This window comes from Xyrauchen texanus, chromosome 10, assembly GCF_025860055.1.
Source record: "Xyrauchen texanus isolate HMW12.3.18 chromosome 10, RBS_HiC_50CHRs, whole genome shotgun sequence".
Taxonomy (NCBI): domain Eukaryota; kingdom Metazoa; phylum Chordata; class Actinopteri; order Cypriniformes; family Catostomidae; genus Xyrauchen; species Xyrauchen texanus.
The window spans coordinates 18,568,675-18,847,244 of NC_068285.1; the positions used below are offsets into that span (position 1 = coordinate 18,568,675).

Genomic DNA, 278,570 nt, shown 5'->3' on the forward strand with positions numbered 1-278,570 from the left:
AGGATATATCAATTTTAGATTTACAAACATTACTTTTGCAAATACAGTAGAACAGAATAACAAGGGTTTGGCCACAACAGAACCCAGATCTCAACATTGAGTCTGTCTGGGATTACATGAAGAGACAGAAGCAATTGAGACAAATACATAAATGTTGCAAGTTTCCTAGAAGCTTGGAACAAACTTGCTGCCAACAACCTGGAAAAATTATACCTAGGAGAATTAAAGGCAGAGGTTGGTCACACCAAATATATATATAAATAAAAAAATTTTTTTACTGCACTTTGCATTGTTAATTGATAAATAATAAAAAAGAAAATCCATGGCAATAATTGTAAACACATTCTCACTTTACGTTTTTTTACAACTGCCTAAACGTTTTTCTTGTAGCCAACTACAGCAGTGAATATTTATAGGATGGGACATTCAACTGATTTTAAAGGGTACCTTGTTCACTTTAAAATCAGTTGAATGTCCCATCCTATAAATGTACATTTACATAAGCGTATTGTATTAAATGTGTATTATTAAATATTTCTATTACACAGAATATATATATTTTTTTTTTATTAAGATAACATAAATTTAGTTATTAAGGTCTTCAAATAAAATCTGTTATCACATTAAAGAAATGTTCCAGATTCAATGTAAGTTAAACTCAATCGACAGCATAATGTTGATTACCAGAAAAATTAATTCCGACTCAGTCCTCTAAAAGAAATAGGCAACAATCTGGGTTACAGTGAGGCACTTGGAGTGGATATTAATAGGGGTCCATTTTTGAACGTTAAAATACTGTTTTAAAAGTATAGCCACAAGACATTAAGGATATGCATGTACAAATTATTTTAGTGATAAAATGTACTCATATTTTCTGTGTAATGTTAAAGTGTTTTACAACTAACAAAACCCCAAAATGACAATTTAAACAAATGTACAGCTCAAATAATACAAGTTTTAACAAAAGAATTAATGCAAGTGCTTTTATTAAATTATAAGCTTCACATTTCTGTTTAAACTCTCTAAAAATTGGCCATTCACTTCCATTGTCACAGATTTATATATTTTTTTTTAAAGGAGACATGAGATTAAATGAATTTTTGTTGTAATCAACATTATGCCACAAATGATGTTGATTGAGCTTAACTTGTATTAAACATTCCTTTAAAGCTATTTGTTTTTTATTTTCTCTTAATGAGTTAGAGATGATTTACCCAAAAATTTAATTAGTTTGAAATGTACTCACATTCTTGTCCTTCCAAACTCATGTTTTCTTCCAAGGAACACAAGGAAATATGGAGAACGTTAATGCTTTTTCCATACAATGAAAGTCAATAAAAAGAACTATCACTTTAAGTTTCCAATGTTTGAGAAGGGCCATTATTAATTACACATTGAAAGTCTAATTAAATGAAGTGCACTCACGTGTATACGGATTATGCAGCAATTTTTTATTCACTCTTTCATTGTGTAAGTATGGATGTTGGCATTTATTATACTCAATATTGAAATGGGAAACTAAAATGCAAAACTAATAGTCTACTAAATACAGATACTGTTAAGATATAATATAACAAATCAAATCCTTTCTCAAGGCTCCACACTTCAGTAAGCATTATTTGTCGGGAATGTCACTGCATGTATCATTGATTCATACTACTGTAGAGTGAGGAATATGTTTTGGCCAAAATCTGAATAAAAAGAATTTGAATACCAGATTTAAATAAGAATAAAGGCAAGCAGGATAGAAATTAATTTGACAATACAAGGAAGTAATTAATAGGAAGATACATGAAAATGGAAAACTTAATAAATGCTTAAGTTACAACAAATATATATGAAAAATGTCATACAAAGGTTTCAAGGATTGACATACAAGAAAGGTATAACCGCACAAATATCAAAGTTTCAAACCCTAGAACTATGAAAGGGCTACAAAAAACTAATTTTAATTTTAAGTTAATTAACCTTGCATGAAAAGTAATGTGTGTATCCTTTAAAAGGTTTAATATGAAAAAAAAAAAAAAAAAAACGTGTTTAAAAGTTTACAAACACATTAATGAACAGCAGACGAACTTAAACACATTTTCTGCTTGATTCAAACTCTTATGTTTCTACACGGTTAACTAGATTCAGTGTCTATTGTACATATTTTGCATTGTTTCAAGGAACACTACTGTTTATGCTCTTGACCAAATTTTCATTGTAAGTCCCTCACTTATCTTTACTACAATTGGGAAGCTACTCTTGCTCCATTTCTACGTCGGCCACTGTTTCTGCGTCGGCCACCGTTGTTTCAGCGTCGGCCCCAGTCGTTTCAGCGGCGGCCACAGTCGTTTCAGCGGCGGCCACAGTCGTTTCAGCGGCGGCCACAGTCGTTTCTGCTTCGGCCACAGTCGTTTCTGCTTCGGCCACAGTCGTTTCTGCTTCGGCCACAGTCGTTTCTGCTTCTGTCTCAGTGACCATCTTCTCCGGCTCTATCTCTGGGATAAAAAGATCATGCTGGACTTTCATCAGCTCTGCCATTTTGAAGCCTAACAGTACTACAGCCTTGGTTTTCTGCATATTCTTCATGCACCTGGTACGTTTTCCACCAAACTGGCAAGCAACATCAGTTTTGTTAAGCAGTAAACGGCTACTCAGGGCAACTATCTCCTTCTTGAGTGGGTAAGGCTGTGTATTGAAGTACTTGTTGACAAACTCGCGTCGTTCTTCAAAGGAGCGTACCTCCATTCCGGTAGGATCTATTGCAAAGGTCACAGAGGGATCGATGATTATTTCAGGTGAAGGGGGAATCAGGCCAGCCAACCTATCTTTCTCTAGCTTTCTCTTCCTTGCCAACCGTTCTTCTCTCTCTCTCTTATTTGCCTCCATAGCTTCTCGAAAGGCTATCTCCAGCCGTAGCTGGCTCTGTAACTCTGCTTCCGTTTCTGGTGTTTTTATGGCAGGAATAGAGGCTTGGACTGAAGTTGGACCAGTGATCTGTTTAGGATGGGCTGGGTATGACACATATGCACTGTTCGCTTTGGGAGTAACAGCTAATCCAGAACTCATTTTTTCAGCAACCTTGAGACTCTTAGGTGCACTGCGACATTTACCCAAGTGGACAATAATAGCCTTAGTAGTAGTCTTCCCAGTGTATACACCACCACAGTAGAGGCATCTGTACGATGGGGTTTTAAGTATTGCATGCAGAGTGGGCACAATGAAGTGCTTTTCTTTGAGGTGCATTTGATAGGCTTCCTTATTCAGAAACTTATCGGAGCAGAAGGGGCACTCTGTGTTATCAAGCTTGGGTGTGGGCATCTTGGATGGTATGGGCGTCTTGCAAACAGCCTGAGGATTATTGGGCAACATCTTCAAAAAGATCAGATCGAGGGAGCTGGTGACCAACGCAAGATTGAGCTCTTTCTCGCCCATTATTATTTTAGGAGCCGTGGTCCTAATGTCAAAATACGGGAAAAGCAGATTCCCTGCCTCATCGGTATAAAGTCGGTATTCTCGTCGCATGAAGTCACAGTTGCTCTTTTGAGTCTGATTATGTTCCATCTGTATGTGGTCAACAAGCTGCTTGATGGAGTAGAAAATCCCTGTACAAAACAAGCAGAGCATGCCATGAAGCAGATGTTCAAAAACGCCCCTTTCCGATATCAAGATCTTGCAAGTCAGGCATTGAACAGTCTTGTCTGGCATTTTTTTTAAGAAAGGAGCACGGGCAGCCAGGCCGAGCTTGGGCTTATTAGATGATTCTTTGTGAACCGCTGGATGGGACTCGTAGATATCAGATGGGAAGAGCTCATTACAGATAGGGCAAGTGATCCATTTCTTGGTTTGCTTGGGGACTGGCAGGGTACTGTTTTGCTTGTTCTGATGAGTAGCTGGGTTGTTCTGAGACACCGGCAACTGTGCTTTGCTGAGTCCTTGGGAGTTATTTGACTGGACTGATAAGACCTGCAAAGGTGCAAAAGTGTAGGTGGGTAAGCCATCGACTTTGTTGCCTGTTGGGATTAAATGACTGAGAAGGGACTGGGAAGTCATCATGGTGCCTCCTGGGCTCGGTTGTGGTAATTTTGGATTAACAAGTAAGGATTGAGGAGCTGGTGGCCTAACATTAGGTACATTAAGGCGAACACCTGGTGGTAGGACAATTTGGCGGGATACAGATTGCAACTGTGGCTGACCCGGGAGGCCTACTCTGACGGACATCTGGTGGGGAACTGCAGGAGGAGCAGCAGATACAGGTCTCCCAATGTGAGTGTTCTGAAAAGCCAGCGGTACTCCAGGCCTCAGTAAACCCTTCGCCTCAGCACTTGCAAGCTGAACCAGGGCAGAAGCTTGAGTGGGAAGAAATGGGTGGCTTGTTCCAGAGGCAGAAATGATAGCAGAGCCACCATTTTCTACTCTTTTGATTCCACCAGCAGCCAGTGTACCAGTTACTGCTGGCTGATCTTTCATCATTATGACAGCAGAAGTGCCGTGGGCTTTCGGTGCTAGAGCAGGATATTGTTTCTTACTTTCAGTTTCAAAAATGAGAGATCTGATATGCACATCCAGCTCCTTGTGCTTTTCTGAGGTTAGAAGATGATACAGTAGGTGTTCAGATGTCTCTGCTGATACATAACACTTCTTGCAGTAAAATTTCTGAGAAATATCTCCCAGGGCACCAAGTTCCCTCGCGGATCTCTGCCCAGCATATTTGTTCAATGTGGAGGTGTAGTGATAAAGGAGAACATGCTTTTTCACACTGTACAAGAGAGTGTCTTGTAAATGACATCTTCGACACTGAAAAATGGTACCGCTCACAGCTCTTGCAGGCAGTTGGGGGACTGCACCAGATTCTAACTTTGGGTCCTCAACGTGGAATAATTTGCAGTGCTTGGAAACCACTCTGGGGTGGGCAATAAACGGGCAGGAAGTACATGAGGAAAGCTTGCATAGACGCTCTTCTTCATCATGGTAACGCTGAACATGGTTTCTGTAGGTATGCCAGGACCTTGCAGAGAATTCACATAAGCTGCAGCACAATCCTCGTGTCCGATACTCCCACTGAAGATGAAGAGGGGGAGATGGCTTGGTTAGAATTTCAGCCAATTTTTGTCACACAACATCACTCATTGTATAAACAGGTTTTGCTCCATAAAGCTATGCACATTCATTAAAAAAAAAATACAAAATTATTTTTTAAGATCACCTTCTTTATCCACCGCCCATCAAACCCATCTGATAAATCGCACCAGTCTGTGGCATCAAAAACTTTATCTCCTGGGTAGAATTCCTGGAGATCCTGTTTATAAGTGAGTAGAGGGATTTTAATGTAATTTAAGTAAAAAGGTTATTAGTATTAGCTGTGGTCTGTCATGTTTCATTGTATGCGAATTACAAACATAAGCATACCTCGGCATAATTAAGACATTCTTCAAGTCCAAATCCTCCAAGAATGTTTTTCACTTTTTTTCTTGTTCTGCGGATCTTCTCCAACCCTCTGACTGGAAATTGATACATGGTCCTACACCTGAAAGAGAGATGTCATGATTTTGTGATGTTCTTCATAATTCTGCAAGTCTGCAATTAAAGTTCAGTGGCAGGTTTAGCAGCATTTTCTTATCAACACTTCTTATCGAATTGCTAAGGTTTGGTTCAGACTGGTATTAAATATTAGAATCAAATCCACTTCTTGAAGTGTAAAATATATATATATATAATAAATTTAAAAGAACCTTTCAACCATATTATTAACACCTATCCAAAGCACATAGACTGTTTTTGGAAATGCATTTCTAAACTGTCACACCGCTGTTGAATATGGACCAAATCAGATTTTTTTTTATTATACTGATTTGATTTTATGTGACACAGATCTGTTAAATGAATGACAATGGCTTTGTTCAGGCTTTCAATCCAAATCCGATTTTGTGTATCCTATCGGAATCCAATCTTTATGATTGAATGTCCGTACTGTGTATTGCAAGTTCATTTTCTGGCATATCTGTATTGGTTGCTATATCAACAATGTTGCATCGGTAAGCAACAACATGGAGGGGAATGGAATAGAGATTTTAGCTTATAACATGGCAATGTGTAGCTGCGATGCTGGACTACACCTTATATGAGGCAACAACAGAGACTGAGGAAGCTGGCATGCGCTGCTTTATTTTGTGCTGCAGTCTCCCCGGTATCACGGTTCAAAGCAGTGTGAGGTCCAGCCACACACCAGGGCTGTACATGTTCAGATTGTGGGCAGGAAAATTCCATTAATAATATTCTCAGCTAGACCTACATTCGGCCACCACTGCCAGTATGTTTCCTGCAACAATGCGTAACATATAACGTGCCTTTATGAAGGGTGAAAAAGTGACATGCAGGAAAAAGCCACTTTGAGATCTGATCAAAGCAGTGTTATTATAGTTTCGGATTTTTTATATATTTTTTATTTCCATTATCTATTCAATTTGTAATTACAATTTAGTTTGTTAGTTTTCACAGTTTGTCTTTTAGTTTTAGTTTTCTCAGTGTTTTTTTTTTTTTTTTTTAAGTTTAGATATTTTAGTATTGTTTTTTTTTATGGCTGCATAAGCGGAGCGTTTACTGGTGTAATTTTAAAAGTCTAAAATCATTAAGTTTATCTGGGTAGTCTAGTGTTACGTTTATCTAGTGTTTTTTTTTTTTCATGTTTAATGTGGATTGAAAATGCTGCAAATTTTATAATATAAGGCAAATATGGGCAAAGTGACAAAAGGCATTTAAGCTTGATCCACATTGTATCCATATATATTTCCTTAAATGATTATTTATCATTACTAAACTAATCTTTAATAGTATACAATTAAATGGTTAGGTCACCCCAAAATAATGTATGATCTCTAATCATTTACTCAACCTCATGCCATCCCAGATGTGTAGTTTACTTCTGCTGAACACACAAGAAGGTTTTTAGAAGAATATTTCAGCTCTGTAGGTCCTCACAATTCAAGTCAATAGGGGCCAAAGCTCAGAAACTCCAAAAAGCACATAAAGGAAGCATAAAAGTTATGCATACAACTCCAGTGGTTAAATCCATGTCTTTAGAAGCAATATGATAAATCTGAGAAACAGAAATATATCATTCTGAGATGCTATTCTTCTTATCACAATTGTACAGCGCGGTTATCTGAATTACCGTAGACTGTCAGTTTGAACCAGTCTGGCCATTCTCCGTTGACGTCTCTCATCAACAAGGCATTTCTGTCCACAGAACTGCCTGGATGTTTTTTTTTTTTTTTTGGCACCATTCAGAGTAAATTCTAGACTATTGTGTGTGAAAATCCCAGGAGATCATCAGTTACAGAAATACCCAAACCAGCCCATCTAAGAAATGTTTATAAATATATTTTACATTTATTTTCTACAAGGTGTTATTTTTGTTATTGTTTACTAAAATTATTATCTATCAATATTTTCTTTGTTACGTTTGCTTTGAAAAGATCTTCAGTTTCTTGAGGAAATGTTTTAATAAATCTGATCAACAACATATCAGACTGAATTGTGGCATAATGTGAAAGCGAGTATATGATAAGGTAGATTTAAAACGGAGTGTTTATCTTATTTTTAACTTTGTCAAATTCTAAATAAAGATAAAATTATATAAGAGGAATTCGTTTTCATTTCACTGTCTAGGTTTTCCAAAAATGGACATTACAATAAGGTTCTTTATTATATTAACCCATTTTTATTACTATTACATATGATACATAACTTTTATTTATCGTTATCGTGATCTAAATGACTCATATCGTGATATAAGATTTTGGTCATATCACCCACCCCTAGTGTACTTTGTATGAAATCTTCAGTTTTTTTTGGCAATTTCAAGCATTGTCTAGCCTTCATTCCTCAAAACATTGATTGACTGATGAGTTTCTAGAGAAAGTTTTTTTATTTAATTTGTTTTGCAATTTTTTACCTAATATTAACCTTAAGACAAACCAGTTTATTGCATACTATGGCAACTAAAAAACAAAGACAATGTTAAGCTTCATTTAATGAACCAAATAGCTTTCAGCAGTGTTTGATATAATGGCAAGTGATTTTCTAGTACCAAATTAGCAATTTAGCATGATTATTAAAGGATAAAGTGTTGGAGTGATGGCTGTTGGAAATGGGGCCTGTCTAGATTTGATGATAAATTACCTTATTCAATTAGTGATGGTGCTGTTTTTTTACATCAGTAATGGCCTGACTATACTTTGTGATCAGGTGAATGCCACTTTGGTGAAAAGGTACCAATTTCTTTCCGAAACAGCAAAATCTGTACAGTATTCCAAACTTTTGGCTGCCAGTGTGTGTGTATATATATATATATATATATATATATATATATATATATATATATATATAAATATTAGTCTTTCTTTACTGTAACTTGTTGGCACAGACAAAGACAACAAGAGTGTAAATGAAATGAAATCCCAGATGCAGTTTAATCTGCTACTCCAATCCCATTCAATAATAACCAGGGAGAAAATTATTTGATACATTATACGTGACTTTTCATTATAAAACAAGCCCAAAATGCACATGGGACAACTATTTTTGAAATGTCTGCACTACCAGTTGTGAACTCATTGATGGCTGATTTGCTGAGAAAGTGACTCAAATTCAAACTGCTTACCTGAGCTCAAAAGGGCTCTTGTCAGTTTATTCATTATAAAGACCCGGTTCAAAAAGAGTCATTTGTTCATGAATCAGACATCATGGCTCGCACTGTTTTTTTTGTTGCGTGCAGCCATATCATCAACAGAAAGGGTGAAATGTGGTGCGAGACACACTGGCGCTCTAAAGATGTATTTAATAACACACACGTTGATACCTGACAAATTCGCATATGAAAGGGCACATCCTGACTGTCGATAATGGCAACTAGATTTTAAATGGTCACATTTATTTTTGGTTGCATTTGTGACCATTTTAGTTGCAGTCTGGACACCTGAAACAGTTTTTATTTTCTAGAAATAACTGTATCAAAACACAAATGCATCTAGTTGTTGGAAATCATAAGATTACATTCTTGAGCTTCAATGGTTATTAAATTCCACCACAACTGAAAATTACTTTTTTCAAACTACTTTATCCATCTGTTCTACAATCACTTGCTGATATTTTATTATGCTAGATAGTCATTGAGTTTCCTATTCAGGCTAAAAATCAAAGTTATTTAATTATACATATTAAAATAATGAACATGTCTAGGTTTATTATACACTGGCTCAGGGAATGTTGTACGCACACGAGTCAGTTAACTAGTGCAGGCTGTTCAGACCAGTATCTGATATGGGATACATTTAGAATGATGTGTAAACAACCTTACAAAATATAAAATTTGAGCAGAAAATCAGATTTGGGCCACATTCAGTTGCGGTGTGAACAGTCAAAGTTTCCAGAGATTGGAATATCTCTCTCATACACACAAGACAACAAAGTCACAAGCACAGTTATGATAATTATTTTTTAAGCATCCACGTACGCACATGCGTAAGATTGTTAAATTTTCAGCGTACAGTATGGTTGTGTGAGTTCTGTTTTCCCCTCTGAAGTTTTACAAAGCTCTTCGTCAATTCAATGACAAAATTAATATTGTTACAGTACTTTAACACACACTAAATGTCTTATCTTGTTGGGGTAACATGAAGATGGCATGTGTGTAGCTTATCCAATACTTCAAAGCTTTTTTCTTTATTTTATTTTTTTCATAATGAAAAAAGTAATTTTTTCACCAAATTCTTGCTGACTGTAAACAGAGACAGGTCACTTCTATTAAATAAAATTTAGATACAAATATCATCCGGAGATTCATCTTGAGATGCACATTAGCTATACAGAGTCAGGAAAATTGCATGTTTGTGTAATCTGTGGTAAAGTGCTATTTATAATACCAGCGTTGTCAGATTTTATTGTTGATTTGAAATATGTTGTTTAGTCGTAATCTTGACCAAGTGTTTTGGAGATTTCGGTCTTTCCCCATTCAAGCAGATATGAGCTGCACAGTCATTACTGGAAAAAGCTTCCCGGGAGCATTCCAAAGATGGCTGACAGTGGACTGACTAGCTAGAAAGACTTTGATATAAAGCAGGCGTGGACATTTTAGTAATTTTCATTCAAATAACATTCTGGGTTCATTACAAGATAAGCTCAACTGACGGTATTTGTTGCATGATGTTTTTTATCACAAAAATGTATTTGGACTTTTCTTAAAAACTATTTTTAAAAAAAGAAAGCAAATGTCAAGCTTACAGTGAGTCACTTACAAAAAAAGTAAATGTGGCCATTTTTTTTGTGTTTAAAAAGGCAGAAATGTGAAGCTTATAATTTTATCAAAGCACTTTTAGATTAATTCTGTTAAAACTGGCATATTACTAGAGCTGTACATTTATTTAAGTCATCGATTTTACTTCGTTTTTTTCAGGGTTACGGCAAAGAAGTTGAAAAATTTAATAAAACTTTACACAGAAAAGATTAGTAGCTGATTTTAACAATCTAAAATCATGTTAACACACATATTTTGTACATCTTGTTGCTAATACTTTTGAAACAGTGTGTATTCATTCACTTCCATTATAACTGCCTCACTGCAAGCTATATTTTTTTATTATTATTTGTATTCTTTTATTTAAGAAAAGGGAGATTCGAAATTATTTATTGTGTGGAAATTATATTTTGTTGTATTACAGTGAAAGATTAAGTAAAACAAGGTTTTATATTTAAATCAGCATAAAGCAGTGCAACAAATACAATTGTTAAAACACTTTCCAATTTACACACAAATCTATTACAGTGCGAAGAATTTGTAAAGGGTGCTGTCATAAATTTCAATGCAAAAACAATATTATATAAACTTTTGAATTTTGGGCTTCAAATCAACTTAAAAAAAATCGTATCTACAAGTTCACATGCACGATATTTAGAAATTGACATAATGGCAAATTTAGTTGGCCTTATTAAAGTTATTGTGTACTAATGCATGACCATACTCCCCATCTAAGCTCCTAATCAGCCCATCAAATGCATCTCTCGATATCTGCAAAAGTTGAAAACGTTAACATGCGCGAACGCATATCTAAATTATTTACTTGCAAGCATTAACTGCGATCGATGATCAAACACCCGCCAAATCCAGCACATGTCATACATTCGAAACAATTAGGTACTCCCCCCGTAATTCTAAAATATCCGAATGGAATTTATAACGTGCTTCACATCTAGAAATTTCGGTCAGGAATGATTTCAAACCGCAGGCCAACTGATTCGTTCCAATCGGCGCTTTTCTTAATAACGCAGTGATGTCATAAAGTAACCTCTTCGCAGCTTTCGGGCACCGGGCTTCGTTGCACTTCCTGCAAACCACACCATCATATCGAGCCCGCTACAACTGAACGCAATTGCTAATGTTCCCATTGCTCTAATTGTGAGGACATTACCTTATCCAGCGCCAAACCGAATCTGGGAGGGGATTTAGCTACTTTCACCAATCCGTGTGCACTCCAAAACCGATGATAGAAGATGTGGAAGCAGAACAGGGTGTTCAAACTATAAATCTGCGCTCTCACGTATGGAAACAGTAATGAACAGTAATTATTAATATTTGGAAGTAGGACTCATTTATTGTGCTTGCCGTTCAGAGTCGAGAAAATGGCGCATTGAACAAATGGGAAGTGACGTCAGGGCAAAATTATCATACTGCCCAGCTGGCCAATCCAATTTCAGTACGCCTGATGTGGAAAAACTTTGTTATATACCTCTCATCTTGATTATTAGTGGCTATCACGTGGAGTAGTATGTTCAACTTTTCTGTTGTTAACTTGTCTGATTGTGGTTAGTTTCAGTCTTTCAAATATTCCTCCTTATACAGCCTTTACTGAAAAGTGGAATGGCCACAAGGGGGCGCCATTACTTGTAATTTATAAGGGTAGCCACTAGAGGGCCTACTGAGCAGTCAGCTGGTTGCTAAGAAACAGCACTAGGTGGCAGTGCCCCATTGGCTGAAGTCATATCATACCACTCCTCTTCAGCCAATAGACTACCAGTAATTGATTCCATCAAAAGGCATATGGAAAAAAACCCAGCTTTTAGCTACTTGCAATGACGGTACATGAAATTTGTTACGATTCAATTGTCATGGCATGAAATACACAATAGTACACTAAACAATGCATTTTTTTTATGTTTTGGTCACTCAAGGCTATTCCGTTCGCAATTATTTTTTTTATTCCGATTTACGGTACAATCCAATTTTTAAAAAATGTCAAGGTAAATATTTGTAACACGCTTTGAGATAATGTCTCTGGGAAATTTTTAGCCAACATGTGATTTGTTTTTAAATGTAATAACCCAATAACATTTTAAATAACGCTATTGAGAGTATCGTAAAGTGCGTTATTCATTTTATTGACTTGACACTTTTCCCAACTCAACAAATTATTTTTTTTATATAATGAAGAACCTGTGTGCGACTTTAGAGGGGTTGTCAGGTCAGAAATAGTGGTCAGAAATGGGTTTGTTAGCGTGACCAAGTTAGCCCCTACTGGTAGATGCAGGAACTACACCTTTGGGTGCTAAAAAGCATTTTCCCCCATTGATAGCCATTCAAAATTACCCATGTAGCACTGCCATAGAGATGAATCGGAATGCTTATAAATAGCTTTCTCCAGATATCTTAAAACACCTTTGGTCCAAATGTGCTTAACAGAAGTCAGATCTCTCATGACAATCTTGACAACCCTGGTGGAAAAACCAGCAAAACTAGTAGCTGTGTTTTGGAACAAGTTAGCTGGTTTAAGCTGGTCCTAAACTGGTCCAAGCTGATCAATGGGAGGCCACACTGGTTTTTGGAAGATGGTAGCTGGTCTGTGACCAGCTTGGAGTGGACCAGCTCATGACCAGCTAATAACCAGCTTCGACAAGCTTATGATCAGCTTACCAAGTTCCAAAACACAGCTACCAGCTTAAGATGGTTTTTCCACTAGGGAATTATTTCTTCCCAGCAGGAAAATAGAGCTAATTTACAAAAGTTCAACCTGCCATGGGTACTACTAATCCAATTCTACTCAGCAGTCATTGAGCCTGTCCTCTGCACTTCAATAACTGTCGGGTTTGGTTCAGCTATGAAATCGGATATCAGAACACTACTAAAGACAGTTCGGACTGCATGCTGATGGATTATTGGTTGCCCCCTGCCCTCCCTTCAAGAACTGTACACTTCCAGAGTGAGGAAAATGCTGGTAAAATCACTTTGGACCCCACTCACCCTGCCCACTTTTTGAACTGTTTCCTTCTGGCCGGCGCTATAGAGCACTGAGCACCAGAACCGTCAGGCAAAGGAACCGTTTTCTCCCTCAGGCTATCCATCTCATGAACAGTTAATACTATACCATAATTACGTGCAGTACACTGCCAAGTCAATTATATTATTTGAATATCCTACCTCATCTGCATTCCATTCCCTTGTATATAACAGATTTGTATTTGTACATACTATATGTATATTTTTGTCTTATTGTATATTTCTATATATACTTATATTTCTATTCACTCTTTATTTTTTTATTATTATTATTATTATCTCTGTCTTATTGCTGTATTGTTTGTGCACTGGGAGCTTCTGTCACCAACAGAAAAGCCTTGTATATGAAAGCATACTTTACAAAAAAGCTCATTCTGATTCTGATTCTGAATGATGGCAGAATTTTCATTTTTGGGTGAACTATCCCTTTAACTGTGTTAACTGTACAAAAGGACAGGGTTTCTTTCATTAAAGCACTTTCAGATGATGCTCTGTGAAAATTCACATGAAGGATCATGATTATATCATATTCATCATGTCACACATATTTTTCACTCAAACTGTTGTAATAATATAATTTGAAATGAAAAATGGCGGGGTTGCTCCATGTCAAAAATGTTGCTGACCCCTGGGTTATTGTGTAATCAAACTAGACTTTGTGCTCCATTCATGTGTATATGAGTGAGGAAGAGTGAGAACGCAAACATTTTAATATTTTGCTGCATACCAAAGTGCAAGTTTGGTGAAATCTAATCTGCGAGTTTGCATAGTGAAACAACGTTGTGATTTTAAGCACAGCTGAAACGCTGTATTGAACATTTAGCATCCAGGACAGGGTGTTTTATAATGAATATGTTTTATAATCATATCATCATGTCATTATCATGTTTTATATATTTTTTATTTTATTTTATGAGGTTTCAATCAAGTTAGCATATTTGTAGACAAATATTCCAGTAACGTTTTTGTCTGAAGTGGATCCTTTTCACATTTCCGGGTTCAGATCGCAGGAGTAAACTTGAAGTTGCTTTCAAGTGAAGTCAGTCCACTCGGCAGCCATCTTGGAAACGCTCATGGGTAGCTATTTTCTATGGATACAAGCGGCAGAAACGTACGCTACTCTCCACAATGGTTGATAAGATAACATGTTTCAAATCAGCATAGTCTGGCAACAATGGTAATATAGGCTCAATTGTGCTTCTTTAGCTTAGAACACGCTAAAAAACACAACGCTAGTTTTCAGGCTGGTCTATTTGAAGCGCATTTGCGTTTTCGAGATAACTGACAGGCGATGTCTGTATCTGAAAGATGATTGGCTCTTTTACCTGTAAGGCGGGACTTTCTTTTCTACATCCGCCATATTGGGCGTTCCAATTTCTCCCATCATCCATCCATCCATCGTCAACCGCTTATCCTGTGTACAGGGTCGCGGGCCAATTTCTCCCATTCGTTTTAATATAAGTGCTCTGTCCCTGGCTTAATAGTATCTGGTCAACTATAGTAGGGTTAAGAAAAGAAAATATAAAATTTCCTATACTTTTCAAAAGAGGAAACAAAATAGACGGGTAGATTACGGCAGGCAGAAGATGCCAAATACTGTCACTCCCTCAGCATTTTAAACCACATTGCAGCAGTAGATGTGTTTTTTTTTGTTGTTGTTGTTGTTGTTTTTATTAATGCAGAGTAATATAACACAAACAATAAATATATAAATATACACAAAATAATAAAACTTTGAAAATACATATTTTTTTTCCAGATTTACACTGCTAAAAAAGGCGGAATCAGGCTGTGAAAAGGGTCCATCGAACATGTTAAAAAATGTGCCAACAAGTTTTCCATCAGACAGATTGTTAGTGACTACACACTATACAAGAACTAAATATACAAATTGAGCATTTCTAACTTCATTTTGGCTACTATTTGCACAGCGTGCTAGCCTACAATTAATGATCACTTCAGACATACTGGAAAAATTCACAGATAGGCAGCATCATTTTTGAGGAGCAATGAGTAGAGAATCTTCTGGTGTGTTCAAGTCATGCCAGAATTGTCGGATTTATGAGCTGAGGGCACATGAACGTCACCACAAAGTCATAATTATGAGTGGGATACTCTGGATTTTCTTTGAGCCTGACTTTCAGAGTTGGGGGCATATCGATTTATAAATCATAGCAGAAGCAAATCGTTATCTGTAATAATTTAGTTTTACTTGAGAATTTTGACTGTGAAGATTACAGTTTTTGTACAGTTAATGAAGAATATCAATAATAATGGAATATAACGAAAAAACTCATTTAGCTGGTTTAAGCAACGACAAGCTTTGCAACAAATCTACATTTCCCATCATTATCTGTGCTGCACTAAATATAAAAGACAGATAAACATTAATTACACACCTAATGGGTGGCTTTTTTGTTTGCATTAGTACTGAAAAAGCTTTCTTGCCTTTGCTAGCAAGTGAAAAAAAAGAAATATGAATTTGCAAAATGTGTCCATTCTTTCAGACTAAAACCATTTGAACGTACATCACATCGTATTTACAATTTCTGACCTCAAAGAACGAACTTCCCAGGAGAACTTTGAATACACCATTGTTTTACGTACCAGTCCACATACCCCCTCCAGTACTTTCATGTACCTCAAGTTAACAATTATGGATTTAGATTATCACAAATCAGGAATCCAGACATTTTAATATGAATCCAGCGTGAGTATTACAATATGGATTTTAAAATGTAACTAAAACAATAAACACACAATGACAATAAGGAGACTTATTATCAATTTATTGTTGAGTCAATTTCACACAGTGCATGCCACAACAAACAAATTACAGATTATTATAATCACTTGTTTTTCTTATCTGGAGATATCAGGGACGTGAAAGATTCTTGCAAAATAAGAAAGAAAACAGTTCCAAGTGTGAAATGTGTAACTGTACTCCAGATACCAAAGTTGCATGAACTGCAAACACTATAACTACACTCCAAAGTTATGAAGAGCTAATCGAAACATGTCGTTAGTGCAGACCCATTTGTTTTCTACATTCTTCAGCAGAAAGACTTGTTGAAAGCCTATAACTTGGTCTTGATCAGCCTGTAAAATATAAGAGGGAAAAATGTCAATGTTTTTGTTTGTTACAATCTATATAATAGGATTTAAGTAATACACAACAGCCCTATTGTTGAAAGGTATTGAAGTGAATATGTAACACTTCATGCATCAAAATGTAAGAACATGCTATTATCCAGTTTATTTTGACATAACAAGGAAATTCTAAATAAACCATGCTTTAAAATATCACCAGATGAATATGATTATGCACTTTGATTAAACACTTTTTCTGTGTGTGTTTAAAGGTATAGTTCACCCCAAAATTTAAAATTCTCTTATGATTTACTCACCGTCATGCCATCCCAGATGTGTATGACTTTCTTTCTTCTGTAGAACACAAAAGAAGATTTTTAGAAGAATATCTCAGCTCTGTTGGTCAATACAATGCAAGTGAATTGGTACCAACATTTTGGAGGTCCAAAAAGCAACTAAAGGTAGCATAAAAGTAATCCATAAGACTCCATTTTTTAAATTCACGTCTTCAGAAGTGATATGATTGGTGTGGATGAGAGACAGATCAATATTTAAGTCCATCCATCCATTTTATAAGCCACTTTTCCTTAGCAAGGTCACAGGGTAGTGCTGGAGCCTATCCCAGCTGTTTCTGGGCCAAAGGCAGGGGAACACCCTGGGCTGCATTTCCCAAAAGCATAGTTAGTTAAATAGATTGTGGAAACCATTGGCTCCAATGGTCTCTATGATCAACTTAAGCTTGCGATGCTTTTGGGACACGCGGTCTTGGACAGGTAGCCAGTCCATCACAGGGCAACACACACACAGACATACACATTCACACTCACAGGCAATTTAGAGTCTCCTGAACTGCATGTCTTTGGACTGTGGGAGAAACCAGGGCACCCAGAGGAAACCCACGCGAACACTGGGAGTACATGCAGACTCCTCAAAGAAAGACCCCCCTGGTGTGTCTGAGCCGGAACTTGAAACCGGGACCTTCTTGCTGACAGCCACCGTGCCACCACACCTGGAGTCGCAAGTTCAAATCCAGGGTGTGCTGAGTGACTCCAGTTAGGCTTCTTAAGTAACCAATTGGCCCGGTTGCTAGGGTGGGTAGAGTCATGCTGGGTTAACCTCCTCATGGTCGCTATAATGTGGTTCTTGCTCTCGGTGGGGCACATGGCGTGTTGTGCGTGTATGCCGCGGAGAATAGCGTGAGCCTCCACACACGCTAGGTCTTTGCGGTAATGTGCAAAACAAGCCACGTGATAAAATGTGTGAGATTTGTCCTCAGCCACCCGGATTGAGGCGAGTCAATACGCCACCACGAGGACTTGGTGCATAGGGAACTGGGCTTTCCAAACTGGGGAGAAAAAAAATCCCCCTCCAAAAAAAAAAGAAGAAAAAAAAGAAAAGAATGTATATCACCAAAAAACTAAAGAAAAAGATTATGGAAGTGAAAGTGGAGATTTATAGTTTCTCAGCCTCACTAATTATATTGCTTCAGAAGACATGCATTTAACCACAATTTATTACTTTTATGCTGCCTTTATGTGCTTTTTTTCTGGCCACCATTCACTTGTATGGACCTACAGTGCTGAGATAATCTTCTTAAAATCTTTGTTTGTGTTCTGTAGTTCTATAGAGGATTTTCATTTTTAGGTGAATTATTCCTTTAAATAAAAGCAATCGATTGACACAGCTTACTTTGAGCTGGCCCATGACCATACTCATGACACAGCTGTCTGGAGTTGGATGATGGTCCTGAGCGGTGATTTTGTGCAGGATAGTCTGGAAGGGCAGGGTCTGCAAACAGGGACATTCTGTTAGATTTAGTCAGGATTACCGATAAAATCCCCCATTTACAAAGAAGGTGCAGAGTAACTTGCAAAGCAGAAGATGACAGTAGTGATGTGTCGTTCATGAACGATTCGTTCATTTTGAACGAATCTTTAATATGACTCGGGACTACCAAGTTGTCTCAGAGAGTGATTCGTTCATTTTGTGTTGACCGCGCATGCGCGCAACATCGCATAAGGTACATGAAGTCATAAATGATTAGTTCATCTTTCGCGAGTCTTCGGGTTCGGCCGGGTCCGAGTCTTTCGTTCTTCCTGTCAGTCCCATAGAGACTATGCTGCTGTCAGTACCGGAAAGAGAAATGATTAGTTCGTCTGGTTCGGTTTCGGCCGGGTCCGAGTCTTTCGTTCTTCCTGTCAGTCCCATAGAGACTATGCTGCTGTCAGTACGGAAAGAGATGATTAGTCTGGTTGGTTGGCGGTCAGTCTTCGTTCTTCCTGTCAGTCCCATAGAGACTATGCTGTCAGTACGGAAGAAATGATTAGTTCGTCTCTTCGGTTTCGAGTAGTGCTGTGCTATGGGTTTGTGAGTCTGACTTGAAGAACGAGCGACTCGAACCGAAGAGACGAACTAATCATTTCTCTTTCCGGTACTGATAGCATAGTCTCTATGGGACTGACAGGAAGAACGAAGACTCGGACCCGGCCGAACCCAAACCCGAAGACTTCGAGAGTCGAGACTTGAACTAATCATTTATCTTTCCGGATCCGGACCGGTATGCTGCATGTGCATGCAGTCAGTGAGTGCATTGGCTGCTGTGTCACACCACATGGCCCACACACAGACACTGACGAGTCGACATCGACAACTAAGTATTTTTAACGTTTTGAAGTTCGAACCCGATGACACAAAAGGCGGAGAAAAAGGAGGTGAGGTGAACTAACTGCAATAGCTTAAACTTAAGACCCAATTAATAAATTAACATTTCGGTTTCTTATAAATTGGCTTTGGCTGCATTACCCTATAGTTTATTTTTATTTATTTATTTCAAATTGAATCAACATTTTCGTAAGTAGACTACTTGATGTTTTGGGCTATTTAACATGACATTTAATTATATTCTGCTGAAATGAACGAAATGAACGAAATGACTCGAAAAAAGATTCGTTCATTTTGCTGAACGAGACTCAAAGATCCGAGTCAGTAAAATGATCCGAACTTCCCACTACTAGATGACAGGTGTACAATAAGTTGCCTTACATTTAGTTTGTTCATGATAGCAGTTTTCCCTTGAAATCCCTCTCCTTCCCATGTCAAACAGGAGGCATCAGTCTAGAGGAGATCATTAAAATATCATGATCATTTTACACGCATTTAGAACATAATGGAACTGGTTGATAACAGCAAAAGCCCAATACAGAACGGTAATAGAGTTCTCGTTAGTCATCTCTTGAGGCAATGAGGTTCAATTACTTAGATGTTTTTGTTTTCAATTTAAGTTTTCAAGTTCAACTGACTCGAGATATTTGTTGCAGTTACTTACATAGAGGTCGGCGAGCTTCATGCGGTCTAAATCAAACTGCTGATAGTAATGTTGCACGAATCCCGTGCCGATTTGCTCCCACATTGGTTTATCTGTCATGGCTTTTCACCGTTTGAAAGATTCTGCCAAAGTTTGAGAAGACAGTTCCACGTGCAGCTAAATCTGCGAACAAACACTGAAGATGAAGCAACTTTTAAAGACTATAACCACAAAGTTAAACGTGAAGAAATATAGTGACACTACATCATTTTTAAGATAATATCTGTTTTAAAATCTTGCTGCATATCTCTATTTTTTTAATTTTTACTTTCGCTTACACCTCAATGTGATGCCAACGCAGCGTAAACTGGACTGAATTACTTCGCGCCTTATTGGCCGGAAAAAGCAATGCTCGAAATTATGAAAGAGTAACGGCGTATCTAAATCAGTTTTTAGGATTTGTTATTTATTTATTTTCATTACTGCATTATTTTTTTTCTTCTTGTTATTAATCGTTGCGATGTTGATGCTTTGGCAATATACAATGTAAACACAATCATGGCAATAAAGTAAATTAAATTTGGAAAAAAGAAATAATTTATATTGAAAATAGAAATTGGTAAATTGGTAAAAATTGGTAAAAAAATATATATATTTATTGTTTATTATTATTATTTTCAGTATTATTATGTTAAGAAATACAATATAAAAAATAGCTATTATTTTTACGATTAATATTATAATTTATATTATTTTATTATTATAATTTTGTATTGGACCTATCAAATGAGTGCAGTTGCCTACTGATATCTGCTAAGAAGAACTCATCTTGTTATTCAAAGTGTATAAGTATAATTTTCAAGTCCAACGTAGGAAATAATGAAAAATTAAATTTGATTAAATAACGTACGATTGAAGATTTTTTTTTAGATTTTAAAACTGGATTTTTAAAAGACTTTTATTATGACACCATTTCTGAAGTAGTTTTCATGTAGGCATCTGTAATCGCCTCTACGTCGGTAATTTATTTTTATTTTTTATTTTTTTGCCACAACTTATATGTAAATCAGTCATTTATTATTTTGTCTCCTTATTTATAATTAAATAACAACCAATATCACTGTTAATATTATTTGTATAAAATATTCATCAGGCACACAACGGACAGCTGTGAAAACAACTTTTAGTACAGTCGTCTGCGGGCTATTTACGCGGATGTGTTGAGTTATATATAGTCATTAATAGAAGATAAGTGTAAGAAAGTATTGAATATTATGAGGTGTTTAACAGGCAGTGTATGGGGAGCAGATCGTGTGGCGTTAAGAAATATTTATACTGCATTAATTAGATCAGTTCTAGAATACGGATGTATTGTTTTTGGTTCAGCTGCTAGTTCATCTTTAAAAAGGCTGGACAAAATTCAAGCTCAAGCATTGAGATTATGTTGTGGAGCAGTAAAATCAACTCCAATATCAGCGCTTCAAGTGGAGGTTGGGGAAATGCCATTAATTCTGAGAAGGAAACAGTTGAGGGCAAATTATTGGGCTAACTTACAAAGTCAAAGGAAACACACCCAACAAAAAGAAGTTTAAACGAAAGTTGGGAAAGCAGTAAAATTAAAAAGGAGGTATTTAGTAGGGGAATTATAGAGATAACTAAGGAGCTAGGAATGAACAATTGGGTAATTAGTCCAACTGCCGTAATACCAGCTGTTCCATCATGGTTACTACCTCAACCTAGAGTTGATATTTCTCTATTAAAAAAGGTTAGTTCAAGCAAAAGCATGTTTAGTATGCAAGCTTGTGTGAATACTGTGCTGCATGAGAGATATGGGTATTATGTACATGTATTCACAGATGGGTCAAAAAATTCAGATAATGGAAAATCAAGCTGTGCATTTTACATTCCTGAACTAAAAATTAAGGTGTTTAAGAGAATAACTGATCATTTGTCAGTATATGCAGCAGAAATGATGGCAATCATGTTTGCATTACAATGGATAGAGGAAGTCAAACCCTTGAGAATACTAATTTGTTCAGATTCAAGAGCAGCATTGGAAAGTCTCAAAAGTGTGTCATCAAAATGTAGGGAGGATATTATGTTTGAAAGTTTGTTATCACTATATCGTGTAAATAGTCTGGGGATTGATGTTCAGTTTTTATGGATCCCAGCACATATTGGCATCCAAGGAAACGAGATGGCAGATTCTTTAGCTAAGGAAGGGTTAAAGATAAATCAGGTAGAAGTGGCAGTACCAATTAGCAAAGCAGAGATTAAATCATACGTACGAAGCAAAATTAAGATACAGTGGCAAAAATTATGGGATAATGGAAGTAAAGGAAGACATTTATTTAAAATACAGCAGAAGGTGGGGAAGGAAAGACTCTGGGGAAGAACAGGAGAGAGCAGGGGATGATTAGCAGAATCAGGTTAGGTCACACAAGGTTAAATGCATCTCTGCACATAATAGGGAAGCATCCAACGGGAAAGTGTGAGATATGCAGTCAATCAGAAACTGTGGAACATGTGCTGTTTGAGTGCACTAAATACTCAAATCAAAGACTGGCTCTAAGGAATGGACTGGAACATGAAGGAATCAAACAAATGGATATTACAAATATTTTCTCAAATAATTCCGGAAAGATGGTGCTTAAAATTGTGTCATCGTATCTACAACAAACTGGACTAAATGTAAGGATTTAAACAAATGTAACTAACATACAGTAGGTGGCGATAATGCTCCATATGGTTGCAAGTCGCCAGTAAAAACGAAGAAGAAGAAGATATATATATATACACTCACCTAAAGGATTATTAGGAACACCTGTTTGATTTCTCATTAATGCAATTATCTAATCAACCGATCACATGGCAGTTGCTTCAATGCATTTAGGGGTGTGGTCCTGGTCAAGACAATCTCCTGAACTCCAAACTGAATGTCAGAATGGGAAAGAAAGGTGATTTAAGCAATTTTGAGCGTGGCATGGTTTTTGGTGCCAGACGGGCCGGTCTGAGTATTTCACAATCTACTCAGTTACTGGGATTTTCACGCACAACCATTTCTAGGGTTTACAAAGAATGGTGTGAAAAGGGATAAACATCCAGTATGCGGCAGTCCTGTGGGCGAAAATGCCTTGTTGATGCTAGAGGTCAGAGGAGAATGGGCCGACTGATTCAAGCTGATAGAAGAGCAACTTTGCCTGAAATAACCACTCGTTACAACCGAGGTATGCAGCAAAGCATTTGTGAAGCCACAACACGCACAACCTTGAGGCAGATGGGCTACAACAGCAGAAGACCCCACCGGGTACCACTCATCTCCACTACAAATAGGAAAAAGAGGCTACAATTTGCAAGAGCTCACCAAAATTGGACAGTTGAAGACTGGAAAAATGTTGCCTGGTCTGATGAGTCTCGATTTCTGTTGAGACATTCAGATGGTAGAGTCAGAATTTGGCGTAAACAGAATGAGAACATGGATCCATCATGCCTTGTTACCACTGTGCAGGCTGGTGGTGGTGGTGTAATGGTGTGGGGGATGTTTTCTTGGCACACTTTAGGCCCCTTAGTGCCAATTGGGCATCGTTTAAATGCCACGGCCTACCTGAGCATTGTTTCTGACCATGTCCATCCCTTTATGGCCACCATGTACCCATCCTCTGATGGCTACTTCCAGCAGGATAATGCACCATGTCACAAAGTTCGAATCATTTCAAATTGGTTTCTTGAACATGACAATGAGTTCACTGTACTAAAATGGCCCCCACAGTCACCAGATCTCAACCCAATAGAGCATCTTTGGGATGTGGTGGAACAGGAGCTTCGTGCCCTGGATGTGCATCCCACAAATCTCTATCAACTGCAAGATGCTATCCTATCAATATGGGCCAACATTTCTAAAGAATGCTTTCAGAACCTTGTTGAATCAATGCCACGTAGAATTAAGGCAGTTCTGAAGGCGAAAGGGGTCAAACACAGTATTAGTATGGTGTTCCTAATAATCCTTTAGGTGAGTGTATATATATATATATATATATATATATATATATATATATATATATATATATATATATATATATATATATATAGTCATGTCTAAGTCTCAAGGATTCAGCGCTTTGTGTGAAAATCCCACCGAGGTGTTTTTGGACGTCTCCAAATTACTCATTACGTATGCGGATAATATTCTGGAGTAAACTCAAGTGTTTTTGAGACATTAATGAGTGCTAACTTAAATGTTGCTTTGCCTGATCATTAGAAATGTTGTCATACAGACAGTCTGTCCAGTGTCCATCCATATGAACGCTTTTTAGATGCGTCTTATTGCACACTATTCCAAAGATGCCACTTATTTTGTATAAACTGCATTGTCACCTTATGGTTCGAAATTGTGTATGTGTGTTCTATAGGAATCCAAATGAGGAGAAATACCCATCCGTATTGGGAACCCAACATTCTCCACCAAGCTATTGCCTGTCAATGGAGCAGTTGATTGCCTCTGAGATGGGATTTAAAGAGGTTGTTTACCTTCATATGACCACGTAATGAAATGAAGTTCATTGAATAGAAATCTTGAAACAGTATCCCTTTCCTGGTTACAAGTAGACGTTTGACAGTGCTTCACGAGTTATCAAAACGCCATCATATATTATATCTGTCCCTATTAGGCTGAAGCCCACCTGCTGTTTCCTAGTTGTCATCAGTGGAGAGGCTAAGACAGGTGCGGGAGACTATTGCTGCTGAGAGAGACCAGAGACTTGGGGCAAGCAAAGTTGCGTCCAATCCACAAAGTGCCAGAGTTGTTCCGAGTCCTGCCCCAGTGCCACCCTTCACACCTTCTGCAGGCCTGGTATCGGCTGCTGCTGCCCCTATGCCTGCACCAGAGTATGTGAGTGGAGTGAAGTGGCTATAATTTCCCCTCCGCTCAAAGGATTATGCCACTAAAGTAATTTAGATGGCAATTGTAGTCAAACTACGCAATATTAACGAGTTGATTAGTTCAGTTGGTGTTTTGCGTCGTTAAAAGTTCAATTCTATTTAATGCAGGACATAATAGCCTAAAGTTAAGCTTGAGATGCATTAGATTAGAATGTTGATATGATTATTCAAAATATTCAATAGGGGATTTATGTATTACTGACCTTTTATATTTTCTCTCCACATGTGAACGGATTATCATCGTGTTTTTGAACACGTCTTTTAGGATTTCACAACAAACATTTGATCGTGACAATCACCTCCCCACTCGTGTTCTCCTTTGCCATCCCGTCATTCATTTTCACTATATGCCAGTTGACATAAGAATAAAGAGACGAGATACAAGCTTGACTCAATAATAGGGAGCGTGAAAACAGAAAGCGAAAGTAACCTTCATGCTGGAGTGCGAACATTACCAAGTGCTACTAGATTTTAAATTAGTATTAAAAAAAAAAATGCAGGGATGCAGGCCGTGTAGAGAACCACTATTGTCAGACATGCCATCTCTCCACCATATTTCCAAGGTGCACCTAGTTTTTTAGTGTATACTGTCAGTTTGTCTTCAAATAAGGTCCATAAATCTTTGTCAGTTTATGGTTGGTTAAATCAGTTTTATTTCTCAGAGTCGTAGGCCTCATTTTCAATATTGTTTTGCTAGAATGCAAAATAAATAATTTTTCATTTGCACAGGTACAATCATCCAGAGAAGCTGCTTGAGAGCAGGAGAGGGCGCTGTGGAGAATGGGCAAACTGTTTCACACTGTGCTGCCGAGCCTTAGGCCTTGAGGCATGGTATATCTGGGACAGCACAGGTACAAACCTTACCAGTTTTACAGCATTAATCTGGTAACTGCACCACTGCGACTACACATTTAAAGTGGTCAACAGATATGGGATTTTTAATGGCCAATAACAATATCAAGAGAGCAAGGTGTCTGATGGCCAATATTATGTTTGTGTGTATATATATATATATACACACACACAATACACACAAACACATACAATTAAATTATAGCATTTGAGACGTACACAAAATTGCATAAACTAAATGAACAATATTACAATAGAAAATGTTTGTCCATTATCAAGGCTGTTGGTAGATTTTGGAATTGATACAAGGGGGAGCTAACATTTCTGTTCAAGCAGGCAGAGTCAAAATGGCTTTTGTTTTGCCATTGCCGATACATCTGTGTATCACTGCACATTTAACAGAATATGTAAAAACAAGCCCTCAAAATATTGTCTTTTAACCTTTGTCCTGCTTTCAGGTCACTGGGGACGGAAGCAGGCACAGTTATCCGTCAATGCTGATAATCTCAAAATGGCTAAATATCTGCTGTTTATTTGGCCTGGCCTTTAAATATCTGTATATTGCTGCACATTTCCTCATCTAAATATGTAAAGTCTGATATCATGAATGTTACGTGACTGTGTCAACATTTTTGCAAAATGAATTGATGCGCCTTATTACACATTTCGCTGCAGTATCCCAGTGAAATGTCCTGCAGGGGGCGTACCTCCATAACCTAAAACTTAAACCTAAACCTAACAAATTGTGTTCTAAAAAAGCAAATGATTGGTGGACACAACAGACAACCTTACCCTAAATCAACACCTAAACTTAACTGATAGTGTCTAAAAACAAAATGCTAAGTAACCACGTCATATTGTGTTGCTTCTATGAAACATTCATCTCACAAGTCAGCTTGTGTGCTTGGCTGGGCTTGAACTGTGAACTTCCCAGTCGAAAGTCCAACATTTTATGAGGTAAGCTACCAAAAGGTTAATCACATTTAAGTGTGTAAATGTAGGTGGGTCTGTAATTCAAGTGTGAAAATGTATAATTTTTCAAATGATGCGTTATAGTATAAGTGTTTTGATATCATAACATAGCATAGGATATTAGTAATTGTGTGTGTGTGGGGGGGGGGTCATAATCAACCATTGTAGTCATGGTTTGTGTGAAAGTTAATAAAACACACAGTGTTCATTTCACCAGAAATCTTTAACAAAACATAGAATGCTGCATGTAAAACTCAGTTTGCCAAAATATTTTTATATTAACGTTCATTCTATGATACTAGGTTGAAAAATTATGTCTCTAACATTTGTCATACTTTCAGATAACTGGGGACAGAAGCAGGCTCCGTTATCAGTCCATGCCGAAAATCTCAAAATGGCAAAATAACTGCTGATTATTTGGCCTGGCCAATATATATGTCTATTGCTGACCATTTCCTCATCTTAATACTTAAAACAAATTTTGCACAAATGTAGTTATTTTAACGTTCATTCTATGAGAGTAGGTTGAAAAATGATGTCTCAACTTTTGTCCAGCTTTCATATCACTTGTGGACGGAAGCAGGCACAGTTATAGCCCAAAACGATAATCCAAAATAGCCAAATATCAGCCGATATATCAGTCTATATGCGGTCTTATCAAAATGCGTAAAAATTATTTCTTTAACTTTTGACCTGCTTTCAAATCACATGTGAATGGAAGCAGGCCAAAGCCGATAATCTCAGAAAAGCCAGATATCAGGCAACCATTTGGCCTGGCCGATATATCTGTCTATCGCTGCACATTTCCTCATCTAAATATGTAAAAATGACCCCTTGCAACATGAGATCTCTAAATTCTGTCTTTCAGATCATGTGTGGACTGAGGTGTTTTCTAACTCACAACATCATTGGCTACACTGCAACCCTTGTGAAAATGCATGCGATAAACCCCTCCTGTATGAAGTAGGCTGGGGGAAAAAACTTTTACATCCTGGCATTCTCCAAGGACCAAGTCGTAGATGTGACATGGAGATACTCCTGTAAACACCCAGAAGTCTTGTCCAGATGCACACAGATTCAGGAGAAATGGCTGCTTCATACAGTTAACGGCCTCAACACTACGGTATGTTACTCAGTTTCATGCCCTCCTCCAAAGTACAGTACATCAGTGCCTGGAAAACAATGCCGAATCTGTCTGTCATTACCACTTGATGCCTCTAGAGGCAGCAGTCTTTAGGACCAGAGAGGAAGAAAGAGCTGATACAAAGGCTGCTGGTGGAACTAGTGGAATTTATTTCTACTAAGACTTCTAAATCTGGTGAACTCAGGAAAATGTGTTCTTAAAACTCTAAAATCAAACCAGAAGTAATTTATTTCTTAAGTCTCAAGTTTAATTAGTTAAATTCGATTTCTTTTAGCAGCTTTTAATAGACTATAAATTATTCTTTGAGTGCAATCTCTAAAATGATCTTTGTGTTTTAATATATATTTATAAAACAGCAGGGCTGGGTATACAGATTTCTCATTTTGATTCCATTTCACAAGCTCTCGTTTGGATTCTATTTCGATTCAATATCAGTTATATTTCAGTTATAATGTCACTTTTGCTAGCATATGAAATAAATTATCTCTCAGATAATGCTGTTAATTATACAGGGGACCTTTTAAGTAGGTACATTATGAAAATATTAATTTTACTAATTATATTTTATTAGTTTTACATAATTAAGTCACAATTTGGCTTTTTGAAAAATAACAATGTATTCAATAATTAAATGGCATTATATTTCATACATCATTTTTGTAACATGTTTGTTGTTTAACTGCATTATCTGTGCTAAAACCGGTACTGTCTCTAACAAAACTGGCATTTCCGTAAAGAGCGCCTGTAAATTAGCCCATGTATACATGAGAGACTCGAACACCTTTGTCTCATCTGTGCTATGCATGATTAGAATGAAATAGTTTTGTTTTTAACAACATTGGAATTAAAAGAGACATTATTCAATGACGTATGGGTCGCATAGATCTCGTCTTTGGAAACGCATTACACAGAAAAATGTTTACTCTCAACACACAGTGAAAGGATTTTACTTCTGAATACATCACTTTACTACGCAATCACTGGTGAGTGAATTATGAACATTTTAACCCCATAGCGTGAAATTTGGTTGCAAATGGGAATTGTTTCCTCGCATTGTAGGGGAGGGTTGCGCATGGAGTTAAAGATCGATCTTGAGATTTAAGAATCTATATTGAGATTGTTCAAATAAAGATTGCAATGCATTGGAAAATCTCTATTTTTACCTACCGTTATCCTTAGTAATCACAAACAACTGGAGAAATCGTGGAAATTCATAAATCAAAAAGTTTGGGAACCTTGATATTTAGTTGGCCTTATCACATCATTGTCCTCAAGAGTTTAAACCGGTGTTTTCATGTAATGCTTACAATACTATTTCTGACATTGTAGGTGTACTTGGCACGAACAGAGGGCTCTTCCTCTGGGAGGATAAGCTGGAAGCTTGACTGCGCTCCAGCAGGAATGAAGATAAAGACAGCTTCAGTCAAAGCCTTCAGCCAGACCTTCCATTCAGGCCATGTGCGCTGGAGTTTAAGTTCCGCCCATACAACCATAGAGTTCCCTGGAGGTATCAGTCTCACTACTTGATATATAAGTTGGTGCCATGAAGTAGATACTGTTTAGGGGGCGTTCACACATGACGTGTAGCATTCTCGCTGCTGCTTATTTTAATTATTTTTTTATCTGTCTTTGACTGTTGAGTTGTGCCTTGCTGTTGTGATTCGCAGCATAAGATGACATCTTTATGATGACGTCAAGTTTAAAACAGTTCCTTTTAAAGCTATTTCTCGACCCCTGATTTCCATTCCGTTTTTGAAACCATCAAATGCATCTTGTGTGAATGCCCCCCTTTCAGTTGATATACTTGTTTTGTTTATATATTTGGCTCACATGGCCTTATATGAATGCACTGTCATCACATCACCAATGCAGTGTAAACAAATGATAGTTTTTACTTTATTCAAAATATTGCATTGCTAGGGTAAATCATAGCTCTCTGTACTTAATAGAACTGATTTGACAAAAGGTTTGTAATATGATCCTCACTAATTGAGCTTGATATAATACAAATGTAATGGACTTGTTTTCACAGATGGTGAACTGCACTCCACTGCGAGTCTATCTGGAGGCACGGAGCTGATAGTGGAGGTGGAGCTTACGGGAGCAGAGGGGGACATGTCCAGCTGGCAACACGCTCAGCTGTTTAGACACTCTAAAAGCTGTTTTAGAGTTTGAAGGAAACAGAAACAGTTTTATTTGAGCTGCAGGTAAAAATGGAACAACCCTGATGAGAGATTTAAGCAGCATTTACAAATCAAAAGAAAATGTGCTACATTTATCTGATTTATCACAGGCAAGAGAAATTAGTTGTAGATTATTTTTAAATGAATCCAAGAAATAACACAGACAATAGGGTGATTTCTATAATACCCTGCATAAATGTGTCTGTCTGCATGTTTTGTTACTGTACGTCAAACAACAGATGTTTTAGTTACTTTTTCATTTGTTCTGTACTCACCAGAAATATTTTATTATGAACTATACTAGCTAGCAGTTCTGTTTTGCAAATGTATTTTATTGAAATATATCAGGTACTTCTTGTCATTTTAAATTTGACCAGATTAGGAAATGTATAATATGGCATTGTTACTGTACATTGTCGAATAAAACTGTACATCGTCCTTTTTTAATTCATAAGTGTAATTAAATATGACCATGTAACCACACATTAAATTATTGAATTCTTCAGTTGTGTGGACAAATCATTCTTTATGTGTTGATCAGTCTTTTAAAAAAACTTTAAGCATTGGGCATTTTATTTCCAGTCATTTGCTTCTAAATTAGAATAACATTTATTCAATCTAGTGAAACAATAACAGTGTGAATCCTTCAGCAAGCCCAGTACTAAAAATCCTTAAAATCTGCTGTAATAATGAATAATTATAATACAATAATTATAACCATAAATAATAAACTTTCCTTTACTTGTCTGTCACCTAGGTTGCTACACTAGACTATACTACACCACACCAGCAAACTGACTTATCTTCACTGACTTGTGTAATGTAAAAAAATAAATAAATAAAAAATAGTTTTACTTGAATAATAAATTGGTAATAACTTGCCAACACAACTGGCATCTGAATAAAAGATAAAATTCACACGAACAGGTCTATTACAACAAAATGTGGTGATTGTGACACATTTGTTTTTTTACACAATTTCTATATCCTAAAAAGTAAAAACCAAAAAAATGTGCAGTTTGTGCAACATTACCCTCTACAAAAAAAGTCTAACACAAAATTTCTTAACATTGGTTGCTCTAAAGTTTTAATCATTAAATCAAATATGCTGTCTTGAAAACCAAAGGAACAAAGTCCTTTATACCGCCAAACTCCAAATGTAGTACAAAGTCCATCTCTTAAGTATTTAAAAGTACAAACATGTTAGAAAACATTGCATGTGTCATTTTTAAATACAAAAGGGTGTTCATTCTCTTGAGTAGGACAGCCATAAAGATGAAGCATATTAAGACTTTGTTGTACAAGGAATGCTTCTCAGTGCGGCACATCGCTTACACACACTGGTACTGTGGTGCAATTTTCTGATTAGAAAGCTTATAAATGCAAGTGTTTACCACAATTCATTTAGGTTAAATAATTAATAAGTGCTTTTTGAAGATACAACATTAGAGTAATTTTTCTTGATTGACTTGTGAGCATGGTACATCTCCACGCCATTCCCTCCCTACTTAATAAAATATACAGTATTTCATAAAATTGATCTATATAAACAGATTTGTACTATTATTTACATGCACAAAAGCTTGTATACATACACGCCAAATTCACACAGCCATACATACAAACGCTCAAGCAAAACCTTTCCGCAATGTTCTGATTTTGGCAGAAGGAACTCTTAAAACAGAAACGAGGCTTGCGGTCACATATGGTGGTGTCCTGCACATACACGGTCACGCAAACTCCAACATACACACACCAGTGACCCATCACCGGAACTTCATCTAGGACAAACCTCTCAGCGCAAACACAGATAGATAAATTAAGCTCTAAAATAAATGCCAAGATAAAGAGGTAGAGAGAAATGGAAAGGGTGGGGAAGGGTGCGGAGGGATAAAACTGTGCCCCCTAACTGGACTACTTGTCAATGAGGCCTGCCTCTTTGATCTTGGTGTAAAAGAACTTCTCCAGTAAGTTGGCACATTTGTAGTACTCGCTTTCGGGAGGGTTGTACTCTCGACAGTTAGTGAAGATCCTCTGCATGTCAGCCCTGAAAAGTTTCCGTGTGGTATAGTAACGATTCTTTAGCCGCTCGCTCATGGTCTTCAAGTCTAGATGGGTAAACACACACACACACACAGACACACACACATTAGGGTTAACTAGTCAAGTAGTCATCTAACAATCTTAGTCTTGGCTCAAAGAATCTCTCTTTCTGAAATACGGTGTAATGTGTACATAAACAGATAATTACGTACCCATAGGGAAACGGATGACTTGGTAATAACACGGTGCTTCATTCTTCTTCACTGGCTCCATAAAAGGCCATGCATTCTGGTGGGACTGTAAGAGATTGAGAGATAAACAAATACATATTACTCATAAGCCATGTTCATGTGTTGATTCTGAAACATTTAAACCAGTGCAAACAGCCATTACCTTAACCTGCTGTAGAATGTTCTTTAAGGTGCTATACAACTGTTCTGGATCCTTCAGCTCTTTGCTGTTTAAAAGACGACATTCCATAAACCTTTTAGGTTTATTCTCTTAGAACTGCTCCTGAACTAGCTAAGTTACATAAGATATATGTTTAGCTGTGACGTGTTGTAAAACTGTTACATACTCACCTCTTCCCTAAAGGTTTCCAGCCAGTTTCACCTGTCCACAGAAAGATATCGAAAAACTGCAGCTGTAATAAATGCAACTGTATTTGATGTCATACAAATAAAAAAAAAATGAAATCTGCAAATACAACTGAGACATACGAATTCCTGGAATGCTCTCTATGGAAATCTGGCGAACTCCCTCCTTGAAACAGGACAAGCCAGGATAGACTTTACGGATTTGTGCTTGCTTGCGCTCTATAAGCTTCTTGATGATCTAAAAGAGAGGATGACAAGATGCCTTTAGAAGACAACAGAATCAGGAATTTTAATATACAGCGTGAATTCTTTGAAAGGATATTTTGGCCAAAAAGGAAAATTCTCGCATGATTTACTCACCCTAGTGCAGTTTCTTTCTTTAACAGAACACAAACGAAGATTTTTAGAAGAATATCTCCGCACTGTAGGTCCATACAATGCAAGTGAATGGTGATCAGACCTTTGTAACCCCAAAAGTCACATAAAGGTGACATAGAAGAAATCCATGTGACTCCAGTGTTTAAATACATATCTTCAGAAGCGATATAATAGGAGTGGGTGAGAAACAAAACAATATTTAAGTACTTTATTACTCTAAATCTCCACTTTAGCTTTCACTTTCAGAGGTGAAGGAGAAACTAAAAGTGAAAGTGGAGATTTAGAGTAAAAAATTTACTCAAATTTGGTTTCTCACCCACACCTTTTATATCGCTTCTATATGTATTTAAACACTGGAGTCATATGGATTACTTCTATGTCTCCTTTATGTGATTTTTGGAGCTTCAAAGGTCTGATCACCATTCACTTGCACTGTATGGACCTACAGAGAGATATTCTTCTAAAAATCTTAATTTTTCAACAGTCATTCACATCTGGGATGGCATGAGGGCGAGTTAATGATGGAAGAGTTTTCATTTTTGGGTGAACTATCCCTTTAACTAAGATTTTAAATACCTCTTTCTGTTTCTTGATGATGACGGAGAACTCCGTGTAAGGGATGGAGGGGTTGAGCTCACAGCCCATGAGTGTGGCTCCTTCGTAGTCTTTTATATATCCTACATACTTGGATTTTGGCACTTTAATGTCCTTAGAGAATCCCTGGCATGAAAAAACAGATATAAGGTAAGACAATGGACATTGCTTTCAATGCACTAATCAAAGAGTACCATAGTCATACCAAGTTTTTAATCATAATAATATGCTTGTTTGTTTTAAAGTAGCTTAGAGTATCATCACTTACAGAAAAGGACACTCACAGTACCAAAAAAAACTTCAATGTTGTACGTACAGTACATACCATGGTATGTGAAACTGCTAATAATTCTGTATCATGGTATTCCCATATGATCCCATCCATGTACTATGGTACTGTCACAGTACTTTTTGTAAGGGCAGCATTCCTTAGTTATGAAACAGCAAATAGAACACACTGACCTGCTTTTTAAAGTAGCCAATGGCATATTCATCAGCGTAGGTGAGAAAGTTGAGGATTTCGTGCTTGATGTGATATTCCTTCAGATGATTCATGAGGTGAGTTCCGTAACCCTTCGCAAAGCCAACCAGAATAAACAGAATCACAATTCAATTCTGTTCAAATTAATTAACCAATTTGAACAGAAGGAACAAAGAGGAGGAATAAGAGAAAAGAGGACGAGAATGACACACCTTGACCTGTTCATTGGAGGTCACAGCACAGAACACAATCTCAGTGAAGCCCTGAGATGGAAACATCCGGAAGCAGATTCCCCCAATAACACGGCCATCTTTAATCAGAGAGAGAGTCTTGTGCTTCCTGTGTAAAAATAAAAAAAGCTGCCGTCAATTCAGTGAATCAAGAGGCAACAGGTTCAGAGTTGACTGTTAGAAGGTCTATCAGAAAAGGTCAAGCTTTGATGCAGGCATAATTTCAGGCATATGATGCAGGCATAAAGTGCTTTAAGCTCATGATTAAAAGTTGCAAACATACGGGTCAAAGACGAGCCGTGTGATGTATTCTTTGGGCATACGGGGCAGCTGGTGTGAAAAGACATTTTGCAGACCAACAAGCCACATCAGGATCTTCTTATTGGGCTTCTGGTTGAGGGAATTTCCAATGACATGAAACTCGATGACGCCTCGCCTCTCCTCTAACCGAGCGGCCTCATCACGTGCAGAGTGTGCTGAGAGAAGACTGGTCTGAGAGAGACAAACTAATGTTACCTTGTACAATTATTTATTGGGACAAAAATGTCCTTTAAATTTAGTCAATTATTCTTCATGTCATATTAATTCATTTTAATCCATTTTGAAATTAATGAATACGAAATAGAGATGGATGTCATGAAATGGCCAGTGCTGGGTAGATTACTTCTAAATTGTAATCTGGTACTGATTATAAATTCCACTACTAAAATTGAAATCGGTAATGTAATCTCTTGGATTATATGTTTTAGGTTATCTAATCTGTTTCTTATTTGATGTCACCTGCCTTCAGGTAAAATAGTCTTGTACCATTTTGACATATAAATACAAGGATGAAAATACATATCAGTATTTATTATCAACAAAAAGAAGACTGGTAGATTTGTTAAACGTATATCAGCATTAGGCTCATTAAGATTTTTTTTATTTTATTAAATTGTTAATATCTATCTATATATATATATATATATTTGGGTTTTTTTTTATGAAAAAATTGGAATCACTAAATGATTAACAATTTACTACCACTGCTTGATTATGTAATCATGTACACAATAAAAGTAACTCTAATCTGAGTATGATTATTTTAAAATGTAATGTAATTTAGTTATAAACACTTGATTTTTGTTATCTGATGATATAATCCAGATTACATGTAATCTGTTACTACGCAGCACTGGAAATTGGGTAGAAATTTGGTAAAATGTAGTTGTCAATAATGTGCAAAATGAAAAAAAATGTAAATGTTTGTAACAAACCAAACTTTAACCACACTTTCAAACATTTAGAAATAATTCTAAACATTTCTAATAGAAAAACTCAATAATTGTTCCTCATTACAAATTTTGGATAATCACCAACATACTATGGACTATTTGAATAAATTATTTCTAAATATTTTCTAATATTTTCTATTATTTCTTTTCTTCTTCTAAAACATAGTTAGTGCATTGTTAATATCTTGCTGTTTAACTTCTTATTTTAATTTATTACAAATTTAACATATTAAAAGACAGATTAATAAATAAATCCATGTACTCTTGTAAGCAGCTGTTCACAAATCGTTTATATTATCTCAAACTATTAAAAAGATGTGGGTGATTCCTTTAAAACAGCATCTAAATCCACACACACACACACACACACACACACACACACACACACACACATGTTGTGTTTCCATGTTTTATGGGGACTTTCCATAGACATAATGGTTTTTATACCGTACAAACTTTATATTCTATCCCCTAAACCTAACCCTACCCCTAAACCTAACCCTCACAGAAAACTTTCTGCATTTTTACATTTTCAAAAAACATAATTTAGTATGATTTATAAGCTGTTTTCCTCATGGGGACCGACAAAATGTCCCCACAAGGTCAAAACTTTCGGGTTTTACTATCCTTATGGGGACATTTGGTCCCCACAAAGTGATAAATACACGCTCACACACACACACACACACACACACACACACACACACACACACACACTCTCTCTTTTGGTACCTCTGGTCCCAGCATGGCTGTAGGGTCTGTAATGGTGGACATGACTTCATTAATAAGCTCCATGGGAATGTCACCAACTACACGAGGTCGTTTACAGTCCTCGTGAGATAAGGGCTCAGAAGGTTTTCGTTTTTCACCACCTACATACACAAATAAACAAGCATAATGTATAAAGGTAGAGTTGATCAAATTTACTCAATAATTTGGGTTGTTTATTGTGATCCAAAAAAACTCAGATTCAACTAAGTTTAACATGTGCAAACATCTAAGCAATTTACAATCTATAATAAAATAAAATTATTACGATTTTCAGTGGTATTTTATACATTTATAAATAAAAATATATAATTTTGGGGGCATTTTTGTCACTTTCAATGATATTTGTGGCATGAGCTACCCTAATTTATGAAACTGTCTATGATAGGGTTTTTTATCTGTTAAAAAAAGATTAAATCCTGTATTTCAATAGAATTACACTAATATAATTTATGTTAGAGAAAGAACTACAACATAACAAATGTAAACTTTTATAAGGTTTGACAAAGTCAAGACTATATCTTTACTATAGCTGTATAACGCACATATAAAGTGTGTTGTTCTTGGACATTATGATTATTTAGTCATGCTGTGATGATTGTTACCTGGATTGGGCTCCAGAGTGGATGCTGTTTTCTGGGCTGGGCTTACGCTGCCTCCTCCAGCCAGCTCTACAGGGGCGGGGCTACTACTGTAGTACAGGGGGCGGGTCACAGGTGGAGCACTGATCACTGCACCAATAAGAGAAAGTGCTCAACAAAATCTATGCCTAACCAATACGAATACCATTTATATTTGCAAAGCCATTCCACAGACAAGACTGAATAAACATCTGACATTAAAGTGATGGACAAAAGGAATGTTGAGGCTGCTCTTTTCATAAAATGAAAGTGGATGTGGACCAGAGACAGCCGTGGTCACCATTCACTGTCACTGTTTGGAAACGGCATCAACACTCCACTTCTACACTCTATTTCCTTTTTGTGACCCACTGAGGGAAGAAAGTCATAGAGGTTTGGAACAACATGGTAATCACCTGTGGGAATCTGTCCACCTGATAAACCAACCATGAAGTCTTCGCTCCAGATAGGTGAATTGTGACTATAAACCTCCTCCTCCAGCATAGAGAGAAATCTGTGCAGAGCACACACACATATTCGCATAAATACAATATCAACCAGTTATTTGGGATTTTCATGTGTTTTTTTGTGTCCATTTGTGCTTACTTGGGGAAATGTGTGAGAATGAGTGTGCGTTTCTCGGGTGGTAGTTTGTCTTTCTCTTGTCTGGCCTGTTCCAGCAGCTGTTTCCTCATAATAGTGAATACAGAGCGCAGAAAAGTGCGTCCGAAAATCTGCGTAGCCTCGTACCGAGGAAGACTGTCACAGAATTGGGGCACGTTGCAATAACAGAGCCACCTGCAACACAACCAGCCATTAGACTATTAGCAGCAATGCAGTCTGCCAACACACATCCATTTCAATTATGGTTAAAGTTCAACCCAAAATTTTAATTCAAAGGTCAAAGGTGGAGATTTATAGTCAAAAAGGACTTCAATATTGAGCTGTTTCTCAACCACACCTATCACATTGCTTCAGAAGACATGGAACTAACCACTGGAGACTTATGGATTGATTTTCTTCTGCCTTTATTTCCTTTTTGGACCTTCTAAGTTCTGGCCAATATTCACTTGCATTGTGAGGACCTACAGAGCTGACATTTTCTTCTAAAAATCTTTGTTTGTGTTCAACAGAAGAAAGAAAGTCATACAAATTAGATGACATGAGGGTGAGTAAATGATGAAAGAATTTTCATTTTTGGGTGAATTATCCCTTTAAATGTTAACCCACAAGAAGGGGTGACAGATTCTTTCCATTTCCATCAACAATTACATTCCACCTTCCCATTGACTGAATGCCCAGCCAATAGAGGTTATTGCATTTTGAACACTGGGGGAATGATTGGTGTTCCCATGACTAGATGTCAACATGAAAGCAAATAGAGTCCATTTTGATTTCATACTGACTTTAAATGACAATAGCAGAAGAACAAAGGAAACAAATAAAAATCTGATGAAAAACGACACCTCCGTTTCTGAGGATAGGTGACCCTAACCTCAAAAACCATCAGATCATCATTCTACGACAGTCACCTGGTGTAATTGACTTTATAACCAGCTACGTCATCATCGGGCGCCCTTTGCCTCCTTTGCGAAGGAGTCTCTAGCTGCCAGTAGTTGATCTGGTTGAGGAACATCTTTGCAAGCTCTACAATGGTTTGCCTCTCCTTAGATGGTAGGTGGCTAAACTTGTACTGCACAAAGTTATTCACACCCTGCAACACATGAAAAGACTCAGGAGTGACACCAACAAAAGGGAGGTCAGGAATGTTTTTCAGGGAGGGAAATAACATTTCATCCATCTCCAAATGACAGGTGATGCTGAAAGGTTACACTCTTAATGTATTAATCAAATAAACAAACAATTCTTTGTTGAGATTGTATTTATACAAACAAGACCATATTCTGAGGAAATAAAGTTACAACACACACAGCGACCTGGTGAAATCAGAACCTGACTGACACACTTGACCTTCACTAAAGTCTTGTCTGGAGGGCTGAAATGGACCGTCTTGAATGCTAAAGGTTGCTTTGGAATGACAGTATATATACATATATATTATATGTTGCTATATATCTTTTTGTCTTTCTGATAAGTGCTTCTCAAGCAAACTAAATGTCTACCAAACTAACAGAAAGCAGAGAGTTATGGTAACCAAATGAATGTATGTTAAACGTTCATGTTTCCTATAAATTTCCTATTTGCGCATCATTATCAGCCCAAGAAAATAATAAACTATTGATCTTGTAGGGGCTCTATCTGTATCTCCACCTTTACATACACTGATGCTGATATGATATTTGAATATGTAGTATGATGAGTTGAGTGTCTACCTGTTCAATGCTTGGTTTTTCAAAAGGTGGACTTTCCAGGGCCTCCACCACTGGCCTTCCCATCTGCAGGATGCATTTGCGCAGCAACTGAGAAATTTGCAACAAGCAGTGGTTACGAAAACACAATAATAAATTGTATAGTGTCTTTTAAATTAGCAAATTGTATACATATATGAGTGACCCTAAACTTTTGACCGGTAGTGTATGTATGTATGTATGTATGTGTGTGTGTATATATATATATATATATATATACTGTATAGTTGAAGTCAGAAGTTTATATAAACTTAGGTTTAAGTTATTAAAACTCATTTTTTAACCACTCCACAGATTTAATATTAGCAAACTACAGTTTTGGCAAGTCGTTTAATTAGCACATCTACTTTGTGCATAACACGAATCATTTTTCCAACAATTGTTTAAAGACAGATTGTTTCACTTTTAATTGATTATATCACCATTCTAGTTAACTGTGTCTTTAAGCAGCTTGGAAAATTCCAGAAAATGATGTCAAGCCTTTAGATATTTAGCCAGTTATCTTATCATAGGAGGTGTACTGAATTGGAGATGTACCTTTAGATGTATTTTAAGACCTTCAAACTCAGTGCTTCTTGTTTGACATCATGAGAAAATCAAAAGAAATCAGCCAAAACCTCAGAAAAAAAATTGTGGACCTCCACAAGTCTGGTTAATCCTTAGGAGCAATTTCCAAATTCCTGAAGGTACCACGTTCATCTGTACAAACAATAGTAAGCAAGTATAAACACCATGGGATCATGCAGCCATCATATCGCTCAGGAAGGAGATGCATTCTGTCTCCTAGAGATGAACGTAGTTTGGTGCAAAAAGTGCAAATCAATCCCAGAACAACAGGAAAAGGACTTTGAGAAGATGCTGGAGGAAACAGGTAGACAAGTATCTATATCCACAGTAAAACGAGTCCTCTATCGACATAACCTGAAAGGCTGCTCAGCAAGGAAGAAGCCACTGCTCCAAAACTGCCATACAAAAACCAGACTACAGTTTGCAAATGCACACAGGGACAAATATCTTAACAAAATATATGGAAACAAAAATTGTACTGTTTGGCCATATTGACCATCGTTATGTTTAGAGGAAAAAGTGTGTGGCTTGCAAGCTGAAGAACACCATCCCAACCGTGAAGCAGTATGTTGTGGGGGTGCTTTGCTGCAGGAGGGACTGTTGCACTTCACAAAATAGATGACACCATGAGGAAGGAAAATTATGTGGATATATTGAAGCAACATCTCTAGACTTTAGCCAGGAAGTTAAAGCTCAGTCGCAAATGGGTCTTCCAAATGGACAATGACTCAAATCAAATGGCTTAAGGACAACAAAGTCAAGCTATTGGAGTGGCCATCACAAAGTCCTGACCTCAATATGATAGAACATTTGTGGGCAGAACTGAAAAGGCGTGTGCGAGCAAGGTGGCCTACAAACCTGACTCAGTTACACCCGTTCTGTCTGGAGGAATGGGACAAAATTCCAGCAAATTATTGTGAGAAGCTTGTAGAAGGCTGCCCAAAATGTTTGACCTAAGTTAGACAATTTAAAGGCAATGCTACCAAATACTAACAAAGTGTATGTAAACTTCTGACCCTCTGGGAATGTGATGAAAGAAATACAATCTTAATAAATAATTCTATATATATATATATATATATATATATATATATATAGTAGAGAGAATATTGTGGAATTGTCAAATTAATGAATGATTCTGGAGGGAGAAACTTTTGAACAACTAACACTCACTTTAAAGAGAGAGAAATAAACTTGTTTAGTGTCAGGATCCTCTTCTTTATGGACACATGTGTACAAGTACTCCACATCCAGTACAATTCCAAGCAGTCTGTTCATCTCTTCTTCTGACACATTCTCCAGGTGTGTCACATGGTCACCTGTCCAGTAAGAAAAAACAATGAAGACCTGCCTAGAGTACTGAAGAATAAATGATGTGGTATGTTTTACAATACTCCTAAATAAGAAAAAGTGTACACCTTATTTTTTTTACACACACACATTTATTACCAAGTGCGTGGCTGCAGCTTCTGCAGGGCTCCTTAAGGTTAACAGCAATTAGCTGCTCGGCTCTGGGAGGGGTTGGAGGGGGTGGAGTTGGTGGTGGGTTTTGGCTCTTCCAGCCATTGCACTTACAAGCTCCTTCAGCCTTTGTAAAGGAAAATAGACACTCAAATTACCATGTTAGTTGCAATTTATAGATTGGGGCACTGCAGTTAAACAAAACCATTAGAATCTTGTCTTTACTATCTGTAAAGAAAACAAATAAATGATTCAAACTTGAATGATTTCAGAAATGTAATTATTTACATTATGGTTCATGTTTGCGTCAATAAACTCCTAAAACAATAATTGTTTGTATTGTTTTCTAAGATTTTTAACCCCACTGGCCGTCTCGCGAATTACAGCGTGCGCACTTATGGAAACAGAGGGCACCGCCCCCAGCAGTAGACCACGCCCACCCAGCAGCTGTCATCCTGTCAAAACAAAGACGCCGCTCTCACCTCTCGAGTAGTCAACTTCAGATTGTGCCTCCTATTTTAGCTAAACTCTCCACACCAAAGCACTATGACACTTTAGTTGGACTTGACAAAATACAGTCATCAAAAAAAGCGTGCATATATAGTTACATGAAAAAAATAAATAAAAAATAAATAAATTGACAACCCGCCAAGAGTACCCAGTTCACGTCATCTTGCCCATTTTGGGCAAACACACAGCGCTATTATCTCTGCAGATCACGGAAATACTTGTGCTTATTGATATATTTTGCAACGTGCATTCATTGAAGTAGTTATTGCACGTAAGTATGCATTAGTAATGAAAAATAATTGCGAACAAAGCAATGGCTTTTTGTGCTGTGCTTGCAAATTTAAGAGTAGGTAAAGTAGGTGACAGCCAGTTTCGTTCATCAGCTTGCATATATCGGGAAAACTATACAAAACGATTCTTCGCTTTACGCTATGAACTTACGCAATTGATTTCCGCTCTCACGCACCTTACATGAGGAGTATACACCGAGTTTTTCCAGTTTCTTCGGGCGCGGGGAGGAGCGCAGCTGCGCTTTCTTCACTGCGATCCGCGCAGAGCCGACAGCAGCGCTCGGACATTCTGTTCCACCGACTCCTGGCGCAGCCGGAGCCGAGCCCGCCGCGCCCACCGCTGGGGAGCCCTGAGGAATCCCGGTGCTTTCCGACATTCCGCGCTCCGACTTGAATCCTCGAAGTCCGCCCGCTGTGATCGCTCTCTCTAGCGCTCAGTAGCGGGATCAGACATGGCGTTCATCCCTGCTTTTTTATTTGACATTGTAAGTCCGCCTGGTCTCCGCTAGGGGAGGCACACAATAAATATCCCGTTATGATTCGGAACGGGGTACAAATATGCCATCATTTCAAGCATTGCAAGGTCAAATGGATTAAAGGTTGAGAAACTGTTCAAGAAGGCATGCATTATTGCTTCACTGATCCTTTTGCATAAACAACCCAAATCACTGGGCCAAAATCTAGACCAAAAGCTACTTAAAATATTCCTTATATGTACTATATCTGCATGTGAGAAGCTTGCATGAATAATATAAAATCCCTGCAAATGCTCAAAGGCATGTTGTATGAATCAGTGATACAAAAACAGCCTAATCCTAATGCACTCTCTTTACTAAATAGATGCATATCCATTTAAAGGGATAGTTCAACCTGAAATGAAAATTCTCTCATATCAATTACTCACCCTCATGCCATTCCAGATGTGTATGACTTTCTTTCTTCAGCAGAACACAAATGAAGCTTTTTAGATGAATATCTCTGCTCTGTAGGTCCATACAATGCAAGTGAACGCTGGCCAGAATTCTAAAGGTCCAACAAGCACAAAGGCAGTATAAAAGTAATTCATATAACTCCAGTGGTTAAATCCATGTGTTCAGAAGTGAAATAATAGGTATGGGATAAATACAAAAACAATCCTTTTTTACTGTATATCTCCACTTTGACTTTCTTCTTTTGTTTTTTGGCGATTCATATTCTACGTGAATTTCCCCACCTACTGGTTGGAGGTGGAGATTTATTGTAAAAATGTATCTGTTTCTCACCCACACCTATCACATTACTTCTGAAGACATGTATTTATCCACTGGATTCTTATGGATTACTTTTATGCTGAGGTTTTTTTTTTTTTTTGAGATTCAAAGTTCTGGTCGCCATTTCCTTGTATTGTATGGAACTACAGAGCTGAGATATTCTTCTAAAAAATGTTAATTTGTGTTCGGAAGAAGAAAGAAAGTCATGCACATCTGAGATGCATGCAGGTGAGTAAATTGTGAAATAATTTTCATTTTAAATTAAACTTTAAATTAAAGTCGGTCTCCTTTTGATAGCTGTTCTCTTATTGGTACAACAATTAAAGGCCTGCTGGGGTAAAAGACACTTTTGATTTTATTTTCTCCCAGAACATTTTCCTTAACACCTGTTTGTCATTATGCAATGCAATATTTTCCTGATCATGAGATCACTGCATGCAATGTCAAAAGGTTGATTTTTGAGGTAATTTGATCTAATATTTATATAATTTTAAATTATGCAGATTTATGTAGCTATGAGAATCCCTGAAATTATGACATTTATTTTGAACCAAAATACTTATTTGTAAATGTAAGTTTTGTTCAAGGTGATTCAATCAGATTTACAGTGACACCTAGTGGTGTGGATGCAGCATCATTCAAAATCAATAGTTTTCAGTCACAGATGCCATTATAGAAATTCACTCTTAACAATCATCCATGATTAATTTAATCCAAGAGTGAAAGTGTTCAATAACAAGATGGTTACTGAGATTAAGAGAGTAGTATTAAACTGGTCATGTGATTCTAAAATGGCAGCCCCCATGAGGGCACCTATGCCCCATGTAGAATAAAACAGCTTTTATAAGGTTACTGATATTACTAGACTCCTCATCTCACGTGAGTGATTAAAATTGTATACATATGTTTCAAAATGTAATTTAATTTCTTTAGGAGTAAAACGTATTCAATGGGGAAAATTACTGAGTGCGGTGTGCCTTTAGCCCCACAGTTCACTGTACATTTATGTTTAACTTCAGATGTATGTTTAGAGACCTAAATACAGAATATATTTTAACAATAAATAAATAAAAATAAAAAAAACAGGTAATTGTAAAACAGTCAGAAGGGTTTTACGGTAAGGAATTAAAGTGAAACCACATAGTAAAATTAATCTTTTCTGCAATTAACCATGGAATAAAACCAGCAATCAGTTCTTGATGAGAAAAAAATAAGTGTTGTGACTCAAGGTACAATTTACTTATGTGTAATTCTCACAAACAAAAGCAATTACACACGTATCTGCACTGCAATGGGAATTTCACTCTATAATAAGACAAAAGTTAATTTGGCCTTCTGAACACAGAATATTATCAATACCATTCATAAGAAATTTATTTGATACATTAACAGTAATATTTAGGTAACTGCATTTTTTTTTTTGTTTTGTTTCAAAGGGGAACACTTTAAAACAAAAGACAAAAACTTTGAATGTAGCAGCAAATTTATGTAGTACCAGTATCATGAAGGGTAGAAGATTGACAGAATGTTAAAAGTGGCTGTTGTTTGATACTGGAACAAGCAGAGGAAGAACCATAATAATCTCTTGATGTGTGCACTGTTAGTTCTAGTGACAAAAACATTGTGAAAGTTTTTTGCTTTTTATGGAAATTACAAAACAGACCACTAAAGAAAAGCATTTTTTTTTTTTTTTGTTAATAACACTACATACATTTTTAAGACCACCAAGATTATAATTTAACCATTTTGTGAAAAAAAAAAAGAAACATAACTCCAAACCCCTTTCAAATCAATTCCTGGTTACTGTACAATTTTTAATGATTATCTAACTCCCTATCAAGCATTAGTCCTGCAACAGTAAATGGAAAAGATGAATACATTGCAACACCCTATTTACAGTAAATTATTTATATATATATTTATATCACTCTGGCTGTACTTGCAAGAGATAATTTCAAGACCAAAACTTAGTGCAAGGCATGGAGTAAGAAACACCTTGGTGAGTTACCAGAAAAAGTTAAAATGTTTGGTGCATGTTTGTGGAGGGAAAATGTCTAATATCATATGCTGTACATGAGAGAGACAACTAAATGAGTGTCATGTTCTTGTGCCATTTATGCTCTTGCGTGCAAGTGCAGCCACATACTCACTCATTTGTAAGGACGGTGCCAGTAATGCAGAAAAGAAAAAAGAAAAAAGGAAGGCTTGCTAACTGGTGAGAGAAAAACAAGGGGGCAGGATCTTGGACTTGTGTGTGAGGTTAAGAAGGAGGTGGGCTTTCTGTTGACAGCACAGCCTCAGGAAGTGGGCAGTCTGCCACTGCACAGTGCTGCAGAGACATTCAGAATCGGGGCAGGCCAAAGAAAGAGCAAGAGCAGGGAATTGAGACAGGGTGAAGTAAGGGGCAGAGTGATTTGTTAAATCCAAATAGTCTAACCATGTGTGCAATTGGATAAGGTTAAAATGCTGATTTACCTTTTTTAGGCTTTGTAGTGATACATGCATCTATTATTTTGTAAAGAACATTTCTATAAAACAAAATCATAAAAAAGGTGAAACAGAAGAGAAATGAAGAGACTGTAGGGTTCTGAATTATGACAGAGTAGGTGAACCCTTGCGGAGACCTCACCCCCGTTGTCCTGGTCAGGCAAATGGTATTTGGAAAAAAAAAATTCTGATGGATATCTGTGACAGCATATATTACAGTTTGGAGACAAGGCATGTCTAAAGCATGAATACAGAAAGAGGCCTGGGTCTTTACAGAATACGACAAAACAAAAACACCGCAGATACATGGGCGGGGCAGAGCATTTGTTACAGCATAAGAGAATTGTGGAAATGTGGAAAGCAGAGGCATTTCATTAGTTAGTCAAAACCAAGTTGAAGGGCGGGACCTTGCGTTAGTTGTAGAAGTAACAGAGTTTGGTGAGGGGAGATTTTTTTTGCATTAGTTGCTGCAGCAGGGGGCCTTAGTGGGTTGGGCTGTCTCTGTGAGGTCCACACCCCTGCTACGCCCACTGTTGGCTCCGGCAGCTTGGGGCTCACTCTTAGGCAACCTTTTTGCTGAGGAGAGACAAAACAATAAGTGAACATTAAATAGTACAATTTGACACATCTAACTCTTGAAAAAATATTATGCACAAACACACACAATAAAACCACATTAAAGGGATCATTTACATTTTTGGGTGAACTCTCTCATCTTCTGCAGAAGACAAATAATGATTTTTAAAAGAATATTTCAGCTCTGTAGGTCCTCACAATGCATGTGAATGGTGACCATAACTTTGAAGGTCCAAAAAGGCCATAAAGTCAGCATAAAAGTAATTCATCTGTTTAATATATATCTTTTAAAGTGATATGATAGGTGTGGGTGAGAAACAGATCAATATTTAAGTATTTTTTACTGTACATCTACACTTTCACTTTCTAATGTGAAAGTGACTTACACTTCGAAATTAAGCCATCTACTGGTTGGGGCAGGCCAAAGGTAGAGATAGATAGTAAAACAGGACTTAAACATTGATCTGTTTCACACCTATCATATCGCTTCAGAAGCCATGGAATTAACCACCGGAGTATTATGGATTACTTTTATGCTGCCATTATGTGCTTTTTGGAGCTTCTGTGTTCTGGTTACCATTCACTTGCATTGTATGGGCCTACAGAGCTGAGATATTCTTCTAAAAATCTTAATTTGTGTTCTGCAGAAGAAAGAAAGACATACTGGGACGAAATGTGGGTGAGTAAATGATGAAACAATTTTCATTTTTGGGTGAACTATTCCTTTAAATAAATGTTATGGGTTCAATACAAGTAAAGCTCAATTGACAGTGTTTGTGAAATAATGTTGATAACCCCTAAAACATAATTTAGACTCATCCCTCACTTGTTAAAAAAATACAAATACAAAATTGCAGTTACAGTAATACACTTACAATGGAAGTGTATGGGGCCAGGCCATAACTGTAAAAATATTTAATAATATGATTCAAGTATGATAAAACTTACTAACATTATCTGCTCCTAATCATCTTCCTCATTCTCATGACAACGTAACGGCAATAATATCATATTAACACATATGTTTTTGTCTTGTGGCTATCCTTTTGAAACAGAGTATATATCAATGTTTATGTACTGGCCCCATTCACTTCCCCAAAAAGTGAGTGAAGGTCAAAATTATTTTTCGGGATAAACAACATTATGCCACAAATGCTATCGATTAATTTAATTTGTATTGACCTGGAAACTTCCTTTAAATATGGAAGGGTTGAAATCATTGGCGGGTTGTCAAGCGACCTTATCGCTTGATGTCGCTAGTCTCTGTACTGTGAAGACGCTAGTGGGCGTTCCTACTGCTGTCGCTATAAAGTTATTGGTGGACTGCACATCTCACACTATCTTATGAAAAACAGATTAGGCATTTTGCCAGTAAAACTAAGAAATCTCTCTACTTTTACAAGGATTCAGTTTTCTTGTCCACAAAATGCACATTCTGCAGGGGAGAGTGTTTTAATATAACCTGCAGCAGTGCACAATGCATCATATCCTTAATAAGATGAACGATCTATCAATGTTTGAATCAAACTCAATCATACTGCCGATATTTTCTTTTAAAAGCATTGTTTTTATTAAAGCCATGCATGTGCTTACAGACGAATCATACAGAACAGTGAAACCATTCACAGAAAGTTATCCTCTCGCTTGCACTCGACTCCATTATCTCAGGGGAGACGGTTGATGTGACAGGGCAATCAGGACTCCAACACAAAGCAGAGGGGTCTTGTATCACCCTGAATGGCTTTATTTTGCAATAATGACCAGCTGACAGTATACTGTCCCTCTTAATGCAAGGGTACTTGACCAAGGGCAATTGACCAATCAGAATAAAGTATTCCAGAAAGCCATGTAAAAACTAGTGCACTGGTTCAAAACAGAAATATTTAGGCAAAATGCATTTATGGCTTTTATGCAAAAAGCATTTACATTAAAATGTCTTTGATAACATCAAATAAACCTAAATATCTGACCTCTGTTGCATTTACAAGACCTTATAGAGCATCTCTTGTTAGGCTACATTGCTGCTTCTATAAAATCTTACCAATGGCCATGAAGATCTCATTCACGTTCATGGAAGTCTTTGCTGATGTCTCCATGAACAGCAAGCTGTTGTCATCTGCATAAGACTGAGCATCCTTTATGAATACAAAACAATACAGGTGAGGGAGACAGCTAAGGTCAGAACAATAAACTCTTTCTGCTTTGTGTCCTTGTAAAATCATGCATACCTGAAAGTCCACAGCTCTCTTGTTGGCAAGGTCAGCCTTGTTTCCGGACAGTGCGATGACAATGTTTGGGCTGGCCTGCCTCTGAAGCTCCTTAACCCAGTTCTTTGCTCTTGCAAACGACTCCTGAAAAGTGACGGAAAAGAATGGCACAGTAACAGATGCACAAGAGACAGACACATTTTCTTCTATTAAAACTTTAATGACAAAGTTGCTCAAAGACAAAGTTGCTGTAAAATATTCATTTTATACAACTTAAAATAAAAACCATGCCTCTTTCTATTAAATCTTCGACAGTTTTACAGAATTAAAACATTAACTGTTCAAAGATTCCAACACAGAAATCATTCTGCACAACACTCTAGGTGATTGGAGTAATCCTGTAATTAAAATAAAGTGCATACTAGCAGATTAAGCCACAGGCCATGGGTGCTCAACAATTTTACTGACCTCATTGGTGATGTCGTAAACTACAATGGCAGCCTGGGCACCTCTGTAGTACATGGGGGCCAAACTGTGGTAGCGCTCCTGTCCGGCTGTGTCCCAAATCTCGAACTTCACCGTTGTGTCATCCAAGCACACTGTCTGTGTTAGGAAGGCCGCTGCAACCAGAAAGAGGGAAAGCTGGTGAGAGATCTGGAAACATGCACATGGCAGGAATGCACAAATTTAAACAAAAACCCCCCTACCTCCTATTGTGCTCTCCTGAAACTCATGAAACTGCCCCTTGACGAAGCGCAGCACAAGGCTGGACTTTCCCACAGCAGACTCTCCTAGCAAGACCAGTTTGAACTGGCATATCTTATTGCCCGCGTTGGACCCGTTGGGGCGTGTTGCTCCTCCCCTATTGGCCATGACAGTTGTCAATCACCCCCGTCTCCTTTAGGTGGTCACACACACTCTGAGAGCTGTCCCAGTACTGGCTGCACAGGACAACATAATGTAGCATGACCAAAAAAGAGAAATGAAAAAGAGCACTTTCATGTTGACTATAGACACAGATCTTCTCGTTCTTCTCTAATCAGAGCTCTCTTACTGGGAATTACCCATCTTGACTTTATGGCAAAGATAGTAACTAGCTGAAATGGTATCTTAAGTTGAGACCTTTTTTCCATCCATATGTGTCATATTTTCTGTTACAGGTGATTATGTGACACTGTGACAGCCATGCAGTGGATTCAAGCTATGTGGGAGTGATTAAGGAAGCTAACAGTTCAAAGCCAACTGTTTTGGTACTCACTGACTTAGGGTTATGATACAATAAATTATTTAATATTGTAAACTGTAAAATTCAAGGTTCCCATTAATGACCCTTCTGAGTTAGTTCTTTTGAATCTACATCGCAAGTTACAAGACTTGACTTAAAAGGTTGTATTAAATGTGCTTACTAACAATAAAGAGGACAATATCATTAAAATGCCTCAAAATACCTCTAAATGAAATTCACTGAATTAAAGGAAAAAATTATTTTTATGAAGCTTATTTCAGTTAAGAAAATAACTGCAAAACAAAATCCTATTTTTATCAAGTGTTTTTGTCTTGTTGTTAAATTAAAACAGTCCAAAAATCCTTAAAACAAGATACATTTACTTGAGAATCAACATAAACGATATTTAGACTTGCTTTAAGAGAATGTATCGTAAATATAAGTGTATTTTGTACATAAGTGTATTTTTTCACTTAGTTATACTTCTGCAAGTGCAGACAAAATATACTTATTCAAGATCTATTCTCTAAAAGCAAGTATAAATATCTTATATGCTGCTTCTCAGTTGAATGTATCTTTTTTTTTTTTAAGGATTTTTAGATATTTTAAAATATTTGTATTTTTAATATTATTTTCAACATTCCAAGATACATTTTATTTAAATATTCTGCAGTATAGCTGCTAAAGAGTTTCAGATATTTATATTGGAAAACAAGCCAAAACAAAAACAACTCTCTCTTATTAATAAAGCTGCTTATTGACAATTTTCTTCATGATAAGAAATGCACAGTGACACATATATTATGATTCAGTAAATCGCGAGCCATCACGTTATAATCTAGCTGCAGCAAGCACGCCTGAGGGACGAGTGTCCCCGTGACAGAGTGTGCATCAGCCGGATGCAGTTTCAATCTCTCCCCTTAGATCGGGACATTCGCGTAACTCATAAAAGAGGTGCTGACTGCACAGAGAAATGCCAGTTTTGGAGTTTGTAGTTAGTTACATGACCTACTCTTCCACTTTATTATTTCATTCAATATAACTGCATTAAAGATGTAACGCCGGGGTGTTTCCTTTAAAGACGCTCGACACACAAGTTTTACTCCAGCTCCACTTATTCCATAAAGAGAGTGCTTCAGTATTTACTTATTTTGTATTTTTGCATCATAATTCCCTCTACATCTGCAGATCTACATCACCTATAGCTGTATGGAAAGTTTAGAGTGCATCTGGATGGCGAGCTGTATAATTCTTCCTCTCCTTAGTCAGGTGCGAGCTGCAGTGCTGCTCTCACACATCATCATTAGAGTTTAATGTGATCTCATGTTATGTTAAATGAGATCAAACAACTATTTGACAACTAAAATTGTGTCAACAATTTTTTATTGTCAACCTTGTCAATAACGTCTAATCATTTCAGCCCTATCCGATTCCCAAAAAATTAATTTTTTGAGTTGGTTCTTTTGAATCTACAGCACGAGACAACCAGTGTAGTCTGATTCACAAACAATTTACTTTTTGACCAGTGTAGTCCAATTCCTGAATGAATGCCTATTTTGAGTTGGTTCATTTGAACCTACAACACGAAACATTCAGCGTGACCAGTGTTGTCAAATTCCCTAACAAATGACTCTTTTGAGCCTGTATGTTTTTTAATCTACAGCGAGATCATTGTTTCCCAATTTCCAAAAGATCGACTCTTATGAGATGATCCTTTGAATCTACACTGCAAAACACATAGTGCTTTCTACCGAACTAGTGGGCCTCATTCATGAACCATGAGCAGAACAAATTTGTGTGTAACTAGTTTGTGATTTCCATTCTTACAGCACACTCTTATCAGCCAGTTCTTAAAAACATACTGAACCACAAGTCAATCATTTCATCATGGTTAACTCAACATGAACCAAGATTTGAACCGAAACATTTTAATTCTTTCTTCCATCCAGGGCTCTGATGCTGTTAGAAATGGCCGAACTCTCGTATGACGTTCGTTCTTCTGTTGTTAATAAGCACTGCTTCCGAATTCTTGCGTGAACTGACCGACACACTTACGTTACGCGACAGCTACGTGATGCGTCAACTGCTGGCAGGAAGCACTTTTTAAAAGTTAATAATGTTTTAATTATCAAATTATTTTATGCACAAATGGATCGATTTACATCAGAAGATATTCATTATATTGGAGAGTTGTCTGGCCCGCCCCAGAATTGAAGCTCATGAGGGTTGCCAGAATGAGCGAAACTGAAAATGTCTCCAGTATTTATTCTTGTTTTCCTACGGCTCTGGTAATGGTGGTTTTTATATGGATGGCGAGGCTTTTTAGGTCAGGTAGAATCTGTTATCTCTGATTCAGTTTGTTTGCTGGCTTCCATGGCAGCAGCATGCAGTGTTGTTTGCCTGCAAACTTGTTCAAATCTGGCAATCCGGTGGTGCTATTTACTATATGATGTTTCCAGTCAATGGGTGTTTTAAAATTATTTTTATTCAACCCAATTCACTAATAAATTACATTACTAATAAAGTTAAGGTATACTTTTTGTCCTTCTGAAAGAAATTTGTCTTGGACTCGAAAGCCGCAGTGATACACAACAAATACCAACACAATACTTAACAGTGACTATTAATACAATCATAAAAGTAATAGGCCTAATAAAATGTACACAAACTAAAAATTTGACTTTTTGTTTTTAAGAGAACGATTTACTAACAAATCAAATTTCTACTGCCTTGCAAGCATTTTACTTTAGAAAATTTGACATACAAACAATACCTATCTAACATTGCTCAAACCTTCTCAGAAAAAGAAAATAATGTCTGTAGCCATGGTAACTCCTTTCTGCACAGAATGTCCTGAGTAAGCAGTCAAAACAAGCATGTCCATTTATTCTGACTAATTGCAAAATGCAACAATTTGACAACTGGGGCATTGCCTCGAAAAATAACAAAACAATGTAGCAAAGAAACATCACATTCCAATAAAATACCTTCCTTCTGAATGACTATACAGACCTGGAACACAAGACTAGAGATATAACTACAAACTCAAATGACAGCAGTCAAATTCACGAAATTCAGTAGACATCCATTATTGTGACATTGACCTCATGCCTTTAAACAGGAGGACAAACACTCCTTGTCAGAAGTAGATTGCTACTGCTGTTGTCAAATGGGAGAACGCAAGAACAGCCCCCAAATTGTGTAGAGCTCTGATCGTGAGCTGTTGCATCATCAAAAGCTGATCTTCCTACAAGAGATCCTGAGAACTGATCAGACATATGATTCGTACAATCAACAGCAGGATCTCCAATATATCAAACCAACTCTTTGAAAAGGAAGCCTGGTACAAATATGACTAGTTTTGGATTGTTTAAAACATACCAAAACAGTTGTATTCACCATCTGGTATGTAAAACAGCAATTACCAGAGTGTACTGATGTGAAATTAAATTATGGCCAGAAGTAAAGCAATTAAGATTCAAGAGCAAAACAAGAACAGTGCAGCCATTTGGAATACATCAATAGCATGGCAAGATAATTGTTGGTGGCTTAAATCCTGTTCCATATTAATGACATGCCTAAATATAAAAAAACAAACCTGAGACATATTCTTGACCCAGGAAAAGCGACTTAACATTATAGTTAGACTTCCTTTCACTCAGAATGAACAATTCCCCTTTTTCAACACAACCCTGAGCCTCAAGCCAAGGAACAAGCTGTCTTGCTCTCGCCAAGACAGCCCACTTTAGGTCAGGTGCCAAGCCCGTTAAACTACACTGATCATCCATATACCTGAAAGAACCATATAATAATACCAATATAACAAGCTAATAAATATCAGATAAAATACATGATAGTAAGTTCACTTTCAGTCCAGCATTCCCAACCAGTTTGCATTCTAACTGGATTCCGCCTAAACCCACAGCTACACATTCACGACAAGTTAATTATATTTTCATATCAATAACAATTGTTTACGCTTCTTAGGTTGAAGATATCAGATTTTTTATAAACTCTTGTGGGCTATATCGGGAAAAGGGGCCTGTAACAATTTTTGACGGAATCTAGCAAGCTAAAGTGGCTAGTTAGCCTAAGGTGATACGCCAAATCAGAAAACGCCACATTCAACGGAGGAATTCGGTGTCTCGTTACCTCAATGCCAGCCGATAGGTCGGGTAAACCGATTTCCGGCGAAGGGGTGCTAATATGTGATAAATATTCTCCGTGTTATTGGGGTCGGTTGATGGGAATTTTACTGACCCCGATCAAGTCTCCTCCTTTCTTTTCTCTCGCAACTTCCCCTTTAGAACCAAAACACAAATAACAGTTTCCGCCCCTCATGTCACGTCAGATGACACTTCCGCCCTGCAACAACGTACTTCCTGTTAACGGAAGTCGAATTTCAAACCGATTTAGTTTGATAAATGTATGTTTGGTAAAGATTAACCAGAAAAATGTTCCCATCTGTTTTGGAGTGGCCAGCTCATTACTTTATTTTATTTTATTTTTGAATGTTGTCTATCAATTTATGTGTAGAAAAACAATTTATACTCACTCCCTTTTAGAAAACAATGTATTAATTGCCACCAACGTAACAAAGATGTCAACCTTTCTTTTATAACAAATCTCTTAATTATTTATGTAAGATCATTTATCCATATGATGAAATGGTTGGAAAATAAAACCGACTTCAATTTATTTCTGATAGAACTGAAATGTTATCTTAAGATGGTAAAGTTATGTTTGTTTTTCACCAGCACAAAGATTTGTAAAATCTTATATAATTTAACATTTGAGTGATTTTTGTCTTTTAAAACCCCTGTTTCGTCTTGTAATATTTGCATTATATTTGAACATGTTTACTGTTTCAGTAAAAAAAAAAAAAAAAAAAAAATGATTTTATTATTAAAAAGGGACTATTATGAGTGAAGAAAGTCTCTTTTTTACAATTGTCCACCATTATAGTTTAATAATGCATTTATAGTAATGTACTATGTGTTTTGATATTGGACGTACCGTGTGTGATTTCATTTTCAGTTTTCTCTGCATGTAGCATATACGTATATATAAAAAATACATATCTAAAAAAGATTAAACCTGCAATTGTATTATGTAGCACAGTAAACAGATTTTGTAATCTAAATTTGAGATAATTTCTACACTGCCATGCAGTTATAATAGCTGTCAACAGAGGGCACAAGAACACTGTATTGTTAATAATGGTGGGCCATTTTATCAATATTTTATCTTTTTTTTTTTTTTTATTAAATAAAATTTGTCAATGCCCGTTGACAAAATTCTGATCCAAAAATATACAGTTATATAATTCATTACACAATTAGGCTACATAAATAGGCTACATGTGCCTGGAGAAATATATATATATATATTTATATATATATATTTATATTAATATTTATATTTATTTATATATATATATCGCTGATGTTTTGCTCTTATTGCGGGAAGGAATGTTTCGGTACAGTTAGTGTTCATTAAAATTGTCAAGAAATGCAAACACAATAAACAATAGTTGCCCTTTTAAATAAGTTGAAACGCAAAACAAGACCTCTGATTTTAGCATGTAAATGCATGTAAGAAAAGATATAACATTTTTATTATTAATTACTTGATTTAAAAAATTAAATACAAACGCATTTATTGCAAAAACTGCATGTGTGTGATAAGGGGTTGTGATATATTTTATATATATACTTTCACGAACGCAATCGAAAACTTTTAGACGAATATCTCATATTCATACAATGCAAGTGAATGGGTCCCAAACATTTTAAGCTCCAAAAAGCACATAAAGACAGAAAAAAACAAAAACGAAAAAAATAAATAAATAAATCCACATATGTCACTATGAGAAATGATATGAAAGGTGTGGGTGTCCTTTTTTACTATAAATTCTCCTCCCTGCCCAGTAGGTGGAGATATGCACGAAGAATGTGAACCTCCAAAAACTATGAAAGCGAATGTGGAGATTTATAGTAAATAATCATTTTTAAACTTAAAAGACTTAGATATTGATCAGTTTCTCACCCTCACCAATTATATAACTTCTGAAGAAATGTATTTAACCGCTGGAGTCTTATGGATTACTTTTATGCTGCTTTTATAATATTTTTGACCTTCAAATTTGTACTGTATGAGGGCATGAGGGTGAATAAATAATGAGAGAATTTAAATTTTGGGGTGAACAAAAAATAATTTTAGTGTAATTATGAATTGTCTTCAAGTTGCTTAGGATAGCTATACATGGATACAGAATCTGTAATTAAAACAGTGAATACATATAATGGAAACAGTCACCTCTACAAAATACACAGATCTTATTGTGCACAGTGCATGAATAAATGGATATGTCAATTTTGCAGAAGTTTGTCAAACCCTAGCAATCTATTTCTTAGCTGTTATGCAATTTTTCCTGGAAGAAAAAAACTGAATCAATGTTCAGATCCCACCAGCTGCCTTACTGTGTCACAATTACACAAGACTGCTATTGTAATCGAGGTCTTTGTGGGTCTTAAAAAATATAGACCTCCTTTGAATATAATGCAATATTAAATGTGAGCTTAATGCAAAGCCTGGAGACACTGTACTTCCAAAAACTTCCGTTTTAGATTGGTTTTTAGATTATATGGTATTATATTCATCAGATAAAAATAAATGCATATAATCTAACTTTATATTTAAAATAATGACAGAATATTAATCATTGTACTTTGGTGAAAAACAGCATGAGAACCTAAACTGTGGCAACAATATTGATTTTCTAATAGTTAATCGATATAAAAGTCATTAAACAGGGTTTTTTGCTTGTCAAGATTTAAGCCATGATTTATGACATTGAAAGAACATTTATTTCATGTGTGCACAACAAGGATTCAGATAACAACGTTTATCAGGAAAGCTGCTTCCACATCTTCCACATCTTTCATGACTCAGTGAAGGTGTGCTCATTTTAGTAAACTTTCACTTTAAGAACAAGTAAGCTTTCTACTGAACTTGCCAATTCCGGGCAAGTATATGTTCATGTATTACTGACAGGCAATTCATAAGACCTGTGAGAGTGGCAGTGTGTGAAGCATGAAGTTATGAGGAGCCATGTAGGCCATAATTGTTGAAAAGCCTCTTATGAACACTAGTGAAATGAATACATTAATACAAACGTTTGTGAAATAAATGTATATGTATTATTGAAAATCTTCTTACATACACTAGTGAAATTAAGATGTTGAAAGTAATTTACAAGACTCCAGTCGATCAATGAATGTCTTCTGATGTAAATCAATAGGTTGGTGTAAGAAATAAATCGATAATTAAAAAGGTTTAAACTTTACATAGTTGCTTCCGGCCAGCGCTGGGATGCTGTTTGAAATGACCTAACTCTCACGTGATGTTCGTTCCGCTGTTGTATACAAAGTGCGCACTTTGCCATTGCTCACGTGTCATTTATGCGTCGACTGCTGGCAGGAAGCGATTATTTAAAGTTAATAAAGTTTTAATGATCTATTTGTTTCTAACATAAACCTGTCGTTTTGCTTCAGAAGACATTAATCGATCGACTGGAGTCATGTGGTTACTTTTATGCTGCCTAAATATGCCTTTTGGACCGTCAAAATGTATATAAGGAACTTTTCAATAATGCATATAAATAACTTTCACTAACTTTTGTATCAATGTATTAATTTCACTGGTGTTTGTAAGCATTCAACAGTACTTCATTATATTCAGTAATGAATATAAATGAATTTCACTAATATTTAAATATCAAGATCTTAATTTAACTAAACTCCTCTCATTTTCAACTGCTTTTATTTTCAACATGTGTAAATATTTGTATGAACATAAAAAGATTCAACAACTAAGACATAAACTGAACAAGTTTCACAGACATGTGACTAACATAAATTGAATAATGTGTCCATGAAACAAGTGGGGGTCAAAATCAAAAGCCTCTTGCGACATGCAGCGACAAAGTAGCTGGCAGTGTGAACGCAGCTTTAGGCGTCTCACAGTACGGACATTGTAATTTATTGCCCTGGCCACATCTGCAGTCCTCATGCCTCCATGCAGCATGCCTTAGGCACGTTCATGCAGATGGGCAGGGTGCTTCTTTTAGTGTTTTTCAGAGTCAGTAGAAAGATCTCTTTAGTGTCCTAAGTTTTTATAACTGTGACCTGAATTGTCTACCATCTGTAAACTGTTAGTGTCTTAACGACCGTTCCAGAGGTGCATGCTCATTAATTGTTTATGGTTCATTGAACAAGCATGGAAAACTTTGTTTAAACCCTTTACAATAAAGATCTGTAAAGTTATTTGGATTTTTACAAACTGTTCTTTAAAATACAGTGTCCTGAAAAAGGGACGATTCTTTTTTTGCTGAGTTTAGTGTTTGTAAGATGCTTTTCAACAAATATGGCCTACACTGCTCCTCATAGTACATTATTCATCATGCCAGAATAGCATGCCTGAGACCACCGAAGAAATGAGACGCAAGCAAAATATTCCAGAACCAGTTTTACTGAAGAGCAGTTTTTTGTGAGGCAGGTACAGTGGGGCATTGTACCAAGCTCAGCCTCCTTTTGAAAGCAAATTATAAATTAGCTGTTGGCAGTCAGTCTTGACAGTTTTGTTGGTGTGGAATACTTAGCAAATAAATCAAATTCAAGCCACTCTGATAATGTTTTCAGGTGGCCCAGAATAATGGTCAGGGGACCATCAGGGCAGAACCAGTTTCCTTATCCTCTTCTCTCTCCCTAATCAGAAAGCATCACATTCTGCTCCCTAAACAGGTCTGACACCTGCACCAGAAAGCTTCTTTACGGCTGGTTTTCTATTACCGGTGTTGGGAGGGTTACTTTTTAAACATATTCCACTACAGATTACAGAATACATGCTGTAAAATGTTATTTGTAAGATATTTCATTAGATTACTCAAGGTCAGTACGTATTGTAAATACTTTGGATTACTTCTTCAGCACTGGTAGATTTTTTTCCCTTGTTTTGACCATAAAAACTCTGCCAGTACATTAAGACAAAATACACATGTTAAAAATACATTATCTGAAAAACCTACATATCTTATGCGTGTTGTTTCTAAATCTAATTGATCTTGTTTTAAGGATTTTTTTATATTTTTACAGGAAAACAATACACAAATTATTATCAAGAATATGATTTTTGCCCTAATATCAAAGGTCTTACTAGAAGAAAGAAATTATGATCCAACGTGAATTTTATTGATAAAATAATATGATAATGTCTGGTAATATATGCATGTAAAATGGCTTTTTTAATGTAACTGTATTCTAATTACCAATGATTTAAATTGTAACTGTAGTGGAATACAGTTACTTATATTTTGTATTTTACATTTTCCGTTACTCCCCAACACTGTCTATTACACACGCACACACACACACGCACACACACCTGACTTTAAACAATACAACCTCGCAAGTGTGACAAAACCCTAAATGTTATAATAATTATCTTGAATATCCATGATACAGAAATTTAGAAACTAGACCTAAAGGGATAGTTCACCTATAAATTAAAATTCTCTCATCATTTACTCAAACTCATGCCATCCCAGATGTGTCTTTAACTTTATTGACTTTCTTTTACTGAACACAAATGAAGATTTTTAGAAGAATATCTCTGCTCTCTAGGTCCATACAATGCAAGTGAATGGTACCAACATTTTGAAGCTCCAAAATGCACATAAAAGCAGCATAAAAGCAATACATAAGACTCCAAAGGTTATATCTTCAATAGTGATATGATATGTGTGGGTGAGAAACAGGCCAACATTTAAGTCCTTTATTACTGTAAATTCTGCTCCATGCCGAGTAGGTAGCGATATGCATGATGAATGTGAATCACCAAAAACAAAAGGAGAAGAATGTGAAAGTGAAAGTGGAGATTTATGAAGAGAAAAAAAAGAAAGAAAAAAAGGACTTTAATATTGATCTGTTTCTCATCCACACCTAGCATATCACTTTAGAAGACATGGATTTAACCACTGGGGTCTTATGGATTACTTTTTACTGCCTTTATTTGCTTTTTAGAGCTTAAACATTTTGGTACCCATTTAATTGCATTGTGAGGACCTACAAAGATTAAATATTCTTCAGTTCACATCTTCGTTTCACCTTTGGACCTTTGGTTTGACAGTTTGAGTTTTCTGGGACTCAAAAACCGAAAAGCAACAACCAGCAGTAATTGTTCCCTGAGGTCCATTAAGTAATTTGTGACAAACTACACTAGTCACATATCATTGTTAAAAAGCAGAATACATCCAAAAGTTAGTTTACACTGTACTACTAAATCTACATGCCTCAGCAACTCAAGATGTTGGTCTATACAGGTGTTTTGTTGACGATCTTGTTTAGCAAAACTCCCTTTGACTAAAATGGGCCATTTTCTGTCTGTCCCTCCTCTGTTTAACCTTTCTTGTCCACCTTCCAGAGATGCTTGTGATTTCTGATATCTCTACAGAACAGGAGAGAACGCCTCTTGATAGACAACTTTCCCATTTCCATGTGCTTGAAAAAAGGCGTTTCATATTATTCACAGAGCGAGTGGCTAGTGTCAGCCCCCAAAAGCTTGACAAGGATGACAGAAGACAGCATTGTGCTCTGCAGCACAAGCAAAAGAAATCTCAAGTCAAAACTCTTCTGCAAAGACGGCGACAACGGCAGTCATGATGCTAGAGCCAGTTTAGCTCTCCCGCTGAAGCCCTTGAGCCCAAGGGAAGGGAGGGGTGGGGGTGATTGACGACCAAAGCACAGAGTGTGTGCCGTTTTTATGCTCACAAAGCAATTTCTGCACTGCCAGAGACCATACGAGCTGAGTTTATCAAAGTGTCTCACTGAATGTAGTGTATTAAAGAAGGGCTGTGTAGAGATGGAGTTGCTAGCCATCTTTGAGCATCATAGGATCAGGAAGAAGGTTTTTTCATTACATTACGGTGCACTAATATCTTCAAAGCATGGATAGATTGGTTCTCGAGATTTGCCACCCACACTCCTCCAGACTGAGGGCAAAACGTTCAACTTTGATGTTGATAAAAATCAATGTACATGGACACACTCTGCATTAATTACCCATATTAAAAGGCTATAGAAATGTTCTGTAGATAAACATTTATTGTGATTCAATTAGCTATAAGGACCATTGCAATTCTTCTCTCCATTTCTCAAAGATTGGATCAGGTGGATCATCAACGGGTGGATTCTCTTGCCGTTATCTCTGAACAATGAGACCGCTGGCTCAATCTGACAGCTCTGCGGAAGCGCAGGCTGTTTAAGCAGAAGGCGAGCAACGAGAGAATCACTTGTGCTGCTGAAGGCCATTGATCTTCTCCTGCATAACAGGCTCCAGCTCCTCTCCTTCCAGAGGAGTGTGCAAGGAGCTATCCCAGGGGCGTAGATTCCAGGGAGGATCTAATCTACTAAATACAAGCAAGTACAACCCCCCAATATTTATACCATGATCAATGGAAACATGTAAATTCTTCACACTTTAACCCCCCAATGTGTGGCGCCTGCAGTTGTTCGGCCATACGCATTGTGCGTACCATAAGCACAACTTCTGACCTGAGAAAAACTGACTCTCAGAATATTTCATCAATCATGAAGTGTGTCCCGTATTTCTATTGGCTGTTTAAAAGAATGTTGCCCAATTTGCGAATGAATCATTATTTTGAATTGGTTCTTTTCATTAAATTGGCAAAACGGTCTGAATCGATTCGTGATTCAGTACAATTCGTTCGTTCTGCTCTCTCACTGAATCATTTGGAGCAGTTTCTCACACAGTAAAACGGGATATTTATGAATACAGAGAACAGACAGCGCTGGATACGGTCAGGCAAAGGCAAAGGCTGGTATGGACTATTTGCCATTTTGACAAAGGCTGGTATCACTGGGATCGCATGAGCAGACCAAACTTTGATTTGTCTGGGATCCCAAGACCCTTTCTGAAGTATGTTAATGTGTGTATTTAAATAAATCCGAATGAGATTTTACCGGAAATATGTAACGTTAGTGCAGTTCATAGCGTAAACCGCGTAATTTAAATTTCGCTCTGAATTCCCCCTCTGCATACCAAGCTCTGATAAACTATATGATATTTCCATATCTGTGTGTCCATCTTCATACATGCTCTTTATAACGTTTTCATATGCTGATAAACTCATGGTACCGACTAAGTCGAGTTAGAAGTGCACCCACTGCATTTAAATTACGCGGTTTACTTACTACTTAAGCCCCCTGAACGAATACGTGGAAGTGACCGTACACTTTGGATTTATAATGTTCCAAATATAGACAGCAGATTGTTTATGTTCCACTTTAACACTGGATTTAGCTATAAACAATCAATATTTATTGACTAAAACTTGTCTATTAAAACCTGTTTGCGTGAACTTTAACTTTGAAATGTTTTAACTGGTGCCCCGCCTCTTACTTCTCACCCCTCTTACTTTATGCCGTTCTATGGTATCGTGCTGGGAAAACGGGAAGGAACATCGTGCTTTGCGAGTTACCCATCGCTTGTTGGTAAATGGCGTGTGCCACATTTTGCTTTGCCGATTGTTAGACGTGATTGGCAAACGGTTTGCCAGAATATACCCTCACAGTGAAATGTACCAACAATCAACTGAAACAAAAGTCTGTCTTTTTGAGAGGTAACTTTGAGAGACTTGAGCTAGTGCTGTGTCACGTGAACAAGGGGCTGTTCAAAACGAACGTGTTTTGCATCCGCTGTTTTTCAATAATTTTCCATGTAAACATTTGCAACAAGGAATTCTTTTGACAACTGCATCATGTTTCTCTGAGTTTTTAGCATCTCTCATGGGAGCGCTGCATTGTGTTCTGCTCTATTTGTTGTGGTGCATTTTGCTTTTTTAGTGCAACAATACGTTTGTCCTGAATGGTTACAAGAAGACATGCTTTAGCCAAGAGTTACATGAACGCTATTTATACTCGAGAAAATACAAAAAATGCTTCTCTCATAGTCAATAGAATTGAATGATTTGGTGTTGTTTTTGCAAAAAAACAAACAAACAAACAAAAAAATATTACCAGGGGAGCATGCCCCCTGATGCCCATGCATATAAAGTTCAATTAGGCAGATTTCTGTGCGTACCTTCAGAATAAATCCTTCAGGCGCCAATGACCACCTGCAACATTAATGCGTACACACGATCGGTCACATGTGAAAGTAACAATCTACGCCCCTCTTACAAAATGATTCATAAACGTGTACATAGTACAGCTCATAATATAAAGCTGCTGTAGGTGACCTTTTTTCGTTTTCTATTTTAAATACCCAGCATAAGATGTCACAACCTGACAGGTAACACTGAAAAATGTGTCCTGAGAAATCACTCCTTACACTGTAGATCTCAAATCTCGTTTGTGCATGGGCATATTCAAACTGACGTGCTGCATTTGGCTATGCACAAAAGACACACAAAAACAGGTTTGGCAAGTTTAAAAATATGTGGACAATTTTTATGGTGCTCTTACAGTCCTATTTTTTTTTTTTTTTTTGGAGCTTTACAGATCCTGGTCAAAATATGCTTTCACCTAAAACTCTTCAAAATATCTTATTTTGTGTTCAATGGAAGAAAGAAACTCATATGTGGTTGGAACCACATGTCAATGAGTAAAAAGTCATCATTTTCATTTTTGGGTTAGCTATTCCTTAAACCAGGACTCAAACAGAATTATGGTTATTTAAAGCTTTTGATAGTAGTGAAAATACACTTTCTAAATAATAAAAAATCCTGATATGACAGTTTTGTTATAACAGTCACATTTCATGAGCAGTAGGAGTTTTGACCTTGCTTCAAATGCACGAATGAGCGAATCTGAAAGTGTGTCCCCCTGAGATGGCACTGTACACACTCTACTGAACTACTTCTATTTTGTAAGTGTGTGAGCTCATTTGAATGGAAGAGCTGTATTGTACACATTAATGGAGGGGTGAAGTGATGAATAGCCACTGTATTTGGGTCAGGGCTATCAGAAAGCATTGAACAGTGTTATTGTTAACACAAACACAAACACACAGGCACGCACACACACACAAACACATACACAGCCTATACACTGAAAATCAGTCGCTTGCAGAGAACACTATGGCACTAATCAAAAGTTCCACCTACTCTCATTGCAGCCGGTATTCTTTATCTAAAAATATCTGTCTGGCTCAGCTTTTTTCCATTTATTTTCACTACTGTCTCCATCTCTGCCCCCATTTCCACCCCCACCCTATCTCTTTTACTCATCCTGTCCACTGTTTTTGTCTGTAGTTCAGGTACAGAATATGAGTGCACAAAGTGTGAAGTGTCATACTTGGAGGATGAAGAACCTGTGTTGTAACAGTAGAATTAAATATGAATGAAATGCATATGCTAATGTTCAGACACAGAGATACCTCACAACTTCTTTTACATCGACTTCAGGACATTGTTCAAGACCCCATGAAATGACTTGATAAGTGCAGTTTTCTTTTCTGTGTTGACGTATTTTCTACTGAAAAAGGCGAAAAGTTCGGACTGTGACAGTTAAATGAGACAAGTGATAAATTATCTTTCATGTAAATCTGAGTTTTTGCCCTAACCATCGACAAAATGCACAATTCAGAATGCTGAATCGTTGTGAAACCTGTGCTAAAAAAAGCAATGTAAAAAAATAAAATAAACAGAGCGCAGGTGCTTTAAAAAATTGGAGGGCTTTTAAATAGGAGGTTCTGAAAGAATAGCATGATGCAACAGTATGGTCAAAGATCTCCGTCGGAGACTATTTAGCTGAGATGGGCCACTTTTATTAAAATTAATGTGACAAATTGGAACGCCCAACAGATAATGGATGTAGAAAGAAAGTACTGCCTTACAGGAGTCAATAACCTTTTAGATACAGACATTACCTGTCAATCAACTCGAGAGCACGCATGTGCATTAGCTATACAAGCCGGGAAAATAGTTGTGTTTTTTTTTGTGCAAAATCTGAGGTAAAGAAGCACAATTTATGATACCAGTGTTGTGAGATTTTACTGCTGATTTGAAATATTTTCTTTGAATGTAATCTTGAATGTTAACCGTTTTGGAGATTTTGGTCTTTCCCCATTTAAGACAGGAGCTGCACTTGTATGCTGCTTGTGTACATAGAAAAATAGCTGTCTGGAAGCATACAAAAGATGGCTGCTGAGTTAGCTGACTTGCTAAAAACACGTTGACATCTGTTCAGTGGGTTTACACTTTAAAAACAATTGAAAAACAGCATAGATGGACACAAAAACATGTTTGGTGTGAACAGCCTCTAACTCATCTGTTCATGTGTCTGCGAAGCAAGTTACACACAATAAAAAATGATTACATATTAAATTACTGTTGCCTTACTTCAATGGGACATTTTGCACTGGGTAGACCCGCCCATTGTGAAATCCTCATAATACATTAAACTTCAGATATCTGAAGCTAATCATTTTAAGTAAAATAATAATAATAATTTTCCTGATGTCGTAATGAAGGTGTGTCTTAAATTCCCACTATTCTTTCTATGTTGGCCTCAAACTCCTATCATTTACTTTCATCATTACTCTCTTCTCTTTCTTGTTTCTTGCATCATGCATTTAGCACTCTTTGCTTTCCTTTTTTTCTGTCATTTCTATCTTATCTCTGCTTCATTCCCTTTCCATGATACTCTGACTCACCTCGCCTCTGCTCTTTTCCATTTGTTTCACTTTACAGTTGTTCCAGTAACCATGGAGACTTGTCAACACGTGGTATTATCCTCAGACGCAATAGTGGTGACAATAAGGCACACACTGGGGCCGTCTGGCATGTGGGTGATGCTTCGTTCTCTGCCACTTCCATTAAACACATCTATCACGCACTCAGCCAGAGTCACAAAACACAGCAAAGACATGCACGATGGTGTTCACATAAACAAACAGAAACATATGCTTTAGCCATGACTGTATAACTGCAAAAATAAACGAATAATACTAATAAAAAATGATCTTTGTTTTCTTGTTTTCCTGTAAAATCAAGATAAATTTACTTCAGAAGCAAAATTGTGCAGTCAGAAAACCATCAGGTAGACACACAACAGATGGACGGATGGACAGACGCACACACACACACACACACACACACACACGCATACATACATACATACATAGATAGATGACGTGATATCAGTCTCTCCGATAATATATATGTATATATGTGTGTGTATATATATATATATATATATATATATATACACATATATACATATATGTATATGTCTGGGGTAGAACAACAGTAGTAAACATGCAGAATACATTTGCGTTCATTCAATGTCAGTAGTCATTTATTTGCATTACAGGTTTTCCCTCTAATAAAATAAAAACAAAAAGACTTTCAATAACATGATTACATTCCCAGTAGTATTGGGGACAGGATAGTTTTCTCAAAGCCATTAAGAGATGCATTGAGATTCACTGTTGCATTGGAGTGTTTCCCTCAATTCCTCCAGTAGCTAACATATTGCAGTCATTCACAGAATAGTCTTTTCATGATTTCAGAAGCGTCCCTCTGTTTTTGGAGGTACAAAAATACACCTTTAGTTGAGATACATTCATAGAAATATAAAAATCTAAACCGCTATGCTCAAGCTTGGCATATTGCCTTCCTGCGACTGGCAGAGGGTTGGAGCAGAGGAGTTCTGTAAGAAGAGACAGTCTCTTTACGATTGTGGGAGGGAAAAATCAAGCTGAATCAAGGGAATGAAGGAAATGAACACTTTTGGGGGCAGACTGAGATGATATATAATATTTTAGATGCACTTTTAAACAGTTCCATGTTATCACAGCTGAAATATTGTATAGTCTGTATTGGCTATATCAGTCACTCTTTGCAGTGGCAAGTAAATATAAAGCCTGACATGCAATTTACCTATAAGGGAATAAAAGAGACACTGATTTATGAAGCAAAACAGAATGCTAGAATGAGAATTATGCTCTTAAACGGACAGTTCACCCCACAAAAAAAATGGTCATCATTGAACGTGTCATGTCCCAAATCTCAGGCCGGGTCCACACTAATAAATGTATTTATTTATTTATTAAACACATAAATTTCGCTACATTTTTACTTCTCATCCCCACTAGTGTTTTGACGATTCTCTCCATTACCACATAATTTGGAAAACTATTAGGACACTGAAAACTGATATATTATAGTGTGGATGTGGCCTCATATGAAATGCACATTTTTCAAATCTCATTCACAATTTTGCATATTTAAACTTGATGCATTGCGTTTAGTTATGCGACCCTCGAGAGCCAGCGCCATTTGGTGTCATTGGTCTTGACGTGCCAAGTTTGAATATGCAAAAGCAAATTAGATTTGAGAGTTACAGTGGAGAGGAAGATTTTCAGAGAAAAATGGCTTAAATTTCGATCTGTTCGTCACACAAAGTTCTTGTAACTCTTGCTTTAGAAGACTTGGTATATAACGCGTGACTCTAATGGTATGCTTTTATGGTGCTTTTAGACATTTTTAGGAGCTTTATAGCTCCTGAAAGAGCAGCATGAAGGTTCTTTAAAATGTCTTCTTTCTTGTTCCACACAAGAAAGAAAATACAGGTTTAAACGACATGAGGGTGAGTAAATTATTCCTGAAATTTCATTTTGAGGTGAACTGTTCCTTTAAAATGAGTCATTAAAGGAATAGTTCACCCAAAAATGTAAATTCTCTCATCATTTAGTCACCCTCATGCCATCCCAGATGTGTATGACCTTCTTTCTTTAGCAGAACACAAATGAAGAGTTTTAGAAGAATATTTCAGCTCTGTAGGTCCTCACAATGCAAGTGAATGGGTGCCAAAAAGTTTATGCTCCAAAAAGCACATAAATGCAGCACACAAGTTAACCATAAGACTGCAGTTTTAAATCCATTTTCAGAAGTGGTATGATAGGTATGTGTGTGAAAAAGAGATACATTTTTAAGTGCTTTTTTGCTCAGTAGGGGTGTTATGCACGAAGAATGTGAATCACCAAAAATACAAGAAGAAGAATGTGAAAGTTATCTGTTTCTCATCCACACCATATCTTCTGACGATATGGATTTAACCGCTGGAGTCATATGGATTGCTTTTATGTTGACTTATGTGATTTTTGGAGCTTCAAAAACTTGGCACCCATTCACTTGCATTTTATGGACCTATAGAGCTGAGAAATGCTTCTAAAAATCTTCATTTGAGTTCAGTATATGAAAGACAGTCACACACATCTGGGATAGCATAAGGGTGAGTCAATTATGAGAAATGTTTCATTTTTGGGTGAGGTTAGGGGATGATAACGGTAGTAGGAGTGTGCAATACGTTCCCCAGATGAATTCTGCGAAATAGGAAGAAAGTGAGAGGAGAGGAAGAGACAGAATGAGTGAGTGGGAGAAAAGAGAGAGTGACAGGCAAAGCAGATAGACCATGTCTGCGCCAGGGAGAGAAGAATGACAGCAGGGGCCACTTTGCCATCGGCAACCAATCCCCCAAGACCAGAGGCAGCAAACAAGCCCACCTTCCCCATGTCAATTCAACTTCAACCAGTAATAAATTCCATCATCTGACCATCCCGAACCCCCAACTGAACACATCATTCTTGCCCCAGTTCCAATTCCTTTAAAAACCTCTGCAACATACTTGGCTACCGTATTACACTCCCTTCCAAACACACTTGCACACACGTTCAAATTCATGCACTCATACATACAGCGTGCAGACATTGTGTAAGAATTGTCCCTGCTGTTACTCCTTTTAGCCCTGAGGGGCAAGTAGAGGAGAGAAAAAAGAGACAGAGGCAGAGAGGGACACTCAGTGTCAAAATGACCTTCATGCTTCTACGGTGTCTACTGCACAACCCTACATGGCATCTTGTAAACCTACAGTAAGAGTATACTCTCCACCCTCTTCTGAAGTCATGCAATTAAAAATAACAAACTGAAAGAAACTAAAAGGATATCTCTGATTTCTGAAAGCTTCAGGTGTTGCTACCACCTAATCATTTATTGTCTATATGTTTAAACATACAGGAAACAATCAGTCTGTCTTGATGAAGTTCATGGGTACAGTATTGGCAAAGGCTTAGAGGTGAAGAAACAAAGTGGATATTAGGGGTGGATTAGAATGGTCAACTTGTTACCCAACTACAGACAAACCTATAAAAAAACCAAATGGTCAGGTAACCTAAAAATGTGCTTCATGCAGTAACATATGAAGTTTTATTCAAATCAATGTAATATGCAACCTGGTCTCACGTTATGAGTAATCACGTTACTATACCTACATTTTGCTAAATGTTTTTTTATATCGCTTGTTGTATGTAGCATGGCAGTGTCCTGGTGAAATGTACGCTATTGGCACTAAAACAATGAATTGTATTCCCTTATCACACAAATTATGACTAAAACGGCAGATAATCAGTTCATAAAACACGTAAAGGTGCACTCCTAAAGAAATTAATTGTTATTGAAACATATGTCTAAAAGGATGACCACTCGCATGAGATAAGGACTCCAGTCATTTCAGTAACCTTATAAAATCTGTTTTATTCAGCAGGGCAGGGATTCACTCATAGGGGCTGCCACGTTAGAATCACATGACCAGCTGAATACTACTCTCTTAATCTCAGTAACCATCTTGTTATTGAACACTTTCACTCATGGATGAAATTAATCATGACTGATTATGAATAGTGAATTTCTATAATGGCATTTGGTCACTGAAAACTGTTGATTTTGAATAATGCTGCATCCACACCACTAGGTGTCACTAAATCCAAGATGACACGAACAACTGAGTGCACGTTTAATTTCGCCGTTTTTTAATGTTTGCATTACATATCCAACTATTTACGAGCATGTTTGTGAGAATGTTCAAATTGTGTAGTATCTATTGATAGTGTTGCACTTGCGATGCAGAAAACCGAGGTACAAGTCTAGAAGAGCATGCAAGTCGACAAGTTAGCTGAAAGTGTCATAAAGGCACCACAAAATAACCTGTTTGCTTTTGCAATTGCGTTTTCATCTCACATTTGATTTTAATGACACTATCGGTAAGGTTTAGGTTAAGGGATAAGGTAGGGAGGAAGGTTTTGTTGATTTAAAAATCGATAGAGCATTAACCTTAAAAACCTTATCTGTTTGGGAAAAATGTTAACTCACTTTTAGCGCCACTCAGTGGACATTTCCCCTCATGATACATGTAAGGAACCACATTATATAATTTTGCAATATTGTCACCAGTCACGTAATTATCAACATGTTAATTTGACTGAATCAACCTGAATATATTGGGTTACACTAACGAAAGTCATTTTAAAGGGTCAGATCTTGTTGCGACTGTTACAGTACCTCAAGCTACTAACTACACATTTACACTGTTTGCAGTGTAGTCGATTAATGAGGTTGACTTGTGAGATTATCTAGATTTTGTCTTGGTTTTTTAGCTTTAAAGTTTTTTAGGGGTGACATTTTAAACAGGATAAATTTAGAGACACAACTTCTCTGAGAAGGTTTTAGCATACTGACTGCATGATTTATTTTAAAATGCTAAACGTTTAAGAGTAACTTTTAGACTTCCAGCACTTTAAAAGTCTCTAAATCCATCCCCTTAAAAGCACCGCTGATACAGCCATCAAAGCACCACTTTTGTACAACTACCTTCAAAAATGAATTTCAAGATAATTACTGTCAGACTTCAAGTCACCTACTGTGAGCAATGTTCTCATCATTATGCATTTTTATTGCAAAAGAAAAAGGTTATAGACATTTAGTTAATGTATTGCCTTTTGAATATCTGTCAGTTATCCTACTGATAGGCTGTGCTTAACTTTCAAATATCCTTAAGAAGCATGACGGATCAGTGTCTGTCTGATATGAACCCAGATCAGCCAAATTATACAGCGCTTCCTTAAAGGGGAAGTTCACTCAAAAATTTAAATTCATTAACTCACCCTCATGTTCTTCCAAACCCACACATTTTTAATCCATGGAACAAAAAAGCAGATGTAAGGAAGAATGTCATCCTCAGTCACCATTGACTTTTATTGTATGGAAAAAATATATTTTTAAATAAAAGTGAATGGTGACTCAGATCTGTCAATCCCTAACATTCTGCTAAACATCTATTTTGGTGTTCCATGGAAGAAAAAAAGTAATATGGCTAGGGGACCAGCTAAGACCAGCAATCTAGCTTAGACTGCTTAAAAAATTCTTCAGTGGAACACAAACAAAGATTTTTTAAGAAAATCTCAGCTCTGTAGGTCCATTCAATGCAATATAATGCATTCAATATAAGTGTCCAAAACTTTAAAGCTCCAAAAAAGCACATAAAGGCTGCATGAAAGTAATCCATATGACTCCAGTGGGTAACTAAATATCTTCAGAAGTGATATGATATGTGTGGGTGAGAAACAGATACATATATAAATCCTTTTTTCTATACATTCTCCTCACTGACCAGTAGATGGCAATATGCACAAAGAATCCGAATCGCCTAAGACAAAAAAAAAATAGTTCTTAGACAATATTAATAATTATAAGTGCTTTTTAAAAGTGAATATTTATAGTAAAAAAGGACTTTAATATGAATCTGTTTCTCACCCACTCCTTTCATATTGCTTCTGAAGATATGGATTAAATCACTGGAGTATGGCTTACTTTATATGCTTTTTGAGCTTCAAAGGTTTGGACCCTGTAGATTTGCATTGAATGGACCAACAGACAGGGTTGGGAGGGTTACTTTTGAAATGTTTTCCACAACAGATTACAGAATACATGCTGCAAAATGTCATTTGTAAGATATTTCGTTAGATTCCTCAAGGTCAGTAACGTATTGTAAATAATTTGGATTACTTCTTCAGCACTGGTAGATTTTTTTAGCTTGTTTTGACCATAAAAACTCTGCCAGTACAGTAAAACAAAATACACATGTTAAAAATACATTGTCTGAAAAACCTAAATATCTTATGCGGTGTTGTTTCTAAAACAAGATGAATCTAATTGATCTTGATTTAAGGATTTTTAGATATTTTTACAGGACAACAATACAAAAATTATTATGAAGAATATGATTTTTGCCCTAATATCAAAGGTCTTACTAGAAAAAAGAAATGATGATCCAACGTGAATTTTCTTGATAAAAAAATATAATCGTCCCTGGTAACATGCATGTAAAATGGCTAGAAATAGCATTTTAGCTTAGCATAAAGCTGACAATTTACACAAGGTTTATTTCTTCTGCTCCAAACTTACTTCAAACTTATTCTCTGTCTGCTTGTATGAATGTAACACATCATAAGAAAGTGTTTCACCGCTGTTCAAATGCTCTTTGGATCACATAATTTATATGTATAAATGTTTTCCATCTGAAAGGACTAAATATTAAATTTAACATTTAAGATTAAAAAGTAATCTCTTCAGTTATCAAAATACTTTTTTAATGTAACTTTAATGTAATCCCATTACATTTATTTCATTACTCCCCAACCCTGCCTACAGAGCTGAGATATTCTTCTACAAATCTTTGTTTGTGTTTTGCAAAAGAAAGAAAGTCATTCACATCTGGGATGGCATGAGTGTGTGTAAATGATGAGAGAATTTAAATTTTCTGAACAAATCTTGTGGTCTGCATTCCCTCTGAACTCCTGCAGGACCCACAGGACTTCAAAGTGCCAGTAATTTATCCCGTTTTAAATGCAGGGACTGTCATCAAAGGATGTAAAACTCTGAAGGGAAAATGGTCAACTTAGTGTTAAGAAATCAACCTCAGGGAAGTCAGATGGGCATCATGTCACGTGTCATCTGATAAGGGCAAAAACAGAAAAATAAAACGTTCTTTGTGGAAACGTGTTGTCTATTGGTATGGCTTTTGCCCTATGTGAAAAACAAATGCAGGGTTGCGGGAACGAGAGCGGTCAGGAAGAAAATCACTGTGGGCAGAGAGCGGGTGAACATGGAGTAAAATTCAGCGGGAGCGTTCGTGTATGAGATAGGACCTTGTGGGTGTGGGAGAGAGCGCGATGGAAAAAAACAGTCCCGCACAGACCTCAAACTAATCCTTTAAGATGGGTTTTTTTTCCAGCAGAGAGAAGATTGTTTTCTAAAGAAATTTTCTTCATAACACTATTTAGTTGTAAATAATTAGGATACATTAGGGTTTAGTAAAAGAGTGGATTGAGGGATTTGATGTTTGATTTAATGTAAACATGATTGACATGTACAGTAGAACAGACGCAAAATATGGGATGTGGTCTTGGTTGCCAACCGTATGTTATAATACGTAGGTTTGTTTTTTGGGGAAACTCAAACTCGTCTTTCCTGATTAGAGATATCCCTATAGTTTTTAACATTGAAAGACATGCCTTTAGAGAGATTATCTTATAAAGAGATATGGTAAACACATGTATCTTCATATGAACCATAGCTCCATGGATTTGGCAGCACGTGCACCACTTATCTTCTTCAGTCTAGTCCTGAGTCCAGGTTTACACACCGATTCCACTGGAACTTGTCCATTTTAAAGGATAATTGCTACAAACCCAGAGACCTGAGATCCTCTCCTCCTAATGATGGCTGTCCAGCTCTGGGTAATGTTCCAGGGGTGTGTGAAAGGTGTTGGTGATGTGCTGGAAGAGTTGTCTCCAAGCTCTGAGAGCGGGTCCGAGCCTCTGTGCTGTGGGGAGAAAGGGCCAGTAGGGGCTTTTTAGACCTGTCTGTATGGTGGAATGTGGAAAGCGTGACAGGAAAAGAACCAGTCGAGGAACCTAGGGAAGTTGAAGGACAGACCAGCTGCAGTTCTTGTGGTCTGGATGGATGGGATGCAAGTCCTCCTGGATGTATTCCAGGGTGCATTGGAGAAGGAAAGGGTGGGATGTTCCAAGATGAACCCTGGCCCTGTAAGGGAATAGGAGGGGAGGGATGCCCCGAGGTAAATGTAGATGTACAGACACCAGGTGTTTGAGGAGAGGCCATCATGGATTCGATGAGAAAGGCAAGACTCCGCATGACACGTCTTAGCTCGGCCATCTCCCGTCCCAGGGAGTTCACCTGCAAAAAAATATAACCATAAACAGTCAGTCACTTACTTTCAATAGAGTCACCTACAGGTGGAGGTTTCTCAAACATTCTCCCCATCTGCCATTGAATGGGACAAACATTCCCACCACACACTGCCACTGCCACTGGTTAAGACAATGTTGCTGTGTCGGGCAGGTTAGGATGCTCAATCAAACAGAGCAATGTTTTTAGCCAAATTAATGCAAAACAGAACAAAACAACAACAAAAAAATCAACGAAAGTGACTGCTGCCTGAGGATGTCATTCTGTCAAACATTTACTTTTGGGTTCTACAGAAGACTTTGAAACAACATGATTTGAAACAATGTAAGGGGTAGACAATGACGGAACTTTGGGGGAATTATCCCATTAAGACTAGTTAAGAGAAACCATTTAAACATTTTGAAATTTTGAACATTTAGAACTGAAACATTTTGAATTTAAACAAAGAATACACACTTCAGCTTTAATACTGATCTATAATTTTTATAATTCTAGCTATTATTAAACAGGAAACAAACAATAAAAAAAGCATTGCTGATTTGGCACTGGTAAATTACTATACACTGTGAATGCCAATCTGATATAAGAAAGTGAGATGTCAGGCACAAAGACAGATTTGTTTGTCATCAGGCCTCCATTACAAGTATGTTTAATGGTTACATCAATCAGTTAATAACTATAATTTATAAATACAGCAGTGCTTTGAGTAAGCTATTATTTATCTTTAAAGTAAGAATTGATATTACAACATGTAGGGCAGAGCTCAAGATTGGTTTGTGTTGTATGATTAATGTTAAGCAGAACTAAGATTAATGAAGCATAGATTAATGAACAAAGTCAGAGTAATGGAAGAATGTTAGCTGGGCGTTTGGGAAACTGTCAATACAGTAGGCTATAGTACTGTAATACTCTTTCTTTACAATACTGAATCAATATACTGGGACATACGCTGCAGCTATTATAACTATCATTGGGATTGTTTTGTTATTATTTTAAAGAATTTAGTGTATTTTAGAGCAATTATTCTTCATTTAATTTTGCTAGAAGATGTATGAAAATCTCTGTAAATAAAGCTATTGCACCATGCTCATGATTTATTTGAGGTCTTTACAATATTACAAGATAACTAAAATGAATCAAAGTTGAAACATTAATTTGGTGATTTTATGAAAGTGATGTCACACTAGGATTTATAATATTGATTTGCAATCCTGGGTGTTTACTGCCTACACACAATAACCAGATAATATTGATTGCATATATTGGCACAGAGTTAGACTTGTATGGCACAGTATATTAAATATATACTGTACATAATGGACATACTATACATACTGTATAGTGGTATATACACTCAGTGACCACTTTGTTAGGACACCTGTACACCTACTTATTCATGCTATTATCTAACCAGCCAAGCTTGTGGCAGCAGTGCAATGCATAAAATCATGCAGATACATGTCTGGCGCTTCAGTTATTGTTCACATCAACCATCAGAATGGGGAAAAAAATTTGATCTCAGTGATTTCATCCATGGCATGACCAGATGGGCTGGTCTGAGTATTTCTGTAACTGATGATCTCCTGGGATTTTCACGCACAACAGTCTCTAGAATTTACTCCGAATGGGGCCAAAAACAAAAAACTACCAGTGAGCGGCAGTTCTATGGACAGAAATGCCTTGTTGATAAGAGAGGTCCACGGAGAATGGCCAGACTGGTTTGAGCTGACAGAAAGGCTACAGTAACTTGTCCTTGGTTGACAGAAGTGGAAGCCGATGTGGTCTTCTGCTGCTGTAGCCCATTCACCTCAGGGTTTGACATTGTGCATTCTGCGATGCTTTTCTACTCACTACAGTTGTACAGAGTGTTATCTGAGTTACCATAGCATTTCTATCAGCTCAAACCAGTCTGGCCATTCTCTTTTGACCTCTCTCATCAACAAGCCATTTCCGTCTGTAGAACTGCAGCTCACTGGATGTTTTGGCGCCATTCTGAATAAACTCTATAGACTGCTGTGTGTGAAAATCCAAGGAGGTCAGCAGTAACAAAAATACTCAAACCAGCCTGCCTTTAACCAAATCATGCCACGGTCAAAATCACTGAGATCACATTTTTCCCCATTCTGATGGGTGATGTAAACATCAACTGAATCTCTTGACCCATACCTGAATCATTTTATGTATTGAGCTGCTGCCACAAAATTGACTGATTAGACAACAGCATGAATAACTATGTGCACAGGTGTTCCGAGTGCTCACTGAGTGTACAGTATGTACTGTAGTTTATCAGCACAATTTCTGTCCTGCTTGGACAACATCCTTCATTCTAAACGTTAATATTATTTTTGTAATAATATAAAAAAAGGGTGCGATAACCAAAAAAAATTAATAAATTCAAGACATTTTTTTAAATATGTTTCCCACAGCAACAGAACAGGATGTTAAATATAAGGCAATTAGCTGTACCTCTGCTCCCACCCATCTGTCTCTGTCTGTCAGAGCCAGTGCTGCTTTCAAGTGAAACTGAGGTATTATCTCCTAGTTCCAATGGGGCATCAATGTTGGTTGTTGACTTATAGATATTTAGTTATTTCTGGATTCACTCTAACAGAAGATCATTATATCCAGTCCCTGGAGAAGATCCTGATTATACTGTTCCACTCCATCTATGTGAATGTTCGATTTCCCTGTTTTTTCTTTGGCTTTTGAATTGGAATAAATTGAGATCAAGCCCGTAATTTAACATTCACTAACAATTCATCCACATGACACTTTTTCCCAAAAATTACAATACCTCAAAGTTGCAATTTAAAGGAACAGTGACTTAAATTTCTGTCTGTTCCTCACACAAATATATCAAATTGCATATAGCACACAACTGATATGGAGTACTTTTATTATGCATCTATGGTGCCTTTTTGAAGCTTGACAGCCCCTGGTCCCCATCCTCTATCATTGTCTTGCACAGAGGAGCTCGGACATTCTGCTCAACTTCTTCTTTGGTGTTCCACAGAAGAATGAAAGTTGCAGGCTTGGAATAACTTGAGGATAGTTCCAATAAGTTATGAAAAACTCTTCATTTTTGGGCCAAGTATAACTTTAAGAACCTTAAGTGATTCAGAGCCAAATTTAATTATGGTCCAAATTTAGTCACTGACATTTTTTGCTAAGCAAATTATATCTATTTGTTGCCTCTGCCCTCTATGTTCATCTGTATTTTGTTCACAGTTAATACAGAGGGAAAATATTTGTGATGGCCCAGAACATAGCACAGATTATCGAAGCTCAGAGAGACACAGATAGACATACTTTGGCAGCCACCCTCATAATCATGCCAACAAGTGATAATACCAAATAATGAGTGTAATTGGGTAATGATCCATAAATGCCATCAGAGGCAGTGAGGTACAAGAAAACAACTTCAGACAGGAAGGAACAACAGGAAGGGAGTCCTCAACCTCCTGGTGGACCAAACCAAGTACGGATTACAACAAAATCCAGCTGAGAGGCCGGCTGTCAAGAATAAAAAGATACAAGAGATCGAGTGTGAGAGAGATACAGAGAATGAGAGAGAGAGAAAAAATGAGCAGCAGCACGTACCTCTCATGACTTTACCTGTCAAAAGATAGGTCAAAAACATAGGCTGACAAGCAACAATATGGGTTGTCATATGGATTTATATCCAAGCCAATACACAGCAGAACTACAGTTCTCTTTCAGTGTCAGATCTTGACTCAGTTATTGTGTAATTAATGCTGTAACTGCAGCATTAATAATTTTTTCCATAGTACAGGTCCTTCTCAAAAAATTAGCATATTGTGATAAAGTTCATTATTTTCCATAATCTAATGATAAAAATTAAACTTTCATATATTTTAGATTCATCCTAACCCTAACCCTAACACCAACTGAAATATTTCAGGTCTTTTATTGTTTTAATACTGATGATTTTGGCATACAGCTCATGAAAACCCAAAATTCCTATCTCAAAAAATTAGCATATTTCATCCGACCAATAAAAGAAGTGTTTTTAATACAAAAAAAGTCAACCTTCAAATAATTATGTTCAGTTATGCACTCAATACTTGGTCGGGAATCCTTTTGCAGAAATTACTGCTTCAATGCAGCGTGGCATGGAGGCAATCAGCCTGTGGCACTGCTGAGGTGTTATGGAGGCCCAGGATGCTTCGATAGCGGCCTTAAGCTCATCCAGAGTGTTGGGTCTTGCGTCTCTCAACTTTCTCTTCACAATATCCCACAGATTCTCTATGGGGTTCAGGTCAGGAGAGTTGGCAGGCCAATTGAGCACAGTAATACCATGGTCAGTAAACCATTTACCAGTGGTTTTGGCACTGTGAGCAGGTGCCAGGTCGTGCTGAAAAATGAAATCTTCATCTCCATAAAGCTTTTCAGCAGATGGAAGCATGAAGTGCTCCAAAATCTCCTGATAGCTAGCTGCATTGACCCTGCCCTTGATAAAACACAGTGGACCAACACCAGCAGCTGACATGGCACCCCAGACCATCACTGACTGTGGGTACTTGACACTGGACTTCAGGCATTTTGGCATTTCCTTCTCCCCAGTCTTCCTCCAGACTCTGGCACCTTGATTTCGAATGACATGCAAAATTTGCTTTCATCCGAAAAAAGTACTTTGGACCACTGAGCAACAGTCCAGTGCTGCTTCTCTGTAGCCCAGGTCAGGCGCTTCTGCCGCTGTTTCTGGTGCCTGTGCACAGTGGCTCTGGATGTTTCTACTCCAGACTCAGTCCACTGCTTCCGTGAGGTCCCCAAGGTCTGGAATCAGTCCTTCTCCACAATCTTCCTCAGGGTCCGGTCACCTCTTCTCGTTGTGCAGCGTTTTTGCCACACTTTTTCCTTCCCACAGACTTCCCACTGAGGTGCCTTGATACAGCACTCTGGGAACAGCCTATTTGTTCAGAAATTTCTTTCTGTGTCTTACCCTCTTGCTTGAGGGTGTCAATGATGGCCTTCTGGACAGCAGTCAGGTCGGCAGTCTTACCCATGATTGCGGTTTTGAGTAATGAAACAGGCTGGGAGTTTTAAAAGCCTCAGGAATCTTTTGCAGGTGTTTAGTTGATTCAGATGATTAGGTTAATAGCTCATTTAGAGACCCTTTTCATGATATGCTAATTTTTTGAGATAGGAATTTGGGGTTTTCATGAGCTGTATGCCAAAATCATCAGTATTAAAACAATAAAAGACCTGAAATATTTCAGTTGGTGTGCAATGAATCTAAAATATATGAAAGTTTAATTTTTATCATTACATTATGGAAAATAATGAACTTTATCACAATATGCTAATTTTTTGAGAAGGACCTGTATATCCTACCTTGGCAAACTCCCAACATTGGTTGAGCCAATGTTTCTTTTCTGTAAAATCAGCCAAAACATGGCTTACTTATAGATGTCATTGCATATTAAGCAGGAAATGGAGTAAGCGATTTCTCCTAAAAATTACACACATCTCCATTATATTATTATATTTGTTCCCCCACAATCCTGAGTATGCATTTACAGCCTTAAATCCAAGCGATATCCCTGAAAAACAGTAGTAAACTTCCTCAAATAAGCTTCTGTACAAACCTCCATTGAATTATAATGCATTATACGGAATCAACAATGTATAGTATATGGGAAACCACAGTGAACAGGAGGGGTTTCAAGGGCATTGTTTAAAATGTTCTCTTTCATCAACATGGGGCCAGCCCCACTTTTCTCTTCTAATGAGTTTTATGTCCTCTAGTGTTTGAATAACATCCCCTTTCCCTCTCACGCAGCAGCTTGCCATATGTTTTGTGAGTACCTGGCGTTAGGAGCTCGCCCTTACTGTGCTGGTTTCGATCTGTCAGTGCTCACATTTAGTACAGTACCTTCACAATAAGAGGGATGACTTTCCATCCCTAGAGTAGATCTACTCTTAAATTACACTGCAGAAAATGACAAATAGTTTAAATACAATAAAAAAAATCCTTTACCTCTTGGTTGAGATGGCTTAACTGTCTCCTGGTCTCCACTGATTTGGCTGCTAATTCTGCTAAGAAAAAACACAGTTCTGTCAATCAACCCCACCGTTGATAGCAAGTACATTGAAAACATATTATGCTGTAAAAGTAATTATTTATGCACACATAATGTCTTTAGAAATTCCAATGTTTTTCTTGCTTCCACGAAGCACAAATAGAGACATTTCACAGAATGTATCAGCTGTACTTTTCATTAAAACAAAATTGGATGGCTCAAACTACCAAGGTCGACAAAAGCACCATAAGAGTAGACCATATGTTTTGTGCACTGTACAAAAGTCTTAAGATAAATAATGAAATTTAAGTTGTTATTCACTGAAAACCTTCGCCTCTGCTTTAGCTCTCAAATCTGATTCATGCCAAGGCATTTTCAAGCTTATCACATCCACAATCCATCACAAGACATGCAATAATGGATAAAGATTTGAGAGAACAGAAGACAGAAAGTCATACGTTTTTGAAACAACATAAATTAACTATCCCTTTAAGGTAAAAAACAACTTAAAGCCTAAATAAGCAATAAATATTGGAAATTGTGGCATGGCCTGGCATGAAATACAATTAAATCTCATCCAGCACACACACACACACACACACACACACACACTAACACACCTGCTGTGGGATTAGTTGTACCACTGACTGTGTGCTGGTGACCGGAGGAAAATGTGAACATGTGTGAATTTTCTGCGCCATCACTGTCCTCTGTGCCGTCCACAACCCTGAGCACACACACACAAACATGGGAAATTTACTTTACCGTTCTCTCCAGTTTCTTAATGCACCAGTGAGCAAATGTCTATTGAAATTACTGTACATATCTGTGTCTTTGTAGGAAGATCTCTTTTTATGTGCTGTATATCTATGCTGCACACCTTGGACTGAGATTTGAGAGGTCAGGCTTTGTGACAGTAGTATTCTGAATGAGATTTTTGTTGGTTTGGTGATCGTTTTTCTGCATCTGTGTTTTCTGTTTGGTTCCACCACTGAGATATTGTATCTGATCGTCTTCTTCATCATCTCCCTCTTCTTGCTGCTCAGCTATGGTTGGATAGCACTGGATCACGTCTCCATTTCCCCGCCCCTCCATCTGTGATTAGACAGATGAGATTTCATTCAAGGGTGTACAGTATATTTATTTTGCCATAGACCATTTTTCAATTGGCATTTTCAAATATTGTGCTAAGGTAGTGTGAGGCCAAATAATTGCAAGATGACTAACCTTGGACAATTCATCAAAAATAATACATTTTCATTATTAACAATGAAACAGGCAGATGTAAGAAAGTACAACTTGTCCACTCATACAGTAATAAGAGGATTTTTAGAAAGCAGGGATTTTGTTAAGGTCTTCTAGATGGCATTTAGATCATTTGATGTAGGTCACAAGTTTGACACCGACATTTTGCGACACATTTTATATCTTCTCTTTAATTTTCATTGGACATTGACAGTGGTTCCCTGAGTGCTCTTTCACATTTACACATACTGTAAAAGTTTGGACACATTTCACTGAATGTTTCTGATTATCTTAAAATCCCTTTCATCTAAAGGTGAAGGAAAAGCTTCCAACTAAATCCCAGAATACATGGGAAGTCCTTCAATACTGTTTAAAAAGCATCCCAAGAATGAATGGTAGTGTACACCAACACACAAACCCTCAGGGACCAATTACACAAAAGATAAAAAACAGCAGAAACCACTACACCAAAGTGAATGTCCTTTGGTAAAATTCATGTAATGGTCTGGGTCTTACCACTTGAACTATGACCTTACAAGTAATGCCCACTGTGAAAACTTCAAAGATTCGGTCACCATTCATTTGTATTACAGTATATGGGCCTACAGAGTTAAGATATTCTTCCAAGAATCTTCATTTGTGTTCTGCAGAAGAAAGAAAGTCATACACATCTGGGATGGCATGAGCATGAGTTTATGATTCGAGAATTAACATTTTTGAGTGAACTATCCCTTAAAGGCATTTAAAACCACAACTAGTCAGGCAGCTTTGATAATATAATGATCTTTGTCCCTTAGTCATATGGCTAGAGTTCTTATGTCACAAAACGAAACCCTAAAGGCTTGATTGTTTTCGCTCAATTATAGTTGTTGTAATGGAATTTTGCAGTGCTTTACACCTCATGGTTCTGACACACATTGCCAATTACACAGTGAAACTCTACAACAACATCGAATGGTAATACAAATTTCCATTTATACAATGCTTTAAATGTCAAATGTCACTTAAAGGTGACGGAAAACTAAAGAGGTAAAACAAAGCAAAGAGACGGAATAAACGTTTGGGTATTCCCCATCACTCTCACGCTCATTCTTTTCATCTCACTATCCCTCCCTTGTACTATATATATATGATTAATTACACTTTTCCTAGACTCATTTGGTAATTTTCCCTGTTGAATAATTGAGGCTCCCTCACACTGTAATTGAAATAGAGGCAGTTTCTCAAAGCAGTCAGTCATCCGACATTTCAATAACTGCCCTCTCCTCCTTCTAACCCTCCCTCGCGACGAAACACGCTGTTCCCTTCCCTCTAGCTCAACTCTATCCCTGATTACTGCTTCAGGCATGGAAGGACAGATAATGGAGAAGATGATCATCACCATCATCATCATCAATTTCTCGTTCTCTCTCCCCGCTGTTTCAGAGTTGTAGTGTTCTTAGCTTCCCTCATTAGGCAAATGAGGCGGGAGGAAGATCATTGTTAGGGAAATGAGCCTCAAGCTATAATAGTCAATGCAGCACTGTTAGTGGATAAGTGCGGGATGACTGACAGGTGAGGAAGAGAGGCACCTGTGTGTCCATGGATTTACTGGACATACTTGATAGAAGGTGAGAAGTAAGAACACCTGTGTGCATGCAGACAAACAGATGCACACAGCAAACCTACCACCCATTTTTGTGGTGGACAGGACAATTCAATGTAATTCATTTCAATTCAATTCAGAAACAGACTAGCAGAACAACAAGCCTTCTCCAATATTTCTTAGTACAGTCTTTGAGTCTTTGAACATTGAGCAATTTTTATATATTAATATATAATTTAGTGTAATACATCACACTACAATCATATAAACATGTATAATGTTTTGCCTACATCTTGTGGCTTTTATTAAATGAGTCTTCTTATCAAGGGTATGGATTTTATTATTGGGAGGTTACCTCCCCCCTATCCCCCGGAATCTACATCCCTGCTCATTACATTGCAAAAAATAAAAATAAAAAAATTAACAGAAACAATAGTATCACAACACAGTGGCAGACTAATTAGCAGGGATTGTGTGAGGTCTTACATGGCTCTCTTGTCCCTCTCTCAGGTTGTAGGTGAGATCGCGAGTGATGTCCTGAACGAAACGGTGAGAGTACTCAGGATACAGGTCGAGCACCTCATACAGACCCCTCAGATTAATGCACTGCAGGTCGCAGTACGTCAGCGCCTTTACATCAGCATTGGTCTTTATTACACGGTCGTCTACTGCCAGGTTTGCACCAATCAGGTCACCTTTGCCTATTTGCACACAGAAAGAAAAAAGTGCACACACACTATATAAACACAAGGGAGTTTTAGCAAAATATATTGTAACTAATAAGTTGCTGGCTGTCAGATATCACTATGAAACTATTCATCTTTTTTATTTAACAACAAGATTTTAGGTTAAAATATGTATACATGTATATTGCATAATACACATAATTCATGTAACAATTTTTTTAGTGCTTGAACTGTCACATTTTCCTCCTTTTTAATCACCTTTTAGTCCTGTGATGTGACATTTCTTTTTAAAAGTTTTTTGATTGAAACCTGTTTGGTTGTAAAGAGTAGCGTCTCTAGTTTAGTTTAATATGTGGCTTTAAAAAAAGTCCACATATGTGGAAATGGGACCTTATTCCCTCAAAAATTGAAAAAACATGTTAGTTATTTTGAAGAATTTTTTTGCTTGTGATTTTACCCCCTTTTCTCCCCAATTTGGAATGCCCAAATCCCAATGCACTCTAAGTCCTCATGATGGCGTAGTGACTCGCCTCAATCCTGGTGGCGGAGGACGAATCTCAGTTGCCTCCGCGTCTGAGACCGTCAATCCGCGCATTGAGAACATTACTGCGGAGACACCGCGTGTGGAGGCTTCACGCTACTCCCAGCAGCATCCACGCAGAACTCACCACATTATAGCGACCAGGAGTAGGTTATTCCATGTGACTCTAGTCTCCCTGGCTACCGGGCCAATTTGGTTGTTTAGGAGACCTGGCTGGAGTCACTCAGCATGCCCTGGATTTGAACTCGTGACTTCAGGGGTGGTAGTCAGCATCAATACTCGCTGAGCTACCCAGGCCCCCCATTTCACTTACATTTTTTTTTTTTGTTATCACTGTACAATATGGTTCTATTCATTAACATTAGTAAATGTATTCTTATATTTACAGTACATTTTCAAATTTAGAATCAATGTATTCATCCAAAACCTGAAAAATGTTGCTTTCAGAGGCTTTGTAGTTAGGAAGAAAATAAGGTGCATTCCTAACTGTTCTGAGACCAGTGCAGACAAATAGCACACTAGACGTTAAGACATTCAATAAATAGGGAGCAAGGGAGCATCCTATAACTTTCTATCCAGCTACCGTAAGTGCATTCACCTTTAAAATCCGACCAAAAGTTCAGTTTCAGGCTGCAGATGACGTTTGGACCACTCAACATGTTTAGCAGACTTGGGAAAATGATAATCAGTACATTGATTCAGAATTGTGTAATTAAATTATTTTATTTTAACATGGTTGGGAGTGATTGGATGATGCTGGCCATTACTTTTAATCAGAATTTGTTATTCAGCTTTATAGGAAATCAGCTATATTGTCTATAACGGCTCACAAACATGAATAGCCATCATTCCTGGACACATAATAAACTATTTGATGAAAGAATATTATTATTTAAAATTTCACAACTTAGTCCCACTGTCCACATATGTGGACATATATTTTTAGGAAAACCATTTGCTATAGATTTTGTTTGTTTATTAAGAGCTACTTGTAACAAATAAAAAAGGGAAATGGAAAATCCACACAGCAGTCACTCGGGGGTCTCAGGAGGTGAATTTTTTTTCAGATGGAATATAGCTTGACACACTGCAGGACACTGTTTGAAATGTCATGTCAACTACCCGAGAAGTACGAAAACATGTAAGAGCACACGCATGCATTTAAACACACAAACTAGCACAACTAAAGCTTCACTGAGAACTCAATGTCACAGAGACCTTCCTTTGTCAGCAGGATAGAGAAACATGAGTAAGGGAATGATGAGAAAGAAACAGTGTGTGTTTTTTTCCCTGTCACATTTCTTAAAGTGATAATAACACACATATATACACACATACAACACATGCACATCTACACACACAGGCAGGACCTAACAGGATGAGCGGGATTAAAAAATATTCACACATTTGGTTCTCTATCCTATGAGCCTGCTGTGAGTGTGAAGTCTCAGAGAGAGTTACCATTCAGAGAGAACAGCTTGTGACAGCTACTGTACTTCAGAAACACATGGCCCCTGAACCAGACTTCATATATTTGAGTCTTCCCTCAATAATAGGAGATGTATTTCGTGCCTTAATGAAATTTGAGATTTTTTAAAGCTATGTAACCAGCATAAGAAAATCTGATGATAATGAAAATTGACTGGAGTCTTTCACCCTATCAGAATTTTCACAAATCAGGTTTTGTAGAATAAGGAAGGACTTCTATAAAGAATAAGGAAATTTGCAGATCCTTCCTACAGTACCTGTTGCAATCAGGACAATAATCTGAAATATTCCTATTTCATCATAAGAACATGTTGCCTATATTTCTTTTTATTCATAGTTTTGTTCATTCATGCAAAGATCTTTTCATAATATCTATTCATTCATGTATATGGATTCATTAATTATGCACATACACATTCATTCATCGTTAGCACATGTACCTGTACATCTATTCATTTATTGAATACATTGAATTACATAATGCCGGATACAATACTCATGTAAGGCGGCTAATTATGCACAATCTGATATATTTTCTCAAAATCACACTACACTCTTTATAGTCCTTCACAGTGGCGGATTTAGCAAATTGGGGGCCCAAGGCGAAGGTATGTATGGGCCCCCTCTCTCAACCCACCCCCCCACCCCAATTACTTGGTTGACGTTATCCTCACCTAGCACCACTTCACAGCTATCTGCTGCTGTAGCGGCATGTTCAACTCGTTGGACGTTTTTATTCCTGTCTGTATCAGTAACGTTAGCCGTAAAAAAGTGTGTCATCTTTGGCAGCGTTGCCAAATACTTATCAGCGTCTTTTCGCTTTTTTCTTTTAATTGAGCCGCTTGGGTAACTTCTTTTCATTTTCGCGTTTAGACTCGTCTTGTTTCGTCTCTGTTTGTGTACATCCCTGTCCTCCTGTCACTGTGTGTTTATCTTTCGCGGCGCGACCGTTACGGACTAGTCCATTTCATTGTGAAAATAGGGGTGTATGTGTAGGGACAGATAACCATGAACTGGACATTTTAACCAGTACTTCAACGTTTCAACGTATTTCTTAAGAATGTTAATAAAATGTACTATGCTTTTGAAGCGTTCATGATGATAAGGGGCCTTTTATTTGATTATTTCTTATTATTTGTTTTAGGTTGGTTGGGGGCCCCCCTACTTCGACCGCTGGTAGGGGGCCCCAAGCAGCCGCCTACCTATGCCTCTATGTTAAGACCGCCACTGGTCCTTCATATATTTGTGTGTTTGTTGATTTTTTTATTTCTATTTTATTTTAGTTTCTACTTACTAATAGCACCTGTTTTTGATCAACTATATTTAAGTTCTAATAGAACACAATTTTATAAAGTAGAATCTAGCAAAATGACCAATAACGACCAACATGTAAAAGTGACAATTTTTAAATGCAGGATTTAGTCAATATTGTTATATATATATATATATATAGCTAAAAAGAATTTGTGTGATTGTGCGTATTTTTCATATTTGAGTTTTTGCGTAGTTTGAGTTTTTTTCAACTGACCGAGGATGGCTAGCACCATGCTGTCCTTCAGGACCTCCATAGATCCAGAGCAGACAAAAAAAAGGGCCTGCAGAGCATCTCCCTGCCGCAGCAGATACTCGCCCGGCGCACAGAATGACATCTTAATGTGCAGGGAGAGAGAGCGGAGACACCCATGACTCAGAGAGGAGAAGACTGACAGCTCAAGGATTTCTTTATTCAGATGCATCGCGATGTCCGAATGCAACTCATCAGGAAAGTCCTTCAAGAGCTGGAAAGAGTAAACAGGGATGGGATGGAAAGAAAAGGAAAGGGAAAGGGAGCATAAAACAGGGACGTAAAAACAGAAAAGAAAAATGAATAGAAAAAAGGGCAAAAGTAAAAAAAATGGGAAGAAAATGAGGGAAGGAAAGGAATAGAAAAGAAATAGGACAAGAAAAGGGGGGATAGAAAAAAAAGAAAAAGTTAATTAAAAAAAAGAGGTCAAATAAAAGTCAAGTAAAAAAAGACAGAGAAAAGTTAAATGAAAAAGTTATAAAGAAAAAGACAGATAATACATTTGAGGTTAATATATATTGTGAAAAATTAATTAGAGACAAAGAAATTCTTCTTTTTCTTTATATATTAATATAACAGCATATTAAATTCATTAAACTTGCATTTAACTTATTAAGCAAGACGCTTTATGAGTTTTTACCCTAGAAAAAAAAAACGGAAAGCATTCTCGTCCTGTCTCATTGTCCCCCTCTGCAACCCTTCATCTGCTCTGTTCATCCATCCTTATGCAACCATCCTTCAGCCTGAATGAATGGCATATGTCACTCTTCCCTTCCCTCACGGCACACGCATCTCCTCCGTTTCTCTCCCTTCGCTGTCTGCTGCTCTCTGGACATCAGCCTATACATCTATTATTCATAAATCTATGATTTAGCAAGGTGTTTAGATTCCATCTTATTTATTCTCCACTCTCTCTGGAATAAAGTCCCGGGCTCAAGGATAGAGCACAGAAAGCTGTCCCCTTCCCAAGTGTCTAAATATCTATCTATCTAAACTGCACTTGCCTTTGCAATTCCTTTCCTCAAGGCTGTAGTATGTAATTAAACTGTTATTACATATGTATAGCAAAGTTATCCACTACTAAGTAGTGATTTCTTGCCATGAATTAATAGAAGTAAAAGTGTCGATTAAGGTCTGAAATGGTTGAAAGTTTAATACAGTGGTTCTCGTACAATAAATTGAGCAGATAAAGCACAACCATTTGAGAACCACTGGTTTGATGTAACACAATCAATCGACTTCTGTATATACCAATATGTAACATGCAACAGTAGAGTGCAATAGGAAAGCACATGGCAAGCTTGTAAAGCTGGCTCGGCTCATGCAGTCCAGCTGCAAGGAATTCCGCATCGTCTCATGAATCAGTCCTGCTGTGTAATACTCTCCAATGCGTGGGGATTACAGTACCTCGTTGGAGTCGATGCCATTATTGACGGACCAGGTGGTCTGGAAGTACTCCAGCATCCGCTGTTTGAGGCTCTGGGGCAGGTGGTGCACACGGATGAAATCCTTCAGGTCTTTAGTGCGTGTGTGGTATGAGGACCAGCGTGAGTACATGCGTTGGATGATGGCCGTCACGTTGCCGAAGACTAGAGCGTGCATCAATGCTGCCAAAGACACACACAATTACTTGAATGTACTCACATATACGTGCATATACTGTACCCTTAGATTTTGCATTCAGAGCAACCCATGACTGGAATACACTCTCAAGTGACTTAAGACCTAACAAATTATGGTGTTTTCTTTGAAATATAAAAGTGTGTAATTTCTGTACCACTAGTGTCACCAAAAAGAAATGCAGAAATAGTGACTGGTTAAGCAGGTTTTTCCAAACACTTTCGCTGTGTACCATTGGTCAAATAAACTGGTAGTCCCACCCCAAACTCACACTATTGAATGAGCCGGTTGGGATTGCTTTGATGTTGTTCAGATAATAATTTTTTGCATTATTCAAACATAAATAAAGCTGTCTAATCATAACAATCAAAGCCAGATGGGCTGGTTTGAGTATTTCTGTAACTGCTGATCTCCTGGGATTTTTACACACAGCAGACTCTAGAATTTACTCTGAATAGAGCCAAAAACAAAAAACATCCAGTGAGCGTCAGTTCTGTGGATGGAAATGGCCAGACTGGTTCGAACTGACAACGTTTATGATAACTCAGATAACCGCTCTGTACTATTGTGGTGAGAAGAATATCATCTCAGAAGCCCAATTATATCACAAGGAGATGTTAATTAATGTGTACTGTCCCTTGTAAATAAATCAATACTGTACACTGCTTGACTTTAAAAAAATCTATTGCTTCATTATTTTATTTTTTGTTTGTGTGTTTTTTTGTGCTGTAGTTGATAATGTGACTGATGGTTTTCTTTTCTTAAATCAATCGTGACGTAATGGACAAAGGTGATCATTGCTCCTCCCATTGTCATAATAATGCACTTTGTGTAGGCTATATATTTTAAAGGATCATGTTCTGTCTATGAACTCTATTGATAATAAACAGGTGGTGATTGAATGTGTACATACGTGTTGGTGTGTGTTATTGGGAATTATTGTATGCTTGGGAAGGAGGAAGAAGTGCCCCATGGCACAGGGTGACATTTCACAATATAAAGGTCATGAATTTTGTATGAGAACAGCTGGTGTGATTCATATCATCCCATTTCACACCATACAAACATACATAAACACATATTCACAGATAGGCCCATATGAATGTTTATTGTAGGCCTATGTTGTGTATTGTCCATATCTTCATTTACTTTTACTGTACAGCCACTGTGTACCTCATTTATAACCATGGAAATCTTTTATTTCAGTCATTTGTCTTGTACAACCAAACAAAGATGCAAACTCATTTTTGTTTTTCAATGAGCAAAAACACAAATTAAAATTGGTCCAAATGTGTCATACCCATGAACACAACCTGTTTGCATGTACACACCTCCAATGAGCATGGTGCAGATGGAGAAGATCTTCTCGGCATCTGTGTTTGCAGAGACGTTTCCGAAGCCCACGCTGGTCAGGCTGCTGAGGGTGAAGTACAATGCGGCGATGTAGATGCTCCGTAAAGACGGTCCATTGCTCACAGTTCCGTTGACCACACCCGTACCCACCCCCTCATATGGAGATTCTAACCGCTTCCCAAGCTCATGCAGCCAGCCTGACAGAGGAAGAAAAAGAGAGATTGAAAGGTAACTAAAAATCTCCCACTATATGTGTGTTTGTGTGTCAGTGTACATATGGTGGACATTTCTCTTGGATTGCAACAATGACATAACACAAAGAGATAGATCACCCTAAAAAAGGAATATTCTGTCACAATTTACCCAATCTCATGTTGTTTCAAACAGCAAGATATGTTATGCTTCCATGGAACAAAAAAGGAGATATTTTGCAGAATGTTCACGCTGCTTTTTTCCATAAATGACAGCAAACACTGACCAGGGGCTATCAAGCTACAAAAAGGACCTAAATGTACCATAAAACCCACCATAAAAGTAGCCCATAAAACTTGTGTGCCATATTCCAAGCCTTCTGAAGCCATATGATAGCTTGTTGTTAGTAACAGACTAAAATTTAAATCATTATTCATTGAAAATCTTGGCCTCCGTCAAAGTTCTCAAATCTCATTTGTGTTTGCGCATATTCCATCTTGGCACTTGAATATGTGTCAAGCCAGGTATGACATGAATGACACCAAAAGTCATTGGTTCTCACAGGTCTTGTAACTTACAGTGTAGTGATTTGACACGTTTGAATATGTTCAAGCCCCAAGAGCCTCTGGTTATTATATGCTTTAACAGTATAGAAAAAGCAGTGTGAACGTTCTTCAGAAGATCTCTTTTAGAGTTCCACAAAAGAAAGAAAGTCATATGGGTTGCAACGACATGAGAGTTAGTAAATAATGACAGAATTTTTACTTCTGGTTTAACTTTACCATAAAGTTGCAATACAAAACATTCATAATCTACACTAACAAAAAAGCACCAAAAAGTATCAATATCTTGTCTTTTTGGACACGTTTTCTATATTCCTACATGGTTGTTTGGCCATGTACCATGGGAACACCATGGTTTTCAGACATGTACTTTTTTGTAAGTGTGGTCTAAGTGAACTTGGGTACATGAAAGACAGAAAAGCACACCTTGTGATCAAATCTTACCAAAACATTTCTTCACTAATAGCAAATCATCAATTACAATTGTTTTTAACCATTCCAACTAGAAAACGCTTGTGTTTGCTGATAAGGAAGAACCCATCATTCTACAACATCTAAATCAGAGTACCAGCAAGGAGATTCCAGCCCAGTGTTGCTATAGTAATTGCCAGTCAGAGCAGGCCTGGGGTCAGTGGTCGGATGCCGAGGGAAAAACAGCTTTCCATCAGTACTGATCAGGGACCAGGTGGTGGAAAAGCTGGTACTTTTGCAGCAGCCAGTCATTACGGACCATAGAGCAACACAGTGGGCCTAATTACAGTCCCTCCTACAGATTAAAGGGAGAGAGAGGCCTGCGGCACACCGTCTGGGTGACTGGTCTATTGCTGGGTTCACTCTTCACTTATTTTTCACTTTGTCTTGCTCAGTCGGCTGCCTGATGTCTCTTCCCCTATCACGGTCCATCACTGTCCAACACAGTGTCTGCCTTATCTCTTCTCTACAACTGTACATTCAGCTTTTTGTTGTTTAAAGGGATAGTTCAACAAACACTACAATTATTTCATTATTTAATCACCAAATCCAAATGATTTTATATCTTCCATAGAACGGAAAATGAGATGATAGGCAGAGTGTTATCCTTAGTCACCATTCACTTTTGATTGGCTAATATTCTGCCTAAGATCTGCTTTTGTGTTCTATAGAGGAAAGAAAGACATATGGGTTTGGAACAACATACTGTTGTGTAAATTATTACTTGAATTTTCATTTTGGGTATACTATCACTAATGTCTAATCACGCTCTAATCAGTCTCTCTATGACTTTCTTTCAGCTCAGAATGCAAAAAATGTAATCCATCCATATTATGTCTATCATGCAATTTTAACAAATCCATTCCAAGCTGATATTTCATGAACTGTTGCATTAGGAATCAATCACACCAAATTGCACTGTGGTTACAGTCGGGAGACTCTGAGTTGTGTGAAATCGCAGTTCAGGGACTCTTCCATTATTAGGTGGAAGAGTTAGGTGGAAGAGTCCCTTCATTTAATATGCTGAAAAGACAAGTTACTGACTAGCATATGTTGTGTTCTGGATGTGGGTAGACATTGTGTATGCCTGTTTCAGTATACAGTACTTGTGTACAGAAATAAAGTGGCCCCAAAAGTAAAGTTTGGACACTTAATCCACATATGAAAATGTATGAATGCCATTGGATTAGAAAGCAAACTATTAAACCAAGTGGCATTTATTTTATAGAAAGAAAGTACAAGTACACTTTCCAAGTAAAAATTTCACAAAAATATATTTCTAGGTTTTAAATAAAATGGTAGTAATAATAAAAAAACAGATGCACTGCTAAAAAATAAAGACAAAGTGTATTAGGACACTTTGTGGTTATTAAATCTGACATATGTCTATACAATATGTCTATAGTTAATGTGATGAACCCGTTCATGTGGTACTCTGAGACACCTGTGTGAATTTGAGGGTAACTGACTTCACTCATTCACTTAAATGACCAGTTGGTTTAAAGAGACACCTGTGTGAATGGCTCAGGTAATTCTGAGAAAAGCTCTAGCATCATTTGTACAGTATGCAGATGTCACTTTCTTTAATATTTTTCTTATCTAACAAAATTTCTTTCAAACATTTTTGTTTTAAATCCAAACACATTTCAGTATTTGGACTGCAGTTATAGTCCAACTGTATACATGTAGGTGTGCACGGATGTGTATGAGATATGAGAGCCTGTGTAAATGTTCACATAAATAGCTATTGCACCTATATCCCAGTTGTCTGTGTTGCTCTCCATCTCCTTCTTGCCGATGATGTACCAGATGCAGGCCATCCAGTGAGCCAGCAGGGCAAACATGGACATGAGCAGGGTCAGCACCACCGCACTGTGCTGGGAGTAGCGGTCCATCTTCTGCAGCAGACGTAGGAGTCTCAGCAAGCGAACAGTTTTCAGCAGGTGGACCACTGACACCTGGCAGAAACGGGAAGGCATTAACTGTTAAGTACTTGCTGACAGTGTCTATGTGTGTGCATGTGTGTTGGGGTGTTGTTCTGAAGGACATGTGCCAGTTAATTCAATTCAAATGCATTGCCAATCTATGTCATATATGACGTGCAGCAAAAAAAAAAAAAAAAAAGATTTGAAAAACATTTATACTTATAAATGATGCGATCCAAAGTGCATTTGAACAGCAGTGAAATACTTCCTTATGATGTGTGTGAAGATTGAAGTAAGTTTGGAGCAGAAGAAATAGAAATAAACCTTGTGTAAATTGTCATCTTTACACTAAGCTAAAATGCTATTTCTAGTCATTTTACATGCATGTTACCAGAAACAATCATATTTTTTTTTTCAAGAAAATTCATGTTAGTTCATATTTCTTTTTTCTAGTAAGACCTTTGATATTAGGGCAAAAATCATATTCTTGATAATAATTTTTTACTTGTTTTCCTGTAAAAATATCTAAAAATCCTTAAAATAAGATCAATTAGATTCATTTTGTTTTAGAAACAACACCGCATAAGATATTTAGGTTTTTCAGACAATGTATTTTTAACATGTGTATTTTGTTTTACTGTACTGGCAGAGTTTTTATGGTCAAAACAAGCGAAAAAAAATCTACCAGCGCTGAAGAAGTAATCCAAATTATTTACAATACGTTACTGACCTTGAGGAATCTAATGAAATATCTTACAAATGACATTTTACAGCATGTATTCTGTAATCTGTTGTGGAATATATTTTTCAAAAGTAACCCTCCCAAACAAAGTGAGCTGTCATTATAACAATATACGCCCTGACAAGGTGATCAGGACCCAACATGGAGCACAGTGGAATTTAGCCTATTTTAAAGAAAGATAGCAGAAGCACACTCTAAGCAAAGCATTTCATATGAAATTCTAATGAAACAAATTCATTTTTAAGAACTTCTGTGCTATTGATTTGTAATTTTTTAATATAGAAGAAAAGCATACAATAAAACAGTAAATAACAGTCTTCTTAGCAGGTGTTTAGAGGTCACTGGATGTCTTGGGTAATGGTTTAGAAAGCAGGAATGAGAGCTCAGGCAGACCTGGGATTAAAAATTGTTTTAGAGAGCATCATTAAACTGAAAGACATTTGGGCCATTTATGGTGGTATAAAACATATTTTCTCTCTTGCTTTTCAGTATAACAGTGTAGGCTATACAAGTTTTGTTTCATTGAGTACAGTTTTTCCATTTAAAGGCACCGGGGCTCTTATTTTGAAATGTTTGCACTTCACTACATCCAGCTACACATTCAAACAAATTAGGGTGCACTCCTACAATAATCTACAACGTATTACAATATAAACAATTAAAAGTAAATATTGTCATCAACACTACATCATACGTCATCCTAATGATTGTGAACTGTTCTGCAACAGGCCCTTGCGTGTACAACAGTGAAGCGTTTTCACTTTGAAGGATGCAGCGCATGCATTTATTTAATTAAATCTTATTCTTTGGAAGTTTGATAATCCCTTTGTCATATCACGATCTCTTTCCACCACCAAATTTAAGACCTCTTTAAATAAAAATTAAGACTTTTGTTGTATCATATAAGACATTTTAAGACTTTTTATGGATCCGCAGGAACCCTGTATTAAGAGCAGCTGAACATAACCATAAAGGCCCTTCCAAAGAAAAAGGGTAGCCCATTTATATGCATTTGCCGGTGTTAAAAATCATGTTCTCTAAATGTGTGACGGTATTCTCTCTCACTGTCATATTGGGTAAAGAACAGTCACATTTTCATTCTATACAGATATGCAGGGGCTAAAATACAGGGTCTGGACTGGAGTTACCAGCCAAAATATTGCACATCAAACCGATAAATCACAAACGTTTACCTCTGGAATATTAACTGTAAGAAGTTTATCTAAGCGGCCTAAAGTTTATTTCCCTTCAGAACTCCATATGGTCTCACACACACACACACACACACACACACACACACACACACACACACACACACACACACACACACACACACACACACACACATAGAGGAAGAATTATGGTTTTGTGACTAAGAGACTGAATAGTCACCTATTTTTTTGATAAAAAAAACTAGGAAATATACAAATTCATGGCCAGCAAGAAATATAAATGCCATAATTTAAGCAAATATGATTTCTTTTTCTATACAGGTATTCAGCAGGACGGCCATAGTAAAGAAAATCATGTACTGTAAAATATATTTTAAAGGGGCTTTATAGCAAAAGAGCAAGCTTAAATAGCCTACAGAATATATATATTCCATGACTATTGCTTTTATATTTAAGTATTAACAACATATATAAAATAGGATAATACTTGTATTGAACTTGGTATTCACCCGAATATGAACTTTTACACAAATCCTCACCACCAGTCTGGCAACACATGCATGGACACAAACACACACCCCCACACACCACTATTAGATCAGTTGGTTCATTGCTTCAGGCAGTAACTAGTAGACAATATTCATCACAGCTTTTCTTATTATAATAAGACAGACAATTCCAATGGGAACCAGTCCCTTCATGTCCCAACAGCACTAAATAATAAAGCACGATGAAACAGCCACAATCTTTCACTTGACAATCAAATATTATTAAACACAAGGAGCTCATGGTCTCAGAAGCAAAATAAATGAGAATATTACCACTATTAGGAGAGAAGAAAGGCTGAACTTAACTGCTGCTTAAGAATTACATGAGGGTGAAAATGAGGGTTGAGAGGGTGAGGCTGTAGCAGGGGTTCATACACTGAGGTTTATAGGGTAATGTGTCAAACTGGATTACAAACTAGTACTTTTAAACTGCCCTTACAAAAATGAACTGCAGCAATCTATTTAGTAAAAAGTGCAGTTTTGTGTAGTACAATGACAAACTGTACAGACTTACAATGCCTTTTAACTGCAGTCCTGATATAGTGCACTACAGTACAATTTCAGGTCAGTGTAGTACTACTATAGTTCAGTGAAGTATACCTGCATTCCACACTGGTGGAAGCAGTACATTGGAAAATAATAGCAGTCCAGTGAAGTACAATTTCAAATCAATGCAGTACAGCTATAGTTAGTGTAGTTCACCTGCAGTTTAGTGCATTTAAACAGCTGTACTGCAGTATACATGGAGCTTCAATTGTAAATGCAGTTTACACATGGAACAAAACTGCAGTTCTAAAGTGTTCTAAACTAGGGCTGTCGAAATTAACGTATGCGATTAATTAAAAAATGTTGACACGTTTATTTTTTTAACATTAACGTAATTACCTATTTAACATTTGATTCTGGCATTCTATTCTATTCTGTGTGAGATCTAAACAGTAGCTGCAATAGGGCGGAACCTTTGCGATGTAACCGGGGGACCTTACATAGATACTCACACCACAAACAAACACACTGCATAAAAGTGATGGAGAAAGGACCTCTTAACGGAAATTTTTTGTACAAAACCAACGCAGACGCAGCAAACTAAAAAGTCATTCACACTGGGGGCCTGGGTAGCTCAGCTAGTATTGACGCTGACTACCACCCCTGGAGTCACGAGTTTGAATCCAGGGTGTGCTGAGTGACTCCAGGCAGGTCTCCTAAGCAACCAAATTGGCCTGGTTGCAAGAGAGTCACATAGTGTAACCTCCTCGTGGTCGCGATTAGTGGTTTTCACTCTCAATGGGGTGCGTGGTAAGTTGTGGGTGGATCGCGGAGAATAGCATGAGCCTCCACGTGCGGAGTCATGAGCCATGTGATAAGATGCGTGGATTGACGGTCTCAGAAGTGGATGGAACTGAAACTTGTCCTCCTCCACCCGGATTGAGGTGAGGTAGGAGGAATGAAGGAAGGTATGTAGTAGGAAGAAAGACATACCTACATACCTTCCTTCATTTGTTTCTCTTTTCCTTTCCCCTTCCTTCCAATTTCTTAACAACATTGTTGTTAAAAAAAATAACTGCAGCTTTTTAACTGTAGTACAAGCTTGCTTTGTAGTACAAAAGGAGAGATCAAAAGGAGAGATGAAGGAAGGAAAATAAAGAAGAAAATATTTATGGATGTAAAAGAAAGAAAGGGACATGTGGAGAGAAGGAGGAAGAAATGGAAAGGAAAAACAAAGCAAGGGGAAGGAAGGAAGGAAGGAAGGAAGGAAGGAAGGAAGGAAGGAAGGAAGGAAGGAAGGAAGGAAGGAAGGAAAGTCAGAGACAGGGAGATATGAAGGAAGAATAAAAGGAAAGAGAAAGGAAGGAAGAATAAAAAGAAAGAGAAAGGAAGGGAAAAAAAGGAAGGACTGACGCAGGGAGAGATGAAGGAAAGGGTGAATTAAGGAAGGAGTAACAAGACTGGGAGAGAAGGAAGACAAAGGAAGGAATGCAGAAGGAACAGAAGTAGCAGGATAGGAAATAAAGCTTTTTTTGTGGGTTTGTGTCCATGCATGTGTACACACTGCAGCTGAAGGGCTGATGTGAAGGGAAACCAGAGGAGCAGAGTTGAAATCTGTAATTGGAGCAGATTTAAGGGAACATCTCAGATACAACAAGCCCTGTCTCACAGCAACAGAGTGCACACTGTATTTCTCTCTGCCTGGCTCTCACTGTACCCCTCTTAATAAGCCTCAATGGCTTTCAAGCACTCTTTCATTGTGTTATGCCATGCAGAGGGATACAGGGGTTCATTACTGTGTGTGTGTGTATGTGTGTGTGTGTGTGTGTGTGTGTGTGTGTGTGTGTGTGTGTGTATTTATCACTTTGTGGGGACCAAATGTCCCCATAAGGATAGTAAAACCCGGAATTTTTGACCTTGTGGGGACATTTTGTCGGTCCCCATGAGGAAAACAGCTTATAAATCATACTAAATTATGTTTTTTGAAAATGTAAAAACGCAGAAAGTTTTCTGTGAGGGTTAGGTTTAGGGGTAGGGTTAGGTTTAGGGGATATAATATAAAGTTTGTACAGTATAAAAACCATTATGTCTATGGAAAGTCCCCATAAAACATGGAAACACAACATGTGTGTGTGTGTGTGTGTGTGTGCGCGTGTGTGCGTGTGTGTGTGTGTGTGTCCAAGTGGCACTGAATGATTACGCCAGTCTGGATTGGCCAGAAAATATATTTTTCTCTTAATTAAACCAGTGAGATCTGTGACCCTTTGCTTATGTAGAGGAGACGACAGAGGCAGAGTCAGCCAATTTCCGTGGCAAGCAAGTTGTCACTACTCAACAATTTATTTAGACTTAGAAAGTGCAAGATACATAATTGAACTGAATACAAAGCTCTGGAGGGGATATAAAAAAGAATACCAAAAAAACCCATGCTCATCTGTAACTGATCTGCAGATACAGGACGAATCTGTGCTGATTTAAGTTAATATTTTCACTTAAATCAGCAAGAACTCACAAGAACTCAGTGGAACAAATTTAATATGGCTTTACTGTTTTTTACATAACTGAGAATGCTACACACTTTGGTAGCTAAAAGTATTATCTAATAAATTTGGTAAATGTATTCTGAGAAGATCTGCAGGTGCAGATTCTACAGCAGATATGCATGCTCATCAGCAATTTTATATCAAAGCAGCAAAGAAAAACAGCTTCAAATAGTCAAAGTTGGTGAGCTGGTATCCCAGCCTGGCCAAGATGGTCAAGCTGGTCTGTTTTGATGGGTTTATAGGGGTTTTAGGCATTTTTCAGCTGGTCGGGATGGTATACCAGCTAGCCATCCGTCTAATAACCAGATTGGACAGCCTGGAAGACCAGCTAGATCAGCTAAACACCAGTTTGGTCTGGCTGGGAGACCAGTTAGACCATCAAACCCACTTAGTCTGGTTTAAGCTGTTTTTTTTTTTCAGCAAGGGTATAAATGCATACATTTCAAAGCTGTGAAAATGTGTTTTTTATGACTAAGTTATGCATTTTTAAATATATGCATTACTCACCACGCTGACTTTGAAAGCATAAAGTAGATCAAAGGGCAAAGCGGCGACCAGATCGATGATGAACCAGGTGGTCATGTAATGGATGCAGATCTGCCGAGCATCGAAGATCACCTGTCCCGACTTACTCACGTACGTGGTGCGGAAACTGAACACTATATCTGGCAAAAGTGATAGACAGAGTAGAGTCAGCAGCTTCAGAAAAACACACCATCAGCATCATCTCATTGAACAATAATGTGTCTATTGAGACTTTTATAACAGCAATAATATTTTTATGCCAGCTAAATATCAAGACTCAAGAGAGTGTTATCGGAGACAAACAATACAAAATGAATGACTGTGGCAGGGAGGAGGGCGGGGCCGGGTCATAATGCTGCACATCCGGCCCCTAATCAGGCTAATCAAGCCCTCGAGAGGGATAAAGGCGACCGAAGGCAGTAGTTAGAGAGAGAGAGAGTTAAGGGTAGCAACCCTCCACCGAGGGACAAGAGTTGTCTGGAATTATAAATGCATTATAGGTATATTTGTGAAATATCTAAACAGTTTTTACTTTGTAGTCATCTGCTCAACAGCCAGAGTGTTTTATTGTGCATTGTGGTTTCTCTGTGTAGTTAGGCTGTTGCAAGGTATTTGCTATAGATTAAGTTACTGTTTCCAAACAAACGCTCCACCCCACCCCTTCTGGGTTATTTTGGTTGCCCAGAAAAGAGTTGGTGTCTATGGGTGCGTCACTCAAGTTGTGCTGAAAGTGCCCAAAAAGGGCTGTTTGTTGGGTTGAAACACCCCTTTTCCCACAGATTATTGGAGATAAGGGCTTTTTTAAATTTCCACCAGATCATTGCATCAGGAAAATCTCAGGATTTTACATAATGATAATAATTCACAGGTCATTGTTATAGTGTATGCTCTATTAAACACAATTAGCCCGCAGCAGCTGTTGGTGGATATTAAACTTCTTCCATTTCCAAAGTGCTGTCACTGTGACAGGTATAATGTCAAATATGATCTAACGATGATCTTATATGATCAAGACCATCATATGCGATTTAACACCGCTGTGCATGGACTACTGTTTGTGAAATAATAAGTGAATAAAAATTCTGCTAAAATTATGTCTTTGCATTTATTTTGAATGGAGTAAATAATATTGTTCAATCGAAATGGCTGTTATTATGTTTTGATATGGAATATGATCATATTGAAGTACAATAATATTTATTTTTGGGTTTGTTAATTATTTAAGCAGTTAAGACACATATTGTATGTCTGATGGTAGTTTTCATTTCGAAGTATCTAAATTCTTAGGCTTTAGACGTGTTAAGTGAGTGAGGATGTGTATTCATCAAACTGTTACATGTCTGACATATTCATACAGGCTCATTTAACCAAGTTTAAACTTGTTTTGCCGATATTTCAGAAAATAACCCACATATTCTTTTCATTGTAAACCATAGATATTCCTTTATAATAACTTTTATTAATATTAAAAATACATTATTACATTCTGTAAAGCTTAAAAGATTATTAAAACTGCAGTGCTGCCTCTTTCCACCATTGAAACCTGCTGCTTGAAAGAACCCAGAGGCGTGGTTTCCTGTGGTGTGACGCCAGAGTAACATCATCTATAGTGTTCTGTGTGGTTAGCCCAAGTTATAAGAGCCCATACCCAAGTCTTTATGACATTCCGGTCTCTAGATATGGCTCAGGTTATTCCTTGAATTTAAGTCTACAGTATGTTCAATGATAGTGATGCTTGCTTAAGCAAACACCGATAATAATCAGGCTATGGAATATTGATATCATACAAGGTAATATCTCAGTAAAAAATCATGTCAAATTGATCACAGGGCAAAATGTTGTTAACCGAAGATGTCACTGAGCATGAAACTGATTTAAAGACATTATTGTGATCATGTGAAAAGATTAGAGATGTGATAGAGCAAAGATGATGTCATAAATTAGAATCAAATTCACAAGGAAAAACATACGTTTTATGTCATTGACTCAAGGACTGTGCATACACCAAATACAATGTCAAAGATCAAAATTAAATTCCCTTACCTATGATGAACAGAATCTCGACAGCAATATCAGTGACTGTTGTGCTACGTGTAAAGTCGTGATCACCAATGAAACAAACGCTGTACGGCACCGTCACGGCAACATAGAATGTAGCCAGAAGGATCAGCCAATCCCAGCCTGCTTTGAAGGTACTGAAGTGGAGAAGAATAAACCTTGATTTCTTTGCATCAGCAACTTTATATTCAGGGAGCGCCGGTGGATCACCAAACACATTCTGTTACCATGACAGACATAGCAAGAATGATTATGACAAAGGGGGGACAAACAGTTGGCTGGATTGTTCTATATCCTCAGAATTTGTATGTTCTCACCTTGTTAAGTTTAATTTTACTCTGTTTTTGTCGGTTATGCAGGTGTCCTGAAATGTGGTACAGAACTGTGCTCGATCGCAGCCGATTGGAGCCGAATGGAGACCCACTCTTGACCTGCTCAGGACGGCACTCTGTGGAAGGGTTGTTATGAAAGTCAAGGGCATTGTGGGAGATATTCCATCAAGAAATAAAAATAGATCACACCAAATTAATTGCAAACACCTTCCTATGATTTTTCTTATGGTACTCATGTGTTCATATCTAACATGCTTTTGTATTTTTTTCCTTCTTAATTTTGAATAATAATAGATTACATCTAAAATAAAAATCGAAAAATCTATTTGATCTTACTTAAAGAATGCAAACCAACAACCCCCAACAAATCTGAGTAAATATAATTTTTTGGCAAAATAGTGGAGTGGACTAAGAGTTGCATGTGGGTTATTTGCAAAATATTAGATAGATAATTTGAGTGGTTCACACCTGCACAACTGAGAACCTTTATATCTTGATATTCACAACATTTGGAGCATGACTTGACATGAGTAGTTATTAGTAGGATACTGTAATAAATGAGTATAGACCCTGAAAAGAGGGCACTTTTTCCTCTAACATGTGGTAAGAAACATTTATCTTCCCTTAACAGCTTGAATTCGCTCCAGAAAATGTTATGTCCACACAGACTAATCTTTCCAAAAATTAAGGAAATTGTAGTTTATAATTCAAGGAGTGATTTTTGTTGCTTTGTGATAAATAAGTCTACATCAATGTTTGCAAGCAAATAGTGCCAAAGAGTTTGTGACTATTATTGAGTGTGGTTTTATACAAAGTGGCCTGTTTTCCTTTTTCTGACCTCCATACTGCTGTTACACAAAAGCTGGTGTGAAACAAGAATAACTTCTTTTCTGCTGGTGACCTGCTTTACACTCTTGGTTTTCAGTCTCAAGGGCTCTGTTGGCACAATATTTTCATTCCAACAATAAACACAAAGACTTAACTAGTACAGTAGTATCCCTTCTGTCACTCCTTCAACGTTGTGTCCATGTCGTGACACTAGGGGTCGCTCTTGGGAGCTCCAAACAATTTGATCTGTGATGGACATACGGGTATGCAAGGAGCTGGCTCGCAACCACTCATTAATATTTTTTCTTTGGAGTCAAGTGGTTGTGTGTCAGCGAGCTGAATTCCACTGCCGGTCCATTCATCTCTAAGAAGCGTATGCTGTTGGATATACGGCAGATATACTTTCTCTCTTTCTGCACGATAAGTGCAGAGTACGCCCCTGGGTGCTTCAACAGCTCTAAAAGAGTATATATTACTTCAAAAGAGTATATTTCCTCTATTAGAGCAAAACACATTGACCCTGGAAGTGGTCGTTATCTCTCCGCCTCCGACGGCCTCACGTGTCTGGGCAGTGATCATGTTGAGGCAGCCTTCGTGGATGTTCCATGTTCTCATTGGGAGAACATGACCATGGTAACGGTGTGATCACGGCTTTCCTTCTTCCGGGGTAAAGCCGCTCCAGCTGCCCCCCACGCCGGGCCTTCTACCTACAGGTAGCTGGTGCTGGAGGCGATTTGGGGACTTCAGTGTGAGCGGCCCCGCCTGGTGAATCCCCACGGACCTCCCATTCCCCAGCACGCTCGTTTGCCTCCGTTGAGTTCCAAGATGAGACCAGCTTGCCTCAGGGCCAGCTTAACTTCTCTTTTGGAGCACGCAAGCAGGATGCATTTTCGATCGCCGCATCGGAGAGCGCGTTGGCAATGTTGGATACCGAGGATTCGACTGGGCTGCCACCTTCGGGTCTGCCAGCCCTGACCTTTCACAGTGGCCACGCCCCCCTTTTCTGTCCGAACCTGACTTCCCAGTTCGTCCGCTCTCCCAACCCTCTATGGCAGGGAGGCCAAGGTGTACTTGTGCCCACAAAACGCCGCCACCTGGCGGGATCGCCCAGCAGTCCCCTCCAGGGCCTGTAGGACTACGTCGTCTCAGGCGAACAAAGTCTACAGTGCCGCTGGACTGGCCGCCTCCGCTCTGCATGTCATGGCCCTCCTGCAAGTACACCAGGCTAAAGCACTGAAAGAGCTGCGCGTGTCTGGTCGAGATGAGGGTTCGACAAGGTTCACTTTCTCAACGCGGCAATCTTCCAGATCAGCCTATTCGGCAACACCGTCGAGGACTTAGCCCAGCAGTTCTCGGTGGTGAAGAAGCAGACTGAGGTGATACAACACATCTTGGCCTGGCACGGTTCAAGATCCTGTACCCCAGCTGCTCTGCCACAGCCGAGCCCAGTCCTCGGCCCCAGTGTAGAGCCCCCCCACAGGAAGCGGACACCCACAGCTTCACGGCCTGGAACTAGGACCTCGAGGAAGGCTCCAAAGCACCCCTGAGATGGACAACCCAGGGAGAAAGGCGTTCACCCGAACCCTGGAGCTGGCATCCAGACTACTCCTTTCCCCGGTGAAGGGCCAGAAGGTAAATCTTGTGTTCTCTTTTGTTTTGTGTTCACCGCACCCTGAATGGGCTGCGGCACCCGCATTTTCATAGAGAGCAGTTTCCACACTCCTTGAGTCACACAGCCGGTGTTTACGGCAACTGGACATGGAGAACCTGTGGCCTGGATGCCACGAACGCGGGCCTCCCACCTCGTTGCGACGAGCTACAATGATGGGCAAAAAGCCCCTCCTCCCCTGTCACCGTCCCCCCTGATGCCGGGTACATGGAGCAAGGTAAGTGCTTCGAGGGCCCCTTCAGCGCAGCCACGTGTTCAAGACAAAGCATGGCGTCTCATGCTCCCCCTGCCGTGAGGACCCACCCACAGGTACGTCAGACATGATTGTCCCCTTAGTGCCCCTCACTCGGAGCTTAGACGCATGGCTAGCGCTATCCAACCCATCGCGGCAGCTGGTCAGGACCAACCCACTCATCTACGCGATTCAGTTTGCCAGGCGCCTGCCCTGGTTTGGCAGAAGGATGCGATAGAGCCTGTCCCACCAGCCGAGATGAGGAAAGGGCTTCACAGCTTCATAGTACCGAAGAAAGGCGGTGGGTTGCGGCCAATCTTGGACCTGCAAGTTCTGAACCGGGCCCTGCACAGACTGCCGTTCAAGATGCTGATGCAGAAATGCATTTTAGCGTGCGTCCGGCATCAAGATTGGTTTGCGGCTCGACATCGACACGTCCTGCGGTTTGCTTTCGAGGGCAGGCATATCAGTACAAGGTCCTCCCCTTCGACTTGTCCCTGTCGCCTCACATCTTCATGAAAGTCGCAGAGGCAGGCCTTACCCCGCTAGGGAAGTGGGCATTCACATCCTCAACTACCTTGACAACTGGCTGATTCTAGCTCACTCTCGAGACCTATTGTGTGCACACAGGGACCTGGTGCTCAGGCACTACAGCCGTTTAGGGCTTCGGGTCAACTGGGAAAAGAGCAAGCTCTCCCAGGCTCAGAGTATCTCTTTTCGCGGTAAAGAGTTAGATTCAGTCTCTATGACTCACGAGTGCGCACAGTCGGTGCTTAACTGCCTGAACTCATTCAGGCGGAGTATGGTGGTCTCACTGAAACAGTTTTAGAGGTTCCTGGGCCATTTGACATCCTCAGCGACAACCACACCGCTCGAATTGATACATATGAGACCGCTCCAGCACTGGCCTCAGATTGGAGTCACGAGATGGGCACGGTGCCATGGCACACATTGTGTGGCCATCACGCCGATCAGCCGACACTTCTTCAGCTCTTGGACAGACCTTGCATTTTTAAGGGCAGGGGTTCCCTTACAGCATGCATCCAGGTGCGTCGTGGTTATGACAGATGCCTCCAAACTAAGCTGGGGCACCGCGTGCAACGGGCATGCAGCCGTTGGCTCCTGGACAGGTCCGTGACTATGTTGACAGTCTCATGTAGTTGGCGGTACTACTCGCCCTGCGGAGGCTTTTACTATTGATCCAGGGCAAGCGTGTGTTGGTAATGGACAACAGAGTGACGGTGGCATATATAAACTCCCAAGGCATCTCACATCCGAGTCGCATGCTTCAACTCGCCCGCCATTTCCTCCTCTGGAGTCAGCAGCGACTGAGGGGAATCCTCCCAATGCCCGCTCTGGTATTTTCTGACGGGGGCTCCCCTCTGCACAGACGTGCTGGCACACAGCTGGCCCCGAGGGCTGCACAACTGTGACTTTATGCAAGGTCAGGGAGGACGAGGAACAGGTCACCCTTGTTCTCACGCTCCTCACGACAGCCCCTGACTGGAAAGTTCCCCTGAGGCAGGACCTCCGCTCTCAGGAACGGGGCACTATTTGGCACCTCTGGAATCTCCATGTCAGGCCCCTGGACAGGATGTGGAAGATTTAAGTGGCTTGCCACTTAAGGATGTGGGGAACTACATGACGTCTTTTGGGGCCTTGGGGGAGGTTATGTGCAGACTGATGCACCTGCTATTACGCAAACAGCTTGCTAGCACATGCATCCACAGTTCAATTAACACGGTTCAACTGGTCACAACGTTGAGTGAGTGACAGAAGGGTAACGTCTCGGTCACTGTTGCAGCCTCCGTTCCATGATGGAGTTAACAAGATGTTGTGTCCCTCTTGCCACAGTGCTGTACTAGCCGCTGAACCTGCACAAAACCTGAGTGAGTGGCCGCATTCCAGCTCCTTTTATACCCGTATGTCCGGGGGATTGACATGAAAATTCCACTCACCAATTCTCATTGGCCTTCTTTCAAAGATTAGAGGTGTTTGGGGCTCTCAAGAGTGACCCCTAGTGTCACTACATCGACACAATGTCTCGTTCCCTCAGGGAATCATCAGGAAATGGAGGTTACAACAGTAATCCAAAAACTAAAGATACACCAGGCTAGGGTTGCACTAGCTCTGTGTAGGTTCTCATGTAGGTTAGGACATAAAGTTCACACTAAGGGCTTAGTAACTACTAGTTATTTTGTAACTAAGTCAGTGCTTAATTTGGTTTCACCACCTGTTCTTTATGCAAGCCTTAACTAGTAGGTTGTAAGCTCTCTGTAAAGTAATGCATAGTCGCACAAAATGACGTTTACTTGTGTTGAGCCAATTAGTAGCCTTCAAATTTATACACAGAAGTGTTAAAGCCATGCATTTCAGTTTGATATTGTTATGGTTGATGTTCAAACCTTGTTTTCTCACGTAACTGTCACCTGTAATAAATTATATCCCCATTGAAATGCGATATGTAATAAAAGATTTAATAAATGGTTTATTTAGCCTATGTAAATAAGAATATTTAATAACTGAATCAAAAATTAATAAGGGACAATAAATAAATAATTACTTATACAACAGGCTGGAAAAACAGACCTTTATTAATTTTAGTATATATTTATATAGTGTAGGTTGAAACTTGACACTGGGCAGCTTACACAGGAAAGTGCACTGTTAGATCGGTTTCATGCTGAAGAAAAACGTTTTTTACATAATGTTTTCTCCCGTAAATGTGAACGAGTGTAAATGCCAACATCATCATTTTTGGCAATAGGATTGGAGCCTGTCACGCAAAACATGAGCTCATTGGTGTCATTAAGTGAGTCTGCTTTTTTATTCAATCAGTTGCTCCTTATTGGAGGCTTCCTTAAATATTTAGTTTATACATAGGGTTACGTTCTACCTAAGTTTAATGGTGCAATGCTCAAATATATAGTAGTGCATTAATTGTGACTTAGTGCCCATTTACGCCACACCTAGGCTAAGTTGTAACGTACATATAGCTGGTGCAGCCAGCCCCTGCTCTCTAATGAGTGCTTAAAAGTGTACTGGACAAATAACCCAATTCCCTCTGAAAAAAGGTTGTTTATATTTAATTTTTACAAATATCTCCTTGTAAAGGATGCTTTCTTTCCAAAAAAAAATCAACATTCAAGAATGTGCTCCATATGTGTTATGACAATAAGTCCTTAGCAGGTTGCAAAAATACAAATGAAATAGGCCTCCAATAAAAAAATTGCCAACAAGAGAAAAATAGTGCAACGTTTTCACTGTGAAAAAGACAAAAGTACAGTATTTGTGGAGCCTCTGTGGACATTGAACATTTGTATGTGTTTGTGTCTGTACATGTGCATGTGTGTGAATGAACGTGTAGCATGTAGCATTTTTAAATCAGCCAGCTGAGGAAACGAGATGACAGCTAGGCTTCCAGCCTCAACCGCCGAGGGTAACAAGGAAAAATGTCACTCACAGCAAAACTGGCGAACAAGGTACCAAGGGAAACCAGAGCAGAAGTAGGAAAAGGACTGGAGAGATGGAGCGATAGACAGACAGAAAGAGAGGGAGATAGGCCAAGGTGCACAGGTGGAGAGATGGAGGGCTGGGATACAGAAAGAAAGAGAGAGAGAGAGAGAGAGAGAGAGAGAGAGAGAGATCTGGGATGCTGGTTATTAGAGAGGTATAGAGATCATTTCAGGCTCCGGGGCCAGAGGAGCGGGGAGACAGAAACTCATCCATAAAAGGCTGCAATCAGCAGGGAGTCCAGTGGCCTAACACTTATTATAGATCCTAATAAATGTACTTGCAGCACAGTTCATAGCGAGACACAGAGAGAGAGAGTGGAGGGGGGTGGATGGGGGGATAAATATAGAGAGAGGACGCAAGGAAACACAGTTGCAATAGGATTCCCTGCTTTGCACGGTTTCCTTTGAGCTGTAGGCCAGATATGATCTGGGTTACTAGTCGAACTATAAACAGATATTTTTCATCTCACCTTTCCTTAACAAGCACAAAACAGGACCAATTCAACATTGCAGAGAAAGATCATTAATTTCTTGTCATCCAGAAAATTGCACACACACTGAAACATTAATCCATCATGTGCTTACCTTCTTTCTTCGCCTCAATGACAGATTTGGCTTTGGTGTCTGTGATGTCTTTAAAAGAGGCTAGGAAGAGGACCACATCTCCTTTCTCATTCTTTATAGGCACAATATCCAGCAGACACCAGAACACAATACCTGCAGGAGAATTCAGAGAAGAACATTGCATTTCTAGATATGGACTCACAAGCCTATATACAAGAATATACACAGTGCTGAAAATGTAAGAGAACAGTATGTGGGGCAGTATATATACTGTGTAATACTGTAAATACAAATGTGCAGCTGTTACCTTGAGGACCTAATAATAAAGATACATTTTGTTTGTTGGTGGTCTTAAACAGTAAGCCCCTCCTCTGACAGATTTTACAATACTGCACCACCCTTAACTGAAATGTTTTTTTTTTTTGGTGTGCAGATTTATATATCTACAACAATTATGTAGGTAGTAAATAATAAATAAGATAGCCTATGCAAGGCAAGGCAAGGCAGATAGGATAAGATAGCCTATGCCAAATATAATATATACACTGGCGGCCAACATTTTTGATTAATGTACATTTTGCTGTTTCGGAAGGAAATTGATACTTTAATTCACCAAAGTGGCATTCAACTGATCACAAAGTATAGTCAGGACATTACTAAAGTAAAAAAAACAGCACCATCACTGTTTGAAAAAGTAATTTTTTATCAAATCTAGACATGCCCCATTTCCAGCAGCCATCACTTCAACACCTTATCCTTGAGTAATCATGCTAAATTTAAAAACAATAAAAATGTTTTAACAAAATGTTATTGTAAAAACTACTGTGTTGTCTTTTAAAATATATAAACAATGTTACTGTATATTTTACAGTTAATATTCATTAATCAATTAACATTTTATTTCTGTAGCATTTTTACAGTTTTTTACTGTGTAGAAAATCAGTTGCCATTTTATCAAACACAGCTGAAAGATATTTGGTTTGTTAAAGGAAGCTTAACATTGTCTTTGTTTTTGAGTTGTCACAGTATGCAATCGACTGGCATCTCTTAAGGTCAATATTAGGTTAAAAATGGCAAAAAAGAAACAACTTTCTCTAGAAACTCGTCAATCGTTGTTTTGAGGAATGAATGCAACACAATTCTTGAAATTAAGATTTCTTACAAAGGTGTACACTACACTCTAACAAGGACATGAAGAGATGTGGAAGACAGATGTACAACTAAACAAGAGGATAAGTACATCAGAGTCTCTAGTTTGAGAAATAGACACCTCACATGTCCTCAGCTGACAGCTTCATTGTATTCTACCCGCTCAACCCCAGTTTCATGTACAACAGTAAAGAGAAGATTCAGGGGCGCAGGCCTTATGGGAAGAATAGCAAAGAAAAAAACACTTTTGAAACAGGAAAAAGAAAAGGTAAGAGTGGGCAAAGAAACACATTGGACAACAGATAATTGGAAAAGAGTGTTATGGATCTTAACCCCATTGAGCTTTTGTGGGATCAGCTAGACTGTAAGGTGTGTGAGAAGTGCCCGAAAGACCGCCACATCTATGGAAAGTGCTACAGGAAGTGTGGGGTGACATGTCACCTGAGTATCTGGACAAACTGACAGCTGGAATGCCAAGAATCTGCAAATTTTTAGTAGTTGAAGAAGTTCTGAATATTTTTTTCCAAATTGTAATAGTAATTTTTTATTTTATTCATGTGCTGACTATTGTGATCAGTTGAATGCCACTTTGGTGAATAAAAGTACCAATTTCTTTCCATAAGAGCAAAATCTGTACATTACTCCAAAAAACTTTTGGCCACCAGTGTATATATATATATATATATATATATATATATATATATATATATATATCTACAGTACTTCCACTAAAAACAGAAGTACACTGTAGCCATTTGTTTGAAGTTTTATCAGGTATTTCCCTCTTATGATATATTATCAAAATTAATCAAAATTAATCATATTTCAAGTTTTGGAGTAATTCACCAATGATGATCAATAAACTTATATTATCTCTGACAGACTCATTCTGCAATGCGCCATACACATTCTATTAATAATATAAAACCATTTCTGCATAATTTTTTATTAAAAACACATGTTTGTCCTCATGACAAAGGGATTACTTAACTGTTTTTTAGCCTATATTTGTGATAAACTTACATCACATGAGCCAGTCCCCATCTATATGTGAAATTACACTTGTCATAAAACAAATGAAGACCAGATGAACCAGATGAAGTGACAGATGAACAGAGGCAGAAATATATGGCTTTATAATAGATTTACTAGAGCAAAGTTTTGAGCGCATTTTGAGCGAGAGCAGGGAGATATCATAGAGCATGGTATACCTGAGAGCGCATGTCCAGTTTTCTGCAAGAGTGAAGGAAAACAGCCTGCAAGCACAACAAATTGCGCTTGCACAACCTGGATGGATGAACATGGATGTGCTCTCACATGGTATTCACAACATTTAACAGTATTATAACGGACTATTAAATTGGACTATGGTCCATTAAGCCAATCATTTTCATTTATCTTCACAATACATTTTTATTTTATTTATGTATCATTTGATTTTAAATGGTGAATTTATAATCAATCTCCATGCCTCCCCTGACATTCTCTAGCACCCCTTTCGGGAGGCACGTATCCCCATTTGAAAACAGTGGGTGCAACCTGTTTATTAATTAATTTTTAAGTGACCTAGAAATTACAATTATGTAATTATTTACTCACTCTCATGTGTCATGGAACACAAAAGGAGAAGAAGAAGAATCTTTATGCAGCTTTTTTATTTATTTATTTTCCATCCAATGGCATTTCATAGTGTATACAGCTGTAAACATTTTAAAAGGACCATCAAAGTTGTTCTTATAGCTTGTGCATTATATTCCAAGTCCTCTGATTACTTTGTGTGAGGAACAGCAAATAAGTCATTATTCACTGAAAATCTGGCCCTGCCTGGAAGCTCTGAAATCTCAATCATGATTACGTTCATATAGGGGGGAAGATTTTCCATAATTAGCTAACTTAATTTCAGTCTGTTTCTTACCACAAAGCTTTTGTATGGCTGCAGAAGTAAAAAAATATATATACATATATAGCACACAAGTCGTATGGACTAATGGTGCTTTTTTGGAGGTTTTTATTTTTTTGCTAGACAGTCATGGTCACTATGTACTGGCCTTGTATGGAACAGAGCTGCATGTGGATTCTTCAAACAGTCTCCCTTTGCATTAAAAAACAGCTTTATAGCTTTGGAACAACATGGAGATGAATAAAATATATATATATATATTCCTGGGTGAACTATATGCTTAAATATTAAAAAAATATATATTTTTATAAAAAAAACGATTGAATTAATTTAGATGTTACCACCACAAGCCTATTTATAGGTTTCCTGACAAAACATTTTTACAGCATTTTAAAGCATATTCAAATCTGAAATAAAAAAGGCCAGGAAAGCAAGAAAGTGCAACACATGTAGGTATACATTATGTGTGTGAATTATTTGTTGTCTGCGTGGGTATTGAGCGGTGTGAGTGTGTGGCAGGGCATTTATATGTGTGCTCTTTTGTGTGTGTGTGTGTGTGTGTGTGTGTGTGTGTGTGTGTGTGTGTGTGTGTATTTCTACTTTCTCTACCAGTAGCCATTACTGGAGGCCTCTGGGAGAATTCCTTGTGATTGCTCACAGCTGGTGAAGTCTTTGTCAAATCTCTCATTTCCTCATGGAAAAGCCTCACCATTATGGAGAAGAAAAAGCCAAGGAAATAATAACCCTATCTAGAACAAGTGTGCTGGAGATGTTTCATTCAATATAGAACAAAGGTGGAGAGGAGAATAAGCACAAGAGAGGTGCTGAATGAGAGAGAAGGGGTGAGGTATAGAAAGGAGTTCACAGTAAGATTTGCATTCAAATCTTTATGGATGGTCTAACATGGGAGATTAAAGAACTCAGCAAATTATAAAACCCTTAAAAAGTACAGTGGCTGTACTAAAATGACAGACAGACAGACAGACAGACAGACAGACAGACAGACAGACAGACAGACAGAGAGCTAGATAGATAGATAGATAGATAGATAGATAGATAGATAGATAGATAGATAGATAGATAGATAGATAGATAGATAGATAGATAGATAGATAGATAGATAGATAGATAGATAGATAGATAGATAGATAGACTCATTTAACACACTTCTAAAGCCTGAGAAATGTGGTAGCCTATATGAAAATGAAAACTAGTACCATCAGAACTCGTAAATGCATAGACATCATTTTAGCAGCATGGCATTATTTCTATTTGCATTTCCTTTCACAAATAGCCCCATGCACTATGATGTTGGGGACTGGGTCCCCTTCATCCTGCCAGACCTTTCATGGGTCTTGGTTATTTAAGTTCATTGTCAAATCCTATTTGGCCTCATATCTGTCACAGTGATTGCACTCTGGAAATGATAAACAGCGGTTTGTGATCAGAGTTTGTGCGATTATTTCATGAAAAGTTCCAATCTACCAATAGCAGCTGTGGATCAATTGGGTCTAATAGAGCAGACGCGATAACAATGTTGGTGATCCGTGAAATATCATAAATTGTGTCAAATCCCGAGTTTATCCTGATGCACCGATCCCGATGGAACCTTTTTCAGAAACATGATGTTTCAACCCCACAAAGAACAGTATTGGACCATTTTTAGCTCAGTTTGAGCGAAGCGACCATAGACAGCAGTTTTTTTCTCCACTGCCTAAAGAATTCTGAAGTACCCAAGCAGAGGGTTTGTTTGTAAACAGTAATTAATCTATTAAAACAGGAAGTATGGGTGGGACATTTTGAGGGCTTTATGTCCTTAATGTCCTAATACATGTCACTGCCTGTCAGAAACATTATTTGCTACTTGCCATTTTAGTCTGTGGAAGGTGGTATTAAGAAGGGATATTATCATCTAGTAAGAATTTTATTGAGCAGAAATTTGTGTGTGTGACTACAGACAAGATGAGTCAGTCGTTAATATTTTTTGTCTGTTTTCCTGGAAGAGACCGACTGCATTTGTTAAGTGTGTATATCTGCTAAAAGTTTATTTTACTCTTAGGAGTACGCTAGAGTTAAGATGGTGTTAAATCTAACACACATGGTCTAAAAGCCTCATAACTCCAATTCTGGTTTCATGGGGTCTTTGAAAGCTCGATAGTGTTGCAGAGTTTTTCAACAACAGAATGTGTACAACAAAATTATTTTTATCTCACCACTCTTTTTGTAGAACATTATCTCCTCCTTGAGCTCGCTTCGTTCCTCGAGCGCAGAGTCCACATGAAGAATAATGTGCTCGATGGTCTCCGGCCCGTACAGAAACTTGCATGCGCAGCTCTGCTGCATGACCTCGGTGCGAACAAATCCCGTGAGCTCACAGAAGCCATCCGAGCAGTACACGATCGGGAAGCCTTTGGACACTTGTGCATTGGCCAGGATGAAGTTGCTGTCTGTTCCAAACACACACATCACATCAGGTAAAAACATTAGCCTACTAATGTTGATTATGACCTCTGTCCTGCCATTCTCAATTCAATGTTAATCAGATGCTCACATCAGAGTTTAGTGTGATATTTTCCCAGAAGCCATGTTGGCACAGATTCTTACATTCCCTGTGAGAGACATCAGGGGACAAATCAGGTGCAAAGATGTCAAAGTCACCTTTGATGTTCAAATACTTTCTCCTATACCAGCTTAATTTGTAGAGACAACTACAAGTAAGCCATTTATAGGCTGATTTACCCAAAATGTATTAGCACTGTAGCTCTGAGACACTATCAAAACATTGGTCTGTCTGTTTTAGCATCACAGCCAGCCCGGCAGAACCTGAGGCTGTCAAAACATTCTGCCTTCCTTTTTTGTGTTCAGAACAACATGAAGGTGAGTAAATGACTGCATAAATGTCATTTTTGTTTCAACTAACCCTTTAAGGATATGAGACCAATTGCTGCATGAATATCTTGAATCAGAACCTGTGCACTCCAGATTTGTACCCTGTACACATTTGTACTCTTTGAGATTGGAAAACATTCAAGTGGAACTAGAGCTCATACTGTTTGGTCAAGCCATATGAGCACAAGCAACTGAACTGACAGTTCAGAATTTTTGTATGCATAAAACTGATGCTGATTAGACAAGACTGCTGTAATATTCTCTCCGGCCAAAAAAAGCCTTGGGTAGACCACAAATAATTCAAAATGCAGAGATTGCACAAACAGAGATTAATGTCAGCATATATTGTCAGTTCAACACCTATTTAAGATTTATTTAGAAGTTTCTTGTATATTGTCATTCAAAATCTTTATTTGATTTATGTCTAAATATCTAACATGCTTCTGTGTGTTTTGACATCATTTTGGTCCTCTGACAAAATGTTTCTTGTTGTTCCGAGAGGAACATCAAAGACCTAAGGATTATCATTTAGCGATTAACCTATTTAGCTTAGCCATTACATAATTATCTTTCTTACCTTTAAAATACAATTTTATTTGTAACTATTTACTCTACTATTTGAATTCAGTTAGATGCATTTTTGTGTCTTATTTGAATTCTAATACTTTATACAGTTACATTTCTTATTAGCGATGGTGCTTTCTGTTTTTAAACTGCTGTAAATAAATAATTTGATAGATTTTAATTGTAATGCTTAGTTTTAAAGAAATAGTTCACCTATACATTCAAATTCTTTATAATTTAGGACTTTCTTTTCACTGTGGGATGCAAAAGGTAATGTTAGAATGTAAGCTTCAGTCACCATTAAAATTCATTTATATCATTAATTTTAATTTATTTATTTTGTCCACAAATATGACATTGCATGACATGTCTTAGATAGAAGCTTCAACATCCCTTTGTGTCGTCAGGCCGTTGCTTATTTGTGAGTTCACTACATAAGCAATTACCTGCCTGGATAATTTTTTTGTATTTGTTTTGATGTTTTACTCTGTCATTGTGCCAAATCAGATTAATAGCATCCACGCATCGTAAATGAATACACCAGCACTGCCTTGTAAGTGTTTCTCAAAGGACAGCTCATGAGCCTCATCCCTAATCCCCAAGAAGAATGTGTTGTTAAACGCTGGCATTTACGAAAACCATTCACATGGAGTGAAGTCAGACATTTGGTGCTGAACGACTATAGCAAGTCTTTTCAGCTTACATAAGCAAAAGTAAAGTTGTGCTCTCATTTATAACACTGTGTTTGTTGGGAGGGGTCAGACCCAGAGAGAGATAAGATGAGGGATATTGAGAGAGAAATAAAATTTAAGAGGGAAAGACTGAAAAGGTTGGGGAAAGAAAGAGAGAGAGAACAAAGAAAAGAAAGGGGGCTAAAGAGGATAAAAATAAGTGTGGTTGTTACAGGCACAATTTGGACAACCCAGAGGAAGTATCTCTCTCCATCTCTGTCTGTCTATATATCTGATAGATAGACTGCCTGTAGACAGACAGACAGATATGGATGGATGGATGGATGGATGGAGTAGATAGATGATCATCCATTGTGCAAAAAACGTAATTCCGATCAGTTAGAAAAGACATAGCAGTCCGCGTCAGAACAATCTGAAGGTGTGTGCAGAGTTTGGTGGATGTTTATGTCTAAATACATAACTAGCATGCTTCTGGGTTATTTATGGCGTCCTTTTATGGTCTTCTGACACCATGTTCCTTATTTGTTTTGTTTTTTTTTGCCTATTGCATAACAAAATTCCATCAAATAGAATTGACAAATCTTAAAATTCAATATATTAAGGTTTTATTAATTTTATTTTGTTAAATATTTCTCAGTTTAATTGGATGGAAGTATGTTATGGAATTTAAATGCATAAATCTTAAAATTAGGCTCAAATATTTTTTTAAGTGCATAATAATATGTTTAAATAGAATGGCAGTATGTTGGTTTGGTCAAGCCAACTTAACAAATACTATAATAGGTTCTAAATTTGCAAAAATTGCTGGCCTAAAAGAGCAAGTGACAGTTCTGTCAACTGGCCTGAAACGCTCTCATACGTGCCCCGGGTCATAAGGCCATTCTTAAAGGGATAATTCATCCCAAAATTTAAATTCTCTCATCATTTACTCACCCTCATGAGATTCCAGGTGTGTATGACTTCCTTTCTTCACCAGAACATATTTGAAGAAAACTAGAAAAATATCTTAGCTTAGTAGGTGCTTAAAATGCAAGTGAATTGAGATTTCTCAATTGAAGCTCCAAAAATTACAGACAATCAGGATAAACAGGAATGCTGTACAGTAGCTCGATTGGTTTTGGTTTAGATCTGTATTGATCTGTTTATTTACTTACAATGATGCATTTGTGTGCTTAACCTGGATGTCTCAACCGAGTGGAGAATGAGAGATTATGCACCAGAATACGTCACACAAGAGACCATGTTACCGGAAGCATTTGAGTATAGTTAAAAAGCACTTAAATATTGAATTTTTTTCACCAAAAGTGATCGTATCACTTTAGAAGACATTAATTTAACCACTGGAGTCCAATGCATGATGTTCATGCTAACTGTCTGTGATTTTTGGAGCTTCAAAAGTTAAATCTCCATTCACTTATATTTTAAGGACCTACTGAGCAGAGATATTTTTATATTTTTCTTTAAATGTGTTCTGGCGAAGAAATAAATTCATACACACCTGGGATAACATGAGGGTGAGAAAATAATGAGAACATTTTCATTTTTGGGTGAACTATCCCTTTAATGTTGACCCCTTATGTTTGTATTATCTGAATGTGTGTACATTTTGTTTGCATTTGTATCTCTTTCATGCAAAATATATCATGTCCTTTTTATAGTCACATGTTCTCATGTGTGCAATTTTACAAAACAAGCTCACAGGCAATAATATATATCATCATCTCTCATTGTACCAGACTACATGTGGTTTTCTCTGTCAGTTTACACTTAATTGGACAGACTGAGAATCAATGCTGTAAAAACACTGCTGAGGATGTGTGTGTGTGTGTGTGTGTGTGTGTGTGTGTGTGTGTGTGTGTGTGTGTGTGTGTGTGTGTGTGTGTGTGTGTGTGTGTGTGTGTGTGTGTGTGCGTGTGTGTGTGTGTGTATGTGTGTGTGTGTATGTGTGAGCGTGTATTTATCACTTTGTGGGGACCAAATGTCCCCATAAGGATAGTAAAACCCGAAATTTTTGACCTTGTGGGGACATTATGTCGGTCCCCATGAGGAAAACAGCTTATAAATCATACTAAATTGTGTTTTTTGAAAATGTAAAAATGCAGAATGTTTTCTGTGAGGGTTAGGTTTAGGGGTAGGGTTAGGTTTAGGGGATAGAATATAAAGTTTGTACAGTATAAAAATCATTATGTCTATGGAAAGTCCCCATAAAACATGGAAACACAACATGTGTGTGTGTGTGTGTGTGTGTGTGTGTGTGTGTGTGTGTGTGTGTGTGTGTGTGTGTGTGTGTGTGTGTGTGTGTGTGTGTGAGCAGCAACTGCATTCCAACTGTAAGCCCAGAAAAAACAGGCAGAGAGATGAATAGGAAAAAGGGGTGAGGCAGGAGAGAGAGGGGGAAATGTCCACATTTCTCATCTGCCCCAGATTGTTGTATAACCCCCCGCGCACACACACACACACACACACACACACACACTTCCTCTCTCTGTCCCCCTCTTGTGAGCCTATATATATGTCCCAAACAGGAACACCTGAGAGCTATTTCAGCATGATTAGTGAAGAGAGGAAGAACGCAAGGAAAGAGGGATGAAGAGAAAGAACTGATTGAGAGGTTTGGGGGAGGGAGTGGAACTGATGCTGGAATCTTTTATTTAAATTCTGTCTTGCATTTGAAGCCTCTTTATGCATGAGACAGGCATTTGGGGGTTGAGCGAGGGATGTTTGTGTGTAAAAGGAAAGAGAACATGACAAATAACCCTGTGTGAGGGTGTGAACTTTGTGTAATGTTATTTATCTATTAGAATCTCAAGCTTAATTCAGAACAGCATACTGTGATGAGGAGGAGGGCATGGCTGGGCCATGAGGGTGCACAGCTGGCGCTGAATCAGATGATCAATGGAAGAGCGAGATAGAGGGGAGCCAGAGACAGCAGTTCAAGAGAGAGGGATTTACGCGGTCACGTGGAAACAAACGTGTGTTTGTTTATGTTTGTTTTATTGAGTTTGAAATTGAAATTTATGTTGATTGTTCAGCCGGTTCCCACCTCCTCCTTGCCCAGCCAACCCGTTAAATTGGTGCCGAAACCCGGGAAGTAGGAGGGATGCACTGTCATGGAGTCCTCGGCAATGCCAGCCACCCAGAGCCAGAGGAACCGCTGCCGTCCACTGAGAAGGGGAGGAGCAGCCACGTGCATCTCTCTCTCTCTCTCGAACTGGCATCTCCGTCCCCCCTTAATCTCACTCTCCTGCTGATCATCTGATTCAGCGCTGGCCATGCACCCTAACAGCCCAGCCACGCCCTCCTCCTCATCACACTTTTTATCACGTTGCATGTGCGTGTTTGTTTATGTTTGTTTTATGTTAAGTTTCTCATTAAATTTGATGTTGACTGTTCAGCCAGTTCCCACCTTCTCCTTGCCCACCTTTACCTGTTATACATACACTTACAATTTCTGCAGAATTTATAGTGTGTATAGCATGCAAATTATGTAAATGCATGCAGTACACCTGCTACATTTGACAAAATGTGCACATACAACCAGAGCAATGTTGAAAATATCACAGAGTCATAGTAACTTAAGAATTACTTAAAGTTGTCTCAGCACATTAAACTGGGATTTGAGGAAGTATTTTGACTGATAAAATTACACACTTCACGTTTGAGAGATTTTACAGTTAAAATACAGTTAAAATTTACAGTTTTTAAGTTAATAACTGGAAGCCTCTCGCTGCATTAAGCAACTTGATGAAGTCATGTGATATCAACTATACTACTTAGCCTACTACTATTACATTTTTTTTAATCATTGAATATTGCAAAACTGTTTTACACACTTTTTTTAATAAATATTAAGTAGGCTGTATCCAGTCTGATCACAGACCCAGAAAAGGACCCATCCTTCAAACTCTGACATGCTTATTATTATGTATGCTTTTGCCATGGCCTTGATTTTATGGGATCGAGGGTGTGACTATCCTCTTGTTCTGAATACTATTCCTTCACACAATCCTTGAAAGAGAGTTATGTATAATGTATCATGTATAATGTCTTCTGTTGACATCTGCGAACAGATGCAAGCACTGAGAGAGCTGAAAATACTTGATTTCTCCTTTATTGACATCAAGGAATGTAGTTTTAGATAATAGACAGCTAAAACGGCTTTTCTAAATACTCAAGGCTAATGAGCTCTACATGCAAGATGGAACTGACAAGAAACTGAGCACACTAATTTAAATCCATCTGCTTGTGGTGCTAAAATTGTTTAACCCTTTGTTACATGTTTCAGCAATAAACAAACCACCATTTCAGTTTTTTTCAAACAATCTAAAATCCATATACCTTATTTAATCATGTCTATATTTTCATCATGCCAATCATGCTAATGTTTTGGATACATCATTTCTTTTGTCAGTCTCAACAGGGTGACTCAGATTTAGTTTCAGTTCATGTTTTCTGCTGGAACACACAAACTATTCTCAGAATATCAATAAGACAAAGGACAACATGATCTGCAAAAGAAGATGGTAAGGTCAGAAAGTCTAGACTGCCGTTATTCTGGAATGCCATTCTCACAGTCTCTGGAACAGTGAGTACGAGTTCCATCTGTATTCTTGTCTGATCCATGTGAATAACCCTCTGAATCCACAGAGAGCCCCTCATGACTGTATGCTTCTTTGCTACTGAAATGGTGTCCTGTTTCAATCGCATTATTACCATGCGAAATCTAGACCTGCATAAACCCACTTTTTCAGCTCTGCTGAAATTATTACATTACAAACTTTAAAATTCAGACACAGGTTCAGGACTGTGTACTTTATTCTGCGTTCTTTAATAAACCACTCGTCCCATGAAACATTGTGAATTAAATAAATCAGAAATGCTGGTATAATATAAAACTAATGACTTACAATCATTGATTATATGTAGGCCTATAAAAATATATATATTTTACGTTTATTGAAAAATATTCAAACAAACATATATTTAAGTAGTTTGAGAGTGTGGGAAGACAGAATCAAAAAGTCATTTCCAGTACAATTGTGTAATTCTTCCCTGGGAACTTAGCAATTGTATACATATTTCACACTGATTTCAGGCTTCTAACTGTTACGTTCCTGTGTTGTCTGCCCTCTGTTCTTTGTTTCACTATCACGTTTATTCCACGTTTTCTTGTTGTCCGCTCCGTGTTTTCCGTTTCACCCGTCACCGATCCCGTTCCTTGTCACGTTTTCCCTGTTGTCCGCCCTGAGTCTCACTGTCCTTGTGAAAAACTACACTTCCCACAATTCCCAGATCTTCTCACTGCCATCACTGTGTCATTGTTTGCACCTGTTTGTCGTTTGTGATCCTCCTGTGTCTGTGTATATAAACCCTGTGTGTTTTCCACTCCTTGTCGATTGTTGTATGGTTATATGTCGTGAATGGTTTCCTGGCATGCCTTTGCCCTTGTTCCTGCCCTTCGTGTTCTGTTCTCCCAGCCGTGTGTTCTTTTGTGTTTAAGTTAGTTTTTCCCATTGTGGACTTTTCTTTGTGTTCTCTTATTTGTTATTTATATAATAAAGCCCGCATTTGGATCCACACTCCCGTCTGCCTTCTACTTCCACTACCCAGCATAACAGAACGATCGACCCACAATGGATCCAGCGGTGCAACAGGCAAACTTCAGACTCCTCTGCCTGAAACAAGAGGACTGTCCTGTGGAGGACCACATCCGCGACTTCCTCGAGCTGGCGAGTGTCGTGGACTTCCCAGACTCCTCCCTGGTGGCTTTCTTCAGGGGCAATCTGAACAGTTCGCTTAAGGAGCGGTTGCCACCGGCGACACGCGGCTGGACTCTCCTGGAATTCGTGGAGGAGACTTTGCTGGTCTGCGGCTCGTCACTCACTGTGGGCGTTGTTGAGGAAGACCCTGCCTCTCCTCCCGCAGTGGTGACCCTCCAGTCTTCCATGGCTCGTCCTTTCGCGCCTGCCCCACCTGCCAGCAAGCCAACCTCCACGCCTGCCTTAGTCCACAAACCAGCGTCGCCAGTTTGGTCCGCTCCAGAGCCGGTGTGCTCAGCTTCCTCTGCTCCTGCGCCAGCGCGCTCAACCTCGTCAGCCCGAAGGAGGAGGAGGAGGAGGGGAGAAGCTTCTGCTTGCTACTCCACGCCTGCCACGGCCAGCGAGCCAGAGCCCACGCCTGCCACGGCCAGCGAGCCAGAGCCCACGCCTGCCACGGCCAGCGAGCCAGAGCCCACGCCTGCCACGGCCAGCGAGCCAGAGCCCACGCCTGCCACGGCCAGCGAGCCAGAGCCCACGCCTGCCACGGCCAGCGAGCCAGAGCCCTCGCCTGCCCCGGTCTGCGAGCCAGGGCCCTCGTCAGCTACGGTCAGCGAGCCAGAGCCCTCGCCTGCCCCGGTCTGCGAGCCAGAGCCCTCGTCAGCTACGGTCACCCAGCCAGTACCTGTCGCCTCAGAGGTCCCTGAGCCAGCGCCTGTAGCCTCGACCGTCCCTGAGCCAGCGCCTGTAGCCTCGACCGTCCCTGAGCCAGCGCCTGTAGCCTCGACCGTCCCTGAGCCAGCGCCTGTAGCCTCGACCGTCCCTGAGCCAGCGCCTGTAGCCTCGACCGTCCCTGAGCCAGCGCCTGTAGCCTCGACCGTCCCTGAGCCAGCGCCTGTAGCCTCGACCGTCCCTGAGCCAGCACCAGTGGCCTCGACCGTCCAAGAGCCATCGCCAGTAGCCAGGACCGTCCAAGAGCCAGCGCCAGTGGTCGTGCCCGTCCTAGAGCCAGCGCCTCTCGAGCCTTCCAGGGCTCCTCCTCCCGAGTCTTCCAGGGCTCCGCCTCCCAAGTCTCAAGTCTCTCGAGTCTTCTAGGGCTCCTCCTCCCGAGCTTCCCAGAGCTCCGCCTTCCGAGTTTCCCGAGCTTTCCAGAGCTCCGCCTTCCGAGTTACCCGAGCTTTCCAGAGCTCCGCCTTCCGAGTTACCCGAGCTTTCCAGAGCTCCGCCTTCCGAGTTACCCGAGCTTTCCAGAGCTCCGCCTTCCGAGTTACCCGAGCTTTCCAGAGCTCCGCCTTCCGAGTTACCCGAGCTTTCCAGAGCTCCGCCTTCCGGGCTTTCCAGAGCCCCGCCTTCCGAGCTTCCCGAGCTTTCCAGAGCTCCGCCTCCCGAGCTTTCCAGAGCTCCGCCTCCTGAGCCTCCTAGGGCTCTGCCCCTCAAGTCTCTCGAGCCTTCCAGGGCTCCGCCCCTCAAGCCTCTCGAGCCTTCCAGGGCTCCGCCCCTCAAGCCTCTCGAGCCTTCCAGGGCTCCGCCTCTCAAGCTTCCCGAGCTTTCCAGAGCTGCTCCTCTCGAGCTTTCCAGAGCTGCTCCTCTCGAGCTTTCCAGAGCTCCTCTCAAGCCTCTCGGGCCACCCAGGGCTCCGCCCCTCAAGTCACTCGAGCCTTCCAGGGCTCTGCCTCTCGAGCCACTCGAGCCTCCCAGGGCTCTGCCTCTCAAGCCTCTCGAGCCTTCTAGGGCTCCGCCTCTCGAGCCTCTCAAGCCTTCCAGGGCTCCGCCCCACAAGCCTCTCCAGCCTTCCAGGGCTCCGCCCCTCAAGTCACTCGAGCCTTCCAGGGCTCCGCCCCACAAGCCTCTCGAGCCTTCCAGGGCTCCGCCTCTCAAGCCTCTCGAGCCTTCCAGGGCTCCGCCTCTCAAGCCTCTCAAGCCTTCCACGGCCCTTCTCCCCGAGCCTCCTACGGCTCCGCCTCCGGAGCGTCCTGCGGCTCTTCTCCCCGAGCCTTCTACGCCTCTTCTCCCAGAAACTCCGGGCCTCCTACGGCTCCGTCTCCCGAGCCTTTCACGGCTCCGCCTCCCGAGCCTCCTATGGCTCTGCTCCCAGAGACTCCAGAGCCTTCTAGGGCCACGCCTCTGAAACCTCCTACGGCACCGCCTCCCTTGGCTCCACCTCCAGAGCCTTCCAGGCCTCCGCCTCCTAGGCCTTCCTCGGCTCCACCTCCAGAGTCTTCCAGGCCTCCGCCTCTAAAGCCTCCTACGGCGCCACCTTCCTCGGCTCCACCTCCTGAGCCTCCCTCGGCTCCACCTCCAGAGCCTTCCAGGCCTCCGCCTCCAGAGCCTCCTACAGCGCCACCTCCCTCGGTTCCGCCTCCAGAGCCTCCCTCAGCTTCATCTCCAGAGCCCCTTGCAGCTCCCCTAGGGGCCACTCTTCCTCCCAGGCCCCCTGAACCAGCCCTAGCCCAGTGGCCACCCCCTAGGTCACCTAAACCTGTCCCTGTCCCGGAGCCACTCCCCAGGACCCCTGTGCCGGCCCTTGTTCTGCGACCATCTCCCAGGCCTCCTGGACCTGTCCCTGTCCGATGGCCACCTCCCAGACTACCCAAACCTGTCCCTGTGTGCCCCCGTGGCCTGTCTCATTTCCCTTTGTGCCCCCATGGACTGCCTAATTGCCCCTTTTGCCCCCGTGGCCCAGTCCACGGGGTCTCATTTCCCTTTGTGCCCCGTGGACTGCCTAATTGCCCCTTGTGCCCCCGTGGTCTGTCTCCGTGTCCCTTGTGCCTTCTTGGTCTGTCTCTGTGCCCCTTGTGCTCCCTTTTCTCTATCTGTGTTCCCCCGGGTCTACCCCCTCACTCCCTGGATCTTTTGTTTTTCTGTGTAGGTTTTCTTTTGGCTTTAGGACCGTCTGGAATCCGGTCCTTTTAGGAGGGGTTATGTTACGTTCCTGTGTTGTCTGCCCTCTGTTCTTTGTTTCACTATCACGTTTATTCCACGTTTTCTTGTTGTCCGCTCCGTGTTTTCCGTTTCACCCGTCACCGATCCCGTTCCTTGTCACGTTTTCCCTGTTGTCCGCCCTGAGTCTCACTGTCCTTGTGAAAAACTACACTTCCCACAATTCCCAGATATTCTTACTGCCATCACTGTGTCATTGTTTGCACCTGTTTGTCGTTTGTGATCCTCCTGTGTCTGTGTATATAAACCCTGTGTGTTTTCCACTCCTTGTCGATCGTTGTATGGTTATATGTCGTGAATGGTTTCCTGTCATGCCTTTACCCTTGTTCCTGCCCTTCGTGTTCTGTTCTCCCAGCCGTGTGTTCTTTTGTGTTTAAGTTAGTTTTTCCCATTGTGGACTTTTCTTTGTGTTCTCTTATTTGTTATTTATATAATAAAGCCCGCATTTGGATCCACACTCCCGTCTGCCTTCTCCTACTTCCACTACCCAGCATAACACTAACTCTGAGCTCATGGTAGGTCTAAATGTATACGCAATTGTTAAAAATACATTTCCCTATGGGGGAAAACATTTTTTATTTTTACTTCCGGGACCCAACTTGTTATGCAACTAAAAGATTTTAGAATGTCTTTTTCTATCTGGAGTTATCCAGAACCAAAATAACCGTTTTTGCTCTCCCTAATTTCTGTCTGTTTATGTCCATGCATGAATCCTGTATCCCTTCCATCTCTTGTTTTCCCTCTTAAGAGATATATTCTCTCTCTCTCTCTTCCCTAATGATGACTGATGAGCTCAGTCCTGGCTCTGTGAAGTTCAGTGAGCAACAGAATAACAGTACACTGATATTTCTATTCAAGTTCACACAATAGACACACGTTGTTCTTATATAGCCACAATTTCTCTATTTACATTCATTTAAATTAATAACAGGATATTTTAAACCTATAGATCTGTTCAAACATGGAAGTGTTACAGCAGACATGACCATTTGCTCAGTTTGTGCCTGGTACATGTTGAGTTCATTGGCAGTGTGATAATGCATTACATGCAAGAGTGTACCACCTAAAATATCTCCATTACCTGAATTGGCTGTCTAACACTGTGCTTATAATTTTACCAATGTAAGAATCTACTTGAAGTGTTCTTTTAAATGGACTCATCCAAAATTACCATAAATTACTTTTCACAGGGAAGCACAGAGTTTTTAGCACTCTTTTTCCTTGTGCAACAGACAATTGCAAATGCACATGCACACACACATACACACACACACTGCTTTACTGTAATTACCCACCATATGCAGTCCTGACATGAAAAGAGCATTTTCAAGTCTTTTGTCTTTGATGGAATATTAATGCATAGCAGTGAGCACACCCATTAGGATGCTGCAGAAGGGAATTACTTACTAGTTTAATAGATATGTAGCTTCTACTGACAATAACAATCAGTAGGCTTTCTTATGTCACTCGGCTGTTGCACAAGACTGAGTAAGTCTTCCCTGAGTAAGGGAATCAATTAGTGTTGCTTGCTAACGAAACCATCATTATTGCTTTTGCTCATACCTAGGGTTGGGGATTGATGAAAATCCCTTCATTTAAGGATTTAAATTTGGCAAGAAACTCATCCTGCACTGTTTGTGCAAGAGACATGAATGCTACTCAAACTGGGTTGCTTGTTGTGAGAGGTGTGCAATTACTTTTCTAATCCATCAGACATGGTTTTCACATGGTGGATTATAAAGTAAAACAGTTGAAAATTTTGGAGCCATGTCATTGGTTTTGTTGACTACAATTAAGAATTAACTAAATGTGAACTAAACTATGACCTAAAATATATGTTTTGGTATTATGTTTATGGTGATGATTGAAACATGATTCTGATTGATTTATTGAACGTATACATTTTTATTGTTTGGATATAGTGAGATGTTTATAAATTTGGTTTGTTCTGGTTTGTCCCTTTATTAGTTTCGAAAGGTGGAGTATAGGGGTGAAGTCCAAACTGTGGGAAGTAAAAAAAATTTTTTTTTTGTTTGGTCACACAGGTGGATATTAATATTTTTCCAGTTTTGTTTTCCCCTTTTTCCACATTTTACATTATTAGATGGATTTTAAATAAAAATCTAAAGATGAGCCATAACATATATGGACCGAAATATCATAGAGACTTGGGAGTGGACTTTTTTGACTTGAGCAAGTAACCTAACACCTAGCAACCACACAGAACACCCTATCAATGCTCTAGCAACCACCTTATTAACCACACAGCAACACCCTGGGAACAACCTAGAACACATTGTGGTGTCGAGTTTAGTAGAGGCAAGCACCACTAACAATTTCTTCTGAAAATGGAAAATCTAGTTATTGTAATGATTTTCTATTACACAAAACTACAACTTGCAAAATTGAGACTGGTATGAGCATTTCTGCCTTGACTTGTTGTCTGTGCTTTCATTTGTGTCTGCAATGTATAGAACTGCAATAACAGAACAGAACCTCAACCTTTGTTGATGATCTCCATGTGTATCAATTTTTTGGAGAGCCACGGTCAATGATGCGTAATGAGTTGTTCTCTATTATCTACCCCTTTTCAATCTGACAGGTGCTATTTCCAGCCATTACTGTGCTATTCTCAGCCATGTTACCTGCAGCAGCTCAAGGTTTGACAGGTAGTCTCTCCTGAAGGAAAACCATATTCACACAGGTATACACCATCACAGTTGGGTAATATGGGCCCAGCAGCCCAGAGGACACCATGTCCCTTGAGGAGGAGTCCTGTGGTGAAAGCTCCCTCCTGGCATTAATATAAAACAGTCTCGTTCCTCGTTACTCAAACCTTAGACCTGATTTTAGATGGGTTATGTTCAATAAAAACGATAAAAAACTGAGACAAAGATATAACAACCTAACAAAAGTAGAAATAAGTCAAGATAGAACACGTAATCTTTCTATTAAGAAAACAAAACACAGATCTTGGCATCCACAATGTTCCAAACAAAGCCTAATTTCTTCAGTACTGCCAACTGCCTTGGGGGCACACACACAATGAAATCAGAAAACTTTAAGAAAGCCAGACTCATTTTTACAACCATGCAACTGTCCATGCAAAAATGCGTCTTCAGATGAAATAACGTCTGACTGTTCTGTGGTGGTCGACCAATTATATCTGATCGATGCTGGTCGTTACCTGAGGCCACGCGCCCGATTTCATCAAGATTTAAGCGCGTCATATGCGCGCACGATCTGATCCATAGGTCAGAAATGTAATCGAATAAACCTTGGACTATTGCTGTTCTCTCTATCAAAACTGTTTGAGCGCTATATGAAAAAGAAACATTAAATATAAAGAGCCATCCCAGCATAAAAGCCTATTGATAGTACAGTAACTGTGCGGGGTTGCCCTTGCGCGCTGTCCGTGGTGCTGAGCGAGTCAAGCGCTTTAGTAGTAATACTAGGCTATACTAGTTAGTAATTTCTAGAGGAATCACTTTTTGAGATCAAAAGGCAGCCTGGTAGCCTACTGTGTATTTCACTTCTTGGTATAATTAATCACTGAGCAACATTTGAGATTTTTGCTGCTCCAATTAAAATGACAGATTTTCTTTGAGAACAGGGAAAACCCCAAACGTCTCTATCTACAATTGGTCTGTCAGAAATTAAAGGTCGTCTACTTCTGCCAATTTAAATGGGCATTTTTTTCTGCTCAGACAAAATAAATTGTCTCATTAAAACCTCAAAATAGTTTTTCCAAACAAACACTATTAAATATCATCGCGGTAACTCACGTGTGCCGTCAAAACGCGTAGCTATAGTATCCAAAAATGTGTTCTGTGGCGCGAGCAATCCCTTCATAACAGGCATTTTCCCACCCTGATATCGAATTCCCCATCAAAGTGACGCGGCTTTGTCAGAGACAAAGGCAGAGACTGTTTTAAGCACTCAAGTGAAACTGAGCTTTCGGCGGGGTTGAGACAGACACGGAGGATCCTGTTCCCTCTCAAGAGCGCGAGCAAACTGGATGGGATGCGCGTCCCCGAGTCACTGGGAGTGACGCCCGCAGGTGCGTGTCAGGTAAATGGCGCGCTGGCATTGTGTGTACGGGACGCGTGAGATTGGAGATTCAATTAGATGTGAAGTGCAATATCGTTCAGTAGATCAATGCACTAAAAATAATCAGCAATATTTTACGCTCTTCAAGTATAACAAAAGACATAAAAACTATTATGGAAGTAGTATAGGCTGCCATGAAAATACCATTGCATTGCTTTTGGTAATAATCATTCAATACAAAGGTAGGCTACATATCAGAGTCTATTTACCTTCTGTTATCCATCAAACAAAAACAATCAAACTTTCCCAACGGAACAGACGAAACAATACCCAAACTCGCATAGCTTAATTTCATAATGAAATGTAACCCGCCTCCATCGTTTTGTATTGTTAACATTATGGCAATTAATAATTTTCAAAGACTGGCCCAGTTCAGTCACAGCACTGAGAACTGTGTATTGTGTGTGTAAGAAGGGAATCTGGAGGGTAGTTATAACTTTAGTTTGCAAGTGTCTAAAATGTTGCGCCAACGCATACATAGAGACATAGTCTTGCACTGTGAATATTTATGCAACATAACACGACCAGCAGATCTGTGTGTCATCGAGATAATAGAGCATCTCGTTTACTCAACGTGGACTAGAGAAAGCATTTTAGTAAGATTGATGAGTAGGCTAATTATGTAGGCTATTTATTCATTAAAAACAAGCAGCCGCAATGTATGTGGCCGCCCATTTGATTAATTAGTTTCGCATTATCATTCCCTCAGTGTTTCCCATTTAAATGATAGCTTACTCTGATCTTCAGTACACTAAATTTACATAGGAAACTGTAAATAGCATAGGCTACCTTTCTTGAGTCAGCATAATGTGCATGGGTCAGAGAGGGACGCGACGATTGTTTTAAACGCAGCAGGCTATGTCTCCCTCTACTGTTCATTCTGTCAAAATGACATATTGTTTCTTATCATATTCCTTATTACGACTGGTTAAGTGAGACTCTAAATTGCACCATAGTTGGGGGTTGCGTCAGGAACGGCATCCGGCGTAAAGCCTGAATCATATATGCGGATCACGGATGTTCGGCTGTGGAGACCCCTAACGGGAGCAGCCGAAAGAAGAAGAGCTGGTACGACTACACTATAATTGTTGTGAGTGCAGAGTTCTGACTTGCAACTTTTTCCTTTTATTTTTTTTTATTTTTTAAAAATGATCCATGAACCGAATCTCTGATTACATAAACATACTGTATACAAAAGAAGTGACTGATGAAAAAAGCACGGAAAGAAAAAACACACAGATGTTACAGGATTACGTAAGAGGATTTCCCATTATTGTTTTTATTATATATAATTTAAGATTAGCCACTGGAAAATTGATTTCTGAATTATATATTAAAAGAATGTAACATTATAATGATGAATGATGAGCAATAACAACAACAAAATAAAGGTCCATTATATGTTTACTGTATATTCTCCAGAACAAAGTGGCATTTCAACTTTATTGACATTTAGAACCAATGAAATGTAGTTGTTTTCACATATACTAACTAAACTCGCCCCTTGAGCAGATAGGGTAAATAGCCTATCTGCTATATATATATATATATATATATATATATATATATATATATATATATACAGTACGTTGTGTGATATGTAACCAGATGTAATTTGAATTTGCTTGTAAATAAATTGCCTGTATGCAAATAAAGATACAAATGAAGTTCATTTCATGATTAAGCTTACAGAACAGAATGGTTGCCACATGCTGTGACTGTTATGTGCAGATTTAAACAACCGTTAATCAGAGATCACTTCAGATGAGGCTGATTATCACTTTTTGTAAATTGAAACAAGCTGTATCTGAACTCAAGAATATGTATATCTTTTTAATGCAACCACCCATTGCTCACAAATGTATACACATATTGTCAGTCCTCTAAAGACATAGACTGCATATTCTATAGTCTATAATAGTTCTTGTATCCCACAATTTATGGAAGGCTGGGGTGCCGTATTAATAAATAAATCTTTCATTAAGAGCATCAATACATGGCAATATATCTTTCAACAAATAAATAAGAAATAAATCATAAAATGTGTAAATAAATATGTCAATAAATACATAAAAATCCAAAGGATAATGTATTTGATATAATTTTTATTTATTTATTTATTGACAGATTTCTTGATTTATTTATTGACACTTTTCATGACTTATTTATTAACACTTTTCGTGATGGCTTTATGTATCCAAATTGTAAATGCTTTTTACAAAGTTTTAGTTTGGTGGCATTTAGTTTAGATAGACAGACAGACAGACAGACAGACAGATATAGAATAATGCAGTGGGATATTTTGCATTGGTAAATTAGGCTACTGAACTTATATTATATTATAGCCAATATATTGGAATGCCACAAGACTGATAACAGCCTAAATACTTTTATTTTAGCATTTTTGAGGAATGTTTAGAAGCTGTGCAATCGCAACTGCTCGACGCAAATTATGCAATCTATGTAAATATAACTGCAAGCAGCGATGACAGGCCCAAGCACCATGGGCCAATTTCCAACCGGTGGCTTTCAGAAAACAATGCATGATGGATGCATTTGGTCAAGTAAACAAGTAAGACACCACGTCTTACCTTCTGCTCAGACATATTGGTTAACAACTTTGATGTGTGTGGCAAATGAAATAAATGAATAATTATGGAAAGTTTTGGAATACCTTTCAACATCCATTGTTGCCAGCTGGAGGCCCTATGGCCGTGACCCTTCATAGCCACGTTCATGTCATAAGTGTTATTAAACATATGGCTATGTTTGTCAGATACACCCGAATGCACTACACTTTTCAAGATATCAATTTTACATCAGCGGTGTCCTAACATTATTCTAAACAATGTTGAAGTGATTTGGGTAAATTTAAGAGGACAAATTCAAATTCAAAGTCTTTTGTTAATGTGCCACTCTTCCTTCTGCCAGGTGGTGGTGCTATGACCAGGACCCACCAAAGCCACATCCCATGTGATCAGCCCCCAAGACCAAACATATTGCTTATTTTTGTGTGATCTAAATCACACAATGCATGCAGAAGATATAAGATACCTGTTTCCCATTTTTTGCCATTAATTTATTGCTTTGCCATAGCAACACTGTTTAATATATCAAAAATACATTCACAATTTAGCATCTTCAATGTCTTGGCATAATGTTGCCTACATTTGGTGAAAGTCATATGAATCCCCTAGGGTATTTAAAAGTTTAGAGCCTACCATTTCCAAAAAATCCAAAATGACTGACTCTGTTGGGCGGAGCTAATGACTGTAATTATGAAAGTTGTCCAGCTTGATGAGCCGACAACTCTGATGTGTTGCAAAGTTTCATGAGTTTTTAAGCATGTTATGTTCCCCAAAAACCCCTTGAAAATAATAATAGTAATAATAAATATAGCTGCAAGCAGCAATGAGGATTCCTCCTCAAAATGGCAAATCATTTAAAATTGATCAGTAGAGGGTTGGGGTTAAACAACGGGGTTCAAGAGAAGAGGATTTTGTAGGTTTTCCCAAATTTTCAGTGTACAGGAAAATCCATCATGGTGGACCTTATGGGTCTTTGAGGCTTTTTTGTTCCCAATGAGAAATGAGGCATGTACACAAAGTTTCAGAAGAATTGGGCAAATGGGGTGGACATGACATCATTTTGAAAATGGGAAATTTGGGCATGGCCTGTAGCACCCCTAAGGGCGAATGTGGGCCATTCTTTGCACAGTACTTCAGAGTGATGTCATCTTGAAGCATGTTAGGTCCGAAAAATCATCAGTAAAAAATGACATTTGATTTATTGACATATATATTGAGGCAATGTGGACATTTACATAAACACGCCCCTTTCAGCCATTTTGTATTGTATTCATTTTTGATAAGTAATAAATTGAAAGACATTAATTCTACACATGGATACCAAATTTCAAGTCAACTGGATCTACGGTTCAAGAGAATAAGATTTTTGTAGGTTTTCCCAAATTTTCACTGTACAGGAAAATCCATCATGGAGGAAAGAATGGATCCTTGAGGCTTTTTTGTTCCCCATGAGAAATGTGGCATGTACACCAAGTTTCAAAAATGCCATCACTTTGAAAATACATTTTTGAGCGTGGCCTGTAGCCCTCACTTAGGGCGAATGTGGGTCATTCTTGGTGTGGGGTACCTGTTGCCCTGTAGTATAAATGTGCCAAATTAGAAAAAAATGTATCAGTGACTTTTTGAGATATTGAGGCACAAGGAGAAAAGGAATAATAATAGTAATAATAAAACCGTCAATAACAATAGATTTCCTCCTACCGGAGGAATCTAATATTAATAATAATCATAAAACCGTCAATAACAATAGATTTCCTCCTACCGGAGGAATCTAATATTAATAATAATAATAAACCCGTCAATAATAATAGATTTCCTCCTACCGGAGGAATCTAATAATAATAATAATAATAATAGATTTCCTCCTACCGGAGGAATCTAATAATAATAATAATAATAATAGATTTCCTCCTACCGGAGGAATCTAATAATCCACAGAACAACAATGGGGCCTTCGCACTTCAGTGCTTGTGCCCTAATGCATGAACATGGATCTGTAATACTCTGACAGGCGGCACTTCCGCTAGAAGCTGATTGGTTGGCTTTACGGCGATCTCATTTGTGGGCTTTTTTCAATCAATGGGTGTTTTCAAACCTTTGAGATTCCCTACTTTCATTGGATAGTTTAGAAACGCCCATCCCGGTTGGAAAACGCCTACAGATTTAAAAACACCCATCATTGTTCTGCAGAGACCTGTACTTGCTTCCTATTCAGTTACTCGTCTCGGTTCGCAAACGATTTTATGAGAACGTTTATTCTCTTTTATTGAGTCAATTGTAATATTATTTTCCTGTTCGCTAAGAACAAAGACACCGCATGAATCTTTAAAGAAGAGACCAAACACCTGAAGGGCTCGCGCGTCGCTTCAGCTGGGTTTTTGTTTCGCCTGTTTGCGAGCGATACTGGGACGAGCGCTCGATCTGCTGGCATGTTCGGCGAACCGTCTGCGGGATAAAAAACAGCAGCAAAAGGTACCGCTGTCAGTACAGTGATTTATTTTTTATAATATTATAGAGAAAGACGAGATTATTTAAATTGCACCCTAAATACGGAATAGTTTGGACATGTATGCAGCACCTGTAGCAGTGCTTTGCAATTACAAACTGATAAATAAAAGGTGTGTGTGTGTGTGTGTGTGTGTGTGTGTGTGTGTATACACTCACCTAAAGGATTATTAGGAACACCTGTTCAATTTGTCATTAATGCAATTATCTAATCAACCAATCACATGGCAGTTGCTTCAATGCATTTAGGGGTGTGGTCCTGGTCAAGACAATCTCCTGAACTCCAAACTGAATGTCAGAATGGGAAAGAACGGTGATTTAAGCAATTTTGAGCGTGGCATGGTTGTTGGTGCCAGACGGGCCGGTCTGAGTATTTCACAATCTGCTCAGTTACTGGGAGTTTCACGCACAACCGTTTCTAGGGTTTACAAAGAATGGTGTGAAAAGGGAAAAACATCCAGTATGCGGCAGTCCTGTGGGCGAAAATGCCTTGTTGATGCTAGAGGTCAGAGGAGAATGGGCCGACTGATTCAAGCTGATAGAAGAGCAACTTTGCCTGAAATAACCACTCGATACAACCGAGGTATGCAGCAAAGCATTTGTGAAGCCACAACACGCACAACCTTGAAGCGAATGGGCTACAACAGCAGAAGACCCCCACCATGTACCCATCCTTTGATGGCTACTTCCAGCAGGATAATGCACCATGTCACAAAGCTCGAATCATTTCCAATTGGTTTCTTGAACGTGACAATGAGTTCACTGTACTAAAATGGCCCCCACAGTCACCAGATCTCAACCCAATAGAGCATCTTTGGGATGTGGTGGAATGGGAGCTTCGTGCCCTGGATGTGCATCCCACAAATCTCCATCAACTGCAAGATGCTATCCTATCAATATGGGCCAACCTTTCTAAAGAATGCTTTCAGCACCTTGTTGAATCAATGCCACGTAGAATTAAGGCAGTTCTTAAGGCGAAAGGGGGTCAAACACAGTATTAGTATGGTGTTCCTAATAATCCTTTAGGTGGTGTGTGTGTGTGTGTGTGTGTGTGTGTGTGTGTGTGTGTGTGTGTGTGTGTGTGTGTGTGTATATATATAAGCTGAGGCATTGAGTGCCGGACAGGTGAGTAAACGAAAACATTCGCAGAGTCTTCTAATTGCTTAGCTGCTTGTGCTGCCTTTTATGTAACAACATTTGCAGTTACTAAGCATTAGTATAAATGCTTTTTTTCTGTGTTAATGCGCACATGTTTAAGTTGCCTATTAGTTTTGCATTATAGCTACGCTCTCATTTCCTCTTCATGTCTTGTGTTGCTCTTAGCTTGTTTAACTGACCATAAAAATGATGGACCATTTGGCAAGTGGTAGTAACAGTCAAGGGACAGTTCTCTATGAGCCATCTTACCCTGCCTGTAAAATGGCCCGTATGGAGAAAGGCAGAGATTTACCTGGATTTACACCTCTGAGCATGGCATCTAATCCAACAACATTGTCAAACGCAGTTAGAAGCAGAGGTCTGTATCTATCCACACCCAAACGTAGATGGTACATACATTCAAACGTGTGGTGACTGTCAGAAGATGTTTGATAGATCATGACATATATCTGCACCCACACAGGCAGTCTGCTTCCTGTGTTCTGTATGGTGGAACAGGGTGATATATCACTCTCCAAGAGAAAGAGGTCAGAGCATGCAGAATTTGTGCTGTTGAGGAAAGACCTACTGTTTAGCCAGATCACTGAGGCTGCACTGCAAGAGCTGGGGTACACGCACACTGTAGCTGCACTGGCTACAGGTACACACATGAGCACTGGAGCACACAAACATGAATAATTTACATTCAATTCAAGTTCTATATATCAAGCCAAATTGTAATTATGCATGCTGTCTTTTATGTATATGTCTGCATTAGGTCAAGTTCAAGTTGGTCACTGGAACCCTGTAGCCCTGTCCACTGTGACTGACAATACAGATGCAACAGTAGGAGACATGCTTCAAGACCTTTATCATATCATCACCTTTAGAATCAAACTAAACAGGTACAACATGCATGCACACTAATTCTATGTTTCACATTTTTCACAGCATGCTTTTTTGTTCTGTTTTATGAGTAAGTATTATTTGTAATCAATCATTATTTTTAATGACTTAAACTATAGGTATTAAAGTTGAGCATAAATACTTAATATATAGCTATTAGTGAAATAATAATTATTTGTGATTAATGTCCCACATTGGAATTTATTAATGATTGCCTCTGTTTGTCTCTCACCGACTCACTCTCTTCTCTCTCTGTCTTTTAGTGTTTCTAAATTGGAGGACTTGCCTGGTGAGCAGTGGACTCATTCCATTTTGAGAAATGCCCTAAAGGAGCTGCTGAGAGAGATGAATCAGAGCTCACTGGCTGAAGAGTGTCCGCTATCACAGGTAGAAACTCACTTTCACAAAATATGTACACACACAGACACTTTAAATACACTTGCATAAGTATTCGCAATACACCATCCATACAACATTATACTACCTACAAAACACTTAAGGGTGCTTTCACACTGCCACTTTTGGTGTGCAACCGGGTTCTATGACGTCAAAATTTGGTTCGTTTGGATGATGTGAATGCTGTTTTCTCAATTTGAGTGCACTTCCGGGTCCTGAAAAGACGGTTCATGTGAACTCTAATAGGTTTATCTGCTGATATGAATGCAACCATACCAAATCGTTGAAGTGAACTGCTTGTGATGATCCACGTCTTTGCAGTCTCCCGACTGCAATTATTATGGTATAATGCCGTTCTCATTTCCAGCTTGTCTCCAAATAAATCCTTTTCAGAGAGCAGCTCACATTCTTCACATCTGATGCAATGCATCCGTGGGCTCGCAAACAAATGCTAACATGCATCATATCATTGCAAATACAATGCATCAGTGGTGGCTGACAAACACAAGTTCTAAGTTTTGGTGGTAAACCCAAAGAATTGAAAACTTGTCTTTTTGAGTTGTTATCTAGTTACAAGGGTAAACGGCTATCAATTGTACACATGTTGATGATGCAAGCGGACCGCGGTTTGGACCCAAATTATACGATGTGAACCTAGACCAGCGGGGGAGGGGGAGTCAAATAAATCTGGTTTGGTCCAAGCAATGGAGCCAAGTGTGAAATAACCCTTTATAATTCAAGCACACTACACTTATGGCACTTTTCCACTGTACGTTACGTTCGACTCGCCTCAATTCTACTTGCTTTACTTTTCGGAGCTTGCATTTCCACTGCAGATTAGTGCCATCTGGGTGTGATTATTGGCTGATTGTCATAGTTGCGCCGCCTCTACTGCCGTGACATTATTTTAAACATGACACAAACTGACCAAAACAATAACACGACTGCTAGCTGTTAGCTACTAGCTCATTGTGCTGCATAAAGCAGTTGTTGCATGGTGATTTTACACAAGTGTAACAGTTAAATTGGCCTGGTTGTTTTAGAAGCAAGCTTCCAGTTTCTGGTCAACTAAATAAAGTGAAGCCTTCAAGCAGAATATGGAGTTAACGTAACAAAACATACCATCCTCCATCGTGGATCCATGCCAGTCCAGGCCTCTCTCCCTCCCATTGCTCGCCGGTTTAGATGGCGTCCATTTGGTCGAATTACTTCCACTTTTCCTTGATGGTTCTGTAGTCACTTTTAAGTGTTTTAACTTTTCCCTACACTGTTGGTAGGTCAGGTGGTTGCCGTGTGCGGCCAACAGCTGAGAGACTTTTTCGTCTCGCTCATTGCTAACAAGTGGACCGTCTGCACCTCATTTATTGAACACGCCGTGGTTTTGCACACAGACATTTATTTTTTCACAATTCTAAAGTCGCATAAACAAATGATACTTTTTGTTTCTAACTTTAAAACTAGCGGGTTGATGTCACGTGTCCGAAATCCAGTGATGCTGATAGTGACGATTCTCCCTGACCAATCAGTGATCTGCAGGATTTTGACGTCACATTTAGCATCAGCTTGGCTCGCTTGGAACCTCGACCGAGGTGGTACTAAAAAAAAAGTATTAGGTACCAGGTACTATCCACAGTGGAAAACCCCCAAAAAGCGAGCAGAGTGGAGTTGAGTCGAGTTGTACCGTGCAGTGGAAAAGCCCCATTAGTAGCTCTCTCCATTGACCCTGTCATTTAAGATTGGTGATCTAACAATTAAATCTGTTTTGCAAGGAGACAAAACTTCTAGCACATCCTAACATTCTGCACACTTTTCGTTGGCTCTAATGCACACTTAAAGGCATAATTCAGTATGCTCCACCTAATGAATAAATTCATAAAAGAAAGGCAAATGATAGCCAAAGTCAAAATTTGTACAAGCCTACATTAATTAACCATTCAATATTTTTTCTATAATGTTTCTTTTAAAGAGCACAATTTCGTCAGTGGTAAATGGCACTTACAATGCCAGCATCTCCGCTGCAAGATGTCAGGAGTTCGCCCAGTGGTACAAACACCACAAAAAGGCTAACGCTATGATGGGTGAGTAGCAATATAATGTATGTCTCTAAAACTCCATATACATGCATACACTTACAGTTCTCAGTGCTTTGCTTTTTGAACACGTATACAGATTTAGTCTTGTATTTAAAAAAAAAAGTAAAGTTATCTTAAAAAGGTTCAATTTGGCCTAGCGATAGATTGATTTATTTGTATTCAAAATTATTCAACTCCCCCTGACTAGCAATACGTTCTGGTGATGTGAATTAAAACATATCAGCTAAAATGTTTTTGATACGCATTTTTGAGTGATTTTGAGAAGTGTTCTGTTTACAAGTAATTCTCTCCACAAATGTCATGTCAAATATATTCAACCCCCAAAGTCAATAATTTGAGGGGCATCCTTTCCGCTAATAACATCAAAGAAATGTTTCAGGTACGTGTTCTCGGGCTTCAGACACCTCTCTATTGGAATCTTTACACATTTCTCAAGAGCAAAAGCTTCAAGCTCATTGACATTCTTTAATTTCTGTGCTGCCACTACTTCCTTGAATTGCCAACAAAGATTTTCAATAGGATTTTAATGATGGACTGAAAGGGCCATTCAAGAACATTCCACGACCCATCCCTGAACCAGATTTTGGACAACTTGGATGTATCTTGTTGTTACTGTCTTGCTGGAAAGTCCAGTGATCACAGGGCTTCATTTTACACACTGAAGGCATCACATTTTTGCCAAAATGGCTAGATACCTGAAAGAATCCATGGGATCAGTCACATTGTCAGGATAGCCATTTCCTGCAGCTGCGAATCACCCCCATAACAGGCCTATCTTACTCCAGACATACTGCTGACCCATGGGTCTAAAACTAATTTTCAGGATGGTGCCATACATCCATAAGACCTTCTTCCAGGACTCCACAGGTCTTTCCAAATGCCTTCTTGAATATTCAAGTCAACATTTCCCTTGGTGAAGTTTTGCTTTCTTCCACATCCAAGAAGGTTGCTGTTGTACCATATTTAAAAAATAAAATATATGAATGACGCTCCCAACTATGTCTATTGGAAATTGAATTTCCTTGGAAATGTACTTTTAACCATGGTCTTGTGTAATTAATTAATTACAGCCTATTTTTCATTTCTTTTTTTTGGATGGAAATATATTTTTGCTTTCAACACAGCATAAATAAGTTGTCTTGCATATTTAAGAAACAACTACATCCAATAGGGGTTGAATTATGACATGGCAGTATCAAAAAAAACAAACAAATCCTGCTATTTAGAAATATTAAGTAATATATTCACACTGTGACTTTGTCACTTTGATATAGATGTAATCTTTCAAAATTCTGGGTCGTCAGAAAAGCTTACCTTTTGTAAATCCTTTTTATGGGATTGGGGGAGGGGGATGAATAATTTTGATTGCAATGATAGATAGATATTTGGTCTTTTGTGGTTTAAGAACATCAGAACTCTCACTGTAAATATGCAGAGGATAGCTGTACAACCCTTATATAATATGAATGCTTATTAAGTTTTAATATGGATGCTGAGCTACTGAAGATTTTTACCTCCCTGCAGGTGCGATGGACAGGCATTGCAACCAACCCTCATCCTCCAGTCAACCCAACATATACCAGCAAACAATGGAAGATACAGTGGCGGAGCCACATGGTATTGTTCAGATGCAAGCTGGAATGCCTGGTTTGGTGACTGCTCAGCTCCTGTCACAGCAGCATGCCATGTCTCAACTTCTTACACATGCTCACACGCACTCACACGGGGCTCATCCCGTGGCACTAAGGACTCCACCCAAATGCAATGTGTCACCACCAACAGTAGCTCAAGGTTCCTCTCCTGTCTCTGATGTGTCACCTGAAATCTACCATTGGGTGCGCGAGGAGTTGAAGAGGGCGGGAGTTTCCCAAGCAGTGTTTGCACGAGTAGTCATTAATAGAACTCAGGTAACATGGTAGGATTTTATGTAGTAGAATTTTTCTTTTAGAAGCATGTACATGCTAAATGCACTAAAGGGAAATTTTATACATTTTTATCATACATATAAAATGGTATTCAGTTTACAGTATATTCTGTGTACCATTATTACTATTATTCCATTTTAAAAATGGCCAAAGAGACATGACCTGTATTTGATTTCCTAAATGTTGTGTAGATATTAATGTCTATCCCAAGCTATATTTGTAATTGTGTTATGTAAATTTTAGGGTCTGCTGTCTGAGATCTTGCGTAAGGAAGAGGACCCACGGTGCGCATCTCAATCTCTTTTAGTGAACCTTAGGGCCATGCAGGCCTTCCTACAACTGCCAGAGAGTCAGAGAGACTCAATTTATCTGGAGAAAAGGGAGCGCAACCTCAACAGCACCTACAACACAAGCACCTGCTCACCTCTGCCCATTCAGGTTCATTGTCATTTAAATGGATAGGTTCTTATGTCTAATAAGAAAATTCTTATGTGCAAAAAAAGTCAAAATCATGTCATAATGAAATCTATCTTTTCTATCCACAGGCAAATCTGTCACCTGTTTCCAAGGACGTTGTAGTGAAAGTGGAATCTGATGATTACAGCATAAACTCTGGCATCTATGATGAAATACAGCTGGAAATGAGAAGGGCCAAAGTGTCACAGGCTTTGTTCGCGAAAGTTTCGGCAGCCAAAAGCCAGGTATGTGTGCATGCAAAAATTCTTAAGGAATCTAATACACCTTTTAAAATTTTCTACAACCTTTACAAAGAAGTACTGTGGTGGTTTTATACAGTGATGGCATCAGATGGTAATGCCATGGTGCTTTGATACCACAGCTCGAAGGAAATTCAAAGAATACCATGGTGCATGCCCTAAAAACCACATTATTATCTTGACACATGTCCAAAAACTATGGTATTACCATTGAACCATGTCCAAAAAAATATGGTAGTACCACGGTTAAGGCTGCACGATTATGACGAAAATCATAAATGCCGATTATTTCCATTGTTATTGTAATTTATTAATTTTGATTTATAGTATTGCATTAAAATACTTATTTTGTTTGGCGCAGATGCTTGCCACATTCTTTGTGGACTTTGCATTAAAAAAAAGCTGAGAACTGTGTTCCTGAATTGCATGATTATTTGAATTGCATGAAAAACAATGTGTTATTCATATTTGGAATAAATTATATACAGTATAATTTAGATAGCGAGCATTACTGATATGTCTTTAGACTAATTTAAATGGCTCTGATTTGCGTTGTACACAATGGACAAAAAGATTTTTTGTAAATAGCTAATTTGGCACAATGGGAGTGGCACCTAAATTGAATGCATTAATTGACACTTTTCACAATTATATAATTGTGACAGATGTAATTAAAATCTCAATTATTTTTCAGATTAATTGTGCAGCCCTAACCATGGTTCATGTTAGTAATTTTGGTAATATTCTTAAAAATGTAATAATTATGAAAATGACTCGCAGTTTTGAAAGCAGAATAAATATGCGTGCGTGTTAGGGCTGGCTGTGTGAGCTGCTGCGCTGGAGGGAGGAGCCATCTCCTCACAATCGTACCTTGTGGGAAAATCTTACTTTGATACGTCAGTTCCTAAATCTCAGTCAATCAGAGCGAGATGTTGTATATAACCAAGAAAGCAATACAGGGCAGACACTACATCCAGAAATACACACAAGACCACTGCTTGAAGCACTGCAGGTAAGTGCTCACAAACACACACACAGTTATATTCTTGTATGTTATAATATACCCCTTATAAACTCAGCAAAAAAAGAAACTTCTCTTTTTCAGGACACTGTATTTCAAAGAAAATTTTACAGATATTTATTGTAGAGATTAAATGTTTTCCATGCTTGTTCAATAAACAATTAATGAACATTCACCTGTGGAACGGTCGTTAAGACACTAACATCTTGCAGACGGTGGGCAATTAAGGTCACAGTTATAAAAACTTAGGACACTAAAGAGACCTTTCTACTGACTCAGGGTCCCTGCCCATCTGCATGTACGTGCCCTAGGCATGCTGCATGGAAGCATGAGGACTGCAGATGTGGCTAGGGCAATAAATTGCAATGTCCGTACTGTGAGATGCCTAAGACAGCGCTACAGGGAGACATGAAGGATAGCTGATCATCCTCTCAGTGGTAGACCACGTGTAACAACACCTGCACAGGATCTGTACATCCGAATTTCCAGTCCTGTCTGATCGACTTTGGAGGTGGAGGGTCCATCATGGTCTGGGGCGGTGTCACTGCATCATCGGACTGAGCTTGTTGTCACTGCAGGCAATCTCAACGCTGTGTGTTACAGGGAAGACACCCTCCTCCCTCATGTGGTACCCTTCCTGCAGGCTCATCCTGACATGACCCTCCAGCATGATAATGCCACCAGTCATCCTGCTTGTTCCGTGTGATAACCTGCAAGACGGGAATCTCAGTGTTTTGCCATGGCCAGCGAAGAGCCCGGATCTCAATCCCATTGAGCACATTTGGGACCTGTTGGTTCAGAGGGTGAGGGCTAGGGCCATTCCCCCCAGAAATGTCCTGGAACTTGCAAGTGCCTTAGTGGAAGTGTGGGGTAACATCTCACAGCAAGAACGGGTAAATCTGGTGCAGTCCATGATGAGGAGATGCACTGTAGTACTTAATGCAGCTGGGGGCCACATCAGATACTGACTGTTACTTTTGATTTTGACCCCCCCCCTTTGGTTCATGGACACATTATTCCATTTATGTTAGTCACATGTCTGTGAAACTTGTTCAGTTTATGTCTTAGTTGTTGAATCTTTTTATGTTTATACAAATATTTACACGTTAAATTTGCTGAAAATAAAAGCAGTTGAAAGTGAGAGGATGTTTCTTTTTTTTTTTTTGCTGAGTTTATATACAATCAACTACTGAAAACCTATTTATTTAAGGGATAGTTCCCCTAAAATATATATTCCTAACCTGTATGACTTTCTTCCTTGGACAGCCTAAAGCTGACTCTACACTAGCAGACTCAGAAAAACTCTAATTGGGTGGGGTGTCACACTTAATGACTGTTTTCACTAATCTTGCCCTTCTAGTCAGTGAGCCTGTCACTTTTACTGATTAAAAACAGAGGGAAGGTGTCACGCTTAACGACTGAATTTGACTTTCTCTGCCTTATCACTGCAGCAGTAGTATAAATATAAATTACAACCTAGCTGGGGGCCTGGGTAGATCAGCAAGTATTTACACGGACTACCATACCTGTAGTTTGGCAGTGATCTCAAACCACTTTTTTTATTTTAATGGTCTGTCATGATATGAGATGTCATACAAACATATGTGCGGACTCCAAAGAGCAATAAACTTCTCCAATTGCACAGTCCACGAGCACTTTCCAGACACCATGCATTTTCTGCAGAAAAAATTGCTTCTGTCCTCTGGCAAAAAAAAAAAACTTTACCAATGAACTGCACTCATTGGTCACTGCCTTGGTGGCATTTTCCTGCCTCACTCACAGCCAGTATTAATTTCAACCAAGCAGGATGTGTATTTTCAGTGTTTCAATGCATTAACTCCGCTGGGAGTCAAAAGCAATTGATTAATACCTCCCGCTGAGAGGTGCCAATGGGCACTCTGTCTCCCTCTGCCTGGCCAGTGATTATGATAATGAAGCTAACACCTGAAAATCATTGGAAAAATCAGCTAGCGTAGAGCCAAATTTAGTCACCAATCACTTTCCTTGCATCTTTTTTTCCATAAAATAATAGTTAAAGGTTACTGAGGTTTTCAATCCTTAACACTGCCTTTTGTGTTCCATGGGGAAAAAAGTCAGGGTGAGTAAAAGATGAGAGAATTTTCATTTTTGGGTGAACTATCCCTTAAGTGCATCAGTTATTAGCCTAATTTGTTTATCTTTCTGAAGGTGATACCACAGCATGTGGGGCTTATAAAGCAACTACAGAAAAATCCATTGCACCATCAACCCTTCCCACAGCCGCAACTCATCACTGGTAGGGACACAACTCTGATATGTCCAAGTCTGGGAGGCACGCTTTTACCACCAGAAGCCCACACGATCATGCAGAGCTTCATTAAGGAAGTGGGACTACATCCAGACCAAGAGGCAATTCATACACTATCTGCTCAACTAGGTGTGGAGAAAGAGACTGTTCTCAGCTTTTTTGATGGTCACAACTGGCATCAGCCAGATGATAAGCACAAGAGAATGGACCGACGAGAAGACAGGGAAGATGATTACATGGAGGAAGATGTAGAATGCAGGTATACAAAGGACAGTTACGAGAGGACAGAGGAAAACAAGATAACTGGGAAACAAGACATTGGTGTGGTAGAGCAGAGTGCATCTACACAGACTCGCCTGATCAATACTATTAAAAAAGAGGAGCTCCCATGTAAGGAGGAGCATGATGATAGCCCCATCCATTGCCACTTCATAAACTCCTAAAAATTCATATTAAATCCCATTTAGACAAATGGACAGAAGTGGATCCAGATTTCACAGAGGAAATGCCATGGAAACATAAATGAAACATAACTGTTCTGTATTTTAAATGCTTTATTATTATTATTATTATTATTATTATTATTATTATTAGGGTGTAAAAAGGAATCAACCTGACAATGAAAATTGATTAAAAGCTGGATGAGTATTGATTAAAGGATTTTTTTTATCACCTAAAATGCAATTCTTGAGATATTTTCGGTTGTAAAAATCCACTATATACAGATAAATTTTCTGTGTAGACTTTGTTCATTGTCCTTCAATTACATTTGTGTCTTCATTATGTTTTCGAAAATAATAATAAAAAGTAGCAAAATAATCGGATTACACCAAATGAAATTGTGACCAAATGTCAGATGGCATGATGCATCAATGTCAGAGCAAATATTTAAACCCCTAAATGAAAATAGTTTGGTATTTTAGAGTATTATTTAATGTTTGTCTCTTATTTCTGTTAAAATCCTTAGTCTCACAATACGCAGGGGATTATGTTCAGTATTAAGTGTTGAAACAGCCAAGCAGTATTGTCTTTTACAAATACAGAGACTGTGTGACATATTATGTCTGTTGAGAAATGAACGGCACATTACTACATTATTGTGTATTAGATGAAACACAATAGAAACAGCACTTTCAATAGTTCTCTCTTTCTATACATGTTCTTTAGATGGTGCACTACAGAATTTCAATAAAGCTGTACTGTTTTATTGTTCATTATATTTAGAGCTGTTTTACTGAACTGAAGCTTATAGAGGTTATATTTTACATGTGCATACACAACATCAGTGTCAGATATTGACATTACAAAGGGCAATATTTGCCCCCTGCATTTGATTCTCAGGGGCATTTTCTACCTTTTATGAGTTTTTGTTTTTTCCTTCTAACTATTAAAAAAATTATACTGTATGTCGTCATCATTTTAGGTTAAATGCATACATTTAACCAGTTCATTAACATGAAATGAAATGCATTACTAGGCTGAGAATAGAATATTAAGACCTTTATCAGATAAAAGTATAAATAAAAACAGATGAATTTATTACAAGGGCATTTTTTGCCCCAAAATATTTAATTATGGGGTCATTTTGACACTTTCGGTGGTCTGAGCCACCCTTCATTTCTGAACCTGGCATACACGCAGGTCTTACAATCTCAGATTGAGTTAAACAAATACACTCACCAGGTGATGCTCTTTCATTTTTAATTTTTTTATCCCCTTTTCTCCCCAATTTGTAATGCCCAATTCTCACTGCTAAGTAGGTCCTAGTGGTGGTGTGGTTCCTCACCTCAATTCGGGTGGAGGACAAGTCTCAGTTGCCTCCGCTTCTGAGACCGTCAATCTGCGCATCTTATCGCGTGGCTCATTGTGCATGACACCACGGAGACTCGCAGCATGTGGAGGCAATCGTGCTATTCTCTGCGATCCACACACAACTTACCACGTGCCCCATTGAGAGCGAGAACCCCTAATCGTGACCACGAGGTTACCCCATGTGACTCTACCTTCCCTAGCAACCGGGCCAATTTGGTTGCTTAGGAGACCTTGCTGGAGTCACTCAGCACACCCTGGATTATAACTCGTGACTCCAGGAGTGGTAGTAAACGTCAATACTTGCAGATATACCCAGGCGCCCGTGATGCTCTTTCTTTGAGAGATTTAATTTACCGATTAAATTGTGGCCCTGAAAAGAAGGATAGGTGCCTATAAAAAATATAATGCTTATTGATCTTCAGTGATGGATAAAATCTCACAAGAGATTCATAACAATGTTTTTATAAAAATCAAATTGTTATAAGGAATCTTAACTGTTGATCGACAGCCATTTCTGTGTTTATCATACAGGGAACACCAAAAAAAAATTACTGGTTTTGCCATGTTTTTGATTAAGGCACACTTTTTTTAATTTTATGTGGCAATATCAAGCAGGGCCGTAGCTAGTGGGGTGAAAGTTGGTAACGATTCTAGGGGCCTACAACAAATTCTAAACTGTATATTTTTAGGAAAGGGGTCCTGACCCATATAGAGTCAGGGTGCCCAGAATACTTTGCTATGGCCCTGATATAAAGTGCCATTCTTTGATTACCTTGAAGCACTGTTAATAGTTGACCCTCTGGTCTTTGGTCATCACAAAACGTACCATAGTATTATCATGTTTTTGGACATTGTACCATGGTAAAAGGATGAAGCATTTACATATTTCCATTGATCATGGTATAAATAATTGGGGGGTTGTACTTTCTTTTTCCAGGGGGCACCTCTTCCCCACACCCCCTGGAATCTACGCCCTTTATTCAGTATAATTATACCAAAAATGTACCATTTAGCCCCGCGGTACGTTTTGGGATTTTTTTTAGAATGTACGCTATCACTTCACTTCTTGTATTAAAAGGGTTATTTCTGACTTTCGGTATATATATAATGATAAAATATCTCCCCCATCCGCTGCATATGTCCCGTGCCTGTTATCTTTATTGGCTCGCGCGGCAGGACTTCCCGTCCGGAGTCACGTGCTTGATCAGCTGTTCAGCGGCACATCCGCCTGACTCGCGCGAGCGTGTTTACATGCAGACAGCTCGGCACAGAATGGGCAGACCCGCTTGAAGCTTTGCAGGTAAAATATGCGGCAGTTTCCCTTTTCTGTAATAAGACTGCATTTTACGACTGTCCGCGTGCTCTTCAAATCTGAATCTAGCGACGTCAAGTGCGAAATGTGATGTAAGGATTCATATCGGAAGTGTGGAGCTGCCAGACCCATAAGGCCTTTACGCTCAGAATATTCATCAATAAGTATTATACTTTTATCAAATATGATTTTCATAATGTTAAACCCAAACACTAAGTTCTGTCGACAAAGATATACAGTTATTATAAGAAGCATTTGAGTTTGGCTTGTAGTCGTTTTATTACAGATATTAGGGTGCCTGTAAATCTCAAATTATGTTTGATTATGTAATGGATGGTTGTCTTGTCTACATAAAAAGTTTAATGTCTTCCATCCGCTCTATTCTTTCTTTTTCTTAATTGTATCGCATGACTTTAGGGAAGATGATGTTATATTTGTGATGTACATTTCTCTACATCGAGTTCTGATGCAGGGATTGCATTTTTGCTGATTCTCTCGCTCTCGCTCTCTCTCTCTCTCTTTCTTTTGTTACTACGGTAGATAACTGATATGATGTCCAAGATTGTAAATCTAATACTGTTCCGCATTAAACGCAAAAATCCATGCAGTAAAAGTAGTTATCAAAACATCATAATAAAGGTATAATAAAAAAGATAGATAACCTAAAAGACTATTAAGATTGGCCAATACTGATATGTCATGCATCATTAGTTCTGATTAGGTAACTTTCACATTTGCAGCAAAGTTTTTTTTTTTGGTGCCTTTTAATGGTTCTGCACCCTTTTATGTTTTTGGTTAAATGTTTTGACATTATGATCTTACTTGGGAAGTTAGCTTTGGATCTGAGGGCTCAGAGTGTGAATAACAGAACATAACTTGCACTGCCATCACAAGATCAGCCTGTAGCACACATTCACACACACTTGGTGTGACATAAGAATTCGGCATCTGTCATGCTGGAGTGTCTAATGTATACAAACCATGTCCGATTTCAATTACCTCATGAGGTTTAGTCGATTTATGTTTGGAGAAAGCTTGCTAGATTAATCTCAACTTGTGCAACACTGAATAGTAACTTTTTAAAGCTCAGTAATAGTAGAAAACAGTTCTATGATTTGGAAGAATTTGGGAATGTCGAAGTTGTTTAAAAACAGAAATTCATCCACGATGATATAGAAACTTGTTTGAGGGAGCGTGTTTATGTGGTTGTCTTTATGTGCAGTCGCATGTACAGTATATGATGTACATTGATTTTGGGACATGTGTGCACATGCTATTGATAATTTAGTACTCCTGTATTATTGTGACTAAGCAGTTTACTGCACTAACATAGTGTTTCATAATGCTGGATTTTTGAGTTCACACAGTAAGCTTTTAGAATTCGTGGGAGTCATGTCATTGGTGCAGGAGTCCTGCTCTCTAATTGGCTGATGAAGTGAAGGCATGTGAGTGTGTTTAACAGGTTTACGCCTAGCCAGCTTCTGTAACTCTCCTCATCGGGTTTCTGCTACTGTGTGCTACATCCACACACTTAATAAGCTGGATGAAAACGCAAAGATGCACATAAAAATGTATATGCTCGATTGAGGTGGATACATTTTTTTTATTTGATAAGAAGAAATGCACATAAACTATGATGGAAACGCATTCACTGAATAAACTCCTATTTAATTTATTAGGAATACAAGATGCGCATCAAAAAATGTATGTGACTGAATAATTAATTCATGTCTGGACTAACCATGATTTTGTCCTTTTGAACACATGGGATGGAAAGGCAGCTTTATTTGCACATTGTCTTGCAATATTTTGTATGCATTGAATTTGCAACTTGTATGGAAACATAGCTACTGAAATGTAGCTTTTCTGAGCTATTTTCTATCTGATGAAACTTTTAAATGTTGAGCAGATTATTTAGTGAATTTTAATAGTCTAAATTAGATTTCTATTTGCATTTGTAGTTCTTTAAATGGCTATTTCACCTTGTTGCAGTTGTGAGATTATTTCGGAAAGGCATGTTTGTTTTGTTGCCTTATTCTGATTTCGGACAGGTTTCTGTTTCAGTAATTCTCTGCAGTTGTTTTTCAGTTCCTCATTTCATTATCTTACTTACACATGCATTCTCTTTATGAGATAACTACAGTTCAATCTGTAATCAGAAATAAGCACATTAAACAATTCACCTCACTAGTCCTGTTAGTCACACTCTCCTGTTGGAAACGCAGATTCATGCTTGATTCTACTATGAACACAGAACACAAATCACTTATGGGTATCTTCTAGAGTTTAGTGATTTTTTTATTTTATTTTTAGCTATCTGAAAGCAGGTAGGGAGCACACTTGTGCAACCTGGTCTCATAATAAAAACGTGACTTTACATAATAATTTTTTCTATATACAATACATGTTATATGTGTCTCCAGGTACAATTCCTTGTAGTTTCCAGGTGAAATGAACAGAGGTGCTACAACAACTGTTTTATTCACGTTCACTTATATCACAACTTTAATGGCTGAATTTGACTTAATGAATACTTGTTTTTCTCTGTTACTCAGACCCTGCTATTTTATTATATCGCTACACTTACTCTAATGCAATTTTTTTTTTTTTAAATGATACATTTTAATGCTTGTATTAGAGACTATTGTATTAATTAGCAGTGGGACTACAAGCGAATATGGGCCGTTCTAGAAGCGGCACAAATTATGTGGTTAGTTCAGAATTTTTTTTCATATTGCTTCTGCATTTGAAAACACTAATGATAGGTTAAGGCATTGACAAGGTACGGATGTATTTGTTTAATGTTTAGTTTATATTTTAAAACACTTAGGCAAAAGTTTTACATTAGGGAGGTATGTTTTACAAACATACCTAAAATTCACTTTAAAACCTCCTCTGAATATGACACCATTTTACTCGCTTCTGGCGCCCCCAGCTGGACATTCCACTGAAAACCTGCAGCCAGATGTCAGGGTGACAACAGAATATAAACTGATGATCTTTTCTGTGATATACTGGATGATCCTCTCTGTTCTCATGGCTAATTCCAAACAGGATTTTCTCTTTGGTTATGCATGTATGCATTAGTGTGTCTGTATGGATACACAAGCACTGAAAGTTGGTCCTGCATCTGAATCTGAGTAATTTCTCCCACCACCACAATTATTTGATTCAGCGGTTAATGCATGCATGCTGTGTGGAATCAAATATGCAAGGATTTATTTTAGGATTGATTGCATCAGTGCTGCCGTTAGCCTGAAGCTGTAGCAGTAGAGGCAGTGTATCTATCGTAAAACAGGCTGAACATTAAGCAAAGGTTTTATGCTAAATCAACCAAATAGTTCAGTTACATAGTGAAACTTCATACTTCCACAATTTAACCACATTTGTCCATAAAGTTACTTGCTAGTTATAGAAGGCTATTTATTTTTACTTGTTTTTACATCATAATATAATTTTTTGTGATGATCTGTGTGTTGAATTCCTTTGTGTATATGGTACCAAGTTGGTCAATTTCATTATAATTTTTTTATTTAGCTTAATTTAATTATTATATACACTCACGTAAAGGATTATTAGGAACACCATAGTAATACTGTGTTTGACCCCCTTTCGCCTTCAGAACTGCCTTAATTCTATGTGGCATTGATTCAACAAGGTGCTGAAAGCATTCTTTAGAAATGTTGGCCCATATTGATAGGATAGCATCTTGCAGTTGATGGAGATTTGTGGGATGCACATCCAGGGCATGAAGCTCCCGTTCCACCACATCCCAAAGATGCTCTATTGGGTTGAGATCTGGTGACTGTGGGGGCCATTTTAGTACAGTGAACTCATTGTCATGTTCAAGAAACCAATTTGAAATGATTCGAGCTTTGTGACATGGTGCATTATCCTGCTGGAAGTAGCCATCAGAGGATGGGTACATGGTGGCCATAAAGGGATGGACATGGTCAGAAACAATGCTCAGGTAGGCCGTGGCATTTAAACAATTCCCAATTGGCACTAAGAGGCCTAAAGTGTGCCAAGAAAACAACCCCACACCATTACACCACCACCACCAGCCTGCACAGTGGTAACAAGGCATGATGGATCCATGTTCTCATTCTGTTTACGCCAAATTCTGACTCTACCATCTGAATGTCTCAACAGAAATCGAGACTCATCAGACCAGGCAACATTTTTCCAGTCTTCAACTGTCCAATTTTGGGGAGCTCTTGCAAATTGTAGCCTCTTTTTCCTATTTGTAGTGGAGATGAGTGGTACCCGGTGGGGTCTTCTGCTGTTGTAGCCCATCTGCCTCAAGGTTGTGCGTGTTGTGGCTTCACAAATGCTTTGCTGCATACCTCGGTTGTAACGAGTGGTTATTTCAGGCAAAGTTCCTCTTCTATCAGCTTGAATCAGTCGGCCCATTCTCCTCTGACCTCTAGCATCAACAAGGCATTTTCACCCACAGGACTGCCGCATACTGGATGTTTTTCCCTTTTCACACCATTCTTTGTAAACCCTAGAAATGGTTGTGCGTGAAAATCCCAGTAACTGAGCAGATTGTGAAATACTCAGACCGGCCCGTCTGGCACCAACAACCATGCCACGCTCAAAATTGCTTAAATCACCTTTCTTTCCCATTCTGACATTAAGTTTGGATTTCAGGAGATTTTCTTGACCAGGACCACACCCCTAAATGCATTGAAGCAACTGCCGTGTAATTGGTTGATTTAGATAATTGCATTAATGAGAAATTGAACAGGTGTTCCTAATAATCCTTTAGGTGAGTGTATATGTGTGTGGTTTGACTTAATCATTCGTCTAGTTGTCTCTGGGGCATTATGTTAATTTTCTTCACTGCACTTCACTGCACTTCACTGCAAAGGATCCTGAGAATCCCCACTGTAACAAATGTAATCAGGCTGGTTGTTTCCGTATTCAAGTAGATTAAAAAAGTGGCAATGGCTGGTAATACTTCAGACATAACAGTTTGTAATCATTATCATTTATTTGGATAATTTTGTTCACTTAAAACCTATAGTGATTGTCATTGTATATTGTTGTGGTGCCACTGCCACCCCACCTCCAAAGGACATTTTTCGAGCATAATTTGGTTACAAGATTGCCAATAAACCACTGTCATTTATTATGTATGTGCTGCATGGGCATTGTTGGTGTGCTGAGATATTAGATCAGTGTTTATTAGTTTATCTGCATAATTAATAAAGGACATTGGCTTGAATTGTTTGTGTTGACAACAAAAAACTACCTTATTAAAAAAAGAACAATTGGTTTAGGCTTAAAATAGAAAACAATGGACAGGCTGGCTGGTTTTCCATAATACTGTCACATTATAGTTGTCTGGCTTTCTATTGTGAGACTTGCATTGTTGTTGTCCTTTTTGCCTATGAATCAATTCCAAACAGTGCTTGGCACTGCCAGTGTGTTTGCTTACACACAATCAGAGCAGAGGAACAACCATCTCACATATTAAACCGGTCAAATGAGAGCCCTTTGTTAGCCTTTTTATTGTAGTCAAGATTGTGTTGTTTGCATGTTTCAAACATATTTTGCACATGATTAGGCATGTGTGCGCGCACCTATGTTAGCATGGCTGGTTTTACAGGTAAATAAATGCTAAGCTGTGTCCCAAATGATGCACACTATGCACTAAAAATATACACTATGTACTCAATTTTCAAAGTGTAGTACTAATGTTTTTTTTTTTTTTTTTTTTTACTACACCGAAGCACTCGCTGTGTTTCACCTGACAAAGGTAAATTTGAAACGCATACAGGCTGCATTTCCCAATAGCATTTTAAGCCAAAGTAGATCGTAGAAACCATTGGCGGCAATGGTCTCTAAGATCAGCTTAAGCTATCTTGGAGACGTACACCATTAATTACAACTGTTGTCTGGCCAGCATTAACTTCCGCTAAAAAGGACAAGCCATGACCATTGAGTGCATCAAGTGTCCAGCATTCCAGACTTTTTCTTCTTTTTTCAATCGAAGTAGTACATCATCTGGGTACATGTAGTATACTTCTTTTTGTTGCATTTTCAGTACAAACATACTACTTGCACTGCTTACACTACAAAATGCTGTTGAATAGTGCAGATGTGTGCGATTTTGAAATTGAGACACACCTACACATTTTTGCATATTAGTCTTGAGGAAATGGTCCTAATATATCATCATCCTGTGGTTGTAGTATGCACATTTTTAACTCCAGTAGGGATTTTTGGAAACATGCTTCCCGGTACTCTAAAATAGACTTGTACTCTGCGTCTGAATTAGAAACTAAACTTTTACTTAAAAGTAATATTTGGGATTCTATACAAGTTGGGCTCAATTAATACCATTTATGGCATAATATTGATTACCACAAAAATGTAATTATATATATATATATATTACTCATCCTGAAAATTTAGGCACTTTCAATGGAAGGGAATGGGGCCAATTTTAGGGTTTAAAGGCAGGATTCAATGTTTTAGAAAAGAGGTCAGAATTATTTTTTGTGGTTGTCAACTTTATGCCACAAATGCTGTTGATTGATGTCAACTTATATTAAACCCAGAATCTTCCTTTAGCTACAATTTGCTGTCCACTAAAATGACTAATTTTAACATTAATCCAAGCAAACAGAATATGTTCAACATGAATATGGTTGTGTAACACTGTGAGATCATATTCAGTATATTCTGATGCAGTATTTTCTCTTTCATTGTGAACAGACACATTACTTGCTGTAAAATTGAGGCATTGAACCTTTTTGGGAGAACTTGGACATGGTGTAAAACTTAAACATGGTTCACCTGAAGCAAAAAAAACCCACAGAAATTAAATTACTGGAATTATATGTTCTAGTATGTCTCAGTGAATACTGTTAAATAATTCATTTGTGGTTGTTTGTTGTCAGATTAATGGTTAGTGGACTGTTGTCTCCACTGTGATCAGACCTATGAGGAGAACCAGGCAAGTGTAACAGTGAGTATCCAAAGGTTACCTATTTAGATACACTTAAACATATAGCCTAATAAAAGCATTCACCTTTCAGTTAGTGGGTTAGAGTTCCTGTCTCTCTTCTCTGGTTTCTTCTGTTGTTGCTTCAGTCCTTCATCTCTTTGTGGTGTGTGTATGCTGAAATCACAGTCTTAATCACTTTTCTCTTTGGCTTCACAGGACATGCAGCACCCAAATTTCGAGACGCAACATCCGCTGCAGCAGGACGAACAAGAGACTGGTTATGACCCTCTACAGAACTACAACAAAAACAGAGGTAAGAGGCCCATTTACATTTAATGTAGACCTTTAGAGTTTCCCAGATTTGTCCCAATATAAACCAGGTTAACGGAGAGACAGAGATGGAGGGTGACAGCTGTGAGTTTTAGAGAATTGTAAGTAAACATGCTGTCAGCCTTTCAATATTCGTCAGGACTAATTAACATTGGGAACCATATAAGGGCTTGGCAGAGAAATTGCTTACAATATGAGATCACACACACATAGTAGTTGCTTTGTGGGATATAAAATAACTTATAGCAACTTGGCACAGACCTTTAGACTTTTCTGACTCTATTTTCTGACGTCCTTTACTGTCGGAAATAACAGGAAACATGGTGGATGCCAGGTTAATTCATACATATGAAGGAACTTATTTTCATATTAAGGAACTTATTTTGACAGCATAATACATATTGCTCAGTTAGCCTACTGAAGTTAATGGTATTTTGGTCAAATACAAGCTATTTTCACAGTGTAACACTGTGCAAAATGCATCAAATGGTTGCTGATATACAAAAATGTATATGACCAAAACTGCAAGCCTTAACAATTAGTTGTATTTAGATAAATTAATAAAACCTGTCATTCAAAACAGAAACCAAACTCTCCTCCACCATGTTGAAAGTTTTGGACTCCTCCCATCTCAGGAACTCTGGTATCTGCATTTCATTCAAATCGGATGTGGGAGTACAACATGCATAGAATAGTTGCAGATATATCCAGAACTCTAGATTTCAAGTCAACAAAGTTTGTTTTGATAAACAATAATTTTAATATATATTTTCTTGTTCACTTAAGCTTTAACTTTAATGTGTGACCAAAAAGGATACATTAACATTCACACACCAGAGGTGGTCTTAGGTCTTCTAACCAGAAATGATATATAAAATACATATTTCACAGTATTTCTGTTGTAGTCCCATAAAAATTCATGTATGCTTCAATGGCAATATTTCATTGGAATTTCAAAGTTTGCAATGATCAGAGAGATGATCTCTCTCTCTTCTCGATCAGAAGATTGTGTAATAATTGTGACAGGCCTAGATTTGTAGTTTATACAGATTTATGATTACATTTGATTCCAGTGTTGTTTAGATCATCACTTCTAATTTCATTGTTTCTTCTGTCATTTTGTCTTTTTTTTTGGTTTATTTTCAGGAGGATCGCTAGATAGTGCTACCGAGTCAACATTTCAGACATACAGGTCTCTCAAATAATGTATTCATTATTCTGATGGCCTCGAAGGTCATAATGCATTTGAATCTACTGTATATGGAGTGGTTTATTTCAATCTTACAGCCTTTTTTTTTTTACATGTTGCTTACAGAAAGGAATGGGATGACTTGTTCCAGAACAGTAACTACCTGTCTTGGATCAGGCAGGCAGGCATTAATGGACGATTACGGAGCAGCCGATTTCGCAGTGTATGCTGGAAGGTAAAGGCGTGTAGCCACAATGTTTATGTCTAATAACTAAAACATATGTGATGCATAAACTATTTCATGTTTGAAAGCATTGATATCCTAATTCGACTGTATATTGATTCCAGATTTATCTGGACGTCCTGCCTGAAGATAAGAGTCAATGGATCATCAGAACCAAGGAGCTCCGAGCACAGTATGAGAAGATCAAAGAGATGGTATTGTGTGCATCTGAATGTGTCAGAGGTTTTACATGTTCAATGGATTTTGAGGTTAAAATCATGAGTCTGTCTTGACCTGCAGCACATTACTAACCCTCGCAAAGCTGCTGGCCAACAGGACCTGATGGTGAACAACCCACTCTCACAGGATGAGGGGGTGAGAGAACATCCAAATACAATTCAGTTAAACAAGGGAATACCTGGATGTGTTCCTCACTATTGGATTGACATCTCAACCTTTGCTTTTCTCTCTCTGTTTCTCTTTGCACTCTCTCTCTCTCTCTCTCTCTCTCTCTCTCTCTCTCTCTCTCTCTCTCTCTCTCTCTCTCTCTGTCAGAGTCTATGGAATAAGTTCTTTCAGGATAAGGAGCTAAGGGGGATGATCAAACAGGATGTGTTACGAACGTAAGTGTCTGAATCGCCTACACATGTATACACTGGCCCCCGAAAGTATTTGGAAACTTTTCGGCACTTAAGTCACTCTTAAAAATTTATAAAAGTATTTAATTGTGTTCACAACACAATATCAAGCCAAGCTGCATCTACAAACAAATGATGCTAGACCTTTCACACTGGTGCACATGCCTTGTGTAGTTCTCATAAGAACTATTGACTTGTTCTACAAAGTCAGATAACCAGAAGTGCTCAAATACTTTGGTATTTATTTTGAACAACATGCCTACCCTACTGTATTATCATGTGAAACCTAACTTTGTGAAATGTTTTACTTGAAAAAATGCTGCTGCGTTAATATGTTGTTATATAATGCAAAGACATTCATGCATACGTTCAGTAACCACTTTAATACACCTACTGCCATGGCCAAAAGTATTGGCAGTGATTTACATTTTGAGTGTGGCAAAGTTTGCTGCTTCAGTATTTGTAGATAATTTATTCACATGTTTCTATGGTATACTGGAAAACAATGATAAGCGTTTCATAAGTTTTAAAGGCTTTTAGTGTCAAAAACACTCAATATATGCAAAGAGTCAATATTTACAGTGTTGACCCTTGTTCTTCATAACCTCTACAATTCACTCTGGCATGCTGGACATCAGCTTCTGGGCCAAATCATGACTGATGGTGATGCGTTCTTGACTTAGTGCTCGAAGCTTCTGCTTGTCCACTCTCCTTTTTGAGGATTGACCACAGGTTCTCTATGGGATTAATATCTGGGGATTTGCCTGGCCATGGATCCAAAATTTCAATGTAATTATCTTTGAGCCACTTCATTATCAGTCTTGCCTTGTGACATGGGGCTCCATCATGCTGGAAAATGCACAGATCATCACCAAATTACTCCTGGATCATTGGGAGAAGTTGCTCTTGCTGGACTTTTTGATACCATTCTTTATTCAAGGCAGTGTTTTTGAGCAGAATTGTGAGAGAGCCCACTCCCTTGGATGAAAAGCAACCCCACATATGGATGGTCTCAGGATGCTTCATTGTTGGCACGACACAGGACTCATGATATCGTTCACCTTTTCTTCTCCGGACTATCGATTTTCCAGATGTTCCAAACAGTCGGACTTGGGCTTCATCAGAGAAAATAACTTTGTACCATTCTTCTGCTGTCCAATCCTTGTACATCCTGCAGAATTTTAGTCTGTCCTTGATGTTTTTCTTAGAGAGAAGTGGCTTCTTTGCTGCCCTTCTTGACACCAGGCCATTGTCCAAAAGTCTTCACCTCACTGTGCGTGCAGATGCACTCACACCAACCTGCTGCCAATATTGAGCAAGCTCTGCACTGGTGGTGACACGATTCCATAGCTGACTCCTCAGGAGGAGACTGTCCTGGCACTTGCTGGACACTCTGGTACTTACTGAAGCCTTCTACACTGCAGTTGAACCTCTCTCCTTGAAGTTCTTGATGATCCGGTAAATGTTTCTGTCAGGTGCAATATTCTTTGCTGCAGTTTCCTTGCATGTGAGGCAATTTTGATGCAAAGCGATGATGGCTGCATGTCTTTCTTTAGAGGTAACCATTGCTAACAAGAACACAGGGCCAAAAAAACAGTGAAATTTCACTGCGAAACACAAAATGTATGTCACTGCCAATACTTTTGACCATGGCTGTACTTAATCATATGATCTAATCAGCCAATCGTGTGGCTGCAGTGCAAAAAAATCATGCAGATGCAGGTCAGGAGCTTCAGTTAATTTTCACTTCAACAATCATAATGGGGAAAAAAATGTGATCTCAGTGATTTTGACCATGGCATGATTGTTGGTGCCTGATGGGCTGGTTTGAGTATTTTTATAACTCCTGAACCCCTGGGATTTTCACGTGCAACAGTCTTTAGAGTTTACTCTAGAGATCACATTTTCTCCCCATTCTGATGGTGAATGTGAACATTAACTGAAGCTCCTGACCCGTATCTGCTTGATTTTATGCAATGCACTGCTGCCACACGATTGGCTGATTAGATAATCGCATAAAGATGTAGGCATACATGTGTACCTAATGAAGTTTTCACTGAGTGTATTTGTGTGGTTTAAGTGTACAAAGACTTTTGGGGGCACCTGTAAATCTTTCTCATTGCCTATATGCAGGTTTCCAGAGATGCTGTACTTCCAGGAAGAGGATGTTAGGACGAAGCTGACTGATATTCTCTTCTGCTATGCAAGAGAGAACGAGCAACTATTATACAAACAGGTTTATACACATTTTCTGACAAATACCACCGCACACAAGATAACCCGTCGGACTGGCTGAGTCAAATCTCTGTGTGTTATTGTGCCAAACTATGAATGCATTTTTTAATAAATCATAGGAATATGAATAGTTTGCCCTCTAATTTTCCCCATTCATCTTTCTCTCTGTCTCTTCTACAGGGCATGCATGAGTTATTGGCTCCTATTGTGTTTGTTCTTCATTGTGATCACCAGGCATTTCAGCATGCCAGTGAGACGGCCAATCCCAGGTCTGACCTATTTACCACAGACATGTCTTGCTGTTATACTGTCACTCTGTTAATAGTGGGGTAGTTGACAAATAAGGAGTATATGGACTTTTTATCGACATCAAGATTTTAGGTTAAAATGTATAAATATACAGAAGCAAAGTGTATAGTTTAGTACTTAGATCTGCTCACCATTTCCACATTTATTTTCAGCATTTTTATCCCTTTTTGCCGCCAGTATTTAATTTTAAATGGTTCTGCAGTGTTGACTAGAAAATATAAAAAAGGTAGAGAGTGGTGCATCTGTTTATTCAGTAAAATTCACGCTAAAACTTAGCCAGTGAAGATGACATTTAATTTGACACGATCAAAAACAAGGGTGTGAGGGGTAGAAATACAATTAGTTCAATATGTATGTTATGTATATGGGTATCTTGGACATAAAAGGATAGTTAACTCACCCTTAATGTCGCTCCAAACCTGTATTTATTACTTCTGCGGAACACAAAATAACACATTTCGAAGAATGTTTCAACTGGTTTCTGTCCATGCAATGAAAGTCAATTGGGTCCAAAACAATATTGGACCCCATTGACGTTCATTGTGTGGACAAATAAAAAAACAAACACGAGACATTTTTCAAAATATCTTTTGTGTTCCACAGAAGAAAGAATTATAAACCGGTTTGGAGCAACATGAGGGTGAGGGATGAGTAAATTGATGACGATGTTCATTTTTGGGTGAACTATTGATAGTACGACATGTTGAACAGACTGTACTACATCTGTATATTTTTTTTTTTTATCATTGCTGTGCTAATCTTGTTTTGCAGTGAAGAGATGAAAGTCCTTCTTGATCCTAAATTTCATGAGTATGATGCTTAGTGAGTACCCAACTATGTATTGTCACACTGAATGACTTGTAAAATGAAATTGGTCTCAATTTACTGGACATTCCCTAAACAAATTGCTCAATCTGTCATGCCTTCCTGTCTGTCTTTCTCTCTCCAAATATCTCCACAGTGCTATGTTTTCTCAGCTCATGGAGACCGCAGAACCCTGGTTCAGTAGTTTTGAGCGGGAAGTCAGAAAGGTAAACTGTAATTATACTTTATTATTTGCTATCATTGTGGGGCAACTTATTTATGAACATTAATTATTTCAGGGTAAAGAGGAAATGCTAACCAGCATCCCCTTTGCAAGACCGCAGGACTCCGGCCCCTCTGTTGCCATAGTGACCAAAGTCAACCGAATTCAGGACCAGCTACTAAAGAAACATGACATTGAACTGTACATGCATCTCAACAGACTAGAGATAGCTCCCCAGATCTACGGCATGTGAGTGTTTATGAATAGATTTCCCGACTGTAGTCAGTAGTGCATATGGTCAATTTAGGATTAAAGGAATATTCTGGCACTCTATGCAAAAGTTGCATGGTCATGAGTTGAAAGATTGTATATATCAGGTTGGTTAGCGATTCTGTCACACGAATCTCATGCCAACTCGTATAATGGTTGTGTTTTTGGCTACACTTTCGAAACTGTGTAATAATTGTAATAACATTGTAAAAGACTGTTTATTTAATGCGTTCAATTCAGTGTGATTAACTATACAAAAAATAATGCAGTTATTTATTTCCCCAGACCGTATTAAGGAATATTTCTACCTTCTGAGCATGCTTTTAGCAGGGGGCAGTATGTGAATCTCCAGCTGTATCAAACCCAATTTAACCTGACACAGTGACCTAAAAATGCTGTGTATATGACATATCCAAAGTGAGAAGCTCCAAAAGCGTCCATCTGACGCACATGTACATTGACCTGTCCTCAGAAAAGACCTTGTTATAAATCTGTCTGGAACAGATTGATGAATTAAATTGCTGAATGGATTGCTGTGGACTGTAGGCCAATGTTAGTCTTATGTTTAATCATATGGAAATAATATATTGCCTTCTAAAGACACTTTTTGAATTAATGCTTAACTCATCTGCCACAATAATGTAATGCATTTAAAGTATCTGAATTTTTCTATTTATAATATATAATAGGGCTGCACAATTATGACAAAAATCATAATTGCCAATTATTTTCTTTTGATATTGTAATTATGAACATTCATTTTGATTATTAGAAAAATACTTATTTTGTTTGGGGCAGCTGCATGCCATATTCGTTATGTGGGCCATGTATCAAAAGAAGCTGAGAACTGCGTTCCTGAAATTAATTATTTGTTTAATTGCATGACATGGTGTTATTCACATTTTCAATAAATTACACAGTATAATTTCGATGATGAGCATTACGGATATGTCTTTAGACTAATTAAGCGCCTCTGACAGCCCAAAACACATGTTTGTAAATAGATAATTTTGGAGCAATGGTAGCACAGTACGATTATATAATTGCGACAGCTGTAATTGTAATTTTGGTTATTGTTTTGAAGAATTGTCCTAATATGAAATATATTTATAATGATTTAAAAATAAATATAAATATTGAATCGCTGTATATTGCATTCTTGTTATTTGAGGGCCTTTCTAAGCAAATATATACACACATATGTGATTAAGAGATTAATTGCGATTGATTGATTGGCATGTAATTAAATCGTATAAAAATTTTAAACGATTGACAGCCCTAATTTTGTATTATTAGTATTTTTTTTTTCCCCTTTTCTCCCAATTTGGAGTGCCCAATTCTCACTATTAAGTAGGTCCTCGTGGTGGCGTTGTTACTCTCCTCAATTTGGGTGGCGGAGGACAAGTCTCAGTTGCCTCTGCTTCTGAGACCGTCAATCTGCGCATCTTATCACGAGGCTCGTTGTACATAACACCATGGAGACTCCGCACGTGCAGGCCCATGCTACATTCTGCGATCCACGCACCATTTAACATGCGCCCCATTGAGAATGAGAACCACTAATAGCGACCACGAGGAGGTTACCCCATGTGACTCTACCCTCCATAGCAACCGGGCCAATTCGGTTGCTTAGGAGACCTGGGTGGAGTCACACGGCACACCCTGGATTAGAACTCGTGACTCCAGGGGTGGTAGTCAACGTCAATACTAGCTGAGCTACCCAGGCCCCCGACAGCCCTAATTTCTAACATTTATTCACGTTGATGTACACCCCATAAACTTAAGTGGATAACTATACAACATTTTGCATTCTTTTTCAAACTGAGGAATGTGTCTACAAGTTCTCTGTTTTTGTTTGTGTAGACGCTGGGTTCGATTACTGTTTGGGCGGGAGTTTCCTCTGCAGGATCTACTGGTCGTCTGGGATGCCCTCTTTGCTGACAGCATCACCTTGGACCTGGTGGACTATGTGTTCGTTGCTATGCTTCTGTACATCAGAGATGCATGTGAGTTGGTTTCTTTTATTTTCTCTATTTCGTTTCCAACAAACACACCAAATATAATTAAGATAATCCTCTCCAGGGCTGAATAAAATTATTAGACCATGGCCTCAGCCTAAACTCTATGGGTATTGAGCTCCACTAAAAGATATTACAGCTGGGGGCTTAGAGGTGTTGCTGGCTACTGGCCACTCATGAACTTTCACTGGGGTTAGTTAAAACGTAAACGGCTTTCACTGTGTCCAGTCTTATCACATCAATGTGGCCCAAAACAGCTATTGATATGCAGATGAGCTGGCTTGTGCTTGCTGGCATTTAGAATAAAGTATCTTCATCTGTAACATGTTCACTGAAGGAGATATAAAACACAAGAACAAAGAGCTCTAGAAGAACTTGATCAGTGTATAGGTACATTTGAATGTGCTGTAACTGTTACTGTGTCATCCCTGTCGTAGTGATCGCAAGTAACTTCCAGACATGTCTTGGTCTCCTGATGCACTATCCTCCTATAGGAGACATCCACTCACTTCTGCTAAAATCACTATTCCTCAGAGACCCTAAGGTATGGTCATACCTCGTCTTCTATATTGACCTTTTTTGTATAGTTTAATCCATTACAGTGTGGTATGAAGATATGGCCCCAAAAAAGTGTTTGGGCACTTTACCTATACTTATATGTAATGTCATTGCTTTAGATAACATAATATCAAACCAAGTGGAATTCATTTTGAAGAAAGTTAGCACAAGCACACTTTTCAAGCAAACATAAAGTTTTAACATAAGAAATGTTCTGTTTGGCATACATTATTGGAATATGTTAGGACATCTCTGTGAACTTGAGGGTAATTGACAGTATACTTCCACTAAAAATCAGCTTGGGACTCTTAGTTAAAAGAGATTGGAAAAATGGGTAGTAATATTAGTTCTGAGATAAGGTTTTGCATAATCTGTTTATAAATGCTACTTTGTGTTTCGATATCTAATAATGCATTGAAATTCATACATTAAGTGTGGCATAAGTGTCCAAATATTTTGGGTGTTACTTTATAAGTATGCTAAGTGGTGTCTGTTCAAAAATGTAGTGATTGTCTCTGTGCTCATTTGCTTTGAATAGGTGCTTAAATGTTTGACAGAGTTAGCCAGAGCATAGTCAGTCTGTCAAGACACGCTAGTGTTTACTCTGTTAAAGAGTCAGAATGTGAGAGATGGAGAATGACACAGTTAAGAGAGTGAGAGAGCACCTTAAATGACAATGGAGTTTGAACTTTTCACTGGTATTCCTTCTGGAATTGTTTCACATAAGCCCCAGTGTCCCAGACACAATTTAATAAGAGAGTTCGCCCAAATATTTTAATTATCTCATTTACTCACCCTCATGATATCGCAGATATGTATGACTTTTTATCTTCAGCAGAACACATTTGAAGAAAAATAGAAAGAAATCTCAGCTCTGTAGGTCCTTAAAATGCAAGTGGATGTTGACCAGACCTTTTTGAAGCTCCAAAAGTCACAGACAATCAGCATAAATCTCATCCATACGACTCTAGCGGTTAAATAAATGTCTTCTAAAGATATATGATTGCTTTTGGTGTGTAAAAAATCTATATAAATATAAACCATAATTTTCGGTAAGCTTCACGAGAGGGCTGAGTTCACACGGTCTCTCGTGTGACATATTCGTGTTGCCATGTTACAGACATAATCTCAAGTTCTTCGAGATATATAGGAAAACCACACAAACGCACCATTGTGAGTAAAGAAACTGATACAAATACAGATCTAAACCAAAACCAACTAGGCTTCTGTACAGTGTTCCTCTTACACCATTGTAAACTGCGCTGCTCCTCCAGGTGTCGTACCTGCGTCAGTTCTAGCACAAACATGCCAACATGATTGCGTCACACGTGCATACCGCTGCTGACCGGATGTGAAGCATTATAGTTTAAAAGTTCTTAAATATTTATCTTTTTCGCACCAAAAGCAATCTTGTCGCTTGAAGACACTAAATTAACTGAGCTAAGATATTTAGCTGTTTTTCTTCAAATGTGTTCTGCTGTATAAAGAATGTCATGCACACCTGGGATATCATGAGGGTGATTAAATAATGAGAATTTTCATTTTTGGTGAACTAACCCTTTATAAGCCTCATTCAATATTAAAAGAAGAACATTTGCTTCTGATATTGAATCAGTTATTTGGTCTTACATACAAGACTTAGTCCTAAATGTGAATGGATCTTTTGTATGGCCAGCTTTGAACACTTCAAACATTGACTCAAATACCAGCTTTGCAAGTCATTTGCATAAATACAGTAACTGAGAGTCAATGTGGCTGCTAAATTTACACCACCTGTCAAAAGCTTGGACGCACCTACTCATTCTTTATTACTATTTTGCATTTTTTTTGAATAATGGCGAAGCCATCAAAACTATGAAATAACAAGTATGGGAATTATTTAGTGACCAAAAATAATCTAAACTATCTTTTTGTATCCCACCTGCAATGCTTTTGAACAGAATTGATGGAGTTTCCTTGAAACTCATCCATTTGATACATAAGAAATTAATATGTAGTACTATTTATATTTATTTATAAAACTCATTTCTAGCATTTACGCAGATCACAAAGTTTTGAAGATCAAAATCTTTACTTGTGTATGTTCCACACATAACTGGTCCCAGATCTGCATTTTCATACAGGTATCATTTAACAGTTTTTTTTGTGTAAACTTAGAATAATCCTCGGCCAGTGAACTATCAGTTCCAGCAGAACCTTGACTACTACAAAACACGTGGGGCTGACCTGGTCAACAAGACTCGGTATGCTTTTAATTTGTGTTTGTACATTACTTCTATTCATCTTGTTGAGTGTGTTAGGGGCTGTTCAGATCAAATGCATTCTTGCACTAAAATAAAGCTAGGTGTGCAGCAACAAATGGAAACTAACGCTCGATGTTTTAAGTTCTATGACACCGTATTTAAAATTTAGCGCACCTGTGCAACAAGCTGAAAAACAGCGCCGTGGCACAACGGTCAAAAAATGACCGTCTAGAACATATTTACGCAGATGGACACAAAATTGTGTTGTTTAATTGGCTCCCTACACTTTGTAAAGGAGACATTAAACATCTTTCAGCATTTGGATTGAGACTTGTGTCTCTGCAGAACAAAAATATGTGTTTCACAATCAGTGGGCGTTTTCAAATGGGGATGGGTGTTTTTCACCACATTTTGCCTATTACACTGAGATGCCGTACTTTCATTGGATAGTTGAAAAAGCCCATTCTGATTTGAAAACGCCCACAGATTGAGAAATGCCCATTATTGTTCCGCAGAGACCTATTCTTCCTAGGATTAGACAAGAGTTTTACCATTACAGTGGTATATCATTTTTCACTCCCTCTAGGGCAAGCACTAAAGCAGCACCTCTCAACATTAATAAAGTGTCCAGTTCTCTTCTCAATTTTGGCCGAAAGCTTATCGCTCCGATGGGAGTTGGGCCCAGCGGGATCTCACCAATTAACAGTGAAGTGATAACAGCCCCGCCCGCACAAGCTCCAGTGCCACATCCATTGGCTGAGCCTCTGTCTTGCACCGCCCCCTCAAACACACATATGCAATCTCAACCACACCCTCAAATGCAGCATCAGCACCGACTGCTGAAGTCAGAGAGCATGCCTGTGCACCTGAGCAAAGGTGAGTGTATATACACACACCCTTTTCACCTCTAGATTGGTGTTGCATTGCTAACCATGTTGTTAGACGTTAGAATAAATGTTCCTACTTATTAAAGTTCACTCAAAAATAAAAATTCTGTCATCAGTTATTCACGCTGTTGAACACTTATAAGACTTTTTCATCCGTGGAATTCAAAAGAAGATTTTAGGCTGAATATGACAGTGAATGGTGACTGAGGTTAACATTCTGCCTAACATCTTCTGTTTTCCGCGGAAAAAAGAATGTCATAGGGGTTTTGGACAATGTAAAGGTGCCTAAATTAGGTGAACTGTCCCTATAATGCTTAAACATACATGGATTATTGTATGCTGCATGGGCTTAAGCATAGGTACAAGTGACAGAATATTTGTGTTTGTTTGTTAGACGTTGGTCCTTGTGGCGGTTCTCAGATATCTCTCCCAGCCCAGATTCACTCTGATACCCAAGGTAACCGCTACCATGACAACAATATCAGCAACGGAGTGTGCATGTGTGCTGTGTAAATGCATTCGATATTTTCCTGTGCATGTGATGGTACACACTTTAACTGACTTTGATGTGTCTACTTTGTAATCAGTGTAATCCATGCATGTGTGTCTAATGTGAATTCATGCATTTATGAATGATGCTACTTTTTGCCACCAGGGGGCAGAGAGTAAAGCCAGTTTTACGCAAAATGATTTTTTACTCTCACATTGATGCTCTCAGACACATTAACACATCTATACTAAGGAAAGCCTTTTTCAATGCATCTTTTTGCTTTCAGACACAGACCGTGTTGATAAAATACTTTGGTATTTGTTCTGAATCCACTTGTTCCATAGTTTAAGCTCTTTTTGCATTTCCTTTTTTTGCATCCCCTACTATAAGCATTAAGTTTATACAGTGTAATGTTTTTATCTACTTAACCTTTTTTTTGGGGGGGGTGTGGGCATTTTCCCGTTGTCCTCTTCCTGTTAGTTAGCTTGAAGTGAAATACTGGTGTTTTTATGGTATTGTTCTTCTGCGATTTACTGTGCACTGTACAATTGTGTGTTTACAGCTTTGTGGTACTATGTTGTCCTAATAATTTTCATTTATCTGTGCTTGTGTGCAGTGTTTTAGAAGTCACCTCTCCATTTATCCTGGTCTCTGTCTGATAATGACTTTTGTTGCTGTTCTTTGTTGTCTACATTACAGGCCACACCTCCAGGACTATTAGCTCCTCCCCCAGCATTGAGAGTTTATCTGGTGGGCGGGACCATGCAATGTCTTCCCCTCCTCTTCCTGTGTCTGGGGGGCGAGAGTCCAGCACATCCCCTCCACCGTCCTCTGCCACGAAGAAAGACTCTTTCTTTATTCTCAGTCGTTCACGGTCCCACAGTAAATCTATAAACAAGAAAGACACGGTGAGCAGAATATTTCACCATCAGTTTTCACTCAGCTTAATTATTTCCAGGATAAAACTTTTTAGCACCTGTATTCTTTGTGTTTTATTGGCCCTGCGTGTGTGTGTGTGTGTTTGTATTATTGCATAGGAGGAGCTGGAAGCCCAGGTGTCGTTCTTACAGGGTCAAATTAACGATCTAGAGGCCATGAGTAAATTCTGTGCCAAGATGATGAATATGCACATAGGTGAGTCAGTAAACTGTGTCTGTGCAATAGAAACAATGGCGATAGAAATTGAATGATTGTGCTTTGTGATTGATTGACTGAACAGGCAAAATTCAAGATGTGATACTGCAGGAGCATCTGGAGAAGGAAGATGAAGTACTGGTGTCACTTGCTGGACTCAAACAGGTATGAATTGTGTGTCTTTTTTGCCAAAATGAATGCATTGGGTCTAAATAGTTCTATGTATTACACAGCTCTCTGGAATACTTAATTTTTATTTGTTCAGTCTTGGCATTCTGTGGCCAATGTTTTTGTGTAATAATTGCTAAACTGTATAAGTGACCATTGTCCCATGCACCTGGTTTTCAACAGCTGTACTAGTTTCATACAATATCTCTTGTATCACAGTTTTTAAGCATTAGAGCTGTGACATCAGTTTGCAGTCAACCTGGAAGAGAATTAGCATTGGAGTCTTTGGTTCCCCGTGGAATTTCCTATGGGTTTTATTATTGGGTTTTTCAATTTATAGTAAAATAAGATCTGTGGTAAATGTTACTTAAAGAAACTTGGACATTTCGTTCTGAAACATAAATTACACCCAGTGATACCTCAGACGTGATTTTTGAAGGCGGCTTCAGAATTCACATTTACTGTATGATTGCTTGTAATTTAAGTTGTAGGAGAAAACATCAAATTATCTTTGAGTAATGTTTACCTAAGACTTTTTTAGTTATAAATCCCAAACTGCCCTCATAAAAACCCATTGGAAAATCCTGAGGGGAAACCATGGCTCAAATTATAGTTATTTTTGGACTACAACTTGAAGAGCTCTATATAGCTCTGTTCCCGGCCATTGCAAAACATACACACATTTTTTTATGTTTTGGGGCAAATGTCCTTCAAAAACAAAACTTGTCCACTGTGTCTTCAGTGGCTCTGATGCTGGGAGTACATGAAGACTCTTATGTTCACTTTTACAGCAACAACAGAACACTTATGATGTTTATGAAGCTGAGACATTATTCTTCTCACTGTATTTGCTCCAGCACGGAAAAAATGGCGGACTGTGTGTAGATCACTCGGGGGAGGATCTATGATAATAGGGGGGAGTCTGTCAACAGTCATGGGCGAGGCCTGCTCTTTAGTGACATCACGTTAGAGCAGAAACGAAAACCGTTCATTTTGACCCACTGTGTTTTTGATTAATAGGAATATATGAAAGAGAAGTGGGTGGACTTTTATTATTGTAGGGTGGTTGCACACACACTGCTGACTCACGTTTATGTACAAACACCATGTAAAAGTGCATTTTGCATAATGGGTCCCCTTTAAAGAGACTTTGATTCCACTCAAAAAGAGGCATTTACAACATGGTATAATAAATGATCCGTGGGGTATTTTGAGCTGAAACTTCACAGACACATTCTGGGGACACCTGAGACTTATATTACATCTTGTAAAATGGGGCATAATAGGTCTCCTTTAAACATCCCATCACTTTTTTTTATAGACAAACTAATTTTATAAACCTTTATAAACCTGTTTCATGTTCACTATTGATTTATTTTGGGGGAAAAACAATGTTAAAAGTGGAATGCTGTACATTCAGCCGTTCATTATCACAAAGTATGATCCTGAAAACCCTGTTTGGGATTATTTTGCTATGATACCTGGCTGATTGTACAATGTTCCTAATATATATACTGTATATGAGAAAAAGTAAATACAAATGTAACACACTGAAAGCTTCATTTACAAATATAATTAGAGGTTTCTCTATACCCATTTCTGTTTCAAGATTAAGGACATCCTGAAGGGGTCTCTTCGATTCAACCAGAGCCAGCTTGAGTCAGAGGAGAATGAAGAGATCACTATAGCTGATGATCACTACTGCTCTTCTCAGTACAGCACACTAAAGAACCAGACTGATCCAGATGGCTTGTCTACAAACACAACTGATTCTACAAACAGTCTACAAAATGCTCCACAGCGCTACAACCTCCAGGAAGGAGACATGGTAGAAGAGAAAGAACGAGAGGACGAGAAGGTCTTGACCACTGAGAGTTTCACCACAATACAAAAGCCACAGGTTTGAGATGATTATACAGTAAAAAGCATTGTTGAAAGAATACTTCACATGGAAAGTATTTTAATTGTATGTACACATGTATAAACCAATTGCAAAATTGTTTTTCATTGTCTTAGGCTGCTGAGCTGAGAAACTGGGACGACTACATCCTGGTCTTGCAGGATGGAGAACCAGCCGAGAGTGTGGAACAAAGCTTGACCACCACAGCTCCACCCTTCAAGCATGTGCGAGGCCTAATTAAGGCGGATTTCCGAGACCCCTTGATGGGAGCCACATCTGGGTCTTCTAGTCCAGATGATAGCAGCACTCACAGCAAAGACTCTGACTTCACTATAGTTAATCCTACTGACTTTTGAACCTTGACTCCCCCTAAACATGACTTTACCCATCTTCAACACTTCAATCCTGTAGGGGGAAAACTTTGCTGGCTGTTTGCACACATGAATGCTGATTGCCTTATGTGCACCTATGCCCTGATACTGAAACCCTAAACCACATATTTCCAAAATCTCTGACCTTTGACTGTGTATTTATGTTCTAAGTGCATCCTTAGTCAAAACTGCTCCTTTCTGTGTGCCCTAAACTCAAACCTATTGTTCTGTTAATTAAATCTATAATCTAAAGCCATAAAAACTGCCTCAGTTTAGTCAAATTCTTCATACTGTAATTTTCCTTGAAAATGCCCTAATTGCTGAAGTTTTGGCCTTCTCATTGCCTTTTAGGTTGAAACCCTAATAGTCTTTTTTTCTCCTAGATCAATATCCTGTGAAGTATTTTTATTAATAGACACTCTCTGCCTCAGACAAAAGCTGTATTCTGCTTTACTTTTTCTCCCTACTTTTCTCAGAGTACTGACTGTAGCGATAAGGATGAGACACTGATAAATGCTTAATCCAGCAGGAGAGAGCAGCTTATTTATCATCAACATGGACTGATCCTCTCTTTCTCATTCACTCATTCATCATTGATTGTTCATGAACCTGTGCCTGAATAGTTGTCCTTTTTCCATTTTTGTTTATTTTCTTTTTAGATTGAGATTTTAGTCCATAGGCCACAACATAGGCATTTGTTAAATTATGTATTTCTTTTTCATATTTGTCATTTATTTTTAAGCCAGTTATATGTAAAATTATGTTCTAGTGTTTCTCTGATGGTGTAAGTAGTCTCATTTAGTCTCGATTCCCGTGGTAACTGTGTATTGTTTTGCACATAACACGAGGGATGTTCTAATCCTGATATCCTATTAACTCTGGATGAATAAAAAGCATTACTCTTGCCTAATCCAAAGCTCTAGCGTGCCGAGATGTTTCTTTTTAGCCATTTTCCTTTCCTCCAGATAATGTTTTTTTTATTCGTTTCCCTGTCTCAACCTCGTGACTCCTATCCTGAGGTCACCAGAACCGGCTGGATCCAGCTCCATTCCTGCTTCGTGTTGGACTCCACGTGTCACTGTGTGATGATGACTAAATGCAGCCGGTGCCAGCCAAACATCACTTCAGTCTATTACGATGGACTTCAGAGGATGAACTGATGCCAACTCCAACCATAAGACATGGGACACTTCATATGCCATTGCCTGAACCTTGGACTTAGGATAGACCTCACCGAAATTACCGGCCAGGTTGAACTGCGACGTTCCTTACTGATCTCTGCCTTCATCTCCTCGGTCTAATGATGGACTACACTCTTGAAATGGAATACATGGACTACAAATTTGCCAACTAACAAGGACAATTGCATCTATGTGAACTTCTGCAGTTAATACAGGATGGACTTCAAAGTCATTAATCTTACAGTTCATAAAAAAAATCTTTGTTTCAACACTGACCCTTAACACTTACTTAGTTTAATAATTTTAAACCATGACTTGCACTCGGGGATGGATTATGACTTGCAAAGTCCCTGGGGCCAGTTATCTCCAAGGGCCCCCCCTCCACACAAAGGGGTTCGTTGTTCATGCCCAAAAGGGTTTTCAAGCAGGGGCAATCACCAAACTAGATCGGCCAGCCTTAAAGACCAGGGCACCTCCGGTAAGTCAAGGGCCCCTGAGCACTGGCCTCATTGTCCCAGTCAGTAATCCATCCCTGCGTGCACTATGCATAAGTAGTATTGGCATTATATTCATGATGTTAGCCAGAGGGGAACTGACCCCACAGTGAGTCTGGTTTCTTCCTAGGTTATTTTTCTCCATTAACCAACATCTTAGGAATTTTGTGTTCCTTGCCACAGTCGCCTCCGGCTTGCCCACTGGGGTTATTAATACAATTATTATTTCATTACCTAGCTTTAAATACAATACACAATCATATTTTTGACTCATGACTCATCGACATTATAGACATTACAGTTTTATCGTCTGTTAATGTCTGATCTTCTGTAAAGCTGCTTTGAAACGATGTGTGTTGTGAAAAGCGCTATACAAATAAAAAACTTGACTTAATTGAGTACTCGTTCAGCTTTTTAATATTCAGCTGGTAAAAACACTACTTGGATATTGCAAATTGATTTTCCTGTGTGAAACAGCTTCTCTCACCTAAATCTTGCCATTACATCTCTGTGCATTGGTTGGCGCTGTGGATGCGTGATGGTAAAGGGTGGTTATATTTCTCACCCACACCTATAATATAGCTTCAGAGACATGGATTAAACCACTGGAGTGATATGGATTACTTTTAAGGTGGCCACCATTCACATGCATTGAATGGACCAACAGAGCTGAGATATTCCTCCAAAAAGTCTTTGTTTGTGCTCTGCAGAAGAAAGAAGGTCTTACACATCTGGAATGGCATGGGGGTGAGTAAATTATGAGAGAATTTTCATTTTTGGGCGAACTATCCCTTTAAGGAATGGTTCTCCCAAAAATAACATTGTTATTTAAAGTGAAAAGAAGACTTGGAATGTATGATTTTTTTTGTTTGGTTATAAACTACAAAATTACTTGAAATGCCCATAGTTACGAGACGCGTTTTCAAAAGTCGGGAGGAAAAAATCTTGATACGGCATCTAAAAAGCGCGGAATGCTGAAAAAAACAGTTACAACAGTTAGACGCGGCGAAACCGACAAAGACCTCAGTCTAGCACGAAAGCAAAAACGGTTCGGTGTGAACGGCTCCTTTAGAAGGCACTAGGCAGATGACGACAGAGATGATTTAACTGAGACGGGCCACTTCGATTAAAATGAATGCGAGAAATTGGAACGCCCAACGTCAGGTAAAAGAGCCAATCACCTTTTAGATACAGACATTGCCTGTCAATCAACTTGAGAACGCACCTGCGCTAATGTTAGCTATACAAACCGGGATAGTTGCATTTTTTTTTTTTTTTGCGTAATATGAGGTAAAGAAGCACAATTTATGATAACCGTTTTGTCAGATTTTAGTGCTCATTTAAAATATGTTCTTCTATCGTAATCTTAAACTTATATATATATATATATATATGGGTGATTATATAATTAGGGGTACATTTCAGATCAACAAAAAACTGAAAAAATCATTGTGATTTTCTGCAAAATAATCTAGTTGTTTCCATAATATACCCCCATATTGTTCTAAATTCATTAGTTGGCAAGCTTAAACTCGAATTACTTTTTAAATATTTAAATGAAAATAAATATTCGATTCATTGTTTTGTCAACTGTGTTACAGACAAAAGTGATGTCATAGAAGACATAAATGAAGTACTACACATATGATAAAACATTTGTTTGAAAGTTCTTGAGTCTATTCACCAGGGGTTTTGAGGTTGTCTGTCTAACTGATTTAAAAAATATTAATTTTAAACTGAATAACGGATATTCTTTGGTATACTATCATCAAGGATGGATATTGTTTCAACATAATTCTCCATTACACTGAATTTAGAGTTATTAAATGCTTTAAATGCTTTATGTAATACTGTTCACTCTAGAGATGTCCTTTTTATCATTTTTATTAAATTTTAGCCTACATTTAAAGATTTATGACACAAAAATCACACGTAACACAATTGACAGATAAAGTAACACAGTTGACAGGAGTAACACGGTTGACAAGATGCATTAGGAGAAAAAGAGAAACCTTTCTTTAAAATAAAACCTTTTATTTTGACAAGTGTCAGCAACAAGTAATTAAATATAGCTGCAAGCAGCAATGCGATTCCTCCTCAAAATGGCAAATCATTTAAAATTGATCAGTAGAGGGTTGGGGTTAAACCCTTCCAATGGAGGAATCCAAAAAACATGTATTTCTGTCTGAATCCTAAGCTAAACATTTTCAGTGTACAGGAAAATCCATCATACCGGACCTAATGGATCCTTGAGGCTTTTTGTTTCCAATGAGAAATTAGGTATGTACATTAAGTTTCCGACGAATTTGACAAATTGGGTGAAAATGCCATCGGTTTGAAAATTGGACATTTGGGCGTGGTCTGTAGCGCCCCCTAAAGATGTATGTGGGCCATTCTTGATTTGTGGGTTCCTGTTGGCCTGTAGTATCAATGTACCAATTTAGAACATTTTTGAACAGAAAATGAGACTTTTGGAAGTGGCCTGTAGCGCCCCCTAAAGGGAGAATGTGGGCAATTCTTGGTTTGTGGATTCCTGTTGGCTAGTAGTATCAATGTACAAAATGATAAATTTTTTAACCAGAAAATGGGAATTTTGGGCAATGCCTGTAGTGCCCCCTAAAGGGCGAATGTGGGCCATTCTTGGTTTGTGGGTTTCTGCTGGCCTGTATTATCAATGTACCAAATTAGAACATTTTTGACCAGAAAATGGGAATTTTGGGCATGGTTTGTAGCGCCCCTAAGGGTGAATGTGGGCCATTCTTGGTTTGTGGGTTCCTGTTGGCATGTAGTATCAATGTACCAATTTAGAAGATTTTTGACCAGTGACTTTTTGAGCTATTGAGGCTAAAGGAGAATAATAATAATAATAATAAAACTGTCAATTACAATAAATTCCCTCCTATCAGAGGAATCTAATTAACTCTCTTGAAACAATGGAGAAAACAACTTAAAAAATTCTGTTAATACTTAATTAGTCTCAATCACAAAACAGACTATAAGTATGAATCTCCCTGTACAATTTTGACTCCCTTCTCTGGACTTTCTTCCTTCCAGCAATTCTCTGTCTGATATGATACACAAAGCATTACTTCATTGATCATGTGTTTTCATTTATGCTCACTGGACAGAATTAGGATGACCAGCAATTACTCTAGTCTTTTCACCATAATTTCATAATCAAATCTATTGTTAAAACTATTTTCTGCATGTTGTTCACAAAATCTCTACCTTGACATCAGAGGCTGTGGATCAACTTCAGGACTCAGAATAACCTGGTTATCTATCACTTGCTTTCTCTCTCTGGACTGGTGTTGGGCTTTTCTCCAATATGCTTGTTTCCTTCTCTTCTCCCTCTCACTTAAATCTTTCACTGTCTTCACCTTTCCTAGCTTTTTGTCCTCATGCCACGCACGTCCTTCTGTGTTTCTGTAAATACGCAGCCCTTCTCTCAGGATCAGCATCACGCTGAGCCCTGTACTGGCGCTGCTTCTCAGCTGTGTAATAACAATAGTTTTTATCAACAATACTCAATATAGGCATAAACTATGACAAGAAACCCAGCTAACATTGTCAACCGTGTTAATCCCTGTCAACTGTGTTACACTTGATGGGTAACACAGTTGACAAGTAACACAGCTGACATTTCTTCCATTTTAGGATCTTGTGCTAACTGTAGACCTTGAACATGTCCCCACATTACCTTGATCAACTTCGTGTTTTTATACATTTTCTCTACATTTTTGTAAATATAATATCTAAAGTAAGTACACAAGACCATGTTGATAACACGGTTGATGAGCAATTCATCTACTCTATGTGTAGACTATAATAATGATTACAAATTGAAGAGGAGGAGTAGAAACTTAGCACACTGTATTTAAAATTCCCGCCACTGAAGGATGTGACATCACATGATGTTGGACATGTGACTTTGGAACAAACCACTGCTGATTTATAGGGGTTTGTCAATGGGTAACACAGTTGACAAAGATTTCTTGGACACACACAAAGTTAATAATTTAATAGATATAAATGAGTGAATTAGTTTTTAATATACATTTGCCTTGTTTTAATGATTATTTTTAACAAATAATGATGAAAATAATATATAAAAATATATATTGCAGTGTTAATTTGAAAGGCAAAACTTGACTTTTAGCAAATTGGACAGCACAAAAATGGCAATTTCCAGTACAACATATGCATTTTCTCCTAATTAACTTATGGAACTGGTTTACTTTTCTGCATGAAATAAAGAGAAATGTGCCCAAATATAAAAGTGATCATTGCTTGAAGTGAATATTCAGGGAAAATGATAAATACAACCCAAGGACTTGAAATGTACCCCTAATTATATAATCACCCATATATATATTATATTTCGGTCTTTCCCCATTCAAGTAGACAGGAGCTGCACTGGCTTGACTGGAAATGGCCTCCCGGGAGCGTTCCAAAAATGTCCGCAGGTGGACTGACTGGCTAGAAAAACTAGACGATCACTAGTTTTGAGGGGAAAAAAACTATTTATTTTCAAACGCGACATCTAGTGGTCTGCGTTTGCTGTGTCTAAATGTTTTCTTTTTAATAAATCATCGATATCTTCCGAGTGGTCGGTAAATTCAAACTTTATTATTTGTATTTATTTTTTAATTTAAAGTGTTCTCTCATATATTTATCAGATATATATTTTACAATTAAAATACTGGATATCAAGATTGTGTTGCCCATTGTAGTCTTCAAGGGGACGTTCCAAAAGTGAGTATTCCAAAAAAAAACTCCCAATTGAATGCGGTGGAAATACTACATTCAGGATTTATATTAGAGAATAGTCAGGATTAAACCTTGATCCAAGAATGATACGCATTTTACAGCATTAATAACTATCAAATTTCCCCAATTAGGACTGCAGATGGGTGTGGCGCCCTAATGCACTGCAGCCTGGAGAGCACAGAGGCAGCGAACTGCTAACTTTTATCTTATTCTGCTATTTTAATGATTTTAAATATGGTAAGTGAAGAAAATAAAAATATGAATAGAAATGGCTAAATTCACCAATACCCATAATCTATTAACCTGCTCACTTTTGATCTCAAATGTGTGTTCTCGAAGAAAGTTAGCGCGGCAAAACTCGACAGATCAAATCAAACAAGATTGTCGCTCATTTCATTAAACATCCATCACGAAAGCACGAATGTTATTTAAATTAACTCATGTTAGACCAAAATCCTAGATTGCTTAATGAAGAAATATGAAAAGATCGTGCTGTAGATGGGCCCGGTTTCGACCGCGTGTGGTCGGACACATTGAAACTACTTCACGTTAACATTTCGGGTGACTTTAGGGTTTAACTTTTAAGGAATTGTTTATAAAACTTGTGGCCTTACTTCAGACCTAAGATGTATCAGGGAGTCCAATTACCCCTGTGTCTAATATGTGGCCTTTATTCAAAGGTAAAATTCACAGGCCTCAACTTTTCGAGGCTAACTTTCTTGTTCGGATCAAAGATTAAAGGGTTCAATGAAACATTAATTTAACGTGTCGATAACCAAATGCTTAACTGTAAATAAATGTTTTGAAATACACACACAGGATATCCAGAAACAGCGTCAGGGGTTCGTGAAATTGTCTAACGGTTATATTTTGCCGGAAGGCAAGATGACGCCCAACACGCTGTTCGTCGGCGGGATTGACATGAAGGTAATGCCATGTACAATTCAACACACACCTTTTTGTGGTTGTTTCCCCTCACATTTTTGTCATTTTTATGCGTGCTGATTTTCCCCATGCATTCAATCAGAATAACTTCCATTATATAACGTCAACTTCATTGTTGATTGTTGGTCTGGTTGACCCACACTGAATAGTTTCCATTGTATACCATGTAACTTACACCCTTTTCCTATAGATGCTGTTTATTAGGCTGTTCTTGTATGCTTTAAAAGTCTTTGAGTGAACATGTTCCAATGTTTATAAATCCTGTTGTATAGAAAGATACAGCAGTCACTTGTGATTTCAAAACTGATACCTTTTCCGTTCATCAGGTGGATGAGAACGAGATCAGGGAATTCTTTGCCAAGTATGGAGCTGTAAAAGAAGTGAAAATAATCACTTATCGGGGAGGAATATGCAAAGGGTGAGTTGCTTCATTTTAATGTGGACAAAGAAATGGTTCTCCTAGATATGACAATTCTCTCATTTACTCACCCAGATGTGTGTGACTTTCTTCTGCAGAGCACATACAAAGATTTTTAGAAAAATATCTCCGCTCTTTAGGACCATACAATGCAAGTGAATGGAGGCCAAAACTTTGATGCGCCAATAGCACACAAAGGCAGCATAAAAATGGACTCCAGTGCTTAATTCCATGCGTTCATAAGCTAAATAAGAGGTGTTCGTGAAAAACAGATCAACATATGCTATTTATTTTGCTATAAATCTCCACTTTAACTTAAATTAGCATTATTTGTGTGTATTGCATCCTACTGGTTGGGGCTGGTAAAAAAAAAAATGGTTTATAGTGGGGGGACTCAAATATTGGCCTGTTTATTACTCACACCTATTATATTGCTTCTGAATATATGGAGTTAACCACTGGAGTCTTTTGGATTACTTTTATGCTGCCTTTATGTGCTTTTTGGAGCTTCAGAGTTCTGGCCACAATTCACTTGCATTGTGTGGACCTAGAGAGTTGAGATATTCTACTAAAAAGCTTAATTTGTGTTCTGCAGAAGAAAGAAATTCATACACTGCTGGGATGGCATGAGGGTGAGCAAATGAGAATTTCCATTTTGGGTGAGCTTCCTTTTCAAGGTTCAACCAAAAATATGGTCGTCACTCACCCTCAAGTCATTCCAAACCTGTATGAATAGCTTCTATCTTAAGGATTATTTCTTGTATATTTCTTTCAGGGAAAATAAAAATGTCTGTTTACCTGTATCACCTCTGATTTGTTGCACTTTTGTTCTTCTCACAGGTATGGTTTCGTATATTTCAGTGAGGATGTTGATATCCAGGCTATAGTTGATGTAAGGAGGTCACTTTTACCGCTCTAAATGACATGAAAGAGGTGTCTTGTCTTTTCTGGGTTTTGAGTGGGGGAATGTTGTCAGGATCTGGGTGGGTCAAGGATTTCAGTTGTACCAGATGAGTTAAATTATAAAGCTGAATTAATAAAAATTATAAAGCTGAATGAGTACATGCTTAAATACAGATGTTTTATCAATATACATTTTAATGTTGCACTCAGTAATTTTTATATATTTGTTGTCTTCGACTTACGATGATACATAGGGGCGTGGATGCAGCATCATTTTATAATCATTTTGAACATGTGCTGCTAGTATTGTGACCCTCTCATCCCCATTTCTCCTTCCTGGAGGTTATAGTACTGTTGAGCATTTTGTAGATAGTAGAATCAGTTATTTGACAGACATGATTAATCCTTGAGTATAAGTGTCCAATAACAGGACCGTTACAGAGATTGTGCGAGTAGTATTCGGCTGGTCGTGATCCTAACATGGCATCCCCCATGCGTGGGACCTTCTCTATGTTGAATAAAACAGCAAGGTTGTGGACACAACTGGAGTCTTCATCTTATGTTAGTGCTCATAATTTTATACATGCGTTTCAAAATTACAATATCTTTGAGTAAACCTTTTTTTTTTTTTTTTTCAACAAGAGTGCACCAACAAGTATGACAAGTTGTGATCCTATTTAAAAGCTATCAGAATATCTTGTCGGCTTTTGGTAATCGCAGTTAAAGTACATTGGAAATGTGTTATAGCCGGTATCGTACTGTTTCACAACACTGCATGTTTAATTCTGTTACAGCAGCCGATTTGTTTTAAAGGGAAAAAACTCAAACTGGGACCTGCCATCATGAAAGAGCGCAATTCTCGTAAGTCCATGTGCTTTTCTTTCTGTTTGGTTTGCAATTTTGGTCTTCGTGTAATCATTGTGCATTGGTGTACCCAGTACATTTTTATTAATTCTTTATTACTGTTCAACTTTTCTCAATTTCCAGGTTCAATGCCATCTCCACTGATTGGTCCATCACAGTGGGTAAGCCCCTCCCCATATGTCTACTGCAACTGCTGCTCCCCAGGCCTGGCCCCACCCTCACCTGTCTTCAATGGAGGGAATCAATATTTGCAGGTAAAAATGTTGTTCATACAAACCTTCGTACTCTACATACAAATCCTGCAAAGGAGTTTATCGGAAGTATTTTGGGTTTCGTAAAATATTGCACAATCCAAAGAGTGTGTATTTTTACTCCCAGAACATTATATTTCTTATTTTTTCCCCCCCATTCTCTTGTTCTGTGTAGCCATATTCTTATTCCAGTCATCCAGGAGTTATGATCCCACAGGTGCCCATAAACTATGCACAAACCACGTACGCCTACCAGGTATACACTCAGCCATCCCATACCATGTGTGCACACAAATGCTGTCTTGAAATTCTCCTGGGAAGTTCCTACTTATGATTTCAGAAAACGTAATTACGACGTGATTCACAGGTGATTTTTGTCGAGATGAAATGGACGCAATTTTAATATTTTTCACTCTTTCACTTACTGTTACTGCAGTCAAACTTTTCCAATTGCAACTTTTATGATCCACAACAGTTGGCTTCTGCAAAGATTATTTAAATTGACACGCCCAACTTGGGAGTTTTCCAATGGTAATTACAAATTGTGGTGTTTTGTTGTGCACTCGTCTAGTAAATATGATTATTCTGACATGAATTATGACTCATTATCACAGTGCTTTTATGATTATGAGAAACCTGCATCTGGAAATTTAAAATGGTCATGGACATTTCTATTGTGGATAGATTTTGTAGTTATGCTCAGCTCTAAAGTATTTCATTGCACTCACAAAGAGCAATTTGTAGCCAATCTCTAAAAATTTAGTCATGGAAAATTGATTGGGCAAAAGATATGTAAACCCTGCTCTTAGCTAAGCACATATTTGCATGTTTTATACTGAACATTTCCTTATGTTTGTCAAATTTGGACATATACCTTTCTGACCAGACTGCATGCTGCCAGACTGAACACAAATGACTGCTCCACCATTGTTGTTTTTGTGCATTAGTATCCCCTGCCACAGTGGTGCGGAGAGCAGAGGACGAGGCTTGTCAATCAGGTCAGCGCCCCACCCATTTTTCCCGGTTGGTAATCAAGGCGGTGAGCAGGAGAGGTTGAACTGGCTTGTTGTATTTGGTGTCCCTAGGAGGAAAAAAAACAAAACTTTATGTGCACTGTTGATTCTGGACGTAACAAAGTACTGCTGTTTTGTTCAGTAATTTTGACACTAAGTGGAGCCATTGAAAATGAATCCATGTACATATTGTTTTTAGTAGAGATGCACCAATAGTATGTGTTTGAACTAGGGCTGTCGGTAGATTATCATTTTTAATCGTGATTAATCTCATAATTTTCTATAGTTTATCGTGATTAATTTCAGGTTTAAAAATATAGTAAAATTTGACTAGTTGAAGTCTGAAGTTAACATACAATTTAGCCAAATATATTTCGGCTCAGTTTTTCACAATTCCTGACATTTTAGATTGTAGAAAGCATTCCCTGTCTTGGGTCAGTTAGGATCACTATATTTAAAAAATGTTAAATCTCAGAATAATAGTAGAGGAATTATTTATTTCAGCTTTTATTTCTTTTCATCACATTCCCAGTGGGTCAGAAGTTTACATACACTTTGGTAGCATTGCCTTTAAATTGTTTAACTTGGGTCAAACTTTTTGGGTAGCCTTCCACAAGCTTTTCACAATAATTTGCTGGAATTTTGTCCCATTCCTCCAGACAGAACAGGTGTAACTGAGTCAGGTTTGTAGGCCTCCTTGCTCGCATACACTTTTTCAGTGCTGCCAGCAAATGTTCTATCGTATTGAGGTCAGGGTTTTGTGATGGCCACTGCAATACCTTGACTTTGTTGTCCTTAAGCCATTTTGCCACAACTTTGGAGGTATGCTTGGGGTCACTGCCCATTTGCGACTGAGCTTTAACTTCATGGCTGATGTCTTGAGATTTTGCTTCAATATATCCACATAATTGTCCTTCCTCATGATACCGTCTTTTTTGTGAAGTGCACCAGTCCCTTCTGCAGCAAAGCACCCCCACAACATGATGCTGCCACCCTCATGCTTCACGGTTGGGATGGTGTTTGGCTGGCAAGCCTCACTCTTTTTTTCCTCCATACATAACAATGGACATAAAAATGTCCAAACAGTTCAATATTTCTTTTCATTAGACCAGAGGACATTTCTACAAAAAGATCTTTGTCCTCATGTGCACTTTCAAACTGTTGTCTGGATTTGTTTATGGCAGTTTTTGAGCAGTGGTTTCTTCCTTGCTGAGCAGCCTTTCAGGTTATGTCGATATAGGACTTGGATTACTGTGGATATAGATACTTGTCTACCTTTTTCCTCCAGCATCTTCACAAGGTCCTTTTCCTGTTGTTCTGGGATTTATTTGTGCTTTTTGCACCAAACTACATGTCTTGGGGACAGAATGCGTCTCTTTCCTGAGTGGTATGATGGCTGCGTGGTACCATGGCATTTATACTCGCGTACTATTGTTTGTACAGATGAACGTGATATCTTCAGGCATTTGGAAATTTCTCCCAAAAATGAACCAAATATGGCGGTTAAAAAATTGGTCTGCTGATTTCTTTTGATTTTCCCAGGATGTCAAGTAAAGAGGCACTGAGTTTGAAGGTTGGTCTTAAAATACATCCACAGGTGGTACTCCTGTGGATGTAGTGGTGGTGAGAGTGGTGGTGGTGTAGTGGTCTAAGCACATAACTGGTAATCTGGTAATCAGAAGGATGCTGGTTCGAGCCCCACAGCCACCACCATTGTGTCCTTGAGCAAGGCACTTAACTCCAGGTTGCTCCAGGGGGATTGTCCCTGTAAGAAGGGCTCTGTAAGTCGCTTTGGATAAAAGCGTCTGCCAAATGCATAAATGTAAATGTCCTCCAATTCAGTACACCTCCTATCAGAAGCAAATTGGCTAAAGGCTTGACATCATTTTCTAGGATTTTCTAAAGACACAGTGAACTTGGTGTATGTAAACTTCTGACCGACTGGAATTGTGATAGTCAATTAAAAGTGAAACAACCTGTAAACAATTGTTGGACAAATTACTTGTGTTATGCACAAAGTAGATGTCCTAAATGACTTGCCAAAGCTATAGTTTGCTGATATGAAATTTGGTTAAATTAGTTTTAATTAGGGATGCTCCGATACCTGGATCAGTATCGGCTCAGATACTGACATTTTTAAACGGATCGGGTCCGATCCAAATCCGATACTGTGTATTAGTCATGTTCGTTACGGTCATGTTAAAAAAAATGACAAAACCATTAAAACACAAAGTAATTCATATGACTTGTGCATTTTATTCAAAGCCACTTGAAGACATGAGATTAGCTCTGTGAATCACAGAAGTCTGTTTAAATATATAAAATGCACATGCAGCGTCAGCTCGTTATTGAATGGCGCTGCTCCGTTTACACAAACACACACTCTTTTAGCCTTCATGCGGTGCACAATATTTCAGCGCTACTCACGAACAACTTTCAGATGTAGATGATCAATAGTTTGGTTCACTTGTATGCATTTAGGATGGCACCAGAGCTTATTTACCAGAATTTGAAAAAGCAAATTAAACTACTGTGAACTTTCCTGATTGTAAAAGTTAAATGTGTCACAGAGAGACTCACAGGTTTATTGAACAGATGATTGAAACAGTGATGAGTAAATCCAGTTGAGCAGAGTGGCAAACAGTGGGTGAGTAATATCCAGACAGGTTATAGATACGATGAACGGATAACTCACAACAGTCTTATGATACTTGCAGGCAATGAAGACACGGGTATGTTTGACATAGTAGAAATGTGTGGAGTCTCTGAGATAATATCGATGAGAACAAAGAGCGTGTGAAAGCTGGGTATATGCAGTCCTTGATTAGCCACTAATGATATGCAGGTGTGTGTAATCAGAACTCAGGGGAGAGTGAGCAATGTGACTGCAGTGAGGGAGAGAGAGAGAGAGAGAGACCGGTGGATCCATGACAAAAATTGCATGATTGAGAGATATTGCTATCATAATTTATTATTATTATCGTTTGTTTACAAATTATAATAATATTTAAGTTGAATGGGTTCCAAAAAATAATTGAATGAAAAATTAGCTGATATCTTAACTAAATTGAAAAAAAAAAAGAGATCTTAATCCATTAATGTCCAGGTACAAGTTGTGAAATTTGTAGGGGAAAAAAACGCATACCGCATACTTTTTTACCGATGACACATACTGGAATTACTGTTAATTTTGCTGCTATATTATCCAGTAGAATAGTTAAAGTTTTTCTTAAGCTATACATTTATATTGAAATAATATGTAGTTAGAGGTTTGTGTTTCTTATTAAAGAGTACACCCAATTAGTTCCACACAATAATGTAAAAATATTCTAAACTAATTATGCAAAAAAACAAAACTCTGAATCGGCTGATACTAAGATTTTAGATATCGGAATCGAATCGGAAGGGAAAAGGGGGAATCGGTGCATCCCTAGTTTTAATGACTTCATCCTAAGTGTATGTGAACTTCTGACTTCAATTGTATACTTATTTCCTATCGTGATTGATGCAATGACCATACCTGTTCTAGATGTAGAACATAGGCTAAATATGGAAAAGTACTCAAAAGTTTGATAGAGCACATATCTCTTTTTTTCTGATAAACATCTAGATCATTTTATTGCCCAGCCCTATTGATAACATTGCATTACTCTCTCTCACAGCAGCCCAATAATCTCAGTGATGGTTAAATTACAGGCTACGTTATAGGCCCGGCCTATAACGGTGTTTACAACTCGCACGAAGCTAAATAAAATGTCAATCTAATGTCAAATCAGTACATGCCTTAATTGCGATTAAGAAAAATGTACGTGTTAAAACATTTAAATTAATCGCATGTGTTAATACTGACAGCACTCATTTGAAACCGATACATCCACTTAGATGCTCGTATTTTAATTGGCATTGTAATGTAATAATTACAATATAACAAAGATTTGTTGCTTCTAACCACATAGATTGCAACTTTAATTTAATTTCTCTTTTCCTGCTCGGTAAATTGTTAAATTACAGAAGCAAGCCCAAAACAGCTGCCTTGACCAGTTTTTACAAAATATTTGAAGAGCTGTCAATCAAATTTCAAGTCCAATGTCCCTTGGTCAGAGATTTGCTAAATTATCCAGCAATAACCCAGGTGCCTTTTCTTCATGTTGGTGCAGGTCTCAAAAACATGTGTTTGTGGTACAGCATCAGCATGATTGGAGACAAGCTTAGGATAAAGCTAAAATTGCTCTTTTTTTTTTTTTTTTTTTACACCACGCATATTGAGATTTTTGTTTAACCCTCTGGGGTCGACGGACACGCCGGCGTGTCCTCCTGGATTTTTTTCATCATTACTGCGGAAACAACATAAAATTCTCTGTCATTTTTGGCTATGCAGATAAGTGTAAGACATCATTAGAGACTATAAAGGGTCTACTTTTATTTGTGTACACTAACAACAAAACTCACAAAAAAAAATTCAGATATATGCTCGCTTTTGTAAGAGAAAGAAAATAAAAAGGGTGAGCTGTAAGTAGTCTGTCTTCACGAGCATATATCTGAAACACGTCACAAAAATGAACAAATCCTGCAAATACTTATCACACAAACATAAAATGTATGTCTAAAGAAAGCTTAAAATGTCTACTTTTAAATAAAACTATTAAAATGTAAAACAAATATTCTCCTGCAATGTAATCTGTATGAAACAAAGTGATGTACAGTTTTTACTGGCTCGGTGAATTATCTCTAATGTGATCACACTCATACGCTAATGTTTTGAGACGATCAATGCAAATAGTAAACGCCCCTGACTGTGCCTTAAAAACAAAGTCATTCACTTTTCTGCGCATTTGGAAGACAGCACGATACACAAGTGAGAACTCCTGGATAGTGACGACGAGTTAACATTTTCCTCAGAAGAAGAGCGTGACTCCGATGAACATTTGTATTTTGAAGAGATACTTGATCCAGCTGAGGATAAAATTTCGGACGAGCAAGTCATTTAGTTTTCATTAGTTGACATGCTATATTATATAAACGTGTACATATTTTACTAGTGGGACTGTTTCCAGATTTGCCAGCCAGGATTCAGAGTATTGACATTTGAAATATGTCCTAATAAGCAAGTTTTAGTTACATTTAAATACTGTTTAAATATATGTAATATGATATTAAAATAATATGAACGTTTAGATTATATTTTAACTAGTGTTTATGCTGCCTCATCATCAACAAAGCTTGTGCTTGCAAATATCTGTTCAGGTGTAAATGAGTAAAATGCACTTTAAATATGCCCATATTAGAAAATCTGCATATTATGATTTCTGAAGGATCATGTGACACTGAAGACTGCAGTAATGATGCTGAAAATTCAGCTTTGATCACAAATGCATGTTACAATATATTCAAATAGAAAACTGTTCTTTTAAATTGTAAAATGAGTTCACACAATGTTTTTACTGTATTTTGGATCAAATAAATGCAGTCTTGGTGAGCAGAAGAGACTTCTTTTAAATGGTAGTGTGGGTCTAAAATTAAGTAGTCGTTATGTAAAGAAACTGTATATTCATATTACTATTAACTTAAAACTTAATTTTGATCATTAAGTCTCCTCACATTCATTCTCTATCCCTCATTGATGGGCCCAGGGGAGGGGTCTTTTGTCTCAGGTGTTAATTACTATCAATATTCATGATAGACATTTCTAACACTAAAAGTGTCTTACAAAAGTTCAATTACTATATTGTTTTGTATGAATGCATGATCAGGATGGTTTTCACATCATTTTGTAGCAAGAACTCTAGGCTACAAGATCCAGTTCTCAAAAGGCTTGTGGACAAATGTTTAGTATGTGTTATATGGCCTTATTTCAATGACTTCAAAAACCATGCATAAACATTATTTTCTCAAAAATACAAACATGTACACACATGTTGCTCACATATTATTGTAGCCCAGTTTGTGCTGAATACAGTGTAATCAGACTTTAGCTATTAGTATGTTTTTAAGCAACTGAAAAAAGCACAAATGTCAAGGCATGTCAAAACTTCTCCACGGCCCAAAACACCCTCAGACCCCAGAGGGTTAAAAGCTAGAGATTTATTTTATTTTTTTCTGGGGGTCAATGTAGCTTTACAACATTCATTAATTCCATGTCTGTATACAAGTTCTCTATCAATATTAGCTGGGATAAAAAATAATATTGGTGCATCTCTAGTAATGATCTTTAAAGCATTGAGGCTTCTTTGTCATGTATGAGCTATATGCTCTGGTAAGCCATAAGAGGGCAGTGCTGGCTTACATTTATGATTTGCAAAAGCTTGCGGAACATTTGTAAAGTTTATTTGTTAAATTAGAAGAAAGTATTAGACTATTTTAGGAGCATGTGTATGACTTTTTGTGTTTCAGAACTATGTGGATTGTGGAGTCCAAACCTTGCTAACCCTTCTTTAGCCTTTTCCAGTACCACAGACTCATTTTACTTGGTAAGCAAAGTTTTTGTACATCCAAGAAGATCTGGTGTTTAGTTCGTCAGTAGTCACTTTAACAGGGGCTCTTCTCTTTTCATTAGGGTAGACTCCCATAGAAGCAGAGGAGAACATCATGATGGAGACCAAGCTGTGAACTTTAAAGATTTCTTCTCTGTTTGACCGTGTGTGTGTGATGGTGTATTTTGTGAGGAAGACACTGAAATGATCTCGTGATCAAACTTGGCCTCGCTCATCCACACATTGCAAGCTTAATTTGCCTTTTTCCGCCCATTTATTTGTATTTTCTGTTTTTCTTTCTTCGTCATGGAAAACAAACTTTAAAGACACTTTTAAGCTCGCACATATTTATATTTTATTTATGTTTGCTTATTTTAATGTTTACTTCACTCTTGGTGATGCACTATATTCATGGAGGTATTTTGTTCTGAGGTGAACATGTTCAGTGTGTTCTTTTAAACTGAAGTTCATTTATTTACTCATTCAAGCTGGCAAGTGTTCACTTGAAATACTGTTTCATTTGAGTTCCCACGTTCAGGGCACTTGTTTTTAGTTTTTTTTACTTTTTTGTTATTCAGCACCAGGGTACAGTGGCTTCTTTTTTATAGTTATTACTCTTAAAAATCTACGTTCATACTTCCATCTGTCGCTATCACTGTACTTCAATAAATTAAAATGCAGATTGTCCTTCTTTGCAGTTTAAAGGTGTAAATAAAATCATTGCATTAATTCAGATAGGTCAATCAAATTTTACTCTGCCCTGTAAATTAAAGCGGATCACGGGAGGGTTGACTTGTTTTAAATTTCCAAGCAATGACGGAATATTGATGTCACTTTCAACACTGTGAATATGGTCATGCTGCGTTTTATATGCTTTTCCAGCACCTTTTTTGCACCAGTTCGTTTTTGTTGAAGTTTTTAAGAGTTGATGTTTGCAAAGTTTTGTGGGTATTGTTGTACTGAACACAAAGCACTTGTCGTTTTATCAGTAGTGTTGCAACAATTCTTAGTTCATTTTTTTTTTCTTATGGGGGGCTTTAACTTAATAGATGTAGCAGGTTTATCATCAGATACTTTTAAACAGACTTTCATTTAAATTTCTCCATTTTATTGCCTCATGTTTCCCATGGTGTCGTGGGAGTTAAGCCTTCTACTGTGCCTTTTGTCGATCACTGTACTCCAGGTTTTGCAATGTATATTAGTTAAGTATTTTGATGTTGGCATTGTACGGTTTTGCTGTTTTTGTTTTGTCAATAAATAATAACGTTGAATTAACTTATTTTGGCCTCATGTTTATCAAGGCTGCCTTAATGTTTGTTGGAAAAGTGAAGGGCACAAACATTTTTCTTTTGACATTTACTGGAACTTCATTATTCTATCATGATGGGTTATTAAACTTCATGTGTGAGAAAATGTCTGGAGGGTTTTGTTACTTTGTTTCTGTGTAAGGTGGTAGATTGTGTACTGGTCTGTTTTCTCTTGGGTTGTCTGGCCTGCTACAGACTGTCTTGAATAATGTTTTGGTCATGCCTAATTGACATGAAATATTAATTTAAAACCACTATTCTCACCCATTAAAGAGAGCATACAGAACCCTTCATAAATGTCAACCAAAATGTTTAATGCTTATTCTATCTTTCCATTATTAATAGCGCACTAATAATCAATGGATTATTATGCATTACATTTGTAGTGCTTTGAACTGCAAACAAACTAGTTTGTACCAGGCTACTAGCCATTTGTGTGTGTATATATAGATATTAACATTTGCCATATGCAGTTGATGGCTCATTTCATTTTTATGTTCTGATTCTGTAGTTTAGTTTCAGTTGTTATTTGTAGTGCTGTATTGAATCTCATTGTTTTGCACAGTGCTGAAATGGTAGTTTTTTTCCTTTTTTATAGCGTCACGGACAGCTGTGCATCCCATCCATCTCTGGTATTTTTGTGCAAACTCATCTGTCACTACTAATACAATATTTGGCCCAGTGTTTGTTGCATCTAGGCTGGTACTGAATTTGTTTTTGTTTTAAGCTAATTTTCTATTCATCCTATGTTCATTTTTCATGACTGATTGTTAGAATATTCTACTTTCTTTAGAGTGGTGTGATCTTTTGTGTGTGTGGGTGGGTGGGGGTCACATCCTAGTACCCCCTGCCTCCCCATCGATCAAAAGGTCAAATTAGTTTAGGTGTTCATGCTTTTTTTTTTAAATGGTTTTCAAATTAGTTGGCATGTTGATACTCCGTTTAAGTTTTTCAATAGCATACCATCTCTAATGCTCACTTCCCTTTTTCTGTCTCCATACATGCCTTTTGAGTTCCATATGCATGCTGGGGAAGATTAAACAAGTGATGAGAGGTTCTTCATTTGGAAACTGCAGAGGGTTGTTTCAGACATAGAGAGAAAGAAAGGGGGGAGAGAAAGGAGGGGAGGTTCACACACACACACACACACACTCCCACTGTATTGACAGAGTCGACACAGCAGTCTGAGCTGAACTGAGCTCATCAACTGCGCACCTGCCTCCGGTTCTCTCTCACACAGCGAGGTAACGAGAACACTGACAGGATAAAGAAAAGAGGCTTAAGTAATAAAGCAAGGAGGAGAGACAAATCTAGAGAGACATCTCCGGTACTCTGATCCCCTAAAGACCAAGAGCAGGTATGTGTACTCTTTTAGTTATTGTGTAGTTTCTGTGTTGCTGATCTAACAGTATTGCAACTTTCTGATTGTACCCATAAGTCACTCGTCTTTTTAATGTACAAGTTTCCCAAAAATGAAAAGGATGTCATCATATACCCTCATGTTGTTCTGTATTTGTCTTCTTTTTTTTTTTAACATGCAATACCAAAGTAGATTCAGGAGATTCCCATTAGGCAGAATGTTTAGTGTCAGTCACCATTCACTTTCATTTTAAGGATCAAATATGCAGCGAAATGTGTCTGAGGCTGTCAGTCCCTAACATTATGCATTGTGTTTGTTTGTATTTTTTGGGTTTTATTTTTTTTTAGTCTTGCGGGTTTTGGAACAACATAATGGTTGTCAACAATGACAGAATTTTCATTTTTGGGTGAACTATCCCCAACTAATATATTTGTCTTTTTTTGTTTTTTCTCTTATGTCCTTATCCATCACTCATTTCCTCTCACCTGCTTCTGTTCTCACCATACATGTTATAGCTGTATGCAATGATGCTTTTTAGGGTCATACGTGATAGGAGATTGTCAATTTAAAATTGAAGCCCACTTTTAATTCAAAGACAGCACATCGGAGCATGTACTGTACATGTATGTGTAAGTAGATAACTGTATAAAGAACAAAGACTTAACACTTCATCATCATGCAAATCAAACTATACATAAAAGGGGACAAAGGAACGGTTCTTTCTAATTCTACAAAGCAGATAAATAGGATGTGTATTTCGACTTTTATGACTCCATCCAGGCAAAGTTTTTGCAATTCTAACAAAAACCAATTGAGACATTATTAAGAGCAACTTTAATACATGTAGATCTCAGTGAATTTTACAAGACTACAGCAAAACCAGTAATTCAGTACCACAAATAATTATTCAAAGTGTGGAAAATTAGAGCCCAGTTCTGTAATTGCTGATGTGACATTGCTTTGCGTTCTGGCCAACTTCTGTGTTCCACGAAATAAATAAATTTGTACCAGTTTGAAGCAACATAAGGATGAGTAAATCATGACAGATTTTTCATTTTTGGATGAACTATCCCTTTAAGCTTCGTCTTTTTAATTTATCTAGCTGGCCCACCCTTCCGGTTTATTGCAAGATTTATGTCCAATGCCAAGGATATTGCTGGAAGTCAGCTTCACCCTCAACTATAAGCAAAAAAAAATCTCAGCAGAACATCCACATATTGCTCATTCACACTTGATTGTATCTAGTGAGATGAATGTCACAAGAAGATGACCTACGGTTAGTATTTTACTCCCCGTGCAGCTCTAGAGCTGAGTGACAGGCTAAGAAGTCAAACTCGGAGAGAGAGAGATAGCAGGGCTGAGAGATTGGAAGTGAGAGGAATGGGGCAAGAGATGATTTTGAATCTGTGAAATGTGAGGGGAATGTGTTTTCATCAACTTTCATATTCTGCCAGGCAACCTGCAGAACACTACACACAAACACTTACACACTCACACCCAGACTCTCACCCTGTCTTCATAGAACTCAATTTACGTCACATTTAAGTCATAAATTGAGTTGATCTCATTCCTTTACATAAAGGTAATGTGGTGGTACCAGGGTACAGTGATGTACGCATGCACTGATGAATAACATATTCATATACTATGGGATTTACATATACTCCAAGGAGCATTCCTTTAAGGAACATCATGGTAATACATAGGTACATATACAAAAACATGGTATTACTATGCTATTCGTGTTCCATGGTAATATCAAAATACTTTATAGTAATTTTTTCTTAAAGGACCCTCAGAGTACAAAAATATCTTATTGTTTTGTTTTGTTTGTTTTTTGGGCATGTACCATTTTTGTAAGTAATGTCCAGATCAGATCTACGTTGAAGTGATTGTTCACCCAAAAATAAAAATTATTTCATTTACTCACCCTCATGCCATCCCAGATGTGTATGACTTTCTTTCCTCTGTTAATCACAAACAAAGATTTATAGAAGATTATTTACGCTCTTTAGGTCCATACAATACAAGTGAATGGTGGCCAGAACTTTGAAGCTCCAAAAAGCACATAAAAGCAGCATACAAGTAATCCATACGACTCTAGTGGTTTAATCCATATCTTCTGAAGTGATATAATAGGTGTGTGTGAGAAACAGATTTATTTAAATATATCAATATTTAAAAAATGTTTTACTACAAATATCCACTTTCCCTTCCGCATTCTTCTCCTTATCTTTTTGGTGATTCACATTCTTCGACCGTTTTGCCACCTATTGGTCAGCACTGGTCAAAGGTGAATATTGACAGTGGAAAGGACTTAAATATTGATCTGTTTCTCACCCACCTTATCATATCATTCTGAAGACATGGATTGAACCTCTGGAGTCGTATAGTTTACTTTTATGCTGCCTTTATATGCTTTTTGGAGCTCCAAATGTCTGGCCACCATTCACTTGTGTTGTATTGACCTACAGAGCAGAGATATTCTTCTAAAAATCTTTGTGTTCAGGAGAACAATGTAAGTCATTCACATCTGTGGTGAGTAAATGAGGAGAGAATTTAAGTTTTCCTTCAACGTAAAGTACATTCACAGTAAAGAAAATACCATGGTAACATTTATATACCATGAAGGTAACATGCTTTTTGCACATGTGTCTGTATTTTTTGTAATGAAAGGGTAATTGTTTGCAAGTGATTTATTTCTAAACTATGACTGGGTATAGTTCAATAAAAAGTGGCATTAAAATTATAGTATGGTGTCAAAAGGCAATGTTATGGTACTTTGATACATACCATGCCCCTGCATGATTAACATATACATTTTTGGGGGTATTATGTAATATTGTTATATTCCATATAATATTGATATGTTATTTTTTATATTATTATCTTATTAATGTATTCTAGTATTTACATTAATGTCCAAAAAAAAAAAAAAAATCTTAATACCTTTCTGATTTTTTGTAACGTATTTATGATCTATGTTAATAATGAGGACATAATATATTAAAAGAGGTAGTAAAATTGTAGTTATTTGTGCATATTACATTTACACAATTTCACTATACTACAAACTAAAAGAGTAATACCACAGAGTAAGGGTTTTCCTTTGTGAGAGTGAGACATTAGGAGAGTAAATCAGGCTTTTCTTTATTGCATCGTTTCAACGATCTCTCATCTCCGCTGGTTACCCAAGCCCCACCACCACCTCAGTCAATGTACTCTCAGCTTATTATCCTTCCCTATCATCTTGCCTAAATTTAGCTCTTCATCTTTATTTTCTGCTTTTTTCTTACGCTACCCTCATGTGTTCTGCTGAGAGCTGTGCATGTAGTATGTGCATGTGTAGTTTGGGAAGTGTATAGTGCGCATGTGCAGTTTGGGAAGTGTATAGTGTGTATGTGCATGTGTAGTTTGGGAAGTGTATAGTGTGTATGTGCATGTGTAGTTTGGGAAGTGTATAGTGTGTATGTGCATGTGTAGTTTGGGAAGTGTATAGTGTGCATGTGCGGTTTGGGAAGTGTATAGTGTGTATGTGCATGTGTAGTTTGGGAAGTGTATAGTGTGTATGTGCATGTGTAGTTTGGGAAGTGTATAGTGCGCATGTGCATGTGTAGTTTGGGAAGTGTATAGTGTGCATGTGCCGTTTGGGAAGTGTATAGTGCGCATGTGCAGTTTGGGAAGTGTATAGTGTGTATGTGCATGTGTAGTTTGGGAAGTGTATAGTGTGTATGTGCATGTGTAGTTTGGGAAGTGTATAGTGTGTATGTGCATGTGTAGTTTGGGAAGTGTATAGTGTGCATGTGCGGTTTGGGAAGTGTATAGTGTGTATGTGCATGTGTAGTTTGGGAAGTGTATAGTGTGTATGTGCATGTGTAGTTTGGGAAGTGTATAGTGCGCATGTGCAGTTTGGGAAGTGTATAGTGTGTATGTGCATGTGTAGTTTGGGAAGTGTATAGTGTGTATGTGCATGTGTAGTTTGGGAAGTGTATAGTGTGTATGTGCATGTGTAGTTTGGGAAGTGTATAGTGTGTATGTGTAGTTTGGGAAGTGTATAGTGTGTATGTGCATGTGTAGTTTGGGAAGTGTATAGTGCGCATGTGCAGTTTGGGAAGTGTATAGTGTGTATGTGCATGTGTAGTTTGGGATGTGTATAGTGTGCATGTGCATGTGTAGTTTGGGAAGTGTATAGTGTGCATGTGCATGTGTAGTTTGGGAAGTGTATAGTGTGCATGTGCCGTTTGGGAAGTGTATAGTGCGCATGTGCAATTTGGGAAGTGTATAGTGTGTATGTGCATGTGTAGTTTGGGAAGTGTATAATGTGTATGTGCATGTGTAGTTTGGGAAGTGTATAGTGTGTATGTGCATGTGTAGTTTGGGAAGTGTATAGTGCGCATGTGCAATTTGGGAAGTGTATAGTGTGTATGTGCATGTGTAGTTTGGGAAGTGTATAGTGCGCATGTGCAGTTTGGGAAGTGTATAGTGTGTATGTGCATGTGTAGTTTGGGAAATGTATAGTGTGTATGTGCATGTGCAGTTTGGGAAGTGTATAGTGTGTATGTGTAGTTTGGGAAGTGTATAGTGTGTATGTGCATTATCTTGACTGCACACTTTATGGTCTTGTAAAAATCTGAGCACAATTTGAGACATTGTTGGGATCTCGTCTGCAACTCTTGAGGTGGCAGATGTGAGATTTCTGTTTATCTTTTTCAGAAGAAAAATCTGAGAGAAGCAAGAGTGTTAGGCAAAGCCTCAATTTGCTCTCAATTTAATCTCATTGGACAAAACAGTTGAGAGATTAAATAGATCTTATTTATGATTTCTTTCTTTCTATGGAATAAAGCTATAAACATTGATTTGCTTTCATTCTTTGTCTCAATGTCGGTCTCCAACGAAGGAACATTTATCTACTTAATAAGACCTGTGTAATAACATTTGTGTGAATGTCTCAAAGCTTGTGTTAGCTGGTCTTTAGATTATATTGCAATTTCAGTTGAGATAAGGACTCTGTTGTTTGTTGTTCTGCTCTTATAACTCTCCAAATGTTGTCTCGGTAACTTTTAGCAATTCAACGTTCCAAGCTGTCGAACTGTTGCCGGGAGATTGGCGTCAGTAATGATGTGATTGTCAGGCTTGTGAAATGGACTGAGTGGAACCGGATGCTTGACTCCTAACATTAACTTCACATAACACAGGTGTGAAAACACACAGGTCTGTGTATCTCCAGTGAATTAGTCATTTACTGTATATTCCAGCTGTAGGGTTCATAATAAAGGCATGTTGTTTTAGTAATTTGGTCATTTAGATCACTCATTGATTCCTGTTGAATAACTAATCTAAATAATCAAGGATTGTTACCAACGATTTCCATCTTTTTCTGTTTTCCACTGTTTTGTGCAATAAAAGAGATAACAGAGATTACCCACAGTGCTGGAGATTACACAGCTATGTGGCTTGAGCAGATAACCGGCACTGTCACACTTGAGGCAGTATTTTGTCATCTAGAACAATCTATTCTAAAAGGACAAAGGAGGGATAACTGTTTTTGTATGTGTGGTAGAGTTGTACTTGAACTAATTCCAATGCTTCACAGGAAATTCAGAGTGAAAGAGATTCTAAAAGGATGTAGAAATGGTTCTGTGTTCAGCTAGGGACGTCCTTTCTTGGGTGTAAAGAGCTACACCAGAACAGACATTCTAGGTTAGGTTTTCTATCTCATCATTGAGAGTTATAAATGTGTGTGCATAGTTTGCTTGAAGTTAAAAAGACAAGTCTGGTTTGCACATTTATCAAATTCTTTCGCATATGGTTTCATAGTAATACCATGTAATACCATGGGCATGATGGGAAATACACTAGGCATATGAATATGCATTACTATGGTATTACCATTCCGTTAATTCATCTTGCAGATATTCACTGATGTAAATTCAAACAGTGCATTTATGGCATTTTAAGCATAAAACTGAATGTTAATATGCATAAAACCTTTACCAAAAATCATGCCATGGTAGAAATCACTGAGAACCATTTTTTCCCCATTCTGATGGTTGATGTGAACATTAACTTTAGCTCATGACCCATATCTGCATGATTTTATGCATTGCACTGCTGCCACATGATAAGCTGATTAATCACATGAATAAGTAGGTGTACAGGTGTGCCTAATAATGTGATTACTGTGTGTATATATATACACTACTGGTCAAAAGTTTTGAAACACTCATTCTTTATTTTAAAAATAATAATTATTCACGTTTTAGAATCATAGTAAAATCATCAAAACTATGGAATAACATAAATGGAATTATAGGAAATATGTTGTGACTAAACAAAATCCAAAATAAATCAAAACTGTGTGTTATATTTTAGCATCTTCAAAGTTGTCACCCTTTGCCTAGAATTTGCAGACATGAACTCTTGACATTTTCTCAAGCAACTTTTTGAGGTATCACGCTGGGATGCTTTTAAACAGTATTGAAAGAGTTCTCACCTATGTTGGGCACTTATTGGCTGCTTTATTATTTGGTCCAAGTCATCCATTTAAAAACATTTTTTTAATTACATTTTAGTTTTGATGAAATAAATTAATGTGGTGGCACAATTATATTTTGTCTACAAAACTAATTTAAAACATTTAAGCATACACCTACAGAACAAAAGTTTTATAATATCATGAGAAACATTTCAGTCAAGTGTTTCAAAACTTTTGACCAGTAGAGTGTGTGTGTATATGTATATACACACACACACACACACACAGTATATTGTATATGTAGAATTTAACTTTGAAGAAATATTCTGGGTTCAATACATTTTAAGCTCAATCAACAGCATAATGTTGATTACCACAAAAAAATATCTTCAACTCTTCCCTCCTTTTATAAAAATAAAATTTGAATCTTATAATTTTACAGAAGCACTTACATTAATTCCTCTGTTAAATCTATTGTATTATTTGAGCTGTAACATTGTTTAAATCGTTGTTTTTATTATTTATTTTACATCTGTCAACTTACAGTTTACTGCATTATGTCGTCATGACAACAAAGTTGCAGAATTGGATAATAGTACAAACCGTTGCATCATTCTTAAATTAACACTCTTATTGTTAACGTATTGTGGCTATACTTTTGAAACGGTTAGTACAAGGTTTGCAAATTGGCCCCATTCATGTCCATTGTAAGTGCCTCACTGAAGCCCAGATTTGTGCTTTTTTTTAAAGAAAAGGAGGGACGAGGTAATCAATATTATGCTACAAATGCTGTCGATTGAGCTCAGCTTGTGGTTAAAGGAATATTTTGGGTTCAATACAAGTATTAAATGCTGTAAATGCATTCTTAACTGTTAAATCATGTTAACTACTGTGTTAACAAATGTCAATGTAGACAAACTTGTTGTAAAGTTATACCATTTTATCAGTTTGTATGATCCTGGGAACCATCTATTAGCCCTACCATGGCACCACATAGTACCTTTTTGTAAGTGTCTGTCCTGATTTACTCATATTCAGGTGTCCTAAAATATCCCCCCATCACTGATCCACAATACCAGCCATCCATCCTTTCCCATCCCATCTTCATTTCCCATCATGTCATTATTGCGTGGTTAATGCTTGTCATGGTGACTGAGCTTGTCCGGTTCCTCTCGGTTTCACCTGTTCTGGCTCATCAAACATTGACACGGAAATGCTGGCAGCTATCCACCCATCACTAATGGTGTGTGTTAGTGCTGGCAGCCAGGGCCCGGGGTACATGGCTCCGCTGTCAGATCACGTTAGCTCGATCTATATGTGACTCTCATTAGCATTAGCCACACATTTCAATGTTTGATTGGTTGTATAGTTACAGATCAAATATGAAGTCCTCTGTTTTATCTGATTGCTGCTTCTGGTTACCATGGAGACGGTGTGCGTGATTTCAAGGGGGCATTGTAGATGCCACGAGATGTTTTATGAATGCTTGAAGGTTGATTATCTTTCCAATTAGCCTTTATGTTATGTTCCAATGTGTGACGTGTCTGTGTGAATTCATGTGTGGATCTGAATGTTTGTGGTTGTGTAAAGAGGTGCCGCCATGCCCTCCCATTGGTTTTGCACATGTTCATATTCTATTTCAATGTCAATCAAACTTAATTAGCATGACAGTTAGGGACTGCTGCCAAGGCAATCAGTTAAATCAATAATGCAGCTTTGAATAAATGAATATTTCAAGCAAATTATCTATATTTATCCATCAAATTTTCTCTCTCTCTCTCTTTCCATGTGTGAAGAGATGGGCTGTAAGTTGCCGAAGCCCAGAGGTTCAGATGAAGCTCCAGGAAAGATCTACTCCACACTTAGAAGAGCGCAGGTGGAGGCACAGTCAGGAGTGGCCTACACATACCACTACCTGGACTTCCTGTTAGGAAAGGAAGGTAAATGTGTTCCTTTCCTAACACTTTTGGTCTGTTTCAAAACTTAGTGTGTTGCGTTGCTGCCTACTGCCTGCACAGGCAACTGCCTTCTTAATGGTGTGTTCACATCGTGTTAATCAAAATTACTGTAATTATGAAATGGCAAATCAGAGATTCTACTTGGAGCTGTTCATGACCTCGGATCTCAGATGTTATTTGTTTCTATAGCAACACTCACTATAACAAATCTACAGCTCTGGAAAAAATTAAGAGACCACTGCAAAATGATCAGTTTCTCTGGATTTACTATTTATAGGTACATGTTTGAGTCAAATGAAAATTTTAGTGTTTTTCTATAAAGTACCGACAACATTTCTCTGTCAAAAACTTTTTGCTGTCAGGGCCAGGTCACTTTGCTATGTTTTGCTATGTTTTCAAGGGGGGCCAGAGTGAACCTACGGTATTTTTGTCTCAAGCTGCATTCAAACTGCCAGCGACATGCAGCGACAAATCAAACTCATCTCATTAATTTTCAATGAGAGCTGGCAACTTCCAACAACACGAGTGATTGTGACCATTGGCGAACGGTTGTGGGCATGACCAGCGATATGACAAATTTGAGAATTTTTTTACTTTATGCAAATGAAGAGTGACTTTCAAGAGCGACAGCCAATATGAGAGAAGATGGTAGAGCTCACGTGATCCTAATATTTGTAAAGAAACGGTGTTATTCAGACTCCATACACACCACTAGCGACCGAAACCGCCAGCCACTGGCGACATGCACCGACAAAGTAGCTGGCATTATGAAAGCAGCTTCAGAAGTTATTCTTCTGCTTTTAGTACATGATTCATTTTACAATTAAAATCCAGTCACATAGTTTTAAAATTGGTCACTTTATCGTATACAGTTCTTAGCACTTTGTCATTGTATACATGTTATCTCTGTTCACTGAAGTGTGCTTGTCAAGACATGAAGAGGGGGGTAAAGATCCAGTCATTTTAACAGAATTTTCATCGCGTTTTTCTATTATTGGCTAATTTTCTCATTGAACGAGATTGATGAATTGAGCAAACGACTTGCCGCCTCCTCTCGTTTAGTTGTTCAGCAGATCCTTGTTAATGATGATTCAATTGTTTCTTTCATGAACAAGTGAACCAGTACGTTCAGTTCCTTCATGAATGAAACATCATATCTTTTTCAGACTCAAATGGCCAACTGGAACTTTAGTGAAGGGGCGTATTCATTCAGCGGGTGAAACCAATGATATACTACTTAACAGCCTGCCCTCGAATGTTTTGGCTCATGGTATAGTCAGTATTGCAAGCATGAAAAGCCACCAAAGCAGAGCAGGCCAGTCAAAACGTGCGACAGGCATGGTTCTGTGGGCCAGTCAAAAGATTTTGGCCATTGGCTGTAGTTTGGGACTCCTGCCATAGAGTGTCCCATTTGACCTTTTAGCACTCAGAAGGGTACTCACCAGCACCCCCTTTCAATGCTCCCACAATGCGCCTTTTAGCTGAGCCCACATCAGTGTGAGCTCCACAGCGGACTACTGCCCAACAGTCCCTGCTGCTGGTCCTCTTGACCAATTACAGTGAACTGGAGTTTCCAGCTGGAGGAAAAATCATGGTGGACAAGGCGATGTCAAGTGCAAATTAAATATAAAATTATTTAATAAAACGGGGTGTCTGTTTACACTAAGTGCAAATAGTCCATCTTGTTGGCAAAGGGAACACCATAGCTCTGAACAAGCTCATTACAGCCGCAACAAATTTCTTTGGGGTCAACTGCTGGTCAAATGAAGACGGGCATATTTGAATTTTTCTGAATGGTACAGAGATTACTGTTTATCGAGTTAGACTTTAGTGGGTTCAGAGAACGGAGAACAGAGTGACTATTTGCACTCCAATAGTTTCTGAAAAAATATGAGTGAATGGCAAACAGTGACCTCTTGTGCCGCTGTAGTGGCTCATAGTTTTACGACGGTGTGAATGTGCTTTTACATTCTAACGACCAGGGTTTGAATCCTGCATTTGTTCCACTTTTTCCCCACATCTCCACTCTTAATATTTCCTGTTGTACTTATAATAATTAATTAAAGTGGAGCTTTGCAGTGATTTGGTCACAGTGAAGGTCAGGGATTTGAAAGAATTAGAGTTAGGTTTCGGGTTTGAGGTTGGTAAGTTGTGTCTGTGGGACTCCAATGGGTGTGCCAACCTTCAAAACCATTGCATCAATTTCTTTTTAGCTATTATTTTTTAAGCCCTATGTAGTTTAAATTACTGAAAAAAAGGAAGTAGCCCTGTTATTATATAAAATATGAGGCTTAATAGTCATTAGACCAAAAAAATAAAAACATTATTGAAATGATTAATTAATATTTTCCAAAATAAAGACACACATATAAATGGTGGTACAATTTCTACAGTACAGACAACTGTATTCAAATACACCAGGTTTTAGTTCCATTAATTAAAACGTTATTGTGGATAAGAAATACATCAGTAATCCATTGTGTTGAACCTTTTTTGAACATTCTTTGTATTTATGGAGTACAGGGAGGTTTGGTTCAAAATATATAAAAAAAGAATAATAATACTGTTGTTATGTTAATAATTAAGCTAGTATAAATAAAGGATAATATCATGTCTCACATGATGAAAACAGATGGTAGGTAGGCTGATTATGCATAATTGATTTGCATATCATCAGAAGAACATTGAACCAATGAAACACCGTAAAAACGCAGTATAGCCTACCTTTTCAAGTTTATCTTCCAAATATTTCTCAATACAATATCTAACCCTAATTGGGGAATAAAAGAACAATAATTAACTTATTTTGCTTGTATGGACACATGCCATCATGAATAATGAGGCATAAATCCGAATTCAATAGCATAAACGTTCTTAATTTAAAGTGTGCGCTTGTTTCCTCAGTCACGCGCCCGGCATCTGTTGTGAGAGTGTAAGTGTAATCTTAGACAGCATCTGTAACACATTGGGTATTATTATCATTTGCATAATATTGATGCATTTTACACCCCTACATACTATAAAGCATAAAAAACTGCCATTTCATTTAAATGCAAATAGCATTTAACATTAATATTGTTGCTATTTACACTTAGTCCAAATAGCCTCTGCCTTAAAAAATACAAATATTCAAGAGTTAGTTTTAAGTGTTCTCCTTAACACTATTCATCAATGTCATGACTTTATCAAATTAGAATTTGGAAAAATACATTTATATAAAAAAGCAATTTCTAAAATGCATCATCTGGCTGAAGTCTAAGTCTGTGCAAAATGCACGTTATAACGAATGCACCCTCATGGCCTCAGTCTGCGCACTTACATCACCAAATTGTTGACTTGGAGGACTTCAAGGGCCTAGGGTGCCATTTGGTACAGGGCCAGAGAAAGGAATTGATTGGGAGAAGAAGGAAAGAACCTTGAGCCAGGACTCCAACTCAGGCCGCCCATGATGCGGCTGCAACATATGTCAGAGCACTTGCCCACAAGGCTATGGCTCTGACTAAAAATTTGAAGTTCATTTAACTTGACGCAGCATCTTAAAAACATGCCGTTCATCCGCGAGCTGCAGAAAAACAGCGATATGCAGGGCATCGATCAAAGAAATCCATCTAATTCATGTTTACATAGAAAAGCAACTAAAAAAACAGTGCAGATGGATGTAGAAACGGCCCATTTCAATTTTGCCAAATAATATCTATCTTAGGAGGCAGCATAATTCACGACTCACATTTCTGGACCGTCAAAGGCCACATTCAAACTAATATGTTTTCAATTGAAAACGCATAAAAGGAATATTCCACGTTCAGTACAAGTCAAGCTCAATAGACAGCATTTGTGGCAGATTACTTTGAATCATCGCTCCTTTTCTTTTAATAACGCAAAACCAATGTTAAAGTAAGGCAGTTAGAATGGATGTGAATGGGGCCTGTTTTGGAGGGTTTAAAAGCAGAAATGTGAAGCTTAAAATTGTATAAAAGCACTTGCATTCATTCTTCTGTTAAAAATCTTGCTATTTGAGCTGTAAAGTTGTTTAAATCGTCATTTTTACAGTCTTTTTGGGGTTTGTTTACATCAGCGTTTCTCAACGGGGGACGCCCTAGGGGGCGTTTGGACAGTGTTGGGGGGGCGGTGTGAACGAGGCAGCAGAGAGGGGGGCGCTCAGGCACAAATGGGGGGCGTTACTCAGAGGTACTCAACAGGCGGCCTGCGCAAAAATCTTTTCAGCTCTTCTCCTTAGCCTATGTCTTCGTCTTGCTCGGATTACTGCTGCCACTTCACCAGGAGGATATGCCAGGAGAGCCGCTTCCTCAGTTACACATGCTTTTAATAGGCGGAGAATTTTCAGCGCAAAATAGAGGCGCGCTTCTCTACTCTGCAATGTGTAATTGGCCGATGGGAATAATAAAGTCATAATAATATAAATATTGATTTTATATTAGATGTCTTTTTGCAGTTATTCACCTAGTATATTAATAGTAACTTAAGTTAACTCCCTCGTGTCACGCAAAATCAGGTCTGCTGACCTGCAACAGAGCAATAGCCAGGTGGTCACCCTACGTTACTCACTGTTATTCATCACAACGTTTAAGCCTCTGACAACACATACAATGTTCATTTGAATGTAAAATAAAATTATGTTTGTGCAAATTAATGAATTCATATTTAAATGTTGCTAATAACCCACTCGGCTAGTTACCGGCAAATGATCTCCATAGCAACGCCTAAAAACAAATGCCGCAGCTGTCAGAGTGGTAGAAATGACCGTTTGTAGGCTATTCGAATTTGAAGCCTAGTATATATTGCCTAATTGAGTGCGCGAACGACCGCTGCTTTTTCATTGGCCATTTAGGTTAGTTATTGTTCACGTGATTGGTTCATCTTAAAAAAATTTGTGTGTGAGCCTGAATTTGTTTGAATTTCTAAATACATTTGAAATACCTTTCAAACAATCCATGTGTTTTTGCATTTTTTTCCAAACACAATATTACTCAACTTGAGGCTTTTACATGTTTAAATACAATAAGAAACTTCTGTTTCAGGTTTTTTTTTTTTTTTTACCAAAAACTCAGGCTTCAGGTATCAGTGTTGCAATTGTTTGGCTGTAATAGTATTTCTGAAGTGTTTTTTTTTTTTTTTGGGGGCGTTAAGAGGATCATGAAGAGGTCAGAGGGGCGTTTGTTCAAAAAAGGTTGAGAACCACTGGTTTACATCATAGTTATGTTCCATCGTCATGGCAACAAGGTTGTGAAATTGGCTCTAACTTTACACAATATGAATCGATCATTATGCCACAAATACTATGGATTGAGCTTAACTTGTATTTAACCCAGAATATTCCTGTAATTTTGCTATGATAACACCTCATCGCACAAGAACAGTGTTTTCCTCCACCGAGATTGGAGCAATCCGAAAACGCTTTTCATTACGGCATACTTCTGAAAAATATGACAGTTGTAAACTGAAAACAGAGCCTTCAAACGAGTGTGGATGTGGCCAAAGTTGCTTTCCTTTTGGAGCAGCCTTTGTGTCAGGACAGCGCCTATGATATCTTAAAATGCTGCCTCAGTAAGCAGCTAGATTTTGGCATAGAGCGTTTCCTGTATCTATTATTGTAAAGTACCATTGTGCCAATGTTCACACACAAACATTTTCCCAAGCCTTTCGTCTGATTTTGGTTAAGATGAAATCTTGCAAATTCATTCCAACGTCTTTAAAATATACAAAACGGTATATGTCATGATAAATTATTGCTGCTTTCAAAATTCAAAGCAACATATTGATATGTAGGCCTATGCACACACATTTACAAAGCCCACCTTCAGATACGAAAGTGTAAAGCTTCAAACTGTGAAGAGAAAAAGTGTGAGCTTAGATGAAAGAGAGAGAGTAATAGAGCAAGAGAGCAACCAAACAGTGTATATTCTTTGAGGGCTTATGTTTCTAAATATACTAATGCTGCTTTTGTTGGTGTGCTTTAAGAGATGCAATAATGGATCCTGCTGAATTCAGAGAAAGTGGATGAGAATATGAGACAGGATGAGAAAATGTAAGAAACGGATTGAAAGGGGGGAGGAGAGGCCTGCTTATTTTAATGACTTGAAAGCATATGGTATACAGGCCATTATTGGACATAATTACAAAGATGTGACCAAATACCTAGCTGTGTATATTTGTGTGTTTGTGTACAGGTGTGTGCCTTCGAGTGTGACCTAAATCAAATATTTATTTATTAAAATTGAATATGTTGGAACTAGGACGGCAGCAATTGTTCAGGCTCTGCACACACACACACACACACACACATACACACACATAAAATGTATTTTTTTTGGTCATAGTGGGGACTTTTTCTCCCCAATTTGGAATGGCCAATTCCTAATGCGCTCTAAGTCCTCCTGGTGGCGTAGTGACTCGATCTGGTTGGCGGAGGTTGAATCTCAGTTGCCTCCACGTCTGAGACCATCAATCCGCCCATCTTATCACGTGGCTTGTTGAGCGCGTTACCACGGAGACATAGAACGTGTCCCACCGAGAGCGAACCACATTATTGTGACCACGGGGAGGTTATCCCATGTGACTCTAACCTCCCTAGCAACCGGGCCAATTTGGTTTCTTAGGAGACCTGGCTGGAGTCACTCAGCATCCTGGTGAGAACTTGCGACTCCAGGGGTGGTAGTCAGCATCTTTACTCGCTGAGCTACCCAGGCCCCCAGTGGGGGTTACTATTGACATCTATTGTTTATACTGGGCTAATGGTATTTTCTATCCCCTAAACCTTATTCTCACATAACGCTTTTAGCATTATGAGATTCTAATTAAGCCATTATTATTTAGGATGTTTATTAAGCCATTTGCCACTTTGTGACCAGTGGCTCACAATGCAGAGGATTTTAGGTTTTACTTTCTTTGTGGGTAAATTTGGTCCCCACAAGGTTTGAAAAACCTGACACAAATACAGAGATCTCCATTCTCTCTGTTTTAGGTGCTTATCAGTAGACAGGCAGGCAGGTCATTTATATGTAAAATTCACTGATGCCTACAGAGACAACCAGACAAAAAAGAAGTTCCCTTAAAACTGCTGTGACAGCATGTGGGTGAGGCACAGATGTTTGAATATGTTTGTTTGTGTTTTTTGGGGGCATCAGTACTGAAATAAATGATAGGCCTAAGTGACTTAAAGAGTGTGAATGATTGACGGACAAAATAAAAAATAAAACTGTGGAGGAATACAAAAACGGACCGGATAGAGAGAGAGAACGGCAGGCATCCTTTAAGGATTATCTGATCTTGGAGGTGGGAGGGCTCATTCCTTAGATCTTTGATTTATGTGTGTGCGTATGTGTGTGAGAGATTCAACAAGATTTATGGCTAAAATCTTGTTTTAAATTAAAATTTATCTCCATAAATAATAAAATTCCACACCATGTCGGGTTATTGCTAAATAAAATAAGCAAAGACCCCCAAGGACCCCACATCACAGTCATAAGCAACAATAATCCCTCATACTTAGGAATCATAAACACTCACTTTAATATTTATGTCATATCAATATTTAGAGGACCGCTGTTTCGATAGGTCAGCACAGCAGAAGCTGTGACGGCTGTCTCTGCTGGAGAGTTATAGATTTGCTTCTATCTAAGCTCAAAAAATCGTTTAGAGGATCTATTCAATCAAACCGAAACGCAATGCCATTAACATCTTAATGAACAACTTTAAAAATATCATGCACTTCTTAAAGCATGTGTATTTCAAATGGTGAATTTACGTTTTTATAATCATTACTGTCATTTTGCATGCGTCTTGTTGGTTTGAGGCATAAAACAATAGATGAAGTGGGTTGTTTGGATTTTTAGCACTATACTGATCACACATGGTGATTAACAGCTTGGGTACAAACCCACACAATATGTTGTGACTGTCTCATTGTTTGAGATGTGTGAGAATTTTAAGGAAGTTTTGATTCAATGGAAAAGTGTTTGAGGGCATAGCGACTAGAACCATTGGTCCCCAAAATGTATTTGGATACCAAGCCAGATGTAAAAGTTTATGAATTTCAATGCATTAAATAACAAAATATCAAACCGTCTGTAAACAATACATGTCCTTTTAAAGTAACTTCAAAGTAACTAGAACTTATGACTTTTCTTTATTTAGATTTACTTTTCTGTCTGTTTTTCTATCTACAGTATCTGTCTGTCTATTTCTATTTATTATTTATTATCCAATGCAGTTACGTACATACTTTTTTTTGAATGTGGCTTCAGTGACCATGACCCCCTGCAAGATGCCGCCTTGGGCGACTCCCTATTGGTCAGTGTTACTATCCCTAACAGAAACTAAACAAAAAATATAATTGGGAAAAACTGAAACTAAACTCAAATGTATTTGCATTACTCCAAATCTAACTGAAAAAATGGCCACAAATTAATTTGTGTTTTTATATATAAATGTATAAAGAAAATTAAACCATTACAAGCCACCTTCCATTAGAGAGAAATTTACAGGCATATTATATCATACATAGCATTTAAACTACATCAGTTAACAAAAACTTTGGCATCCCTATAATACTAAAACTATAAAAAGTAAATATACTGAAGACAAAAACGTAACAAAAAAATGCTGTAAATCTTGAAACTACTCGTTTTAGAGGGAAAATCATTGAAAACGAAACTGGATTAAACTGAAAATAAACTAGAGAATAAAACTATAATAACCCTTGTTTGTCATAAGATATGCATCCACAAAGTTAAATTCACATAATGTCACAGAAATCCAACATATGCACACTTTACCTAATAGAAGTTTCTCACAAAATCTGTCATGAAAATTTCCTGGTTTTATGTAATTCCAAAATGTGCATATAGAAGCTTTTTTAGGGCATTAAGATTTTTTACATTGTGACATTTTTTCATGTCAATCATGCACATTTTACTCTGTTTTCATTATGGCACTATGAAAAAAGATGATCATCATGATATTCTCATTACCACAATGTGAAAAAAAAAAAAAAATGTTATTGAAATGTAGTATTCTCTTCCTAGTTTTCTCTTGGAACATTTTTACCGACTTTAATTTATAAAATCAACTATTTTTTTATTGAACTAAAATCAATAAAAAAAATTACTATTACGGTAATGAGAATCATCATTGAAAACAATGGGAATGGTAAACGTGACACGTCCAGATGGGTTGTGATAATGGGAATGGGGTTGTAAAACGTACTGGGTAAGCGTCTTTGCATATATATATATATATATATATATATATATATATATATATATATATATATATATATATATATATACACTGACAGCCAAAGGTTTGGAGTAATGTACAGATTTTGATCTTTTGGAAAGAAATTGGTACTTTTATTCACCAACGTGGCATTCAACTGATTACAATGTATAGTCAGAACATTAATAACGTGAAAAATTACTATTACAATATGAAAAAAAAAAATCTGAACTTCTTAAACTACTTCAAAGAGTTCTCATCAAAAAATCCTCCACATGCAGCAATGACAGCTTGGCAGATCCTTGACATTCTAGCTGTAAATGAAACTGGTGTTGAGCAGGTAGAATTCAATGAAGCTGTCAGCTGAGGATATATGAGGTGTCTATTTCTCAAACTAGATACTCTGATGTACTTATCCTCTTGTTTAGTTGTACATCTGACCTTCCACATCTCATTCGGTTCTTGTTAGAGGCAGTTGTCCTTTGTCTTTGAAAACTGTAGTGTACACCTTTGTATGAAATCTTCAGTTTCTTGGGGGGCAATTTCAAGCATTGTATAGACTTTATTCCTCAAAACAATGATTAACTGATGAGTTTCTAGAGAAAGCTGTTTCTTTTTATTAATATTGAATTTAAGACATGCCAGTCATATCAAACTGTGGCAACTCAGAAACAAAGACAATGTTAAGCTTCATTTAAAGAGCCAAATAGCTTTAAACTGTGTTTGATATAATGGCAAGTGATTTTCTAATACCAAATTAGCAATTTAGCAAGATTACTCAAGGATAAGGTGTTGGAGTGATGGCTGCTGCAAATGGGGCCTGTCTAGATTTAATAAAAAATTACTTTTTTCAAATAGTGATGGTGTTTTTTACAATAGTAATGTCCTGACTATACTTTGTGATCAGTTGAATGCTACTTTGGTGAACTAAAATACCAATTTCCTTCCTAAACAGCAAAATCTGTACATTATTCCAAACCTTTGGCTGCGTGCATGTTTGTGTATAAAACACACACAGTGGATATAAAAAGTCTACACACCCCTGTTAAAACAGCAGGTTTTTGTGATTTAAAAAATTAAACAAAGATAAATTGTATCAGAATGTTTTCACCTTTAATGTAAAAATTACAACCTAGACAATGCCACTGAAAACCAAAGTGACACATTTCAGAGAAGAAAAAAACTTAACCTAACGTGTGCACATCCCTGAATTAATACTTAGTTGAAGCACCCTTTGATTTTATTGCAGCACTCAGTCTGTTTGGATAAGAGTCTATTAGCTTGGCACATCTTGACTTGGAAATATTTCCCACTCGTCTTTGCAAAAACATTCCAGATCTGTCAATTTGCGAGGGCATCTCCTGTGTACGGCCTTCTTCAAACCCCCCCCCATAGATTTTCTATAGGATTCTGGTCTGGGCTCTGGCTGGGCCATTCCAAAATATTCATCTTGTTTTTTTTTTGTTTTTTTTTCAGATTGGTTGCTTCTCAATATGACACATAACAAGACAAAACATTCATATTCGGAGTCAACCATTAAACCCCATTGTTTCCCTTCTCCCCTCCCGACCGCCAACAAACATCTCTGTGGCCAAAGTTTTTTATTTGCATTTTTTTCTTTTTTTCTCTGAAATGTGTCACTTTGGTTTTCAGTGGCATTGTATAGGTTGTAATCTTTACTTTAAAGGTGAAAAACATCTGATACAATTTATCTTTGTTTAATTTTTTACATCACAAAAACCTGCTGTTTTAACAGGAGTGTGTAGACTTTTTATATCCACTGTGTGTGTGTGTGGTGTGTAGACGTTTTATATCCACTAAGTGTGTGTGTGTGTAGACTTTTTATATCCTGTGTGTGTGTGTGTGTGTGTGTGTGTGTGTGTGTGTGTGTATATATATATGAGCTGTCAATTGAATTGTTATTATTTAATGAAACATGAGATGAAGTTTAATCGCATATCAGTATTTTCAGAGAAAATATAAATTATTAATTATTTAATATATAAAGATTAAATTATTGTAAATAGTAATGTTTACATTTCAAAAAAAATTACAGCCCTAATATTGAACGTATCATTTATTTAATTTGGGGTTAAATATGACCAAGACTACATTTTCTTACGTTTTCAAGAACATCAACTTCATCATCCTTTGCAGTTATTCATTCTGTTAATAGGACTGTGGAAACACAAATAAGCCCCCCTCAGAGTCGAAGCATGTTCAGACTATCACAGTTTTGTTTAAACAATCTTCTCACACCACTGAAAGATCATTGCAGTCAAGCAGTATGTAGATTCCTGCCCTTAATTTTGAGTAATTATCACTGACAGTTAAGTTTAGCTAATTCTTAGCCATAACACCAGATTACTTAAAAAAAATAAAATAAAATAAATAAAATGCTGCACTATTCCAAAATCATGAAGTGGCTTATTTGGTTATTAACGGATCACACTTAATGACAACAACAACTTGAGTACAAACCCAAACAATATGTTCCAATTTGTGATTGCCCATTATTTAAGATGTGTGAAGATGTGTAGATATTCGGATTAGATGGAATAGTATCTGTGGTGCCTTTATATAGTGACTACAAAAAGTATTTGGACACTTAAGCCACAATTGTTACTGCATTGGATGACAAAATATAAAATCACTGAACAAGTAATATGCAGATTATAACTCACTCCTGGCCTTTATGAGTAGTTGTTATGTCCAGTGTTTGTTTTGTGCATTATTCCTGTTGTGCTTATGCTCTTTCTTTGTCTGTGAGTGTGTTTCATTTGTACTCGGTGTGTCTTTTTCAGGTGCAGCTGATTTGCCATTTCTTTGTTCCACCTATGTGATGGTGATTAGTTGTTCCTAATTGCACTGCTAATAAAATGTCTGTGCTTGCGTTTAGATGCGCACTGTAGCGACTTCGGGTCAGTCGCACTCCTCCACACTCCCCACAAGCCACCAGACCAACACCTTGAGTTTGAGATTGGTTCTTTGCATTTGTGCTCTTCAGCAATAGTGTTGACTCTGTGTTTTAAGAAGTTAGGCCTGTAGGGGTGAGTGCCCTGTTTATTTGACATTGTTCATCCTGTTTTGTTACAGTAGTTAAATCAGGTTAGTTTAATTGCATTTTCATTTCCTTCTTTCAGGTTAGTTATTTTCTGTTTCTTTCAAGATTATTTTGTTTATTATTTGGGGCCGGGGGTTGCCCTGAAGCCAAATGCCTGCTGCTTAATTTGCATCTTTGAAAAATATCTTCTTCCAATAAAAATCAATATTGGATCTATGATCTTGTCGCTTTGGGGTTTTGGTCTGACAGTTGTGTGGGGAGCACACCTCCCTTTACATTTGTTGCATCCTAAACGGCAATTGTCAAAACGGCAGAGAGTGCCTTCAATGTTGTATCATGCGATAAAACCATCTTAAAGAGACAGTAACCATTTTGCCTTTGTCCTCAACATTTACATTCCAAGTAAAAGAAAAGTACAAATGTGTTATTTTATTCTTTTATTTCACTCTTATCACCGTAAAATGGCACGTTTTGAATGGCATGTTAAATTAAATTAAAAACAATCACTCAACCTTCATTGTTTCACTGGATTTTTTGCTTAATTATCTAAAATACAAAGCACTGACAATTTAAAGTGTGCCTGTACATTTTGAAAGAGTTATAAACATTTACAGTGTTATTATGTGCCTAGATCATCTTTAAAAGAAAAAGTTTACCCAAAAATGTAATTTCTCTCATCAATTACTTACTTTCATGACACCCCAAATGTGTCTGCCTTTCTTCTGCTGAACACAAATTAAGTTTCTCAGTTCTGTTGGTCCTTTCATTGCAAGTGAATGATGACCAGAATTCAGAAGGTACAAAATTCAATTAAATGCAGCATAAAACTAATCCATACACCACTACAATCCAGTGCTTTAATCTGTGTCTTCAGAAGAGATATGATAGGTGTGGGTGAGAAACATATCAACAGATAGGGGTCTCAATCACCAATAACAGAAGAAGAACTCTAAAGAGGGAAGAGGGCTTATGAAAGTGTAGATTTATAGTAAAAAATGACTTAATTATTGATTGTTTCTCACCGCTTCTCATTTACTTGCATTGAATGGACCAACAGAGCTGAGATATTCTTCTAAACATCTTCATTCATGTTCTACAGAAGAAAGTCATACACATCTGGGATGGCATGAGGGTGAGGAAATTATCAAATATCCCTTTAACATTTACTTATTTTTACAACACATACAATGAAGTCTTATGACAAAGTGAAAGTCTTGGTGAATGTCATATATGGTTTAATGACATGAGAGCTTAAATAATTTTCAAGTAATTGGATATATTGCATATTTTTGCTGTGATCTTGTTTTATTGTTATCATCTTTAACTCCAAACCCCCTTTTGTGTGTGGGCTGACTTGGACATGACATGCCGGAATGAATATGAATCCCACTCCGGCCCTGTTCACACCTATCTTCTCATCTCCCTATTTCCTCATGTTGGAGGTTGAATATACCATAGAAGCTTATGTACAAATGGGGGCATAAAAGCACAGACACAAGGATGTGATTATTACAGCCATACAAATGCAAATTTGAGGATTATTATTGTTAATATTTCAAATTATGATGACCTATTGAACAATGGATCAAAGAAGAAAAGAAATATATTCACCCATTATTTCTGTCCTCTCTTTCTCTCTCTGTTCAGAGGTGGCAGTGTCTTCATTACTGTGTCTGTCGTCAGTGAGAGAGCTTTCTATGCAGGTGTGTGAATTGTATCAGAAGGGATTCGTTCTGGCTGCTGTCCATCCTTTTCTTCACTCTAGTGGACCTGCTACTGCTAACCTACAGAAGCAGTTACATCGAGCTGTCCTCATTAGAGAAACACACAGGTATACACACAAAATGAAGGATTTGCATTCTTCACACTGTACAGGATATACTGTATATAGATACACCTACTTATTCATGCAATAATCTAATCAGCCAATCGTGTGGCAGCAGTGCAATGCATATAATCATGTAGATACCGATTAGGAGCTTCACTAAATGGCATCGCAATGGGGGAAACATTTTTATAATTATCTATCTATCTATCTATCTATCTATATAAACTGGCAGACAAAAGTTTAGAATAATGTACAAATGTAGCTGTTTCGGAAGGAAATTGATACTTTAATTCACCAAAGTGGCATTCAACTGATCACAAAGTATAGTCAGGACATTACTGATGTAAAAAAACAGCACCATAACAATTTGTAAAATAAATTTTCAAATCTAGACAGACCCCAGTTCCAGCAGCCATCACTTCAACACCTTATCCTTGAGTAAACATGCTAAATTGCTAATTTGATACTAGAAAATTACTTGCCATTATATCAAACACTTCTGAAAGCTATTTGGCTCTTTAAATGAAGATTAACATTGTCTTTGTGTTGCCACTGTTTGCTATAGACTGGCATGTTTCAAAAGAAACAGCTTTCTCTAGAAACTTGTCTGTCCCTCATTGTTTTGAGGAATGAAGGCTATACAGTGCTTTAAATTGCCAAAAAACAGAAGATTTCATACAAAGGTGTTCACTACAGTCTTCAAAGACAAAGAACAACTGGCTCTAACAAGGACAGAAAGAGATGTGGAAGGCCAGATGTACAACTAAACAAGAGGATAAGTAAATGTCACTTTGGTGAATAAAAGTACCAATTTGTTTTCTTAAGAGCCACCTGTGTGTGTGTGCGTGTGTGTGTGTGTGTATGTATGTATATATATATATATATAAACACAGTATATCGTTTTTTCCTTGTTTGTTTTTTGTTTTTAATCAAAACTTTTGAAAAAAGTTTATTGTCTGCTGATTACAATAGGATACATTTTTGTAAAAACTCAAGCAATCCTATTAAATAAGTCAAGAAAGAGACATTTTAAATTGTGGGATAAATTACTGGAAATGAAAGGTCAAGTAAAGCAGATTTTTATAACAGATAATTTGCATGCTATGCTCACCATGCATACTATACACTATAATGCAGTAGTAATAGTAGGATGCTTTTCAGAACATAGCAGTACTAACACTTAATATTCAGTATTCCTTTTCCCTCTCTCTGTGCATCTGTACTGATCTCTACAGTTTTCTTATTAGATCGCACCGAATCGGATTGCATTAAAAAGTCATTAGCCTGATAGCTACATTATAAACAGTCATATATTTTTCACTGGAGTTGTGGTGTCCTGACTCCTGACACACAAAAAATAGGTTTGCAGTGAATTTTAACAGGTCAAGGAAATATCACCAACAGCATCAGGGTTGACTACACCGATCAATGACTGATTAATACATTTGAATGACATACAACACATTTTAAAACTTAATATACCAAAGGAGTATATATTGAAAGATTTTTTTCTTCTTTTTTTTTTTAAGTGGTTCCGACAGTGATCTGCTGAAATGGGTGGGACCTCATCTCGCTACTGATGTGTGCTACCTAGGTCCCCAGGAACCTGATCCAGATGTTATTCAGGGCTATGTGAAAAAGGTCAGAACTTTCTTCAAAATGCGACAAATTTAGTATGAAAATTTATCAAAGAGCACTAGATATATTTTCATCTTGTGTTGTCTTCCAGACACACATTCAATTTAAGTGTTAAACTAAGTGGGGCCTGGGTAGCTCAGCGAGTATTGACGCTGACTACCACACCTGGAGTCGCGAGTTCGAATTCAGGGTGTGCTGAGTGACTCCAGCCAGGTCTCCTAAGCAACCAAATTGGCACGGTTGCTAGGGAGTGTAGAGTCACATGGGGTAACCTCCTCAATGTCTCCGTGGTACCGCGCTCAACAAGCCACATGATAAGATGCATGGACTGACGGTCTCAGATGCGGAGGCCCAGATTGAGGCGAGTCACTACACCACCATGAGGACTTAGAGCACATTGGGAATTGGGCATTCCAAATTGGGGAGAAAATTATAAATAAAAAGTGTGAAACTAAGTGGCATACTTAATGTCATCACTTTTTTAAACACTGCTATGGAAAATCCACTCTTAATCTAACAATACAGCTGCAAACAGAAAGCATAAGCTGACAGGCCGCTCTATAGACATTGACACCCTGCATTCATCGGGTGAGCTCTTAGTCGCCACCCCCTCTCCTTTTCCAAAATTGTGTTTATCTGAAGATAAGCAGTCTTTGAGCGTGAATATGTGTGTGGATATGTTGAGGTGTGTGACATTTGCTGATGAATTAGAAATATACTGTATGTGTATCATGACAGTATAATGAATCGAAAATATGGTTTCATTAGCATTTTTTGTCACAGCTTCACAGAGCTCATTTTTAAAGCATCTTGCAGGATTTATTCTACATTCAAATCCCTTAACTTTGATTCTAACCTTTGATTGTACACCCAAAATGAAAATTCTGTCATTGTTTACCTTCATGTTGTTCTAAACCCAGTGAAACACAGAAGGAGATGTTAGGCTGTATGTTAGTCTCTGTACGTGAAAAATGACTGAGGCTGTCAGAAAGGAAAGGAACTCATGGAACAGCATGAGGGCAAGTAAATGACAGAATGTTTATTTTTGGTTACACTGTCCCTTTAAAGGTTATTATATCTGGGTGTCATGATGTTATCAATCTATTTTCTACTCTTTCCATTGGTCCTGCCTGTTCTTGGGGGACTTGTGCAGGTGCAGGACTTGGCAGATCATGGTGATCTGTTTGTGGGGTTTTTACGACAGCCTGGTGCTGGTCCATACTACCTTGGACACTGGGAATCAGAGGAGCTTTCCTCCCTTCATTCCAGCCCCTGTTCTGTGCATCATAACAGCAGGCCGCCAACTCTCAGCCCAGCTAGCGAGAAGAGCCAACACGTTAAAGACAGTGCAAATGGAGATCGTCAAAACCAGAATGTTTCAAACCTTGATCCAGATTTACAAAACCAGTGCCAGCCTTACGAAGAATTAATGAACCAAAGCAAAGAAAGCAGCCAGTGTTGGAATCATCAGAATCCCTTCACGGTTAACCATCAATGTCCAGATTATCAATACCTAAATGAAGAACATGAATGTACCAAAGTGCAATCCTATGAGTCTACGTTAACCTCTTGCACATCAGAGCCATATAAGACCCAGAGTGCAAGAATCCTGTCTGTTCTTCCCAGCTGTGATTTGGCAGAAAACCAGAAACCAGACCACAGAGAACAGGTCAGAAGTCAAGACAAACCCAGCAAGCGTGTTGGAACCACACCAATGTTGAATCGTAAGTTAAATACAGAGAATTAGACATAGTAATTTTAAACAAATTCAAAAGGTGATTATGACAGTTCATATCAACTTACAGTATGTCTAGATAACTGTATCAAACATTGTGAATCAGGTTTGAGATTTGAGGTTTCATTTAATATTCATGGGGTGTAAATATTTGTTTGCCAAAGATTTATTTAATGATTGATAATATATTTAGTTTTACTTATTTTATAATTAATTATAATGGTGATGTGATGCATCATGACATCTAGCCCTAAATTTTATCTCAATTTGGTTTGTTCATCATTTGATTTTATTATTTTGACACAATATATAGTTATTTTGCTGAAGACAATTGTAAATGTAGGGACCATTTAAACTGTAGTGGAATATTGACAAAAACATTAAAACAAGGTTTTACATGCACAGGCTCAAAAAACAATGTGGTTTTTGTATTTTGAAAAGATACAAACTTCACAAAAAAGTGAAGTGTGTATTTTCTGCACCACTAACACCACTGAACAGAATTGCATGAATAAAAGTTTTTTTTAGAACAGCTTTCCAAATATCCCGATCTGCTGTTGATAGAACAACAAATAGTTCCGCCCCCAACTCGCACTATTGGTTGAGTCTGTTGCTGTGTTGGGCTGGACAGGTCGCTCAAAACAAACAGGAATTTTCATAGCACCACAGGGGGCCAGTATGTTTACAATTTAAGAGAAAATTAACCTTCGAATGGCTTACATATTTTTGTCTCTGCATATTAAGCTGGGAAAGGAGAAAGTATTTTATCACCAAAAAAATTCACTTTAGCATTAATTACTATAATAATTCCTGATGTTTGAAATATTAATGGGTATTATTCGACATATTAAATTGATTGTTAAATTATAAATGCATTGAAATTTCCTTGTCAAATCAATGCATTTCTACACCCCTAATAATGAATACATTTTGCCTCTTTTTTTTATTTTCCAGCTCTTTGAGTCTTACAACTGATAAGCACCAACTGAAATAAGAATATATATATTCCAATAAATATTTGCCTCTGTGTGTATGTGTTTGTAGGCGTGCAGGTCTTCGCTCTGTACAACCACACCATGGTTCTGTCAGGATCGCCAAAGTACTTTTCTCTGAGGGTTCCACTGCAGGTGCACAGGGAGGCGGGGCTTGTTAGCTCGGTTGATTCCTATTGGCTGGATCACATGACCCAGCACTTCAGAAGTGGTGCACAACTCATCGATGGCTACTTTAACCTGGGAGATGATGCAGGTATTATAGCTGTGTTGACCTTTAACAAACGTCTGCAATATATATTGCACTAACATTTCCCTAAACCAAGGAAACATGTTCAGCAAATGATAAAAATCCTTGTGTTTTTTGGGGGAAGTTTCAAGATAACCAGCTCAACAACTTAAACTTGATATTGTAATTTGTCAACATTGTTTCAAATCATTTTCACTTTATTGTCAGCATCATCTTCCATTGTGGAGAGTGTTTTTATCTTCCAAAGTGCCCCTGGAGATGTCTCGGCAACAACAGCGTATGATGCCATTGTGGTTGAGCAATGGACTGTGATTGATGCAAGTCTGCATTTGTATCTCTTGAATTCATTTAAATGAATTATTCTATTTTTTTGTGCATGTAACCTTTTACACTCTTTTTTTTTTTTCTTACGAATTGGCTTATGAAGGCAATTCTGTCTTAAATATACTGTGAAGAGATTAAACAAATTTGAAGGCACGCATATCTGCATATTCACACAATTGGTCTCAATAGTACATTAGTGAAATGAATTAACATATTACGTTTTTTTAAAGGATGCTTTTGTTTTACAGGGTGTTGCTGTGAGGACAGACTACATTCCTCTGCTTCAGTCTCTGGCTCCATATGGCTGGAGACTAATGTGTGTGCTGCCCACTCCTGTTGTCAAAACTAATAGGTGCTAATTCCATGCTAAATCCTGATCCCATAGTCAAGTATGTACATTGTTTCCAATGCCAATGGGAGCCAATTATTGGATAAACATTACCTGAATTAGCAATTTCAATGATCTGAAAAGAAAAATACATTTTGGTCTTTGATTAAACAATATGTTTTCTTAGAAAACAGTTCTTACACGTTTTATGTATGCTATTTTGTTTGTCTTAGTGATGGAAGCCTGGCCACAAAACAGATCCTCTTCCTCCAGAGACCCATTCTGCCTCGCAAGAAAAGAGACTTGACGGTGTGTATAAATGACAGAGATGAACACAATGTTTATTTCTGCACACCAAAGGCTTCTGCTAAAATTAGCTTAGAGCTGTCTATAAGTGTGTGAAATTTTCATGAATTTTGACAGTTTGTGTGCTTTTCAGAAAATGTACCTCAGAGGTCAAAACAAAAGGAACTTAAATATTAAAAGAACACCAGAGAGGGAAATATCTTCACTAGCGACAATCGAGAGAGAAATGGAAAGGATGGAGAGAGAAAGAACAAGTATGGCGAAGCAACATGAGAAAATCAAAAAGGAAAATGGGCAGAATTCGCCAAGAGAGAGAAGAACTCGAACGGGAAAGACACAGGACTGCCAAATGCAGAAGATTACCATCAAAAATGCAAAAAGAGATGGAATAAAATGCTCAAATTCCACCAATCAAGAATTGAAGAGTGGGATTACGTGTGGAAAACTAGAGGAGGATGTGAGACCTGTGGTAACCGAGAGAGCACTATTCTCTGGAGTGTGCTGACAGCTTTAATTTGTGTATTTTATCATTACAATAGGTTCATGTTTATTCAGGCAGAATACACTCTATTCACGCCCATGCTTTGGTATATGCATGTGCTGACAGTGTAATTGTCCTGTTTAGATTTTGAGGACGTATTCGAGTATTGGGGTTTTTAAAGGGTTCTTCAATGGTGATGAACATACACAGTGAACTAAGAGATGTGTGATTTGAGAGAATCTGTAAAAGGTTGTGTCAAGGAGCGCCAACTATGCTGAATGCTAACCAATTTCTTACAAGACAACATGTACCTGTGATGTTAACCCATATTGTTACATGAAATATTATCAATTGCAATGTAAATCTCTAGCTAAACAAATCCATGAAAAATCTTGTAGATATTGTTTATTTATTGAAAGTATATGTAGAAATTACAGCAGGAAATAACTTTGTAAATTTGCAGTTATAGTGGAAGTCTGTGACACAGTTTTTGGTGTAAATAAAAGTTCACACTAATGGCCATTTGATTACAATTAAATGCACTTCATTTACAGCTTGTGCTTGTGTTTTTTGTGTAGTATTTTCATTGAGAGTTTACAAAGATATTTAAACATTTCAGCTCTTTTATAGAGGGCAACAGTGCCCCCTTTTTTCAGTTATCTTGGTTCTGGAAGTATTTTTTCTATGTGGATTTTGTAATATTCTTTATAAAACAGTTGAAAGCTGCGAACTAAAATTTCAAACTTTGATTTGAAGCAAAAAAACAAAGATACAAGACTAACTGTACTAACTTCGTAAACTTTTTTGAGGCAATGAACTTCAATGAACTTTAGTGCAGGTGGCTGTAAGAACAGCTAGAAGCAGAGCAGCTCTATTACGGAGTTGTAACTGACACTGCATCTTTTAAAAGCGGCGTGATTAACATGACATTGGTCAAAGACGTCTGTGTAATGCATGTTATATGTACAAAAAAAAAAAATCAAAATAGTCCAAATTGGTCTTGTTTATTAGTCACACTAGGTCTGTCTCCCTCTCTGTTTATGATACGAACTGAACAGTAGTGGGCAGGGCCAAGGGTGCGATTGTTATGGGGTGTGTAAATACAACTGAGCAATGTCTCATGACATCACAAACACAATTTTACAAAACCTGATGGTTCAAACAACTATAAATACTCTTTTTAGACTGTACCATTAAAACATACTGTAAATTCAAGCACTCAACTTCCTCTTCAGTTACCTCTTACACATCTAAATATCAAGGAAAATTTGATTTTCCATTTCATGGCGCCTTTAAAGGAATATTCCAGATTCAATACGAGTTGAACTCAATTGACAACATTTATGGCATTATTTTGATTATCACACAAATTAACTTTAACTTGTCCCTCCTTTGTTTTAAAATACAAAATCTGGGTTACAGTGAGTCATTTACAAGGGAAGAAAAGGGGCCAAACAATACATGTTTAAATACTCAGTATGGACACTAGATTTAAAAATTCGCTAGTATGATAAAATTGCTTACTAAACTTTTCTGTATAAAGTTATTTGAATTTTTTTGCCATGAAAACGTAATACTGAAATCCCACAAAAATTAAGATTTAAAAAATGTTACCTCTAAAATAATACACAAGTTTTAACAGAAGAATAAATACTAGTGCTTTGTTACATTAGAAGCTTCACATTTCTGCCTCTAAAGCCTCAAAAATTGGCCCCATTCACTGCCATTGTAAGTGCTTCAATGTAACCTAAATTCTTCTTTTTTTATATAAAGAAAAGGAGGGGAAAGTCCAAATAAATTTTTGTGATCAAGATTATACAAATGCTGTCGTTTGAGCTTCACTTGTACTGAACCCAAAATATTCCTTTAAAGACTTATGACTTATTATTCAACTGCAAACAACACATGTAATTGTACAACATTTCAAGTTTAAAAGGACTCTGTAACCTCACATCAAAAAGTTTAAATATACTGTACAGCATATTTTCATTCAGGGGCAAACAGAATCCACAGAAGTGTTTTCAGTAGCGAGTAATTCAAGAAGAGTGCCTTGCAACTCACAAGGTATTACTTGTCAATTACAGTGCATTACTTTGTCACAGATGCAGATGTCCATCTCTAGGGCCTCTGATATGGGCAGAACTTGTGGTGATAGAGGGGTGGGGCTACCACCATTTCTCAAAAAGGATTTTGCAGGCTACGCTCAATTTCTCTATCATAGGAGAAGGCCCACAAAGATAACACAATGAACGCTCAAGGTCATCACGACTTTGTAGCACCTCTTCTGATATCCTTCCACCTAGGTGAGGCAGAAACAAGAACAAAAATCTCTGTGGCATCACATGTGAAAATTGCATATTAAGATTTTTCTTTATCATCAGTAAAAAGATTTGCTATACATTTTAACTGCTAAAAATTAAACTGCTGAGTAACATGGAATTCGCAGGACAATTTATCTGGAAGCTCACAGCAGATGTCAATGATGGTGTACTAAAAAAAAGGCAGACATGAAGTTTGCAACTTCAGTCTTACCTGAGCATAGTGTCAAAGGCACATAAACCTACCTTGAAGAGCAGCTCCTTGGTGTTCTTGGCACTGTAGCAGAGATGTGTGTGCCCTGGCGTGTATCCATGATCATGTGATTGTATGTGCAGGTCAGCTGCATGCACCAGGATGGAGGACAGACGATTGCTGCCAACACCTACCAGTAACAGATCAACCACTGGGTCAGAAAGTTGAGGGTCAAAATAGAAATGACCCCCCCACCCTCACAGCTACTTCAGAGTCCACAGAGCACTAAACCGAGAGAGACTGTGGATTTAAAACAAGGAGAAAAAGGGAAATTGACAAAGATTATCTGTAATTTTTGCCACAAAGAAATCTCCGAAAAACATGTCCAGGTAACATATCACACCAATATATATATATATATTAAGTATATAAGGTACTTACAATGGAAGTGAATGGGGCCAGTTGATTAACATTAAAATACACTGTTTCAAAATTATAACCACAAAAAGACTTAATTAAACATGTTAAATTAATTGTATTACTGTAATAAAATGTTTATTTATTTCAACCTGCATAAATTCATAAAATAAAGGCATTATAACAAATGCTACAATGATGTACATATACAACACAATGTTCATGGGTGTTTTATAAGTGTGTGGTTCCTTCTATTTATTTTATTTTGTTCAAACTTGCCTTATTTGCCATCCCAATGCCACAAGAAGACCTCAGTGACACTTATTCCATTATGCCTTTCAAACTTATTTATTTACTTACTCTGGTGTGAATTCAGTGTGCAGGAGGATGACGCGTGTATTTGACTGCCAGCTCAATCACTCCCTCTCTCTGCAGCAGGCCAGGACTGGAGCAAATGGAGAAGCCACCCACCGTATCCACACCTAGGATGAAGCAATCACCCTGTGACAAAGGGCACAATTCAAGTGCACTCCATTCCCACTTTTCCCATATATGTTATACTACACGTGTAGTGGCTTTTTAGATAACATAAATTAAACCTGTCTGGAACATTTTGAAATTCAATACTTAAAATTCAACTACAAAAAACAAAACAAAACAAAAAATGCATTTCAAGGATGTGATTTTCCCACGCAGTAATAACCTAGCACAACAAAGTCCATATGTCCAACTGTGCAACATTACTCAAGTTTACAATATTTAATAGAGAAGTAAACCATTTGAAACACATTCACACTTCTAGAGATCCCACAAGTGTATGCATTGCATGAATAAGTAGTAAACACATATTCTGACCTCACACAAACACACACCCACACTTTCTGCTCTCTCTGACTCATGTTCCTCCTGTTCTTTAGCAAGAACACAACATCATATGTTCTGGAGGTGTTTCTGTACATACATTTGCATAAATCATCGCCTGAAGGCATAACACGAACAAGAACAGAAGAGAGAGAAAGTGTGAGGAGAGGTTGACATAAGATTTGATTTTCATTATGCTAACTGTTTGCTGACAAACCAGATTTCACTAAATATTAACATTTGGGTCTGTCAAATTTTTAGCTGAAAGGAAAGCTCCATCTTCTGGCCATTTGTGCAAATTGCATGTCTTTTCGTCCATCAATCACTTCTAATTGAAAACAAGATCATTCTACACACCTGTAAGAATAGAGTCAGCTCCAACCTGTGTGGTCTAAGTATTCTTAAAGCTAGTAATCTCATTTAAGATGATCTTCAGATGGATAAATGGCCAGATTGGCTTATTAACTATTAAATCTACTGACAAAGCAACACTAGTGACACCCAGTCAATTAAACCTGCATATCAAAGGGATAGTTTACCCAAAATTAAAATAAGCCATCATTTACTCACCTTCATGTTGTTACAAACCTGTATGATTTTCTTCTTTGGAACACAAAAGGAGTCTTAGTCACCATTCACTTTCATTTTATATTAAAAGATGCATTGAAAGTGAGTGAATGATGACTGAATCTATATAAATACAACAATGTTATTAAAAGACAATACAACATTTACATTTATGCATTTGGTAGACGCTTTTATCCAAAGCGACTTACAGAGCCCTTATTACAGGGACAATCCCCCCGGAGCAACCTGGAGTTAAGTGCCTTGCTCAAGGACACAATGGTGGTGGCTGTGGGGATTGAACCAGCGACCTTCTGATTACCAGTTTACCATTTATGTGCTTTAGACCACTACACTAAATAAGTAAATAAATGATTTAATGGAATAGTTCACCCAAAACTAAAAATGTACTCATCATTTACTCACCCTCATGCAATCCTGGATCTGTATGACTTCTATCCTATGCAGAACACAAACTACAATTTTTAAAAGAATATCTCAGCTCTGTAGATCCATACAATGCCAGTCAACAGGGTCCAAATCTTTGAAGCTCAAGAAAGCACATAAAGGCAGCATAAAAGTAATACATGTGACTCCAGTGGTTAAATCCATGTTTTCATAAGTGATATAATAGATGTGGGTGAGAAACAGATCTATATTTAAGTCCTTTTGTACTATAAAGAGGGTTTAAACAACCCTCTTAGACACTCTTCTCTCCAAAGAGTTCTTCTTTTGTTTTTGGCAATTCACATTTTTCATGCATGTCACCACCTACTGGGCAGAGAGGAGAATTTACATTAAAAAAGGATTTAAATATTGATGTTCACCCACACCTAACTTATCGCTTCTGAAGATAGGGATTGTGAGGACCTATAGAGCTGAGATATTCTTCTAAAAATCTTAGTTTGTGTTCTGCAGAGGATAAAAGTTATACAGATCCTGGATTGCATGAAGGTGTGTAAATTATGAGAGAATTTTCATTATTGGGTGAACTATTCCTTTAAGATTTCATTTAGACTCCTCTAAATCAAATGATGCATTACCTGGCATACAACACAGAGCAAGTGTATGAACTTTCACCCACTTGGCGTCAACATTTGTTCATAATTCATAAGGACCCTTCTCATCCACTGAGGGTATGTGTGGTCAAGAATTCAAGGTTGTCATCAAAAAAGCACAAACAAAATTCAATATGAAGACTAACCATTTGTCTGTAAACAGTGGCGGTTCTCTCCAGATTATCAGTTTGTCTCCTGGATGAAATTTTCCTGAAACAAATTCATGGAAATTAGAAAGAGCTCACAGACAAAAAGTACAGCCAAAGAAGAACTAAACACAGGCTGGGTCTCAAATCCCAGTGAGCTAAGTAACAAAACAGCATTTTTAGCAGTCATAGTCACGTGGCATCTAAACAGCAGTATTTCTGGTCTTTGTAGGTATTACACTATGTTACGAGACAGCTACATTAGCAATTTAGCATGATTACTCAAGGATAAGGTGTTGGAGTGATGAATGCTGGAAATGGGCATGTCTAGATTTTATCAAAAATGTATTTTTCAAATAGTGATGGTGCTGTTTTTACATCAGTAATGTCCTGACTATGCTTTGTGATCAGTTGAATGATCAGTTGAATGCCACTTTTGTGAATTAAAGTACCAATTTCTTTCCGAAACAGCAAATTCTGTACATTATTCCAAACTTTTGGCCAACAGTGTGTGTGCATATATATATATATATATAGAGGTAACACTTTAGATAAATAAATCAATACGTTTTTTTAGGTCCTTTTTTATGATTGTGCAGAGTTTATTACTCTTAGGTATAATTTATTTTTATTATGAATATAAGCATCTATGTAAAACCTTAACTAATTCTCAAATTGTTCTTGAGACTGGTGTGGGTGAAAATCCCAGGAGATCAGCAGTTATAGAGATACTCAAACCAGCCCTTCTTGCACCAACAATCATCCATGCGATTATCTAATCAGCCAATCGTGTGGCAGCAGTGCATAAAATAATGTAGATACAGGTCAGGAGCTTCAGTTAATTTTCACATCTCCCATCAGAATGGGGAAAAATGTGATTTCAGTGATTTGGACCATGGCATGTTTGTTGGTGCCAGATGGGCTGGTTTGAGTATTTCTGTAACTGCTGATGTCCTGGGATTTTCACACACAACAGTTTCTATAATTTACTCTGAATGTTGCCAAAACAAAAACAAAAAACATCGAGTGACCATCAGTTCTGTGGATGGAAACACCTTGTTGATGAGAGAGATCAACAGAAAATGGCCAGACTGGTCAAAGACAAAGACAAAGTCTACAGTAACTCAGATAACCGCTCTGTACAATTGTGGTGAGAAGAATATCACCTCAGAATGCTATTCTGAGATGTGGGTTGGCGCTGTTTTGGTGGCACGAAGGGGATCTACACAATATTAGGCAGGAGGTTTTAATGTTGTGGCCATAGGTGGAAATCGCAGGGGGGTCAGGACCCCCCCATCTGAGGGTTGTCCCCCCCCCCTAAAATATCATTGAAATATGTGTATTTTAAATAATATAATGATATATACTTAAAATAATTGTTTAAGAAATAAAATAATACAAATGCAAATGGGGCAACAACAAAAAAAACCTTGGTGTCCCCTTCAAAAATTGCTCTTGAGAATTGTTATGTTTATTGTCCCCCCAACATTTTGATTAAATTTTCAGCCCCTGGTTGTGGCTGATCGGTGTATGTACTGTTTGTACAGTATATATATATATATATATATATATATATATATATATATATATATATATATATATATATAATTTGTAAATATTTAAATTGAACAATTTATAATTTTTTCATCATATATTGAATTATTGTTATTTGAGGGGATTTCTCAGCTAATATTTATATATGCGATTAATTGTGATTAATTTGATTAATTAAAAATGTAATCGATTGACAGCCCTAATAACATGGTAGGTTAAAAAAAAAACCATGAAGCTTTACTGAGAATATGACATTACAAACCCCAGTGAGCAAGTAAAAGGTTCAAGAAACATATTTTATATTTTGCGTCCTATGGCTGTGCAGTGATTATAGTGTTGTGGTGAATTGGGTAAATCGTGAATGAATTGAATGGGACTAGAGTTCACTTGTGTGTTTTTATAACGTGTGCTGTGCATCGCAGACTCTTTGCCACTACCATCCCAGTATGGGATGATACACCCCATGTATACATGAATACATAATGTATTGGACTTTTTAATCCAATGATGTTTAATAAAGTAAACTGTCTTTGTGAATTAGTCTGGGTGGTAGTGTGATTTATCTTCTGGCATTTGCAAGTAATTAAATAAAATAACTATTACAGTACCAAAAGGCTCAATAAATTACACACAAAAAAAGATTTTTGGAGTCTGTTCACTTTATTTGAACAATTTAATTTGATTTAACACAATTGTATCAGGTTTCATGTTCAAACACTAATGCATCATGTTAAACTAACTTCTGAATAGGTGACTTTTTGGTGTAACTTGATGTGTTAATTTATGAAACAGCTTGTTTTAATCAAGCTCGCAACTGGCAGCAGGAAGTAAACAGTTGAGACAGTCGGGAATTGTTATTTTAATATTTGGATATTTATTTGACACTCTTCGTCTGGAACTCTCCACTTCTGCAGTAGACAGTGTGTTTCAAAAGCATACACAACTTTTTATATTAAAATATATTATTATAATTAAATTCCACCATGAAAGTCTGCACATGACATCCCCGTTCAGTCACGAGGATTTAATTTATAAATGATCTTTTATGATTTAGAAATTAGATTTCTTAAAACAATTTTAACATAACCAGATGTACCCCTAACAATTCAAAAGGACAGACATAATAATAATTTCCCCATGTTTCCCTTGATGCATTTCTTCGCTTCCACCATGTAACACTGAGCAATAACTCCAGTTGTCACACGACAACGAATGCCATATCAAACATATGTAACCTGATTTTGTCTTGATTAAGGTTTGCAAACTCTCAAATAAACAATAAATGTATTATTCAACTATATAGCAACAGAGAAAGCATTAAAAGCATAATATTACATGTTTACAGATAGTGGCACCTGGTGACCAAGGTTTGTACCGCATGCATTTAATTGAAGAGAGAGAACAAAAAAAAAATCTGAAGAGAAAAAAAAAATGAAGGAAGAGAGAAAAAAATGTAAGACTTAGACTCAGGAAGGAACTGAGACACAATTTTTTATTTTATTTTTTACAGTTATCTTTTTCCACCTTGCGGTTCAGAGCTTCCGTAGTTTGACCACTAAGCAAGTTGAAGAGAAATACAAATGTCCTGGTAAAACTGTTGTGTAAATGCACAAGTTTGATCATTTATAGGGATGTCCTTCAATACATTGTGAATGTAACTAGCCTTTCTTATATTTCCGTTTCAGGTGTTTGCCGAGTAGCGCTTTACAAACCAGAATATACCAAAAACACGTGTGTAGAACTTGATCGCCACAGTCTTTGCTGATGACTTTATATCTCGTCAGAAGATATATCAAAAAAGACTTCTGGTCAGATTCTCTTGATTCGTTACTTAAAAGGCATTATGGTCTTAGTTGTTTAATATTATTCTGTGGTTCAACAGACCTTGATTTTACACAGAATAATTTGAGCCTGTCCCAAACTTAAAGGGATTGTTCACTCAAAAATAAAAAAAAACTCATTTACTGACCCTCATGTCATCCCAGATGAAAGGATGCAAGTGAATGGGTGCCAACATTTTAAAACTCCAAAAAACCACATTAAGGCAGCATAAAAGTAATCCATGACTCCGGTGGTTTAATCCATGTCTTCAGAAGTGATATAAAGGGTGTGGGTAAGCAACAGATCAATATTTCTGCTTAACTGTCATTTCAGAAGATATACATTTAACCACTGGAGTCATATAGATTAGTTCACTCAAAAATGAAAATTCTCTCATCATTTACTCACCATCATGCCATCTCAGATGTGTATGACTTTCTCTCTGATGCAGAACACAAATTAAGATTTTTAAAAGTATATTTCAGCTCTGTTGGTCCATTCAATTCAAGTGAATGATTGTTGATAAAAGTAATACATTCAACTCAAGTGGATTAATCAATGTCTTCTGAGGTGATATAATTAGTGTGGGTGAGAAACCGATCAATATTTAAGTCCTTTATTACTATAAATCTCCACTTTCATGTTTACATATGAAAGACTGTTTAGTTTCACTTTCACATCTGAAAGTGAAAGTGGAGATTTGTAATAAAAAATTACTAAAATATGAATCTGTTTATTGTATCTGAAGATGGATTTAACCACTTGAGTCTTGTTGATTACTTCTATTCTGCCTTTTGTGCTTTTTGGAGCTTCAAAGGTCTAGTCACCATTCACTTGCATTGTATGGACCAACAGAGCTGAGATATTTTTCTAAAACCTTAATTTGTGTTCTGCAGACGAAAATAAGTCATAAACATCTGGGATGGGATGAGGGTGAGTAAATGATGAGGGAATTTTCATTTTGGGGGGAATTATCCTTTTAAAGAAGATTTATAAAAACAATTAAAAAAATAAAAGTATTTGTCTTCCATGGAATAAATAAACTCATACAGGTTTGGAACAAGTGAGTAAATAATGACATAATTGATGTGTGAACTATTATTTTATGTAGGTGTGTATTTTTTAACAGATTTGAATAAATTGTTCTTTAATTTTTCCATTTTTTGCCATTTCTACATTTCAGGGCTGAAGTTTCAGAAGAGCCAAATGTTGGATATTCACCAGTTGCTCTTTTAACAGCAGTCAGAGGACTCACAGATGATGCTATTCACTACAATCTGGTCAGAAATGTCATGGTTCTTGAAAGTCATCACCCAGCTGCCCAGACTTTTCAGATATCTTTTTTCGTGTGGACTGATTTATGCATTGGATCTGAGTTACCCAAAAGAGTTTTAAAGGTGGCTTTATAGAGATTTAACGTCAAAGGTTGTGCAACACTAATGCAGCTGTAGACTATTTATCCTGTTGCTGTTAAATGTGTGTGTTTGTGTGTTTGTGTGTGTGTGTGTGTGTGTGTGTGTGTGTGTGTGTGTGTGTGTGTGTGTGTGTGTGTGTGTGTGTGTGTGTGTGTGTGTGTGTGTGTGTGTGTGTGTGTGTGTGTGTGTGTGTGTGTGTGTGAGCGTGTATTTATCACTTTGTGGGGACCAAATGTCCCCATAAGGATAGTAAAACCCGAAATGTTTGACCTTGTGGGGACATTTTGTCGGTCCCCATGAGGAAAACAGCTTATAAATCATACTAAATTATGTTTTTTGAAAATGTAAAAATGCAGAAAGTTTTCTGTGATGGTTAGGTTTAGGGGTAGGGTTAGGTTTAGGGGATAGAATATAAAGTTTGTACAGTATAAAAACCATTATGTCTATGGAAAGTCCCCATAAAACATGGAAACACAACAGTGTGTGTGTGTGTGTGTGTGTGTGTGTGTGTGTGTGTGTGTGTGTGTGTGTGTGTGTGTGTGTGTGTGTGTGTGTGTGTGTGTGTGTTTTGTCAATGAATGTATCTTGTCTTTTTATATTAAATATGTTTACTACATGCAGTTTGCTTATTTTTAAAATAGTTTTTAAGTTTAACTTTTCACATTTAAGGAAACTTACTTAAAAATAAACAACAACAAAAAACAAGGCAGTTGCAAAAGACTTTTAAGTAATACTAGCACATTTCAAGTCACCTAAAATTATATAGTTTAATTATTAAGTTAACATGGCTTTAAAAAATAAGTTGATACAAAGCATATTTATGATTTCAAAATCATAAAAAGTTGTATAAATATATGAATTACCTTTAAAGGACTTGCAGAGTTGTGGTTAATTCAAATAATCATTAGTAATTACATATTTTGATTGGACCAAAATAATTTATTTTAATTTATAGATTCTGAGAAAAACAAGTTATGCAAACTTTTAGACTTGGGTATGTTTTTAAACCCTCCAAAAATTGGCCCCATTTACTTCCATTAAGTGCCTCGCTTAAAGAAAAGGAAGGACGTGTCAAAATAATTTAAAGGTAATTGACACGGACACAAATGCTTTAGATTGAGCTTAACTTGTATTGGACCTGTATATCCTTAAGCTTTGAATGTGGTGTGTACAACAGACTTCAGAACTTTTTCCAATAAATGGATTAGTTTTAATGTGTGATGCCTCTGTAGTCTCAGACAGTCACTGAAGAATGAGAAAATAGAATTTACATTATATCTAGTTCTAGTAACTTGATCTAATCGACTTCATCTAATGTGACATAAACATGTAGGCTAAACAAGACAAGAAGGCTTAAATATAGGAGAACATGATTCAAGTTAAACGAACACCATTCATTCAATTTAGTTATACATGGTCTATTTTATTGGGTTTAAATTGATTCTGTTTTGTTAAGATAACTTGTTTCAATAACCTGGAATGAATGAATCATGTTCAGCCAAAGTTTTTTTGTTTTATGTGGACTGTCTTACACTCATTTATGTTACCTTATAATTCAAACAGGTAACATAACACTCTAATGGACCTGAATAATTAATTAAATCTATAGAGCTGACACGCAGACATGGTATAAAAATCTCGTAAAATAACGATATTTACTATCACCCTTATCGTGGGATCTTTGCTGTGGCAATTGCTGTGACTTAACCCGAGAATAGGACAATAAATAAAAAATAGCCTCCAAACTCTACTACATCATATGTGAAGAAATCACCACATCATTTTTAGCTGTTGTTTTCGTCTCTCTCTCTCTCTCTCTCTCTCTCTCTCTCTCTCTCGCTCTCTCTCGCTCTCTCTCTTTTCCAAGTCACTAAATAGGACAGGAGACCTGTCATAAGAATGTCAGAGAAAAGTCATGACATTATGATTACATTAAAAAAGGAATGAACTGACGTAATTAAACCAGCTCGTGAGAGACGAGTCAAAGCATGTGATGACATGCCAGTGTCCTTCATCTGAAACAAAACGTTGGACAACATGATAAAATGGAGATGCATCTCACAGATAAATAGCCATAATGGCATCAATATTACAATTATGCATTGGGGCGTCGTTCAATCATAGGCTATATCCTGAATTTACAATGAATCAACGAGAGTTTCGTTTTTTTGGTTCGAAATCGTTCGTGCATTTGACCTTCATTCCTTTTCAGAATGACTTGCCTCCTAAAATTGCGCGGATCTGTAAAAATCACTGATTATGGGTCGAACACCTTGTGACATCCGGATTTGCAAATGTTCAAGAAAACAAGCTATTGGCACAGTTGTGATTCCTTTTACGCAGATGAAAATTCGTTTAAAGGAGCGGTGTTTTGTTTTTGTTTTTGTTTTTTTTTTTAAAGAAGTATAGGCCATTGGTGCATGCACGAAGTTATGCGAATTTCATAATGGTATACTGTAAAATAAAACTATAAAAAAAATCTTAAACATCTGAAATGATAATCATAAAATTTTTATAACTTCTATCAAGTTAGTACCACAGCTCTAAATGTATATCTATCTAAAACAGAAATGAACTTTTCTCATAAATGATTGGAATAAGGATATCTCATAGGGATAATGGGCAGCAAAGGACCCATGGTCTTGGGGAAGACGTCTTATAAATCTTGCAACTCGATAGGGAAGAAACAAAATGTTTTGAAATATGTTTTGTGAGGCAAAGCAACAGGGAAGTGAGCCCACATGGGACGCTCGAGCCCTCCTCGGTCTCCGCGCGCGTCCACATGTTATTAAGAATCAGATGCTTCTCGTTACAGAAACGTCACATGATCGTTCAATTGCATTAGAGCTCGAGCGAGTGAGGGGAAAAGGTGAGTTCAAGGGGACTGCGAGCAGCTGGAGCAGCATCGGGGAAATACAAGGAAGAACACTCTTGTAAACCGAACATAAACCAACGTTATTTTTGTATTTTCTCCCAAAGAGCCAACATGGTGCATTCGGAAATGTTATTTGTGCTGGCTTGGGCATTGTTTGTTCCTGTAACGAGCAGCAAAAAAAGTAAGTATAGGGACCTGATGGGAACGAAAGGAGAAAGAAAAAAGAATATTAATTATTATTATTATTATTATTATTAGTTAAAATGTAATGATTTTAAGACCTTTATAATACGTCTAACGGTTTTTAGACCTATTTTATATACTACTTTTATAGATATATAGCCTAGCCTATAATGTTTTTAAGTTATTGCACGGGTGATTCATGAATCAAGATGACAACAGGAGTTTTTTGAAATCGATAATATTAGATTTCAACAATTCAACAATATGAATTGTTTTAAATATTAAAAATATTCAGACTCTCTGGTGTATTTTGTAATTCCCATCACGTCGACAGTCATAAAACAATAAATAAGAACGTTTTAAACAGCCTAATTTTAAAGAATCATTTCAAAATGAATGGTTAAAAAACGCAAATAAAGTTTGAAAATAACTTGATAAATCTAAAAATGCAACATGTTTTCAGATTGTGTTGGGAAACATGGGCTGTTTCGTCCGCGAGCCACCGGTCTCGTGAAACTAATTAAATGAGCGATGTGTGCCAATATAATATAGTCATGCAAATGCTTTCACCAAGCAATATTTCGTTTAAATACACCAGCAGGATATGTTTCAGATATGTATTTACTCTTTTTAATCTCTATTTTTTTCATATAGGCTAAAAAACTGTGCATCTTTACAAACCAGATAGATTAGTTTAACAGCAAAAATGTTGTGATGAAACTAAAAACATAATTTGTGGACGTCTTCTTCTGGACATAACCTTCCTGATTTCAAATGATTAATCCATGGAAATTTATTTTTGTCCAGATTTTATAGGCTACACAGTGTATTTTATGACCAAATCTCCGTGTAATCGAAATGTCAGGTGTCTGTTTTACACCGAACGCGTTTTTGCGCCACCTTTTAAAAACGGGTCTCGAGACACCTTCGTCTAGCTTTTATTTTAGCATGTGTGAACGGCCCCTTAGGCTGCGTAGCACATCATGTGTAACACATACATATCTGTCAACATCTCGGAAATGTAGTTTAGTGTTTCATGACCCTTTCCGAGGCTATGGCTATCGATTATCATATGATGAGATTTGATGCATCTTGATTTAAACATTACAAGGGAATAAACAAAACCCCAATTCACTGCCCTCATCGATTAGCTTATTTGTGCTTTCATGCGTGCAGCTTATGGTGACATGTTCCTACACAAACACAAGTTCCCTTTTCCATTCCCAATCCCTGGATGGCAACCGGACACTAACCCTTGGAACGAAAATCTATACCCTTCCTTCAAACAAGAGCTGACGCGCAGACATGGTAAGAGTTCTTATAAAATAACAATATTTAAAATCACCCTTATTTATACACACACTTATCGTGGGATGTTCCTCTTGAACTGTTCTCACAGATAAACCTCCGAGGGTGCGCCTCACGAGCGACAGTCCTGCAATGAACGGCTCGTGCATCTCATTCGCTGCAGCGCTGGAGTTCCAACCATGCCCGAAAGAGGACGCCAACGGCAACCTGGTGAACGACGAGCACTGTGACGACGGTATGATGGAGGCCTCAGGTGCTTCTCGCATACGCCTATATCTTTAAAAAAAAAAAAAAAAAAAAATTACAGGGAAAAGAACGTTTGGATTTAATGAAATAAATAACTATGAAGAAACAAGTTGAAAGTGAATTAAATAGCCTATGATTTGTTTCTGTCAGTGTCAACTATTTTTACTGGCCCCAAAAAGAATTATTTTGGACACCTAAATAGCACTTGTTTGAATTTGAAGAAACTTTGTGTCCAAATAGTTTGTTTTACTTTTGAACAGTAGGCTACACCTATTGTTCTATAATTTAAAACTCTTCACTAACAATGGAAGTGAATGGGGCCAATCAGTAAATGCTAAAATATTCACAGTTTCAAACGGATAGCCATACGATGTAAACAATATGCTTGTTAACATGATTTTAGTGTGATAAAATCACTTACTAACTTTTTCTGTGTAAAGTTATATAAAATTGTATTACTCTGTTGCCATGACAACGTAAGGCTGTACACCATAAATCACTATAATGTCTGCAAAAATGACAATTTAAACAACTTCACAGATCAAATAATTTTTTGTTTTAACAGAATGCAAGTGCATTTTATAAAATTATAAGATGCACATTTCAGCCCTTCAACACTCCAAAAACTGGCCCCATTTACTTCCATTGCAATTGCCTCACTGTAACCTCAATTTTACCTTTTCTTTTTTTTTTAAAAGAAAAGGTGGGAAGAGTCAAACATTTTTTTTTTTTTTTTTGTGTTTTTTTTTTTTTTTTGTGGTTATCAACATTATGCCACAAATGCTGTCCATTCAGCTTAACTTGTATTGAACCCAGAATGTTCCTTTAAGTGGCTAAGTACATTTAGGGGCAACTGTAAGGTCTGTAATTCAAAATATTCTGCCTTTCTCACTAATTTCTAGTAATGCACACCTTAATTTTAGGTGCATAAATGAAGTAGATACATTTCAAGTTCAGCTACATCAGTTATTATATTATTTTTATGTAATAAAAATGTGGCACTGTTATAATTAGAATTTTTGAGAACTCCCTAAGAAGCGGGAAGTAAAGCTTGTTGTTTTTTCTTTTTCTTTCTGTGTGTAACCCCTGTCCATTTGTTAGCCAGTGGACAGGTGCGTTCAGGTTACGTGTCTAACTGGACATCCTGGCTGGATGACTATGGCTTTGGCAGGTGTACGGATCTGAAAAGGTGCAATGTTTTTCCTGATGGAAAACCTTTTCCCCAGACCAGTGACTGGAGACGTAGAGGTTATGTCTATGTGTGGCACACCATGGGTGAGATCTTATTACTATCACTTTCCTTCTGGTTATCCGTTGATTTGACCACCAAATGATTTCAATATTTTAAGTTCACTCTACATAATTGTTGTGAATTCTTTACATTTTCATTTTAAAGTTATTTTGGAATGTCGGTAATTTACGTGCTATATATTGTTACGTAACTAGCGTAGTAGGTGTTTCAAAGCATGTACGGACTTAGCGTAAGTAAGTAGTGCATATTCACTATGGTACGTTACCGGAGTGATCAGACAGGCTTCTGTGTTTACCATTCACGTGCAGCGCTAGGTGCAGGATAAAGTTTGTGACAAATTAAGTTTAACCCATGACTGTATGTGGTTAATAACTCGGATTTCTTGAATGTATCACAGCATGTTTAATTCTTGCTTCGTGTTTGCCATGTTGTTGATGATAAGCGATCTGTATGAGTGTTATTTTATCATGTTTAATGAGAGGATTATAACCGCTAGCGCGGCTGCGTATATTTTACTGTTTACAACATTTATTCCATTTATTCCATTTAAGTGTAATATTGCTCTGTAAAATAATACATTCCACATCCGTTATTATTACAGTTTTGTATTAATGATACAGTATAATGTTCATGTCTTATTTATATTTGTTTGTTATTTTATACCACGTACTGTACAAAAGTTGTTGTTATTAAGTTTGTAATTTACAGTTATGTTTTGTACATTTACATTTATCCTATTTATTTCAGAAACTACCTCAGACACACATTTGATATGTGTATATGTTTAAAAATACCTATCTGATGACTCTGACTCCCTTACCAGAGTTCTGTAGCGGTCAATATCCTTAATTACCAGTTTTCAGTGGGGCAATCCACCACAAAATATAACCCCACTAATCATCCTGTGCTATCATTCATAGGCCAGTATTTCGAGACATGTGATGGCTCCTCGTCCCATCTGACTCTGAACACCACTAACATAACGTTCGGAGCAGGCGTAATGGAGGTGATGGTGTATCGTAAACTTGAGCGCAGAAAGTACAGCCCACTCTCTACAGACAGTACCGTGTTCTTCATAACAGGTCTGATAATTATTTTCTCTCTCATATAGACACAAAATTAGAACCCTTTTTATTTACAGGATTATAACTTAACCATGAAGAGTCACTATGTTTCTTTTTGTTTTGTTACAGATAAGATTCCGCTCTCTGTGAACATTTCCCAGAAGGAAGCCGCCGACATAACTGACAAAAATGTCTTTGTCAGAGGGTCTGATGTGATATTCAAAGTACAGATCCACGACCCCAGTAACTACCTAAAGACGGCTGATGCGGTAGACTTTATTTGGGACTTTCGGGATGGCAACCACTTGGTCACCCACAGCAATGTGGCGACCCATGCTTACAACATGCTTGGAAATGTTTCTGTCAAGCTCCTGGTAGAGGCAGCATTCCTCATTCCCTGCCCACCACCTACTCCCACACCAATGCACTTTACACAGGCTCATACCACAGGTAAACTCAAATAAACACAGATATTTACATTTAACAGACATATAATATTAAACTAAATGACCAACTAAAATGCTACATCTGGAAAAAAAATTCTAGTCAGTCTAGTTATCCAGCTCCAATATCTTTCAATTGCAAAGCAAACTTAAGATCACGACTGCTGCCATGAGAAAGGCCATGCAATATACCGTACAGTCATTTAACCCAGAACACATGCCATTCATCAACAGCAATGGCTACGCTACCACCTGTCACCCAGGTGAGCACTGGCAAAATGGAGACCACAAAAGGTGAGACAGTACAGTACCATCATTTCAGGACCAAACATTTGGAACAACAGTATTATTACCATAAAAATTGTAAAAAGCTATTAGATCAAATGACCAAATTATGAATTGGTGTTGTGTTTAGTTTCAGTATGTATGAAAAAATACATCAGTGGTCTCAATGGTTACAAACAGAACACATAAAGGACATTTGTATAAAACCCAATGTTTTTTAACCCCTACTCCAGTTATGATCTTCACCAATCATTCGCCAACAACCACCCAACAAGTTCCCACAAGTGCCGTCCCAACAACTGAACCATTCCAAACAGATGCAGAGGTGACCTCTAGTATTACAGCAACTCCTGTACCTGAAACAAGCTCAGCCTATAAACAGCCCACCTCACCACCCATGATCAAACACAGACACTTCAAGGAGTCTGACTGTTTCCGCTATATGTATGGATCCTTTGAAGACGAGATCATCATCATTGGTAAGGAAGTCTTTTAAGAGTTAAAGGAATCAATTAAAGGAACTGGCACATAGCTTTCCAAATACAATTGAAAAAAGTTTTTCAATTGTATTTGACAATTTTAAAGACAATTTTCAGTCTTTAGTTTTTTAGTCATTTTATCAAATAAGTTGTTTATATATATATATAATCTTTTGTGTGTATTTTACAGAACCACCTCCATGTCTGTACAGCCCACCACCCAATCAGATTTTAAAGGTGTCAGCCGCTAAAGTGACCAACACATCTGTGAACTTTGTTGTGACATGCCTGGGCAGGTAAACAGGCTGTTCACACACAAACACATTTCACAAAATGCAAAGACAGAATGTGGTAGAGTGAATTATGAATGTATAAAGTGGACATTGAGATATATATCTCCGGTGCTTCTCAATCGGAAGGCTGGATATCTCGGCTGCCACGTCATCAAGCACCGTCAAAGGCTGTCTTTCTCAGCCTTTTTTTGTCACATTTTGGAGTGTGACAAAAAGTTACAATCCTTTGCACAATTCAGAACAGATGTGCACCCTCCTGGTGGCTTCCTCCATTTCTACAAAGTAGTTGTAGTCATTCAAAAATAATTTATTTTCCAAATTTTCATGCCGTTATGCTGAGGCAAAATCCATAATGACATATCCACGCAGACTTACTAGACCGTCTCATTCATAGTGCTGAATGCTGAGGAGGAGCCTGGCCTACAGCCTCAGAAGTACTGGTCTAGGAAGGACACATCCTAAGTAGGCTGCAGCCTTTCATTTGAGAAGCACCCACACACTCACTGAGCACATTATTAGGAACATATGTACACCCACTTATCATGAAATGATCTTATTATCAGTCGTGTGGCAGCAATGCTTAAAATCATGCAGATATGGTCAGGAGCTTCAGTTAATGTTCACATCAACCACCAGAATGGGGAAATAATTTTATCTTGGTGATTTTGACTATGGAATGATGGGCTGGTTTGAGCATTTCTGTAACTGCTGATCTCCTGGGATTTTTATATACAACAGTCTCTAAACAGTGGCAAAAACAAAAAACAGTTCTGCAGATGGAAACACTTGTTGATGAGAGAGGTCAACGGAGAATGGCCAGACTGGTTCGAGCTGACAGAAAGGCTACGGTAACTCAGATAACCGCTCTGTGCAATTGCAGTGTGCAGAATAACATCTCAGAATGCACAACACATTGAACCTTGAGGCGGATTGAGATGGGCTACAACAGCAGAAGACCACAACTGTCAGCCAAGAACAGAAAGTTGAGGCTGCAGTAAAAGTTAAAGACTGAAACATAGCCAGGTCTGATGAATCTGAGGCACACAGATGGTAGGATGCCAATAGCATGAATCCATGGACCTAACCTGTCTTCTTTCAACAGTCCAGGCTTGTGGCAGTGGTGCACAAGAATGTTTTATTGGCACACTTTGGGCATTTTAATACCAAACAATCATCATTTGAAAACCATGGCCCATTTGAGTATTGTTGCTGACCATGTGCATCCCTTCATGGCCACAATTTACCCATATTCTATTGGCTACTTCTAGCATGATAATGCACCATGTCACAAAGAAAAAGTCATCTCAAACTGGTTTCATGAACATGACAATGAGTTTACTGTTCTTCATTGGCCTTCCCAGTCACTAGACCTAAATCCAATAGAACACCTTTGGGATGTGGTAGAACAGGAGATTCGCAGCATGAATGTGCAACTGACAAATCTGCAGAAATTGTGTGATACAATCATGTCAACATGGACCAGAATCTCAAAGGAATGTTTCCAACATCTTGTGGAATCCATGCCAACAACAATTTAGGCTGTTTTGAGAGCAAAGGGAGGCCCTACTCACTATTAGTATAGTGTTCCTAATAAAGTGCTCCATGAGTGAGTTTGTTTGGAAGTTTACAATAACAGGATACTGTTCACAGAGTAGTTTTACTTCATTAGGGCAAGGGAATTTGGTAAAATACTAATTTGAAGAGTTTTAAGCACATGTGGCAAAACTACTAAATGCATCACTAAAAACATTATTCTGATTTGGAGTGAAGTATGTTTTGATTCCCAGCAGCTAAGACATAATTTCACTGAGTCATACTGCATTTTAAAAGCATTCAATCACATTTACTGCAAAGATGACCTCTCATGCATGTTATACACTCACCTAAAGGATTATTAGGAACACCTGTTCAATTTCTCATTAATGCAATTATCTAATCAACCAATCACATGGCAGTTGCTTCAATGCATTTAGGTGTGTGGTCCTTGTCAAGACAATCTCCTGAACTCCAAACTGAATGTCAGAATGGGAAAGAACGGTGATTTAAGCAATTTTGAGCGTGGCATGGTTGTTGGTGCCAGACGGGCCGTTCTGAGTATTTCACAATCTGCTCAGTTACTGGGATTTTCACGCACAACCATTTCTAGGGTTTACAAAGAATGGTGTGAAAAGGGAAAAACATCCAGTATGCGGCAGTCCTGTGGGCGAAAATGCCTTGTTGATGCTAGAGGTCAGAGGAGAATGGGCCGACTGATTCAAGCTGATAGAAGAGCAACTTTGCCTGAAATAACCACTCGTTACAACCGAGGTATGCAGCAAAGCATTTGTGAAGCTACAACACGCACAACCTTGAGGCGGATGGGCTACAACAGCAGAAGACCCCACCGGGTACCACTCAAATAGGAAAAAGAGGCTACAATTTGCTAGAGCTCACCAAAATTGGACAGTTGAAGACTGGAAAAATGTTGCCTGGTCTGATGAGTCTCGATTTCTGTTGAGACATTCAGATGGTAGAGTCAGAATTTGGCGTAAACAGAATGAGAACATGGATCCATCATGCCTTGTTACCACTGTGCAGGCTGGTGGTGGTGGTGGTGTAATGGTGTGGGGGATGTTTTCTTGGCACACTTTAGGCCCCTTAGTGCCAATTGGGCATCGTTTAAATGCCACGGCCTACCTGAGCATTGTTTCTGACCATGTCCATCCCTTTATGGCCACCATGTACCCATCCTCTGATGGCTACTTCCAGCAGGATAATGCACCATGTCACAAAGCTCGAATCATTTCAAATTGGTTTCTTGAACATGACAATGAGTTCACTGTACTAAAATGGCCCCCACAGTCACCAGATCTCAACCCAATAGAGCATCTTTGGGATGTGGTGGAACGGGAGCTTCGTGCCCTGGATGTGCATCCCACAAATCTCCATCAACTGCAAGATGCTATCCTATCAATATGGGCCAACATTTCTAAAGAATGCTTTCAGCACCTTGTTGAATTAATGCCACGTAGAATTAAGGCAGTTCTGAAGGTGAAAGGGGGTCAAACACAGTATTAGTATGGTGTTCCTAATAATCCTTTAGGTGAGTGTACATGTAAAACGGAGCATCATCCCTCCCTTCCTTAGTGTTCCCTCAGTGGCCTGTACTATAGTGTCCGACTCTACCTGTCTGGAGGTCCAGAACATCATCTGTGAGGATGTGGCCCCTTTAGGCGAAGGCTGCAAGATTGGGTTGAAACGCATCTTCCAAACGCCTGGCACCTACTGCATCAACATCACACTAGGAGTCCCCGGCGGCTTGGCTCTTGCCACAACCACATCTGTAATAATTGGCAATGGCCCAATCAAGAGTAAGTCCAGAGAATTTTTGGTCAATCATGTGCAGTTTCCATTGACCTGGAAGTAGTACTTTTTAAGTCAAATAATACGCTTTTGTCAAAACCCAGTATAATAGGGAGGATTTTGGAAATAATTTGATCAAATTATGGTTTAAGAAGAATAATACAAGATTTGGGAGATGCAGATTGGAATCAGCCCTATATTTGTCTTTTCTCCTGTTTTATCAGTAAAAAGTGCCAAAAAAGTATCATACCAAGCCCTTGGTTTGTTGCTGATAATATGCTAGTATTTAAATCTTATATATAAATCTTTACCACTTTCTCTCTGTTAGACCCCTCTAAATCATCCCATGTTGCCGAGGTAGTTCTATCTTCCAGCGCTGTGCTTATAGCAATCTTTGCTTTCATTGCCTTCATGGTGTACAAGTGAGTACCACTAACCAAAATGGTATTTTAAAAACAGTTTGCATTGCAAAACATCAAATGTGTTTGGAACACATTTTGTTTTACCTTTGTATCTTTCATTTCTCTTCTCCTTTGTCTTCCAGGCAATATAAGGTGTATCGTCCAGTTAGGGGATCTATGCTTGATGATGCTGAGAGAAATGCTGGGGTTGGAAGTTGGCGTTTAAGCAAGCTTAGAGCAACACTGTTCCCAGCCAATGAGGAGAGAAGCCATTTATTGACAGAGGGGCCATTATAGACTAATCTGAGCTGTTGTAGCAATCCATGCAGTTGCTCTTTACTTAACATATCAGCTAAGCTGCAGTCTATTAGAACAACTTGAGAAAACTGTGATCTCATAAGATAAAACTGTTTACAACAGTTTACTACTGGCATCTTCTCTAAATGTAGCTAGAATAACAGTTTTAATGTAATCAAAGCATTTTAGTTTCAGTAGAGGCAAGCTATAGAAATGTTTTAATGGCAGATTTGGGATGAATGAGTTAAAATGCCAGATCTATTGGGTTTAAAATCTTTTATATTAAATTCTGGAAAAGTTGAATAATTATCTAAAATGACTAAACCTTCACAAACTAACTGAACCATAATCCTTTACAAAAGTGTATATGTCAACTGCACAACAAGCACTTGCTATATTCTGTAAGAATTAACATGATATTAACACTGCTGTCATACATTATGCAAGGCAACAGAAGAAAAGCAGCTTTGCACATCTCATTGTCAATAGCTCCATCTTTAAGTTTTAATAATCACTACAAATTATGTAAATTTTGAAGTGCTGAACATTGAAAATTCTAATAACTATAAACAGTTTTGGCCTTTTTGAATGAAATGCCATTTGATTTGATGTGATACATCATGTGGGAGACAGGAAAAAGAAAATATTGTAATTATGGGAAATAACAGATTAGTTAATGCTCTAAGAACATAAGCTTGGTTTGAATGATATAGTCTTAAAAAAGATACTACATTTGTGGACCAAACAGATGCACTTTTTGTGAATGTTTCTTACAGCTGACCATTATTAAGGGATTGTTTTCTAAGAAATCACTTTACTAGCAGGTTTCCTAGAATTAATTTGGCTGGGCAATTTGTAATATGGATAGGCTACACATAGCCATGCATGGGTATTGAACATTATTAACAGTGTTGACAGCACTCAATTTAAAAAATATATATAATTAGCTACTCTGTTCTTATTATAAATTGTAACTTCTGAGAGAACTGGACATACACAAACATCTAATAAATGTTATTTCAGGGCACAATTTACTAAAATTATTTAGCTAATCATTTCATTTACATGACATTTCCAGGGCATTTTATTTTCCCAACAAGTGAAATTATTAAGTAAAAACACAAGCATCCATTTAATTCGAATTTTTGTTTTTGATGGTATCTTCTCACCTTCAGAAAAGCAGTTTGCTAAATGGCCCATAGTAATTCTTAATCCTTGTAAAACTGTGACTTAATTCAATAAAATACATCAGAGTGCTCTGCTAACTTTAATCTCATGCACTCGAGCACACATTGTGTTCTCAGTGTATGAGTGCCCAGCTTCACACATTCATTTTTAAGCATGCATTATTTGCAGATTATATATTTATATCACATAGTCCTGCTTTGTAAAGTTTCATTTTCACAGTAGGATATGTTGCAATTGTAATTGTGCAAACATTCATTTCCATCCAAATATTTTATATTGCTTTACTTTAGGCATTTTATAGTAATGACATTCTTATAACTAAACTCTGTATGTTTTTCCCTGGCAACAGAAAACCGACTCTGATCTTTGAATTATTGAAAATTAATACACATCCCAATATATTAAGGCCAAATGACCATGCTACCAACCCAGGGATGTAAATTAATTTTAAAAATCTATCTATGGTCCGATCGTCATTGTTTTTTAAAGTTTATAACTCAAGTGTTTTTGGGTTAACAACAATGTTGGAATGAAATATATTATATATACACATATATATTTTGCACTATATCAATCCTTAAACTATGTGTCAGAGCAAAGCAGAGAAAACAGCAGATAAGCAGAGAAATGTATGTGACACATATTCATTAATTTTTCAGGACAAATAATTATTTTCCAAGACATTTTAGGTATTTTTCCAAATTTGTGTGACTGGAAAACTGCACTGCAAAATTCCAGGTTTACCGGGATGCATGGGAACCCTGCATTTTGATCAGTGATAACCTTCTAGATTAGGAATGCAAGACTCACAAATATTAAAAGGCTTGTATAATCTTAATTGCCCCATTTATAAGGGTCATGGTAGACCCTTAAACAGATTAGGGACTGATTTTAATACAAATATGTGATCCTCAACTGAAAAATGTAAAGGCTAAAAGATGAACAAGTGTGTGGACATTTGGTTATAAACGGACAATAAATAACATAACACAAACAATGGTTGCTAGGAGCCAACTTGACTTTTAATTGTTTTGTTTGCATCAGAGGCATTTGACAAGTGGAGGTGTGTGAGGGCGTACAAGCATGGTTGGAGGGGATGTTGCTCATGCTAAAATCGGACCACTTTTCTGGAACTATTCAGAATCCTGGAATTCCACATCACATTCCCACTGAAACATGACTCACCACACAACACAGCCATGAAAAGAAATTGGATCAGATCCCAGTCAAAAATCAGAAAAACTGTAGCATCCATAAGACATGAAAAGGGTAAAAACAAAGACTTAATTGTTCATATTTTATAAGCAAGAAAGAAGCAGGCCATTGAAAACAACTTTTTCTAGCCATCAATAATCAGATCCCAAAATAAACATTTTGACCTTTGATACAATACCTACACAAGAAATAAAGCCCAAGGAAGCCACACCAAACCAAGAAGCAGAAACGAAAATAGCAATAAGGTGAGGTTTCAAATCAGTTAGCAGATAAATACATTGCAGGCAAAATAAAACAATTTCTCAATCTTCTTTAAAGTGTAGCCATACATGATTTTTTTTTTTTTTTTAAATGATATTTTTTTTCTGTGAGGAAAGGGGCAGGTGGGCCATGACCATATAGATAACACATAGCAAAATGCATTTCATTTAAATACTTTTCTAATAAGAGGTAGATCAAAAACGGTGTAAGAGAAGTGTGAAGAAAAAAAAAAAAAAAAACCGATCACTTATGCCCCCTCCGGTCAGCGCTAGGCGCGACGCGCATACCCAGTGTGGAAGTGTTCGCGAGGGACTTGAGGTATCGCTGCGCGCGCTGGAGGCGTAAGGTCAGACGGAAGGAATTCCTCCCATCCACCCTTTCCTCAGCTGAGGTAGACAATGTTCTTACTAGTGTGGAAGCATGGATGTACTCTTTTACCACAATCAAATCGTATTTACATTCTGCATGAAAACAAAGGAATATTGTATTTTTTTCCGTTTCTGTATACTAAATTTTTCTGACTAATGTTCATAATATATATATATATAGATATTTTTTTTTAGCTTTTTTATTTCTTTGAATGATAAACAAAAAAGTTTAAATGAAACCGTATGCGCGTGCATCGGTTACTGCTTGTTAGCCTAGAGACGCACCTTTGACTATTGTGATCTACGCGAAAGCATCAAAACATTGCAACTCCACGACCCCTGACATGCATTGACTGACGCTAAACACTGAATATCTGTATGAGGCCCGGTTTGATGCAACTCCTCCTTGGAACGTAAAAAGCCCGTTCCAAAACGTAATAGAGCGCATTATTTGAAAAAGAAAAAATATAAATGAAAAGAAAACAACCTCAACCAGGCTCACCGTTATTTTTACTATGATAAATAACAAGTCCCGCGGAGGATGAGGGGGGTGTCAAAGAGGTTTACAGCAGGATTATGATCATCCCTGACCTCTATTGCTTGCATCCAACCCTAGCTGAAGTGTAATGAAATGCTTGTGGAATTTTTGCTACCGCCAAAACAGTTATTAAATATTATATTAGCTTGTCTATAAGCGGCATTGCTGCAATATGTACGGTTGGCATTGTAGTTTTCATTACTTTGACGGTGTTTCAAAGGGTGGTGGCTCCTCAGCGACACTGAGGCCCTTTTCTTTTCTTTCTGCTATCTGTAGCTGACGTAGAGAGCCAAACTCCGCTCTTCTCGAAGGCGCATACACATACAGTTATTCATTGTATGCGCGGCAAACGGTAGGCGGAGCTCAGGCTTCGTTTGTTGACTACACAATACATTTTACATTTTCTTAAAAAAATAAAAATGTTCAAGAACTATAAGCTTTATAATGTATACAAAATACCACAAAGCAAAATAATAAAAAAGAACAGAAAATTTTTTCATATATCATTTTCTTTCTTTTTTCTGAGGTACTCTAGCCTGAGGTAGATCGGTAAAAATGCATATTAACTTGGTTTCCTGACCAACACCAATCAACACTTCCCTCAGTCACAAGTGGCAGTGTTGCTCCACCTTCTTTCATAATTTCATACATATATATTTATATATATTCATCTATAAAATGCATCAGAATTTATAAAATGCCATTATGGATACCAGGACACCATACTTCCAACAATAATCGTCCCCAACCTCTACTCTTAAACCCCACCCCCATATCACCCATTCCTTGTCCATAAGAACAGGCTTGAAATGCCTTTTACACCAAAAAATCAATGCTGCATTTCTCAATGAACTCAAATAACGAAAAGTTAACATCTTTCAACTTAGGCCTGTGCAGTTACCATAAGGCATTGGACTTAGCGGCTAGTTTTCCTAACTTTGTTTACTCACATATTTTGTTTGATGGGGGAAAAAATAAAATGTGCCCAAATTGAACATTCAAGAGAAATGGGTGCAAATGTGGGCGGGGTTGTAAGGACATTCCCTGACTCCTGAGATGTCCGTGTCCAGTGTCCTGTTAGTCTCCTGAGAAGTCATTGTGGCCCTATTTCCGCCGGGCGCCTGGTGGACCTGTGGTCGAGGGTTTGGGCTGCTGTTGCCGCCTCACCTGAGAAATAATCTCCTGGATCTTTCGCTGGGCCAGCTGAAAGATGAAAAACAGAAATGGCAAAAATGTATACCATAAAACCTGAGACAAATGATGCAGTTTCAGTATAGTGTGTAAAATGTTCAAATCACCTGGCTTGCATAGAAGTGGCCTGTGATTTTTACTACAACTTCGTCATTTTCATCAGGCGACTGGTCCCGTGGGACAACCACCTCAGCACTGGTCAAGTTCTGAAGTTCATTCACCTAAAAACAAACAGATCACATGTGAACATGGCGTCATCCATACACACACACACACACACACACACACACACACACACACACACACACACACACAGTATCGAAAATTAGTGCTATAAGACTGTATGTTTATAGTTGCCATAAGTTGCCAAACATTTGGGCACCCCTGGTCAAAATTTCTGTTGCTGTGAATAGTTGAGTAGAAGGTGAATTGATCTCCAAAAAGGCATAAAGATTAAACATTCTTTATTTTTTTGCAAAATTAGTGTATTATTTGTATTTTGTAAAAAATTTTAGTGAAAAAAAACGGAAAGGAGCACCATGCAAAAGTTTGGGCACCCCAAGAGATTTGAGCTCTCAGATAACTTTTACCAAGATCTCAGACCTAAATTAGTTTGTTCACAATCATCATTTGGAAAGGCCAGGTGATGCAGATTTCAAAGCTTTATACATACTCTGACTCCTCAAATCTTGTCCTAACAATCAGCAGCCATGTGCGAAATCCAAAATTAAAATTGAAGCCCACAAAGCGTGAGAAGGCGATAAGCAGATAGCAATGCGTTTTCAGGAAGCAGTTTCCTCAGTTCATAATGTAATTAAGAAATGGCAGTTAACAGGAACGCTGGAGTTCAAGTTGAGGTCTGGAAGACCAAGAAATCTTTCAGAGAGAACTCCTCATAGGATTGCTATGATCAAAACCCCTGTTTGACTACAAAAGACCTTCAGGATGATTTAGCAGACTCTGGAGTAGTGGTGCACTGTTCTACTGTGCAGCGACACCTGCACAAATATAACCTCCATTGAATAATCATGAGATGAAAACCTTTCCTGCATCCTCACCACAAATTTCAGCATCAGAAGTTTGCAAATGAACATCTAAACAAGCCAGATGCATTTTAAAAACAAGTCCTGCGGTCTGATGAAGTTAAAATGTAACTTTTGGGCCGCAATGAGCAAAAGGTATGTTTGTAGAAAAAAGGGTGCATAATGTATTATTACACCTCTCCATCTGTTAAGCACGGGGGTCGATCGTGCTTTGGGCTTGTGTTGATGGGCTTGGCACAGGGGAACATTTCACTGGTAGAGGAAAGAATGGATTAAATTAAATACCAGCAAATTCTGGAACATCACACCATCTGTAAAAAATCTGAAGATGAAAAGAGGATTGCTTCTGCAACAGTATAATGATCCTAAACACACCTCAAATTCCACAATGGTCTACCTCAAGAGGCGCAAGCTCAAGGTTTTGCCATGGCCCTCACAGTTCCTTGACCTAAACATCATCAAAAATCTGTGGATAGACCTCAAAAGAGCAGTGCATGCAAGACGGCCCAAGAATCTCACAGAGCTAGAAACCTATAGCAAGGAAGAATGGGTGAAAATCCACCAAACATGAACTGAAAGACACTTAGCTGGCTATAAAAAGCTTTTTCAAGCTGGGATACTTGCCAGGGGGTGTTACGAAGTACTGACCATGCAGGGTGCCCAAACTTTTGCTACGGACCTTTTTCCTTTTTTGTTATTTTGAAACCGTAAAAGATTCATATTTTAAGCAATTTAACTTTTTATATTAAATAAATATTTCATCTTTAACTTTAAGGCTTTTGGAAGCTCCCCTCATCTTTTGCTCCATTAGTTATTCACAGCAACAGAAATCTTGACCAGGGGTGCTCAAACATTTGTATGCCACTGTATAGCATGGTAGCACATTAGCGCCATGAATGCAGAATGTAAACATGACAAATTACACATATTTTGCTGTTGATAATATTACTTAAAATCTGTAGAATAAGCCATTATAACCACTCTGTGATGATTTAAATGTAAATTATATTCATAAAATGAGGCAAGTCGTCAAAACACATTTTAAAATGTCACAGTTACGGTTTAACATGTCCACGTATTAAAATACTCCTCTAAACGACTGCCCCAGCGCTGTGGTGCAAACATAATACCATTGCTCAGCTGTTTTTGACTTCTTTTTTGGCTCCAAGAGAAGAACAAAGAACAATGCCTAGAGTATACCAGGGCCTTTACAGTCAATCAGTAATTTTGTGACATACCATTTCAAAGCTTTACAAAGTTGAGTAGTGCAGTGTATGTTTACCGTTTTGCCTCCCTTGCCAATGACTCTGCCGGCAGCGAATGATGGCACTTTTATGTGAGCATCTAATTTAACCTCCTCCTTTGGTCCAAAAAAGTTATCTTCTTTTAACTTCCCAAAGATACGTCCCTGAGCCTGACAAAGACAGCCCAGGAAACCAACGTATCAGTAACTAATTCAAACAACCATATTATATACACACACACACACACACACACACACGATCCTTAAAGGTTCAACAATGTTTTACCTTGAACTGTGCCTCTGGTGGTCCAGAAATAATAACCATTCTTTGCTTTGCATCAATTCCATCAGCGGGGGCAATCTATCAAGAGAAAATGTCAGCTCTTTAACTTCATTTTCAGTTGACAAGATCAGTTAAAACATAATTATTTGCAGGTGTATGAGCATTTGATTGACTTTAATATGGGTACAACAGTGAAAAAAGTTTAACGAACAGGATTTATGAGCTGAAGGATCTCAGTAACATTCAAACCATTCTCTTGCAATCACTTACTTTGATTGACGCACCAGCAAAGCGACTGAGCTGTTTGATGTGCTGGCCCTGCTTGCCGATAATAGCACCAACTGCCAGAGCAGGAATGAAGAGATGCACAGTCTCTGATTCCATCTGTGGCTGTGGACACAAATATACCCAAGAGTTATTAAAACACATTCAACACAAAATAAATATGATTTTATTGGACACGCGTCCAGAGAACATAAGACAGGACAGACAGACAAAACATTTCTCGCTATGTGATTAAGACCTGGGGGGAAAGACCTTTGGAGGAACAGGCTAGTTATTTGATTGTGTGAGTAAATGTATCCGATTTCCAACCGTTCACTCTGAATGGTCATTTTATGTTAAATGGGTCATTTGATGAGAAATCACATTTCCTTGATCTTTTGAGATAGGAGTTTTAAAAGTGATTTTCATTGTACAATAAACTCCTCTCCAAAAACTTTGAGAAACAAAGCTGCAAAAATGACTCACTGATATCCTTAGATTTCTGATGTCAGAAACTTGGCCCTTCCAGTTACAGTGAGGTAATACAAGTAGGATAGATACAATTACTTCTAAACACCAGAAGCAGTAATAAGAGTAAAATGTTGCCAAATCGTGTGCTGTTTTTGACTGTGCGAGGCACCTGCCACTCATTTCCTACAAAAGGATCACAGCATTAGAAATAAACGGCTCAAGTTTAATTTTAACAAGGTCACGGATTATTTCATAATTTGTGATCCTATCATAATATAAAGCAGACTTTACAAAGGAGGCTGTTAAGAAGAGCAGTTAAACTGATTTGATAAAAGAAAACCCACATCCTGAAATGTAAGAGTAGCAAATTGTTGCTCATTTCACATGCAAAGGGGATATTTATTAAAGCACAGCAGCCCAAAAAAATGTGTACATTTTAAAAAAAAAAAAAAGCCTGTTTAGTTCAAAGGGTCATAGAAAAGGTGGAAAATGGTCGGCTTTGGTTGCCAAAAAAAAAGAAAGAAAACCTTACAAATATCAACGTAGTCCTTTAAACAATCATTTCTATAACATTCTTGATGTGAACTGAAAAAATAACTTTAATTGGATACAAAATCTTGGGCACAAAGAACATACAAATGTAGATGAAGTATAGATTCTACTTCCAACAACTGTCGCTCTAGAAAACAATTTGGGCTAAGAATAACAATAATATCCAAGCACGCGCACACACACACACACACACACACACACACACACACACACTTCATAAAAGGCTTAATGATATTTTCTATCCCCTACCCATCACAGAAATTTGTGCACATCAGTAGATTTCAAGCTAAATGTGATTTGGCCGATTTATGGACAATCTAAAATGTCCTCACTAGTGAGTAGTTTCGGCACTCAAATACACTCACCCACCAACACCCAACCCCCCCCACCCACACTTTGAGGTTAGTCTAACTCTACTCAATGTTATTTATACCCTACACCTCTCAAAGCAAACCAGACAACATTTATTCCCATCCTTCACACGCAAAGCACTTAAGGTCTACATTTACGCACTTTGAGTGTTAAACAGACACGCAGCATTTCAACAACTCCGTTAGCAGGAGGATTAAGTCACCCCCCTTGGTCAGCGACTAATTATTTGTCCCCTATAGCCAATCCAGTAAAGAGCAGCCAAGCCATGCAGGGCATGGTGTATATAGAAACTTACAGACAAGACTGGGCTGCTGCTGCTGGAGGAGAGTGCAGAGGCCCATAACGGCACCTCACCCCCAAACACGCTGCACTACGAGAGAAACATACACATTAACACACACTCCCACACAAACCTGTGCACCGTGTACTCCTTGTTCTCTTACTATGTGATACTCATTCATACCACAAGTACATACAGTATATGTACACACCAGTGTCAGAAATGAACTTTTATTGAGGGGGCAATCTTTTCCACACGGAATTGATTTTCTGGAACATTTCATCCCTTTATGAGGGCATTTATTATCTAACACACAGTATACCACAAAGTGTGTTGTCAATTTATGTCAAAATAAATACTTCCATTGATTCAATTAACTGAAATGGTCACCAAGGTATTTAAACCCATAACAAGACAGGCCAAGAATATATGAAATAAGGATGTCCTGATACCGGTATCGGGTCCGACACCGCGCTCAAGTACAGGTACTTGTAAAAATGCTCCAATACCAAAAACCGATACCATCTGATGTACAAATGTCATTATGTAATCATTGAGATTGTTTAACCGCAATGGCTGTGATTTAATGAAATATATATAGTTTACATGTAATTTAAATGCGAGTGCTTGTGAATGTGTGGAGACAGTGATGTCGTGCTGACGCCGGCTGCACATACCTGTTAAAGCTCATCATGACTCATAAAAGGAAAACAACATCATGAGCACCTCACGCTCTGTTTGTAGCAGATGACAGTAAACAGAGTGCAAATTCACGATGTAGCACGAGTCACATACAGAGTACATATTTATTTAATTAAACAGCTGCCTTTTGTTGTTTAATAATCACTTTGAATCACGTAGCGAATGTCTTTTCCATTCCATTTCTGCCGTCATGACGTCAGAGCTCTTTGGTCAAAAATTAAAGGTAATTTTATAGGAAAAACATATGACAGAAATAAATCACAACTGTAAAGTTATGTAATATTCACAGTACTACTACTACTAATTATTATTATTATTATTATTATTATTATTATTATTATAATAAGTCAGTAGTAAACTGTATTTTTCTCAAGCAGTATCTAACATCTGTGATGCTCCGTTGTGCATCACTTCATTTGACAAAATATAAGTCCAATGTTGTATTTTGGATTGTGCTGTGAGGTTCTGTATATAATCACAATAATACAATACTATGCTGAAAATTAATTGTTAATATTTTCATTTGAATTAACTTAAAACACAATTTTGATTATACAATTGAAATAAACTGTTGGTATGGAGATTGGGCAAAAAAACAGGTATCGAACACGGTACCGGCCGAGTACAAAAAAATTAAGTATCAGTACTTGTTCTCAAAAAAAAGTTAGACATCCCTATTATGAAATATTAAATGTTACATAAGATTCAATAGTCTTATTTTAAATATTGGTGGCATTTTCGCCCACACCCTTGGTTAATTTCTGACCCTTGTATACACATTCACACAATCTAAATGTAATTGTGTTACCCCAAATGATTGATAAGCAGATTGAGCCCCAGCTGGAGGTCCTGAAACCACAGAGGGCGACATCCCTCCACTTCCAGCACCAGGGAAAATACCCAAAGCATTCAGACTGAGCCCAGGAATCAGGTTCGATTGTAACTAGAGGGGGGAAAAAAATTATTAATCTATTGATGTGCTTTATTTCAGATGGAAATTTAACCCTAATAATTGTGTTGTGGGCTTACATGCATGGCAGCAACGTCATTTTCGTAGGACTCGCGGATTTTCTTCATGATTTCTTCTTCTGCTTTTGCACAAGCCTCTAATGAACCCTTAACAGTAATGGTACGCTCTGGGTTATACAGGGTCAGATCCTGCAGACTAAGAGAGAGCATGAGAGGGGACAAAATGAAGGTGAATAGGGAAGTGGAAACAGATATAAATGCAGCTACAATGTTACATATTTATTTTGTGATATCCAACATTACATATAAAAGGTTCCATGAAATCGCTTAAAGGAATATTCCGGGTTCAATACAAGTCAAGCTCTATCAACAGCATTTGTGACATAATATTGATTGCTACAAAATTACATTTTGACTTGTCCCTCCTAAAACAAAAAGAAAGAAAAAGCAAAAATCAGGGTGAAAGTGAGGCTCTAACAATGGAAGTGAATGGGGCCAAATTTACATGACAATGTAATGTCATCAAACCCTAAAATGACTGTAGAAATCAAGATTTAATTAAGACACAATACATAAGATTTAACAGAAGAATTAATGTAGGTGCTTTTATAAAATAAGCTTCACATTTCTGCCTTTACACTCAAAAAATTGGCCACATTCACTTCCATTGCAAGTGCCTCACTGTAACCCAGATTTGTGCTTTTTATAAAAATGAGGGATGAGTCAATTACCATTTGTGGTAACCAACATTATGCCACAAATGCTGTTGATTGAGCTTCACTTGTATTGAACCCGGAACATTCTTTTAAGTTCTGTATTATGTTTATGTAGACACATCCTGTTGAAAGTTGGGGCGGGACATATTTAAGGGCTCCCTTGCCTCCCCCTTATAAGGTTTTTAGTTTACATAATATAAACCATGATTTGCAACTTACTAGTCAGTAGCAAGTGGTATTTATAATTTAATGAGGGGAGATTTTCAAGCACAGACTGAAAAAATTTACTTACGGTGAGATTGTGATCTTTGTGTCAGTATCTTGCTCGATCTTCTTTAAGTTGCGTCCCTCTTTTCCAATCAGGCGGCCCACAAAATTATTATGAGACAAGATCTTCAGAGGAATTTCTTCAGTGCTGTGTTTGAGAGACAGCAGGGTACAGTGTGATCTGATGTGTATGACTGAACATGCAAAGTTGAGTGTAAAAATAGTTTGAGAAGTCTGTAATGAGGTAATATGACAGTCAGAAAACTGTATTATCAGTTAAATGTGGGTATGAAATGTGCAGTGAGTGCATTAATCGCACATCTTAGTGTCGATTGCCTCTTTCTGCATGATCTCCATGATGTTTCGACAGGCAGAACTGCAGCCCTCTGGTGTGGAGTGAACAGTGATGGGCTTTTCTGCTGCTCCTGCATTCTCTTTACGGTGGATATCAATCCTGTACATACATACACAACACATAAGCAAACAATTAGATGAACCAATCAATCCTAATTTTTACATTACCATTCAAACAATACACTGTCAGCACACAAAGTAAAGGATGGCAACTTAGTCAAGAAAAATTGATTGTACTAGTTGTACGATCCCTATTTTACATGATTGTAAACAATCTTAGTCAGCTTATAACTACACACACACAAAAAAAGTATTCTTACTTTGAGTGCGTTTGCTTGGTTATATTGCGTATGGTTGCGCCCTCCTTGCCGATGATAGCTCCCACAAACTGTGTGGGCACCAGTATGCGCAGGGGCACATCTGACTGTAGTTTAGGTCTAGCACCCATATTGGGAGAGCCTTGGCGGGGTGGTCCGCGTGAGTTGAAACCTCTTCTGCCGCCCATCGGAGTGGGGTCGGCTGCTGCAGTCTCATCAGGGATATAGGAAACCTTTAGTGCGTAGTTCTCCATTAGGAAGCCATTTAATTTTTCCAATGCTCTGGAAAAGTGAGTAACAGAGGGATGGGAAACATAAACAGACACACTAACAAACACATTCCTTTCACTTTAAAAAGGCATGTAATTTCTGAAAGGATTATGACAAAAAGGTTTCCCCGAACACTCTTCTAAACACTCCAAACTCATGACATTGGTTGAACACAGCAACCAGCCCGACAGCATTAAACATTAGATAAAAATTATACTTTATCTTTAATGGAATAGTTCACCAAAAATGGAAATTCTCTGATCATTTACTCACCCTCATGCCATCCCAGATATATTTGACTTTTTTTTGCAGAACACAAAGATTTTTTTAAAGAAAATCTCAGCCCTGCAGGTCCATACAATGCAAGTGAATGGTGACCAAAACGTTATATGCGATCTTTGTGCTTTTTGGAGATTCAAAGTAGTCCATTCGACTGCAGTGTTTAAATCCATGTCTTCTGAAGTAATCTAATCAGTTTTGGGTGAAAACAGACAAAAAAAATATAACTTATTTTTCACTGCACATCTTGCCATTGCAGTCTCTAGGCATGATCATGGTTTCAAGCTCAAGTGTATGATGCATGCGCAGACCACTAGATGGTGCAAAGAAGTGTAATCAAGCTTGATATTATCATCATGAAGGAGACTGCTGATGCTAAGATTTATAGTGGAAAAAATGTGTTATATTTTGGTCTGTCCTCACCCAAACTGATTGAATTTCTTCAGAAGACTTGGATTAAACCTCTGGAGTCATATGGATTACTTTTATGCAGGCTTTGTGCTTTTTAGAGCTTCAAAGTTTTGGTCACCATTCACTTGCATTGTTTGGACCAACAGATTTGAGATATTCTTCTGAATTTTAATTAGTGTGTTCTGCAGAAAAAAGTCAGTCATACACAACTGGGATGGCATGAGAGTGAGATGACAGGATTTTCATTTTTGGGTGAACTACTCCTTTAAGAACCCAATTTCCTTACGTTTACAAACTGATGCTTGTAAAATTACATTCACTGAAGGGACAAAACTGTGCAAACTGAAAGTACATACAAAACACAATATTCTGTATTAATTTGAAGAATATAGTATTATACAGAATAAAGCTAGTAAACATTCCCAGAAAACAGAATAAACTGAATTTCAAATCTAAAAATATAGTATTTCATTACATATAAACAAGGTTTCTTTGCATTATACCCCAGATGACAGACTGGGGAATAAATACCATCTCTACTTCTGCACTTGCCTCCCAAACAGGACACTGTTTAAAACTTAACAGAAACTGATTTGGGGTTTTAGGGCGTGGGGCTTTAATATGATGGAGTGCAGGACACCTTTAAACCCACCGAATCTATTCCATTGACATCAACTCGCGGATGCTAACAGGAACGACTATTGTGTGCACACAAATCGCTGTAGATTCCTTTGTCCAAGACTTTCCACTCATTTACTAGGGGCTACTTCACTAATCTCTGTGACAGCCCTGCAGTTCTTGTAATCAAACAGTAGGTGGCACTAAATGAGTTATTATAATTGCTGAATAAACCTAAACAGCAGTGCATGTAGAAGTTTTACATTTCACTGTGAGACATGGGATACAGGGGGTGATCGAGTCAGATGAATCCAATGCAGAAGGTACTTACTCTCTGGCTTGGTCTTTGGTGGCATATCGCACATTGACAACAGCAGTCTCTGTGTCCGTGTTGACTGGAGATACCATGACAATAAGAAAGGAAAGATGGTAAGAGTTAACTAATCGTTTAATCTTTTACAGATAACAACTGAAGCGACGATCTGCAAACATGTGTCCTACCTTGTTCACAGCTCTCCACTGTGCCGTACTGTGCTAACAACCCATCAAGAACCTGTTGGTGACAAGCAAGAGAAACGTTGGGATTGTGCCGAAGAGCAACAGCGTAGGAGACTAGACATTGTGGTAAGGGTGTCACAACTTAATTACTAGGACTGTTTTACTCATCCTTTGGTGAACAACCAGGGTACGAAATTAACACTCGCCAAGTGGTATCAAACTAAAAATTGGCTACGGTGAGTATATAAAACTCGATACTCACCAGTTGGCTGACAACTATAAGGATGTGCAACATAAAAATATGGGTTAAATTGAATCGTAAGAACTATAGTTTAACCCTTGCTGATTCAGAGATGTAAATATTCAAGTCAAGGCATACAAAACCATCTACTAAAGATGTCGCCACTTGTTCTTTTTTTAACCTCAGAGGAAAATGTAACCACAATGTGTCCTTCCATTTTTGGGTAAAGTGAGAGATGGAGACTCGTTTACAATACTGCGAGTTACAATGACCTGTGCTACCTGCACTAACATACAAATAATTTAGTTGCCATAGGGATGAAAAAAATTCTAAAGAATACAGTTAACAATAAGGATGGTCCACTTTCCCAGGGCCATTGTGAGAATGTGTCAGGCCAGTAGATGGAACAGTCACCCAATCAGGCAAGTACTGCGATGTCGCTAAATATTACATTTGTTTATCTCGTTAATGTGCTTCTATGACATTAAAACTCAAATATTTGGATTAAATGATGTATAAAACCTTGTTGCAAATTCTACCAATTCACACTTTCATCACGGCAACCAAGGTATCTAGCTGGCTATCATAAGTGTTTTAGCCAAAAAAAAATCATAATAATATCAGTAAGAATTGGCAAAAAAAAAAAAAAAAAAAAAAACTGTTCTTCATAGTACACCATTATTTTCCAGCAAAGCTAGAAAGTTTTTGTTAAGAAAAATGTAACATTTAAATGTTAAATATTATTTCTGGCACAAATACATACAAAATGCAATTAAAAATGCAAAAAAATATTTTTTTTGAGGTTGGGCCAGTTAAAATGTTGGCAGGGCCAGCAGAAAAAAATACTGTAATGTTGAGCCCCGTAACAACACAATACAAGTTTCTCCTGAAGCAAGAATTGCATGCTGGACCCTCTGTAGAACATATTGAACAGTTGATTCAAGTCCAGTGAAAATAACTGTTTGCCTCTTGGTAATTTAGATATTATTTGAGGCTCTCAAAGCATTAAAAATGAAGTAATGACCAATCAGCTTAATTTTGGAAGTGTTCAGGTAATAAAGAAGAAAAAAAAAAAAAATCCCCTCTTAATTACAGACCAATTTACACCACATGCAACTGCTTTCACCACGCCTTCTCTGAAGGAGCCATGCAGGCATAAAACATTGAAAATGGGTGAAAAGACTGGGGCTTTCAAAAACACAAGCCCTCTATTTGTCACACATTCTAATGGCCCTCAACCCTGCACCCACCACCACTTCCCTTCTCCAAGTGTTGCTATTGGTTGGCGCAAGCATTACTATGGAAATCCCAGCAGCCATTGGGCTTTTACTGCCATTGGCCACACATCCAGTCAGTCTTTGGAATCCTGACCAATAAGGTGAGAGTTCCTTCAAGCGGGTGAAAGAGGAAGGGGGTGTGGTTGGCTTGCAGACACCATGCAGTGAGGGTAAGGGGGAGTGGGGTTGATCTACACATTCTGGGCGTCCACACAAGGAGTAGGCCTGCAGCCAGACAGGGCAGCCGGTTAACATCCAGGCCCAGCGAAGCTTGTCCGAGCCTGGTCACACAGCAAAACGCCCATCCCCAAGCTACGCCATGACATGGACAACACACATTCCAAGATCTCAACCTTATATTAACGCCTCAACATGTGCCCACAACACACAAACCTCCCACAATTACATAACCGAACACACACATTTCAGGTCACACTTAAAAAAAAAAGGAGGAGATTAACTAAATCTCGCTCAAGTAGGTACTTCACATTTTCGCAGGATGAGACCAGTGACTGGATTTATAATAAGCAAAAAGAGGAAAAATGTAATGTATTATGCTTAAATATAAATAATATAGTTTACTTGAGTCCACAACAACTTGCATTGAGTTTTAAAAATGAAATGTACACTTTTTTTTGTACATTTGGCTTCTAGCAGAAAAGTTGACACATTCTGTCTGCACACTAACCAAACCAAAAACCTTGCAAATACTTTAGTGCAGGTTTTAGAATTTTAAATAGAAGACCAAACTAATTTTAACCAAATTTGCTTATAAAATTATGTATCGAAAAGGTATGCTGAAAAATTACAGGCACATTTCTATCCTAGTAATTTAAAAATGAGGGCATTGGCCAAGCACTGGTCATTCATTTACTAGGCTATCGATTTGTATTGTAATATCTGCACTTCATGTAACAAAAAAAAGAAAAGCAGGCCTTTATGAAGTTGAGGAATAATTTGTTTACATACTCTCGTCAAAAATTTACACAATTCTATGGACAAATAATACTAGCAGTTAGAGCATAAAACTACTAAAAAATTCACCGCCACTGGGCAACAACTGAGTAGAAATGATTCATCTGACGGATCATAAATACATGAGCAGAATTGACAGCTAACACACACAATTGAATAAGTAGTGTGCATGTATGACACAGATGTCCATTTCTGTCAGTGTATCATTCATTTCTATTTCATATGTACATCGTTAAAGGTGATATATAACTGCAAATGGTATTCATTGTTATGAAGATGAACAATTAGGTTATATTTAATCCTAAAAAACAGGCAAAAATATAAAAAAGGCCCCTCAAGTAATATTTTATTGTCATTTCCCAACACATTAGGTCCCACATAATACATCTCAGTTTTTGTTTTTCTAAAATATTGCTTTTTTCAATTTAACAACTTGTAGAAATCATAACATTGAACAGATATTAATATTATGCGAGTTGATGCCATACTTTCTATACAAAAATCACATGCCCTCAGTATTTCTAGGAAAATACTTTTTTTAGATTTTTCACAAATATTTGACACTTCTCTCCCCAACCCTTTTAAATGTTTGTTTCCTCCAGGATACAAAAGCCTTTTTATGGATTAATGACTCATTCGGGGAATTAGCCCATTTATTTAGGCAAGACTAATTTATTCTGTTAGCAAAGCCTGAACTGAGAATATAGGTCTAGGCGGACTTCGTCATGAATTACAACTGATTCCTATGATTAGAACAGTTTTATGGACTACTGCAAGGGTCTTTTCATATTCACCTAAATGCGCAGAAAAGAGAAAGCGACTAGCAAAGCGAGTATGTCTTGCGAGTTATCAGAGGGGTCAGTGGGATCTCGTAAGCTCAGACATGGAGTGGTAGGGCAAAGAGCAGTGTACTGAGGCCCACTTGTGAGCACTTTTGGCGATACATTGATTTTGTAAGTGAAGCACAACAATGTTATTAACATGAGCTCCATTAGGCTAGTAAGGTGAAAATGGGATTTTTATTGGAACATTTTGCAGTCAGAGTGAAATCCACATACTAGACAAGCATCCAAAACAAAGAAATCTGAACACAAGTCAGATACTAGGCATGCAGTTCGTGAAAAGGTAATAGTGCGCAGATCACAGAGATGGGAAAGTGATATTTGGTCAGTAGCTATTTTATGCCGTCTTATCATTCAAGAAAATTATTGCAACGCTTATGCTTTGTTGTCAATGACAGCAAAATACTTATTCATTGCATTAATTCACCTCTATATGTTTTTGCAAAAATATTTAAGCACAAAACTAGTGGACATTTGTTTGATGGCATATAAAATAAGTGTGTAGAGTAACAATTTTATGAAAGCTACAGTTTTTTTTTAACTTTCATAAAATTCAGAGTTTTCAACGTTAAATTCAAAGACAAACCATTTTTACTATTCAGAAACTCGTAATTACAGTAATTCTGAAATTGTGTAGCAGCAGTAAATCAAAATCCAAATGTTTTTTCCAAGCCTTCCACCAGTACTATAATTTTTGCAACTCTCGATCACGAGGCGGCTTCATGAAGCTCGAACCACAGAATTCAGATCACACACACACGGCTGCTTCAGAGCGCTTGTAAAATCTTCCTTTTAATTTAATCAATATGAAGGGTAATTTCTTAGAAACACTCAAAATAAGTATTTGTTGGCCTTGGAGTGCATGAGCTCATGCAGTCCAAGACATCACATTCTGGGACATTACTCAGGAGGCTGGTGGTTCAAATACCAATGCTGTGGAGATGTTGTGGTGAGCCAGCAAGTCACAATACTACTCCAACATTGTAAACCTTGTGCCAGTCCCTTTACCCCAGATTACTGAAAAAGAGATGCACTTACTTCCCACTGCATGTGAGGTGGGATATTCCTAATCTGCATCTTGCAGCTCCTGGAAAAGCATAAAAAGAGAGATTACACAAATTACACAAGGCAATCCATCACACTGATTGACCATATCTGGACTTATTACTATAAGATATTATTCTTACAAGACACATTCACATCTGAAGGAAACAGTCTGGATTAGAAGCTGACAAGGAGTATCACATGACAGACTTGTTTAACAGAATAATCCCTCCCAATTATCCAAAATGTAGATTCAAATTTGTCAAATCCATAAATGGTCTGCACTTTTATAGGGCCTTTTTAACCTTAGCGGTATTCAAAGCACTTTACACTGAGTCTCATTCACACACTCATTCACACAACAATGACGGCAGAGCTGCCATGCAAAAGGGCATTGGGAGCAATTTGGGGTTCAGTGTCTTGCCAAAGGACACTTCGGCATGTGGAGTAGTGTGTGCCAGGAATCAAACTACCAACCCTGCATTTAGTGGACAAACCGCTCTACCACCTGAGCCTATCTTTAACGATATATCGCGATATAGCAAAATTTTTCTGAAAAATCAATAACATTTTATTGATCAAGCCATGTCGCACGCAATGTGTATTTGAGTAATCCGGTCAGTGAATTAAATACTTTATAAATGAAAACTTAATCTTATATAATTTTCTCTTTATTTTGGACTTGACATAGTCAAAGTAATAAAATAAAAATAAATGCCACATTTCAGTCTGATGTGTATCAGTTTTCTTTTTCTTCTTAATTTTATGATTATTGTTATAACTTTCCTCAAGAAACTTTATATTCTTAAACTTAAAAGCAATGCATATAAAAGTAATACATTTAAAAAAAAAAAATCCATAAATAAAATGCTTAATTAGGCTCTGTGTTTTCAGTAATCTCTATGAAGAAAATATCTGAAGGAAAATATGGCTGCCCCCCAATAATCAAACATAATTTTAAAAATTTAAAAAGGGTTTTCATTTGTATTTTAAAAACCCACTTGATATCAAGAGAGACCAGAATGAGTAATGGGTGTGATCTGTGCTTTTTCTATCACAGGAGCATAAATAAAAGGACTGGAATGACTTCAAAACTCGCACACACTTGCGTGTTTCAGATTGTGTGCGCAGCACTCGCAAAACACAGCTGTGCATGTTTGGATGGGAGGCATGTTTGGAGCACAGGATGAATGTCATTGAATTTGCTTTGGTGGTGGCTAAAGCTAAATTTCATGCCGCAGAAGTGGAGTGTCATGTTTTCTCGCGTTCTAGGCAAGCTTTTCGTCTAATGTCAGCGGAAAAACTGCGTTTCATCATTTCAAACAGTCTCATGTGAAGCCCTGACCACTGATATGTATGCGCACACGGATATTTCAACATACACAAATGTTCAAACCTTGAAAATGGCTGTTTTCTGCTCTGTTTTGCGTTTTCTAAATCCAAATCAATTCCACACCATGGAGGACGCACAATTTCCCCTCATAATCTCCTCTCATCTTCTCATTCAAATTATTCTGATGTACGAGCAGTCCCTCCGGCTTCCTCCATTTATATGGAGGAAGGCGGTTTAATGCGTACGTATAATGTGCTGTACATATTTCTCGAGTGGCAATTTTGCGTTATCGTGATAGACAATTCAAAATGTATACCGGTTGGCAAATTTATACCGGTACATTGGCCACCCCCAAGCAATCCCATGACTGCAACATCCACAGATCCGTTTGCTCTATAAGGAGGAGGGGGTGGTTGCAGGAGGTGTTGGTGTTTGTGTGAAGTGAAGGTCAGAGCAGGTGTGGGGCTTTTCAAATCTACAGTAAAACACATTCAAGTCGTCAGTCAGCTGTTGATTCTCAATAGTGTTGGGGGATGGTGTCTTTAAGTTAGATCAGGCCTCTCCACACTGATGCAGGGTCGTTAGCTGAAAACTTGTTCAACATTAAACAAAAAGTGACAATACACGAAAGAACCAATGCACACAATTTAGTTTTCTCAATTATAATATTTGATATAAATGGAGCTGAAATGGCTTCGATGCCCACATTTCGCTAGTCTCGTCTCAGGGAGCGCCTACCTTCAAAATTGTTCTGGCAGATTGCGATGACCCACTTTACTCAACCAGCTGCTGTTTAAAAACTTATGAATTACAAGGGCTATGTTCAAAGAATTGTGTGCCAAGATCTTTTATTGGGTCAGTCACATCAAGCTAAAAGCACGCTCATAACATATGCACGAATGGTCAAAAACACGTCATTATTTCATGAATATACCGTTTCAATCACCTTAAATGTGCATTTTAGCTAATGCAAAACTCTAGAAAATCCACCACCTAGCACATTACATTTTATACTAATTTAGAAAGTTCATTTGCATAGTGTTTCCATTCAGTATTTCTTAGTTGTCCTTCTTATAGGACTGTAATATTGGTCCTGATGTTGCGCCCATCGTCGCAGGTTGCCACTAGTTCCGACCCGAATGAGAATCTTCATGGTCCGGTTCAAGCTGGCAACCTGCACCAAGTAGCGGGGGAAACTTTCAGTCTTTGTATAAGGACCATCCATCGATGTGTATATGCTGTGTGTATGCACAGCTATTAAAGGAAAAATTATGCAGTGTAATATCAGGGTTTACATACGAAACATTCCTGATATTTAATAGGATATTTTGAACAATAATCGCCATCACAACTGCATTATGACCTGCATATTTGTCCAGCATCTGTAAAGACCAACTGAACTGGATTGTCATCTCAAATTAATTTTAGTGTCATAATGCAATGAAGAAGCTCAGCAAATGCGAGCAGAGGTAAAGGATTAGATTTAAAATATAAGTGTAGAACATTTTGAGTGTCATTCCGCCAACTTTTTTTGTGTAAAGTAAAAAAGGCATATTAGGTCTAAAAATATTTTTGTCGTTTGGTAATTTATTTAATTTCATACAGGGAAATGTTTTTTGTATTGTGGGTTAATTCCATGACTACCTTCTATTATTTTGAATGGTGTGTAAAAGCAACATTAATAAATAAACTGATGGCTACCTTAATTAAATTAAATCGCAAAGAGTGGCCACTCATTTGTTCTCCGTGGACTTGACGTGCATGATATGAGGTATTTGTGTTGGCACTCATGGTAGTGTCATGTTTGCAGCATTGGATCTATATGCCGTTAAGATCAATCCATAATCACTTACAATAAACTGGCTTTCAAGGATGTATACTGTCGTCATGATTAACACAGGCTGACGATTGGGGTAAACTCTGTCATGTGACACTACATTTTTGCGTTAATATCAATTTTCTCGACAAAGTGTTTCCAAACCAGTTTTTCGCGACATTTGAAGTAACGAAAGAGTTTAAGCACTAGAATTAAATAAAAAAAAATATTATGGGGACACCTGTGAAATTTTAGCAATAATTTGCATTTCCATCAGCTTTATTTTGATGCGCTAAAACCTTTTTTGCAAAAACCCTTGGATGGAAGCGTAGTTAGTGAGAGCCATTATTTCCAAATGGAGAAAGCTTGGTACAGTAGTGAATCTTCCCAAAAGTGGCAAACCTTCAAAAATGTCTCCAAGACCACAATGACAACTCATCCAGGAAGTCACAAAAGCACCAAGGACAACACCCAAGGAACTGCAGGCCTATCTTGCATCAATAAAAGTCACTGTTCATGGCTCCACCATCAGAAAGACAACAGCCAAAACTGCCATACATGGAAGAGTGGCGAGGCGAAAACCACTGCTTATCCACAATAATATTAAGGCTCTTCTGAATTTTGCCAAAACACACCTGCATGATCCTCAAACCTTTTGGGAGAATGATCTGTGGACTGGCGAGTCAAAAGTGGAACTGTTTGGAAGACGGGTTCGTTACATCTGGCGTAAATCAAACAGAATTCCACAAAAAGAACATCATACCTACGGTCAAACATGCTGGTGTTAGGGGGCCTGGATCATAATGCAGTAATTGAGGGAAATATAAATTCTGCTCTCTACCAGAAAATCCTAAAGGAAAACGTTCGGTCATCAGTCCATGAGTTGAAGCTCAAGCGCAACCGCCTTATGCAGCAAGACAGTAGTGCAAAGCATAGGAGTAATTCCACCTCTAAAATGGCTCAAAAGTAACAAAATTATAGTTTGAGTGGCTTAGTCAAAGTACCTTAATGGCCATTCATACTAGAAAAACCTCCAATGTGGCAGAACTAAAGCAATTCTGCAAAGAAAGACTGACGGAAGCATTTGGTTACAGTTGTTTGCACAAGGTGGCACAATCAGCTATTAAGTTTAAGGGGGCAGTTTTCACACGGGTGGTATAGGTGTTGGATAACCTTTTTTTTTTTGGTTCAATAAATTCTCACACAAGTTTGGAATAATGTACAGATTTTGCTCTTATGGAAAGAAATTGGTACTTTTATTCACCAAAGTGGCATTCAACTGATCACAATGTAGTCAGAACATTAATAAAATTTGGAAAAAATTTCCAAACTTCTTAAACTACAAAGAGTTCATTGAAAAAAAAATCATCCATGGGAAGCAATGACAGCTTTGCAGATCCATGGCATTGTAGATGTCAGTTTGTTCAGATCCTCAGATGATATTTCTCCCCACACTTCCTGTAGCACTTTCCATAGATGTGGCTTATCAGGCACTTCTCAAGCAGTCTACAGTAGTAGTACAGTAGACTACGGTCTAGCTGATGGTAGTGTCATGTTTGCGCAAAAATACACTTTTCCAATTATCTGTGGTCCAATGTGTTTCTTTGCCCACTCTTACCTTTTCTTTTTCCTGTTTCAAAAGTGGCTTTTTCTTTGCTATTCTTCCCATGAGGCCTGCACCACTGAGTCTTCTCTTTACTGTTGTACATGAAACTGGTGTTGAGCGGGTAGAATACAATGAAGCTGTCAGCCGAAGACATGTGAGGTGTCTATTTCTCAAACTAGAGTCTCTTATAGATATACTATATATACTTAGATATACTTATCCCTCTTGTTTAATTGTACATCTGGGCCTTCCACATCTCATTCTGTACTTGTTAGAGCCAGTTGTCCGTTGTCTTTGAAGACTGTAGTGTACACCTTTGTATGAAATCTTCCGGGTTTTTTTGGCAATTTCAAGCATTGTATAGCCATCATTCCTCAAAACAATGATGGACAGACAAGTTTCTAGAGAAAGCCATCTCTTTGTCATTTTTAACCCAATATTGACCTCAAGACATGCCAGTCAATTGCATACAGTGGTAACTCAAAAAAAACAAAAAAAAAATAAAGACAATGTTAAGCTTCATTTATGAAACCAAATAGCTTTCAACCATTTCTGATATAAATGGCAAATGATTTTCTAGTTCCAAATTAGCAATTTAGCATGATTACTCAAGGATAAGGTGTTGGAGTGACGGCTGCTGGAAATGGGGCTTTTCAAATAGTGATGGTGCTGTTTTTTTTTTAATCAGTAACATCCTGACTATCCTTTGTGATCAGTTGAATGACACTTTGGAGAATTAAAGTACAAATTTCCTTCCGAAACAGCAAAAACTGTACATTATTCCAAACCTTTGGCGCTAGTGTACATATTTGAAAACTGTATTTTGCGTTTACTCAGGTTGTCTTTGTTTTATGTTTTCTCATTTGAAGATCTAAAACCATTTAGTATGAAAAAATAACAAACATAGAAATCAGGAAGGGGTAAATACTTTCACAGCAATGTATTTGCTAATATTGCCCTTTAATGCTTCTCTAATCTGCAAACACACAAGCAATCAACAATCCCTTGGTCACAAGCAACAAAAAGGTGGCGGCTAACAATTTTGTGAGCCAATGAAAAATACTGGGAGGTCATCTACTGGTGCAAACACAAACTTGGAATTTGCTCTGGACATAAAACAGACCAAACCTCCAATACCACCCATGTTTAACAAGGCATGACCAGGCTCTTTAGTCCAATTTAGAGTTAATAAATCAAGTAATTAGGATAATTGATAAAGAAAGGCTGTACATCATGCTTATAAATATAGATGTGGAGGTGGTATTCAGGTACAGTGCAGCCCAGGGTGAAAGTCCAAATACATATCAGGCAGTAAATATTAAGTTAAAGAAAAAACTAATAAAAAAATAAAAAAGTAAAAAAATAAACTGTTAAAAAGGATAGTATTTTCCTTTTAAAACTCCACCAATACAGTCCACCTCACAGCACATCTCTTAAGCATTATATTTCTTAAAGAGCTGCTTTTCACCGATCATTCTTAATTTCTATAACAAAAAAGGCAAATCCATTTTACAAACAGATTTGTCTGATGTATGGCTAGATGTTTATATACACTGTATAGTTGCTGTTGGAGGAACAGGCCTTCCTGGCACAGCATTTAATGTTTACATCATCAAGAACACCTAAGTGCAACAAGTCTATGAGTAGGCACAATTTGCAATTTTGTTTAAGATTACACACAGCATTACTAGATTCATTTCAGATTAATACAGAGCCTGTAAATAAGCCATTTTGCACTGAAATTAATGGGCCTTTTTCATGAAACAAGCAGAACGAATGAGTGTATGCAGTGCAACAATTTTATGAAAGAATGCCTTTACGAAAGATTTAGACAATTTCCCTTGGCACGCGTTTAATGAACGAGTCCCAATGAGTTTTATTGGTGCATTTCCCTTTGGGCCACCTAATTACTCGCTGTAATGTAGGTTAACATTTCAATGTGTATGTTTCGGCACAGTGATTATGAAAGATCTATAACTGCCCACTTGACTTTACACAACTGCAAAGTTCACACTCCATGTACTTGCGTATTTACTCTGGCACTGACAAGAACAGAATGTACAGAGGACATGAGAACACAAACATGTCTCTACCTGAACAGGTACACACGACTCCTTCATATCCAACGCATATGCACATGGATTTGGGGCCTAAATATGGTACCCATATCAGGCTGATGTTAAAAAAAGAGAGATACACCACATAATAGCATAATCAATGCAAAATCTACACGCAGACATGTTAAGCAATCGGCGCTCCTCAACAGTTCTGAGTGCTTTATAGCATCAATGGTTAATCCCGATTATTTAGTGTATTTTGCTCTAGTAAATCTCAGTCCTCACCTCTCTAAAATAGGCAGTAAACACCTCCCAAAAGTCTGCATGTTGTATAGAAGTTGCAACCAAGCCACTGGTAAAATTTCTAAAGAATTGAACATTTCTAAAACTTAATTTTTATGAATCACTGCAAATTTGATCAAGTCATTATCAAGAAAAAACTCCCATGTGCATAGTCTTGATTTCCTATAAGCTTATTTTTCTGTGTGTACAAAAACAAAATGAATAGATCAGCAAAGCACTACTCCACTGCCATGTAAATATCTCCTCACCGATTAAGCGAGACTTAATGGCAATTATTTTCTTAAGTACTGAAAACTGTCAAACTTAACAGCCACACCACATTGTCTCACTAACCAATGGAACAAAGGTATATGCATTCATATTGGGAAATTAACAAAAATAAGAAGCTGTGTTGGTTCCATTTATTCCGCCACCATTAAGTTGACAAGTTTTTTCCCTTGTAGTTCGAGCCAGGAATACTCATCCAGGTCTGTTGATTTGCTTTGACAGAGTATATGATTGAGAGATTTGTTTCCCAAAGATTATAAATTTTATTTATATTAAATTTATTCATTTTTCTTTAGGACACAACTTTTGAGAATACCTTTCATATTTTATCTTTATAAAAGTATATAGGGTACAGCCTGGAGATAAAATTCTGAGAAAAGGTGGTGCATGCTTTAAGCGCCAGATGGGATATTTGCACTCATGAAGAGAATGTGTAGCCCTCACCCCCTTCTAGAGAACAATGAGTTGTAGTCATCTCAGGGATTATTAACTCATATCAGAACTTGCATTGAACATCTCTGTATGATGTCCGGAGATGTTTGAAGTCACTGGACAAGCTTTCCCCAGCGCGCTGTGCCACATGTAAGCGTTTGTCTGCCATTTCACCGCATTCCAAATTTGATTCCGTAAACTCTGACCAGTCAGGCAAAATACCACAGGTAGCTCAGTGCTAATGCCAATTTCAAATAGGGAATATTTCATGTGGAGAAAACACTAAAACGGTCTATTTGAAAATAAATAATTTTGTGCCTTGCTCAAATTATGGATTGATAGAGATATTACAACTTCAAGCTCAGAATAAGCGGCCTATCGTGCAACAATCCACTGTGGTGACCAAGCTCTTGCAGAATTAAATAACCAAAAAGCAATGCACACAAATCTAAAATTTTTAGTCCACACACACACACACACACACACACACACACACACCAAATATCTACAATACAAAAAGGCAAAGCATTAACAAACCTAGTAGCACACAGCTGCATGAAGAGAGACATACGTGATACCAGTGTATAAAACAAAATGCCTATAAAAATACCTTGGCAGAACATAAACGTGCATGTGCTGGGGCAAGGGATAGAAGCATACTTGTATAGAAACTAATGTCATTTAATACAAAATTTAATTATAATTGTTTAAATATATGTTAGTCTCAAGTACAGGCGTACCGCATTCCAGATTTAATGAACGAATTAAAAACTTCCCATTTCTTTTGAGGTAATTTGGTAGGATTGATGTGCTTTTCCAGTCTTGGTCTGCATTCCAGTGGGAATGCAATATGGAATGTTCTCCAACAGCAGATTAACCTATAGGAACAAGAGGGGAGTGTGTGTGTGTGTGGGGGAGTTTGCGTATGGTTAGGACGGGGTGGGGTGCTGGTGCCCCATTTCAGGGTAACAAACTCTCTCTGCCCTAGGGGGTGGGGCCTGGTTCCTATGGTTACAGGCTAGCCTACAGACAAGAATGGGTAAAAAGGAGTGGGGGTCCAGTTGTGACGTAAAGAAGTAGAGGGCATCCTCATTTACTTTAAAATCCAACGGACACGCAACATAATTTTCTCTGTGCATGAGTTGGGGAATGGGAGAAGACTTCCCACCACAAACACTTCTGGATGAACCAGGAAACATGACATCACATTAGAATTTACAAGCCCCTGACTCTTTGATAGCTTTTTAGTTCACAACTTGCCCTGAATCAAGATATTCGTACTTGAACAGTTCACACATTTCATAATTAACATGAATGGCAAAAAAGGACGAATAGCAACACATTTCAACATGGAAATGAATGTACAACTCAAAGAGTTACATAAGCCAAACCCAATATTACATCAATCCACAAACAACCTAGAAAATGAATTGCCTTTGAATGCATTACCACAGATGAAAAATGGTAGCTAAACATTATGCAAGAATACACTGCACAACATTCCTCTAATTGGGATTGGCAGAACTGGACTTGCATTTTGTTTTATAACAAACATCGATGCTCTTTTTAACACTGAATTAGCGTATTCCACTTAAATACACAAGAACACATTCAACTCATTTTAGATTTTTGGTTTAGACTTTTGAATACAAAGCTTTACATATTTTCCCTGCAGCTTGAAATCTAGTGTAATACATTTCTGTGCCTCATAACTCACTTTCAAGATAAAAAAAAAAAAAAACTTATAATTATCAATGTTATTATTGGTCATAGGTATATTAATTACAGCAAAGAAATTAGCAGAAATCCAAAGGACATTTGAAACCTGTCAAATTACAGGTGGACCACACAGAATCTGTTGTTGCTGAAGACCCTTTTGCCACACTCTTTTCCAGTTGGGCCCCCCTTTAAGCCACATGTATGCATGCATGCTTTCGTTCTCTCTCGCTCTCTCTCTCACACACACACCACAGTGTTCTAAGAGAAAACAGCAATGCTAGTACTCCAAGCGAAACGGAAGAAAAAAATGACTTATGGAACTAAACTTCCAAAGGCCAATGGGCCATCCATGCAGACTGCACTCACAGTGCGCACACACAACTCTGGTTGAATATCGGTGCCGCAGCCATCAAGGTTTTTTTTTTTTTTTTTTTTTTAAATGCATGAAAGAATAGTACTATGCTAAAGACATTACAATTCAGCATTTAAAGCAATGATTATGTAACAAACAGATATTTAAATATATAATATTAAATCTAGCGTCCATACAATCTCAAAACACACCCCGCCACCCTAAAACATCCAAGGAAACATCTCCATAGTATGCACACCACACCTTGCATTCATACACACTCATGAAATAAAAGCTAAAAGGGCCAAACCTCAACCAATTTTTTTTTATTTTTGTGTGGGGTGGGCAGGGCCTTAGCCCAGGCTCATATGATAGAAGCAAGATCCCTCCCAGCATGCATTTCACTGTACTTGGTTCTCATTGGCTCACAGTTCAAACCAACATACATGACCTTTGACCCGTTTCTTTCAACATGGATAGCACATGTGCAGCACACACACTGAACTAGCAGGGGGAAGATCTACACTTCACACTATTTATACTTAAATTACACTGTCCATTTACACACTAAAAGCAGATAAATTAATCTGATTTTGATATATCGTTTTTGTACACACTATTCGGTTGCCAACGAACACTTAACATGTATAACATTAAAAAAATAAAAAACACTTCAATCATCACTTGTTCCTTCAGTTAATAATTGAAAGGACGAGATACCTAAATTGTAAGACCCATCAACGTTTTTTTATGATTTAACCATGACTAAAAAAAATATAAATACCAATGTAACCAAAATATGGATAGCACGTGTGCTAATAAGCGTAAATTGAAACGTATCAAATGATTCTTAACTGGTATCTCGTTAGGACGCGTAGGGTGACTACGTGCAAACAGAAATAATGTTCGACTGAGAGACTTATTATAAAATGATAGCCCAAAAAAAAAAAAAAACACACAGGGTGACGAGGAATTAATGTAGTGTTCTTATAAATGTTTGGCGGGTATAAATTGAAAACAGAGAGAAAAGTAATTATGTCTTAAGTCGTTAATTCAATTTAATTCTTAAAATTTTATTATAAAGCGCCAATTCAATCGGTACATGGCTGGTTAGTGAAACAGTGCTTTGTGGGTTGACCACGTCTAGTCGCTGGAGTTTCTGTGAACCCGCAAATCAGTCTTCGTGACAAGAGCTCGACCCTAGCAGTCCAGGCGCGCTGAGGAGTCCATCTCGTGCATGGTCAGCGCGAGGAGGGGAAAGAGGGGCGGAATAGAAGTTTCTTCTTAAATGGACGCCACTCCTAGCATGGCTACACAGATGCATATTCATGTTTAACGAACGGGCACATTTACAACATTTGCGTTCACACTTTACAACGTTTCTTGTTTTGAAAAAGGCCCAGAGGCCTAGTGTGAACTGTGCAAATCAAAGGCCCCCGAGATTTGACAAAAACCTAGATTCCGCACGCTAGGATGGAGGTTCACTCAACAGCGTACATATAATTTTGTTACCTAAACAAGCCAGCAATTGTACATTTAAACCACATAGCCTACATCAACAGTCCGTCATCACCCGCTTGCTTGCTTAACTGTATTAACAAAAACTCGGTAAAATTACATTAGAAAATAAAAACAATAATTCGGTTTTAATATTATAACTACTGGTCGAAATCTTCAGATATACACACACACACACACACACACACACAGGCCTACATATGTAAGCTGGACTCGTGAATCTCTTATGATGAAATGGCGAAATTCACAATGAATCTTACCTTTGTCTTTTAGGGACAGAGTGCTCCACTTCCAAGACTTTTCCGTGGAGTTCCACTTTCCCTGAAAAAAATACATTTTCACTCATTCAGATGCTGTTATCAAGCAAAAATGCCCAATATTTGACAAAAGGTTTACAATGACCGAAAGGGCGAAAAAACAACAACTATATAGAAACAAAAAATAAACGTACTCTATTAAGACGCCATTCAAACGCAAAACATATATTTTTAATTTATTTAAATTCCATAAAAAAAAAAAATTCCCACAGGTTAAACACGGAGGTCAAAAGTGCCTCCACGCTTGCGAAAATGCCTCATCCACGGGCAGTCAGACTTTTATACTCGTTTAAGAAAATCTCGAAAATTCCCATTGATTTATATGGTCCCATTGTGATAAATGTTGGGGGGAAGAGAGAGAGAGAGAGATAGAAAGGCCTACAAGCCACCAAATGCAACCCAACCACCAGGTGTACCAGTCTAGAAATTGCAGCGATAAAAAGTGCAACAATTTTACAGTGGCGAAGTTTGCAAAACAAGAAATTCACTTTAGTCCCAGAAAGTGGTTTAAGTATTTTGATACGTTAAAAGGCTAAACGAAATAAATACACAATCTAAATTCAAATAAATACAATGTGCAACCACCCGCACAATGGACATCATATCCAAGTTGTTAAACACACTATTTCCCTGCACAGACAAGCAACGCTGCAACTTTAATGGACAGTTTACCTTTCAGTAATTCGGCGAGGAAGCCTGTGGTTTAGAAAACTGAAAGTGAAGTCCACATAGGCTAAGCTTGCTCAGAATCACACACTCCTTTGCATAGGCTTTTAAATGCCGAAAGGGTGCTCGCCGCTCGTGCGTTTTAATTCAATTGGAGGTTGTACAAAACCACATACGCATAAAAGTCTCCATTCTCACCTGAAAGAGTGTCAATGGCCCTCATCGCTACCTTTTCGTCGGGGCAATCCACAAACGCGTAGCCACTTTTAACGAGAAAGGGTGCACTGAAAGGTATCTTCCACTGCTCAAAGATACTTTCCAAGTCCAGCGCGCTCGCTTGCTCGCTCACGTTCCCGATGTAGAGCTTATTCATTTTGATGTATACGGAAAAAGAGCGACCGTGTTGCAGATGGGCAGCCCTTTATTGCGTCGCTCGGATGGGCAGTGTTTGGAGAGAACCGCACAGTCGCTCAGCGGAAGGTCTGGGAGTGTTCTCCCAATCACTCCAAGCTACTGAGATGTTTGATGGACGAGATCGCGCGCACTCGCGTTTCCTCTTGCTTCAAAAGATCTTAATGATTAATTCCGTCACCTCCGTGAGGCGAGGGATGGGAATAGAATATAGAAAGTTTTTATTATTTTTATTATTCTTAGGCGATGCGACTAAATTGTCACACGCGTTAATGTAGGCACCGCCTCTTAATAGCATCGAAAGAACGGGAAACGGAACAAACTTAGTTCATCTGTCTTTTGAATGAGCCACGTGTTCGAACTGCAAATCAGTCCTGCACGTGAGGTGTCCCGGTTGCTCAATTAAGTGGCGGATTGGGGGTATATGGTAGGGGTGGCTGGGGTGGTGACAGCTATGGAGAGAGAGAAAGATGCACAGATCCCCTGCAAAGATAGTTGTACAGTTCAGTGATATTACGTTTGATGGACTTTTCTCTCCTAATGCCGTTCTGCTCTCTTATTGGTTGTGGGTGAAGGTGTAAAGAGGCGTTGCACGCACGCCCGCTCACAGCTCTCGAAGCTAGCGCGAGCGCGGGGGCTTTACAGATCCGCATTTATGGTGGGCTTCCATATAGGGGACGACGAGGGGAGTCTGTCATTCGTGCAACTACATAATCTACTACATTGGACTTTATTGTAGTTTACTTTTTTCCATGAACTGCATGACAAACTGCAATATCTGTATGGAAATGCATTAAATGATCAACCAACGTGGTTTAAATAAAAAAGGCTGTCTCCAATGTTCTCCTGAATCTTCTCCATTTTATACGTGTAGATATTAACAGAAGTACGTCGTGTGTAGTAGGCCTATTTTGTGTACACTTGAACATAATCTCATAATCATTTAGCGGGGATAAATGCATGCCTACAGTATTTGACCACTGTGGCTCTCCTAGTGTAACGTGACCTAGCCAGATTGAACAAAGCGAATTGTACACTTCCGGTGCCTAAAGAAAGGGGAGGGCTGTGTGTGGAACATAGAAAAGTCGTAATGGCGGGTGTTTAGGGCGGGCCTCAATCTGGCACAGCGAGGAGAAGAGCATAGGCCTGTGCATGGGTTCATACAGTATACTCTGTAGACTTCCTATAATAGATAGCTCGCCACATTTATATCATTGTTCCAGATAAAAAACGCCCAGCGTTATGTGTGCATGTGAGGCCTTCATTCACATTGATCGTCCGTCCACGTTTAGCGGAGACATTGACACTGGGCCCACGCCCTTTTGCGGCTTTTTCATCCTCTGGCTCTGTCTGTCACACACACAAGTCGTGTTGAATGTATTTTACGAGATTAATCCTATCTATCTGTCTGTCTGTCAAAAGGATAAAATCCATGTTTAGGTTGTGTTTAAATTACACAAAAGTCTCGGGTAGGATACGTACTTTGAGGCATTACTGACAACGAATGTATCAGTACTTTTTAAAGGAATATTCCGGGTTAGGAGCAGTTGACGTCAAATGTTGATTGACACAAAAATGTATTTAACATGTTCTCTCCTTTTCTATATATATATATATATATATATATATATATATATATATATATATATATATATATATATATATATAAATGGAAATGAATGGGGCCAATTCGTAAACTTTAAAATACTGTTTCAAATGTATAGCCAAAAGGCGTGAACAATATGCGTAAAATGATATAAAAATATAAAATCTCTTACTAACCTTTTCTGTGTGAAGTTATATCCAATTTTGCAACTTCGTTGCCATGACAACGCTATGCTGTAAACCCTGTAATATAAAAAGAACGGCTTTGAACAACTTAACAGCTGAAACAACACACCAGTTTTAACAGAAGAATTAATGGAAGTGTTTTTATTAAATTATAAGATTCACATTTCTGCCTTTTAACCCTCCAAAAATTGACCACATTTACTTCCATTGCAAGTGCTTCACTGTAACCTCGATTACTGTCATTTTATTATTATTATTATTATTCTAAAAAAAAAAAAAAATTAAGAAAAGGAAGAACAAGTCTAAATCATATTTTTTGTGGCAATCAACATTAATTGCATTGAACCCACCAAATTCCTTTAATCTTCTCCATGTATTATAGGTTCTTACGATTTTGAAATTATATTGTTGCAAATAATAATAATAAATTAATAGTACAAGCAAGACCAGGAATTTTATTTTATTTCAACAAGCCATTTTTATTTGAGATTATTAGCACATCCACTCACAAACACCGAATTAGAGAAGAATATTTATTTTCTGTAACAGCAGTGAAAAATGCCACAGTTGTTGTAAAGTCCAACTCGATTCCCAAATCTTAATTAATTTTCTCATACTTAAAAATAAGTATATTTTTATGCAAGTCAGGTGAACATAACGTGGCGCCTAAAAGTGAAAGATGTATAACAGCTGACTTCTCAGAATGTGTTATTGTGGGAAAGTCAGGCAGTAGGCACAACAGAAATACTACTGTAGAATGGCACGCACATGATGCGCTCCTATTGGTCGATCAGCAGTCCAATGACAGCGCAGCTCCTTTCTTGTTTACTACTCTCGCTGTCTGCTGCATTTACTGTTCATTCATTGGGTTTCATCCACTGCCCTTCGGGACGAGCCCAGGCGCGAAAGGTCTGTCGTTTTAAAATTAGAAATCGGACGAACATATCTCTCCCATCATACACTTTGTTTTCGTTTCCATTTTTGTTAGGTAAACTTTTTTGCAAAGAAAGGAAAATGCGGAGGAGGACTACGTTTTCATGAGGTATTTCGAGTCAGTTCGCATAAATGTAAAACGTAATTGTTAACAAATGTGGCATTATTCAACATGACTAGTTCGATGATCGTGAAGTCTTATTTAATGCAATGGATTTAGGTTCCCTGTTCTTTTGTCTTGCTCAGACGTGCCTCCTCTCATTCATTGGTCAGATCTGAAGCTCATTTTAATACCATCGTCCCCCAGGGCACCCTTTTGCACCGTCTTTTTCCTATACTTAACTTTGAAATGCGTTTTTATAGTAGACAATAACTATATAGTATCGTTAAAACATTTACACACGTGCTATATGTTTGCAGAGTTTGTGAGGTGTTGCTTATATACTCGTGTTATTAAAAAACGGGAGACTTTTCCTATAGGAGAACGTTGTTGTTTATGTAAAACGAGGGTTGAGAGGGTGATGCATTTCTGGTTGATTGGAGAATCGAGATATCTACAACCTTCCCTTGCAAGCACTGGGGCAATGTGGCTTTTTTTTAAAAGTCGAATTAGAGTCACCCAAAAATAATCTAAATGCATTTTAACAGCCTATTGATTATATATAAATAAACGGCTACGGGGAACAATACTCGTTGCACGCGCTTCCATTAAAGAACATTGGATTTAAGCATTATGTAAGTCGAAAAGTATTTTATTCCGTTTCAGATTGACATTTCTGCGTGTTTTCTTCCCATGTTCCCTGTTGAGCGAATGTACGGAACATTATGTGCAGTTATCGCCATGTTTAGGGGAATAAACCTCATTAAATTTACATAAGTTTTATGTAAATGCTGCACTCAAATGAGCAATGAAAACGCTAATTTCGCGCCCTCGTCATATTGTTTAAAATATATATATTTGTTTGACAGTTTATTCGTTTGTTCATGTTCTTGGCTGTATGAAGCACCCTACATTTCTACAGAAAATGGCGGTTGTGATCCACATCTTCCAGTTTTTCCTATACACAGCTTCCTGTGTTCATGCCAAACAACTGACACTATATTTAGTTGCTTTATAAAGTGTTCAAATAAGCTAAACAACAAGCGTTCTTTAAGTGGCTTACATCATCCTAAATAATATATGGTACATTCAGTCATTATGGTTTAAAATGCACATAGGTCATTCACTTGAACATTGTTAACTCTATAGAGTTTAAGTACACTAAACTGATTTTGAAAGCTCAAATGTGAACATTTAAGACGATTTGTTGTTAGTAGTATTAACAGACTCTAAGAAATGTCTTGTAAGGTTGGAAGTTTAAAAGTTATGAGCAGTTTTCCCCAAAGTGTAGCAAAAATATTAGGCAATTATGAAAAACTGAACATGCTAGATGAGATTCACTTGTGTAAATAAGTGGAATTGTCATAGCAGTCTAATAAAAATGACTAAAATGCATACATTAAAAAGAACAAAGGTTATTCTTAGACCTTATATAAAATCTATGTACAAATTCTTAGGCTTATATAAATCTAATCACAATATTGTATTTTACTGAGATTAAATATTGGTCTCACAATCATCTAAGAACAAAAACAGGTTATGTAACATACAGGGCCCCCTCAGACCTCCTTGTGTAACTATGTGGACAGGAGAATCTGACTTTTAGGGCCTCCGAAATCAAAGCATTGTAAACTGTATCAGGGCTATGTTTAAACTAAACAAAAAGATGACCATGAATATTAACTGATTTAAGATCATAAAAATGGCTTATAAATGCTTGGCTCGGAGGGCCTCTTTGAGAGCAGCCTATTATGTCCAAAGACCATGTTCCTTCTGTTCCTAATGGACAAACTTGAGTAAAAAAGTCATTTGAACCTTTGTTGAAAGTAGCGTGATATTTCTTGTTGCACTCTCATCTAAATCAAATGTTTGTTTTTTTGTACTTACACGAATACAGTAACCTAGTTGTGAGAAGTCATGAACATCCATTATTACTTATAAATTGTAAAAATCGTAGTTTGCGCAATATGCCATTGTGAGTATTGAAAATGTTTTAATTTAAATGTATATAAAATATAGGTTCATAGCATGCCAGTTTAATTAAAAAACAAGCTGTTTTTTGTTGTTGTTGTGTTTGGATGGGTGGGGCTACCATTGGACAAATGGATGGTTTTATCCATTCCCATATTTTTCAAATGACCCATGGTTCACACTGCATGGGATTATACTCACTCCCTCTTCCTGAAAATTGAATTTTCTGGCTATTTACTAGAGAATATTTCTTGATGGGAATGCATTTAGCTGTTCAAGTGTGAGCTGATTTGGATGTGTGGCTATAGGTGGTCAGAGCACATGTGTGCTGAAAGACAGGACCATGTACCATTTTAATCTTTAATATAAAGATGTGGTACATTTCTACAGATTGTGATTGTGTAAATAATATGTTTTAATGCCCCTACAGTTATTTATAATAATGGCAGTGTGAAAGATTTACAACTGGTGTTTGTTAAAGTCTCTCACACAAATATGTACACATTGCATATTTAAGAACTTAATGACTTGTAAGCC

General features: G+C 37.9%; 11 protein-coding genes and 2 pseudogenes across 16 annotated transcripts; 6 read left to right on the forward strand and 7 right to left on the reverse strand.

The window, feature by feature from the left end:
* Positions 1-989: 989 nt before the first annotated feature.
* On the reverse strand, positions 990-11,652 carry LOC127650574 (activity-dependent neuroprotector homeobox protein 2-like). Its single transcript, XM_052136075.1, has 4 exons — positions 11,451-11,652; positions 5,395-5,512; positions 5,192-5,284; positions 990-5,046 (listed from the first exon to the last, which is right to left on the reverse strand). Exons 2-4 carry the CDS (start codon positions 5,500-5,502, stop codon positions 2,242-2,244), a joined length of 3,006 nt encoding a protein of 1,001 aa, XP_051992035.1. The 5' UTR covers positions 5,503-5,512; positions 11,451-11,652; the 3' UTR covers positions 990-2,241.
* Positions 11,653-16,113: 4,461 nt separating this feature from the next.
* On the reverse strand, positions 16,114-20,067 carry LOC127650991 (nuclear transport factor 2-like). Of its 2 annotated transcripts, none has more exons than XM_052136680.1 (5): positions 20,045-20,067; positions 19,728-19,889; positions 19,445-19,516; positions 18,092-18,190; positions 16,114-16,411 (listed from the first exon to the last, which is right to left on the reverse strand). In XM_052136680.1, exons 2-5 carry the CDS (start codon positions 19,824-19,826, stop codon positions 16,295-16,297), a joined length of 387 nt encoding a protein of 128 aa, XP_051992640.1. In that variant the 5' UTR covers positions 19,827-19,889; positions 20,045-20,067; the 3' UTR covers positions 16,114-16,294. The 2 variants fall into 2 exon arrangements, with proteins under 2 accessions (XP_051992640.1, XP_051992641.1); XM_052136681.1 differs by adding an exon at positions 16,720-16,756 and having other exon boundaries at positions 16,286-16,411; positions 19,728-20,057.
* Positions 20,068-23,797: 3,730 nt separating this feature from the next.
* LOC127650849 (peptide-N(4)-(N-acetyl-beta-glucosaminyl)asparagine amidase-like) lies at positions 23,798-30,181 on the forward strand (annotated as a pseudogene).
* A 190-nt stretch (positions 30,182-30,371) lies between these two features.
* Positions 30,372-42,636, reverse strand: LOC127650729 (histone acetyltransferase KAT2B). The gene is made up of 18 exons (XM_052136331.1): positions 42,153-42,636; positions 41,165-41,303; positions 40,889-41,034; positions 39,113-39,199; positions 38,312-38,493; positions 37,386-37,577; positions 37,196-37,293; positions 36,765-36,890; positions 36,124-36,263; positions 34,401-34,609; positions 34,100-34,226; positions 33,869-33,979; positions 33,389-33,532; positions 32,558-32,672; positions 32,420-32,450; positions 32,232-32,295; positions 32,051-32,135; positions 30,372-31,903 (listed from the first exon to the last, which is right to left on the reverse strand). The coding sequence occupies exons 1-18, from the start codon at positions 42,351-42,353 to the stop codon at positions 31,710-31,712; spliced, it is 2,391 nt and encodes a 796-aa protein (XP_051992291.1). The 5' UTR covers positions 42,354-42,636; the 3' UTR covers positions 30,372-31,709.
* Positions 42,637-44,443: 1,807 nt separating this feature from the next.
* Positions 44,444-54,017, reverse strand: rab5aa (RAB5A, member RAS oncogene family, a). Its single transcript, XM_052136405.1, has 6 exons — positions 53,874-54,017; positions 49,204-49,437; positions 48,965-49,116; positions 48,518-48,640; positions 48,331-48,424; positions 44,444-46,289 (listed from the first exon to the last, which is right to left on the reverse strand). The coding sequence occupies exons 2-6, from the start codon at positions 49,367-49,369 to the stop codon at positions 46,174-46,176; spliced, it is 651 nt and encodes a 216-aa protein (XP_051992365.1). The 5' UTR covers positions 49,370-49,437; positions 53,874-54,017; the 3' UTR covers positions 44,444-46,173.
* Positions 54,018-73,320: 19,303 nt separating this feature from the next.
* LOC127650851 (potassium voltage-gated channel subfamily H member 8-like) lies at positions 73,321-128,090 on the reverse strand. Its single transcript, XM_052136486.1, has 16 exons — positions 128,015-128,090; positions 113,602-113,835; positions 108,361-108,492; positions 101,517-101,647; positions 101,185-101,419; positions 99,124-99,281; positions 92,954-93,158; positions 89,953-90,171; positions 88,409-88,608; positions 86,966-87,215; positions 83,205-83,423; positions 82,709-82,743; positions 80,773-80,987; positions 80,513-80,619; positions 79,850-79,908; positions 73,321-73,836 (listed from the first exon to the last, which is right to left on the reverse strand). Exons 1-16 carry the CDS (start codon positions 128,088-128,090, stop codon positions 73,321-73,323), a joined length of 2,991 nt encoding a protein of 996 aa, XP_051992446.1.
* A 5,024-nt stretch (positions 128,091-133,114) lies between these two features.
* Positions 133,115-145,136, forward strand: LOC127650666 (DNA-binding protein SATB1-like). The gene is made up of 11 exons (XM_052136247.1): positions 133,115-133,399; positions 134,756-134,948; positions 135,054-135,230; positions 135,348-135,474; positions 135,739-135,862; positions 137,838-137,949; positions 139,489-139,871; positions 140,133-140,327; positions 140,435-140,590; positions 141,420-141,617; positions 143,814-145,136. Exons 2-11 carry the CDS (start codon positions 134,777-134,779, stop codon positions 144,354-144,356), a joined length of 2,187 nt encoding a protein of 728 aa, XP_051992207.1. The 5' UTR covers positions 133,115-133,399; positions 134,756-134,776; the 3' UTR covers positions 144,357-145,136.
* A 1,798-nt stretch (positions 145,137-146,934) lies between these two features.
* Positions 146,935-172,042, forward strand: tbc1d5 (TBC1 domain family, member 5). Of its 2 annotated transcripts, none has more exons than XM_052136511.1 (23): positions 146,935-147,025; positions 153,949-154,016; positions 154,212-154,308; positions 155,472-155,517; positions 155,641-155,749; positions 155,863-155,952; positions 156,038-156,112; positions 156,293-156,360; positions 158,509-158,611; positions 158,791-158,879; positions 159,691-159,741; positions 159,881-159,950; positions 160,023-160,195; positions 162,080-162,222; positions 162,672-162,778; positions 164,950-165,035; positions 165,622-165,911; positions 166,317-166,379; positions 167,112-167,320; positions 167,450-167,546; positions 167,632-167,711; positions 169,324-169,614; positions 169,731-172,042. In XM_052136511.1, exons 3-23 carry the CDS (start codon positions 154,215-154,217, stop codon positions 169,968-169,970), a joined length of 2,574 nt encoding a protein of 857 aa, XP_051992471.1. In that variant the 5' UTR covers positions 146,935-147,025; positions 153,949-154,016; positions 154,212-154,214; the 3' UTR covers positions 169,971-172,042. The 2 variants fall into 2 exon arrangements, with proteins under 2 accessions (XP_051992471.1, XP_051992472.1); XM_052136512.1 differs by lacking the exon at positions 146,935-147,025 and adding an exon at positions 147,069-147,129.
* Positions 172,043-172,739: 697 nt separating this feature from the next.
* LOC127650978 (deleted in azoospermia-like) lies at positions 172,740-187,558 on the forward strand. The gene is made up of 10 exons (XM_052136663.1): positions 172,740-172,824; positions 177,250-177,357; positions 177,702-177,793; positions 178,634-178,685; positions 179,491-179,557; positions 179,684-179,814; positions 179,987-180,067; positions 180,759-180,809; positions 187,215-187,291; positions 187,378-187,558. The coding sequence occupies exons 1-9, from the start codon at positions 172,792-172,794 to the stop codon at positions 187,257-187,259; spliced, it is 660 nt and encodes a 219-aa protein (XP_051992623.1). The 5' UTR covers positions 172,740-172,791; the 3' UTR covers positions 187,260-187,291; positions 187,378-187,558.
* A 2,293-nt stretch (positions 187,559-189,851) lies between these two features.
* Positions 189,852-218,601, forward strand: LOC127651063 (raftlin-like). Its single transcript, XM_052136767.1, has 10 exons — positions 189,852-189,958; positions 198,233-198,376; positions 212,343-212,526; positions 214,053-214,164; positions 215,315-215,885; positions 216,941-217,144; positions 217,346-217,455; positions 217,711-217,814; positions 218,024-218,099; positions 218,230-218,601. Exons 2-10 carry the CDS (start codon positions 198,235-198,237, stop codon positions 218,599-218,601), a joined length of 1,875 nt encoding a protein of 624 aa, XP_051992727.1. The 5' UTR covers positions 189,852-189,958; positions 198,233-198,234.
* A 2,107-nt stretch (positions 218,602-220,708) lies between these two features.
* LOC127650852 (oxidoreductase NAD-binding domain-containing protein 1-like) lies at positions 220,709-222,494 on the reverse strand (annotated as a pseudogene).
* A 9,297-nt stretch (positions 222,495-231,791) lies between these two features.
* On the forward strand, positions 231,792-243,580 carry LOC127650522 (protein QNR-71-like). Of its 3 annotated transcripts, none has more exons than XM_052135980.1 (12): positions 231,792-231,980; positions 233,159-233,290; positions 233,382-233,543; positions 234,638-234,811; positions 235,709-235,870; positions 235,982-236,302; positions 236,530-236,589; positions 236,814-237,059; positions 237,250-237,355; positions 240,479-240,702; positions 241,023-241,116; positions 241,239-243,580. In XM_052135980.1, the coding sequence occupies exons 1-12, from the start codon at positions 231,911-231,913 to the stop codon at positions 241,390-241,392; spliced, it is 1,905 nt and encodes a 634-aa protein (XP_051991940.1). In that variant the 5' UTR covers positions 231,792-231,910; the 3' UTR covers positions 241,393-243,580. The 3 variants fall into 3 exon arrangements, with proteins under 3 accessions (XP_051991940.1, XP_051991941.1, XP_051991942.1); XM_052135981.1 differs by having other exon boundaries at positions 233,382-233,525; XM_052135982.1 differs by lacking the exon at positions 236,530-236,589.
* A 5-nt stretch (positions 243,581-243,585) lies between these two features.
* On the reverse strand, positions 243,586-273,523 carry LOC127650524 (insulin-like growth factor 2 mRNA-binding protein 3). Of its 2 annotated transcripts, XM_052135983.1 has the most exons (16): positions 273,026-273,523; positions 272,105-272,165; positions 260,436-260,484; positions 256,066-256,117; positions 255,896-255,959; positions 253,990-254,268; positions 253,635-253,769; positions 253,341-253,463; positions 252,393-252,528; positions 252,172-252,306; positions 250,677-250,751; positions 248,993-249,112; positions 248,726-248,800; positions 248,479-248,610; positions 246,261-246,374; positions 243,586-246,165 (listed from the first exon to the last, which is right to left on the reverse strand). In XM_052135983.1, the coding sequence occupies exons 1-16, from the start codon at positions 273,198-273,200 to the stop codon at positions 246,067-246,069; spliced, it is 1,824 nt and encodes a 607-aa protein (XP_051991943.1). In that variant the 5' UTR covers positions 273,201-273,523; the 3' UTR covers positions 243,586-246,066. The 2 variants fall into 2 exon arrangements, with proteins under 2 accessions (XP_051991943.1, XP_051991944.1); XM_052135984.1 differs by lacking the exon at positions 250,677-250,751.
* Between the last annotated feature and the right edge of the window lie 5,047 nt (positions 273,524-278,570).

Coding starts and splice junctions, on each gene's coding strand:
- LOC127650729 (XM_052136331.1), bottom strand. CDS start 42,353: ATGTCGGAAAGCACCGGGATTCCTCAGGGCTCCCCAGCGGTGGGCGCG. Junction 39,200..40,888: donor TTTATTTCTCTCTCTTTAAA/GTGAGTGTTAGT, acceptor CAAATTTCTCAG/TTGCTGCGCAAATGCATCCT. Junction 33,533..33,868: donor TTGGCTACTTTAAAAAGCAG/GTCAGTGTGTTC, acceptor TTTTCATGCCAG/GGATTCTCTAAGGACATTAA.
- LOC127650978 (XM_052136663.1), top strand. CDS start 172,792: ATGAATGCGAGAAATTGGAACGCCCAACGTCAG. Junction 172,825..177,249: donor ATTGGAACGCCCAACGTCAG/GTAAAAGAGCCA, acceptor ATACACACACAG/GATATCCAGAAACAGCGTCA. Junction 179,558..179,683: donor CATGAAAGAGCGCAATTCTC/GTAAGTCCATGT, acceptor CTCAATTTCCAG/GTTCAATGCCATCTCCACTG.
- LOC127650522 (XM_052135980.1), top strand. CDS start 231,911: ATGGTGCATTCGGAAATGTTATTTGTGCTGGCTTGGGCATTGTTTGTT. Junction 233,291..233,381: donor AGAGCTGACGCGCAGACATG/GTAAGAGTTCTT, acceptor CTGTTCTCACAG/ATAAACCTCCGAGGGTGCGC. Junction 241,117..241,238: donor ATTGCCTTCATGGTGTACAA/GTGAGTACCACT, acceptor TTTGTCTTCCAG/GCAATATAAGGTGTATCGTC.
- LOC127650991 (XM_052136680.1), bottom strand. CDS start 19,826: ATGACAGATAAACCAATGTGGGAGCAAATCGGCACGGGATTCGTGCAA. Junction 19,517..19,727: donor TGAAGCTCGCCGACCTCTAT/GTAAGTAACTGC, acceptor GATCTCCTCTAG/ACTGATGCCTCCTGTTTGAC. Junction 18,191..19,444: donor CTATCATGAACAAACTAAAT/GTAAGGCAACTT, acceptor CCCTGTTTGCAG/ACCCTGCCCTTCCAGACTAT.
- rab5aa (XM_052136405.1), bottom strand. CDS start 49,369: ATGGCCAATAGGGGAGGAGCAACACGCCCCAACGGGTCCAACGCGGGC. Junction 48,425..48,517: donor AGAGAGCTGTGGACTTTCAG/GTATGCATGATT, acceptor GTATTCATAAAG/GATGCTCAGTCTTATGCAGA. Junction 46,290..48,330: donor TGAGATCTTCATGGCCATTG/GTAAGATTTTAT, acceptor GTCTCTCCTCAG/CAAAAAGGTTGCCTAAGAGT.
- LOC127650524 (XM_052135983.1), bottom strand. CDS start 273,200: ATGAATAAGCTCTACATCGGGAACGTGAGCGAGCAAGCGAGCGCGCTG. Junction 252,307..252,392: donor ATGACGTTGCTGCCATGCAT/GTAAGCCCACAA, acceptor TCCCCCCTCTAG/TTACAATCGAACCTGATTCC. Junction 249,113..250,676: donor GCAGCAGCCCAGTCTTGTCT/GTAAGTTTCTAT, acceptor TTGTGTCCACAG/CCACAGATGGAATCAGAGAC.
- LOC127650666 (XM_052136247.1), top strand. CDS start 134,777: ATGATGGACCATTTGGCAAGTGGTAGTAACAGTCAAGGGACAGTTCTC. Junction 134,949..135,053: donor AAACGCAGTTAGAAGCAGAG/GTCTGTATCTAT, acceptor GCACCCACACAG/GCAGTCTGCTTCCTGTGTTC. Junction 140,328..140,434: donor GCTCACCTCTGCCCATTCAG/GTTCATTGTCAT, acceptor TTCTATCCACAG/GCAAATCTGTCACCTGTTTC.
- LOC127650851 (XM_052136486.1), bottom strand. CDS start 128,090: ATGCCTGTTATGAAGGGATTGCTCGCGCCACAGAACACATTTTTGGAT. Junction 87,216..88,408: donor ATGGCATCGACTCCAACGAG/GTACTGTAATCC, acceptor TACTCTTTCCAG/CTCTTGAAGGACTTTCCTGA. Junction 79,909..80,512: donor TACAACTAATCCCACAGCAG/GTGTGTTAGTGT, acceptor GTTTTTTCTTAG/CAGAATTAGCAGCCAAATCA.
- tbc1d5 (XM_052136511.1), top strand. CDS start 154,215: ATGCAGCACCCAAATTTCGAGACGCAACATCCGCTGCAGCAGGACGAA. Junction 158,612..158,790: donor AGCAACTATTATACAAACAG/GTTTATACACAT, acceptor TCTCTTCTACAG/GGCATGCATGAGTTATTGGC. Junction 165,036..165,621: donor GACCTGGTCAACAAGACTCG/GTATGCTTTTAA, acceptor CACTCCCTCTAG/GGCAAGCACTAAAGCAGCAC.
- LOC127651063 (XM_052136767.1), top strand. CDS start 198,235: ATGGGCTGTAAGTTGCCGAAGCCCAGAGGTTCAGATGAAGCTCCAGGA. Junction 214,165..215,314: donor TTCAGGGCTATGTGAAAAAG/GTCAGAACTTTC, acceptor GGACTTGTGCAG/GTGCAGGACTTGGCAGATCA. Junction 215,886..216,940: donor AACCACACCAATGTTGAATC/GTAAGTTAAATA, acceptor ATGTGTTTGTAG/GCGTGCAGGTCTTCGCTCTG.
- LOC127650574 (XM_052136075.1), bottom strand. CDS start 5,502: ATGTATCAATTTCCAGTCAGAGGGTTGGAGAAGATCCGCAGAACAAGA. Junction 5,285..5,394: donor AATGTCTTAATTATGCCGAG/GTATGCTTATGT, acceptor ACTTATAAACAG/GATCTCCAGGAATTCTACCC. Junction 5,047..5,191: donor ATGGGCGGTGGATAAAGAAG/GTGATCTTAAAA, acceptor CTTCATCTTCAG/TGGGAGTATCGGACACGAGG.